The 257939-nt window shown below is 42.3% G+C and overlaps 10 protein-coding genes, 2 long non-coding RNA genes and 1 other non-coding gene across 24 annotated transcripts; 9 read left to right on the top strand and 4 right to left on the bottom strand.

Moving 5' to 3' along the window:
- The first annotated feature begins 6369 nt into the window (after positions 1-6369).
- On the top strand, positions 6370-31088 carry LOC142948327 (myosin-9-like). 3 transcript variants are annotated; one of them, XM_076090288.1, is made up of 43 exons: positions 6370-6569; positions 10068-10258; positions 10453-10593; positions 10723-10879; positions 11187-11214; positions 11724-11817; positions 12249-12269; positions 13393-13485; positions 13788-13851; positions 14229-14327; positions 14623-14766; positions 15530-15625; positions 15763-15839; positions 16058-16252; positions 16669-16842; positions 17045-17218; positions 17793-17907; positions 18352-18542; positions 18910-19031; positions 19281-19350; positions 19446-19606; positions 19728-19836; positions 20246-20377; positions 20556-20762; positions 20865-21002; positions 21137-21260; positions 21769-21940; positions 22089-22301; positions 22483-22627; positions 23136-23342; positions 23500-23604; positions 24304-24456; positions 24717-24965; positions 25310-25522; positions 25688-25900; positions 26038-26199; positions 26380-26508; positions 27194-27282; positions 27426-27549; positions 27942-28150; positions 28386-28494; positions 28659-28831; positions 30062-31088. In XM_076090288.1, the coding sequence occupies exons 2-43, from the start codon at positions 10073-10075 to the stop codon at positions 30180-30182; spliced, it is 5898 nt and encodes a 1965-aa protein (XP_075946403.1). In that variant the 5' UTR covers positions 6370-6569; positions 10068-10072; the 3' UTR covers positions 30183-31088. The 3 variants fall into 3 exon arrangements, with proteins under 3 accessions (XP_075946403.1, XP_075946404.1, XP_075946405.1); XM_076090289.1 differs by lacking the exon at positions 6370-6569 and adding an exon at positions 7550-7777; XM_076090290.1 differs by lacking the exon at positions 6370-6569 and adding an exon at positions 8616-9540.
- Positions 31089-32419: 1331 nt separating this feature from the next.
- LOC142948328 (mitochondrial glycine transporter B-like) lies at positions 32420-39659 on the top strand. 3 transcript variants are annotated; one of them, XM_076090291.1, is made up of 9 exons: positions 32420-33031; positions 33408-33498; positions 34280-34360; positions 35144-35268; positions 35787-35871; positions 35995-36174; positions 36720-36888; positions 37583-37746; positions 37875-39659. In XM_076090291.1, exons 2-9 carry the CDS (start codon positions 33484-33486, stop codon positions 37995-37997), a joined length of 942 nt encoding a protein of 313 aa, XP_075946406.1. In that variant the 5' UTR covers positions 32420-33031; positions 33408-33483; the 3' UTR covers positions 37998-39659. The 3 variants fall into 3 exon arrangements, with proteins under 3 accessions (XP_075946406.1, XP_075946407.1, XP_075946408.1); XM_076090292.1 differs by having other exon boundaries at positions 32421-33031; positions 34283-34360; XM_076090293.1 differs by lacking the exon at positions 34280-34360 and having other exon boundaries at positions 32424-33031.
- A 4513-nt stretch (positions 39660-44172) lies between these two features.
- LOC142948330 (uncharacterized) lies at positions 44173-46817 on the top strand. Its single transcript, XR_012953498.1, has 5 exons — positions 44173-44286; positions 44998-45197; positions 45567-45652; positions 46233-46325; positions 46659-46817. It is a non-coding gene; the product is annotated as an uncharacterized LOC142948330 (long non-coding RNA).
- LOC142948772 (small nucleolar RNA SNORA62/SNORA6 family) lies at positions 45825-45967 on the top strand. Its single transcript, XR_012953573.1, has one exon. It is a non-coding gene; the product is annotated as a small nucleolar RNA SNORA62/SNORA6 family (small nucleolar RNA).
- Positions 46818-47764: 947 nt separating the features above from the next.
- ift56 (intraflagellar transport 56) lies at positions 47765-57850 on the top strand. Of its 2 annotated transcripts, none has more exons than XM_076090295.1 (18): positions 47765-48048; positions 48127-48261; positions 49201-49293; positions 49486-49600; positions 50316-50365; positions 50709-50854; positions 52268-52439; positions 52911-52985; positions 53096-53198; positions 53597-53652; positions 54259-54312; positions 54411-54474; positions 54558-54646; positions 54916-54999; positions 55105-55174; positions 56013-56119; positions 57138-57271; positions 57569-57850. In XM_076090295.1, exons 1-18 carry the CDS (start codon positions 48046-48048, stop codon positions 57582-57584), a joined length of 1566 nt encoding a protein of 521 aa, XP_075946410.1. In that variant the 5' UTR covers positions 47765-48045; the 3' UTR covers positions 57585-57850. The 2 variants fall into 2 exon arrangements, with proteins under 2 accessions (XP_075946410.1, XP_075946409.1); XM_076090294.1 differs by having other exon boundaries at positions 47767-48048; positions 57528-57850.
- A 1431-nt stretch (positions 57851-59281) lies between these two features.
- Positions 59282-77321, top strand: ubn2a (ubinuclein 2a). Of its 3 annotated transcripts, none has more exons than XM_076090296.1 (17): positions 59282-59837; positions 60633-60749; positions 61708-61812; positions 62532-62642; positions 64095-64198; positions 65285-65852; positions 67128-67198; positions 67618-67747; positions 68985-69091; positions 69224-69334; positions 70038-70181; positions 71216-71266; positions 71411-71453; positions 72172-73716; positions 73812-74019; positions 75481-75549; positions 76818-77321. In XM_076090296.1, exons 1-17 carry the CDS (start codon positions 59553-59555, stop codon positions 76862-76864), a joined length of 3816 nt encoding a protein of 1271 aa, XP_075946411.1. In that variant the 5' UTR covers positions 59282-59552; the 3' UTR covers positions 76865-77321. The 3 variants fall into 3 exon arrangements, with proteins under 3 accessions (XP_075946411.1, XP_075946412.1, XP_075946413.1); XM_076090297.1 differs by having other exon boundaries at positions 64098-64198; XM_076090298.1 differs by lacking the exon at positions 75481-75549.
- A 5040-nt stretch (positions 77322-82361) lies between these two features.
- myh10 (myosin, heavy chain 10, non-muscle) lies at positions 82362-124189 on the bottom strand. Of its 3 annotated transcripts, XM_076090299.1 has the most exons (45): positions 123836-124180; positions 119546-119702; positions 112302-112329; positions 110617-110719; positions 110224-110253; positions 109994-110008; positions 109354-109371; positions 105912-106004; positions 105206-105269; positions 104913-105011; positions 104582-104725; positions 103742-103837; positions 102871-102989; positions 101875-102027; positions 101562-101735; positions 101131-101304; positions 99570-99684; positions 99240-99296; positions 96822-97015; positions 96575-96696; positions 96421-96490; positions 95922-96082; positions 95390-95498; positions 94813-94944; positions 94355-94561; positions 93933-94070; positions 93604-93727; positions 92622-92793; positions 90761-90973; positions 90237-90381; positions 89912-90118; positions 89652-89756; positions 89217-89369; positions 88884-89132; positions 88130-88342; positions 87666-87878; positions 87415-87576; positions 86877-87005; positions 86602-86690; positions 86370-86493; positions 86179-86268; positions 85778-85896; positions 85400-85508; positions 85118-85290; positions 82362-84794 (listed from the first exon to the last, which is right to left on the bottom strand). In XM_076090299.1, exons 1-45 carry the CDS (start codon positions 124178-124180, stop codon positions 84647-84649), a joined length of 6054 nt encoding a protein of 2017 aa, XP_075946414.1. In that variant the 3' UTR covers positions 82362-84646. The 3 variants fall into 3 exon arrangements, with proteins under 3 accessions (XP_075946414.1, XP_075946415.1, XP_075946416.1); XM_076090300.1 differs by lacking the exon at positions 99240-99296; XM_076090301.1 differs by lacking the exons at positions 109354-109371; positions 109994-110008 and having other exon boundaries at positions 123836-124189.
- Positions 124190-134273: 10084 nt separating this feature from the next.
- On the top strand, positions 134274-145069 carry cygb2 (cytoglobin 2). The gene is made up of 3 exons (XM_076090744.1): positions 134274-134467; positions 142217-142448; positions 144905-145069. Exons 1-3 carry the CDS (start codon positions 134274-134276, stop codon positions 145067-145069), a joined length of 591 nt encoding a protein of 196 aa, XP_075946859.1.
- Positions 145070-170909: 25840 nt separating this feature from the next.
- Positions 170910-196561, top strand: LOC142948615 (sphingosine kinase 1-like). Its single transcript, XM_076090746.1, has 5 exons — positions 170910-171336; positions 181540-181689; positions 190218-190312; positions 191117-191232; positions 195533-196561. Exons 1-5 carry the CDS (start codon positions 170910-170912, stop codon positions 196401-196403), a joined length of 1659 nt encoding a protein of 552 aa, XP_075946861.1. The 3' UTR covers positions 196404-196561.
- A 3673-nt stretch (positions 196562-200234) lies between these two features.
- On the bottom strand, positions 200235-229034 carry ube2o (ubiquitin-conjugating enzyme E2O). 2 transcript variants are annotated; one of them, XM_076090302.1, is made up of 23 exons: positions 228521-229034; positions 215058-215117; positions 214584-214694; positions 213929-214026; positions 213704-213767; positions 212703-212846; positions 212455-212564; positions 212210-212360; positions 211858-211915; positions 210851-211016; positions 210074-210229; positions 208859-209013; positions 208355-208467; positions 208039-208167; positions 207628-207717; positions 207236-207551; positions 206092-206456; positions 205796-205976; positions 205506-205642; positions 204852-205055; positions 204602-204659; positions 203369-204185; positions 200235-202996 (listed from the first exon to the last, which is right to left on the bottom strand). In XM_076090302.1, exons 1-23 carry the CDS (start codon positions 228935-228937, stop codon positions 202969-202971), a joined length of 4128 nt encoding a protein of 1375 aa, XP_075946417.1. In that variant the 5' UTR covers positions 228938-229034; the 3' UTR covers positions 200235-202968. The 2 variants fall into 2 exon arrangements, with proteins under 2 accessions (XP_075946417.1, XP_075946418.1); XM_076090303.1 differs by having other exon boundaries at positions 200235-204185.
- Positions 229035-231060: 2026 nt separating this feature from the next.
- LOC142948617 (uncharacterized) lies at positions 231061-234147 on the bottom strand. The gene is made up of 2 exons (XR_012953531.1): positions 233486-234147; positions 231061-232579 (listed from the first exon to the last, which is right to left on the bottom strand). It is a non-coding gene; the product is annotated as an uncharacterized LOC142948617 (long non-coding RNA).
- aanat1 (arylalkylamine N-acetyltransferase 1) lies at positions 231761-233829 on the top strand. Its single transcript, XM_076090747.1, has 3 exons — positions 231761-231908; positions 232382-232536; positions 233524-233829. The coding sequence occupies exons 1-3, from the start codon at positions 231761-231763 to the stop codon at positions 233827-233829; spliced, it is 609 nt and encodes a 202-aa protein (XP_075946862.1).
- Positions 234148-235387: 1240 nt separating the features above from the next.
- On the bottom strand, positions 235388-256700 carry LOC142948335 (inactive rhomboid protein 2-like). Of its 2 annotated transcripts, none has more exons than XM_076090305.1 (18): positions 256549-256700; positions 248220-248351; positions 246713-246864; positions 246356-246539; positions 245687-245908; positions 245218-245346; positions 244610-244719; positions 244077-244295; positions 243641-243752; positions 243157-243231; positions 242518-242679; positions 241915-242000; positions 241705-241768; positions 240778-240872; positions 240567-240642; positions 240385-240485; positions 239699-239852; positions 235388-236963 (listed from the first exon to the last, which is right to left on the bottom strand). In XM_076090305.1, exons 2-18 carry the CDS (start codon positions 248337-248339, stop codon positions 236532-236534), a joined length of 2493 nt encoding a protein of 830 aa, XP_075946420.1. In that variant the 5' UTR covers positions 248340-248351; positions 256549-256700; the 3' UTR covers positions 235388-236531. The 2 variants fall into 2 exon arrangements, with proteins under 2 accessions (XP_075946420.1, XP_075946419.1); XM_076090304.1 differs by lacking the exon at positions 256549-256700 and adding an exon at positions 251949-252237.
- Between the last annotated feature and the right edge of the window lie 1239 nt (positions 256701-257939).

A 257939-nucleotide genomic window follows, 5' to 3' on the forward strand; every position in this document is an offset into this window, starting at 1 on the left:
CAAACTTAGGAAAGCTCATACAACTGGTGAGTAAACTAAACTTCATGTGTTGAAACAGTGAGACTCTGAATGTGTGTCTCCTTGATACAGGCCCCTGAGCAGATGTGGCGGTGAGCCGGCACAGCTCCGTTAGCTCAGCTTCTGTTTCGGTTTTAATCTGGTCGCTGCGACCTGGAACTGACTGAGCTTCCAACAGTCGACAGGGACTTTTGTTGTTGTAAAATCTGCAGGGCTGATCGCAACAGATCTGCTCCGCCTCCCCGTTAAAACTCTTGTACATAGACCTGCATCTGGTGCTTAGCATCCATCAGCTGTACTGCACTGCCAGCGCAGTCTCCGTAGGCGTGTCTCGGCTCACTTGTGTCCGAACACAAAGCTGGTCCCAGTCTCCCGATGTCGAGGGTCTTTGTTCTTGAGCTGATGTTTTTTTTTACGAACACGCGCACACACACACTCGCTTGTGTGCATTTCCATCCAAACGCCTGATTGGGTGACGGTGCCACGCTCCACCTCTGTGAAACCTATCAGGGTGTGTGCGTGTGCGTGTGCGTGTGTGTGTGTGTGCGTGTGCGTGTGCGTGTGTGGAGAGAAACAAAACATCTGATTACTAACCTACACACGCACCAAATGTTAAAGTTCGACACAGCTCCTGCCAATAGTGGCTTTATGTGTATATTAGCTTGCCGGAGCTGTAAGAAGAAAAAAACAGCTAGCTCATAGCGTGTACCTGCGCCGTGCCTTGGCACTGAGGGGGTGCGTGTGCGTGTGTGTGTGTGTGCGTGTGTGCGTGTGCGTGTGCGTGTGTGTGTGTGTCGTAAACCCATCTGTAAGTAAACCAAATATCATCTTCACTATGCAGTCATTCAAACCATGTCAGCTTGCTTCGATGGCGGTTAAAAAAAACAAAGCCTCCTGTACATACACAGATTTACGGATAAACTGGAGTCAGCGACGGTGTGTTTTGCCCCCCCCCCATCACCGCCTTCAGCTAGTTCACAGAGAAAAGAGACAGAGCAAGAGATATGTTTTGAGTGAGCTGACAAATATTTAAGGATTGTATTGGGGTTCGGGGCGGGACGCGGGGGTTAGATTGGGGTTTGTAGTTTTGGGGAGATACAGATCAACGCTGTAAAGTATATCAATTGCATGTTATTTGTCACCGTTGTAACTGCCATTGTTTTGTTTTCTGTTTGTTGTGTTCTTCCAAGACAACGGTTGGTCGGGGCGGGGATGCACAAAACTTTATCCTTATTTATAATTTGTACACATATAGTTTGTATGTTTGTTTTGAAAATGTTGAATTATTGTGTACTTAGGAAAAGACACACTTCTTTTTTTTTTTTCTTCTTTTTTTTTAAGTTCTGTCAACTTTGATATATATATATATATTTACTATTACTTTGGACCCATCACTCATCGTGGAGGAGGAGCTGTATCAATAATAGCCGACAGTGTTTGTTAGAGAACGTCCTGTTTCCCCTCACTCATGTCCCGTGTGTCTTTCTTTCACTTAGCTGTGTGCTCGAGCGAACAGTGTGTGTGTGTGTCTGTGTGTGTGTGTGTGTGTGTGTGTGTGTGTGTGATGTTTATTCGTCTACCAAAAGTCTTTATTGATGGTGATTATTATTATTATTAGCTTTTATTTTTGTCCATTGTTTTTTATTATTATGATTACTATGATTACTGTTTCTATTGTTATTATTATTATTATTCAGGGCACAGATGACACCAAATTGAACAAAGAAATAAATGGGTGATCCCAGACAGAGCTGGACATTGTCGTCCGTCTTTCTGAGGTTGTTTTTTGTTTTACTGGCGAGGTGGAGCGATCGCTTTTGTCCCGTTACGCTGTAGAGTCTCCACCTTATTTAAAGCGCCACAAAAAGATAACCTCTGAACTGAAAGTTTAATAGTATTTTTTTATTATTGTATGTTGTTTTCCTTTGATCAGATATTATGATCAATTAATTTCTTGTTACCCCAGTTTGGGTCATAAATTGTGTGCTGTTATTTAATTTCTTTGTTCCTCATCCCTGCCCACTGCTTTTTGAGTCGTTTTTTTATTCTATTTTATGAGTATTATTTTTGTATTCTTTCTGGTTTGTCGGATGCTGTCGTAGTGAGCTGATTGGTCAAATACCAGAGTTTTTTTTGTTTTTCCTAATGCTGAAACTGTCGTGACTGATGTTGCATTAGTGATGGGTTTTATTTTGTTTATGTTTTGTTTCGTGTTGCAGATTTGGGATTGTTGTGCGGAGAGGAGAATATCGGGTGTTTTCCTTATTTCCTTTAAGTCACAGCAGTTATTTTATCAATCATAGATCTGTGACACAGAGCAAGAAAATGATTCAACGGTGTATTTTTTTCACTGATATTTATTTATTGGTCATTTGTTTGTTTTATTTGGTTTTATGTGAATTGCTTTTTTTTGTGGAGGGCAAACAGGACTCGAGGTAGAGGAGTAGCCTCTCATTGGCGTTTTACTTTGTGTACAGAAAGCTAAATATTGTATCCAGCCATCACACTAACGTACAGTCTATAAAGTAACAGATCAACAGGTTGAAATAGAAACCTACAGCACAGTAAGGTGCACTGTTTCTGGCTTTACTGTGTCTGTCCGACTTATTTTGTTTACTGTTTACCCTCTCAGAAGGCCCCAACAAACAAACTGCTCATGGTTAAATGTAGCCACGGCATGATAGTGCTTTGCTAAAACTCACAGTTAAAGCTTGTATTGTTTGAAACTTGTATGGTTTTTAATCTGAACGCCAGCTACAAAGCAGACTAGATTTGTTTGTTGTTTTAAGTTGAAGGTATTCCAGCTGATGATAACTACTATTGATAGTGGACTGATTGGCTTGTTATTAACCTGCACTCTCTGTTAGCGAGGTGGGACACGCCTGCTTTGAAACATCATTGAGGTTTGTTGCTTTTTTTTTTTTTAATGCAATCTAGATTGCATGACTCTGCTAGTTTGCAGGGTGGGGGAAGGATTGACTATAGTCTCCGTTGTTGCAGTTCAAAAGCTTCTTGTATGTACGACATCATGGATTTATCGTCTCGACAGTTGTATCAATCGACACAGCTTAACTGCCTTTTCTTTTTCTTTTGTTTCCTCTTTTTGTTTTGTGTTTTGACTGTATTTTATCCCCCCTTCCCCCACCCTCATTTCAAAAAGAATAAATGCCATTATATTGTGAATACCTCAGGATTTTTTTGGAGAAAAAAAAATAATAAAACACTTAAAAATCAAATAAATAAATAAATAAAAACTCATAAAAAGTTGATGTGTCCTGGTGTCATTTTGTCTTTCTTTTCCAGCAGGAGGGTTTCATTAAGTTTTGAAGCCGTAAACCCATGTGTATGAATATGTAGAAGAATACTGACTATATTATAGATTACATGAAGTGTTTTACAGGCTGCATAGCACTCCTCATTACAAATATACAGATATAATATTGACTATATTTAATATTCTTTCAATAGAAACAAAGTTTAATTTCCTGTTTTTGTTCCCCCACCGGTATATATGATAAACAAATATAAATATTTATTTTATATAGTTAATAAATATTACTGGCATTACTAAAACTGTGAACCTGCAGCTCATAGATGCTCCAAATGTGGGCACATGTCAGCTTGTAACGGACAGCTTTGTCCACTGCACGGTGCTCTATTCATTCAGAGAGTGAGACCGATGGCTCCAGGTCGGTGTAGCTGTCGCCAACACAGGCAGAGGAAAATAGTGAAACATCTCTCGCTGTGTTTCAAATATAATCCCTGAAGTGTTTTAGTGGGGCAGCAGGTGTGATCGATGGACTGGATGTGGACGGGTGTTGTCCCATTCCCCTAAAATAAGGTGAAGTCATTGTAGGTCAAATCTGCCTTCTACACGCCGAACACAAGCAGGCCGATGTGCTCAAACACGTCAGGATAAACTCATGCAGACCTATACTCTTGACAACAGTCCACCTCTCTTCCTGTTACGGCCTCTGCACTCTCCCCCTCAGTGAAATTTACCACAATTACCAGCATGACTTGACATGACTCGACTGGACTCTGCTGCTTCTCCTCGTTGAAAGCTTCCTCAACAGCAGATGATACATGTTTGAAATAACTTGAAGCACTTTTTTAATGGTATCCACACCGTTGACATGTGTATGATACAGAAAATATTGTCATCTTACACTGAGCTCATTATGAGGTGTGTGTGTGTGTGTGAGTGAGTCAGTTCCTTGTTCTAAAGGGAGCAGCAGGAAGCTGCTTTATATGTGAGGTGGTGTAAGAGAAGGTGGTGTAAGAGAAGACTGTGCCCTGTGGCTGCAGAAATGAACCAACAGGATGACGACCGAGTGAAAGAGTAGAGCTACGGATGGACACTTTGTTTTCACAGTGTGCACATTTAAACACCGTATTGCAGTACGTTAACTGTTTAAAGGCAGAAAGATGTGCACTGAATTTGCAGAATGGTAGCAAAACTCTTCCTCTGTGGTAACTGCTGACTGAGGTGAATTACGGTAAAAGCCAGTGAACTCCTTTTATTCAAACACAAAGGAAGAGAAGCCGGCAGCTCTGAGGAGTGTAAATGTTGAGTTGTTTTTTTTAAGTAGCTGAGTATGTAAATATGTCTGTAATATTTAATATATTTGGAAACACTTGTACTAACTGTACATACAATATAGGAGAGGTAGGAGGCTTTTGTATCTGAAGCAGGATGGAGGCTGAACAATGAACAGTTAAAGGAAACAATACTTGCATGCCAATATGCACATTGAATGCGCTATTGGTTATTAAAATCATTCATCCTCTCCATACAACATAATAAAAAGTTTCTGTGTATTTCTGTGTAATTGTATTGCCTACATAGTGTAAGCACACACCTTGCAATGCTAACAGTGTGTGTGTTTTTGTGTGTGTGTGTGTGTGTGTGTGTGTGTGTGTTTGCTCTGTCTCGTTCGTGCTGCGACACGCTGCCCTACATTTTTATCCGCTCATCTTTGATGTGTGACAGATCAGGAGGACCGGGGCTCGGGGTAATGACAGGGTTTGTGAAGAAACTTTACACCCGCACTGCAAAAAAAACAACAATAGACCACGCCCCCCTCCACCTCTGCTCTTTCTGCAGATCTTACTCTTTCTCTTTCTCCTCGCTCTGACCATATATGGTAGGAAATTAAACCAACAGCTCATTGGTGGATGGGAGGCAAAGTGCAGGTAGATATTCCCCCTGGTTTGGGGCATGTTTTGGTAAGACTATGTGCTTATTTATTTATTTTTGTGACTGAAATGATTGTAAGTTACTCTTTTAATTGTATTTTTACAGAGAGAACACAATACCAGAATTGCAAAGAAGTCGTGTGTTTCACTACTGTGAACTGCACTGTTTTTACATACTTCACTGACGTTAGACCCACTGCCTTGTCTCTAGAACCATTAAGACATAAATATGGACATACTCTTCCATGCCAGTTGGCCCTCTTTACATTTGTTTCCTCTCCGCAGCCAGTTTTGTGTTTTGTGTCATATTACCAGCAGTGCCACACCCCTGCTCCTGTTGCAGGTACAGACAGGGCTCTGCATTCCTAAACACACACACACACACACACACACACACACACACATACAATACTCTCGTACAACAGATAATCACTGACTCTCTTCCAATAAAGTAAACATATCTCAACATATAAACACTCAACCCCTTTATAGTTTACAGCGTTGTGAGTTTCTTGTTCCTATTTTTGTTGAAGGTGCAAATTTTCATTTGAATAAAGGGATGTCTAAACTTCACACTAGGTGTCCAGATATATCTGAGAGCAAAAATATTATAATGAGAAATATTTGAAAAGCTATATGCATATATATTTATTCAGAATAGTGCTGCACCTAATTACTAGTTGAATCAGTTTTTATTTGTTATTAATCAATTAGTCATTTACTAAAAAATGTCTTTTGCACGTTCCGAGAGTTGAGTCTTCAGATTGCTTGTTTGATTCAACCAAACCTCCAAAACCAAGATGTAAACAAAGAATGTCATTTTTGATTGATAAATGACTGAAATGATTAACCAATTACCAAAATTGTAGCTTCTTAAAGCATTAGTTGACCACTACATCTAACGAAGTGATGAGAATAGTTTTTCTATTCCATAAATGTATCCAAATGAATGAATCACAAATGCACAACTTGCCCCATCTCGAGCTGACGTAAAGTAGCATCTGCACCGAGAAAACAATGCATCAACTTTTTGATTCGGAGGCACTTTGTAGCGACAACTCATACCTCCAGGTTTTCATGTGGAGCTCTTGAACGCACCACAGACCGCGGGGGGCGGGGCGTTTTAATTTACCTGCAAATAAACCTGGGCGGATTAAAGGTGCAGACGGTCTATCATCGCAGAGCCACGCCTGAGCAGCTGGACCACATGAGAGCGTCGAGACGCGGCGGAAGACAGAGACCAGGCTTCTTGTTTAGTGGACAAAGTGTCTTTCAAAGGGACTTTGCTGCTGCAAACACGGACAGGAACAGACGACCGGAGCTCACGCACAGTGCCTGCCATTGAAAATCAGGTGTGTTCTCATTATTGTTAATATTACGGACAGCTGAGTGGTATTAACTGTGTATTCTTCAGCAATGGGCGTTCTTGTGTGCACTAACATTTTGAGCAGCATAAATTTAGTTTAGATAGTTTTTAGTTCAAGGGAAACGAGTAGAAATATGTTTTTTGTTTCAAATCTGCCCAGGTGTTTTCATCAGGCGACACAGAGGAGCCATTTAAACCCGAGCATGCTCAGTTATCACCTGGTTGTCTCCGAATATTGATTTATTTGTATTATGTTATGCGATGGGCTATTTAAACCTTTCTATGGTGCTTTTGCTGAGTCAAGGCTGCTGTGACATGAACCCACAGCTGACAGTCACTTCTCTTTATGATGCTCACAAGACAAACAACCACCAGTATGACCAGTAACATCAAATAGTAATGTTTTCATAAGGAATATACAAGGTACATAAATATCACTTTCCAATCCAACAGGTGGCTAAACCTGGTTTAATTGTAAAGTAAAGGTGAAATGAATGCTGTTGGGTTTATTTTACCTGTATAAACACACCTTTTTAATCTTAAATTGTAGGACTGGTAGCATGTTTAATTTAATTATTTTACCAGGAAATAATGATAATCATATGAACAGTGATGCAATCCAACTTGACAGGGAAAACCAGGATGTTTTATGAAAATTCCTGTTTTGATCTCATGTATTCTGTGTTGACTTGCATCTGTCATATTGACCTAGTTTGGGTCCTGCAGTACACTTTTGTTTGTCAGGTGAGCCCTGAGATGATCTTTCACAAAACTAACTGCACACACCCTGCTGCTGCCGCTGTGTGTCTCCGCCTCGGGATACAAAATTGACATGCAGTCACAAAAGAGGACTTGGCTTTGTGTTGATGAGGAGGAGGAGTTATGTCTGACAAGATGGCTCTAGCTAGGGGCATGTTTCTACTCATGACTTGCTGTAAAAAAACAGTTTGCAAAATGTAGTCTTCCTCTTTTGGTTCAGCCCGGAAATGAGACGGCTCTACCACAATTCCTCATTCCTCAACATTCCTTTTTTTTTTCTTCAGCGTGCACACAGAGCTTCTATCTACCAATCCACCTCAAAATCATCTCGTCGTTCACTTTGACTAATCCCTAATGTGTCAGTGCCACAACATTGTCACCCCACAGGCCTTGGTACCAGCTGCAGATGGCCTGGGCTCGTGCTCTCTCCGTTGGGTAAGTGCCACGGAAGCCCGGATAAAGTGTGGTTTGACTGGCAGCCAAGAACAGGAGAGAGCAGGAGTCTGGAGACGCTGTTGCAGACGTGCACGATAAGAACACAGGAGAGGCGGATTAAACAGGCTTACGCAGACAATTGGAGTGCTGAGGTTAACTAGGTGATTCTGTCTCCAGACGTAGTTTCGATTGTCTTTACATGAAACCCTCCCAGTCAGACAGTCAGACACTAAGATTAACTTCCTCATCCTGAGCTTTTTGGGTTGTAGTGGATACTCTGAATGACGACAATCGATACAGAAGGGTGGGCGTGAAGATTGAAGCGGTTTGTCTCGTCATATTGAACCACATAGTGTCAGACTGTGCAGAGGCAGAGTTTGTGTAACTTCCTGAGGAAGTTAGCCCATGGATAGCTTTAGCAGTGAAGCCACATGCATGTGAATGTCACAAGTCCTCTGCGTGGGTTATTTGCGTTAATGGTTTTTCAGTATTGATGGTGCATTCAGGACCCGGTATAGTTGCTGTAAATATGTGAATGCGCTTAGTTTTGTTTGAGCTCTGCTGCAGTTTTGATTTTGGTGCTGCGTGAAAGAACCAGAAATGCGACTGCGTTCCTCGTCCTCCTCCCCCACTGATGTTCAAGAGTCTGAGCACTTAATGAACTTAAGAGAGACACGAATGACACCCTGCGCACTGATCCCTTTATCCCTCGATCTATAAACTCACACGCTCAGCTGTTTCTGTCATCATCCATCCTCTACCTGCTGTACAAACATTCATATATAACATTTCTATTTGTATAAATAATATCACCTTTTGATTGAGAAGAGAAGTCTTTACTTGGTTTTAACTTGCAGTCACTTCCTTTGGGAATAGTTGTTGTGAAGGGGTCAAGGATAGAGGGTGTACAGGTTAAAAGATTTGGTCGGACCCTCTTGAAAATGAGATGATGCAAGGGGACGAGCTCATAAATACGAAATCTGTTCAACTAGTTGGTGAAGGCAGAATGGAGGTAATGGACTTTATCTTTTTGATGGTATCTTCCTTTTTTTTGTGAGTCTTATTCAGGGTGTGGTTGGTGAAGAATAACATTTCCGTCTTTGTCCAGACTTGCTCATGACATTCCTCCCTTGTCGCTCTTGACTGCAGTGCATCGCTCCGCCGACCTCCACCAGCACTTTTACATAACTCTCACTGCTAGAGGCTTTAAATGCTCAGAGCCAGCCTCGCTCTCCTGATGCCGAATATGTAATATCTGCACATTTATTACCTGTGGCTCTAGAGAGGGTTGTGGATAATGAGGAGTGGGAGAAGGAGTCGGGAATGTGTGGAATTCTGTGTTTTAATGAGCTGGTGAGGAAGGAATGTGGGTCAGACAGGTAGAAATGTGGACAGCGGGTGTCTCACTGTAGAGATCAGTAATGAGTTACTAATTGTTATGTGGACTGTGTTGAGATTCGGGTCATGAATAAACCGGCAAGGAAACTAAACAAGTTTGTTTGAACTAAACATTTGGAATGCTACAGTGACTGTTTACCATCCTCCCTACATTTGTCTGTATTCATGCACAGTTAGGGTTATAAGTCATAGGTATAGACGTTGCATTGTCTAATAATACAGTGAAATGTGAAACGACAGCTGCGGTGGTTGTAATGTGCCCAAACCTGTGCTATTCCTCTTGTTACCTTCTGACAGAGCATTTCATGGCCTTGAAGAGTTCACGTCTGCTCTCTCACACACACACACCAGTTAAAATGTGTTTGGTAAGTTATAGTGAAAGCCTGAAGTCATTCTAGTGCTAGACTCAACTCAGACGTTGAATGACACATGATGAGTGGCGGTTTTAGTCGCATGACAAGCAGCCTTTGTGGTTTAAAGACGGTGTGCTTTACTTCACTTCTTGCTTTGTACATTGTTGCGTGTGACATTGAAAAGTTCTTCTGTCTACCCGGATGTCATTTGAGGTGAGGCAAAATGTTCTCAATATTGAGTACAATACAACGTCAGCACTATAGAGAAGTTTAGATATTAGCTATTCCAATTGTATATAAAAATAGATATACATTTTTTGTTACTACGTTTTGCGGCATTTTTGTTTTTATCTGATTTCAAAAGTAGAGAAATTACAGAATATGAGTGGAGAGAGGGCGGGCCTCCTCTCCATGATGGAGTGTTTGTCTGCAACAAAATACATTTATTTTTATTTTTTTATTTTTTTTTATTCCAGCTCCCTTCCCAAGGTCAGGTGGCTTCATGTTGGTTTAAAATGTTCTCTTGCTCTGTCCTAAAGCTACCATGACGGATGCAGACAAGTTCCTGTATGGGGACCGCAGTGGGGGGAGCGCCCCTCTGGCCCAGGCCGACTGGGCCACCAAGAAGCTGGTGTGGGTCCCCTCTGAGAAGCTGGGCTTCGAGCCCGGCTCTGTCAAGGAGGAGCAGGGAGAGGAGTGCATGGTGGAGCTGACCGACTCTGGCAAGAAGGTGAAAGTGGAGAATTTCTATTTGAGACTCTAAATTTGTTTGTCTGTTTCTTTTAAGTTGTTGACGACCAGCAAAGAGCCAGCATTTTCATTTCACCATCGATGTCAAAATGTACTTTTAACAAACGTGTTTCCGCAGTCGTGGTCTGGTTTAGGTCGTCCTTCTGACAGCTGTCTTGTCTCTGAAAATCTCAGGTGAAGATAAACAAGGATGACATCCAGAAGATGAACCCACCCAAGTTCAGCAAGGCGGAGGACATGGCGGAGCTCACCTGCCTGAACGAGGCCTCGGTGCTGCACAACCTCAAGGAGAGATACTACTCTGGGCTCATCTATGTGAGTTTGGGTGGACACGCATGTTTGTATATATTCTCATGCAACGGGTCTCCTCGTAGTGGCAGATGTTTATTTAAGTGGTTGCATTCACACTCCTCTCTCACACTAACTAACTTCTGTGTTACCCAGACGTACTCTGGTCTCTTCTGTGTGGTGGTCAACCCGTACAAGTACCTGCCCATCTACTCCGAGGACATAGTGAACATGTACAAGGGCAAGAAGAGACACGAGATGCCCCCTCACATCTACGCCATCACAGACACGGCCTACAGGAGCATGATGCAGGGTAACGGAGTTTAAGAGAAAACAGTGTCAGCTACAATACAAATAAGCCCCAGGGTGCCTCTTTGACCATCGGGTGAAAACTCAGATTTTTAATTCACAATGATGTAAACAACAAAAACAAATCCTCACATTAGAGTAGCTGGATCCAGGGAATCTATTCATCAGTGTATTAATCAACCCAACATGGCTGACATGCCACAGAAACTGAAGAGTTAAACAATCGCATGTTGTATTATTACTGGGCGTCACTTCAGCTGCCTGTGTTTTGTCTGTGATGTCATGACTTTTCCTCCGTCTCTTCCTCTCAGATCGTGAGGACCAGTCCATCCTCTGCACGTAAGTCACTCTGTCCTCTTGGCATCTTCACAACAGCTTTGTTTAGAAAAGTGAACAGCTTTTTTTTTTTCCTTGATTCCTTTTTTGCACCGATTCCTACAGATGCCTGTTGGTTGTAGGATCAAGCTTGAATTTAGTTTTCCTTCAAGACCCGAACAAAACAATCTCACCTTTAGCTTAATTTAGTGACTTTTTATCACATGATTATCAGCAGATTACACTTGCCAAGTTGTCATTGAATTGTAGATGTTAAAGTTATCAGTGTTTTATGAGGACTTGCTGATTTTCTCACCCGTGTTTGGTAAAAGAAATATGTTCGAAGTTCGTTTCTGACCTTGGAAGCAGTTTTCTTGTTTTGTATTTATATCGGCTATGAGGAAAATAAATAGTTTTTATTGCAAACCATGTCTTTGTTCTTGTGTAATGCGTCTCTTTTAATGCCTGATCATAATGTTCAGTGTGCTGACTTCTCTGATGCATATTCTGTCTACATCTTTCTGTCTCTACAGTGGGGAATCGGGAGCAGGGAAAACAGAAAATACCAAGAAAGTCATTCAGTATCTCGCCCACGTTGCCTCATCTTTCAAGTCCAAGAAAGAGCAGGTCAGTAAAAACGTAACTGTTTTTCTTTTTCGTTCCCTCTTCCTGACTCTGTCCTGATGGTTCGTCTGAAGATTCAGAAGGATCTGGATGGAAACCCCCTTTATCTTTCCTCTCCTCCCTGTTCTTCCCCTGATATCCATGTGGGTCCATCTCTATGAATCAGTCTACCTGATGGCGACGACTGTGCATTCCTCTTTCAGGCCTCGACGTGCCTGCCTCACCACCTCGGAGTAAAAGTGAAACGGAATGAATGTGTCTGCTTGTACTCTTAATATGGAGGTTGTTTCACAGGTTTTCACAAGAAATGTTAGACGTATCACTACTTCGTGGTGCAGCAGGTGACACCAGGTTTCCTCTGCAGATATGTAATGCGTGTGCTGAAGTTGGTATGAAATGTGTTGAACTCTGTCCTTTTTTCACCTCTTCTCCAGGGCAATGCAGTTTTATCACATGTGAGTTAATCTCTCTGACTCCATACGCATGGTGTCTGACTCCTTATGCACTTCTCTACTAACGGGAAACGTTGTTTTGTCTGGGTTTTGGAGGAAATGCATTAAAATATTACTTGAATATAGCCCATTGCACTCTAAATAAAGAAACAAACTATTCCTTTTTAGACATGGACATTACACAAAGAACCTTTACCTATTATGTAATGTACCAGGTTTATGCAAATTGTTGTTTCCCGTCCCTAGGCAGGTACATGGGACATTTTTGCAGCTGCTTAGCATACTGCCTGGAAATGTAGGAAACAGCTAGCCCCTTAAAACCCAATTTGACATTTAACACTTTGGGTTTTGTGCCATTATTGTTGGACAGAAGCAGGCTAGCAATTCTCCCCTGGTTTCAGTCTTTATGCTAAGCTAACTAGCTGTTGGCTTTAGCTTCATATTTAGCATACGGATATGAAAGTGGTATCAATGTTATCATCATAGCTCCTCATAAGTTTGTTGTAAAATGCAAACCTAAGTTTTCCATCCACTATAAATAGTCTGGTGTGGGTTTAGAGGGTAAAGAGACATGTCTGCTCGACGTCAGCAGAGTAGTTGAGCAGTAAACTTATCTGAGGTTTGTCCCATATTCTGAAATGCACCTCGTCTGTGTGCCTCTAGTTTTAAAGCCGTATTGGCCGACAGCTTTTTTTATTCTCAATATAGTCAGTCCCGATTTCACCATTATGCAGTAGTTTGTATCTGTGAAGGTTGTTTGGGGTGATCTTGGCTAACCGGCTTGTTTGTGCCTGCATGGACAGGGATGGTTTTACAAGAGTATTTATTTTATTTTTTTTTGATTGAGTGGGCTTGCTGGTATGTGTGTTGCAATGTGCAGGATTCAGTATATGCTTGTGGGTGGTTGATTGGGCAATGATAACATCCCCTGAGGTAGTTGCTTTTAAAACGCAGCCTGAAATGTTTGTTTTTAGAAGCCATTGCAGGCTCCAAGTCAATGCGTGTGTTTTATTTATTTATTTATTTATTTATTTTTTTGTTTGTTTAAGCTGTGCTTGTCTGACTAATTTGCAGCTCATGATAAATAAGTTGTTTATAATTTCTGACACTGTGTCCTCTCCGTCAGGGGGAACTAGAGAAACAGCTGCTGCAAGCAAACCCCATCCTGGAGGCCTTCGGCAACGCAAAGACCGTCAAGAACGACAACTCTTCAAGATTTGTAAGAAAACGAATCGAAGCCCCTGAGAACTTAATTGCTTTCTGAATAACATAACGTTCATGTCAAATAAGCACCGATCCAAATAAACAGCATTAGATATTATTAAGTTTGAGTTGAACACCCCGCCCACTTCAAACCAGTGAGAAGGGCACAGACAAAATGTGCACAAATCTTTGAAACTTTGGCAGATTATTTTGTGTTCATGTAGAGAAGCTGACTGTGAAAATAGGTCCTTTTTTAAAAAATGTTTTTCGTTTTAGTACTGCATATCAAAGTTTATTTAAATTTGTTTTCTTTTGCAGGGAAAATTCATCAGGATCAACTTTGATGTCAACGGATACATTGTTGGAGCCAACATTGAAACTTGCATCCTTTTTAAAAATATGCTACTTACAGGATTAACCTGTTAGGTGCTTCCCTCAACCCATATGTGATAGAAACCAGGGGCACAGAGCCTTGACATCATTTTAGACGGATAATGTCAGTAAATTCCAGTAAGATAGACTTGTGAATCCTCTACAAGACAGGGCCACCAGGTGGGGTAAAAGTGCAGCTGCAAGAGCAACCTTAGGTCCTCTAAGTCTCAGTTTAATTGTCCTTTAGTGCATATTACCAAACAAGTTTAGAAATGAATCTCATTATTACTAAAAACATTTGGGTTGATCCAGTTTTGCTTCTATACATTTAAAGATGCTGTTGTCTTGCTGCGTTTGCATGTTTGTCCTTGACTGAAATGTTACTAGATCTGCTGGAGAAGTCTCGGGCCGTCCGACAAGCTAAAGACGAGAGGAGCTTCCACATCTTTTACTACATGCTCAGTGGAGCGGGGGACAAGCTGCGCTGTGAGACATGTTATTACAACGGGAATCTGTCCAACTGGGATACGTTTGTTGATGTTTACTGAACCTGTTCAGGAGCCGGTACATTTATTAAGCAACTTATAGAGATACATGGGAAGTAGCTGATTTAGTCGACCAATATTGAAAACTGAGCTTCTCAGTTCAGTTATTAGTGTCGTAATACAATGGGGCTGAAGTTGTATGGATTCCAGACATATAAACACTTACGGCCAGATATCTCTCAGCTTAAAATGGTCAATTGTTCATAAATGGTTCTCTCCCCTTTTTCACTGTCTAGCTGAGTTGTGTCTGGAGGATTACAGCAAGTACCGTTTCCTGTCCAATGGAAACGTGATGATACCTGGCCAGCAGGACACGGACATGTTCACTGAGACCATGGACGCCTTTCAGATCATGAGCGTCCCAGAAGAGGAAAGAATTGGTACCTAATATTTTTTTTTTTCAAACTTGTTTATAGGGCTGTGACTAAGGATTTATTTCATTATCAATCCAAGGTTCCCTGTGGAGTATTGGTGGGTGCCCGGTTTGTTTATCTCATGCACAAGGACGCATATGTGCACACGCACGCTCGCAAAGGTGACGCGATGCACATTCCCGTCAATGGTTTCATACCTTTCCACTGACCTACAGATGGCTGTAATGCTCCAGCAATGTGCCAGCAAAGACTGGGAAGAAGACTGCAAGCTAGTAAACATGGACGCAAACAATGCAGAATTTGAAATACTTATAAAAAGAAAAACCTATGCTAAGCTGATTTTATTTTTTTGAGGAAGAAAATGCATTTGACACATTTGTTGGAGCTCGAGGAAACACGCACTCTCATTTGAGAATGTGGTACCAGCAAATGTCGGCATTTTTACTCGTCAAAAAGCCGCTGGTTAATTTTCCATTGATTAATCAACTAATTGCTGCAGCTTATTTATATAAGTGGATGTTTTAAATACTAGTAAGATTGTGTTTATTTCTAACAACTTCAGTGACATTCCTGAATGCAAAACAGAATGAAAGGTTTTGCCTTATCTGTCAACTTTTAAAGTTTGTTTTAAAATATCTTAATATACAGAATGAGTTTTTGTTTTTTTGATAGGGTGAGATCATCAAACGTGTGGTACGGTGGCACATAACCTTCATCATGCGATTCTTTCCTCTGCAGCACACAATGACCTCTTCTGTCTGTCTGTCAGGTCTGCTGAAGGTGGTGTCGGCCGTGCTGCAGTTGGGGAACATGAGCTTCAAGAAGGAGCGTCACTCTGACCAGGCCTCCATGCCCGACGACACCGGTACGCTCATTTACACAGACGCACCACTATCATCATTTCCTCTGCGCATCCTGTCTGTTGCATTTTCTCAAACTTTCCCAATTCATCAAATATCCACCTTCACGTCCTCCAATGTGACCCCCATGTTTCACCCCCAGCCGCCCAGAAAGTGTGTCACCTGCTGAGCATCAATGTGACCGACTTCACACGAGCCATCCTGTCTCCCAGAATCAAGGTCTGCATGGCAATGAAAACATGATTGTGTCTTTGCTTGATGCAAATTTCCACCTTTTTTGTGGATGTAATGTCGGGACATTTTTTCTTTTGTTTGAAAATGGTGTGAATTTTTGTTTCTTCATCCAAATTAAATGAAAGATTTTGTCAATTGTCTGCTTATTTTTGTGATTATGACTTTAGTACTGCAGGATGACATTGGAGTGTTTGTTTTTGCAGGTTGGCAGGGACTATGTCCAGAAGGCACAGACCCAGGAGCAGGCTGAGTTTGCCATCGAGGCTCTGGCCAAAGCCTCTTATGAGAGGATGTTCCGCTGGCTGGTCTTGAGGATCAATAAGGCCCTGGACAAGACCAAAAGACAGGGAGCCTCCTTCATTGGCATCCTTGATATTGCTGGATTTGAGATCTTTGAGGTGAGCTGTTCAGGGCTTGACGGATTGATAGTTATGCATTGTAAGTCTAGTTCTGTGATCAGAGAGAGCACTCTGATGGGGCTCAGCCACTCTGTGTGTTTGTGTCAGCAATACAGGAGTCGGTTTAATGCTGCATGCTATAGAGTGCTGTCAAAGTTTAATTTGATTAAAAGATGTGGGTTTAATTCACAACCAGAAGTCGATACCAAATTCCTCATATAAATGAATGGGCAACAGGCAGACCTGTGGGGTTGTCCTGTGTTGGTATTTAACAGTGTCCCTGTAAGACTCGGCAGGTAACACCTTATGATGTCTGCAGCCCCGTCACTCTCCAGGCGTAGAGGGCTTCTGACGAAAGTTGCAGATTTTTAATTATCTGACGTTCGAGTAATATTTTCTCTTATTCTCTCTTGCAGTTGAACTCATTTGAGCAGATGTGTATCAACTACACCAATGAGAAGCTGCAGCAGCTCTTCAACCACACCATGTTCATCCTGGAGCAGGAGGAGTACCAGAGGGAGGGCATCGAGTGGAGCTTCATCGACTTCGGCCTCGACCTGCAGCCCTGCATCGACCTCATTGAAAAACATGTGAGAAGTCTCCCAGTTATTATTCCTCAAGACTTGTACAGATAACACGGACAGTACTTCTCTCCGCCGGAAGTAACACTTGGGATGAAGGTTACGAGCCTTTTTCTGCAGAAGTCACTGACTAAACACAAACTGAGGCATGTGATTATTTGAACTGCAGACTGACTTGACGTGCGTTTGTTTCTTCCTCCGTTTATCACAGGCCGGTCCTCCAGGCATCCTGGCTCTGCTGGATGAAGAGTGCTGGTTCCCTAAAGCCACAGACAAGAGCTTTGTGGAGAAAGTGGTTCAGGAGCAGGGGACAAACCCCAAGTTCCAGAAACCCAAGAAACTCAAGGACGACGCCGATTTCTGCATTATACACTATGCTGGAAAGGTCAATGATGATAAAGTTTATATTGTTGGGTTTGTTAAAGAGTGATGTTTTATTATTATTGGTGGACTAACATGACTAGTATTTTGATTTTTGTAGTTAGTGGAGGGAGATCATATTTTAGCTACTTTATAACCTATTGGGTTGTTGGTTCTAGAAGAAAGAACTATATTTTATTAAGTGATCATATACTTTTATTTGAACAATCTCAATCTGCAGTTGAACTAGTATTTACATCCGTCATATAAATATGTATTGGAGTAAAAAGTACATTATTTCCCTCTTAGTATAAAGTACTCAAGTAAAGTAATAGCAGCTGAAAATTGTACTTGTTCTCGTAGTTGCTTTCAACCACTAGATGGCTGCAACATATTTCTCTGGCTCAATTCTCAGTACACAAAGTAAGGCCGCTGGTGACACACCGTAGACATTTGATTTGTAAATTAAGTCAATGCCATAAAAACGTTCTGTGCTTCAGACTAAAACGGGACATCAAGCTTCAGTAACTCAAAGTAACGAGGATCTGGTAACCTCAACTTTGCCGTATTTTATTTTAAACATGTCTCCTCTGGTGCAGGTTGACTACAAAGCAGACGCGTGGCTGATGAAGAACATGGACCCTCTGAATGAGTGTGTGGCCGCTTTGTTCAACCAGTCTACGGAGAAATTTACTGCTGAGCTGTGGAAAGACAGTAAGTAACTCGATTCATCCAAAATCACGCAGTGCTTACTGCTGTGCGCTACTGTTGATGCTGAAATTATTAGAGATGCAACATTTGATGCCTGTTGAAGGTCCATGACTGGAACATCTTAGGCATTTCCAACAAACTTGGTGCATTTGTGAATTTAAATTTTTCTACACAAGTGTGCATTGGACGAGACCTAGTTTGGATCTGTCGCGTTAAAATAACCCTCAATTCATTTGTCAGTAATATATAAATACTGAGATGCACCAATAGTAGAAGTAGGTTTTCAAATATGTGTTTGTGCCTTCTGGTGTTGTCAAAATGTATTTTATTATCTACATGTGAAAGAAGTGTGACAAATATGTTTTCATTATGAGAAATGATGATTTCATTTCAGCGTCATAAAACACACTGACAACCTTGTTTTCCACCTTGTTTGTGTCCTGGCAGTGGACCGTATCGTCGGCCTGGATAAGGTGGCAGGAATGTCTGACTCAGTTCACGGAGCATCCAGAACCCGTAAGGGCATGTTCCGCACTGTGGGCCAGCTGTACAAGGAGCAGCTGAGTAACCTCATGGCCACACTCAGGAACACCAACCCGAACTTCGTCCGCTGCATCATCCCCAACCACGAGAAGAAGGTACAGAACAAGCACTCGTGGTACAAGTGAAGGAACATTCAATATAATGAACTACCAATGTGCGCTGGCATACCGGTGCCAATTCAACTGTAGCAAAGAAGAAAAGAACTAGAGATCAATGCTGGGGAAAAGTCTTCTGCTTCACTTGACATGTGGGGATCCACCAGTTCTCATTAAAGTCCTGACACATTCTGTATTGGACAAGATGGTTTTGTTGATGCAGCCCGATGTCACAGATTTGTACAACGTATATTAGTCGCTCAATTTAGATGAGAAAAAAAACTTCTAATCATAAAATATTTTTTCAGTTTGATGAAACATAATAGTCTGAAAATAGAAAGACAGTGATGCTTTGTTTCTTCTTCAGGCTGGTAAACTGGAGCCTCACCTGGTTCTGGAACAGCTGAGGTGTAATGGAGTCCTAGAGGGGATTCGCATCTGCAGACAGGGCTTCCCCAACCGTGTCGTCTTCCAGGAGTTCAGACAAAGGTGACAAACACAACCCGTACCTGACAAATGTTTACTATATATTTTACACACTCAATTAAAAACCCAGTCCTGGTCTAAACTTCATCAAGTAGGACAAACATGAAAAATGAAGACCAAAAAAGAGATGATTCACAGACGTACATCCACAACGAATGTGCCTATGACTACAAAAACAAATAGGCACATTTATTCTAAAAACAACTCCTTCAAACTACTTGAGTAATTTAATTCTGCTCGTCTGTCTCTCAGGTATGAAATCCTCACTCCAAACGCCATCCCAAAGGGCTTTATGGATGGCAAGCAAGCCTGTGTGCTCATGGTAAGAACAATAAATCAGAAAAGAAATGGCTCATTGTTCTCCATTTCAAGGTTTGGGACTCGTCACTGAGTCTCTTCATGTCTTCTTCATGTCAGATCAAAGCTCTGGAGCTGGACCCAAACCTGTTCCGCGTCGGTCAAAGTAAAGTGTTCTTCAGAGCCGGAGTTCTGGCTCACCTGGAGGAGGAGAGGGACATAAAGATCACTGATGTCATCATCAGCTTCCAGGCCTTCTGCAGAGGATATGTGGCTCGCAAGTATGAAGGATTAACACTGAACATATTTGATCAAGAAACATATTTGCATAGTTGACTGAATAAATGGAACAGAACACATTTCTAGACAAGATGGCAAATATGTTATTGTTTTTGACTTCAGAGCCTTTACCAAGAGACAGCAGCAGCTGACGGCCATGAAGGTTATCCAGAGGAACTGTGTTGCTTACCTGAAACTCAGGAACTGGCAGTGGTGGAGGCTTTTCACCAAGGTAAGAGATTAATGACGCTGCTCGTCACTGGACCGCGTCATCTATCTAAAAGAAGATTGTTAGCAGACATGTCCCAAGTCGAGTTGCAAGCCCTCATTTCCGCAACTCTGCTCCAACTTGGATCCAAATCTGAATTCTTCAGTTTTGGGTATAGATTTGTAGATTTTAGACTACATACTTTGACATAATTTGTGAGCTATTGACATCTAAATCAGGCATATATTGATGACTCACCTTTTATTGTACTGTAGTTGCACTTATAGTAACTAAGAAAATGCTATTTTAATTATTTTTACACTTTTTATAAAGATTTCCGCTCACCGTCTTCAGTTTCTCAGGAGAGTGCCATTTCATCCACCCTAAAAAACATCTCCATATGCTCTAATATTTTTTTATTTTTTTCTTCCAGGTGAAACCTCTGCTGCAAGTGACTCGGCAGGAAGAGGAGATGCTGGCCAAAGAAGAGGAACTGGACAAAGTGAGGGAGAGACAAGAGCAGGCTCAGCAGCAGCTTCAAGAATTTGAGTCTAAGCAGCAACAGGTAGGAGTCTCCATGAAGACACTGGAGGGAGCTTAAGCTATGGTCAGCCTTATTTTAAATATGTTCAAGTGGCTTAGTTAATTAGTGGATCTTCATTAAGTCACGAGTCTTCTTTATTCAGAATGATGCAGCACCGAGATGTGATTATCCAAGTCTCACTTTCACTCCCCGCTGCTAGCTGAATGCTGAGAAGTTGGCTCTTCAAGAGCAGCTCCAGGCAGAGACGGAGCTGTGTGCGGAGGCTGAGGAGATGAGATCCCGCCTGTCCACCAAGAAGCAGGAGCTGGAGGAGATCTTGCATGACCTGGAGTCTCGCCTGGAGGAGGAAGAAGAGAGGGCCACCCAGCTGCACACCGAGAGAAAAAAGATGCAGCAGAACATCACGGTCAGTTGAGTCCTGCGGGATACACAATGTGAGATGTGATGGGGGTCGGGGGGGGGACTGTGAAAATGCTTCAATATTGCAAATTGTTTTTTGTTCATCCAGGACCTGGAGCAGCAGCTGGACGAGGAGGAAGCAGCCAGACAGAAACTTCAGATGGAGAAGCTCACCACGGACGCCAAGCTGAAGAAGCTAGATGAGGATGTCATGGTGCTGGACGACCAGAACAACAAGCTCATCAAGGTCTCGTACAACATGTTAACGTAGCCCACACATTCAGCATTCACCAGACAAATGCTGCCTAAATAAACACAACCATTACACCTGGGGCAATGACTCATTTCTTTTTTCTCTTTTTTTTATTTTTATAATCTCAGGAGAAGAAACAGATGGAGGAGAGGATCTCCGAGTTCACCACCAACCTGACTGAGGAGGAAGAGAAGTCCAAGAGCCTGCAGAAACTCAAGAATAAACATGAAGCCATGATCACAGATTTGGAGGGCAAGTATCCGTTGTTTCATATAAGATTCTTAATTATTTGCGTTGATTGAAATTAATTTTTATTTCATTTGTTTAAAAAAATATCTAACATCACACACCCATTTTATGAAGCCATGGAGAGGAAAAAGCACTTCGCCCAAACAATATGAGAGATATGTGAACACAATCGAGGTCTCTTAATGTAGCCCATTGCAGAGGTTGATTTCCCAAAAAAAGCACAGAGGCAGTCTACTTCATTTACATGTCGCTACTGTATATTTTCTATTATTAAATGTATATATTTTTTCTCTCAATTGTTTGGGTGTCGTGAGAGCCTGTAATCAGATGTGTTATTATTATATTAAATTGAGAACGAAAAGTAATTTATGGACGGTTTCTTTTTCTCCTTTCACCTCCATGTCCATACTTTTTAAATCCTTTTAATGTATTTTTAAATTTTTATTTTTTTTTTTACCTTTTGCAAGTAAAAGTAAATGTCAAATTTGTGTTTCTGTCTTCTCGCACACAGATCGTCTAAGAAAAGAGGAAAAGGTGCGTCAGGAGTTGGAGAAGAACCGTCGTAAACTTGAGGGAGACTCTAGTGAGCTCAATGACCATATGGGAGACTTGCAGGCTCAGATTGATGAACTCCGAGCTCAGCTGGCTAAGAAGGAGGAGGAACTCCTCGCTGCACTGTCCAGGTTCAAGAAAAATAAATAACTTTTTTTTTTTTTTTTTTTTTTTTTTTTTTACTTAAAGCTTTAGTGCAGTGAATGTTCTTGGAAGTGAGAACTAACACACGGAGTACCTGTTTGTCAATCTCATCACTTCTCTCTATCTCACCTTCAGGATCGAGGAGGAGGCTGCAGCCAAGAACATGGCCCAGAAGAAGATCAGGGAGCTGGAGGCTCAGATCTCAGAGCTGCAGGAGGATCTGGAGCTGGAGAGGCAGGCGCGGGCCAAGGCTGAGAAACACCGCAGGGACCTGGGAGAGGAGCTGGAGGCCCTCAAGACTGAACTGGAGGACACTTTGGACTCCACCGCAGCACAGCAGGAGCTGAGGTAATGGTCAAAACTACGTAGACTTACTGCCAGAAGTGCGTTTTAAAAGTGTTCGATGGACAGATCGAAGACTCTGAGGGCAACATGAGTGCGCAAAGATTTATACATTTTATTTGTTTCGCTTCTGTTCTCTCCTCACTTCTCATTGTTTCTTATTCACGTCCTCATTCTGTCTCTGCAGGTCCAAGCGGGAGGTGGAGGTCAGCCATCTGAAGAAGAATCTGGACGAAGAGGCCAAGATCCACGAGCAGCAGATGGCTGACATGAGACAAAAACACAACCAGGCATTTGAAGAGCTCAATGAACAGCTGGAACAGGCCAAGAGGGTAATGGCAATCTTATTTATGTAGCACGTTTCATTACAGGTGAACTCAAAGTACTCTACATTTAAAGGCAGAATGTTAAAATACTGCTTAGGGATAAACCTAACATTTTAAAGACTGCAGTGAGATCAAGCAATACTAGAATCAAAGTTCTCTGCGCGTCACTGTTTATCTTAAGGCCATTGAATACTCTTAGAGCTGTTTCACTGTTATAATGTGGCTCTGAAACCAGATTGGTATGTGTCGTATATGTGTATATCTCTATCTCCAATTTTTTTATTTAACAGTATTTTGTTCAGAAAAGGAAGATTATAAATGACCACTCTGCACAGAGCTTTTAATAGTATTTTCAATGTTCTTTATAAAGCAATGAGAGACAGATTTGAACAGTTTGGTAGGGATGGAATCAGGAGAACAGGTGCAAGAATGAACTGGGTGGTCAATAGAGAAGGATGCTTAACAAACATCTGAATAACAACAATCACATGCTTCATGTGTGCTGCTCCTGCAGAACAAGGTGTCTGTGGACAAAGCCAAGCATGCTCTGGAGAGCGAGTGGAACGAGTTGCAGATCGAGATGCAGACTCTGACACAAGGCAAAGGAGACTCTGAACAACGTCGCAAGAAGGCCGAAGCCCAGGTCCAAGAACTGCAGATCAAATTCAGCGAAAGTGAACGACACAGGCAGGATGTGGCCGAGAAGATGGGCAAGATGCAGGTACAGTATTTCAAGGGCGGAGAACTGAGTGAATGGCAAGTAAAGGAAGAGTAGGTGGCGGAAAGGAGGATAGTTTGTGATGATATTTCTGTTGGTATGGGTTGAGTGGCTAATTATGTTGTGTCCATTATTAATTTTCTTTCCTTCTGGCGTCTAGTTGGAGGTAGACAATGCCAACAGCCTCCTGAGTGAAGCAGACAACAAGAACATCAAATCCAGCAAAGACCTTTCTTCTACCGAGTCTCAGCTGCAGGATACACAGGTACAAACACAAATGCATGTTTATTGTGTCAAATGCACTGTTGTCTGAAACAAGAAGTCGATTAAGCAATTGTTTTAATAAATCTTTTTCATTTTTTAAGCAAAAATTAAAATATTTTCCTGTTCAAGCTTGTCCAATGTGAGGATTTGCTGCTTTTCTCTATTTCATAACATTGTAAATACAATGTTTGGGTTTTGAACTGTTTTTATTGACCAAGCCATGATTAGAGAAAACAATCTTTTTGCAGCTCTACAGTATCTATTTGCCCCACGTGTTTTCTGTATATGGACATGCAGTATTTGCGTACAAGCAACACAGTATCTACCACACATCTTAGCAACATGTTTGCATCACCCACACATCAAACGTTTTAAGATTCAGTGTGACTCCCTCTTACCAAGGATATTTATAGCCCCAATGTCCGTAAATCTACTAAGAAATTCTAGAAAAAAGACGCTCCTTGATCTTATGTCTTCTTCACTGTTCTAGTGTAATCTAGTGATAGTTTCTGCATGTTCATGATGACTCTTCAAACAGGAACTGTCAAGAGCTAATTCAGCATGACTTTTAATAGTGCAAATTTACCATGATGTGAACAAATGCATGCAAAAAACTAGAAACAAAACTTGACTTTATTAAAGGGGTTTTTAGCATGTTTTTTTTTCTGATGTTTTGCCTTTTTTCTTCTCTTACCTCCAGGAGTTGCTCCAAGAGGAGACTCGTCAGAAGCTCGCCCTCTCCACCCGCCTGAGGCAGCTGGAGGACGAACAGAACAACCTGCGGGAGATGCTGGAGGAAGAGGAAGAGGGCAAGAAGATCGTAGAGAAACAGATCACCGCTCTGCAGACCCAGGTCGGTGCACAGTGTCACGCTTTATCTGTGCACTTAAACACATCGCACTCAACAGCAGTTTTTGAAATTGTACTGTGTTCTCAGATCTTTATCGTTCAAGAGAGTTGATTTCAGACTGGCCTCAAATCAGTGATGGAGAAGGACATCCTCCCTTCCGTAGCCTTGATTCATTCATCAGGAGTCCAGTGTCCCTAAACTCTCACATATTTTTCTTATTGTCCTTCTAATGCCCTGCCCTCTCCTTTCTTTCACGTCTTCAGCTGGCAGACTTGAAGAAGAAGCTGGAAAATGAGACCTTGTCCCTGGAGGGGGCAGAGGAGGGCCGCAAGCGATCACAGAGGGAGTTGGAAGGCGTAATGCAGCAGCTGGAGGAGAAGGCGGCAGCTTACGACAAACTGGACAAGACAAAAACCCGTTTACAGCAGGAGCTGGATGACCTCATAGTGGACCAGGACCACCTGAGGCAGATCGTCTCCAGCCTGGAGAAGAAGCAGAGGAAGTTTGACCAGGTATCATGTCAACAGTGTATTTTGTGCACAGAGCAAAAACTAGTAATAATTCAGCAACAGGCTGCATATTTTTCTTTTGACAGTTGAAAGGGTTAGGTTGAGATGTTTAAGACGACTGCATAAAACTTTGCAGACAAAAAAGCAAAACTCAAGCAACGGATATAATTATACAACCGCAATAAGTGTCATCAGATTATATAGAAAACGTGGGATCATTATTCTCAAATAGTTTTGAATGTACTGTTCACGTCACCACAAACTGTCACCTTTATTCAAGAGTGTTTAGTTAAAAAAAAAAAATGTTTTCAGTGTGCTGTAACTGCCTCTCCTGGTCTCCTCCCTAGATGCTGGCCGAAGAGAAAACAATTTCTACTCGGTATGCAGAGGAGCGCGACAAGGCCGAGGCTGAGGCCAGGGAGAAGGAAACGCGAGCACTGACACTGGCCCGCGAGTTGGAGACCATGTCGGACCTTAAAGACGAGCTGGACCGCACCAATAAGCTGCTCAAAGCTGAGATGGAAGACTTGGTCTCCTCAAAGGATGATGTTGGCAAGAGTGTAAGAGAAAAAAACACTACTTGTCAACTTTTGGTGCACGGAGAGCTGGAATTTTTTGCTAAAAATGTCAACCATCGAAATGTGTTTTTCAAAGCTGAAGAGGTCATAATCATTGGCAGCATTGACCCTCTTCACTAAACACTAACAATGCAACCTCGTCTGCAGGTTCACGAGCTGGAGAGGTCAAAGCGTGCCATGGACCAGCAGATGGAAGAGATGAGAGTTCAGCTGGAGGAGCTGGAGGACGAGCTGCAGGCCACGGAGGACGCCAAACTGCGTCTGGAGGTCAACATGCAGGCCATGAAGGCCCAGTTTGACCGAGACCTGCAGGCCAGAGACGAGCAGGGAGAGGAGAGGAGGAAACAGCTGGTTAAACAGGTACGAAACAATACTCTGACTTTTTCCCACAAAGCGTTGCACGGTTGTATTACATTTCTGCATAAGTTTGCTTGCAAGAAAATGTTATAGTTTTACTGACTAAATCGAAAATCTAAATGATTTTTCCTGTCCTTCAGGTGCGTGAGATGGAGGTGGAGCTGGAAGATGAACGCAAGCAGCGTTCTCAGGCCCTCTCATCCAAGAAGAAACTGGAGCTGGACCTGGGAGAGCTCGAGCTCCAGATCGATGCTGCCAACAAGGGCCGTGATGAGGCCCTAAAACAGCTGAAAAAACTCCAGGTGATATAGGCCTCCAATGCGCTCACACATAATCAAACGAATTGCCAAAATGAGATTGGCTTTGCTCATAACTCATAATTGAATCGCTAGTTTAACTGAGAAATTAACATAAACGGACAAAGACAAATGAAAACAAAACAAATTTGAGCCTTGGTGTCTAACCGCATATCTACTCTCTAGGTTCTAATGAAAGAGCAAATGAGAGAGCTGGAAGAGCTGCGTTTGTCCAGAGACGAAGTTGTCAACGGAGCCAAGGAGACAGAGAGGAAGCTCAAGGCCATGGAGACAGACGCCCTGCACTTCCAGGAGGTATGAAAGTAATAATGGGACACCTGGATAAACAAACATCTTTAATGTTAGCGTATGAGAACTTTGTTAGTGCACTGGCTTCAAGATTCAAGGTTGTTTTTATTGCCTCCTGAGGGGGGAACACTTTTTGGATTAAATAGAATAACAAGAAACCTGTCACAAAAGACACTTTACATTACAGTTGGACGCTTTTATCCAAAGCGACTTACAATAAGTGTATTCAAGAGAACTACTAGTCACCAGAAGTCATAAGTGCATCTCCTTTTTTTTTTTTTTTTAACATGCATCTAAGAGCATAAACCAGAGCATCAGTGCAGAAACAAACTAATACGAATACAATAAGTGCTAGGTGGAAGGCTCTGGGTAGTACTTCTTGAAGAGGTGAGTTTTCAGCCTGCGCCGAAAGTAGGGCAGCGACTCTGCTGTCCTGACGTCAGTGGGGAGTTCATTCCACCACTGTGGGGCCAGGACAGAAAAAAGCCGTGACCGGGTCGATCGGCACTTGAGTAAATAAATGTGGGCATTGGAATGCTGGCTTTATTCAGTACAGTGGAACGTGATTGTTTTAATTTGTTTTTTGCTGTCCACTGTATGGAGTCTAACTAGCTCAAATTGCTTCCAGGTAACTGTTCCAACTGTTTAGTATCAAGCTTTGAAGTATACATTTGTCTTCTGCTTCCTGCAGGAGCTGGCCACTGCCGAGAGAGTCAAGAGACAGGTTCAGAGCGAGAGAGATGAGCTCCAGGAAGAGATTAGCAGCACCAACGCCAAGAAGTATGAACCAAAACATAGTATTTCAATAAAAACACGTAAAATGCACCCAAGAATATAGATAAATGTGCATCCAAATTTCACAGCAACAAAGGAAATTTGTCTCTAATTATTTACTGTCGCTCCTCTTCCTCACTCGTTTCCAGTTTGCTGCTGGCAGATGAGAAGAGGAGGCTGGACACTCGTATCACCCAGCTGGAGGAGGAGCTGGAGGAAGAGCAGCTCAACACCGAGATGGTCAACGATCGTATGAAGAGAAGCACACTGCAGGTACGGACACGCAGCATCGCAGATGAGCTGATCATTTTGTTTGCGAGTAGGAGAAAACATTTAGTGTTCAGTGTTAAAGGAAGGAATGTCTTTACACTCGGAGGGGGGTAGAGCTTGTTGTCACAAGGTTGGCAGATCGATCTTCAATTTGCTCCTCTGGCGCTTCACAGCAGCCCACTGCTCCTAAATACCTACTTTTATTTCTAGCATCAGTAATAACACCACGCCTGAACATATACACTTTTTTTTTAATCAGGATTAAATCCTTTGCAAATGTCTGAAGTTATTGTCAGCTGGACTTGGAGAGTTGCAGCGAAGAAACAACACCGTGATTAGCGATTTTTAAAGGAATACCCAGGGTGACTGATGTCTTTGCATGTTTCTGACTTTAGACCGAGCAGCTGACCACGGAGCTGGCTGAAGAACGCAGCAGCTCCCTGCGGCTGGAGGGGGCTCGCTCCCAGCTGGATCGCCAGACTAAGGAGCTGAAACTGAAGCTGCAGGAGCTCGAGGGAGCCATCAAGTCCAAGTATAAATCCTCCATCACCTCCCTGGAGGCCAAGATCGCTATGCTGGAGGAACAGCTCGACATAGAGTCAAAGTGAGTGCCAGTGCAATGGACACTTTGAAATATCATCCCATTTTTATTTTGACTGGTTTCTCTACTGACCACAACAGTTGTCAGTTGTTTTTTTGGTGTTACAAAAAAAATACCTGGGTCCTAAAAGTTTCAGTAATTGTGTCCGTGTACTCGTGATTTAGTACAGACTGATATATAGTGAATTAATCAAAAAAGCTTTGTACTGCATCCTCACTGCTTTTCCTACTCAATTCAGGGAGCGCCAGCAGGCCTCCAGGTTGACCAGGCGCACAGAGAAGAAGCTGAAAGAGGTGTTGCTACAGGTCGATGACGAGAGGCGCAACACAGACCAATACAAAGACCAGGTAACTCATCGCTAATCTCCCTTTTTAGATTGTTGAAGGGAGGACAGAGGAGTCCTGTTGTGTAGTTTGTTCCTGACTCGAATCCTTGCTGACGTGCTTGTACTGTCTTTGGCACTTGTTCCTCTATTGGTGCTCTCCTCACTAAATTAACCCCGTCTCTGCAGGCGGAGAAGACTAACGGCCGAATGCGTCAGCTGAAGCGTCAGCTAGAGGAGGCAGAGGAGGAGGTGACACGATCCAACGCCCAACGTAGAAAGCTGCAGAGGGAGGTGGATGAGGCCGCTGAATCGGCAGACATGATGAACCGGGAAGTCAGCTCTCTGAAGAGCAAGCTCAGGTAGAGGCGCCTATAACATTTTTTTTTTTGAGAATTCTTTTTTTTTTATGTGTCAATACATTCATCATTAAAACATTCACTCATTCCATTGCCCCAGCACATGCATGCATCCTCTCAACTTGCCATTAATGTCAATATTCCATCATAAGTTCAGTTCACATAAAAAAATATATCTTTCTACAGAGATAACTCCCCCTCTATTTTTTTTGTAGATTGTTAACAAGGTTGCCCATATCCTGGAAAATGTCATGGGTTGCGCTTTAACACAGTGTATTTTTTTCTGGGGTGTAATAGTTTGCATCAGTTCATCATTGTTTTATTGAAGGTGGGTTCTTTTGATTTCCAGTTAATTAACGTACTTTTTTTTTTTTTTTTTTTTTTTTTTGCTGTGGTCATTATTTAAAGTATTAATTTCTTTCCGCTATTACACTTTTTGAGCATTGCTACATCTCCAATCATAGATATTCGGGGTCCGGTGTAATTACTTTCTGTAATGTTTCTGACATACGTTTATAAATAATTGTATTAAATTTAGTACATATAAAATAAGCTGCCCTTACAAAGTACGTACTTTCTGGCACACTAAATAGTCTGTTATGGGATTTGGAACACACAGCATGTGTGAGATCCCCATTATCTGAGCTACATTTTGGGCATTTAGGCTACAGCAGTTCAGCCCCAATGCATCTCCTGTGTGGTATAATGCATGCAATGAATTATGTTAAATTGTAACAGATTTTCCCATTCTTTCAGCATATATTCATATGTAACGTCTTTCCCCATTTATGCTTGTGCTGTGCAGAGTTATGGTTAATTTCGCTTCCCTTAGCATTTTTGAAATTTTGATATTAATTCCCTTTTGTGAGTTTGCATTCAGAATAGTTGAGACTGCAAATGTTAAATAGAAAAGCCCGCATTGCATGCTGGGGATGTGAAAAAGAGGGCAGGGAAGGTCACTCAAACGAAGCTGCATTAAGTTGCTGAAAGGTCTGTTTACAAGTCTTGGCCTGTCTACAAAACGCTGGACATTTTATGCTTGTTTTGCACACGAATATAGGTCTTTTGGGAGCTGCTTATGTGGAGAAAAAAAGTTGTATAAAGCCTTTTGTGGCTGCATAATCTTATTTTTTTTAAATATATTCATTAATACTGTACGTCTCATCTTCTCTATATCAAGTACTTGTGCAGCACCTGACTGTTTGCTCCATTATGTATTTGTTTGTTTTAAAGACGTGGGGAAGTGCCTTTCAATATGCGTCGTATCATAAATCGCACTGGCCTGGACAGCGATGAGGATGTGGACGTGAAGACTGAAACACCTGAGCCTACACCTGAGCCTGCACCTGAGTGAACGGAGGAGGCCCAAGAGGGAAATGATACAATGACCACATGCAGATACAGTTTTAAAAAAAAGCTATTAAGTAAGAGGATTTAGCCATGCATTCCCCTTGACATTCATCTTATAGCCTTATTGTTGCTTTCCATAAAATACATTTGTGGCCAAAACAATCGATTTCAACTCGGTGAATGTAAGCGGTGTTTTTCTAAAGCTTTACGGCCTATTTTTCTACTTAATGGGTATATTATCGCACTTGTAACAAGCCATTGCAAATTTTTTTTATTTTTTTTTTTTTGTGCTTGAGGTTTATGTGCAGTTGCTGTACTTTTTTTATTTTTGGGGAAAACACTGGACATTTTATGCTTGTTTTGCACACGAATATAGGTCTTTTGGGAGTTTTTGATGCTGTTTGAAACTGGTTCACATTTGCTATTGTTAGCATAAATCTGCATTTGTATTGTAGGCTTTTCCTCTCACTGTGACATAATTTCATGTTATTACCTCAACCAATTTTGCTTAACGCCAACACAGACAAAACGGACACAAGATTGGAAATTGTTCATTTCATCAGAGGTGGTGTAGTCGAAAAGCAGCAATGTTGGTAGAAATGTTGTGCCATCATCTATGATAGCTTGGTTGATGTATCATTCTTCTCTGGTTTTACACTTTATGGATTGTTGGTGGTGGGCCATCACATTGTAGCTCTCACTGTACTATGTTTGGTGCTATGCTTTGCACAGCAGAGGAGGGTTTCTATTAGCACATTATCCTCTGTTTCCATGCGTATTTTAGATAGTCTGATACCCTACCAGTGTATTATCAAACCAATTACATGTCATAGTGATGCCAATATTTTAAGGCTACTCTATATTTCAACAAATGCCTTGAATGCAATAAATTGACAAATTATCAAATGCATTTGAGTTGTCTCTTGGGTGACTTTTGTCAATTTTGAAAAGTTTTGGGTGAAAGAATAGGGCTAGTTTTTCTAGTCTGTCATAAAACAATACTTGCGTGCCAATACGCACACTGAGACCGTTAGCGTCTTGTCTAAATGGCTGTGAACAGAGCCCCTCTTGGCGAAAATTTGAATGCAAGTAATCGGGGAATAAATTCCCTCTTTGTGTTCATTTCTTCTCAAAGTAAACCTCAGTGTGAGTAGTTTTTTGAAATAAGGAACAACCTATAATGGCTTAAAACAAACAAGCTGTCCTCTACTGCAAATATTTCCAACGAAATGTATAACTTCCCTTTTTAAAATGATGCTGCTGGCATGAGGGAAAGCTGAAACTTAGTTTCAGCAAGCATGCCATCAACAATGGAGTCTTTCAACCTTATAGTGTCTGAGGTTGAACATTCAACTGCGGAGAGTCCTCTCCTGTGAGACTAAATGCAGCTCTCCAAAAACATTGATCTGTGAATGAAACCTACACCTTTTGTACACTTTAACTGATCTTAAACTAAATATCATCCCTTCTGTGCAAACTGTTTTTTTCCTTCTCCAGAAAAAACCCAAAAGTGTATATACTCGGAGCATCAGCGAGCGATATACTTTGGAATATTTTTCAGTTGTGTGGAGTGCTGAAGGAATTATGCAGGTAATGCATAACTACTTTTTGTAGTAGTATTAAGGGAGGGAATGCTGGTTAGATTGTGATAGGATTTGTCTCAGCATAGGACCTCAGAAGAGTAAATCACAGTAGTTGGATATAATCTGCCAGTTGATTTATGCTCCTATATTGATGACTCCTTTTTTGAATTAACGATGTATAACTAAAACATGGGATACTAAACCACAATACGACGGTATGCACATATGTAGGCTGTAAATCACACAAACATCCTAAAATCCCACCGAGACCTTAAGTGTTTCAGACATATATCACTCATTACATTTCTGTATTCATACATAGTTGGTTATTTTATAATGTATTTATGTAACATTGAACACATTGGGACTCAATAATAGTCTGGCACATGTTTTTTAGGGAGGTTAAATTGTTGGATTGAAATTCAAATCATTAAATTTACACTGGATTATTACATTTTGCAGACGGAATTAGACTTTTAGTAGTTTAAAAGGTCTAATTCCGTTTAGTGGTTTAAATAAATAAAGGTAAATGGTTGCAGGATAATGTACAGTACAATACATACACTGTAATTGGTTGAAAAACACATTTGATACCATCGAGTTCTTTTCATATTAGGACTGACACACAACAGCGACACTCTAAGGCCACTGTTAGAGATGCATTGTACAGTACATACCGGCTTGTTTCATTTTTAAAGAAATTCTAACAAACAGCAGAATATGAACTCTACATTTTACATATATTAGTGCCTTACAATGCCGATCTCGCACACTAACCAATTTTTCATCACTGAACAAACCAACCAATGTCCTCTGTTAACTATTGTGGCTGAACTGAGTGACCTGAGAGATGTGTGTCGGCGCTGCGCTGGAGGTGAACTTAGCTAGTCAGACGCTAACGGTCGCAGCAAGTAGCGATAACGTCAGTCTCTGTTGTATGACATTTATTACTAAGGTTCGCATTTTCTATCTTAGAAAAACAGCTTTGGGGCCACGACCTACGGCACAGCGTTAAAGCTACATAGAGCCAGACTAAAGTTAAATAACTTGGCTAACGTCACTAGGGTGAGCTAACACTGACGCTAGCTAGCTGACGAGTTTTTGCCAGAAAGTTCTGTATTCAGCCTGGTAACAGTGTTTACAGCTAGTAGACTCTTGAGCAACTTTCACAGGGAAAGTTAAATCAAAAGTTGAATTGAATACTAAACATGGCGCTCCTGAAGCTGGCAGATGTGACCATCACCTCCATCAATCCTTGACACACAGTCAGGTAAGAAGAGCTAGCATGCTAGGTTAGCAACTAGCTAGCGTTAGTAGTGTATCTGGCTGAGTGAAGCTTCGGCGATGCTTAAATAAACTGGGTGTCATAGCTGCCAGGTTTTCACGGCGTTTGCCTTTAAAGTAGCCCACTGTGTTGTAACCAGTCGCTTGTCGCTCTGTCTGACTTGGATGTGTCCGTCTAGTCAATGTTAGCCTGTCAGGAGAGGCTGTTGTCGTAACAACGTTACTGTTTCCTTAGCATACCGGCACTCTGACTGCTAATTAGCTAAACTAGCTTCCTGCTAAGGCTTCATGGAGACTTTGCAAACGACCATATTGTTTTGAAATGTGACAAGCGGCTGTCATCTTATTTCCCCCTCTTCTAGTAACGTTGGCTGAAATTCACCAGCTTCAAAAACGGCAGCACCAGGAGGGAACCTGGACTCAGCATCCAGGTCAAAGATGGAGTTAGCAGCGGTGAGTGCACATGTTTGTTCTGGTCCTCACACAGTCAGTGTTCTCAGTCTGTCAGTCAAGAGGTGAACTAACGCATATTTCATCAGCATATATTTTCCTGTACGAATAAAGCAGCTGAAATATAACCAATTGAAATGATGTGTGTGTGTGTGAGAGTGAGCGAGCATAATTCGTGATCATTAAAATATGGCTGCTGCCTATCTTGAAATATTTTCTGAAAATAGGCCTGCCACAATAACACATTTTGGTGGTCAAAATATTGTCCCAGAGATAACTGCGGTAAATACTATTGTGTTTATTTTTGTCTTTTATTTTGTTTAGGAATTTTCTTTAGTGTAGCTTGAGAATGACCGGAAAAGGCCGCTTGTCACAGACTCGGGGTGCTGCCTCTGCCACTTATATGAAAATAATACAATAGCATAATAATGCAAGAATATCCTTTTTTCTCTTTCTCTAAAATCACACACACACACACACACACACACACACACACACACACACACAGCCACTTCATGACTCATACAGTTTGACAAAGATGCAATTTAGCAGTGAGCTTCGCAGGAGGGGGGGGCAATACAGATGTGTTGGTGTGTCTCTGAAAGATAAAGATAGAACTCCATAGGAAAACTCAGGCTGGGTTAAGCGTCTGCTTTGGGGGTGGGGGTAGGAAGAGAAGCAGGAGAAAAGCTATCGTGGGTCGGCAGTGGAGCGAGTGAGAGAGAGAGAAGGAAGGTTTGTGAGAGAGATGGACGTGTATATTATAATATGCTATTTGTAATAGCAGCATCACAGAGAGAAGGAGGTGAAAGAGGGCAACATGCAGGAAAAAGAGGATTCTCAGAGCAGAGCCGCGGGCAGGAAGGTAGGAGTGTGTGTGTGTGTAATGCGTGCATTAAAGTGGCACATGTGTGTAGACGCTACATATAGTATGTGATGAATGAAAGTGTGTATAGCAGACAGCTTATGTATGGTGCAGGCATTCTATGTTGTGCCTGCTGTAGTTATTATTGTTATGGCCTTATTAGAAACATTTTCTTTTCTTCGTTTGCATATTTTTTTTAACCTTCAAATCCTTCAAAATGTTGTGTTTATCTGTCTGTCTGTCCATGTTTGTGTCTCGTGTTTGTCCATGAGGCATGTAACCACAGAGGATGTGTGTGTGTGTGGACTGTCTGCACATCTCCACTGTGTGGAACCTGGCCCCTGCTCTGTGCTACAGGCATGTTTTTGTAATGGAAATGTCATACAAGCATATTTGTATTACATTTAAAGTCCATTACATGTATATGAGATCATCTTTATTTTGGATCACATTTCTGTTGTGTCAGGATTTCGTAATGCAGATATTTGTTTGGATAATATTGTTGCATTATTGGAGAGGTGACCAATGGCGAGAAAGATATTTCACATTATGCTCTTTACACTGTGACTAATCCTTTATGTTTCTCTTTGCCTCTTCCCTCCCACTCTGTCTGTCATCCTCCAACACCACCCTCTCATTTCTCTGTCCTCCTCTCTTTGCCATCCATCTGTCCATCCTCTCTTTCTCTCCATCCTTCCATCCTGTCTCTCCCCTCTATTGCCCCTCTCACTGTCTCTCTCTCTCTCTCTCTCTCTCTCTCTCTCTCTCTGTCGTCGTCCTCAGGCTCACCCAGCTCTCAAAGCCTTTATGTGTGGCTCTGTCAGCGGCACCTGCTCTACGCTGCTCTTCCAGCCTTTGGATCTGATCAAGACACGGCTGCAGACCCTGCAGAACAATGCCAAGCCGGGGTATGTGTGTGTGTGTGTGCGTGCGTGCCCATGTAACACACAGACGCACTTCATGTGCATGAACATGCAAACCCACCTACACTACACATTCTGCTGCATGCCGTCAGACGCGTGCACTTCAGCATGCCCCTGGTGTTCTCTTTCTTTTGCTCGACCTTTTTCCACAACATGCTCTCCGGATACAAAGCGACACATACGCAGCATGGCAGGACACGCTTTGCAAGCAGTGCTCGCCTGAATCTGCTGTTTTCACCCATATAGGGCAATTAGTCACACCAAGCACTGTGTAATTATACTGTCAGGCCGCTAGATTGCAATTAGCCCCACTGGTAACAGCAACCGGAAATGTTAACGGCTAAAAGTGGATTTTTTATTTCAAACAACGTTCCACAGGTTGAGGCCTTTAGTTAATTATTGTTTAACGGTCCAAACTATTTATCTTTGTCTGTTTTTGAGTGTCCATATGTTTGTTTTTTCTTTGAATGTGTCTGTAACCATTCCTAAATTTCCTCCTGCAGTGCACCAAAGCTGGGGATGTTTAGCGTTTTAATTAACGTTATCAGAACAGAGAGTTTCCTCAGTCTGTGGAAGGGGGTTTCACCAGTGAGTAACTGACCTTACATTTTATTTTCAACACTTCTACAAGAAGTCCTGCAGTTATACGTCCCCGTTGCTTGTATTGATCAATTGTGAAACATGTTTGACACTGCTGTTTCTCTCTGGCAGTCATTTGTGCGCTGCATCCCCGGCGTGGGCATCTACTTCAGCACCTTCTACTCCCTGAAGCAGCACTACTTCCTGGAGCGGGCCCCCAACGCTGGCGAGGCTGTTCTGCTCGGAGCGGGCGCCAGAGCTGTGGCTGGTGTCTGCATGCTGCCGTTCACTGTCATCAAGACGCGCTTTGAGGTGAGCGGCAGTTTCTTTTTTTGACACCGAGAGACCTCGGAGCCCTTCTGACCTGAGATGTGCTGCATGACTCGAGGACGTTAACACTTCTCCGATCATCTGCTCACAGTCTAGTTTTAATTGATGTTTTTTAATTTGTTAACTGGGCAGTTAGGATATTTGTGTGTTGTAATAGATTCATTTAAACAAGTTACTTTCTAAATCCCTTGTATATGCATGACACACACATATTCAACAAAGAGTGATAATGTCCCTTCACGACACGTCCACCTCCACCTTATGCATTAATCAGTTCTGCTTCGTTATAGCCCTCATTAGGTGATGTGAGACTGCACAGCTGAGCACAACAAATATGGTCTCCAGTGAATGTATCTGTATCTCTGAGTAAGAGACGTATCCAATAAATGATCATTACACCTAGCATGCATACATTTACAACCACAATCTTCAACTGGTACTCCACCGCGGCCGCCTGTAACATTGTCGGCAACATTTTTTAATATATGTGTTCCGTATTCATTCTCCATGTCCGTATGTGGTTTCAGAGTGGCTGTTACAACTATGTGAGTGTGGCAGGAGCTCTGAGGAGTGTGTATGAGACGGAGGGCTTCAGGGCTCTGTTCTCAGGGCTGACTGCCACGCTGCTCCGAGACGCTCCGTTCTCCGGCATCTACGTCATGTTCTACAGCCAGGCCAAGAAGGCGCTGCCTCAAGGTGAGAGCCACACTGCGTCAGCTCATCAAGATGTGAAGCGCTGTTTTCTCGATCTAGATCTGGTGAGCAGCGGGTCGTCTTAAGTGTTGTCCTTGTTCTACAGAACATTGGTGAAGTGTATTGTGAACGGGTTAGTGCTTTGGAATATATGTCTTAAAATTATTTTTTTCATACGGCAGCAAAAGTGGGTTTTTATACACCTGTTTTTTTGCGCATTTTCAATCAATTAATAAAAAATCTTAGTGGAAACACCAGAATAAATACAAATAAATAAAAAATTACAAAATGAAAGTTGAAAAACTGCAGAAAGTCTTTGCTGAGTTAGAAAGGTTGGTGTATCGATAGAAACTAAATATAATAAATGATAAACACATGTTTTCTCAAATACATGAAATAAATATTTCCATCATGTTTTCCACACAGTCTTCCGTTGTTTGAGGTTTGACTGCCGTCATTTAATAACCGTTTAATGTCACCCAACTGGACAAACGGTGTCGCCAGCGGTTTATCTCAATGTGCCCAATTGTTCTATGTTGAAACGTGCGTTAATACGCATTTTCTTTTGTCATTTTTTCTGGCCATTCTGTCAATATTTGCGTTTTTAATTTGGATAGAAACTTGTTTTAGAACAACAACTTGTCCAGAGCTCCGCTCTTTCTTGAAACATGCTCCTCTACTTTCTCTCATCTCTCAGAGGTGACGTCGTCGCCCTATGCCCCGCTGGTGAACTTCGGCTGTGGGATGGCAGCAGGCGTCATGGCGTCGCTGGCCACACAGCCAGCAGACGTGGTGAAGACCCACATTCAAATCAGCCCGTCCCACTGGAGCACGACGGATGCTATCGGCTACATCTACAGGGTGTGTGTGCTCATTTAATCCCAGCTGTCCGTTTTCATCGCATCGCACATTGTTGTTGGCAAGAAGGGTGCAGCTTGGCGACTACATAAGTATCGTACTGATCTTTCCTGGTCTGTCCTCTCCCTCAGGAGCACGGCATGGCCGGGTTTTTTCGTGGGGCTGTCCCCAGGTCTCTGCGTCGAACCCTGATGGCGGCTATGGCTTGGACTGTCTACGAACAGCTGATGGCCCGAATGGGCCTCAAATCCTGAAGAGCATCATTGACGAGTCACAATAAAACAGGATGAAGAATGAGGGATAATGATATACATTATGTTCTCACTGAAAGCCCCACGAAGGAAGAAACGGGATCCGTGGAGCTCGTAGAGACGGTGAACCAGCACGACCAAGTTTTTGAGAATAACAACTGTGTGTGTGTGTGTGTGTGTGTGTGTGTGAGTGTGAGAGAGTGTTGTTATTTAAATGTTTGTGAAAATGTGCCTGTCTGTACGTTTGAGATTGTGATGTTGCACCTGACACACTCTTAATGTCAATCTTGGGCTGAAGTGACACTCCCCGCTGTGAAGTGAACTTATTCCTCCTCTCACTGTTTATGTTTGGACACCCTGAGGTCTGGCTGCCACTAAAAAGAAAGAAACTCTGTGACTGTGCTGTGACAAGGTATTTTAAAATGCTGTCGAGACAACTGGGACTCTCAGAAAGCTGGCTGGTGTGCTGGTACATCTGCCGAGGTAACCAAAAACCAAAGCACCACAGAGAGAAGAGCTCTGGCTTCTGCCATATTTTCTAAACTTGCATAAGATTGAGCAATGTTTCTTGAAAATCCCGATAACACCTTTTGTTGCCATACCGCTCACAACTATGCTACTTAAGTTTGTACGCCACTGTGATGCATTTTGTGGCTCAGCATAGTGAACCCAGATGTGAGTTTTAAAGAAGTAATGATAGTCCGTCACATCTGGGCTTAAGAAAAGTAGCAGACAAAAATTCAGACTTGTGATTTGTACGAGTTGTGTACTTGAAATACTTTTCTTTGGATAAAAACAGCAACATTTGCACTTTGCACTTTTCCCGACACATTAAGTTAATATTTGAATGACAGGTTGAAATTGCAAACTTGACTTCAGATTTAGTTTAGGAGTCAGTCACTTCCTGTGAGCATATTTCCAGAACATTGGGAGTGAAGCATTGCTTAATCATTGTGCTACTGTGTTTATAAGAGTTATTCAGAATCCTTACCGGTGCTGGAGAGGTGTGATAGATAGATAGATAGATAGATAGATAGATACTTTATTAATCCCGCAAGGGGAAGTTTGTTCGCTACAGCATTATGATACAGCGGATGCAGGTGTGGGCGTTGTCCGGCGTCTTCTTGGCTTTGTAAATATTGGACTAGATACAGAATTATTGGTTGAAACAAACGAAGGCCCAATTTTTATGTTCATTGTACAGTCTCCCTTCGCTATAAATATTTATTATTGTTGATGTAAAAAAGAGGTGATATATTGAAAATGATTATTATATTTCCATAGTGTTTATGGAAATAATGCCAAATGGAAGATCTCGTTAGTGGAGATTGAAAGACTTCATTGTCTGAACAAAATGGATCATTACACACTCGCATTTGAAGATTTTTGGAAGTCTCGATAAGATGACAGAAAGGTCACTAAGATAATTTGAATGACGAGTAGGTTTCAGTGTTAGCTGTGTAACTACATGTGCCGTAATTTACACATGGAAGTTTTGCCTCTTTGATTTATCTTCATCATAACACCACCCCTGTAGTCTTCGTTGATCCTCTGTTGTGACTGTTTTGTTATTGTAGATATTTGGTCTATGCATGTGTTTGCTCAGACAGACGTCGTGCCTGGCTGGTTTTTAATGTCAATAAACTTTCCTCTTTTTAAAAAATATTTTTGAATGTTTTTATTGTGTTTTTTCCGTTCCAGATAGCAACTGTTACATCAACCATACCGACCACCTTTTAATAGACATTTTCACAACTATTTAACATTTCACAAACTATTTAACATTTCACGAAATATTTAAATGTTGTTAAAAAAAGCTTGTCATTGACAGGTTTGTGGCTCTTAACAAACCTGTGCTATTTAGTTTCTAAATTGACTTGAAAGACAGAAGCAACATAACTTAGCTAAAATCAAACACTAACTTGTCCTTGTCATAATAGTACAAATGGCAATAATAGTAGGACATATTTGTACAAAGCAGAATTTTAAAGACATTTTAAAGTATATCGTAAAAAGTTGTAAATCACATGTTACCTCCAGTGAGACGTTTAAAACTTGTGTAACATGAATGACATTTAATAGCAGATGAAGTTGAGTTCGTCCTGGCAGTCCCAGTTCTCCCACAGCCCCGCTTTGGTTAAAGCTCCACAGCGGTTCCGTATTGGACACTGGTGGTCCTGAACCCCTCCCTTGGGCCAGGCCTCATACTCCAGAGGGTCACCGTTCACCCACAGCCAGCGGTCCGCCAGGTAACGCAGGCCGATCCACACCCGCTCAGTGATGCCCTTGGGCTTGATCTCCCTCAGGGCCAGAAGCTGCTCGGCCTCAGAGGCCAGACTTGTGAGTGCAGTGTGTTCCTCTCTGCAGTACGACATCGCCTGCTCCCAGGTCTTCTCATACTCCACCACAATCAGGTTGAAGCAGAAAAAGGGCAGTTCATGAACATGATTGATGTTGTGCCATCCAATCCAATTACACCCTTGCCAACAAACAGAAGCAACCCATTGATCCCAAAGGTTGTCTGGTTCGCCCTGAGCCCACGGGACGATTGATGCGTCTCCTCCTCCTGACCACTTCCACTGTGTTTCACTTCTGTAGAGACCGATCCAGAACCTCTCGCTAATTTTCCCGATTGCTGCATTTTTCAGTCCCTCTTCAACCCACGGTGTAGTGATGGGGGACAGATCCATGTAATTATCTCTGCAGTACTGTTGAGCATCCTTCCATGTGTGCTTATGTTGCACATATTTATGCTTCCCATACTGCGCAGACACACTCGCAATAAAGAGCATTTTCAAAACCACGATCTCCATGGTGGTGAAGTTTTCAGGTAATAGAGATGAGTGCGAAGCCTGTGTTTAAGGTTTCTGTTGCCTCTCCATATAAGTCGATAAATGTCCCCGCCTGTGACTAAACGTCATTGTTTGCATACGTAAATTATACAAAATTCAATCTTGATATCCGGGATGTTCTGGTAGCAGACCATGTGTTTTAACACCCCTCTCTCCCCATGTTTCCTGTCCGTCTCGACTGAATGAAATACCCCAGAAAAAGGGTTTACAATGTGACACGATTGCCCAGTTTGATATGCACGGAAAATGCAGTTTTCTTTCTGAAGAGGGCCACTCCACAGGATAATCGGCAGAGGCCGTGCAATGGCATTATTTAGCCATGCTTGACTGTCTGAAGTAAAATAAACCAGGACACTGATTTGCAATTGAGCAACTGAAGTCAGTGAAGCCTCCTCACATTTCCCTGTAGAGTTTTGCTTAGGAAATTTATTTCCATTTGACCTTGAGAGACAAGTGGTGGAATCAAGTCCTGTTTGAAGTCACGATGTCCTGCCTGCCATTTGACTTTAATAATAACCCAACTGGACAAACAGCGTCACCAGCTGTTTATCTCAATGTGCCCAATTGTTCGTGGATAGAAAGCGTGTTAACACACTTTTTCTGGACATTCTGTAAATATGTATTATATTTCTCTCATCTCTCAGAGGTGACGTAGTCACCCTATGCCCCGCTGGTGAACTTCAGCTGTGGGATGGTGGCAGGCGTCATGGCGTCGCTGGCCACAGCCAGCAGACGTGGTGAAGTTTGTGATGTTACACGTGACCTGACACACTGTTGTCAATCTTGGGTTGAAGTGACACTCCCCGCTGTGAAGTGAACTTATTCCTCCTCTCACTGTTTATGTTTGGACACCCTGAGGTCTGGCTGCCACTAGAAAGAAAGAGGCTCTGTGACTGTGCTGTGACAAGGTATTTTAAAATGCTGTCGAGACAACTGGGACTCTCAGAAAGCTGGCTGGTGTGCTGGTACATCTGCCGAGGTAACCAAAAACCAAAGCACCGCAGAGAGAAGAGCTCTGGCTTCTGCCATATTTTCTAAAGTTGCATAAGATTGAGCAATGTTTCTTACTTGCCAATTAACAAGCAGACTTGGATATTTAATTTGACTCATTACATTACATTACAGTCATTTAGCAGATGCTTTTATCCAAAGCGACTTACAATAAGTGTATTCAACATCGGTTTTCGAGAGAACAACTAGTCACCAGAAGTCAGTAAATGCTAAGTAAGTAAATACTAAGACTCAGACAATCACACGCGCTCACACAGCTGCATTATGGGAAGAAAATCACGATAACACCTTTTGTTGCCATACTGCTCACAAGCAGGACACTGATTTGCAATTGAACAACTGAAGTCAGTGAAGCCTCCTCACATTTCCCTGTTGAGTTTTGCTTTGGAAATTTATTTCCATTTGACCTTGAGAGACAAGTGGTGGAATCAAGTCCTGTTTGAAGTCACGATGTCCTGCCTGCCATTTGACTTTAAACAACATAGCATGGCATCGTCATCTGTGACCCATCAGATTCTGTGATGTAAGGATCAATTTTAGATAAAAAAGCCTGATGGGTTGAAATAACGTTGACAGATGAGCTGTAAGGACCTTGGGCCTGATGGAAGAGGAAAAGTCAAATCAACAACGTCATTGGTTTCATCCTCTGGGGACCACGATTGTCACAATAGGCAAGCCATTCAAAAGTTGTTGCGATGTTTCAGTGGTGGACTGAGCAACTTTACCATCCCTAGAGCATGGTTAAAAACTGAGTCAAAGGTCTGATGCACTAAACTGTGGTCCACAGATGAAAGATAAATATATATATTATATGTATATAAATATACATATAATGATATGTTTTATAGTTTCCAAAATCTTCAGAACAAGAGTGACAGCTGCGGAGCTTCACGTCCTGTCCCCTGATGAACCCTGAGTCACTTCAGGAGATCCGAGTGTTTCTGCCGATTGGCAGAACATGGAACCTGATGTCATGTTATTGGCAATGATTGACATAAGGCGGTATATTTTCCTATAAAACCAGTGTCTATGTGTCAATTTGTGTAAACACAAGTTATAACACACCTGGTAACCATAATTTTGTTGTAGATTATTTAACTGAAAAGAAAATCTAACGTAATTGTCATAAACTAAAATAGCTTAGCAAAAACAACAAAAAAATCTACAAATACTTTAAAAGTAGAACGTCATAATTTGTATGCAATGTAGAAATTGACAAAAAAAAATTGAAATTTGATTGGACAGACAGGTGTAATCTTTCCACATTCTTCCCTGCAAAATTCAGTGATAACACATTTTCATTTCCAAAAATTTGAACCTGTGGCCATATTAACGCCCATTTCAGGAAACCCTGCATACTTATGTCTGAGTATCATTTATTATAGCCCCTTTTGGTAACCTTGCACTGGTTACCAATTCCCTTTAGAATCCATTTTAAAATTGTACTCATTACTTACAAGGCTTTGCATGGCCAGGCGCCAGAATACATCAGTGCACTTTTAACTCATATTGTCCAAAAAGGCCTCTCAGATTCGCTGGGTTAAGTCTGCTAGGTGTTCCAGAGTTCAGGTTAAGGTCTGCTGATCGAGTGTTTGCTGTACTGGCACCTCATTTCTGGAACAATCTTCCAGTTAGTATCCGGTATGCTGAAAATGTTTTCGCTTTTAAATCCTGTCTTAAGACACTTTTTTACCGACTTGCCTTTTCGCCTGACAATTGATTTTATTTATTTATTTATTCATTTATTTTTAATAAGTGTCAATTAGAACCATTATTAGAATAGCATGTTGAACGTGGAAGTTAATCATTGAAGATATATATGTATGATTATTTAATCTTGGAGATCTCCAAAACAACTGTGCAAACATGTCTGCCAAAGAAGATCTTGAGATACAATTGAAAGCTCTCGGAAAGGCTAGTTAGTTGACTTTGCAGCAAGATTTTTGTTCCTCAAATTAGTGTTACGGTTGTGTCAAAATGTAGGTATGATCTTATCAAGAGGATGATAAGACCTTTTAATGACACTTTTAGTCTATTCACTTTGAATTCGTGTGCTTTTATTTTGACAGAGAAAATTTCACCAGCCTTTTGGGCGTATTAGTAGCTATACTGTCTATTACAACATTATATATATATGTATGTATGTCTAATCGTTCATATATTGTTATATTGTGCTTTCTCTGAGAGACCTCTGGTCACTACAGGGCATAGATGTATTATAAGAACAGTCTTTTTTTTTCTTCAGACGCTCAGGCTTTCTGATGGTCGACTCTACTGGTACCTGGCAGGCATTACTGAGGGCATGAATTAACAAGCGCTCATGCGGAAGTAGATCTCACTATAAATACGACGGCACTTCCGTTCTCCGTCCCTTTGGACTGCGACATCGTGATCTCCATACGTTGATCTCCATACAGCGTGTTCACGTGGTGAGAAATACATCGGTTACTGCACCGTTTCTTTATTACATTCACTTACACTTACATGTTAGTAAAGCCGTCACTATGCTGCAGCTACGATGTAACGTTCACGGACACAATATGAACAATATGAAGTTGCTGTAGTCCAACTTCGGTCATGCTCCTTGCTACTGTGCCTGTACACGGACACAGTGATTAACATAGGGCTATGCACCGTACTGAAATTAAAGAATTAAAACATGTATTTTCGTAAATCTCTTTCGTTTGGCATTTGTTTAAATAAAAAAATGGTCGTAAGTTGTTCTTGGTAAATACCTATATTTACGTTTTTAAATAATGGCTCTTAATATTCCATTAAAAATAAGTGACATAAATAAAATCTTAGCTTTCTGTGTCTCCATATAGAATACATGTTAACCTATTGGAAGATTTGCACAACAAATATATCTCGAATATCTCGGTCTTTTTTTAAGCCTTGTATTTTTAAAGGTTTGAGAGGAGACCCTGTTCACTATTCTGTGCTGCCATTTCTGCCACGTGTCTATTATAATAAGAGTGACTGACATTTATTTATTCAACCAAAGGCCCTGGAGCGTCTGCTCTATAGTTCACCATTGATCACATTAGGATCTTGCCATCAAGAATGTTTGTACTCTTGTAGTCTTTTTGTTGCAAAGTGTAATGTGTTTTTTATTTATTTTTTGTCTTCTCCTCTTCCAGCTCTCCCACTAAACTCAGTGGACACGATGTCTGGTTGTGCTGCAGCTGGAGGATGTGCTGAGGGTCCTTGCAGCTGGGACCCACCAGCAAGGACCCAACCTGGACTTCAAGATGTGTCCACTAGAGGAAGAATGACATGACTCTTTTCTTCACTAATTCCTGCAGACATGGAAAGCAAAATCCAAAAGTCAGTTTGTGTTGTAAGTACAGTTTTTAGAATGCATACTCTTGTGGATTTGGGGGAAGTTTGAATGCATCGGTCTTTCTGACTGTCCAGACTAAAATCTATTTGTTGGCAGTAATAAGTTGTTATACTAAAAGAAAACTGTTTACAACCTTGCAATTTAATCTGACCGCTCACTGTTAAAAGTTAAACTTGGTGTTAAACAGATTTTTTTTTTTTTTCATTCTTTTAATTGTCTTATGTCCTGCTGCACTTGGACACTGTTCAATGTATCAGAAAAGGTTTGACTTTGGGACAGTCAAATCACAGGACCTTGGTCGAACTGGATTTATGCAGACGTTTGTGTGGCAAGTAATTTACCTTCCTCGTGTCGTTCCCTCTCCAGGTTTGTACAATAACGTGACGAAGACCTGGTGACAGGCAGGGCCATTGTTGCCGGTGAGAATCCCGGGATCTCCTCCAGGAATACAGGTCTGTTTATGGAAAAAGCTACGTTAAATTGTATATTTTTAAAGTAGTTATACATGAAATATCTCATCAGTTTGGTCTTGAAGAGATGTTCTGTTAAAGCAAGACCATGTCACTTTAAAATAAGAAAAGAGATAACACATTATTTATCTTTTAACTTAATTGCACTAAACATGCAGCACACCATTAAAGCCTGGCACTGATCTTGTCTGTGTTTAGGTGTCGGAAGTGTGCCAGAGTGATATGGCCGGGTTTTCGCTAACACCATTAGGACTGCTGTCCCATGACTGGAGTTTGATAGTGACCTGAGCCACATTTTAACATTAAATACTGAAGTGCTTTATTTCCCTCTCATAGGAGACTAACTGGGTACTTGTCGCAGGCCCAGCTGCACTAAATGTTGTAACCTTTGCAATACGTTGCCTTGTTTCTTCAAAGCAAATGGCAGCATGTTTTCTGTTGGGTCTGGTTCAGCTCCTGTTTGCTTTTTTACTGTCCCATGACTCCTTATTTGACATTGTGATGGAAAGTAAAAATGTTTTGTGGAAGAAGAAAAATAAAACACCAACTTGTCTGTGACTAGGGTCACCACTCTGTGGAGGATGAGGGGCGCCATCTCCAGGTAGCTCCCCCGAGAAATCATGCCGGATCTCTACTTCTACGGAAACCAGAGGAGGTGAGCGGTGCAAAACTACATGGCAATGCAGATGTTTGACACTCCCATTAAAGGCTGCTGTATAGTTTTTGATCGAGGAGTGAGGTTTATAGACCAATAAAGCTATTTTGTCGGGCAGAGAATCAAACCCAATTGTCAAAATAGTTCCTGCCTTAGAATGAGAATGAAGAGTTGTTGGTAGCTTAAAAGGCTTTCAAGTTGTAAGAACCTACAATCTTGTATACTAAATTATATCTGCTTGACTTTTGGAAGCTGTCAGAGGATAAACGTAAACATTTAAACAGAAAGCATATTAATGAAATGTTTCTCACGGTTTCCCTTTGTTCTCTACAGTGTACTGGAGTCCAGAATGCTCCTGAAGGCTGGTCTGCAGCTCCCACTGCTCAGACCTCAGACTGTGAGGGTGCTATTGCTCCGACTGGTCCTATCAAAACACTAGAGGAATGCACTATGAGCTGAGAAATCAATAAAGTTGGCTGGTTATTCATAAAACTGTCTCGTTTCATTCGTCTGCATAAAGTATGCACATATGCATCATGTGAAATGTTTATTTAATGTTTATATTTATAGGTATACGTGCATAGCAATACTACAGCTTTAATGGTGTGCTACATCTGTCCTCATCACTGGAAAACAAATGCAATACAAGCTGCAAACTGATGCTGTACAAATATAATAACACGACTTCATGAAAAGGACATGATTTGTCAAAACTACACCAGAATGTATAATTTAAAATCATCTGACGCATGATCTATGTTGAGTAAGTATTGCAATTGCTGCAAGTGTTGTGCAGATTGAGATTCATCCTTGTCTTGAGCAGCTAATTAGGAGTGTGAACTTTTTGTTGAGTCATGTGAGGTAAACGGTAATTAACAACACATTATTTGAGTCTATTACAGCTAATCAACAGTATATGAATTACCAGTATCTCCGTGCGTACTTCAGACTATGTACCTCTAAACCTCGTCAATCCTTGGTTTAGAAGGCTAGTGCCTTATCCATTAGGCCACTGGGGCAGCTGTGACCACCAATACGCATCCGTTTTATTGGTGTACTTTATGGCTGTGCCATGCAAGAAAACATACATTTGCATATACAGTATATTGCCGCATCCATTTCTCTCCGTTCCGTTGCTAAGCAACAAAGAGCAAACCACTGAATCAAGTTGAACACAGGAGTTGAGCTGTTTCCTGTTGAGTCCCAATGTCTGACTTCACAATAAAAGTCATTCGAGAGATTTATTCTAAAATGGCTGCAGTGTCTGATATTTTCCTTCAAATGCCATCTCCAACCCGGGGTTGTGCCCGCTCAGAGGTTTTCAGAGGAGGACCATGATATGGTCTTCAACCTGATTAGGTGTTAAACTTTCTCACTACGTTGTCGGGTCTTTTGCTTGCGCCTTTAATTTGAAAATATAAGAGCGGAAGAATAAGATCACCCATAATTCTCCTGGAGATAGTGGGAAAAAAAGGTGCTTAACTGTTATTGTATCACTGCCGTGTTAGCGGCAAGATACTTTTGTTTACGTTAGTTGTAATGTAATATGACGTTAAGGTTGGATAGCTAGAAGCCTAACGTAGGTGACGTTAGCAAGCGTAACGGCTAACATTAACAAGTTGTGTTTCCGTTGGTAGGAGCACCCGACGTCACCTAGGTTAGTGATAAACAAGTCCTAGCTACAGTTGAGTAGCTACGTCTTCAAGAGAGACTTGTCGACATGGTGAGTTCATGTTTCTATATATTTCTGAACCAACCTAAACTTCTGAGACAACTTGAGAAATTCAAACTTTTTGTGCAGATCCTCTCTCGCGTGAAGCCAGCCGTTGGGGGAGAGACACTGGTGAGCAGTGAGAAAAAGAAGAAAAACAAGACTCCGCCGTTGGAGGAATACCTGCAACAGAGAGACTACCTGGGGGCGTTTACACTGTTAGAGGTAGTTCCACATCGGTTAATAACACAATCATTGGATGCAAAGGCTCTTGAGTGAATTGTGGGCTGACATGCACTCATAGATCACAAGTAGCTGAATCAGTATCAGCTGTGTGTGGGCTTTACTGCAGCTGACCAACACATGAACAATTGGTAGAGTTGGAAAAATACTCATCCAAAAAAAGGGCGAATAAAATGTCACATGATTATTATTGTTACAAGTAATTGATCATACAGGGGTGGGAATTCAACAGAACTGCACTAGGTTCAATACCAATGTAGTAAATGTTAAATAACCTTTAACCAGTCTATCATCACTTTTTCGTGTCACTTTAAAGTCGAGGTGGTAGGGATAAGGTAAAGGCAGGTAACCTCAAAGGATGCATGGTGTAGCAGGGGAGGTCAGACTCGTCACATTACACAATGGAGAGTTAAACTAGATTATTCAAATGATTAAAACTTTATTTTGTGCATGTGTTATTGAAAGCATGTGCACATATTCAGTACTTAATAAAGGAGACCAAATGAATGCACTTAGGCTGAGTTAACAGGCTGTATCATTCTTTTTGGCGACTAATACAACCTCCACCTGTGGGTCCCTACCTTGCTTTTTTTTGTAAATGACGTGCTTAGACCATCACTTTTCAAAATTAAGGAATGAAGCTGCAATTTCCCATCATAAAAAATATAAAAATGTGATGATTCAGTTAAGAGATTCTGTGAGATGGAACTACTGGCTTAACTTGCCCCTTTAGCTGAATAAATAATTGCTGCTCTTTCATAAAGGGGTTAACAATTTTCAACTGCACTGCCTCCTGCAGATTATCTGTGTCATGCCCTGGAATTGAAGTTTCATAAATAGAGTCACTCCCACATCTATGCTTCAGACAGCACTGTACTACTGAGTGCTGCTGCTGCTGATTTGTTGCTGTGTCATCTCCAGTTTCAGAGAAGTATTGGCGAGAAAGAGGAGCATGCGGACCTCTGGATCGGCTACTGCGCCTTTCACTTGGGTGATTACAAGAGAGCTATGGAGGTATTTGATTTTGTTTATGTGTGTGCCTGAATGAGTGCGGGTAGTTTGGCACACTGAATTATGCATGAGGTACCCCACATGCAGTAGTTAAATAACTAATTATTGTGAATGCTTGTTGGACAAATGCATAAGAAGACTGTTTTCTATAGAGTTTGATCACACGTGTAATATTTCATTATCATGTTGTGACAGGAGTACAAGTCTCTGACCATGAAGCCTGAATGCCCTGCTGAGGTGTGGGTGTTTCTGGCCTGTGCACTGTTTTTCCTGGGGCTCTATCAAGAGGCCGAGGAGGCTGCATCTAAGGGTGAACTGTTATGTGAAGTCCTCCTTTGCACTGTATTCTAACCACTGCATTCAACCCTCTTGCTCACCGGTACACCGTGGCATTGTTAAGCATTTAATTGTCTCGAGCTCATCAACTTATTATCAAAATGTGAACAACATATCAACAAGTCATATCCACTATGTCAACCAACCTGTTGACAAAAGATATGGTGAAGCATATTTTTGCTATTGAATTGGACCATATTGGTGGAAAGATGCTGTGGGTTCTAAATATCTATAGTTGTTGGTTCGTTCATTCATGTGATTTCAGTGAAGTATCAGTTTGGCATATTGTGTCATTTTGGATTTGTTTTCTGTAGCTCACCAAAACATAATACAATGGCACCAATTATGAAAAGTCCATTTTTTTGCAAAGTGGTGTCCACATACTTTTAGCCATATAGTGTGTGTTTGGACAACCTTCAATTGAAACAGTAATTGTGCACCGGGTTTTATTCAAGAAGTCTAATAATTACTTGCAGTCTTTTATCGTAAACATTTTTTGCAGCTTGAGGAACACAAAGAAGTAGATTTAGCAGATTTTGCTAACTGGGGTAGTTGGTACACTTTTAGTTCACATGAATTCACTCCTCAGTTATTTTTCTACAGTTATGGTTATGATGTCAATGAATTGTGCCTCTTATTTTCGTGTGGTTTGCTGTCTAACTACATTTGATGTCTCTTGCTCTCTGTAGCGCCAATGTCCCCCCTCCAAAACCGACTACTCTTCCACTTGGCTCATAAGGTTGGAAAACTACCATATTATTTGACTATGTTTTTAATTTTCCTCTCTGCCGTCACTTTATCACTAATCAATCAATGCTGAGTGACCCTGGACTGTAAATACAGGTTTATGTCGAAGATATGAGAGAAACATACACGTCTGTATTCATGTCATCGAATAAGGACTGTCACAATATCAGACTTTCAATACTGATCTTACAGTTAATTTCATCTTGTGAGGAAAACGTTGTGGCCCATCCAGTGTTTGTGTCATAGATTTTCTGTACATTCACCTCAACACAGGCCCGATAAAATCATTTGATGTGTTCGTTTATTGTCTGTTTCCTCCGCATATTGTGTCTTAGTTCAACGATGAGAAGCGGCTGATGGGTTTCCACCAGAACCTGGAGGATGTGACGGAGGACCAGCTGAGCCTGGCATCCATCCACTACATGCGCTCCCACTACCAGGAGGCCATCGACATCTATAAACGTCTTCTACTGCAGAACAGGTGTGTGCTCTCCCCCTGCCGTTTACTCTCAGGAATTAGTTTCACAGTCCTGCTGCACTTGGGTGCATGTGCCATCCCAGCGCCACCTTGACAGGTGCGAGTTGTTCATTTGAGCATCACGCCTTGTGGAACCATAGAGATAATTCAAGTGTCAGTACAGCTGGCCTGAAGAGCTAGCTTCCTCTTACACTGTCTCTGAAGTAGCGCGGGTGAGAAAATGAAAGACTGTGCCACTTCTCAGGGATCTATTCATGGCATCTGTAGGCCAAGGTGCATCTGTTGGAATGCAAATGAGCCTTACTGCTACTACTTCAGAAAAATGCTAACAGAAAAATGCAAAAATATCAAAATAGCGCCATGCAAAAAATGTGCTGTCATTTGCATTGTGCAATCCATTCCTTTTCAAAACCTGTTTGCCGTTCAGGTTTTCCCTTGTTTGTGTCCATTTTTTTCCCGTGACAACTTCTTCTCTCTGTCTTTTTTGACATAAGAAATTTCAATAAAAATGTATTCTGAAATGATGTTGATTTATACAAATATTTGTTATAATCTACAATAATAAGATCTGTCGTTTGCTGAAGTGCTATGTTGAGTATGAAAGAAAACCGGTATATTGCTACAGATTCCACAGACTGTACCACAGGTAGGTTTTAAGTGAACTCTGGCCCTCTTTGGCCCACATGGGAAATCAGGTACACACTCTTAAATGAAGACAATTATTATAAATTATGGATCACTGCTCGAGATACAAACACCAGCGCAGAGGAGGAGCACTTGCTGAGAGCAGTCCGGACTGTACTGCAGACTCCCATTAGATACAAACCTCATACTGAGTCCATGCCGTCAAATGTCTGTCATGATTTGGAATGAAATCTTTATTTTCTTATCTGATTCAAGTAATAGTTCAATTAAATCGACATTCTGTTACAGCCCGGCTCAAAGGCTGCAACATAAATGGGAGAGCAGACTGGTGTAAAGTATTAAATAAGCACATTTATTTAAAGGATAACATAAACTAAACAAACATGGAGGGTCAGTAATCAGTGATGTCAGCATGTGTGAAAATATCTGAAGCAAACAAAACTGAACAGAAGCCATGTCAGCCAAGGAAGAGAGCATCCATGTTTAGGTGTTGAGCTTTTATGTCTGGAACAACGCCAGGCTCAGGTGTGGCTCATCAGCTGATGATCAACATCCTGTAAACGGGACACAGACCCCCGAGAGGAAAGGAGGGGTTGTCACAATACAGACTAGAATGTCAAGCAACATGAGATAATAGTGAGGGATTAACTTCATGACATGGGTAACAATTGCTAAACACTATATTGTTACTGTAAAGAAATCTGAAATATTTTGTGTCCAACTACAAGTCTGAAAGCCAGTTTCACACCCACGTTGCATCTTGTCTTTCAGAGATTTCCTCGCTCTGAAGGTTTACGTGGCTCTGTGTTACTACAAGCTGGACTACTATGATGTGTCCCAGGAGGTGTTGGCTGTGTACCTGCAGAGCATGCCGGACTCCACTATCGCCCTCAACCTGAAGGCCTGCAACCACTTCAGACTCTACAACGGCAAGGCAGCTGAGGTACTCGGGGTGTAATTGCCGCATATCTTGGCTGATATTTTTGTTGGTCTTCATATGATGTGTTTACACATTTTCACACACACATCTTTAAGTTTTGTGTGAGCGAGGTCTGTCGCTATCCGTGTAAGAATAGATCGCCCAAAAAAGCGAATTTCTTTCCAAAAAAATAAAATAAACATTTATCTCACTGCATTTTTATTTTAAAACCTCTAAACATGTTTGTGGTTTTATCACCGTGCATATGTTAAAAATCCAACAAATAATACAAAGGCAAATATTTAAAATTTAAGCGACTGCACTGTACTGTAACTTTTAGACGGAACTAATTCAAGATATTTTAAGTATTTGTGCATTTTTTTTCACATTTAATTTATTTGTGAACCATGCATGCGTCATCATTGTTGCATCAGTGACTGCTTGTCCTTGTCATTTCTTTGTCATTGACTTATGTGTGCTCTCGCTCCCTCTTAGGCTGAGTTAAAGAACCTAATCGACATCTCTTCCTGCTCCTTTGAGTTCGCTAAGGAGCTTATCCGACACAACCTGGTAAGCTCTTCACCAGCTCCAACTGTGAGCGTGTAGGCGGTGTGTGTGCGTACACTAGGGACCGACATGCTACTGTTCCACACGCTGAATCTCTCCCGCGTGTACTGCAGGTGGTGTTTCGTGGTGGGGAGGGAGCGTTGCAGGTGCTGCCTCCTCTGATCGATGTGATCCCTGAGGCCAGACTCAACCTGGTCATCTACTATCTCAGACAAGGTGTTTAGCCATGGCATTGCAGTTTTCTGGAACAAGCTAAACAAGGACAATACTTCTACTGAAATGTATCAAATGTCCTACATTAGAATGGTGAACAACCGAAGATACAATATCTTTCACCTATACTGATCAAGGATAAGTTATGATTACACAAGAGCACTAATCACACTACTCTCTAATCAGTTTTAAGTGATCTAAAGATAATACAATGGTATCACCCTCTTTTATGTAATGCTTTGCTTTATTTAATATTATATAGTGTTAATTATAGTGTCATGCGGCATGTTAAGTAAATGCATCATCCCTCTGTGATGCTGCTGTTAATCAAATGTATACTTGTTTTAAGTGTGAAACCTACCCTCGCTCATTGATTCCCATGCTCCATTGTATTCTTCCAGATGATGTCCAGGAAGCGTACAACCTCATTCAAGATTTGGTGCCCTCAACCCCTCAGGTGATGATTCAAAGGGACGTTGGGTTGTTAATGTGGTGTTACACTTCTTTTTTCCAAGCACAATGTAACTATTTGGTCTCAATAAGAGACTCCAGATCTGCTCAATTTCACTCTTAACATGAAGAATACAACAGTAGCTTCATTTAGCCTCAACCACAGCTAATACTGAGTGTTTTGCTTTCAAGGGTTTTTATAAGTTACACTGAAAACCAGAATCAAGCCAGATTAGATGAAGCTAATAAATAACTTAATGAAAACATTAAATATATATTTATATTTCCCGAGGAGCCTTTTTCTTTTATGTGACCGATGTTTTATCTTCAATGTCGCCTGGATCTGAAAGCCTGTGAAACTGATGGATTGTATTGCATCTCTTTTATGTTTTTTTTTTACTTGTTGAGGGGGATTTTGATGGGATCTGAAGCGGCAATGAAAAAATAGATCAAAGGATTGATAAACTCCTTGTTTAATAACTTATATATTATCCACAAGTGAATTATCGCTTTTAAAGTGTCAAATCGGTGTTGCCTTTCTACCTTTTTACATTCTTTAAATTCTTTAAAGACATCATACAAAGATATTTTACTTGATCATTTATTTTCTCAGGAGTATATTTTGAAAGGAGTGGTAAATGCATCGCTGGGACAAGAAATTGGATCAGTGAGTATTTCTGTGAAATAAATAGTAACACGCACACAAACAAATTCTAAGAGTTACTCCGAGAGATAAACGTTTGTTGTTGTGCTTTTCTCTTTCAGAGGGATTACCTGAAAACTGCTCAGCAGTTCTTTCAGTCGGTTGGCGGCTCGGCCAGCGAATGTGGTACATTGGATAGAAATTTGATCAATATGAGCTTTTAAAGCAACACTGTGAGGATGTGTGTGTAACAGATTTCTCACTTTCAGACACTATTCCTGGCAGACAATGCATGGCCTCCTGCTTCTTCCTCTTGAGAAAGTTTGAAGATGTTCTCATATATCTAAACTCAGTCAAGGTTAGTGTTGCTCAGTACAAGGCACACATTAAATGATGTATTCCAGTGAAGAATCGCACAGAGATTACTTCACAGTGGTATCAGTATGTAAGTAGGAGAGTTTAAAAACACTCCCACACACTGGGTGACAAGTGTCACTTCAGATGACAAGTGGTTCTTTACAGATGCAGCACATTTGTGTGTGTGTGTGCGCTTTTGTATCAACGTTTTGTTGGACATGTCAACACTTCACCTTTTTCTGTCGGCATTATTGTGCTTTTTATTTGCAGGGTTACTTCTATAGTGATGACACGTTTAACTTCAACTATGCTCAAGCTAAAGCAGCCCTTGGCAACTACGAGGAAGCAAAAGAGGTACTTTGCTTCGTCACACATCTACACAACTGCTATCTACAGACTTTGATCAATTCTGATGAGTTGCTGACTATTGTTTTGGACTCATTTTAATATTTCTTTCAGGTTTTTCTGCTGATTCAGAATGAAAAGATCAAGAATGACTATGTTTACCTCAGCTGGCTGGCACGGTGCTGTATGTATAGTAGTCGTACTGTTGATAGTATATTTCATGACAAAAATCTTTCTGCAAGGCAAATTCATTCCTGTAGCACAATTCATACACATGTCTGTCAACTTAACATACATTTAAAATTGAAAAGGAATTGTAAACAAACCTTAAAAGAATGAAATATCTGAGAAATCAGAGCACAGGTCCAGTTTTTCAACTCTGAACAGTTCTCAGGCTAAGCTTTGGTTCAGAAGGATTCATAGGTTATTTATTAATTGTGGGTTGATAATGCAACAGGCCGCCAGCGTGAGAATACTGGGTCACAATGCCAGACTGCTGGTGAGGTGTTTGTTCAGCGAGAAGGCTGGGAGTAGACATTTTGTATACTTTATGACAAGTCATAACTGGAGCAATATCATCCGGTCCCCAAGTGTTCGCCGATAGGCTTGCTGCATTTAGCGCCAGCTGCACATAAGCAAGAGGCTTTTTGTAGGTAGACTTGAACCAAGTTACAGTCACAGTCTACACCCGATGACATGAAGGCATGAAGACTGCTCTCACAGATCTGAAGTTGGAGAAAGCAAGACTGAGGAAGCCTGTGTAGTTGTTCACTGAGGCTGAGTCAAACATCACTGCCAGATTTCTAGCCGTAGGTTTTTAAAGAACGTAGGTTCACTCTTGCACCTCAGCAGCTCAAAGAAAAAGATATCTCCATTTAAAGATATTTCTCCCCTTCTTGGCTTAATCCACATCAATAACACCTGCCCACAGGCGTTTCACATTTTACAAATCTGGATCTATAAAAGTTACTGACGCTGCCTGCGACTGATGGATGATTGAACACTTATCTTGTTCTTGTCAGACATAATGACCCAGAGAGGTCGGCTTGCCTGGGAGCTTTATCTGAAGATGGGCACTTCCTCCGATTCCTTCAGTCTGCTGCAGCTCATTGCCAACGACTGCTACAAGGTGACTCCATCCTCCGTTATCTGCCTCTTGGGGTGACCACTTAAAAATGTATTTATAAATTAATTGTAAATTAATGAATTATTGGTGGAACAATTAGTCAATTTATGCTCCCAATTTTGATAGTCAATTGTATCTTTCATATTTCATTGTCATATTTCGAGCTGGAACACTCTTCAGTTCCAGCTCCAGTTTTTTTTATTATAATGTATTGAATATCTTTCAGCTTTGGACTCTTGGTCAGACAAAAGAAGTCATTTGAAAAACATTAGGTTCTGGGAAATTGTGATTGACTTTTTTCTTATTTGAACAGATTAATAAATATTTTTAGTTCTTTAGTTGCAGCCCTAGTATGAATGTTTAGTTGCCGTCTTCCTTTGAATTTAAGTATAGTGCTGCAACGAATGATTGTCTCTATTATTGGTTAATTTGCTGATTATTTCCATCACAATTCCCCAGAGCCCAAGGTGTTGTTTTGTCCTACCAACCGTCTGAAACCAAAGGGTATTCACTTCCTAGTGATATTAAATTGAGAAAAGCATAATATTCTAATTTTTAAGGAGCTGGCAGCATAATTATTTTGCTTGAGAAGAAGTGACTCAAAACAATCGATACGTTTACAAAATAGTTGCCGGTTAGTTTTCTGTCAATCGACTAATAGTTTTAGAACTCGTATATGTAAATTGTAAATGTAATCTTGATCTCCAAATGTCACCTTAAATGGAGGTAAATTAGTTTTCTACCTGCCTGTTTTTTCGCTCTGCTCTATTGACTTTCATCGGCACATTTTAGCTTAGCTGTCCTTATGTTATTAGAGGTGTCGTCCACCAAAATGTCCTCAGTTTTCCCACCATATTTTTGAAATGCAACCAAAAGCATAAGCAGGCGTCACAAACATGTTTTGTCCTGGATGAACTTCATCTGATGCTAAATGTTATTCTGGTAAATAGGTACAACCTGTGCCTGGAAAAGTCATTTGTTTTTGCATACTAGTGCTGATGACCACAGCTTGTTGTTTCAGATGGGTCAGTTCTACTATGCAGCTAAAGCGTTCGATGCGCTGGAGAAACTGGACCCAGGATCCAACTACTGGGAGGGCAAGAGAGGGGCTTGTGTCGGCATCTTCCAGCTCGTACTGGCAAACAAGGAGTCTTGGTATGTTTGTCTCTTTTTCTTCTGCAATAATTTTATTATTACATATTTAACCTTTTTTTCTAGTTGTTTTTGTTGTTGTTGCAAAACATTGTGTGAAAGAGATCTCTGTCATTAAAGTGAATAACATCTGGACTGACATATTAAACATTTGTGGTCTGTTTGAGTGGATGGGTGTGATGTCTAAGTAACAGAAGTATGAGAGATGGCGCATTCTTGATCGGATCTCGTTTCCTCACATTTAATGTTTGTGTTCTAGGGAGACACTTAAAGAGGTGTTGTCTCTGCTACGAAATTCAGGAATCCCCCACGTTGAATACATCATCCGAGTTCTGAAGAAGTGGGCGAAGGACCACAAAGTTATCCTCTCATGAAAGCTTTGGGTACTGAACTCCAGCTCACTACATCAAGAGTAGCTACATTATGCAGACGTCAGCAGTCATAGTGCATTTGGTTATTTCACTTGAATAAATCTATGCCCCATGAAAAACTATTATCTCTGCCACTCTGTTGTGAAAATATGTACGTTTTGAATTGCAATTCTTTATATATTTGTATTAAAATGTGACTGTCGTAAATGGGTTTTGCGGTTTTGTCAGTGATTGATTTGTATGAAATCAGAAACAAGATATGAGCAAATACTGCAGAGAAAAGGGAAAAAAAAGAAACGAGCGCATGACAAAAATGAATTATTAGGATTATCAAGAGCTAAAGAAAGATTTTGATGTTGAATAAACTAACACAAGTATTCTTTGATAAGTAAGTCTGGCAAAAAACATTTTGATGTATTTCCTTTGTGACATGTATTTGGCAATGGCATCAAAGTTCCAGTTTTCTTTAACATAAATTGGTGCATGAAATGTACCTTTTGCTGTTGGTATAACAATAAAAGCAGCTGAGGCAGAGAAGTCCTAAATTGTAGTCTGCAGTTTAAATTAAGATTCAAAAACACTGGATCCTACAGTTCCCATCATGCAACTCAAAAGCATATTTCAACTAACCGTACCTTTTTGTTTTAATGCCCTTTCCTTTCAAATAATTTTACACCAAAATAGTTCTCAAGGCCAACCCGAGCCTAATGACACATCAGGGTTATTTTCCTCCAGAGCCACAGAAGACATTTTGTTCACATTACGGTGGTTTAATTTGTAAATGCATCTTTTTCTCTCTGTTTAAGAGAGAGCATCTGTGTGGTCAATTGTTTGTATGTATATATATATGTGTATAGGTATATATACACACATAACACTAGTGTGGACGCAAATTGTTTCACACTAAGGGGAGCTGTACTCCTCATGATTAAACTGATCATCATGCATACAATCTGTGAAGTGATCTTTCAATTGCAAATTTTGCAATTCAACAGGACTGGCTAAATTGCACAGGGGGCGGTATGTGGGGGGTTAATAGGGGCCCAAAACTAAATCTGGCCCTGAGGCTTTCTAACAGGTTAATCCAGACGTGGTTTCTACCAAAGACGTACAAAAAATACAAGCATCAATGTCAGATTTCAATGGTTTCACTGTTTATTGTAATAAAAAGGGCAGGTCCCTTACTGAATATCAACAGGTGGTGAGTAGTGCCTCCTCTTAAATCAGCTGTGTTGTGCGGGTTAACTGAGACAGCCAACCACCTGGCTTGCTTTCTTCCGTTCAGGATTTGATGTTTGAGTGTGTGCTGGTGCCATTGTAGAAAAATGCACAATTCAGCATTTCCCTGAATAGACAGAAAGAAAAGCTTCCACTGAAAGCCGTCGATTGTTAAATTGAGATCAGTTAATCGATATTTGAATACACGCAGCATGTGGTGTGCATTTCCCACAGCCTGTCCTTCTCCCAGACACTTTATAAAGGTCATAATAGTACTAACAGTGTTGTTATTATCGCCAGTTGTGACAGAGGCGGGCTTAGGATCGGGGCACGCGGTGATTGGACGTGACGCGATGCTTCCGTTCTGTGCGTACGCGCAGGCGCAGCGACCCCTCTCTTCTGATATTTTATTTACTCCCAAAACCCAAGATGGCTCCTGTGAATGTCTCGTCCCCATAGCAAATTGAGGATGCAAGTAGCTGCCGTAAAAACAACTTTTCCCCGACCGTCTCAGCCCCTGGAGTTCATTTCGTATGGTGCGGAGGAGGCCCACACACCCGTGTAGGCACTGAGCAGCCGTCGGAGCTTCGCGAAACCTTCTTCAATCCCCCAATTTGGAGTAGTTTCGCGAAGTAGCTCTTCTCCTCGCTGCCGCTGTCTGTCCGGAGCAAGGTTCAGGCAGGCAGCTCATCCAAATGGCCGAACCGAGAAAAGTGCAATTTGTCACCCTCTCGGCCTTCGCAGCTGGAGCCGCCGCGGAGTCTAGGAAACGCCGGCTGGAGGATGAGGCCGACTTCAACTTCGGTGGAGCCGGGGAGGTCGAGGCAGCAACCGGGGCAGGGGGTGCTGCCAGCGACGGCGACAGGGAGAAGGCTGGAGCCGAGAAGAGGGCGACGGTGCGTCTCAACCTGACCCTACCGGAGCCCGACGACCGCTCCTCCGCCGAGTTTAATTACGGTGAACTCATCCAAAACCTCCAGGTAAGGTCTCCCAGTTTGACTAACACCACCAGGCCGGCTGACACAGCAGCTGGAGTTTATTCTATTTGCTTTGGCAAGTGTTTGTGTAGACTTGTCATTGCTAAGTGAGAGGGGGAAGTGCACCGTGTCCTTCCGTGGACTGGCGTGGTTGAAACTGACCATTAGTACGACTCAACACAAAAGACAGCAGCAGTCTTTTTGACCACGCAGCCAGCCGGTCCACTCTGTGTGCTATCCAACTTCTGCTGCGCTCTTGTCAGATTCTAGCTTCTTGTCGAGGGACCTCCTCTCTCTTTTGAACATGTAGAGATAGTGCTCATCTCGTGCTGCTACCTGTGTCCTGTTCACTCAGACTTGCCCAGCAACAGCCCCATACACACAGCCATTACAGCACTTGGAAGTGCCACATGCAGCTTGGCCCTCTGGCTGCGGGTGATAGATAGATGATAGAGCATTGCTGATGGAAGTACCAGGATGTAGCATGGGAGCAAGGCAAATGTCAGAGCTGAGAGATCAGAGAGAAGCTCGCCTCATTTTGACAATGATAATCCAGTTTATCATATTATCCTTTACATGAGTGGCAAAACCACAGTATAATTAAAGCACCATGTTTGGCATATTGTGTTTTTTCCTTATTTATTTTAAGTTTGATGCTAATGGTTTTGCCAATTCGACTTTTCTTTTCCTTGAGGTTTAGTTATAGTTGAGTACTTACTGTGAGAGGCACTTGAACCATAGCTCTGATATGTAATTATTCCTGTTCATAATATTTAATGTAAATCATTTTTGTTCCAGGTAAAGAATAATCCTCCAAGTCTGACTTCAGCTCACAATCCCAACGACCTCTTCAACGACGACGAGAGAGAGCGGCTCCAGGTCGAGGCCCTGGCAAAAAAGTTTGACAATAAATATGTGAGTTATTATATTCTATTTCTATTCTGAGGTGTTTCGAATTTGATCACGTTAGAATTATACCCTGACTGATGTTGGGATTTTTGAGGCAGATTCCAATATTCATATTTGAGAGTTCTGATAATCGTGTTATCTGTTGATGAACACAAAACATACACAGATATGAGCTGGACATTTTACACTTGAATAATCAACTTGCCAGTTCTCTCTGGGGGACAATCCATGTGATGGCAACACTGTTTCTGAATGACCTCGTATATATATCTTTGGTATTTCTGTACTGCGACTTCTTGTTACTCATGGACCCACACAATCATCAATACCACGATATACAATAAGATAGTATTGGCTGCAATATAGGTTTAAATTACTGTTTGTTTCTAGATTTAGTTACTTCTTATAGTCAAGTAAATTTCATTTATATAGCAAAATCTCAGCAAATATTGATATCTGAGAATTTAAATATCCAATAACAATGCAATGTCTGATACTATTATTATTTTTTTTCTATATTAATGGCAACCATAAACATTTTTGATAGAAATCCCTGTTTTGTGTTTGTTTTTAAAGAATTCGTACCCAGATACGTAATTATTGGAACATTTTACAGTCGAAAAATGAAACTAGTCAGTGCTCTGTGGTGGACATATTATGAAATTTAAAATAAAACATTTATGGAAGAGCTCAAACGTATGTTTGGCATTTCTGTTGATACTTTTCGGCTAATAAGCACGTATCTATCAGAAGCCTATATGGGCATGATGGATTCATCAGTCGGGCTTTAGTTCTCCAATGTGTCTGAGGACCAAATACCCAGAAAAACACAAAGCAAGGACGTTTTGTAAATCCTCACTCTGAAAAGGGGCTATTTTAAGATTTAGATTACAATAAATGTGAGGGAATTTTTCATGGGAATCAAAATCTAAACTTAATATTATATAATATTTTTAAATTTCAGGGTAACACAGAGGAGAAGAAGAAGAAGAAGGACAGAATGCAAGATTTGATTGATATAGGCTTTGGCTACGACGACACAGACCCCTTTATCGACAACACCGAAGCTGTGAGTGCCCCTCACTTTATTAATAATGAGGTGATTATTCACCTATGGTTTAGTTTCTTTTGAGGATGTCACTTTTAATTAGTCAGATATCTCCCTTCAGTCTTAATAATAACGTTGCACAGTGTTCTCTTTTCTCCCGTATTATCTGCTGATTAATTCGCCGTCCTCGTCACATTCCCGAACTGCTGATCTCGTTTCTTGTTGTGTTGAGGTAGACATTGTTCCTCGGCTGTTAAATATTTATTTCCTGGCATGATGTTTCAGTGGCTCTTCTAAACATAGACCCTTGTCCCTTCTTACAACCAACCTGAGCCTGTGGTCTAAAATCATCCTCATGACTCATAAATACGTATGTGCTGCTCGTGTCCACACAGGGATACGTCATTGGTTTTCTTTGACGGTGTTTGTTGCTCCGTATTCAGAGGATATCACTCTGACTGTAATAGCTATAATCATGCTCTTTTTATGGAATATCCGCTATTATATGCTATTTGTTTTTGATAGCCGTCTCTTCTGCAGCGCCTGTTTGACCCTTTTTTTCTTCTCCTTTTTGTTTTGATATGCTCAGTGATGGAAAAGTGTTTCATCTGTGGCCTGGAGCACCCGCTTATTTTTTTTTAAATGATGAAGAAACATTATCACAGGATCCGCTTTTGTTGTGTAAGAGGATTTACTGCGATGTTTTACTACAAACTGTCTTCTATTGTTATTTTTCTCAGTATGATGAGCTGGTTCCTGCCTCTTTGACCACAAAGCTGGGGGGATTTTACATCAACACCGGCACGCTGCAGTTCAGAGCGGCCTCCGACTCGGAGCCAGAGGAGGACCAGGTGAGACTACTTTAACACGTTCAGGACGGAACATAAGCAATCTGTTATTCGAGGGTTTTCAAAATCCCTTTCAGGCCGGGAAAATGTTTATTTTGTTGGATTTAATTTATTTGACTTTGTGAGAAAGAGTTATATGAGAGAGAGTATAAAATTACACATAAGATGAGGAGGAGGACATAAAGTCCAAAACTCATTTCCATTATGGTTTATGGTCTATTATGTAAACTAGCAATATTCTACGCATATCAATTACTCGCCCAGTGTCTCCTTGAATTCTTGACGAAAAAGTTTTTCTCGCATGAATCCAAAATTAATGAAGAATCAAAAAAACGTAGAAAAGTCTTGATGAAATAAAGTAAATGGGGGCTGCTTTTAACAACACTACATCATAACATCTGTTTACAAACTCTCACACAACTCGGGCAGTGTAATTCAAGTCTCAGGCTAAGTACTTCCCAAACATGCAGCTTGGCTAAAAGCTTCCTATTTAATACACTGAGACAGTTAATGTAGAATTGTTTTAAGTAGTTAAGATTTGTGTGGGAAGTAGTGAGCGTACGAATGGGTAAGTGAGACTTGGATTATTCTGCACATGTGTGACAGTTTGTGAGCAGATGTTTTGACATAGTTTTGCTGTTGTCAAACGCGACTTCAATTCATCGAGATGGTTCAAAGTTTTCTTTAAGAAGGTGACACGGGATGAGTAATTGATGTAGACGTGATCATTTTATGGGGGAAGTATTCCTTTGACACCAGCATTGTCATTGTGAGCATGGTAGCATGCTAGCATTAGCATTTAGTTCAGAACATTGCCGTTACCCAAGTACAGCCTCACAGAGCTGCTAGCTGCGCTGTAGACTTTAGGGATTGTTTTTAATGCACTACCTCCCAAAAACAAAACAAAAAGTTCAGTGAGGCAAAACAACACGTTGGACCCTGAGGACAAATGGCGATCTTGGAAATTGTAATGCATTTTAGAAGTTATCAATTACATGGTTTTATTTGGCTTTAAGAAGTCTGAGCTTTAATACCAAAGCATGCTTTATTCCGGATTAAATAAATCAGGGTTTCCTAGAGAAGAGGTGTGTGGCATCTATTCATTTTGATGAACAATATTGCAAAAACGTACTTCCCGTTGTTATTGAAACATATGACACGGCAGGATTTGAACGGGCACGTCAGTGTCCTCCCAACAGGACCTTGGTTTTCATTGGGTTTAGTGAAACGTGTTTTAGATGTTATCCGTCACCACGTCAAGGAAAATCTCTGAAGGACATACTGGTGCACGCTCACTCTTTCACTCTCTCACACACACCTACACACACACCTACACACACCTACACACACAGAGAGAGCACAGTGTGCATTCCTCAGACAGAATTGATTAATTTCCACTGTGCACTGTCGTCTTCTGCTTCTTTGCGTTAAGGAGTGTGTGTGCTTTCGTTTCAGAAGCCGAATGACAACGAGGAGCAGGTGATTAAGAAGAGGAAAAAGAAGGAAGTGAATAATCTGGAAGAGCAGAACCCGAAGAAGAACAGAGTACCTAAACAAGGGTGAGAATCATGACAATGCAATATTACCGTCTGTCTTTACACTTGTAGTCGTCTTGTGTCAGTTGATGAATTTGACTTATTCATGGAAGGGATTTTTAGGTCTATGTTTATTAAAATGGCTCATGAGAAGGTGAGCAAGCTGCATTGTGTCTCGTCACTTTCCTTATAACCCTTTTAGGAAAAGCTACCACCTAATCGAATGAGTCATAACCATTAAGCCAAGCTATTTTAAAAGTAAATGTCACATAGACGCTGTTATTTAAATGGTAAATGTTCCTCTCCTGTGCTTGAGAAGTTGACATTTGGACACCCGTAGATTTGTGGGCCACTGTGAATATGTGATGATGCATTTGTCCACTCTTTACTGCGCTAATAATCCACCTCCCGGTGTGACATTATGCTCCTGTGCTTTTGTGCGGATCCTCTCATACATCTATCATGACACAGCGATGCTGACTGTGACTTGCTCTCAGTTGCGGTGACGAGCCAGAAAACACTCCATGATCCACGCTCAGATAGGCCAAATACTGCAACATGCCACCACGCTGACAGTAACCTCCAAAAATAGTAGCAGCTATTTCTATTGTGGCATTATGAAACAGATGATGTTACATATGTGTGTGTGTGTGGGCGTGTGTTAGATCTTTCATAGCAGCCTGCCGGTTAGCCCGCAGAACACACAGTTCCTCTTCCCATATTTAAATATATTATGATACATTTTTAGAGTATCCCTCAGTACTCCAGGAACTGGGACACTGTGGCATGTAAACACACATTTTTTTTATCATTCTCTGTTTGTACAGAACATAGTGACTGAAATGTTGACGAATCAATACACAACTGCACACAGATTATCAGTAAACGGAATACTGATTGAATTATGTAAACAGGCAGATTGAATCACGGGTTTCGTCAAATGTCATATCCTGAATGCAATCAAAACCTGGATACGCATGTGCATGAAAGTGTACTCGGTGTCAACGTGAAACAAAATCCAGATGCAGTTTGAGGACCTGTATCGCCATTCATGTAAAACAGGTATTAAGCATTTTGCTAACAAGGCACTGCAATGCTTTCCTCCAACAGAGTGACAGCCCTAACCCTCCACCGGCCGGAGAAGAAGAAGAGGAAGAAGCTGATGAAGGACTCGCTGTACCTGGCAGCCATGCTCCGCCGCTTCACCCGGGAGAAGGAGGAGATGAGGAAAAGAAACACGAGCGTGGCTCACCCCGGTTTGGCAGGAGTTGTGGCTAACAAGCTACAGTCCACCAACTCAACGAACCACCTGTTGGCCTCTAACTCCACCCATCCGCAGGCCACCACAGCCAGCAGCGACTTGTCACTGGCTGACCTCACCTCAGACCCCACTGTGATGTCACTGCTAGGCTCGGCCAATGAGAAGGAGCTGCAGGATCTCCTAGGCGACCTGGACTTCAGCATGTTGGACACTGACCAGCAGCACGCCATGGTGGCGGCCAGGGAGAATGGCATTCTGGGAGTCGGTGTTCCGGGCTCTAAAGGAGCAGCAGCAGCAGCAGCAGGAGGAAGTGGCCAAGGGCGAGGCCTGGGGTCTTCCAGCGGACTGTTTTCTCCGCCTCTGCTGCCTGAGGGACTGCCGGCTCCGCTTATTAAACGCATCGAGGACCTGCGGGCGGTGAGTCAACTGTAGCCCGTCTGTGGGCGGCTGAAACGCAAATGCTCAGGAAGTGGCACAACACGTTTGTTTAGTCCAACGAGAATAGGCTCTTCTAAAGCCTTGGAGAAACACGGCTCCAAGCTGAACCCTAAAGGTTTTTCGTTGTACTGAAACAGCAGGGTTAGCATCACTGCCTCTGAAAAAAGTTCTTATTTTCTTGTTGCTTTTATATCTTGCAGCCACAGAGTCCATTTGTAGCTGAGAATTGTTTTTCTAGATGTTGAAAACAAATGCAAAGACGGGCAGAGCGAGGCAGGTGAAAAGGATGATTCAAGTGAACTATGCAGAGGTGAAGAAGAGAAGAGTGAGGAGGAGGGAGGCTGAGAAATAAATAAAGCCATTGATTTTTTTTTTTGGTTGCTTCCAAAGATAACAGAGATATGGGGAAAGCTTGGGAGATTCAAACTTAGCAAGCAGCATTTCTTTTAATTCATCAAAGTAAGAGTCCCTTGAGTCACTTGAGTGACTCATTTGGTCCAAACCAAGCAAACAACTGTTCATTGTGGCCTTTAACTTCTTGTCTGTTTTGCATTCAGATTGACTTTTTACAAACAAACCAAGAGCTGTAAGTTATTCAGAGCAACGGGACAGTTTTGGTGACTGCTGTGCTACATTATCAGCTCTGTGTGTGGGTGAAACAGGCAGCAGATCATGCAGTACTTTTTGTGCGTTTTTCTTCATTGTTCTTAGCTGGGCTGGGATCACACAAGTTTGCAACGAAATAGCTGATTATGAGCATTGTTTGTCGAGACTGCAACTGACTTTCAAGGTAGAAAGTCACGGAAAAGAGGTTGTACCTGACTGTCAGAGGAGGAGGTTGCTGTGTGGAGCAGGACTAAAGCACAACACATGCTGTTGTCATTAGTTCACACTTTGTGATTGATCAGGGAGAGTTTGGGCACTCACTTGCTGATGGTGTTACCACTCTGCTCACTACATGGCGTTGTTAAATCGCCGACACAGACCAGGAGGTCCTTGACGGTTCCTGCGATCAACAGGTGGATTCAACAGCAGTCCTTTTTAACTCATGCTAGAATTGCCGCCTAGTGATTTGATCGTTTGAGTTTGTTTGGAAGCTTTCACACCAGCCAAAGTGAAGAGCCCAACAAGCCAAACCTATTGGGTGTTTCTGTCAGTACAAAGTCCCCGGAAGGCACAGCATCACAGACGCATGTATATGTATCTGTACTGTATGGAACAGTGGAAATGCTGACTCCACTTTTTCTCCCACAGGCCTCGCGGCAGTTTGATCAAGAGGGCAGGAAGAAATTTTTCACCTTGGACATGAATAACATTCTCCTGGAGTGAGTAGGACAGCTTTTAAATCACCGTCGGCCCAATCCCAGCACACCCGTCCTCCTCTTCAGTGTTTCTCTCTCATTTTCTGCAGATTTCCCTCACCGCCTCTCCTGCTGTCTCTAAGTGTTTTGTTTTCTCTCCGTCTCTCATTGTCTGTGTTAATGACATGCTTCTCATTTCCGTTCCACTCTCTTGTTTTTTCAACTTGATGTTCACCCTCCCCTCATTCTGCACAACTACGCTTTATTCTTCCCCAATCTTCAATCTCCCATCTCTCTTTTATTCTGTCACTCTGTATCCCATCATGTTTTTTTTTTTTGTTTTTTTTTTTTCTTTTCAACCTCCACCATCATAACTGTCCATTTCCTTGATTTTTATGACCTCACAGTTGTGGCTTTTTCTCCCTCCTCTTTTTCCTCCTCAGCATCGAGTTGCAGGTCCAGGAGCAGCCTCCTGATGTGCGCTTAGGCATCTACTCGCACATGGAGGCATTTGTGCCGTGCAATAAAGAAGCCCTCCTCAAACGCCTGAAGAAGCTCAGTCTCAACATCCAGGTAAGTGAGGCTCAGCTCTGGAGGAAGCCGGTGCCGGTTCTAGACTGCTGTGAATGGTGGGACAGTACGAGATGTTGGTTGGTCACCAATGACTAGTTTTAATATGAGTGTTCTTTTGGACTGTAAGTAGGCTGTGACGCATGAAAAGTGACAGCAACTGTTGAGGATGAGAGAGAAGTTAAGATCTTGCATACTTTCACATATTTACACACCTGGCCAATCGCTGCGTGAAGTGGGTGTGCAGTTGGATTGTTGTCGTTTTCAGAAAGTTACAAAAAAAAAATGCTGGACACTACTTCAACTTTAGTGCACCACAACTTTAAAAATGTTTGCAGCAACTTCTACCAATAACAAAGCAGAGTCGCCCTGTTAAACGTTCAGACTATAATCTTGTAAATGATACATGGCTGAACTCTGTTGAACACATAAATGTGCGCTGCTATCATTTTTGAAAGTTTAAGTATTAATATAATCCATATTCAGAAACAACGAAGTGTCTCTCACAATCTTTGAAATTTGAAGTTCTGTTGGTAGTTGTTCTACTCCTCTAACTGCTACTTTGTTTTTATTTGTAGTGCTTCATACCAGTGATGTATTATGCTCCCTTGTGGCACACACACACATGCTTGTCTTTGACCACACAATTATTTGGGGAGTTTTCACAACAAACAAACTAAATATTCTGAGTGTTTCCTACAAACCATCTGTTTTCTGAGTTTCAGCGATATTTCTGTGCATTTTAGCTGCTTCGTTGGAGCTCCTGTTGTTTAAAACGGACCCTCCAGTTTCTCCACATTATTTGTGCCTTTTCATGTAGCTTTTAATCCTCCGACATCTTCTCTGCTTCAGTTGTTAACGTGCAGGGATCTCAGTGTAGGCTGACGAGTGCAATGATGACTGCCACTGAAAACTGACTTTTAAATGTCTTTTGTCATGGACCATTAAAGTAGCAGTGTTTACTAAATACATCGACTTACTCCCCCACCCTCTCCCTCTTTGACTCTTTCTGTTGATGCCCCTTCTTCCTCTTTTTCTTTCTTCCTTCCTTTCTTCTTCTCCTTTTACCTTTCTGTCTTTTTCTTCCCTCCCACTGTTGCCCTGCTCCCATCTTATCCCATTCTCCTCACTCTGACTTCAATTTTCTCCCTCCAACGTTTTGGTTTTCCCCACCTTTCTTTCTTTCTTGTCCTCCCGCTGTCTTTAATACAACCACCCCTTCTCTCTCTCTCTCTCTCAGGATGATCGTCTGCGGACGCCGCTGTTGAAGCTGAAGCTGGCAGTGTGTAGTGTGATGCCAGAGCAAATAGCCAGATATAACATGGACTGCATGGCCAGGGTTGCAAAGTAAGCAAATCTTGCCATAAACCTATGAGAATGTAGAAATCATTGAGGTTATACAATAAAGTTTATTCAAACTGTTTGTGAATGTATGCTTGTACGTTTACATGTTACTGACTGTATGTGTGTTTCCTGCAGGCTGCAGTCAGAAGAGGGCGATAAGAATGGCTCAGAGGAGGAAGATGAGGAAAAGCCTGGGAAAAGGGTGATGGGCCCACGGAAGAAGTTTGCCTGGGATGACAAGCTCAGGTAATGATCCGGGACTGTCCTGCTGGAATAGCTGGCTGGATGGTGTGCTCTGTTATGCTACAGGTTTGTGTCCTCGCTGCTCTGTCCCTTCTTGTCTTCATCTTTACTGTTGTTCTCCCTTGTCGGTGTCTAATCTACTCAACAGATCTGACACAGGTTTTAAAGATTGTTCAATTTGGCTGGGATAGAGAAAAATAAGGCATTTGGGTTTTGAAAATGAATGAGGGGGAAAAAACGGCACCTGAGTTGAGATTATTCCAAAACCAAACAAGAAATAATATCCAAATCGATGCAACAGAAGCAGAGATGTCGTGTTATTTTGACGCTGCAGTGACATCACCTTTTTCACATATGCAGAAGAATTCTCCCAAGACGTGCAAACCGACTTTGATGTGTACGAAGTTCCCCTTTAAAGTTTCTTAGGAAAGCTCTGCATTTTATTCCTGCATGAATGTGGAAACCCTGAGTACGACTGTCCTGATGTAATTACAGAACCCTTGAGACTGACTCTCTGCTCAGCAGCGTTTCAATCATCATTCATTTTCGTAACAACCTCGGCTTTTCCAGAAATGTTTTTTTGATTACCTCTGACTCCCTGAAGAATAACGGCCTCCTTTGTCATTATGTGCTAAACACCTGCAGCCTAATTTAGATTTTAATAGTGAAGGATTTCCTTTTGAATTGAACATTTGTGTTTGTGCAGGAACCTGCTGTGCAGCTTGGTGCGAGTGAAGCTGAGCTGCTACGAGATGGAGAACCAGTGCTCTCTGTCTGTGGAGGACTACCTCAAGGCCTTCTTAGAGAATGAGGTCAAACCACTATGGCCCAAGGGCTGGATGCAGGCCAGGTCTGTGTGTGTGTGTGTGTGTGTGTTGTGCTCAAATAGCCATTATACATAACAGCTGGTGAACAAATTCCTTCATGGCGATAAGGCAATTACTGAAAATTCTCCCGGGTGAGAACAGGGGAGTTGACTGTAAAACTAGAATTTAGTTATGTTACGTATTTCTTTTCAGAGAAGTTTGTTTCGATGGGAAATGTGCATACATTCACCAGACTACAGTTTGTTGTAAATAGCAGCTCATTTTCTTTTTTTGCCGGACTGTGTTCATTTCATTATTTGTAACGACGACGCTCATTAATCAACATTTCTGTCAATGTGCCAATGTTAGCCAGCTTGCTAACCTTCAACTGTAAGGTATTCTAAAACCAATGAAGTGACGGTGTGAGAGATACAGGCACACGGCATTAAGACACCAAAACAACAGCAACAAAATCAGCATACACAAGACAAATCTGGCAAAACATTGATGCGACAGTACAGTGATCATAGTTCAGTACATGCAGCCATGCAAACCAGAACTGAATGAGTAATACTGTTGTTTAAAACATGTTGCACACATTAGCCATGCAGAGAAATGAGAATAAAGTAAAATGTTAACAAACTAATAGTATTGTTTGATAAGTGTGCGATATTATCATTTTGCCAACCTTTAGGCTATTTCTATTAACACGTAAGCCAAGTCAGTGTCAAAGCCATATTTGCTTGACCATAATTGTTAAACAAATATTACTTTAACAATATTTAAAACAGTTCCAACTTGAATTTCCATACCATATTTTTTGTGTGGCTCAGCTACAGTACTATCACTGCAGACGTTTGTGTTGCTCGTACACAGACGAAGCACAGGTGTCCCATGTTTTTCCCTACTTGACACATTAGTTGTAATTGAAACATCATTTCCTCTACATCCCTGACAGTGATGTTCTTTTAACTCTGGTAACTATTTTGTGCGTATAGATTTACTTGAGAAAACTAGCCTGGCATTGATCCAACCTCTCTCGGCCTCTGGCAATGAACGCTGTGTTTTCTCTGTTTAGGATTCTGCTCAAGGAGAGTCTTGCCGTTCACAGTCACCTCACTGGAAACCTGTAAGTATTTACTTACATATTTATCTCACATGTGTCCTCAAGAACACCACTACTTCAGTCTAGCAGTCAAACAGGGTTTTCTTAGAGACTGGGCTTGTATGTAAATAGAAAAGTCTAAATATTTGCCTGCATTTTGTTATTCAGAGTCAAGAGGAGAATGGTGCCTGGGCCCAAGGCCAAAGCCAAGGTGAGTGACTGCTCAGATCATTTACTGTATAATATCAAAAAAATATTAAACTGAATTTTTAGTAAAAAAAAAAATTTTAAACTCACAATGATAATTTAATCTGAATTTTCCAAACAGCATTTAATCATGAAGCAGCAACATGATACTGTACTCGGTGCCTCATAATGTGTCTTGGCTGCTCGTATCATGTTGGCTCAGTTCTGAATACAGAATCGCTCTTCAGTATTCATTTCATTTTATATGTTTTTTTTTTAATTCTCTGTAACTATTGTGTAAAAGCTGGTTTCAAACAATAGCCGGGGGCTTAGCCAACATTAACAAATAAAGGCCAGCTCAAAAATACAAAACGGCTCGCATGCTAAATTTAGTAATACGCGCATTTCCACAGCACAGAGTCCTGTTCTACTCACCACTCTGCAACTTTCACTTGTTTAAGGGAAATAATGTTTCATAGCTCGAAGTAGTTTCTTCTTTTCTATTCTCCTGATGCTCCAATGTTAAGATACCGTCAACAGAACTCAACACTTCCTGAAGCTTTTGCACATTAAAGCACTACGGTCCTGTTGATTGATTTATTTGCTGCTCCGCTCCGATGTCGCCATTTTGACTCTTTTATAATGTGTTTTGAGTTTCCATTAACTGGAAAACAGGGAAATAAAGGCCTGGCTCTTTCTGCCTCTGAGGTACTGACACTGATCACATGTCTTCTGGTCTTTAGGAGGGTCTCTGGATCCACAAACCACCTCTCATGATGACCTCCATCCCGTCTCTGCCCACCTCCGTATCCGCTCTGACCTCCACCCGCCAGCCCCCCTTCTCTTCCTCGCCCCCGGAGCCCATCTGTCTGTCAGACTCACTGGATGAGGATCTGAGCGCTCCCTCTCTGGACTCCATCTCCCACGCACTGGCCCTCCTCAGCAATGCATCTAAGGGCCTGGGCTTCTCAGACAGTCCCTTGTCGCCCCCGCCCCTGCAAATGCCCACCACCTCTCCTCCCCCCGTCACCCCTCATTACCCCTCAGCCTCTCAGCTCTCTGCCTCCATTTCATCCACAACGCAGCAGCATTCCTTCTCTAAGGTGGAGGCCGCCCCACTGGCGTCTGCTGGGAACTTGCCAACAACAACAACGCTACTAACCTCCTCTTCTACCTCCTCTTCCACGTCTCCCGCTGTTTCCTCCTTGGCTCGTGTGCAGGCAGCAGGCCTGTCGCTGGCCTCCAGGACTGCAGTTGGTCCTTACGGCCTGATTAAAGGATCTGGTACCATGGGCCAAACCCAGACTCAGAGACTAGTTACCATGGCATCATCCAATCACAGGCCAAGCTTGGTGATGAGCATGAGTGGCAAGATGCATCCACACCCGTCCCCATTGCCCCCGAAGCAGCGACCTCCTCCCACCGCTTCCCCACTGCTGCCCCCCCATCAGAAGGGCTTTGTTAGCCCGGCAGGGATGCTGGTAGCTATGGGAGCCCCTCATGGACTGGCCAAGAGCAGTGCCAAAACCAGCAGCATCAGCAGCAACGGCAGCGTGAGCAGCAGCAGCATCATCATCACGCCTTCTTCCTCCCCCTCCTCACTGTCCCGCTCTAACTCTAGCACCCACCCTGGCCTGCAGTCCTTCTGCCCTCCCTCCCCGGTGGCCTCCTCGCCGTCCCCAACCTCCCACACCTCACACTCCTCTCAAGGTAAATCCCACACACATCATCATCATCATCATCTCCACCAGGCCAACTTCATCACACCCATGCAGGCCACCCTCACCAAGTCCTCCCACAGCAGCAACTCCTCCCCCATCATCAAGCTCACCCCTCGGCCTCCTGCCCCCACCCCACCTCCCTCCTCGTCGCCCTCCCCGGCATCTTCGCCCTCACACCCGCTCTCCCATCAAATGATCCCCAGCCAACAGCAACAACACCAGTACTCTCCCAAAACGCCCAAAACTTTTCGCCCCCCCTTCAGTGTATCGGGCGGCGGGCAGGTGAAGCAGACGCAGGGCAACTTCAGTTTCGCTGGAGGCCAGAAAGCTCAGTCCACGACGAGCAACAGTAGCATCAACAACAACTCCATCAACAACAAGGGAGTTATATCAAGTGTGTGCAGTCGCCCAGACAAAACTCCCCTGTCTTCTGCACCTTCAGTCTCGGCCAATCACGGGCAGAGGCAGAGGGTGGTGGGTGGGGCGAACCAAAGCTCAAAGCCAGGAAACGGTTGGGCTGCTTCAGGAACTTTGGCCACGTCCTCCACAACGTCACACCTCTCGCAGGTTCTTTCATATTTAGCTTTACTCTAATTTGGACACTGGAGTTACATTTCTGAATAAATGGAAGAACAATCTTTGTTTGCTTCTCGTTTCTGTAGGTATCAACAGCCGGCACTTCCCTCCTGGGCAGCGCCTCCGGTCTGCCCCTGGGCTTTGGGATGTTGGGAGGCCTGGTGCCGGTCTCGCTGCCCTTCCAGTTCCCCCCGTTGATCAATTTCAACCCTTCTGGAGCCCCAGGGATTGCTGGCATGGGCTCAGCCCCCAGCTCCAACTCAGGATACACCCTAGCACAGAGCGACCTAATGGGTGAGTGGACACCCAACTTGTGAGCACGTGATTTGTTGCTTAAAAAAAAGGGAACAACATTTGTGATTTCAACCCAAAGACAAAATGATTCAGGCGTACTGACCCCTTGTTTGGCCCTTTCAAAAAGACACAGTTAGTGGCTTCTCGGTTTTATTATTTTTAAAGGATAATGTGGGTGATACACTATAGGTTTTTCTGTCAACAAATTCTATAAAAAGACCAAAACTATCAGTGAATCAGACGGTCTCTCAGTACTTCTTCTGAAAAGGTGAAGATCTTTAATAAACAGGTAATGAATAGTTTATTTTTTTTATGTCTTACATAATGTCCTGTAACAGCTGCGCACTGTAGTTTTTAGCTAACTTTATTCAAACCGGAGTAAACATTTGTTGGGTACTACTTTCGGTCACGGTGGACAAGCGAGTATTTCGAGCAGCAGGACGGTGTGTGTGGGATCAACTCAACATAAACTACAGTGCCTGTGTCCATCTTAATGAAGGAACAGATCACGCATTGATGTACTTTTAATAGTTTTGGACAACACTGCAGCTCTATGGCACAGCGAATTAAGCTATAACAGACAAACAATACTTGTTGGATCAATTCATTGTTGGTCTGGTATTTTCACAATATAGAATATCACCAGTAATAAAGTATCTTTTAAAGTACGTAATTAAAGTAGTTTTTATACTGTATTTTGTACTGTTTTGTAAGAATAATTTACTTGCAGCAGGGATTTATACAGATGAAAATACACTTGTTCAGCTAGGACTGATAGTTAATTTAAGACAACTGTAGCCTGCTAATTTAGTCAGCTGTAGCTTATTTAATAAAAATAAACGCATAACAACAAGCAATTAATCATAGTATCTTTTTATTATTTTTTATAGAGAAATACGTTGTACAAACTTACTTTGATACTATGTAGACGACCATTACAGGGCTGGAGTTTAAAATAGAAATTTAAATCACAACTGCAACATTTGTCAGAAAAATTGAAATTTCCTCAAATTGTTCTGCTGTCTGTGAAGCAGATGTGAGAGAGACAGACAGAATATATATGTGTATAACTAAAGCAGGATAGATTAGATGGAATTAACTGAGAAATGGGAACAATTTACTTATTCATAGTGTTTAAATTTAAATTCCAGCCTTGTGTATGTTAATGTGCGCTCTGACTGAAGTACACCAGCAGCACCTCCACTGTGCCTGCTGTGCTCCTCATCTCTCGCTGTGACCCTCTCGCCACGATCTCCATTTTGTTTTATGAACCACTGTCTCCCTCCTTTGTTCTCCACATCCTTTGTGTCCGTCTCTGTCATCTCAACCTTTTGTACCTCGCCGCCACCTGACTTTGATCCTCTCCTCTCTTTTGTTGCTGGACTCCCATTTAACACCCCCCCCCCCCCCCCTCCTTTGCATCATCTTCCCCTCTCTCATCTTCCCTCCATCTCTCCTCAGATCTGTATAAGAGTCTCCAGTCAGGGTCGCAGGCTGCCCTACCTCCTCACTTGCAGCTTGCTTTCTCAGGTAATCTGCATTCCTCCTCCTCCTCGTCCATCCGTCTGCGCCAAATCGACCTGTCGTCCTCTGCTCGGCTGCTGTGTTGTTTGCTTTGTAACTTTCTGCTTGCTTCAGTATTCAGTATTTGGTGTTTAGCATGCGTCTTGTTAGCGCTGTAGACGCATGTTGTAAAGCCTCTGAAGTTAGTCACAGATTAATTGTTGTTTCAGTAGATCGCAGAATACACGGTGAAGATTCAGGTTTTTCTTCTGTGATGTACAGCAGTCTGAAACTACCTGCATGAAATATTTAAAAAAAAGGTAGCTTCATCTGCGGCTGAACTCAACTGTAACTATAGCTGTAAACGGCTATACCAAACCCTCAGCTGGATTATTCATGGGTTCAGATCAAAGAACATCTGGAGACCCAAACTCAAAGCACAGCTCCTCCTGTTGCACCAGCTCACCCTGTGATGAACCTCAAACTGCAATATTAAGTTAAATTTAACCTCTGAGATTAAAATGGGCCTCTCGAACAATTGAATTCTGCCCGTCGGTAACAAACCTAAATATTTTCATGTTTGGTTTCTAAATGTTGTTTAAGAATCGTCTTGTGGGGTTTAGTGCCCTCTAGGTCAAACGATTCATCGAGTAAATGATCAGTGTATATGTTATAATAGTAGCAAAATAATGACAAATGATGATTAAAGTATAGTCGTGACAATAACCAAGATTAAAAAAACTTAAATCACTGAAATGCAGCTTTACAGTAAATAAACCTTCAATTTACAGTAAAACCTCGAGCAAAAGTCAGGTGTTCAAACTAGTCTGCAAATGTGAGGAGCTGGATGTGGTTTATAATAATATTAATAATCTCTATTTATACAACAGTTTTCAAAACAAAGCTTTACACGGTTCGACCAGGATTAAACTGAAATGAGGCAAATGACTGCTGCATTCAAACACTCACCGCAGTTTCAAATGCAGCAAAGGGCCGGCTCTTAAAAAATATATTAATAATAAAAGATTCAAGCAATAATAATAAAATGGATAAGACATGTTGAAATAAGTGTGCCTACATTATATAAAAGCTTTGTTTTTCAAAGTTGAGTTTTGAGAAGTGATTTAAAAGATGTCACTGATGTGGGGTCCTACTCATCGGTGTACGCTGGATGGATTGAATGTTGCATAATGAAGGACATCTTTATTCACAGAGTAAAGTTGGAGGTTCAGTGAACGTGTTTTACTGTCATCCAGATACCGACATAATTAAACATCTCCATCCTCTCCACTCAGATGCGAACCAAAGCCAGGCTGGAGACATGAAGAGGAAATCCCACTGACCAATAACAGCGCAGGAGGCCGACACCCAGCGGGGTGACATCACAGCCTCTTGGACACCTCCACCAATAGGAATCTTCACTTTGATTGACTGACACAGTTGACGTGGTATGAGGGGGCGGGGCTCCACCGCCTCTTTTCCAAAATGGACCTAAAGGAGAATCTGTTCGTCCTCGCTACAAGTGGTGACGATGAATTCATTTAACTGTATTTTCTACTGAACCGGGTATGAGAACAAGACGGAGTGAATGACGAGAACACTTTTATTTTTGTTTCAGCTTATTTTTTTGTCAACATGTTTACATATGACCGACCTTGATCACTGTGGAATGAGTGTGAGCGAGGTGGTGATACAGATTAGAGTAGTGTGCTACGTGATATAAGTTGTATTTAAGCTTATGTGGAATAACAGGACTCGTGTTCTTGCAGTACAAAAAGAAAAAAAAAAAGATTTTTTTATTTACTTGTCTTTTTGTCTCAGATGTGGGACTCGTCGTGTCCGTAGACATTTTATTGTGGTCACCTCTGCTCCCACAAATGACTGTTATTAAGTAGTAGCTTAAATTAATATTGATAAATTATTTGTAATTTACACAGGGACAAAAACATGTTATGGTGTGTGTGAGAGAGAGAGAGAGAGAGAGAGAGAGAGAGAGAGAGAGAGAGAGAGAGCGAGCGGTGAAGTTGATTTGAATGCGTGTATGTACATAAAGAAACACAATATACTGTTAATCTCTTTCCAGATTATTCTGTACGGATGGGTAAAGATGTGTACCCCCTTTTCACAACAATGAGCGAGTGTAAGTTTGATGCCCCTCTCTTGCTCGGTGTGCTTTTGGTGCTGTTTAATCACACTGGACCTTTTCTGGAAAAAAGACTTGAACTGAAGAAGTTTTGGGCTCCTCTTGTGAAGAGAGGAGCCGCCTGTGAGAGAGGGGAGAAACGTCAAGATTGTAGCCTACTTGAATTGTTTTAGGGTTTTTTGTTTTTTTTAGTTAAGATTTTTTTATTTACTTTCTCTGCTTATTAACTCGATCCAACTTAATATAACACAACGCCTTAGTTTGTATTGAAAACGTATGAAAAAGATCTATGCAGGACTGTAAAACGCTCAATGCAAAAGTGCGAGTCGTCGCTTGGCTTTCAACCTCTCCTCAACCTGTCGGTGCGTCTCTGGAGTTGTAGATGTCACTCGAGACTTCTGTTCTTGGGTGTGTTCAGACAGAATGCGAAGCAAATTTTTAGAGGCGGTTTGCACACAAAGTCAACGGAAAGAAGCGATTTAGGTGCAAAATGTTTCAACTTGAGTGGAAAAAGTTGCACTTGTTCAGCTTTCACGTCCTATTGTTGAAACTGTCATTACGAGCAGCGATAGACGGATACTTTATTAATCCCACAAGTGGGAATAACGGATTTCTGATACGGACAATATCTCCCTCTTGGTGAATAAATTACAAAACACAAACGTCAACAAACTCGCTGCAAACTCGCATTAGCTTGTGTCAAAATAAAATCCAATATGAACACTAAAACCCTAAATTGATTCAGCTAATTGTAAAGGAGCTATACACTGTTTATATCTAGAGTCACGTGATGATGAACTGCTACAAATGCATAACGCAACAAAATAAGCTAATCTGTCCTGTTTATCTGCTACAGGGTTAGCAGTGGGGCTAACCAGTTTGGGATGATGTGTAAACACTCCCAACCCGGAGTAACGGGTCTTTTTTTCCTCCCCTTTGTGCTGACCCGTACCTGGGGCTTAGTGAAACTACTTTATAAACGTAAATAGGAGTTTCTGGTGAGTTCAGAGGTCGAGCAGATACAGTCACACTCCAACAGAAACAGTTGGCGTCAACAAATTGACACGAGGCTGAACATTGACTTTGCTGTCTGTCTGAACACACCTGTAGAGAAACCTTCCCTCTGCTGAATACCTCCGTTAACAAAACCGTTCTTCCTGAGTCTCTCGGCCTCGCCCGACTAGTTCCTCCTCCATGTGCGTCTGGCTGACCAGCTGCACCGAGAATGGCGCCAAAGATTGTTCTGTAGCTCACTTTAGATGGGGCGTTGCTGGTCACTGTGTGTGTGTGTGTTCGAGTGATTATTCTTACATTTCCCACGCAAAATGTAAACCCATGAGTGTCGACGTGTGGTCCTTCAGGATGTCATTGTGAAGTCATGTGACTGGAGCAGTGGGTGACATCTTATAAATTGTGCTTTCTTTGGGGGTCGGGGAGGATAAAAATGACATTTCGTGGTTAACTGGTTACTTAATTTGGTCTTTTGTAGATTATTTTTGTGTGTCAATTATGAAATTAAACAAAACAGGTTGTTTTCATGACGACTCTTTAAGACTTTTTTTTTAATGGTTTCTTTCTACATCTGTAAGTGCTGAATCTGAGGATGTATTTTAAATTAACGAGCACTGAACGTTGGCGTTATGGAGCAACATGTTGATTCTTCATTAACACCAATGAGCTCATAGCCTGGCCCCTCCTCGTGGTTAATCATGCCTCTCATTGGTTGGCTTGACTGGAAGGGGAGGGGTCATCAGGGGAATTGAAAACACCTGTGGATCAGAGGATGTGAGAGAGAACTTTGACGTTTTGGTTTCTGAACAAACGGGTTGTTAAACTCAACCTTCAACACTGAAATGAAGATCCAGTTTCCTTCCTCGACCTGCGGTGGTGGAAACGGCACACAGCAGAGCAGCAGCAGGCTCATCAGGTATCGTTGCCAACCAGGTAAGGCCACTGTCTAAAGAGTTCACTTGTCATAAGAGCGACACGTTTCTTAAAACGGCTGGTCAGTGTAGTTTTTAGTCTGCAGCAAAAGGGGCATTTGTTGGGGACTGTTTTCAGATGAATGAGCTCGGTGCTCCTTGAGCATTTATAGCAGCAGGATGGTGGAAGTGAGATTCACTGAACATGGACTACAGTCTTCTTGTTTATTGTAATGAAGGAATGTACCACCCAGTGTAGTATAGTATGCCATACACGTCAGTATAGTAGTATGACCCAAAAATGAACAGTATGCCAAATAAAGTAACTATAGTATGTCATAAAACATATCGAGTCATAGAATATTATGTTGGGGAAAAAAGTATTCCATTAAGTCATAAAAAATAGTCCTAGTATAGTGCGTCATAAAAGGGAAGAACGTCTCATCCCGTCTACTTGACATTCGGTAGCTGTAGTTCTGGGGATCCCTGCATTTGGTGCAATTTGGACCCTTGGCACCATTAATATCACTAAACTTTGAATATTCAAGCACACAGCGCTCTGACATCAGTGCTTTGCAGTGCATGCTTGACTGCACTTCATTTATGCTGCTGGATCCTAGATATAGCTTGCTAACCTACATGAATGATGGATAACTTTTCAAATTAACCTTTGTACACTTCGCTGGAGCCAACAAACACCAGCGGACAGCCTGCAGGATCAGTACACAGAACACCATGCATCTTTTTGACTGCGGTCATGTGGTCCGTCATCCGCTGAACCTCGGTCACGTCAGCCGGCACTTGAAATGTAATGCTCGTCTATTCGAGGTGCTACGGTACGGGTGCTTGGATAGCCCAAAAAGCCCGGAAATAGACCTATATTTCATCAATAATTTGTCCAATTTGATATAACAAGTCAAAAACGTCATTTTGTACATTAAGTGAAATATAACAATAATAAAATCTGAAATTACACTGCTGTATAATCTTTAATTGAAAAAGGGTTCGAAAATGATATTACCTAATAATAATCTTTGATCTCTAAAAAAAACATTTCCTTCATTGGTTAGCTAAAATTTACGTTGGAGTTATGTTCATGATGACCCCATGTATCTCCATGTCAAATATAATGTAATATTACTGTACAGTTTTTGAGAAAATTCGATGTAAAGTCAGCTCAAATGACATTTTGATATTCATCATTTCCCCATATTTGACATTTTCTAAAAATTAATCCTTAAGAGGTTATGTCAATATTTCACTTGATTGTTAATGACAACCCTGACTATGTACATGAATACTGTCTTAAAATATTACTGTAAAGTTTTTGAGAAAAGTAAAGGCAAAGTCAACTCAAATGACATTTTGATGTTCATCATTTCCCCATATTTGACATTTTATAAAAATGAATCCTGCAGTGTAATTTCAGATTTTTTTGTTGTTGGATTTCATATAATGTACAAAATTACGTTTTTTTTTAACAAATTGGGCAAATTATTGATGAAATATAGGTCTATTTCCGGGCTTTTGGGGCTATCCAAGCACCCGTACCGTAGCACCAAGAATAGGCGCGCATTACATTTCAAACGCCGGCTGATGTGACCAACGTTCTGTGGATGACGGACCACTTGACCGCAGTATCTTTTTGCCATACTAACTTTTAACTTTACCACCGGCAAAATACCTCATTAAATCCATGCTTTACTTTGAGTGCAGTGGTTTTGTCAAAGCAAGAAAACAAATATGCCTATTTGAAAATGAATGCCTCTAATTGTTTTTCACTGATGTTGCAGCCGATACTACTTATTAAGCAACGTGGGTGTGTTTTTCCACTTGAGGAAATTTCCCCGCTGTGAGACTTGCCAACTAATAACACGTTATCGTCAGCAACATTATTACAGCATGCCATTAAAGGTCCTAAATAATCATAGTATATTATGTCAAAAAAGAATAGGAAAAAGTCATAGTATATGTTTTAAGCCATATTGTCGTGTGTTAAAGTCACAGTACAGTGTACTGTGACTTTGTCGAATAAAAACTTTAGTATGTTAAAAAAAGTACAAAAAATGCATAGTGAAGTCTGTCCCATTATAACGTGTCAAAAGTTCTAAAATGTCAGTTTAATGTCGTAAAAAGTCATAATATAGCATGTCGAAATTTCTTCAACGTCATATTATAGTATGTCAAAAAAAAGTTGTAGTATATGTAAAGTGCCTAAAAAAAACTTATAGTATGTTGAAAGATGTCAGTGTTGTATGACAAAAAAGTAATACAAAGTTTATGGATTAATATGTTGAAAAATGTCCTAAAAATTCATAGTAAAGTATGTTGACTTTATTTGTATCCATAATAAAAGTTAGAGGGAAATATCAGATCATGAAAAGACAACTATTCTAATAAATGAAGAAAGTTGTTTATGGTCCTTTTGTTGTTCAGACCTACAATTAACAGATTTTCAGGTTATTCGAGAACCTAGTATTTCAAAAAAAAAGTAGTCTTTAAAAAGTAGTGATGTATGTAAAAAAAAAAAAGGTCATCGTAGTATAGTATGTTGATGTACTTTAAGTCACAGTAAAAGGTCATAGTATGTTGAAAAAAGTTGTTACACAATAACTACGACAGCTTGATATCTGATGGAGAGCAGCGCGTAAAGAACTAGACGAAGACATTAAAACACTGGAGAGTGAAACAAGTCTGAATAAAATGAGAAAGACCAGACTCCAGTACTCCGGTCCTGTTCCAGCCCCGAAAACAGACCAGAACAGCGCCACAGCTACAGTGAAAATGCTTTATTTTCCTTACAAAAACAAACAAAACCAAAAAACATAATGTCTAGAAATACAGGAATACAAGAAATAATATGATGGGAGTATTTGCAGTTGAATGCCTGGTTGTCAACAGCCAGCTGTGTAATTATAATAAAATAAAAATTGAGTTAACTACTTGTGGATATTAAAGCTCTCAACCAAATGGAATCCTGTGCCGACCAAAGTTTCCCAAAATAGATTGAGTACTAAGCCTTGGTTACACGGGAGATCTTAGTACAGAGCCGCAGAGGGCTCCACTTCTCGTGTTAACGATACTGTAATACTGACTTTGACACAAACACTCAAGCTAGGACGTTATTATGAACATGGAGTTACACGGCCGATATGATATGCAGCACAGAACAAAACACAAGAGTTGAGAAAGTGAATCTCTCTGCTTGGTGTACCGGTTTCATCTTTTTTTTCTTTTTCACATCGGTAGTTAAATCATTGCCCGCTCATGTCCTTATTTAGTGTCTAAAGCACATTTAAAGAAACATACTGTTAACAGTTAGGAGAAGGGCAAAGAAGTCCGCTGTAGACGACCACCCTAATCTGCAGGTCAATGATACAGGGAAAGACTAAATAACGGTTGATGGATGGATTATGAGCTCCCTGGCATGTAGTGGTTCAACTGTTGAGGTGGCTGCTGTAGTTCAAGCAGAGCTTTACGTCACTTCACAAAAAACATTAAAAGGAACCTGGGCTAAAATGCAAAGGTATACTAAGTGCTTAATCAGGTCTGAAGAGTCGGGCTTCAAATCCCAAAACGGCACTAGTTTGTTCACCATCATGTTAACGTTTCTATCCAAGTAGCCAGAAATGAAGAAGTTTCCATGCCTGTTTCAGTTTCATGAAATGCTTGTTTTAAGAAAATGTAAAACAAGGGAATGTGAACAAATCAAAAATAAATCACAATATATATTTTCTCGTATGTGACCTAACATTAGGAAATACTGTTGTAACTTGGGAAACGGGTTAGAAACCAGATGTCATGGAATTGTAGCTGTTGTATTTCTGAGCCCTTTGGCTAAAAATCTTGTTTTATTGTGAAACAAACTGAATATTTTTTTTTAATCCAAATGCTCAGGAGGATTTGGATAATGCCTTCAGAACAGCAGTAGGAGTTGTTAAATGACTTGTTTCCAAAGTTTGGCAGGTAGTCATATTTTTTTTCTTTAGCTCTGTGTTTTAAATGTAGTGATAAAACAAACATTGCAGAAACACCGAAATGTAGCAATAAGACTCCTCTGTTCAATCTGTCAAACTCGTAACCATTTGTGCCAGTTCAGCGCTTCCAGTAAGAGCCTTTTCTCCCTGTTGGTTTCCAGTTTAAGATTCAAACGTCTTCCTGTGCATCATTCGCAGCTCAGGCCGACCCACAGTAGAGGAGAAATGGTCAACGATACACCCGTTAACCTCGTGAGCTGAGATTTCTAGTTAAAACCCAGCGAGACGAAGCAACACAGAAAATAAAAATACCCTTTTTTTTTTTTTCACAGTAATACACTTCAAATCCAGAGTCCATGTTCTTCAATTGCATGTCCCGAGATGTTCGTCATTCCTGTGTAGAAGCAAACAGTCCGGACATCGGAGGGAGACTTATGCAACACAAGCAGCTGGCGTGGCGGTCCGAAGGCCACAGTGACCTTTTGTTTTGGAAGGAGGGAGTGTGTCGGGTACGAGATGGCTTTTACACAACTAGTGAGCAGAACACTAATAAACAACACCAATGTGTAATACCTTGTAGTGCTGCAATTCCAGTATGGGGTGCGTTCACATACGTTACATACTTGATGTGTGTGTGTACACTTAACAGCCTCCACCTACAGTTTCATATGTATAAAAAGCACTTTGCACCTATGTATACTTTCTCAATAAGCTGAGCAGATAAGTTGACGCCTGATGGGAGGGAGAGTATTACCTCATGATGCTGAGATGATGCTTGGCCGAGAGACGAGCCCGGGTAGCAGCGTGCCGGATGAGGACAGAGTAAGGCAGAATTGTCCGTTTGCCCCTGTGACTCTCCAGGGCTGGAGGCTTGACTTCAGGGGAGGGCGATGGATTTTTCCCTGCAGTGTTAACTGATACAAAAAGGGCTGCCAGGCACACTCCGCCCAGCGTTAGCAAAAACATCGCTCCAATCGTCTGTCCAGTCAGCGGTTTGAAATGAATGGAGACGCCAAGGACAAGTGGGTGAGGTGGGTGGTGAGGAGGGAGGGAGAAGACGAGGAAGGAAAGGGACGCAGTGTTTACTCGGCGTTGGCGGTTTGCGTCTCGTTGAAGTCGCCAGCACGGCTGTCGGCATCATCGTCCGACATGTCGACGGAGGCACCGTCCAGATTGAGGTTGCGGCGCCCCGAACGGCCGGAGGAGAAGCTGCTGACCGGGCCGCCACGCCTGCTCAAAACAAAACAACATGAACCTCTGCTGCTTTAAGGAGCGGCTCAAATAAATGTACATGTAAAATAAACCCTGCTAATACACACGCAAGCTGAAGACAAACGTTTAAATTATACAAATAAGTATATCAGAATTGTATTACTAGATACTGTGGCAGTAAAATAGCTTGACACCTTAAAGCAGATACACACTACTTTATGATTAAGAGATTACATATTCACAGTTTTTTATTGTTGTGCTTGCTTCAGTTTATTTGTCTTGATGTGTTTTTGTGGAAGTCCACGGGGCACATAAGGACGTCTCTAAGGTCCTCCTCGTACCTGAGGCGGTTCTTGAGGGAGTTGACCTCTCGGGTGAGACCCTCGCTGGCCTCGGTGGCGTCGTCCAGTTCCCTCTGCAGCTTCCTGCGGGTAGCGTTGGCCCTGGTGGCCTCCTCCTCCGCCTCCTCCAGCTGACGCTTCAGCTGCTTCATGCGGGAGTTGGCTTTCTCCATCTGACGGGAGGACGGACACACGGGGAAACAGGCAGCGACAGTGAGAGGTCGTGGGTGGTTGGCTGGAGAACCATCCTGAGTAGAAGTGAATCTTTCCATGAGTCAATACCTGCTCCTTGTACTGGTCAGCGTGACGACGCTCATCCTCCACCTGCATCATCACCTCCTTCAGCTTCTTCTCCGTGCGACGGACGATCTTGTTGGCTGCTGCTCTCTCCCTGCAAAAAGAAACATGTAAGACAAGAGCTCATTATCGTCTGCTTTCACTGTTTAGTCCAACTTTATTTAACTCTTACCATCTACCACCATTACTGTCTCTAAAATCAATGTCATGATGATTTAGTTGTTAAAATGTCTGATGATGAACCTTTACGTGTATCCAAATAGCTGACCAGAAAATCACTCCAATGGTGGTTCATCAGTCTTCAAATGAATTCTAAATGTCCTCGGTCTCATCTTGTGAAAACGGGTGAGTTTGGTCACTTACTTTGCTTCCTGCTCCAGCTGCTCCTCCAGCTGCAGGATCTTGGCCTCCAGGGCAGTGATGGACGCCTTAAACTTTGACTTGACGGTCCCCTCCAGCTCTGCTAGCTTGGATTTCAAGTCCTGCGTTTTGTAACATGTAACTGTTAGGATCCTGAGCATTAAATGTGACGAGATACAAACATACTTACTAACCGAAAAGCAGTTTCCTCCCCCGCACTATTGTGAGGGGGAGAAAAAGATTCTGGATTCAATCACTTTTCTCATAGCTGAGGTGTTTATAATGGCTCACATTCAACATGTATACAAAGACATCAGGTAACCAGCTTCTTCTGCTGTTGTTTTATCCAACCTCATAAGCGCATACATCCTATATGCCAATAATGTATTTAAACTAGTCAAGACCTTGTTCTGCCGCTCCATCTGTTGCCGAGCGTTCTCACTCTTCTGTGCAGTGCTGCGTTCTCCGGCCAACTCGGTGTTCAGGTTGTCGACCTGAGGAAGAGATGTGTAACATTGATAGAAGCAATCCACCATTTTGGAACCAAGTTCATGGCGAAGCGTACAACCCTTCTCTCTAAGTGCAGTCTGTTTACCTGGATGTTGGTCTTTCTGAAACGGTCGTTGAGCAGCTCCATGTTCCCCTGCTCCTCCTCAAGCTCCTCCTCCAGCTGGGCGATACGAGCTTCCAGCCTTCTCTTCTCGTCCAGCAGCGACGACCTGACGCACACACACATTATTATTCAGGGTGATTGCAGGAATCCTGAAGGTAAATTTAATACCTTTTTAAGACACTTAAAATATCAGTATGAACAAGGCGACACAGACTTTCCAGAAGCGCTGTTGGCGATCTCATCAGCCAGCTCATCCCTCTCCTGCTCAGCATGTCGACGGGCCCTCTCGGACGCTGCGTGGTCCTAAACCACACAGAACACACACGAGGATCTTGTATAAGCTGCTCTCCCATTGTTGTCCATCAAATACAGAAATTAAGGCTGACTGAACAAGTCTGACAAAAAGTTGATATTCATTCTTTCTCTAAGTCATGAATGAAATGCATATTAACAGTTCATATCAGACAATAAGATAATCTGGAATTTGACCTCCTGTAGCTGTAGGATTTCAGCTTCGAGGCCCTTGAGTTTCTTCTCGTTCTCCTTGGACTGGGTGAAGATCTCATCCCTGGAGGCTCTGGCCTCCTCCAGCTCCCTCTGATAGTCCTTCATCTGAGCCTACAGACCAGAGACAAGGTGGACCAGAAAAATAACAGGAAGGTATTTCATTGAGCTCATTCATTTGCCCGCTAATCAACACGGACAGCGGTAGCAGCTGACACACAGATAATGGACAACATTAAGTTACCGTAAAACCCTGAACACTAGAAATGGGTACCGAAACACGGCATTATCGCCAAATAGAAGTAATTCAAAAAATAATAATCCATCAGTAGTAACTTTGTTTTGTGCTGCATCTTCAATATTTTGTTAACAGTACTGAGGGTCAGAGTGTCTCATCCAAAACTGATACCCTCCTCTGTCCATTCATAAACAAACAGAGATCTGCACTGTGTTGTAAACCCTTAAAAAATCAGTTTCAAAGGCTTCTAGGCTATGCACTGAACAGGTGTGTGTGCGTGCGTACCTGTAGCTTTTTCAGTTGTTTAACAGCCTCGTCTCTGCCTTTGTGAGCGGCTTCAATCTGTCCTTCCAGCTCGTTCAGGTCCATCTCCAGCTTCTTCTTGGAGGCAACAGCCAGAGTTCTCTGCTTCTTCTCGTCCTCCAGCTCTGCCTCCATCTCACGCACCTGGAAGAGTAAACAACACGGCATATCAAGAAATGCATAAGGAATATGGAGCCAATTCATGCTGGTCATCATCTGTGGGCCCTGTGTACCTGTTTGACAAGCGACCTCTTCTTCTCCTCTCCCTGCTCGTCTCTGGCCTGCAGGTCTCGGTCAAACTGGGCCTTCATGGCCTGCATGTTGACCTCCAGACGCAGTTTGGCGTCCTCCGTGGCCTGCAGCTCGTCTTCCAGCTCCTCCAGCTGAGTTCTCATCTCCTCCACCTGTTGCTCCAGAGTTCGCTTGGACTTTTCCAGTTCATGGACCTGTACGCATCATCGGGACACACAAATATGTCAGCGAAACGGGCTGGACTCAGAAAACCCTGTGTGGATTTCTAAAATGAAAAATATTTATTTGAGATTTCAGTGATTTCTAGAACTAACATTAAAACTGTCCTGGCTGATCAGACTGTACTTTGAGACTAAAAAAGGAATATTTAATCATCGGAGAAGTGAGCCGTAAGTGGAAGCTACAACTCGTCTTTCTGCTGTAAATGAAGTCAAAGGTCACTCACATTCTTCCCCACGTCATCCTTGGAGCTCATCAAGTCCTCCATTTCAGCACGGAGCTGCTTGTTGAACCTCTCCAGTTCCTCTTTGGCCTCCAAGGCCTCCTCCAGAGCTCTGGCCATAGACAGAGCCTTGGTATCCTTCTCTCTGGCCTCAGCCTCCGCACGGTCTCGCTCCTCAGCGTAACGAGCGGAGATGGTCTTCTCTTCAGCAAGCAGCTAGTGTGGACAAAGAAACAACCGCCTTCAATACATGCATGCATCTGACCTCGATCCACCATTTCTAGGGGTGCTAATTTAGAATTATTTTCTGACTGATAGCCTCGTTAACTGATCATTAAACAACAAGGTTAGTTCCTTGCTGTGGTCGAATTGCCTAACAAGATTAAATCCATCATTTAAAAGGCAACAGAGTCCCTAGTACACCTGTCAGGGAGAATTTGCAGCCACTATGTTGGGTGCATTGATGTGGACACATTCAGACACTTTCTCGGCTCCCCTGCATCAGTTTAGCTGCGAGGTTGTCAGATGCGTGTCTGCCTCTGTCTGGGTTTCCGACATCTCTGTTCTGTCGGTTGCCGAGTATCACGCGTCCTGCAGCCCACCGTGTGTGTGTGACGGTGAGTATAAAGTTAGACGTAACAGTATCACTGTTATACTTTTTAACTGACGGCATGAATCTGTCAAAAATAATTGTCAGTTAACGGTTAATTATTAACATCCTGAATCATTTCTGAAAGACTTTGGCGGTCCAGCATACCTGATCGAACTTCTTTTGTTTTTTCTCAAGGCTTGAGACGATCTGTCTCTGGTGGTCCAAGTCCACCATCAGGTCGTCCAGCTCCTGCTGCAGTCGGTTCTTGGTCTTCTCCATCTTGTCCATGGCCATGGTCTTCTCCTCCAGATGCTGGCTGGTCAGCTCCACGTCCTTCTGGAGCTTTCTCTTCACCTCCTCCAGGCCCTCCATCGACCCCACGTCCTCCTCTAGCTTCTTCTTCGTCTCAAACAGCTACAGGAAGGCCATTTGTTTTATTCAGATAAAGATAATACAACACAGATGTGGATGTGTACCAATATCTACGTATGACTGTACCTGGGAGTGCAACATCTGCAGCTGTTTCTCCAGGTTGCGTCGTGCCTCCTCGTCCTCCTCTTGCTGCTCCAGCAAGGTGTTCTTTTCCACCTCCAGCTGGCGGATCTGACCGCTCATGTTCAGCTTCTGACGAGTCTCCTCCTGCCGCACCTCCTACACACCAGAGATGAGCCAGACAAAAGAAAAGCAGGGAGACAAATCTGTTGTTATCATTATTAGTACTGAGGTGTGATAACGGAATAAGAACGGATTTGGACTGTGTCGATTCGTTTTGTGTGTTCACATTATTCTAACGGCCTCCTTGAAACAACCCAACCGTCCTGGTGTTTTCACTTTTAATCATGGAGAGAAATACTTGACACCTTTGTAACTTTTACAGTCATTCTAGATCAAGTTTCCTGCAGCTTTAAACTTGGCTGATGCCGTCTTTCGTACCTCTGAGTCTTGCAGTTTGCTGTTCAGTTTGTCGGCTTCCTTGGCCAGTTTGACGCCCTTCTTCTCTGCCTCCTCCAGCAAAGTGTATGCACTGTCCAGCTCCGTCTAGAAGAAGATGAATGGGGTTATGAGGAAAGCATATTAAACAAAACCAAAGTGCGTCATTGATAATCCTTTGAATTATTTGTTGGGTTTTAGAGCAATCTGGAGCTATATCCCAATCATTTCATAGCTAAATGTTATACTGTGGAGGTATTTACCTGGAGTTTGTGTGAGCGTTCGGCCAGCTCTCCCTTGGCCTTCTCTACCTCGGTGGCCCTGGACATAAACTCCTGCAGCTGGGTCTCCAGTTTCTTCTTCTTGTGTTCGGACTCCGTCTTTGCCTGTTGCAGACTCTTCACATCACAGGCCAGCTCTTTGTTGTCACTCTCCAGACACTGCTTGTTCTTCTCCAGGTTGGCCTTGAACTGTGCAGAGCAAAACAAATGTGTTAATGTTTTGACATTAACAATTTGATGACATTTTCTGCCTACATAGGCTGATGTGTACAAGCCCTGCGAGGGTAACAAGGTACGACCCCCTCACCCGCTTGGCCTGCTCCAGCTGTTCAGACACTTCCTCCAGCGCTGTGGCGTGCCTCTGTCTCACTTCCTGGATCTGAGCCTCGTGGTTTTTGGTCTCCTCATCTATGGCCTTTTTCAGCTCTGCCACCTCTTGCTCTCGCTTGGACCTGGAGTTCGGACACATGTTAGAGGACACCTTCTAAGATGCAATTAAAAAAAAACACCTTAACTTGCAGGGTTAGGGCTATTGTTGTCTGTAGCATAGTAGTGACAAATATCGAACACTAAGCAGTTTAGAGAATGTGTAAGTGAATAATATATTCACAAATAACAGTTGTGCTTTTGTCAAACCCTGTAGTTTAACACCAGTATATAAACCATCAGAAACATGAGAGTACTCCCCAGATTTAGCATTCATCAGCTTTCGAATAGCTCCCTATTGGAGCAACAACAACGCTTTCACATATGGAGTCGCACTCCCTAACATCTGTAAACTCGTCAGAGTTCCCCTTTGTAATCATTGATAAACCAACGTTAAATACGTACCGGAGTTCCTGCTGGGCAGCGGTGGTATCCAGCGTGTCTTCCAGCTCCGTCTTCAGGGCCTCAAGCTCCTCACTCAGGTCCCTCTTAAGTTTTTCAGCTTTACTTCGACACATCTTCTCTGCCTCCAGGTCCTCCTGAAGCTCAGCAAGGTGGGCCTGCAGCTCCCGAACCTGCTTCAAGGCGTTGTTCTTCTGGACTGTCTCCTCATCACTCCTGGTTGGAGACACATAACACATGTCGGTTCTTCAGAGTAGACCCTTATCACACAACTTAGTGTATTTGTTTTACTTGAAATGATGCCACCAGTGCACACAGGGTGGCAGTGTGGTGATCCGTAACATTCATCAGCTACAAAGAAACCCACTGATTAGTCACACTGAATGCAATAATGATTCAGTTTTATAATTAATACAATGCCACAGTGTTGATTAAAGGCACTAATGACTCCAACCTAAAAGTAATTCCCCATTTAAAAAAAAAAAATACAATTGTTCTCAAAATAGCTGCTCAATTCAAAACGGAGCACATCAAGTTTAATGAAAGCTTAATTATCTGGAGCTGTGACTAAACGGATGATTTCTGCATGTGAAATTATTCAGACAGACATTAACCAACGACCTACTGAGAACATTAAGATAATCTGTGCTGACCTCCACAGCTGTTCACCTCATCTGCATGCAGTCTTGTGACGGTTAATGGGAAAACGATTTAACATGACACCAAACGTGTTGCTCCGAATATTTTTCCCACTACGTATGAATGGAAAATCAGGATCGACGGAGGAATAAAGCTATAGCTGCAGACGCTTTTTGCAATCAGTAAATCTGACGGTGAAAAACAAACAAACAGGTTTGTTAATTGTTTGTCCTCCATTGTAAAATGAGAGCTGGATTTTAACCCGGCTCTCTTCATGTGGAAAACTACGGCAAAGCCCAGGACAGAGATCATCAATCAACATCAATTTGACTGTAATCAGACACGGCTGCCTCCAAGATGAAAGGTCTCAGCCAGTGTTGTTGGAGGCAAACACTGCAGCTGGGAGCTGCAGAGGAGAGTAGAGGAGGACTGGGATGAGTGGAAGATAGAGACAAAGTGTGTGCGTGTGCTGAAACGCCAACTGCAGCAGCTGAAAAGGACGAGAGCTGCTTTAAGTCAGAGTTGACTCGGTGTTTGTTGGAGTGTGCTAGCGACTATTTTAGGGTCTTCTTATTGACTTCGAGTGCAGTTGTCATGGAAATACTGTGCTAGTGAGAGAATGTTGGTGAAGTAAAATCAGCATTACCACTAACAGTGAGATTTTTCCAAACCTTTAGGTTTGTAGTGATGCGAGTTCAGAGGAGTCTGCCCAGTAGTGGATGTAATAACACACTTCAGTGTATTTGATCCGTCTGATTTCATACAAAACTATCTGTGTGCTGAGGACATGTCTGTGTCATTGTGAAGAGCCAAACAGCGCTCTATCAGCTATCTTTGGACTTCCGTCAATGAACAATGAATTAAAGGGAATAGTAGCATTTGCTTCAGTACTGGCAAGATGAATAATTTATAGTAGTAGAGTATTAAACTGGAAGGCACTAGCCCCCTCTGATGAATCTGTTTTTTGGCTTAGAGTTAAGTTTTTGATGAGATATGATCCAATACTTTCCTTTCTTCCATTATTCTGAATTATCTATCTTTTATATCTTCTTTTTTCAATATTTGTACCATTATGTTTCAAAATCATTATGATTGTATCTTGTCAACAGTCATCCGAAAGGAGCATGTCTGGATTTAGTTTATCAGTGTTATATATATTTTGCAAAAGGCCTCTGATGCAGTCAGTTTTGACACTTTGATAGATTGTTTTATGTCTATCACTGACCTGGCCAGAGCAGCCTGCAGCTCCTCCTCCTTCTTGCTCAGTTGGACCTTCAGCTCCTCTATCTGGGCCTGAAGCTCAACAATCTGGTCCTGTAGGTCAGTGGTCTCAGCATCCAGTTTGCGTTTGGCCTTCTCCAGCTCTTGACGTGTTTTCTCTTCCTTCTTTAAACGCTCTGAAGGGAGGCATAATCACATGTCTCATAAAGAAAACGCGATATCAAACATAGCGAATGATTATTAAAAAAAAGAAAGAAAACTTTTGCTTTCAAATGATCTCAAAAGATAAATAGGGAAAGTCACAGAGGGGTCACACGAGGTACAAAGAGGTCACAAAAAGTGACAAACAACAAACACCTAATTGCTAACAGCCTGACACAAATACCGGTAATCAGATTAGCTGCTTTGCCTAAATGCACGGGTGTTTTTTCAAACATTCCTACATACCTCGGTTCTTTATCGACCCGGCACTTAAGTAACGCAGATTAAGAGCCTGATCAGACAGCGCGCATTCAGCAGGTGGATAATGCAAGGCAAAACCCTTGAACTGTATGCTACCTAATAGCTAATCGTACATTTTAAATGAATGAAAACAATTTCCCCGAAATCTCAAGTCCCACACTAATTGGCCTCCTGCTGCTACGGTTGGTAAAGTTATATAGCTGCGGGTAAAAGTCACCAGAATGAGAAACATTGCTAGTTGGATGCTTTTTCACTGGCGTTCAGGGCGCACCTGCAAAAACATGAGGCGCATATAGCGGAGGAAATAAAAGGTGCTCAGCAACGCAAAAGCAGCGCGTTTAACATTCATGAAATGTTTACATTCATCAATGTTTAAAAAAAAAAAATGTATTCATAATGTTATGTTTCATGTTACGTACAGGCTACTGTAACTTAAATAGTCCTTAAACTGATGGCCATTCACCTATTTGTGTGTTGAACGTTCTGTTCTTCGACTCAAAATGGCGGCAGTAACAGTAGCTTACCCTCCAGGTCAACCATCACCATCTCCTGCTTGTTCTTAACCTTGCCGAGGTTTTTTGCTTTGTCCTCCTCCTCCGTCAGTTGAGAGGTCATCTCGCCGATCCTGTCCTCCAGCAGCTTTTTCTCCTGTTGTGTAACATCAAAGCGTTGGTTAGACTGGAAGCACAACTATTAACTGGAGGTGAAACAGTCAAAATACAATCACATTTGTACTTCTCTCTCAGATCCATCCCATCATATGCCTCATCAATCACATACTGTTATTCATTTTTGACCTTTACTGCTTTCTGGTTTTGGTTTGACCCATCATTTGCAGATTGAATCCTCTCACCTTGATGAACTTGGAGTTGTGGTCCTCCAGCAGGAGAATGTCCTCCTCCATTTTCTTGATCTTCGCCTCGGCTGTCACTTTGTCCAGCTGCAGCTTCTGTCTTGCAGCTTCCTCCTCATCAAGCTGCTCCTCCAGGTCCTACGAAGAGGAAAACACACACAGATAAAGATCCATAACCGATCCAATGCCATGAGGTTGAAGTCTGAACACTGAAGTTTATAAACTCTTTAAAAAGTATTTCTCTACAAACTAATCGGATTCATCAGTGTGGTTTGATCACATTTGTTAGACAAAGCTGTCGACTCCAACCCTCTTCAACTTCTATATAAATAACAGAAAGGCCTTTTGTCAACTGAGGACATATCAAAACAAAAGGAAAGAAGTTTGTGTCTGTAGAAGTTTAAAAAGATGAAGATATAAACCTGAATGTGTGACTGCATCTTCTTCTTCTCATTCTGCAGGCTCTGGTTCCTCTCCTCCTCCTCCTCCACCCTGGACTCCAGGTCATGAAGAATCTCCTCCAGCTCTTGCTTTCTAGAAAGCAGACGGACTCTCATCTCTTCGGCCTCGGCAAAGAGCTCCGTCTCTGCATGGAGTTGCTCTGCTAGAATATTCTTCTCCTCTACGAGCTGGAGAGAGGGAACAACAGTTTGGAAGAACAATTCCCAACCTTCTTAGCTGCAATACTGATTTCTTCTATTGTAATAAATTTGATAGAACACAGTAAATAGTAACTTCCTTACAAACAATTTGGGAACAGAAGTAATAGCATGTAACATGATAAAATTAGCACCATTTATAAATAACGAAGCTTCTCTGAATTTATACCTGCTTATGCACGTTGAAATTATGTATTTTCCATAACAGAGGGCACGTCTACCTGTTGGTGTTTCCTCTCCATCTCCACAAGCTCATTCTCCACCTTGAGCTGTCTCTCCTTCACCTTTACCAGCTCCTCATCTTTGGCTTGCAGCTCCTCCTCCTGCCTGGTGACCTGCAGCAGAGGCTTCACCTGAGAGAGAGAGAGAGACAGAGAGACAGACAGAGACAGAGACAGAGAGAGAGAATTAAAATCAATCTCTACATGGTTTTTGCAGTGTTCCCCAAATTAACTGCAACACATGGACTGCATTTAAATACCTTTTTACTGACAATAAGGCCTATAATTGCTTATCAAGTACATGAGTTTATTGACAGCGATATCACATTTTTCCCAGCAGTATATAACAAAAATTCCTAGTAATATAATTAATCAATTAACTTGACTTGGACACAGATAAAGCAATTAAAAGATTATTAATTAAACTTATTTTTGCACAAATTGACGATCATGATCAGATGAACTGACTCGCTACAATATCTACCGTTAGAAGTAGTGTACAGTGGTAGTAGTAGTGTAGCAGTGTATGATCTGCTCATATCACATATGAACTACTTTAGCCTTCACGAGTTCTCACCTTGGTGAAAAGCCTCCACCACTGCCAGTGTCGCAGCTTCAAATAAGCAGCACAGTTCCTCTGGAGGACCTTCAGGGCGCTCAGCTGCTGCTGCTTCTTAGCAAAGGCCCTAAGGGGAGAAATGGAGCAAAAACAGGCGACATATCAATGTCTGGGTATAGCAGTGTTTTTAAAGACCAACGTTGGGCTTCGTTCAGTGTACAGATGAGCTGTAAATGCACCAAACTCACTGTCATTTTCCCATCGTGCTGCTTTATCCTTCGGTATAAATGCTAATCACGACAGGAGGTTGGTTACTCTTGTCTTTGTTCTTGATGGAAACTACTGGGAGGAGCATACATTTCTGACTTGACATGACAGATGCATATACACTTGACAAAGTGTATCTGGATATTGATGCTTTGTGTCTCCGACCACCTGTGGGAGTTTGAGCAATTGCATCACCATCCCTATATGCATCTTGGGTATCCAAATGCAGATGCATGTTCATAGCTAAGGAATTGGAATAAAAACCATGAGATCTGACACTCACTTGCGTGCCAAGTATCCACGGCAAACGGACTGGAAGTAGATGATGATGTCGGTGATCTTCAGATCGCGCTCCTCCTCCAGGTGAGCCAGAACACCAGTTCTGAAGAAGATCTTACTCTGACCGATACGGAACAGGTTGGGGTCCAGCTCCAGGGCTCGGATCTACAAAAGGCACATGAAGACTTTTTAAGAATTGACCTCTGTCGACAGGGTTACATTTTCTAAACAAATTCAAGAAATGTTCCTGGAAAGTATTTGTGTTAAGAGTTTTTCCACCACAGAAACTTTTCTTCAGATGCGGAGGAAATGCAGAAGGGACTTTTAGTTAGATGACTTTAGTTCCTGAGGTTAGTTCCTCTTGTTCCATTATTTCTGGAACTTTTTGGTCAAAAAGGGTAAATAGTCAGTTCCTAAGGCTCAGCAGAATATATAGTATGTTATTTTTTTCCAGGGTAGGAGCTTTAAACCTGAAATAGATCAAGAGAAAAGAAAGGCACTACCATTCTCTCACAGGCTTGTTTTCCATCCATGAATCCCTTGGGGATAGCGTTAGGTGTCAGGATCTCATATCTGTAAACAAAAGAGAACATTAATATCAACATTTCTTCTGTGTTAAATGAAATTAAAGAGTTCAAAAAGCTGGTCGTTTGTCACCTTTGTCTGAACTCCTGGAAGACTATACGGTTGGGGAAGCCCTGTCTGCAGATGCGAATCCCCTCTAGGACTCCATTACACCTCAGCTGGTCCAGAACCAGGTGAGGCTCCAGTTTACCAGCCTGAAGGAACAAATACACCATTAACACCAGACACACGACAATACTCTAGTATAAAGAAACAAGTCCCTCACTTTCCAAAGCTTGACACGCAGCTTCTAACAAATAAATTTAGATTCTTTATTTACTCTTTTTTCGTGGTTGGGGATGATGCAGCGAACAAAGTTGGGGTTGGTGTTCCTCAGTGTGGCCATGAGCTTGCTGAGTGACTCCTTGTAGAGCTGTCCCACCGTACGAAACATGCCCTTTTTTGTTTTATAGGTGGCGCCAAAGGCCGTCTCGTTCATCCCTGCCACCTGGTCCAGGCCCACGATACGGTCGACTGGTGGGGAGATGAGGAGAACTGGTTAGAGTGAGAAGACTTCATGGGGAGCAGAGGAAAAGAAAAACAAACAGCAGCAGTGACATAATGTAGCTACATGAAGTGCAGATGGATGAAAAAGACACACGACAGTCAAACAACGGCAATCTATAAAGAAGCATTCAAAGTCTAGAACTACCGCTAGCTTCTGCATGGACATGGAGAGCAAGGCCTATCGACTCCTAACGCTCTAAACAGGAATCCACATGTGCCGTTACCTTAGAGAGAAGCACCGTTTTTTAGGATTTACTCATAAAGCATGAACAAAGTTTAATAGCAAGAATTGAAAATGCTCCTCTCTGGTCTTGATGGATGAGAGACTATGCTTGATGGCAGCTACATGAAAGCTTTTCAACATTTTACTGCTTATGATGCATCAACATATTGCTAGTAAAATCATTGATTCTCAACATGCTAACATTTAAGGGGCTGCAAACACTGGATGCAAATATTATAACTGTTCTGTAACTATAACTGTTCGTAACCTTTATCACCCCATCAATTTTACCCATAAAAACCAGGCGACTAGTGGGGGTTCAACAGTTGTATGATAGCTAAAGCTGAAACAATTATTTGATTAATCAAAACATTGATCAACTGATCGAAAAAAAAATACAGTTTAATCAACATTAAAAATAATTGTTAGTTGCCGGCCAAATCAAATCTTCTGTGTTTCTGCAGGGTGCTTTGTCAAGTGTGAGAAAATTACTCAAGTGTCATTATTTGCATCATTTCAGTTTGGGCTTGGAGAAGACAAAAAAAATGACACTGCAATGCAAACTGGGGACGTCACGTTTGAGAGACCTGTGGATGTACCAACATCACTGGAAATGTAGGATCCGGCCTCGTTTAGGAGCTTGACCTAAACTAGAAACTAAAGTCAGGATATCTCGGCCTCTGATGCATTTTGACCATTCTTTTTTAGATCGAGCAAGTCCTCCAACTTTTTGAAAGTGCAATACTAAAATGCTAGAGTACACCTTTATTATTTGATATTATTGTTAAAAAAAAAATCTCTGAAAAGACCAAAATTGGTCCATTCGTCCATTTCTAAATACGTTTTTGACTTCCCTGCCAGGCTGCGGCTCTCAGCACCAAATCCATTTGTTCTTACTGAAGATAAAAATCAGCTGGGAAATGTAGTCTTTAGCTGTTTTTATTTTTACATTACATTACTATTTTAGATTCTGACTTGGTGCTATAGTGTGCATTTAGAGCAGCAGGACAGTGTATATGGGATGAAACATAAATTATAAAGAACATGTCAGTCAGTGCAACAGTGTGTTTCTTTAATGTGTTTTTAATAGTTTTTTAGATAATAATTAGAAATAAGATAAATTAGGCTTTGGATACACCTACAATTATTGTTGAATTCATTGCTGGTTTTGGTCTTTTCACGCCAATTCAAATTCTACAGTAAATCTTTCTGTGATTTGATAGTGTCAGTGGACTTATTGTTTAACATTATGTCACATATTAATATCCAACCGACTAGATTTAATTTAAAAAACCTTTAACGGTATTGGATGAGTCACAGCCTGCTGTCTGGACCCTCTACACTGACGTGTGAGATCAGAACCAAAACAAACACCAACATCTGCTTTCTATACCCCGCTACTGCGGTCCTATCGCGGAAGCAGGAAGGCGGGAAATGAATGTCATTACATTTTCTTCAGTCAAGCTACAAATCCTAATTTTGCTTGTGGATGAATCACATCACAGAGGAGCTATCAAAGACTGCAAACAGCTGCGCTAGATATAATCACTTGCTTCAGGGCTATTGACCATGCAAAGATCACAAGACCCATGTCAGCCTACTACAATGCTGACACAAATTAAAGCACACTAGTTGGACTAAAGGGAGCAGTTAACTATATTCTACATATTTAGGAATTAGGCACTACTGCTATTGGCTGAGACAAAGGGAGCCATGCAGCCTGGAAGCAAATGGGAGCCATTGTAGCTATGACAGACACAGCACCGGCTGAAGCATGAAACATAGCACAGCCAGATCTGGGCAAAAATATACCAGTAGCTACACTTTCAAGACATCAACCAGCTCGGGAAGCGCTTATATTTAGCCGACCAAGCGCCTTGAGCAGCTCGGTTTCACAATCCAAAGCTGTTAATTTTCAGCTATTATTATTTTGGCCCAGGTCTGCTACAGCACGACCCAGTCATTCACCTGCCGGGTCATCCAGACTAGTGTCATAGAATGAAGCCCTTTGAATGGTCTGAATCTCTACAACACAGAAAGAGACAGGGAGGGAGGGGAGGGAGGGGGAGGGGGGGGTGTTCAATTAATTCTTAGAGATCATAAACGTATCGGCCTGGGTCAACAAGGCAGAGAGCTGTTGTTAGTAGGCTCGAGTGAGAGACATATTGACGTGCTTGTTAACGGAATAAGCAAACTGGTACATACATAATGAATCTTAAAGGATGAGTAACCAACATTGATTCCTTCTAGTCTTTAGGACCATTTCAAATGTTTAGAGATAAGATGGTGGCAGCTTACCGTCTTTCCAAAGTTCAGCTATAAACTTGTCGGTCGACTGATGCAGAAGAGTGGCCACATTGTCATTCAGAGGGTCCATGTTCTTCATTAGCCACTCATCGGCTTTATAGTCCACCTGTAACAATCAAGTGGTGCAACATCAATTACACAACTATCGTCTGAACGCAACAGATTACAAATCTAAACAAACCGAGAACAATATACAGTTGTTGTTGTTTTACATTAACAATATATATATATATATATATATATTTGCTTTTTTTTTTTTAATTATCAGGAGAATGTAAAGCATGTCAATTAATATTTCTGTACTCAGTTATCAGCAAATGACTTATATGTGTAGCACAAAAATGTGTAGCATACAGTATGTCATATATTGGCCAATAGGGGTGTCTAGATATACCAGCATAAGATAAATATATATATATATATATATACATATATGTATATATATATATAATCAATCTGTGACAGATTTTGGTAAAATTGAATTAATTATTAATTTACATGAGAGTGGTGTGAATCAGGATATCTTAATATGTGATTTTTGTCTCAATATGTTCATGAAGAGATAAATAAAGACGGTAGTTTCAAGGATTTAGTTGAGGTGAAGAACTCTAAATTATTCAGAAAACATTAGCTGAGCAGGGATTTATTTTTATTGGCGTATATGGCGGCTAATGGCTACAATAGTCACAGAGAGCACTGAGAACTTTATTTTGGTCACACATTCTTAAAAAAATGTATAAAAGGGATTTAAAGTTTATATTGTGTATTTTTGTAAAAGAAAAGAAGAGAATATTGGCCGATATAGAGAGATTATATTTTCTGAAACTCTTGGATATCATTCTTAAAAGTCCAGAACTGGCAGGGGTCTAACTAGAGGTCTGTGGGGAGCCCTAATTTAAGATTATTTATCGCGTATTGCATCGTGGATGCTAACAAAATGTAATCAATAATAGTTGCATCAATATGTATTTGTACATCTGACACATCATGGTGACCCAATTCAAATCCTGACACACCATACCGTACAGGCCACGCTTAACTGCAGTGATTCAGACTGCATATGTGAGGCGATATTATTCTGTGCAAACCCACGTTGACAACATTTACAACATTTGGCTTTTCTCCACAGCAAACGTTCTTAGAGTGGAAATCTCTGGGTTTTTGGTCCACATAATGAAAAGCAGATGTGCAACTCAGCAGGTCTCCCTGCAAGACTGAGTTCTGTTGAATTAACACCACTCACAACGTCCAAATCCACTCCAATACAATGCTATATAAATCAAACCAGGACACAGTATTTCCCTGAAATCCCACCACAGGAGACCCGTAACGTCATTGTTTTATCTGAATGCTGGCCAGCAGCACATTCTCACTTGCTGTTTAACTTTTGCAGGAAGAAGATCAGGGAGGAAAAGAGATGTATTGGGGAAATAAGAATGTAGACTTAGAGCCTGACTTATGCTCTGAAAAATAACGCCATGAAATTTAAAAGCTTTAACCGAGACGGAAACATGCTCAGTGTGACTCATAAAAAGATAAAAAACGAGCGTACTTTGCCAGCGTAGTGGATAATGCAGAAGTCGGCCTTGTCTTTGAGCTGGCGGGGCTTCTGGAACTTGCTGTGTGTGCCCTGCTCCTGGATCAGCTTGTCTACAAAGGTCTTGTCTGTGGCCTTGGGGAACCAGCACTCTTCATCCAGCAGAGCCAACACTCCGGGAGGGTTTGCCTGAATATCAACACAGGATGGAACAAAAGGCTTCAGAGACAGTGAACTGTAACTACACAAGCACGGCAACAACTTTCAAGTATTTGTTTGTGTTCAGTTGACAGGAGCGTTGTGGTCCATATCTTAAACCCCTAAGGCACCAAAATACCCCAACTACCCTTTTTAATTTAGGTAGAGCGTAGCTCAATCATTCAAGAATAAGTGGAAAATAAGAGTTTCATTCATCTCATGGATACAAGCTAATCGTTCACACTGACCGGCCTCTCAATGAGGTCGATGCAGGGCTGCAGGTCGAGGCCGAAGTCGATGAAGCTCCACTCGATGCCCTCCCTCTGGTACTCCTCCTGCTCCAGGATGAACATGGTGTGGTTGAAGAGCTGCTGCAGCTTCTCATTGGTGTAGTTGATACACATCTGCTCAAATGAGTTCAACTGTCGTAGGGGAGGAGTAAAAGGAAGAACAATATTTTCATTGGAAATGAGTTTAGATGACAAAAACATTTCCTCTAGCCACAACTGGACAAACTGCCTTCTTTAAAGATGAAGAAATTTAAAAGATTTGAATCCAAACCTGGAAGATCTCAAAACCTGCGATGTCCAGGATGCCAATGAAGGAGGCACCCTGTCGTTTGGTTCTGTCCAGAGCTTTGTTAATGCGATGGACCAGCCAGCGGAACAGACGCTCGTATGTCGCTTTAGCCAAGGCCTCGACCGCAAAGTCAGCCTGGAGGGAGAGAGAAAAAAAGAGCGGAAAATAATGGTGAGACAATATAGGGAGACACAGTATATCAGTGTAATGCAGACATGCTTCCAGATCCTCAATGAACAAATGGACTCAAACATCGTGGCAACATTTTATACAGTTAATGTTCCACATGCTTTCTGAGTCAGACTTTTAAAACTATTAAATCTAAAGCTGCGTCTATCGAGCTGTTGTCATAATGATCAGAAGTCTGCAAGAGAACTGCACTTTAAATGAATGATTCATAAACAAGAGACGTACTTTGGAGTGGTTTCACAGAAGGTAAAACTAACCGTACCATGTGCCTAGTTCTATGAAACGAGGAAAGATCTCAGTGTCTGACAGCAATTCTTCACATTGGCCATCAGTTCTTAAATCAGTTGTAATTTTGGAGTATGTATTTACGGTTTGCTCTTAATACAACGAGAGCAAACCGTTGTCTGACGCAGATTGTGATACCAGTTTAAAAAAAAAGAAAAGAATTTGTGATTGGTGAATGAATGTTTCTTACCAAAATGCAGCTTGGGACTCTCCTCGTGCTTTGCAGTATACAGGCTAGCACCATTTTCTAAATTTCTTAATTAAGTACCGATGATTTAAATGAGAGAATTAATGCTCATCAAAGCCGAAAATTAAACAGACTTTTACTGCTACTACCGGAAACCTGGATGTCAGAAATAAAACTCTTCCAACTACGCAACTGAAATGATCTAGCGCTAAAATAAACCTACTGCAGTTGCATTGCTTTACGATAGATCATCATCAGTGGAAGTGAGGATACTAGCTTGAAACCTAAGAGGATATACACGGTGTTAGATAACTGACCTGCTCTTTAGTCTGCGCTTTCTGGACGTAGTCTCTTCCCACTTTGATCCTCGGGGACAGGATGGCTCTGGTAAACTCCATAACATTCATACCCAGCAGATGACACAGCTTCTGAGCGGCTGGGAAACGAGATGGAAAAAGCACATAATAGGGGAAAAAAGTTTATTTAAATGAGAATTAAAGAGAGGCCACAGCATGCATGTTCCCAGCATTATTTTGACACTTGGATCCTAATCATAACAATCAATATTAAATATATACTAAACTTTTACTGATTAATGTTAAGATTTATTAGAAGTCTTTCAAAGAGGTTTTCTTATGAAGTGTAACGAGGAAATTGTCATATTTTACATGGCTGGAGCTTGTGGAAAAGTAGAAAAAAGCATGACCCGTTCTAGATCAGCCAAGTCTCACTATCACAAAAAAACATCTGCTTCAGTCCTGGATTGTGCTCGTCGCATTTGTGAATATCTGGCCGAGCTGCCTCACTGGCTTTAGGCTCGTTCTCTCTCCCCGTCTCCCTCATTTAAGTGCCAAATATGCAGTGCCACATGTGGAGGAACTGGATGACCGTGCCCCATTTCCTTCAGGAGTAAATCCTCATATAATGTGGCTTAATGGCAGGTTGACAAGTCTTGGGGAGAGAGAGAACATCAATCACCAGTCCCTCTGTTCTGTGGATGAGGACGCAGTGTGAGGGAGGCAGGAAAAGAGGAGGAGAGGAGTTGAAGTATATATGGGAAGAGGAAAAGGAGGAGAATGACGTCTTGACCTGTGAGCTCCAAGCTACGAGGTTATGAAGCAGATGTAAAAGGATTGCTTGCAGCATATGCGTGTGTGTGTGTGTGTCTGTGTTCGGGTGTGTACCTACCAGTATTATCAGGCATAGAGGCTTGGTCAGAGTTCCTCTCTTTCTTAAAGTTAATGTTACCAAATTGAAGCACTGAGGACACCACCTTCAACATGGCTACAGAGGTAATGAGACAAAAACAATATAAATATTTTAAGACATCACTTAATTAAACTTAATCTCACTGGACATTATCAATTAAAACAAGAAACATTTAATCCATATAAAAAACACATTTTCCAAGTTCTAATTCTAATTATTATTATATATATTATTAGCAAAAATCACTTGAATATCTTTACATCAACATCCCTCTCTTTTATCTTCCTGTAAAATAATACTCAAGACTCATCGTGCACTCATGAATTCATTAATTTGATAAATCCATTTTGATTTGGGACTACCAGCGCTAACCTCACACATCATATAAAACCATCCTTGACTATTGTACTCTAGTTTGTAGCAGAGCAACATCATAGGAGGAGGCATGTGTTCAGATATATTGGCAAAAAACTTTGTTTACCTTTCCAAAGTGGATGGTTGGCTTGTATTTAATCTTCTGTGTGTGGAGGCCAACAGTCCTCTACAGCTCCATAGGTTGTGTTTTCTTAAGTCATGCCTAATTTTGATCAAATCCTTAATAAAATGACACTGCCCATGTATTCTGTTCTCTCTGAGATACTTCACGTTACAAAAGCTTAAGTTGCTCTAAAATGCTGTCGTTTCACTGTGACTTCAATTTCTAAAACCATAAAATCAGAGGGACCTTATTAAGTAACCTTCTTCTAAAGTAATCTAACACTGACCAAGTGGAAGCAACCTCCTAGAGAAATTGTTGTGTTTATGTTGCGGTAAACATACCCAGAATCTCCTCATGGCCGAAGCTCATGATGTGCATGGCCTCCATGGTCTCCTGGAAGTTGTCTTTGTCCTGCTGACCCGGGATTGGGATGTTACCGTTCGACAGGAAACGGTAGTGGTCGAATCCTTCCAGAAGCAGGTCGGCTGAGGAGAGAAATGTGGTTTTGTTGGAAATTGTTGGCATGAATATGAATTTTATAAATTATACTGCTGCTGTCAAACATAAATTATCTTTTAAATAGTTAACCTGCCAAAATCAGCATGGTCTATAGTAATGACAGAGAAAGAGAATAAGAGGTATCTTGAGAGTATAAAAGCTCAGTTTACTTACATTTGAGGTGCTCTCCCGCTCCAGCCAGCAGCTGGTAGAATATGTGGAAGGTGCGCTCATCTTTGGCTTGACGAATCGCTCTGGATTTCTCCAGTAAGTCTGACGCATGACGGTCAAAGAAACAATCCTTTTGGTGGGTTCAGTTTAATGTAGAATCAAAACCTAAAATGTCAGTTAGTGTATACGTGAGACTCTTCCTTCACCTCTTGTACAGGTCAAATTGGTTACCTACAGTGACCCGATAACATTCAGAGTCTTAGTCAGTTCTAGTCAATCGTTTCTAAACAGGATACAGGTTTCAATGTTGGCTCCAACAATGTATCCGGTGACATCAAAGTTGATCCGGATGAATTTTCCCTGCGAGATGAACAGAAGATAAATGCTCAGGAAGACAAGATATACAGAAATCAATCGGCAACATTATGACTCTGTTGTATCACGAACTGAGGCCTCATGGTGAGGAGCTGATACGTTTGAGATAAACATTAACACCGATACATATCATCTACAGAATAAATTACATTAAATACATCATATTTTATACAGTACAAACATGGGTTTGGATACAGGGCCTGAGGCACACTGATCAAGTGAAAACTGCAACTTTTACCATCTAAGCTGGCCAGCGTTAATGCAAAAGAGGTTTTAGGGTCTTTTTATGAGGCAACACAGTTGGTAAATAAATAATAATGCCCCTTAATTTGACAGATACTACAGTAATGCTTAAGAAAGATATTTTATGTTACTATTAAGAGGTCTGCTGAGTGGAGTTGCCTCCAGTCTGAAACGACCGAGCACATTAAAGGTATTATTAATGACTAGCAGGCGCCTGTATCCGGCTACATGACCTGTGCTATTGCTTACAGGAAAATTAGGATAATCTAATTACCTTAAATCAGTTTTACCTCTGCTTATTGTCACAAAGGCTAGAGTAGACGTTGTGAGATGCACATTCAAAATGCTGCTCTTCTACATGAATATCATTTATTCTGTACTTACAAAACGTGACGAGTTGTCATTTTTCACTGTCTTAGCATTCCCGAAAGATTCAAGGATGGGGTTGGCTTGTAAAAGTTGACGTTCCAATTCACCCTGAGAAAGAGAGGCACGTTACAGCAGGCCTTTGTCCCCATGATGATCCCAACCAAGAACAACTATGAACTGTGAATCACTGAAAACTGAAAAGCAAACGAACATAAACATGCAGACAAAGACAGCGGAAACCGGAAGACTTGTTATACAGACAGACCTCACATACCCAGTGTAGGTTTTGTAAGGTGATGGACAAGTTTAAGGTACAGTGGTTCTTTTTTAAATTCTTTATCTGGAGTTGTTCTGCGGGTGTTCACGTGAGCTATTATTTGGAGGCAAATTGTTTTACTGGGTGTTTAAAATGTATCCAATCCCAAGCTGAATTTTAAGACTCTGAGGGAGCCGTGCGGCGCATCACAAAGAGCTTTTTACTATCAAACAAATCTTCATCCAAAGCAAGACCAGGCCGAGGGGATGTCATCACGCCATTTGAAAACCAGATTAAAAAAGGTAACGTCTCTATGTGATGGAAATATTTTGTCTGTTTTATCACATTGCAAATTAACTATCTTTTGGTTTAGGATAAAACTAGCAATTAAAGACTTGTCTTTGGACATTTTAAAGGCTGAACAATTAATCTGATCATATTTAAGATGCTGAAACCATTTATTCCTGGCAGTGGACTTGAGGCTTTACAGTATTTTCTCAAGCACATAAAATATAATCCTGTAAACATGGAGTTTTAGGGAGAATATGGGTTTTTGTTGCAGGAACGCCAACCCGTCCTATCATGGCAGAACGAATGTGTCCACAAACACACTACTAAAATACTTTGGCTTTTTTCCCCCCATCAGACACTTTAAGAGGCTGAATAAATAAACAAGCAACTCATCCGTATGTTTGGACAGGTGGTAAACTGTGTTTCCATCTCAGCCACATTGTGGGCTTCGTCATGAACAGAGAATCCAAGATTGCTGAGAGAACAAAAATGTCTTCAGCAATGTTACTTCTCATGTGGCTGAGTGGAACATTTTCCCATTACGTCAAAAATAGCTGCACACACCGAAGGTTTGAAGAGGCCATTTTCCACTAAAGGGAACTCTGTGGGATGAGGAATCAGCATTGCACTCAGGATGTGAGACATGTAATGTGATCTTTGGCCGCAGAGCATGATGGGCTGCTTTTAATTGAGTTTTTTTAGAAGCTGGAATGAAGCAGGATGAAGTGGATAAACCTGGTCCTTTTCCAGCTATCAGAGCCCAGAGGGCAGAGGATTCAAACCAAAAAGCCTTTGTTTCTGTATAAACGCAGGCCTGTGGTGCAACTTGGTAGCTGAAATTGTTCATTGGCAGCCTCTACCCATCTGTGTGGTCTGCTCTTTGTCTTTATGTGCATACAGCAGATTAAAAACACCAGTGGGGGTCCAATTTAGCAGCATTAGAAGTTGACCCACATTCCTGTTTGCAAAGTGGGCATGTCAGGCATCTGACAGCCAACATTGCTTTACTTGAGCTGGCCAATTTTGTGTAGCTGTGATCAAATTTAAGCAACCTCAGATGGCTCAAAACTACTGAGAGACCCAATATCACTCACTACAAATCACCAGTTACTTTCAAGCTAAAAGTAAATAAAGAGCTAAAGTCCTTTTTCTGCCTTTATAGAAAACATGTACAGCTGTGTCATAGCTATGAGTGTCTCTCTCATCAAAGTGCAGGCTGTTTGGCCGGCCATGCAGCAGCACTTTAGGGCAGATTGAGTGGAGTCAAAGAGGATCAGTCAAAACTGTTCCACTAAATCTCATGAGGCAGAGGCCAGTTGTGGCTGTGTGGTCATTGCTCCACATGTGCTCCGGAGGTCACAAGGCCGGACAAATATTATAAGTCGCTATTTTCACCAGCGCAAAAAAGGAGAGCAGTCACGTATCAAGTCTCTAAATCTGGGCAGGAACAAGCCGACTAGTTTATAAAATGATTAGAGTTTAGAGCAAAGATTGATTTCTATGAAAGTCGGTGTCCTCACACTGTCAGCAATGTAAATGTTAAATGTCTGAAAGAAGCAGATCCTATTAATTCAGTGAGGATAGGAAGTACACGTCATGCAATGCGAAAATTAAAGCAGAATGGGAGTTACAAATGTAACTATGGAATCTGGATGACCACCAGACGAAGGTGCTTTCGCACTGGATAGCTCCATCTCACTTATGCGCAGGTCGAGTCCTTACACCAACAAAGTTACCTGTGACCATGCAATGATGTAGGCCCCAGTGTAAAACCCGAACATCATCGCAACAACATCCCTCTCGACAGAGGAGACTGTGCTAGCCAGACATGGTGGTGTGCCAGTGTCACCAATGACATCAACCTTCCAAGCTCCATAGACATGAAATCAAAAGCCTGAAGGGGTGCATCACTAAGAATCTGAGCAGAGGAGTCCAAACCAGATATTCCTGCAGGCTCCGAGAGAGACCCAGGATAAGGTGAGAAAGGGAACGGATATGTCAGGTGTGTACTGCCACAGCTACCTGCCTCCTGCATGGCAGCCAACTTTCTGCAAGTTCTGGAGTTCTTCAATATAGGGCTTAGAAGGAGGGACTGAGAAGGCGGAGGGCTGTGGCATCTGCATGGAAAGAAAACACCTGCAGGAGCTGCTGCAACAGGAGCTTCGTCCAGCCCCAGGCATGTTAAAGCCATCCCAAATGCTGGCTTCATTGAGAAACGGACAGATTGTGATCCATGTAATGGCCCACCATTAGACCCCTGAGAAAAAGCATCAGAGGCCCAGGAGTGTCTCTGTCCCCGTCTTGCCCCTTATCTGTGAACGAACTGCAAGAGGCTGCAGTTGATAGTACGTCATCCTCTTGACAAGGAGAGTGCCTAGTGTTAGAGTCACCACCAGGAGCTGGCACCCTGTTATCGTGCTGGAGATTGAGCAGGAGCTCCTTAGTCTGGGCAAACTCCGATGAAAGACGTTGTAGCGCGCCTCAAACACTCTAAACAAAAGCTATCTTACAGTAGCAGTTTTGCACTACAGCACTGCCTGATTACCTTTAACAACTGTGACTTAGTTACCCCAGTACCCTACTACCTAATGATGAATTAGCAGAGAGCTAACAACACAGCAGGAGCCAAAAACACCCGTTTTAAGTTAGCCATGGACCAGACGAGCCGAGCGTGATGATGTTAGGGTTTTAAACTGGGGCATGCAGCCGCATGGTCACGGGGGGCTTTGTTGGTATAACGACTTGACGTGTGTATGTGAAAGATGGAGATATCCAGTGCAAAAGCAGCGCCGTCTGGCGATCAGGAAGAATGAAATAGAACCACAGGGTAAAGAAGAGGTGGCAACAGGGTGGGTAGAGCACCCCTGTTATTTTTGAGGTGAAATAGGTGAGAAACTACATACTACTCACATAAAACAGGGGTCCACTCTGTAGGAACGGGGAGATTCAATTGTTATTATGGAAAATAATAAATTGCATTTATGTCATGATTACAAATGAACCTGTAGTCAAAGCTGAACATTGTTAATGATACCTTCTAGGTACAGCTCACAGTGGTCTATAGCTGGAATTAGCCACGGGAGTTATTACAACACCTCAGTGGTCTGTAAACCTGGCCCTCAAGACCCAGATTACTGCCAGTGTTCTAGGTTAACAGGTAGTTACTGTTTGTAATGTGGATCTCACGTATGATGTAATTCACAGGTGGCTACAAGAACTATCTGCAGGGATCTAGGTCCTGGTGACCAGGACTGATCTTAACTTAAGACACAGATACAATTCATGGCTAACTAAAATACAAGTTAAAATTAGCATTCTATGTATTTTTTCAGCATCAGAATTTGCTAAATTTCATACAGCACGAGATGTTAGCCAAGGCTCAACATATGGCTATCACAACAAATACAAACAACATGCATTTGACTATGTTTCACCGAGTGTGAACGACAATAATGGCAAGCAACTGTACAGAGTGGGTCAAACTAAGTCATTCACATAGAACACAATAAAGGAAGTCTGAATAATCATGCAAGTATTAAAATGTACTTACAACTGCATTTTGCGCCTGACGGAGAGAGAAAAACATTAAAGCTAAATATGCTGTTTTCGGGCATTTTAACTAAATACAGCACACCAAGTGTCAACTGTCACTTCTTATTCACACCATTTGATGAACCCTTAGGAGGCTCATGTCAAACAGATATTCTAAGATCAGGTGTGTTTGAGAAGACAATGTGTGTGTAGCATGCACATGGTGTATAAGAAAGTATAAAAACTTGCCTGTTGTTTCACTGGTTTGGGTGATTCTGGCTGTTTGTTACAGATAAACAAATGCAATTGTTAGATTGTGTCCACACAGTGCACAAAGCCATGTTGCCTACTACAGGTATTGGTATCTATTCTTTCACCACAACAATCCCACCCTGGCCAAACTGCTCATTAGTTACTTCTAAAGATCGTTATTACAACCACAGTGTCATAGGTCAATATAATAACCCGGTCTTGGGGTTGCAGGGCAATACAAAGATATGATAGGGCAAAGCGGTGGGATTTTGCATACAAATCTAACATTTACGTCAATACTCGAACAGATTTGAATGGACTCGTTAGGTTCATGGCTTCGAGCAGGCTTTGGCAAACTAAATTAGAGAGATGAGAAAGGAGAAAACTCACAGGAATGTTGTGGTCTTTTTTTCCTTTGTGGGAGGAGGCAACATGCGCCAGGTACTGGATGACCTTTTTTGTGTTTTCCGTCTTGCCAGCTCCAGACTCACCTCTGCGGAACAAAAGAAGACAAACACAAAAATCCTCAGAATAACTTCTGTGAAACAATTAACTGTTTACAATGGACCCATCTAAAGACTGGATCAATAAAGCTAAAATGCCATGTCCTCCTTTAGCTTTACAGACAAGCACTACCCTCTTTTCCACGACAAAGAAATGCACAAATGTAATCTTTAAACTGAAACTAAATTCTGGTGCGTATCTGATCATGCGCGTCTTTCTCTGCAATAGTTTTTCCAGTATGTCAGTCAAGTTCATGCCTTGTGGTTGCTGGCGTGTGGATGTGCAGCAACTCTGTCAGACAGAGACCACGGCATGAAAAGAAAACACAGGGAAGAAATCTCCAAGCCATGCAGAAAGTGTGGGGGAGCAGTTTGGATCCAGAGCATACTTGAGGTTTTACACTAAGTGCAAATTTGCATACACCAAGTATGCGCAAAACATTGTTTTTCTTTCAGATAGAGTGAGCGTGATGTGGCTGAGAGTAAAGACGAGCGGTGTGTAACCGTCTGTCTTGTTGGCTACTGTGAAAAGAGGATAGTCAGGGAAGGATTATGTCAATGTCTCTGACTGATTCCTCACCTCCCCTATTTCAGAAGACATGCCAGGTAATCAATCAGGCAGTGCTGCTGACTGGATCATTATCTTAGCGTTTCACGCTATTTGCAATCAGTTTGTGTTTTTCAGTTCCATGTCCTTAACTATCTCTATAATCTATATTTTAATGTCTGTAAGCGTGTGAAAGCATGAATATATCCGTCTTTTGTTTAACACAGCAACACATTACAATAGAATAACAATGTAATAAATGCTAACAAGTGAGCCTAATACTATATTTCCTATAAGTAACCGCCCTACAATATGTTTTCGGCTTTCTTTGTGGTAGTGCTGTATCACAGTGAAGTATTCTGACCCCTGTGTGTACATAGAAGGGATATGCAACTTTAACGCCTCACTATTCACCCTGCAGAGTGAAAGGGCCTTGCATGGCTTGTGTCTTGATATCCCCTCTGGAATTTCCTTTGGGGACATTCCTGTCATCTGTAGACACTTGTCACTGAAAAGACGCCAGGGGACTGTGTAGCAGACATGTCCGGCATTTCTCAGATCCACATTTCACACGTATCTCTCAAGTAGTGACAGTCTGGTCAGTGTCCCTGAGATACATGATTTAAAAGGACTGTTAAGGCCCCGGAGCAGCTGGTTCACTGGCGCTGCTCCTGAACTTGTTTAATTACCAGTGAACACATTATTGTCACTTTCATTTAATTCAGACAAAAGAAATGCTGAAGGGAAATATACTGCACCATGTAATGTTATTTCCAAGGATATAAAGGAGACATGCATGAGAGTAATGAATCAACCGTGAACCGTATGCTATGAATTTGGGACAGAGGGCTCAGTTCATCTCAGCAATATAAGACACGGAGGCATCCTGGTACAGGCCCTGGATACCTAAAATTGCTTGATTAACAATAAGTTATATGTCTGAATGCACAACAGTTTCAATAAAGCACAAGAAATGTTAACATAAAATAGAATTCATGCAGTGGTGGACTGAGCCTGTAACTCACGTGCAAAGAATGGATTGGTCCTCTCGATCTGTGGGAGACAAGAAGAGGGGGAAAGGGAGAGGAGGAGAAAGTCAAACCTAAGCAGTCTTTTGATATCCACTGTGTATTCTCAAAGTTTGATTGACAACCTCATCACCAAAACAACATGTCAAAAGTAAAGTCTTATCAGCAGATTGTGGATTTGAAGTCAAGCTTGGTGTGTAAGCGCATGTGAGCTTACCAACGACCAGTAAATGTCAGTTTTTTATTTTTTATTATCAGAATAATAAAATTACTTTTGTCGGGCCGTATTTTTCAGTAGGCTCAGGCTTCACAGCATTAAACCACAGGTATTTCCTGCATGCAACGTCAGAAATGCAGAGAAGTGGCACTGTGAAGTCAAGTCGCTGCACGGGAGAGATAAGGCAACTGTAATGTCAGCTCTATGTTGGTAAAGAGACTGCTGTCTATTGCATGACTTTCTAACTGAACTCTAACTTAGTTTGGATTTTCTCTACTGACATTTCTTGTCACTTACACGTCGACATTTACACGGCTACAAGCATATCTGCAAAAAACTAATATCTGGATCGACTCTTCATCCGGCCCCATTATACACAATAGTGCCCATTTACAATCTACACAGATAAGAAGATTCATATGTCCCTAAATGTCCCCAGCGGACCATCCGGGAGAGAAAGTCTCCTTTGAATGTGTTTCACGGCTAAACTATTCACCACATTTGAAAGTGGTTAAAGACGCCTGCTTTTTACTTTTGTTACGTGTTCGGGTCGGGATGTACGAAATGTAGACTTTTATAATGCAAAGGTCAGCTGATTTATTAAATATAATGTGAGACAAAGACTGATCCAACAATTTTTTTTTTTCACATTATGTCAATGTGTGCAGTGCTGAGGGCAATTTGCACTGTGGTCATGTGGCAATAACACATAACATGCAATGCATCTTCTTAACCTCCGGGGTATTCCTGTTTGGAGTGTCTTGTGAGCTTGAAGTGAGGCAAATCAGAGTCATCTAGAGGCCCGGGATATAATGGTGACAATGTCATGAGAAAAAACGACTTCCCGCCTGTGCCCCCCCCCCCCCCCCCCCCACAGGGACAGGGCCCCTCTTAAAGTCACATAGCTGGTTGAGCAGCAAGAACTCCAAAGATTAGATAAAAGTCATCAGACTCTCTTCACTCTATTTACCTAATGTTGCACTGTTCACGCAGAGCTAAAACGACGGCCCCGACACTGCAACTGTGTAAGATTCATTCAGTAAGAACTACTGTATGTCATGAGTAAGTTATTAGATATTAAGATAATCCATTCATCTTTGCACTTGAACATTGTATATGGACTGCCTACTATGTCACATTGTGTTTAAATATTTGAATGAAAATGTTTTTTTGTTTTTGTTTTGAGGTGTCAGCTTCTTGATTAAATGCTGTCGTGTCGCCACAACATGAAATCAAATAGTATGGATTTATTGTAGGTACGTTATACTTGCAGTTTGGCTCCGTTTGAAGAGCAAAAAAGCAGTTAATCCCAATGGGCTCAAAACAGACAGTTTAAGATTAACTGGGCATCCATCTCATTTCATTCTAGGAAAGACAGTTTCCTGTATTTGATGAGTAAGCGCCTGCTCATCAAGAGGCCTGATCTCTTAGCCCATTAACACGCTAACTGTATTGCAAAGTCAACACGTCTGTTAGTTGAAAGAGTTGCCGGTGATTGGCAAGCTGCTGCATTAGTAGATCGACTTGGTGAGCCATCAATAACTCAGGGAAATACGCATCCTTTCTGAACTTAAGTGTAAGCCTGTGCAAGTTTGCCCTGAGTAAATGGTTGCAAGGCAACAAGAGCTTGCATATGAATTTATTTTGAATATGAAGTGTTACAGCAGGTGGAAATTGCAACACAGTGATAAAACATAATTTCTCTGTTCCTGGATCAGTGGATGCAACCCACTCTATGTCGCAATGATGGGCCATTAAAACCTGCTTAAGTGATCTATTAGAGCAGCATACAAATAAGATGAATGGCAAAAAGATGATAGTTCCCTGAAACACTGCTAGTGTGGATGGGTTCCCATGCCTTTACAGCAACCTGCTGACAGGAGATACATGATTTTGAGGTGGATGGACATTCTGATCATTTAACAACGAGGAGCATCAGAGCACACTTGGTCCAGTCCTGTGATTGTGTGACCTAATTGTGTTCAGCGTGCCTCTAAAAAACTGCAAATTAACACAATCCGAGAAAGAAAACTCACATTCATCCCTGAACTGCTCGCCACTCATATTGACACTGAAGGCTATGACATGTGAAGAGGGGTCACAAGTAAACATTGCCTCGTTTCAATGGGCTCACAAGCCAAAAAGGTTTAGGAACCACTGCTCTAAGACATGCTGTGAATACGTCAACTCGTTTTGTGCATGTTGAGTCCCAGGCTGGACCGTTCTGCCAGAGGTGAAGGTTTCCTGGACTGAAGTGCTGACTGTGCTCCTTTGGGGGTAAAATGATGGAAAGTTATCTGACTGAGGACACAGCTGAATGGCTCACCAGGGACAACGTGGATTTCCTGGCTTTGACCGGGAACTTCCTGTAGCTAAGCACTGTAACAAGGGGAATTGGCCTCACACACATGCATGCAAGTACACACACACACATGCAAGTACACACACACATGCATGCAAGTACACGCACGCTAAAGCTACCCCGACATTTCAGGATCTCTCAAGCTGCGACGTCGACTGCTACTTTGTGCACGACAGCACACATGCAAACACAATCCATCATTAGCCACCACCTCTTTTTCCTCTTTCTCTTTACATTCACATCCCTATCTGAATCGGACACAACACAACACCGCGCAGAGCCCTAGTGTCTCCTTTATCAGGCTGGCTGCAGACACCAGTGGAAAGATGTGATCCAGTCACTGTGAGACCTCTCATTTCCATTCACCAATCTGCCAGCACTGCTGCACCCTAACCACCTCTCCAGACTGTCAAGCGCTGATTGGCAGAGGATTGTGGGTCTGTGCAGATGAGAACTACCCAAACAGGGGCTGTTATTTCCGTAACATTACTAAATGGTCATGAGGACTGTGTTCTGGGTTTCGCATGATTGGTAATGATCTTGCCAGCTCCACATGACTCCATTATCTTGGCTAGTCAGTTTAGATTCCCACAGGATATCGAACATTTTTAGTTAAATTGAAAGCTGAGAAGTTTGAATATCATTTTAAGTACTGAATCCAGACCTTTTTCAGGGCAACACAGAAAGAAAAAATTAGGGAAATCAATTAGGGAAGCACCAACCCAACTTGTTCAGTCAGATACCGATACCTGGGATTGGGATCATTCTGTTATGTGTAAAGCAACATCAGGCTTAACTTAAACATTGCTTTCTTAAGATATAAATGTACTTAGTTATTGTTTTATAAAATAATGGTACCCAATACCAGATCGCCCTATTGTCACGATACCTGATCAAGCTATTTGAGTCAGTATTGGGCCGATATCTAATAGCAGTATCTGAAATTGATATTTCTTGCGGCCTTGACATAAACACAGCAGCTCTGCATGTGGTGTTTCTCCCAGCAAGGGGAGGAGGGAGGAGGGTGAGCTGATCTCAGCTCACGACAGTGAGCTCATTGTGAGGCTGCGGCACGCTGGGCCTGAGCCAGAGTCTGCCACTGACGGCTAATGCCTGTATCTGAAGTGCAAACACTCACCTCAGGAACCAGTCGTGCACTCTGATCTAGCGGTGACTTAAGTGTCACAGTGGGACAGAAACCTCCAAAAAATACAGAGATGTAAACAGTGGAACATCTTTCAAACAAATACTATAACTACTGCCATGATTTTTCAATAGACTATATTTTGGAACGATAATCTAAAAATGAACGCAATCCTGCAGAACTAGTCATGAATCCAGCAACGATTCACTGCTGTTTAATTAAGGCTGTGATGACCAATATCATTGAAAAGAAACCTGCGTAACGACTATGCATGGTCTACCACATATATTTGATTTTCCAACTAAAATAAAGTAGTGGGTTAAGTATCCCATGTGGCATTTATGGGATTATGGGGGTTGGCATGAAACCTAACTATAACAATAACAGAAATCTTAAGCATTGCTGATTGTTGAAGAATTATGGGTGTCTGTAGATTCCTGGCACAGAAAAGCTATCTCATAACACAGAGGGGGCTTGTGATTGGTTATTATACTTATGACAGGGCGCTAAAGAGGCTTTTACAGACGGGTAATAGAAGGCTATGCTCATGAACCAATGCTCGTCTCTCCTCTTACTGCACCGTCCGAATATAAGGAAACCATAAACTACTTTTTCAAAGGGATTGGACACATCCCTCGACACAGAGGTATCTGTCAATATGGTTTTAAAAGTCAAAAGCAGTCAATCGGTTTAAACCATCTATTTTAGGGCTATAATGGCAAAGGCCTCTGGTGTGGGCAGAACTGGGGCTGATGCTTCAGCTAAGCATTTACAGATGGAAATAAATGGAATGGAGATCCAAAGTATTTAATTTTCCTATCTGCGAAGGAAAGTCTGAAAATAAATCTGTTAGGGAGATTAACTTTGTTTGAGAGGCACTGACAACAGGATTTAATCCCGCAAGGGGAAATTTGTTCGCTACAGCAGCATTATGATACAGTTTAGTTTAATTTAGTGGCTTCGGTTACAATTTCTTAATGAATCACTGTACTGAGAAGATGTACTCATATTCAGAGTTCCTCTCTGGTAGTTTTTAGTCACCTGCCCTATTAGATTTCATTTTAAGGGGATACAGTTTTTTTTCAGCATTAGTTAAAAGAATAGCAGTTATAGCTCCAGTTGTGCTAGTACTATTTCTAATACAACTGGAGTGCTCCTTCAGTTACTGACTGAGCGGTTTCACTGTCCACTACCACATCTGTTACAGTTGTTTTTATTGGGGGGGAAACGAAGAACTGAAAACTTCCTGGAACATGCTTTGCATTCTTCAAACAATTCCCTTAATCTTTTATCAATATCAGTAATGCTGCCGACATGAGAAGGGCTTTGTTCATTGTTGATAAAATGGACCTCTATGAGAGAGAAAAACTCAACAAGCTACAATGGATCTAGGTGGACTTAACACCCTGATTAGACACCAGGGAGTGGCTCTAGAAGGGGGGGGTCTTACACCATGTCAACAGAAACAAAGACTCCCTTTTTCAAAACCACACCTTTGGGACACTTTTCATTGCTGTTGATGCATGTCCACTTGGAAACCGTCGCAGCTGCTGACATGACTGGACCTTCAACACGTTTTCATTCAAGCAAGCATTTCCTTACAACAAATGTGATAAAATTAGCTTCTTGTATGTCAGTGAGTTCACCTCGGCAATTATGTAAAGTATCTGGACTGCTAATCAAGGACAGATGTGCAGTAAGTTCTAGAAGTTTGCTTGCACACCCTGTCTTTGTTCGGTAACACCTCATTTAACCTCCCATCTGAGTAGTGACTGGCTTCACAGCAATGCTGAGGTAATTAACAGACCCCTGTGAGGTTTAGACACCCTTCAGCCTTAAATATGATTTGCCAATCTGTTCGGATGCAAAGGTCGTAAATCAGAGGCAACAAACTATTTGTCTCAAGTGTTCTTTGTTGTTCAGATGGCAGCTCACACTGCAAAGTCTAAACATGGTGTGTGAAAGGTCTGATATTAAACACCCAAATGTAAGATAACAGGGACAGGGTGTTGGGCAATATGGTGACATATAATGCGGGACTTACATTTTATTTGAGTTTATCAAAATTGTTGACTGTTTTGCGACGATTCTTTCAGCATTATACTGGGCCATGTTATGGAAATATTGGATATCTGTATGATTTTTGTAGCATCTTGATTTGTCAGGTATTTCGTTTGCTGAATGAGCCAAAAACAGACATTCCTGTCTTTGAGTTTTATCTAGAAATTGTTGATTGATTTTCCAGAAAATGTACTACACCACAGTGTATGTCATTGCAACAATATAGAATTACATACCCTGAAAGTTTCATCCATATCTAAGAAATGTGATGATATCTGCCTCCGTGTCTGGTTTTTCCACTTGGAGTAAAACAAACACCAGTGCTAGTCTATGCAGCTGGATATTGTTATACCCACCGGGTTGCTGAAATGCTCAGGGCCACAGCTGAACAGCAGCTGGCCTCCACTAATCTCCAACCTACAAACCTCATTTTGAATTAACACTGTTAACTCTGACCACGGCTGAAAATGGGTTGGAGTTAGCGGTGCATTCAAAATGACCAATCAGGCTTGTGTACTCCGAGACATACAGTGAATACACGCAGCCTTTGAAAAGCTCGAGGTCGTTGCTTCAAGGAAAGGGAAAACGCTTAAATATGTTCAACGCATTACTAATAGACGGGTCTCCCAGCCCTGCCCCACTGCGTTTGTGTCCAACCATGTAGAAACGTGCGGAGAATAGAGGGTGTGAAGAAAGGAGGAGGAGGTGACAACAAGAAACTAGCTGGACTCAATGACGAGCTGGCAGAGTTCAACAACAGCTACATCGGGGCTACTGCTGAAACTACGTTCCTGTGCTTGTACATCATCAGCTGCGAAGAGATAATATCGTTCAATCAACATTACAACAACCTGAGAAAGAAACCTTCGAAAGAACAACTACAAGAAAAAAGGAAAAATGTCTTATTAACTCAGTATGACAGTAGTTTTTGGTTAAGGGGGGGGGGCCTATCATCAAGCTACTTGTTGACACTACCGAAACTTCCTTCTGTGTACCAACACGGGGAAAGCAAGGCCGAAAAGGACTGACGGAACTGTCCAGTCTGTCACCACCCCCACTGGTCGGCCTTCGCAATCACACAAAGGACCTATTGTTGAGCACAATGGGGTCACCCTCTCTGTTCTCGCTGGTCTGATCCCAGTCAGTCACTGCTCAGAGAGCCTGGAAGCTCGCCAACTACCAGGCAAGGGTCTTTGAAGACATCATTCTGAAAGGGGACTGCCTTCACTTACAAGATTGTACGTTCCTAAAATAAAAATGGAATAAACGCGACAACTGGGGCAGACTGGATGCCACCGGTGACAGCAGTGTCATGCACTGGGAAAGATTGTATTGATTAATAGAGACGGATGCTTGAAGAAAATTACTGTATGAAGGCCTGCATTGAATTAAAAATATTTTTTTCGTGCATGTGAGGTGGACTGTGGTAGATGAGAGGCGGTGACACTCAGACTTACCTTGCAGCATGCACCTGTACGCAGACTCTGAGATGGCGTAGATGTGAGGGGGCATTTCGTGCCTCTTCTTGCCCCTGTACATCTCAATGATGTTCTCCGAGTAGATGGGCAGGTTTTTGTAGGGATTTATGACCACACAGAAGAGACCGGAGTATGTCTAGAAAGAGAGAAGAAAACGGGGTTGACCGTTAATTCATCACACAGCAGCCTTTACATCACCATTATGTCAAGACAAAATCAATTTCTTCGTATTTTTATATCAAAATGGAAAATTCTTTGTAGCCTGCTGCGTTGTGTGAACACTTGTTAGCGCTCCGATCAAATACGCGGGATGAGATTTAACTGTACAAGGTTAAACTATTCCGTTTCATGGGGGAATACTCACAGCACAGAAGCTAAAGACGCTCTACGGGCCCATTATAAAAAAATCTGTTATGTTGTGCAGACTATGAATTCACAGATGATGCCGGGAAACTGTGCACATCTGCAGCTTGCTGGCACACTGCCACACTGTCCCACAGTATTTAAAATCCTTGCTCCACTCGCTGATCCTCCTCATATGTGGAACAATTCTGCAGGGGGGCCCCAGGCCTGCTAACCCAGTTGTTGAACTGGAACAATAGTGGCATGACCAAAGTATGCTTTGTGAGCAGAGAGCATTTTGTGTGTGTGTGTGTGTGTGTGTGTGTGTGTGTGTGTGTGTGTGTGTGTGCGCGTGTGTGTGTGTAACTGAGTGAGACAAACGCATCACAACTGTCACATGGCTGGAGGTTCACACCACACATTCACAACACATATATGTAATCTGATGCTGCGTTGCGATGTTTAACTGCTGGGCAATAATTCCACATAGTCACTTAATATCTGCATCGCTTAACATGACAGAAGTAGAATTAGTTATAGTGAGTTGTATTATAAACGAAAAAATATTCTGGTCAAACAAAATCATTTTGATTGCTGTATTATACTGTATACAGCTGGATATCAACATAATGATTATGATGATACTAGCCGCACTATGCGGCTATTAGATATAGCCGCACACCCAGCTAGTACAGAAATGGAGTCCAGAGTTACTAAAATTGAAACCCTCAAAGATATGCACACATACGAGTAACAGCCAGGCCTCTCTGGAGTTGGTCATGTGGTGCTGTAGCCCACGTGTGTGTGTGTGTGTGTGTGTGTGTGTGTGTGTGTGTGTGTGTGTGTGTGTATGTGTGGGGGTGGGGGGGGGGGGGGGGGGTAATGTCACCAGATGGCCATCAAAATCCCCCTTCCCACCTCTTCCATGTGCACAGATGCTTTAGACACAGTTCTGTGCAGCAACCTGGCCACACTGAGATGTGTCACCCCGGAATCATCATCATCAGCAGCAGCAGCAGCAGCGCTGTTCTACTTCACTGGTTACAGAGGCCAACACTCACACCTCGCTAACTGGAATTGCCTGTAAAAACAAACTTGGTGCAGCACAGGATGTACTACGGGGCCCTCGCCACAATAACCCCTTCCCAAGCCCCCCTACGGTGGGCACAGCGCCAGGCAGACAGATCAGTGCTCCCGACCCAGCATGGGCCACAGGCAGCGGGGTGAGGGATGACTCAGCTGGCTGTGCTTGACGGTGGACCCCAGGGGGTATTCGAGGGATTAGTGTGGCTCTGAGGGCAACGGGTTGGACACCTACACAACCGGGCATAACAAGACACCAGCCAGACAACGTGTTGTGGTTTCATTCCTTTTTACTGCTCACTGGAACGTTACTACTACAATGAACAATATGTGATGATAGCTGGGCTACATATGACTCTTTGTGCAGAGTATTTTGAGCTGATAAATGAGCCCGAGCTGGTCAACACAGCCTAGAGCGCACAACTCAGAGAAGCTGTTTGTGAACGGAGGGGAACTCTCACACAGTTGAAATGGATCCAAGCCCTCCGGAAATGTCCAAATAAATGTCTGTGAACCGAACAGTGCTTAGCAACAGGGCCTCAGCCTCTCTCGATGGGAAAAGGGGTCTCTGCAATTACAAGAATCAGTGCCATTGTGACACAACTGGGCTTTACCATCAAGTCATTGTCTTTGCAGACTTCCCCGGGAAATTAAGAAATGGATTTGCCTCACACAACACATTTTAATTATTTCCAGTAATGCCCAGACAGACGGTGAAGATTCTTATAGCTCTGTATTTGCTCTAAATCTTTAGGTGCGCTTAATGTCACTCAACAGCACTTGATTAAAATGACGAACCTGTCATCACTGTATGCTTACAAGAGGGAACAAACCTAAATTCAAACAGCTTTCACAGCTGAGAGGAGTCATTCTACCCGGCAAAGGGCAACAAGGAAGATGACAGCCTAAGACTTTAAATGCTGAATGCAAATAATCTATGAGAAATGAGTAGGAGACATCTTGTGTTGCCTCCATCAAGCAGCATAACTCTACTATTGTGTAACGTGATGTCATTGCACGAGTTATTGAGTTGGCGTTTTACAAAAGTCTCCACCTCTGCACATGATAAAGAGAAAACCCAGCCAACTGGTAAATGAGTCACAATCAGGGAAAGGGTTGGATGAAATGGAGATGTAAGAGACCCATGCTCCAGTGAGAGGCAGGCTTATTGAACGGAGAGACAGCCTGCAGATAAAGGCACACAACAATCAACATTTAGCTCTCAGCCTGGAGCTGCCAGCTTCAGCAAAGCCGGGCACGACGAGGTATGTCCATCAACGTTTTCAATGAGTGAAACAGGTTTTGAGTTTTTGAAGATGAACATTGTACATGAAGTCCGTCTTTAATTCTTTTCTCTTTTACCTTGTAATTTCAAAAAGCTGAAAAAAAAAAAAAAAACATGGATTGGCTGTTAATTAAGTATCAGTGTTCTGGAAGAAAAATTTGGTTATTTGAGCAGACAGCTGTTGCTTATCTGTGAACACAAAGAACTCTGTTAAGGCGGGTTGGTCACAGTGTGACACAGCACAGGCCTCCCTGAGCTAAGAGATGGGGCTGGGGTCACCTTCTTCTCCCTTAAAAGTGCTCTGAAAATACAAAGATGTTATACAGATTTTTTATTTATTGTATAAATAACAACCTGATGACTACACTGCTGCAGCTTGTGTAAGAAGAAGGGAGAATTTTGTTCCAGCACATCTGGAACCAATAATTAACATTTGTCAACACATACAAAGAGATTAAGTATGATTTATGTTACTAACTATCCTTAGAAAATGATTGTTTAGTCGTGGTACAGGTAAGTTCATCATTGTTCTAATATGGCGGCACACAACTTCTGCTGTCAGAAGATACAAACGGACCAAGCAGCCTCTTGGCAAGGAGCCATCAGTAGACAGGGAGCACATCGCAGAGCTCACAGTACTACAGCTGGCCTGGTCACAACATCTACCGCTCCACTACATTCATTATAAAGTGGTAAAATGGTAGATTTAGGCCTCGCTACAACACAGCAGAATACCAGAAACAAATATCTAAAACATCAAAGGAGAGTATCACATCTTGTTTGTAATTCTGTCATAGTTGAGGGTACCATTCTCATTATCACAATTGTGCATTGTGAAGCTCTTTACATACATATTAAATAACTAATCATTGCTCACATGTCATGTCATGCCAGCTGTAGTAGACTGAGTAGATCTTGATGTAACTCATCTCGGACTAAAATGAATAGTCAATCATAAAATCTGCAAGAATGTTGATAAGAAATTAAGCCAAAATGCCACATTCACTGTTTCCAGCTTGTTATATGAATATTTGCTGGTTCAGCGGCTGTTTAAAACCGCCTAGACAATCATTAATAACCATTTAGTGATATTAGTGACAGGGGGTGCCTGTGAATAGCCCAAAGGATATTAAAAGGAAGTATTCACCCCCAGCCTGTCTTTGTGACCGGGCCTCTGAGTGTGAACCTCTCAGCGCCCGCCTCCTCCCCGGGTCTCAGGTGGCCCACAAGCTCCGTGTCTGGGCTATTCCAGGAATGCATGGCACTAAGTGGGCCATAATCACAGGGGAAATCGGCAGCTTATGTCGGACATGATGGCTTGGTCATTGAAGGAAATGTGTTTCTTGGCCTCTTGAATTCAGAGACTCAAGTATAAAATGCTATGGCTAAGATATGCAGATAGGTGGTTGGTATTTGTAGAGAGGCTAATAGACAGTTGGATGGAACTGTTTACTGATCAAGAATCTTTTTTTCAGACCCTGATTTAGTTTCTTCGATGTGGAAGAAGTTGATTACGAGTTGTTACAGGTAGTTGTTATGAGTGAATGACAAATACTCACATAGATGAGGCCGGAGTAGTAGCGGTCTTTGAGGTTGTGAAGCACGGAGGCTTCGTTCAGGCAGGTGAGTTCGGCCATGTCCTCTACTTTGCTGAACTTTGGCGGGTTCATCTTCTGGATGTCATCCTTGTTGACCACCGCCTTCTTCCCGTTCTCTGCCAGCTCCACCACCACCTCATCTCCGCGCTCCTCGCGAACGCTGGCAGCCTCGAAGCCATTGCGTTCTGATGGGATCCATACTAGCCTCTTGGCCGTCCAGTCGGCCTGCGCCGCCGGGTTGTAGACCACGGCGCGGTCCACAAAGAGGTACCGCTCCGGGTCCTCCTGCCCGCTCCGCTGGGACATTTCTGCTGGAACCAGAAGCAGAACACACTACGCCACCTGTAGGGAGGAAAGAAAGTATAATGTTTGTCTGAACAACAGAAATATGCTACATTTAAAATCCATGCAGCCTTCTGTCATGCTGTTCACCTATATGTTGTACAGATGAGACCACCACTGTACTATGTACGCCTGACGTGCGCTAGAGGTGCACAGCTACTGGAGTATAAATCAGGCACGACACCTCCTGTTGATGACGGCGTTAATAGTGATTTTATCAGTGAACTATTTGTGACAGCTCAGAGCGTGCACACAGCAAGCTCCTGGTTACAAAAACTCGGAGGTGCGCGACCAAGCGCCGCAACCCCTTTCGGAGTCTTCGTGCTCAAAACGCAAGCCTTGATGATGTCATTTTCTGACGTGCACGCCTTCCTCTAAATTCACTATGATAAGCATAAACCTCGCTTTACAGTGTAAAGCGAGGTTCACAAGAGGTGACCGTGCCAGGTCAGAGCTGCAACTAAAAAAACATTTGATCATCTTCACTGATTAAATAAATCCATGATTTAAATTACAAAAAGTAAATTTGTTTGCTTGTAAGAGAAGATGATTGAATAGAATGTTGAAATATTAATCAGACAATTTTTAGATATTTATTTTGGGTAAATGAATTGTTACATCAATAACTAATTTAAAAAATGTCTTCAAATAAAGTAGCAAATGAATCAACTAATCCAAAAAATAATCATCAGATTAATCTAAAAAAAAACAAAAAAGATAAATGATGAAATCCACTGTATTTATTAGAAACAGCCTAATGTTCACTGCTGTTTGTCATTGGGGTTTTTAAATTACATATTTAGTTCACATAATTTGACAGTTGTGTCCAAACAGAGAGCGAGTACGACGAAAACACACACACACACACACACACACACACACACACACACACACACACACACACACACACACACACACCTAGAGAGATTAAATCTATACAAAACAGCAGAGGAGCAGAATTGCTTGTTGTCCAGAGAAATGTGCTTCTGGTGTCAACAGCCAGGCTTCTGCTCAACAATTGACATAATGCGGTGCTTCCGCGTCCAATGTGATCCCGCCATAAATTTAGCGTAAGTGCAAGTTCATAGCCTGCTATGCTGTAATCATGCATTTCTCTGTGTATAATGATGCAGCAGTGGTGGCACCATGACTAACATCTTGTCCATATCGGGTAAGACATCTGAATGTTGAAGCTGATGGTGAAGTGCTTTAAGGATGATGCAGCTTCTCTAATAGCTGCAGGCTCCAAGAAAACTCGGGTTTTTATCTTAAATTACAAGAATATTTCAGACAACAAGAAGTTAGCCTCCCAATAGCTAATGCCATTTGTTTGCCAGGTTTAATAAGTATATTTCAGGACATGTCCGATCATTGTCATGCGTCACAGCTCATCCCAGTCACCCACGGTGGTTGCTGCTCGCCTCATAACTCAGCAGGGACTTGTGATGGCTCACCTTGTTTTAAAGTACGACTAGTAGACAAATGTGGGTCATCTGAAAAGATTAGATCCCCGCTGAGTTCCTGTGTGCAGGTAAAGTAAGTGTATGTATTGTGTGAAGAAAAAGCAAATACACCAAAACTAGTGTCTCAATCAGCATTTACAGCAGAGCCTACTGAACCACCATCTCTTATGAAGCATGAGCATGAGAGGGAGCACCTGTTCTGAGACTGTTTTCAGAAAGCCAAGGTGTGTTTTGCTTTCCAAATGAGAGAAATGTAAACCACTTGTTGGGCCCACACAGACTTGTGTGCTCAAGCCTTTACGCCTCCATCCCTGTGCACAACCAACCCACATGTACAGTAACATCACCATCTAAGGGTGAAACGGACTCTGTTGTGCAATAAAAACAGGGCATACATGTGAGTGGTCTATGTATATTCAAGGTTTTCTGACATTTCCCAGGGCAAAGAACTAATCGAGAAAACAGATTAATAGTTTAAAATGTTTGAACATATTGTCTTGGGTTTAAGGGGACAGTGAGGGGATTATATTTGTTACAACTTTCTGACAAAGACCACAGGAGTAATCAATAAAATACTCAGAAAATGAATCTGTAATGAAAACAATTTGTTATAGTCCTACATATAGTAGAAAAAGACTGGAGAGTGGTTTTATGCTTACTACATCATCCAATAGAATATACAATTACACCATCAATAATAAAAGCATTATACCTCCATAAACTGAGCAGGAAACAAAAGACAGAGGAGAGTAACTAAGTAAAACCAGGCACTTGATGCCCCCAACAGCTGATACACTGACAAGTGTGAATGTGGGCCATGACTGGAAGCACCACTCCAGCTTGCTCCTTATTAATCTGAGACATCAGCTGATGAATGCTCGGAGACATTTAACCAACAATCACGTCCCCATGCTTAAATCAGGCGCTGATTAGACACGAATCTGGGTCAGGTCAAGGGACGGAGGATCAGTGCGGCTGCTGGCGGCCGTGTCACAAAAAAACAACTGCTTTCATCCCTCATTCAGCTCTAACGTTACACCGCAGAGATATGGAGAGCGCACCACACCCTCGGTGGGATATTGCAGCAGAGGAGGGTCGGCAATTTGCAATTAGCTGTGAGCACACAGCTCGTTAGGGGGCTGACATGCAGCGGGCTGGGCCAGACCTGCTGCATCGGCTAGGTTTAGCGTGCTAACGTTAGCTCAAAGTTGGCGTGCTGTGCCTCGTATCCCACCCGCTCGACATGATGCCTGCAAGGAATAGACAGCTCCGGTTGACCAGCAAACACCACCCGGAGGTCTACACTGGTGCTGTAATGTCTGTGCGCGAATAGAAGGTGAACAAAATAATCCCAGACGCTCTCGTGTCTATGCGAATCAAGAGTTTAAGGGATGATCCCATCATGGGTGTGGGTGTCTCAGAGACGTGTGTCTGGGTGGGGATAAAGCGAGCGGACAATGACCACACCGATCCACGGGAGCTCGTGAAGAGCACGCTTCTAGAAACGGATACCTGCATCACAAATGTTCATTTAAGACTTTACCAGACTGATGCAAAAAAATATGTGCACGTTGGCTCTGCGGCGCCGGCTAACATTAGCACAACCGTTGGTCCTCCATCATTGAAAAGTCACGGCACAATAATCTGCTAGCTAATGTTAAGTGTTGTTAGCCACATGGATCCTCACTACAACACACGGCCCTGGCCTCTTCTTCTGCTGAAGTTACCACACACCTGAGATGAAGGAACCCTGTCCAGGTGCAGTATCCAGTAGATGGATGTATTCGTCCTCCAATGCGTGCTAAAATAGACCTTTCGTCCGCTCTCGCATCAGTGGTACTCCCCCACCATCCAGCACCCTCTCAACCGAACTCTCGCCGGCCGGGCGGGGAGGTTGCGCTGCACCGCCGCACTCTTTTTTGGGACACGCCCACAAATACATCTGGAACGTGATTGGCTCTCGGAGTCTGATGCCTAACCACGATTGGTCCAAAATTAATTTCCATCCCAAAACTTTGATAGTTGACAACTGCCGCCCAAGATATCAACACCTGCAGGCTGGTGGATGCTGCTGCGGCTCTACATGGTTGTACGTCACTGCTATTACGGTCAACTTTTGAACAGAGCTAAAATGTTTGTATTTGTCAAATTCACACAGACACTTGATGAAATAAATAAAATGAATCCTAGAATGATTGACAATACACATCATATCTTATTGTTGTAGGGTCCTTTTCCGTTTCTGTTCCCTCCACTACTCTGATTAAAAAAAAAAAAAAACTATTTAAACAAATGACAATACAATCAATAAGAATATGAGATCATTACAGCACACCACGAGATCGTCAGATACAGGAGGATACAGCTGAAATCAATGAAGAGAAGAATGCAATGTATGGAAAGGTAAACCACAATAACCACACAAGGTATTTTACAAAAGTTTTATTACAAAAAAAAGAAATGTTGAAGACAGAACTTAAAAGAAATGGAAAGAGTGATCCAAGGTCTGGAGGCTTGGACTGCAAAAGCTCAGTCAGCCTTTGTCACCAGCCGGGAATCTAGCATATACTGTATATCTGCAAACACAGTGAAGTTAATTATATCTTTCCAGTTTGGTTTGCTTTGCTTCTCAGACTGGCATCACATTTGTAGTGTGTCTCAATAGTGCCCTCTGTTGTATAAAGACAGACATGACTAATGCTGACCTGCCTTCATGTAAAATAGATTGATAATGAAGAGCTACAAAATAACACTAGTCTGTAGTCTGTAGATGTCTGAATAAGCTCAACTAAACATGAGTGTTACTGAGAGGAATACATGTTTCTCTGACACTAAAATTCAAATCATTTCCAGAAAACCTAAATGTGAAATTATATTACTGACTCTGCTTTCCATAAAATCTAATTCAATCAACGTTTATTGCATTCTCTACTATATATTTGTGCATATTAAACTTGAGTTACTGGACTTGCATTCAGCTGGACTACATCTGCTTTATTACTGCACATCAGCCTGAACAAGTCGTTCTGTCTCAGATCAGCCTTCCAGCAATGGTGCAGAGATACAACGCTCTGAAACTGGGACACCGCAACAGAATGCAGCCATCATTGATGTTATTAATCACACTTGTGTTTTCTCTACTCAACAGGTAAAAAAGATCTGCTAATTTGTAGAAAGTTGGTCTCTTACTCAAAGCACAGTTTATTTTCCCCGTGTAATGGATTTCTCCTTGTAGTTGTGGAATGCCTAAAATAATCAGTGCTTGATTTAACAACAAATTGTAAAGTTTCAATTGAAATTTTAGATTGACAAATAATAAATAAATAAATGAAAATTATATTGAATGCAATTGTAGCGCCACAATAAACAATTGAATGTGACCACACTTTTTCAGGTGATATGACAAAAGACTAATGTGGTTCTTCTTTCAAAATTGCACTCACTCTATCTGGCCACAAGATGGAGCCAGAGGCCAGAAGTGAAGTAGTTGTCACGGTAAGGACCCTCCAACAGGATTGCTGTAGATTACAAAATGTATATACAATTTTTGGACACTATGACTTGATAAAATCCCCCAAAGTGTATATATAATTTTGGGATGTTGATAAAATGTCCCGCAGGAGTTTGGTGTTGGACATGATTTAAGTCAAAGTCTTTCCAGGATTGTTATTTTTAAGGCATTGTACTTTAGCCCCAGATAAACGTCCTCAAGTGAAATCACTTAAAATCAGTTAAATTGTGCGGCTCCCTGTGGATCTGAACTTCCTTAACTAGCCTATAATTATTTCTTTTAGAATACATATTCAATAGATAAAAATGTAAATGTTATTTTGAAATTCCTTCCTTTTTGAAAGTGGTCTGTGCATTAAAATAAATCAAAGATTACATTATTACAAAGAGACAACTTGCACAGCTTAGTATGAGCCTCCAACCATTTCTTTTAAAGCAGCCATTATTTCACCTTAAATTTACTGAAATTATTTATCAACACAAGACTGCCGGATGTTATTTGAGGTGCAGCAGACGGCAGAGGGCAGCAGCAGTAAAGGTAAAGCTTTGCAGACCTCCAGCTTGACAGAGTTCCAGGGGAGGTAACAGGACAGCTGTCTTTGCCATTTGTTAATCACATATTCGCACATGCATGTACTGTATGACAGAAACGCTGTATGTAAAACAGTAAAACTATAATTCATTCAGTTTTTAAATTCACGAGAGTCAAACAGATTTTTGTCAGAGGCACCTGATTTCTGTACATTTTTCCTCACGAACTCTTCCTCCATGTTCACTTACAGTATCACAAAATAGTAGACTGAGTACATTTCTTTCCTAATTCGATGTCAAATACTGAGCACTGCCATAGCTTGAAAGACAGATGCGAGATGTCTGAGTAAGTTATTTCGTCTTGTCTTGACGAGTGACAGAGTGACACCCTTTGGTGTGGTGCATTTTGCAAAAATGCTGTGACAGCTCCATCTCTCAATTGTTGGCTTCTCCTGTCGCCTTTGTGTCATAATAGACCTGTCATCAGCATCGTCCTCCACCATCCTTCTGCTTTTGTCTGGACAGCAGTTTATCAAACATCTCCATCTTTTTTTTTTTTGCAAGCACAGATAAGGAATGTCAAATGTGGCGTTTTCAATACCAAAGCCAAATGCCAGATTGGATAGAGATGAATGTTTGACCTCCTTGGGCACAGTTTTACTGCAGGAGATTGATGCGCCGTCTTTGAGCTTGCTCACTGCAAAAATCTCCATCTTAATAAGTCATTTTGTCTATCATCAAGCTCTAAAAATTCATATTTTCTTCAGCGAGGTGAAACAATTTCACCCATTTCCAAAACAAATCAGTGCTCTTGGTTTTAGCATAACCTTTTCCCTTCTTCTCCTGGTAAGTTTTCATTCTCAAAGAAAGGAAATTTCTATCGGGAAAAGATGAAATAGTCTGAACCCATTTTCAGATGTTTTAATTCCTTTTAGGACTCAATAGACTCTAGCAGAGTCATTGAAGACACTGAGGTCATGTCCACAGTTCTTTCCAAGGAGTCTGGGCATTTTAGCTTCCGATGCAGTTTTACATAACACAACACATGTTTTTTTATGGGTTGATTTCAGTGTTTCTCAAACAGTTAATTAAATAAACAAAGTATGAAAAAGCAGCACAATGTTAAGATTTAGAGACTTGCCTTTAGAGGTCACAGATGGTGTTTGGGGGATTTATTGGACTCCTGACCTCAGTATTTCTAAAATACTGGGTACAGCCTCGGTTTCAAAATTACAGTTTGAGAATAAGATCCTTTAAAGACACAATTTGGTTCTAAATAAAGCATTAAATGATTACAAAACAATGAAATATTTTGATTATGCATTGGCAGTTATGACCTTGTGATCCTTTTCCGGTTGTCCTCAGCTTCCTCTTCATCTGGTAAACTGTCTGCTACAAAGTCCAGAGAGTTTGTGTGGAAGCGGAATCTTCTCACACACATCTCTTTATTTCTGAGCGTGTGCCCTCTGGCTATTGCAGCTGCACCTCTTCAGCACAAGTAGCTATAATTTCCTTTTTGCCCCCCAATTTAAAATGTGCTTTTTTTGGCATGGCGTGTGAATAGATTTATGCTGCCAAGGCGTTTGAGGGGAAAATAGTGGATTGAGAAAAAGAAAGCGAGGAAAATTGCAATATGAAGAAGTTATATTAGAAAAGAATGATTCATTAAAAGTCTTTCAAAAAAGATTATGTATCTCAGGTATTCCTAAGATGTCCCTCCAGTTTTAAATATTGTACGTGTCATTAAAGACAGTTTATTGTATGTCCACAGGTTATTTTTGTATCCGTCTGTACTGCCTTTTGGCAGCAGGTAATGATCTGAGCTGCTCATCTTGCAGTGTTTTTGTTTTAGCTCATTATGTGGCAGGGTCATAAAGCCTGAAATAGTCTATTTTATTAATTAATTTAACCTTTTTGTATAGAGGGTAGGTTGGCTGAGCTTTAATGCGCTTTTACGTCAACAAAGCTGCTTCCAGTATAATATAACCAAAACAAAACAGACAGAGTTGATAAGTGAAACAGAAAACTGAAGAGAAACAAGGAGCAGGCTCAGTGAAAACGATCACAGGCAGGTAGAGAGCACTCGCTCTCTACCTTAAAGTTACAGAGGTATGTGTGGACTGATTTTTATTTCATTCCATGAGACATGCTGCCTGAGCAGCAAAGGCAGGCAGTCTGGTCTCCAGTTCTGATTCAGGGCTCCTGAAGCATTAAACCAGTCACTGGAGTGTGTGAAATATGGAGCGCCAGAGCATGATGGCAATTTTCCAAACCACCAGAACCAGTGGTTATTACATCTCTCAGACGGGGGGCGACCAACTTTATCATATCAATGCAGCTGTGAGCGTTATTATCACCAGTAATGAACCTGAAGGCAGAAATCCAGGAACCTCAGAGGGGAGGCAGCAGCATGTCGATATTTGAAATAATCCAGAACTGAGAGGAAAACTGGTGCAAAAATCTTATTTTTACAGGTCAGATGGAAGCTGCTTCTGTTCCTGTTCAATAGGCCAAGCATCACGGTTACAGTCACGGTTTACCAACAAGGTTTTCTACATGATATTTAAATTCAAATTTCTTATCAAGCCAGATGCCAAGATATAAAGGTTCTGTGACTCTTTTGAGCATACAGACAAATGCATATTTTTATTATCTATTTCTCTGGATTTAGAGAATGTCATCGATTTTATTGCATTTTCTCATACGGAACTAATTCAAGGTTAATAATGGCATCTTGCTGTGCATTAAACCAGCATTAATTGATTTTTGGCCACTTTGAGGTGGCAGAACACATACACCATTGACATCACCTAATAAAGCTAAGGGGCTGTAATCAATATTTCCATAACAATGGATCAAATTACAATGTGTGATTTAAAAGGGGGGTCGCTTGTGATGACAAACCAACAGAGAAAAGTCCCCTGACTCTGCAGTTCCCCTCACCTTTACAGAGCATTATAGCATTTTTCAGCACCAAATGGCAGACAGACATAGTTGCCAACCTCTGCAGGGGGTTCAGATTAAAGTATGTCTTGAATGCTTCTTGGATGCATTTACACTTTGTCTTTTTTTGAGATCGGATAGCTATCCAAGTGTACGGGTATGGACATATCGGGTATGGACATTTAATCCATTATCAATACTAATACTACTACTATTACTAATAATAATAATAATCATAATAATAATGATTAGAGTAGCTTTAGAGGAGTCGTACTTTATGAGTGACTAATTGGACAGAATAAGCATTAATCGGATGATTCACTATATCTAAAAAAATGTTGTTTGAACTTCTATTTGAATGACTAAAGGAAAATCTTCAGCACCATGGACAGTGCCAACGATATTTTTATTGTTACCGTGGTATGGTTTGTAACAGGCATGGAGCTTCAAATGTACACCAGAAATGATCCTGCAATGAGTTTGCATTCATAAAACATAAAAAAAGTTTGTAATTGTTAGTACTGCTTCGTGCTTCGTGCTTCGTGCTTCGTGCGTGGCTTACTGCGGCCAGTCTAGTGGTCGGTTGTTGTAATGATGCTGACCGACAATGCCTTAAAGCCACTATGCTGCAGTGCTACATACTATTTCCACACAAGATTGAACTACATAAAATGTACAGAACATCAGTCAGTTGTTTATAATAAATATTATTATGCACAACTTGTTGCGTGCATGCAGATAACCGGGGCAGACCAAGCGTCTGACCAGTAACACAACAAACAGTATCATCTGCAAAAAGACGAATTTTACATCAGATTTTATAAATATATTTTGGACATATGGAGAGGGAATGTATCTCAATCATCTATTGTGATGTTGCTAATTGTCTAAAACATACAGTGAAATAGACATAAATTATTATTCACTGGATGTGCAAAGAGACAATGTGTGTGTTGGAGTGGTGTTGACAGAGCTCTCTCTCTCTCTCTGTCTGTCTCCCTCTTTATCTCTAGGTTTCTCCACCCCTCTCTCTCCCCCTCTCTCTCCCTCTCTCTCTCTGTTTTCCTCCCCACCCCTCTGTCATTCCATCAGGTCCTCACAACACACACACCACAGCCTCCGAACGCCTCATCTCCTCCACCAGAGCCAGAGAATCAGAGAGAGGGAGAGTAGTGACGGGAGAACAGCAGCAGCATCACTGACAAGCATCTCCCTCACTGGGGAAGAGGGGGAGAAAGAGAGAGAGGTGGGGAGAGGAGAAGTTGAAAGAGTGAGGAGAAACAAAGAGAGAGGGAGAGAGAGAGAGCAAACCAGTGAGGGAAATAAGTTTTCAATTGGAGGGAGGACAAGCGAGGGAGAGTTTGGAGGGTGGCAGTGGGGGGATTCGGAGCTTCATCTTCCCTTTTATTTGTTCGGCTGTGAGCACTGCCTCTTCTCCTTCTCCCCCTCCTCCTCTTCTTATTCCGCCTCTCCGCTCCTCTTCTCATCCCAAATCTCCTCTCCCAGCTCCCGCCGTGGGGTCTCAGCTCTCCATCTCCCTCCCCCCCTCCCTTGCTCCCTACCTCCCCCGGGCGCTGCTGGGAGCCTCCGGGCTGCTGCGCCGCAGGAGGATGTCTCGCAGGGAGTCACCGCCGCCGCCCTCGCCACCTCCGCAGCTGCTGGGGGTGCGGAGTGGAGAGGTGGAGCGCGACGATCGTCCGGAGCGTGCCGAGCCGCTGTCCGACGCCGAAAGGGAGATCATCCAGGACACGTGGGGGCACGTCTACAAGAACTGCGAGGACGTGGGGGTGTCTGTGCTCATAAGGTGAGTTTTCGTCAAGAAACAAAAGCTAATAATTGTATTGTCACTGTGAAAGACATTTATCACAGTGTGTGTGCGTGTGTAAACTTTCGAGCAGTGCATACATTCTTTACAGTTTAAGATGCTTAAGTGTAAGGCTGTGTGTGTTTTTCTATCTGTTGCTCTCTTTGGATGTGGATGTTTAATTCTCACAGTGGATCCTTAAAGCTTCTATACATTCTCTGTGATTAATTCGCCATATAGTGCATCCTTAGTGGCCGGAAAGTAAAGTAATGGGATCTCTCTCCTAATTTGTCTTTTGTTGTTTGCATTCCTTTATTCTCTGTTTGCATTTGCATCAAACACATAATGACAGTGAGAACAAAGTCACAAAAAATGATCCTGGAAAGTATTTATAAAAACTGAGAAACATTTCAGGACCTTTCTTTTGCTTGCCTTTTTTAATCTGCTGTAACATTAAAGGCTCACTTGATTCGTTATGATAACAGCTTGACATCTCTGCTGATGTAAATGACAATTAACCTTGTAGTGTTTAAGGTCATTCTCAACAACCTCCCTTTATGTTTTTACTGGATAGTATTCGAGGAATACAGAGATCACAAATGTGGTGAAAAGACAGGCACATCTGTAAAGTGCATGAAGAGTATGTATAACAGTAGTAATAGGAACTGGGGGAAAAATCTCCAGACTAAAAAAGGAAATTGAATAGAATCTACAAATTCTCGGCCAACATCAACATTTATACATTTTTACGACCTTATGAATAAATGTAAACCAAAGGGGAGGCATTTAATCATATGACATAAAAATGTGTAAAGGGAATCTGCTGAAATCTGGCATAGGTTAAAGCAAAAGTTAAAGGGTTGTGTGGGTTGTCAAGACTATAAGATCACAGAGTATACCTTCATACACGGGTCTATTTTCTGCAAATCCCCTCTAAGCCCCTGTTGAACGGTGCTAGGCTGTGTGGCGTTTTTACCGTAGTGGCCACAGTCAGAACTGCAGGTCATGTGACTTTTCCCATACACAGTCAATACAAAACGCATACAATTTTTATACAGTTTGGAATTATATTATTTTTGTGTCATTCCAGCAGGAAGCCAGCTGGCTCGGGCCAAAGTAGGACTCTAATGCGCATACTCTGTTCGCCCAAAAACCTGGCTGCCTGACGAAACCTGAAAAACATTTTTTAGCGTATGAGTAGCTTTCATTGGCATGAATGAGGTGCCATCTTGGAAAATGGTATCCATCCATGATCCTTACAAGACATGCATTATGCTTAAGCATCGTCCTTACTTACTATCATGGCCATCATGAAGTTCCTCTCAGATTTTTGCCCCCACATTTACCACACCAAACTCTGATCTAATCTCAACCATCTGTAACCTTAACATAATCATTTTCAACTTTACACAGACTTCATCTCAAGGATGATACTTGTCCCAGTTGTTGTTCCTGAGTTTTGGCTGCAAAATAATCTGATACATATTACATTTATACGAAATTCGAATTTACGCCATGTGTCGAGGCAGATTTTTATTAATGACAGGAAACATATATATGGTAATTAAGCATACAGAGGCCCGCACACACACACACACACAACACAAAAAGAAAGAGCGACAATAATTCATGTGTCAGCATGAATGGACAGTAAGTACTGTATGTATGAGATGCTAAATTTGTGCCTCGTTCATTTACATTTATGTCAAATTCATGTATAGAAGACGGTTTATGCCTCATAGACTTTCATCTTTGGAGGTACTGTAAGCACCTTGTTATTGTATGACTCACATGGCTCTTGCTCAACCATCACTACTGTCTTCTTAAGTTGTCAAAACTTATTCATAAAAATAAAATCAAACATTTTTCTCCAAGAGCCTAATCTTCAACAGGCAGTAATTCTCTGCAAAGCTTCACTGCAAAGCGTTGCAGACCAACAGGATGCAACACGGCTTGACTGAGTTTTTCCTGCTTCTTTTCCTGTTTTTTAAACTTATATATATATCAAAGCAAACGGACTGGATTCGTTTGAATGTCCCCAGCTAAACTGTCTCAGTGTTACACTAAGAAAACCCTTCAGGGCTTGTTAAAATGGACAGTGAGTCGTAGCCAAGGAGACTGATGTGAGCGAGACAAACTGATTTTCGGTTGGGGGTGACGAGAATCCTTGAGGGACAGTTGAAGAGGCATGGAGCATCTTTAGTATAAATAAATATATATATATAGGTATGTGTGTGTGTGTGTGTGAGAGGGGGGGTGCGCTCTTATCTGTGGATGAAAGCAACAAGCTTTGGCACTTATATGTCTCCCTCCATGCCACACTATCTTATCTGCCTTCTCTTCTGTCACTGTTTTATCTTTCCTTTCCTTTTTTGACATATTTTCCTCCCTTGATAAAAAGATGACATTTAGTCAAAGCTCAGCTGGTTGTGATAACCATCAAAAATCAATTATGACAAACCTGCCAAGCAGATTATATATCCAGGAGCTTCTTTAGCTGACTCTGGTGAATATACATATTGACAACTTAGAGCTTCTCGTAGCCAAGGAGCAACAGATGTGTTAAAAGGGTGCAAACCAGACAGTGACAGAATACGCACACCTAGAGTACAACTAATGACTATTTCCTTTATGGATTTAATCATGCTTAGCACCATTCACTAATACCAGGAACAGTTAACAGCTTCGTCAGCTCCATTTTCAAGCATTTTGTCAGTTACCTAGCATAACCTGAGGCTGACACTCGGTCACAGTATTGCACGGTTGAGATCATATTGTTGAGATCAGTGCACAACGTGTGATCTCGGATTAGCATTTTCATGTCAATCCATGTGCCTGGATGCATGGAGAGAATAGACAGTGACAATAGCCTCCGTTGATCTCACCAATACGTACAAATGCAATTGCATCGGGAGTGAGAGCACCCCAGGCGTCTGCAGAACAGTGCATATGGCAGCTTTGTGAGGAAAATCAAACCCTGCTTACTTTGACTCAAATGGAGCCGTTATAGGGACAGTGCTGATGGAAGGATTCACGCACATTTTCACCAAGCAGAAGAGAATTAGGTGGCACGATGAAACAGAATTCTGAGACAAATCGTACTTAATGAATTTGAGGTATTTCATGCTGTGTGGACACACAAAAAGAATTGCTTTACTGTAAGGGCTTAGTGGTATCTGTTAATCTGTCAGTGATACACTTACAGGGCTTTGACACATGCGGCATGCAAGGCTATACTGCTCTGGTTTTCAGCCCGGTTTATAGGCCAGGAGTTCAACCAAATTGAACTTGTACCTCAAATGGGCTGAAATTGTGAAGGTGCAAATTCTATAAAAGTATTCTATAATGAAAGTATTCCAAATTTGCATTATGAGGCCTATCAACGTTGAGATTCTCTCGTTGTTGAATCAGAAATGGAGAAAAGAATATAGTAGCCTTCTGTGGCTATACCCAGAGCTCTACGGTAGTACCTTATACTTGTACAGAGACCGGACAAAACGAAATGTATGTGTAGAAACCATAGACTGTCTATGGTATAAACAATAACATCGCTGCTGTATTTACGGCTAAATGACGTTATTTTGAGTGTTCATGGAGCAGTTACAAAGTTAGCAAAGCCTAGCACTGGTTGATCAGAACCCCATTCAGAAAACAAGCATTTCAAAAGTTTGTTTGCTTATCGTCTTGCGGACGGACCTAACAAAGCATGAATTCAGACATTTGACTAATTATTGGACAAATTTAAATTGTGACCTTGTGGCGCTAGAAACACAGTCATCAAAGGTCATCCTCTGGGGACCATAAATATCTGAACCAAATTTGATTGCAATAACACCCAGTAGTCAAGATATGTCAATCAAAACCAAAACATATCTACCTACTGATGGCGCAGGACGTAAAGTCAGGCGATCACCGAAGTCGTAATGACTTATTGTCTGGGGAACAAGAATGTCTGTACAAAATGTTGTAGCAATCTATCCAATAGTTGTTGAGACATTTGAGTTAACACTGTAGGTGTACTAAAATCAGGACTATATCGTTTTCTTTATTTGTCAATAATTAAGCCGGCAGTATGGAGTCACAGAGTTTGCCTTGTGAAAAAGCCGTCCTTGAAGATCCGGCAATGGGGCTCAAGGTTGTTCCAGTCCAATCAAAGAGTGATTAACAAGCCTCATTAATGGTGCTGCTTTGGATTTGATGACTTCATTTAAATGCAGAGACAGGTGCAAGAATGTGTTCAGAGCTCTGCAAAGTACTGAACACCAGCACTCTTCTCCCACAGGGACAAAATGTTTCTCACCATGCCTCTAGAGACATGCAGTGTTACAGTTCTGAACCATAATAAGGATCAGGTAGTCACTCTGGTCCCCATATCTCCATTAAGAAAATACACCGCACACCCCTCATCCTGTCATTGCAGGATGTTTGGCCCATTGGTTCTCAGCATGTGATGAGTGCTTTCACATCAAAACTATTACTGCATCAAACAGCTATATCTATATGCGGACATTTTACCATACAGCGTATTAATACTGTTTACTCACAATAGTAAGGAAGGCATAGGTGATTAGCATTGTCAATAAAGTTCGAAAATGAAATGAGAACTTGCAGCGGCTCCATATGAATCAAGCCTGCCAAGGCTGAATTTTGGTTTTGGATATTATGCAAGTGTTAATATATAATGAGATGGCCTCATATGATGGTATGCTGAGGGTTAGGCAACAAAACCACTTAAAGGAAAGATTGTAGTTACAGTTAATTCAAACTAAAGTCCCTCTTGTACTGGATTTTTTTTAGGCCATTACTAGTGTTGATATTTGGAAGTTTATAAAAAAGGTAATTAAATACTGATAGGGTTTCCTTAGATATATTCATTTTTTAAATTCTTCAACAGGATACATGATTGGAACATTATACAGTATAAAAATCAACTTGTCAGTGCTCTCTGGTGGACAACTATGTAATAATGACAGTATGACACTTTCAAAATGAACTCCAACCTAGTTTAACGTTTCTCCACTGCAACTTCTTGTCACTATCAGGCTGACATATAGACAGATACAGATTTATCTGCAATAAGCTGATATCCGCCAAGCAGATTTTTTATTTTTTATCAGGCTAAATTCAAAGTTGGATGTTTAGGTCTCTGGTCTCCTGCATGAAAGTCTGATGTTCTACACACCCATCCATGAATCCATCACTCCAACCTCCGCACCATCACTTTCCACCTCACTACATAAAGAGTCCACTGCTTACTGTGTTGGATGTAAACCATCACGTACACGATTGTCCAGGAACCAAACCACAAACGAGTCAGTGTGATCCTTAAAATTGGCTTCTTTTAAGTGAACGTACTTCCTATAATCTTGGTAAACCATTAAAATCTTCAATTCTGTTGGTTATGGGATTCACTAGGATGATCGGGACATTTGGATCAAAAAAAGCTTTCCTGTGCCTGTTGAATATTATTATTTTAATGTACTGTAAAAACATACCTTGGCTACAGGGGATTAAACATTTATCATTCTAACACAAGAAGGCACAAAAAAAGAACTTGTTTCTTCTTCAAAGAAAACATCAGAGCAGCACTCTGTTTTCCTAAAGTGCCGCAGTTAACTTTGTCTGAGCAGAACAAGAGCTACTAGACAGTCTGTATTATTCCCGTCACCGAGGAAAAGAGTGTGTACGTATCGTGACAGCTGGAGGAGCCAAGCTAGGAGGGATACAGGCAAGCCGAGCCTTTGTAGGTCTAGCATGACATAGGATCTGGGGGATGTGGATGTACTGTAGTGTAGCGCGGCTGCCGAGGGCCAAAATCCAACTGGGAAGTAACTGTACTAGCAATTCTAGTCAGCTGGAGCACTGACAAGATTTAAAGTGGGTCAAAGCAGAAGTGTGTGTGTGTGTGTGTTCACATGTCAATCCATCTGTTTTTCAGTTAGTGTTTGTCTGTATGTCTGTGAATGTGTAAAGCTCTCTATTAGAAATTATACTCTGTATGGTTGTCAGTGAACATTTCTCACATATGCCTTTAGCTAAGCTCGAGGAAACTTTCGTATTGCTTTGGCATACCTCCCGTCTTACTGAGCTGCTGTGAGCTCACAGTCTCTCTGTGATGAAAACTGTCAAGCCGCTGAATCAAAACAAATCCTCCTAACAAGAATCCCACAAGACAATTTACATTTTCTTTGTTTATCTCTTACATCTACCAGGGTGGTTTAAGAATGGAATTTACTCCATCCGGACCTAAAATAACTCTTGTTGTATACACTGGGCAGACCTCAAAAAACAATCCAGACACATCAGAGATAAGTGTAATTTTCTCCCACATCACAATTCTTTCAAGCATTTTGAAAAGCTCTGAGGTGAAGCTTGGTAAGGATCCGTTAAGTCATCTGTTAAACAACCGCTCCCAGGTTTGTGAAAGGGTGTCAGGACTTGATGGACGACGTTGCATAGCATAGCAGCAAAAGCTGAACATAGTTCAACTTGTTTAAAGAAACCCTGCATTGTTTTGCTGCAGCCTGTCCCCCCCCCCTCCTGCACAAGTAGACTATCTCCATTAAAATTTAAGCTTTTTCCACATAGGGCTAAACGTCTGATCATGGATCTAGTCATGCTAATATTCGATGGAATGCAGAAGAAACGATGGCAAACATACTGTTAACAACAAAGAAGAAACTGAACCATCATGTCATTTAACCCCTTTCAAACACACACCTTGTTATGTAGATAGGTTGGAAATTTCCCATGTCGGTCGCATGTCTGAAATAAGCACTTGATTCACTTTTACTAAAGTCAGGACGGCATACTCACTAGGTTGGATCTTGTTTCATGTTCATGTTTCACTGATTAAAGCTGGATTTGATCACTGGCATAAACACTGGCATAAACAGCAGCAGACAAAATGAAACACCACTCTTGAGCACACCTGCAACCAATTACACTCAATCTTCAATAACAGGGCCACATTTGAGCACCTGATCCATAAAGGATTCTGCCAGGCACTTTCTGTCACAGCGATGAGGTGGATTACACACTTTACAGACATGAAAAAGAGTGTGTGTGTGCGTGTATGTTTGTGTGTGTTTGTAAATCACACTAAACAAAAAACTACTAACTGATGAAGGAATCACAATAAATTGATTGGAATGTATGGTATCTGTGCATTAAAAGGCCCCGGGGATATCGTTTGCAGACTGACTGAGAGTCATGTTTTGAAATTGGAGAGAGAGTGACTTTCCAGCCTCGGGACATTTGCTTCATGGGTAAATTCTTATTTTTCAAGCATGAGTCCCCACATGCTTTGGTCAAATGTTGTGATGCATGCATGGTTCTCATTATCATAGACTTCCCCTGGCTTTATTATGGGCTTCTGATGGGATTTGTCCCAGTTAAGCTGAATAGATGTCATAGCTTTATTGCCAATTCAGAATGAATAGTAACAACAATTTTAAGCAATTTTCTTGTTCGTGTAATGTGCTTGTGGTCTTGATGCTTCACTCTCTCTCCAATCGGTATTCAGGGTTGTATATTGTGTCGATCTAGTTAGATTGGAAAGTTCTTTCAAAAATACGATACAAAAACAGAAGATTATACACAGCAGGAGCCTTTTTCTCTCTGCTCATTTCTAATTTCTCCTCTCATTTTCCCCAGCCTTTCTTCACTGCAAACCAGCAAAGAAAAAAGCAATTTTCCTTCTTTGTTTCTTTTTGTCTAAATTGATATAAAATGTCTTTGCCTCCTTAGGTTCTTTATCAACTTTCCATCGGCCAAACAGTACTTCATCCAATTCGAGGACATGGAGGATCCAGAGGAGATGGAGCGAAGCAGCCAACTTCGGCACCATGCCTGCAGGGTGATGAACGCTATCAATACTGTGGTGGAGAACCTCCATGACCCAGAGAAGGTGTCGTCAGTGTTGGCTCTGGTGGGAAAGGCCCATGCCATCAAACACAAGGTGGAACCCATGTACTTCAAGGTGACTTCAAGGAATAATTCACTGTCTGATACTATTAGACCGTTGTACATTAATAATCTGTGATGTTCAGGAGTTATCTTACGATGAAGTGTACAACTTGACCTCTTTAGTGTCAGACTACCACATTCTGCTTTACTTCGATCGAGGATTTTCTATATTTCCAAGAATCGCCTTCGACAATTCCGCAAGGTACATTGCAACAGGGGTATTGTTTCTCTGCTAGGAGAACTTGCTTTATAGTTTGGGCCACTTGATTGGCGATGCAACAAAATAAATGTCCTGAAAGATAATTGTCTGGTTAATAGTGGCAACAGTAGAAGTGTTTTCTTGCTTCAGCAGCCCCTGGAATTATCAAAGCAACCCATTAGCACCCTATAGAAATGTTCTCATTACCATTGTAGTACCACAGGGTATTCTCCCGCCTATTTAAATAGACTACGGCCAAAAAAAATCATGTTACTGTTTTGGTCCGTTGCTCTGTTTTTTTATTTCCCGTTTGCAACTGTGTGCAAAAATACATCAAATTGTTAGGAAGCTGTCTTTTGTTTTTGTTTTTTTGTTTTATACCGAGTTAAGAGATGAATTACTCAGACATGACAGAAAGAGTGCATACTGAAGTTAATAGGGACGACAACACCCCCAGCTTCCTCAGGTTTTCTTGATCACAGATGTTCACAGAAGAAATGATTCAGTTATTAATCTCATCCCCATTAATTTACAGTAATACTAGAGTGAAAAGCAGTGTTTGGCTGCCTTTTCTGGTTGTGGGTGTTAGGTCTGTTGCACCTTATCAATGATACTGGGTGTGGTCAGAAGTGTGCTCTGTTACAGCTGTAACACAAATGTTAGAGGCGATCATGTATTTGATGTTATGCTAATTCTTAGAAGAACTACAAAGAACAATGTAGCAGCCTGTAGTGATATAGAGAGGTATACAAACAGTAGGAAAGCAGTTCACAATTTCTCAACTATAACTGACTGTTCACCTGAGGCTATGTCAACAAAGCAAGGAGAAGTTCTGGTAACAACGCACACACAGGAAGAGTGACTTCATTCTCTGCTCAGGTACACATTACTCCACTATATCTTTATATAGAAAATAGTTGTTTGCTGCGATATTAATGCTCTGAATATCAAAGTTAACTAATGTAAAAGTTATTTTATCACAAGGGTTAACAGTGCTGATTACCCGTGAAGGCAGGAGAAGTAAGAAATAGAATAAGTGTCATCAAAAATGTTTAAAATCCAGTGTTTAATTTAAACCATATTCCCTCTTTGTCTTATTCAAGAGGGGAAGCATATGCTTCCTCCCTTCCAGTCTTTTGAATGCCGACTGCAGTTGGTTCATCAATGCAGCTGTGAAGAGGACACATTACCGCCATTTAAGCATCCCTCCACCGGCTTCCGATTGCCTTTGGAATGTGTTTTAAGATGTAATTGATCACTTTATGAATAAATCATTGAATGTAATTGTCCCTCTGTGTATTCCCTGTCCTGTTAACCTCATATGTACACGGGTGAACCACTTAGGTCTTGTGGCGATCATGCTGGTGGTGAACTTGTTGTGTGAAACAACACATCACAAATGATCAAGAATATTTTATTCTGATGAATTAATCATTTTAAGTGGTTTATAACACAATATGCCAATTTTTTTTGCTTATTGAAGCTTCTCAAATGTTTGAACTTTTTATATTTTGTATCATTTTGAAATTGAATATCTTCTGGATTTTAGAGACAGAACAATTAATCAAAAAATATCAACTGGTAAATAAATAATGGAAATAATGAATGTGGCTGCATCGTTAATCATCATATGACGAGCATAAATACTGCATTAGCTTCTCAACAAAACAAATCTCAGTGCAAAGTCCTACTTAAAGGCACCGTCGTTCCGCAGCTTTCAACCACATCCCATGGCCTTCCTTCCTGCATGTCGTTGCTCAGTTGCCATGAAGATGGTTTAGTTTAGTCTCATCTCTCTAACAGGTGGTTGTATAGGGGGACATTAAGACACCACCCCAAACTGCTATTTATTCTTTTTCAGTTAGTAACAGTTTAATTGCCACAAAGTGAGAATAGAGAGGGGTTCTACGTGTCCCCATTTCTGCCCCACTACTGCTCATCTACTACATTTAAATCCAAATTTCCCTCTTTATTCTTGCTTTTCTTTCCTACATTTTCACACCCCACCTGTGTTGTACTTTCTCTCTACTTTGTCATGTTCTTTCCCTTTGTATTCCCCGTCCACCCACAGCTCTCATGCTTTCCTGTTATCATTTTCAATTCTCGCCTCGCCCACTTTTCTGTGAGAGCGAATTGGATTCGTTATTTCCGCCGCTCCGCTCTCACTTTACATTACTCTCTCTTCCTTCCACCTGCCATTATCTTGATAGATCTCTTTCTCTTTTACCCCCATGTTAATCAAGATTATTTCTCACCCTCTTTCCTCCCAGATTCTGAGTGGTGTGATTCTGGAGGTGTTGGCTGAAGATTTCCCAGAGTTCTTCCCGACAGAGGTGCAGATGGTGTGGACCAAACTGATGGGGGCGGTGTACTGGCATGTGACAGGGGCCTACACAGACGTGGGCTGGCTCCAGGTCTCCAGCTCAGCGGTGTGAAGAGTTTGGAAGAAGAGGGGGTAAAGGAGTTTCAATTGAAAGCAGTTCTGTGAGGATGGTTTCACAAACATGGATGAGATTAACGTGGTAATCCGTGCTACTCTGTACTTAATTTTGGTGACATTTTGGGTGCTACGCCTTCATTGCTGTGGTGTTTCTACATCACACTTCCCTGAGATCACTTGGACGCCAAACAATGTAGCCAGACGACATTTTACTTTTCTTCTATTGAAGTTTTAGCCAGTGTAAGTGGTACTTTGGTCTGTGTTATTAGCCATGGAGGCTATCACTGCTAATGCTAACTATCCGGTTCTTCTTCATTTCAAAACAAACGACTGTTGCAGCCAAAATACAACACACATCATTAATTGACCCTTCACTAAGCCCGGTCCATTTACTTACCATTGCTAGGCCTGTCTGACTTTCCAAAATTAGTCCCATATACAGTTTACAAACGTAATGGTGTCAAATTCACCACTCACAATTCTTGGGTCAATTTTGAAACAATGGCTCCTTGATTTCAGACAGAGGTAGGCTTCCCATTTCCAGCTCAACGCCTGTAATAACAACTGTTTTTATCAACTGTTGCTAGCTTGCTAATTAATGTTAGCTAAGTAATTTATGATAATGCTATTTTCAACCAACTCATTGGTCAACCAGGCTACATAACAGCTACATCATATCATGCTAAAAGGCTAAAGCAAAACATCACATCCTCACCATGAAACATGTACAACACATGGAAACAACGGAGGAGCATTGTTATTGTGGCATAGCTATATACAGTAGTTCTATCATTATGGTACAATATGATCATTAAAAAAATGTGAAGAAAAATACTGTATTATAGTACAGTTTTCCAAGGGAAATGAAAAAGCGCTGAGGTAGGTTATATGTAATAAGCTAGTTAGCCAGACATGCTAGCATTTTCAGTTTAACACTCTATTAAATCTACTGCACTCTTTAAACTTTTGGTGTTGTGTTTTTGTTTGAAAAAAAGAAACATCACCCTCCAAACTCGTGAATACCATCCTGTACATTGCTCTCGCTACAGACCGCTTCAGCATGTGGAGAAATACAAAGCTTGACAGGTCTGCTGTGTGTCGTTACAGACTGGCTACCGTCACGCTGAGCTAACGCTGTTCAGGGTTGGGTTTTAGTGAACGCCCGGGGATGGCAGACAGATTATTACTTTAGAGTTACTCTCTGTGGAAACCTGCGGCATCTTCAGGCAAAGCCACACATATGAATACACCTCATGATATTTTGAGAAAGGGATTCAGAAGTGTTTTAGACAAGAAGTGATTTTCAGGCTCTGAGATGGGGGCCGTTAGCTGTTGGATCCCCAGCTATGGGACCATGGAGCTGCTGACTGTTAATAGATTCTCTTTGTGTCCTACTACATTATATCCTCATGTTTAAGGGACCTGTGCCCCTTTCTCTCTCTATTGATGCATTGCGTGCTCTTAATGTCTTGTTTAACTTTACCGAGCTGTTGTTTCTATAAGTGTACAGTGGGCAAGTGTGCATACTCTTCTGCCTTCGTTTACAACTCATTGACACGTCGGTCCGCTGACGTGTGATAGAGGGCTGTTTCTTTTCTCTGCTGAAAGTCTCGGACTAGCAACGACGCTTTAAGTTTCTTCTTGCCTATCACTTTCATGAAGCAAACATTGGGAATGTGCGATGGAAAAAATATCAGGTGGACACAATCAGCAACCGCACATGCACACACTCACACACACAGACATGCTGTAAGACCTCCCCTGTGCTAATATTTACAGGACTGTCGGTTGGTTTACCTCTTCTAAACCCCATCAGAGAGACGCGAGGCATTAAAGGCTCCATTAAGGGCTTTAGAAAGTCACTCTGGAGGTCTACGGAAAACAGGTCAGCTTAAGAAGTGCAACCAGTCCGTTTCCTTAGATCTCTCACCCGTCTAACACAAGAAATTACATCCAAATACATAAAATGCATTGCGCAAATTGTACTGCCTTTCCTCTAACATGGACAGGATGCTTTCTTCATATTTGACAAGGGGAATGTTGGACACATTCTCACATGCAGACATCATATTCAGTTTTCCGCCCCCCCCCCCCCCCCTCAAACCTGCTGCATACTGTCAAACTAACTATCTTTACCTTACATAACATCATCCTCTTGTCACCGGCGCCTCAGTAATCATGCACTCCTGCTGGCTGTCCCCGTCCGCGAGTCTCTCTCTGGTCAATTTCCAAACATACACGGTAAATCTGTTTAGGATGGATGTTTGATCCAATCTTCAGTTTACATCTGCTCCAGTGACGTCCTGTATCTCCCATCTGACCCCCCTTGGCATCGGCATCTGGCATTAATGAGGAAGTAATGAGTCTCCTCTCCTCCTCATTTGGTCATTCATCTACTGTAACTTCCCATTGCCTCCGTTAGAGTCGCGTCACTGAGACCAAAAAACAATTATGACTGGACAGATGGTCTTAAACTCAACACTCCACCACGCCATTCACAATAATTCTTTCTAAAAATGTTTTTCGTTTACTTCAAACATTGACATAATGTTTTAAGTGACTTTTGAGGAAGTGACTTGTAAGTGACTTCCTCCTTAATTACACATTATGTCTTGCCTTAGACCAGTGGTTTCCAAACTTTTCCTATCATGCTTTCATTCTGGAAGGTGGACAAATTCATGAACAATCAAGAACTGCATGTTTCTGATTAGTCTCTGTCATGCAAATGAAAAAAAGCAAGCTAAACCCAAACTGCCACACAAAAACACATTGCTCTTGACAGTGAACTCAAGTGCACGAAATACTTCATATTTTGGATTGGGTTGGACTCAAAAGTTCGTTCCCATTGATTGTCATAGTTTAATCCACATTTGTGTCTGGAAAGCAAAGTATCTTGTTGTCTTGATATTAGAGTTCGATAAGGATATAATTAAGCTGCTATAAAAAAAATCCTGAGCTAACAAGATAATTTAACATGTGATCATTACAGGGTTAAAACCATAATTGCAACTACAGCTTGGCTTCAGTATCTGTAAAAACTGTCAGTTTACATTCAAAATAAGTTTAAGCTCGAAGAGTTTATTTTCAAGTTCAACTGGAGAGTCGTAAGCTAATACATAGATAGCTTACTGTGACTCCTGTGTGTGACTCACAGGAGTCAAACAAACCTCTAAGTAAGCTATTTCCACTTTGACTCAAATAGCTCAGGAGGCAGTAAAGCTGTTGTCAGACATAAATGATCCGTATCAAAATACACACCAGTCCTATTCTTTGCCTTTCTTCTGACGTCAGCGTCCCTCTGAGGTCAGACCTCAAGCAGCCCGAGGGTTCACGAGTATTTCTGTTCCCCCGACATGTTTATTACACACTGTGTGGTGTGAAACACACACGATGGAGATGTGCTGTTGCTCTTGCTAAGCTGCAGGTTTCGTGTCCCTCTTCGTCCTTATGCAGCACACCATGAGCACACACACACACACACACACACACACACACACACACACACAAATAATTATGTGCAGACACATCCCAATAACGGTCACTCGCTTTCTTTATCACTTTTCACACACACTCCCACACACACACACACACACGGTCTTGCATTTAATGGGTGAGTTCGGCATGTCCTCGCATGCCAAGTGTACTACAGACGCACCTAATCCAATATATATTTTCAATCATTTTTTAATTACGAAAATTAGACAAACTTGGCTCATTAAAGAATTTCACGCTCATTCTCAAATAAGGGCATCACAGCATATATGTGGAACTATGTGGTTTTCGTTGTGCAATGTTTCTGTCTATCAGTTGAAAAGTTAGGACTTTATATTTTTCTAAATATGTATCTATGCGAAGGATTCTATGTATTTGAATACTCTATATGAATATGTCATTGTGTACTGCGTTGTTGGTGGGAGCGAGTGCAGTGGCTTTGTAGTGTTTTGAGCATGTTTGCACAGCCTACCACAGACTTGTACCTCCGCAGACCTGGTGAAAATGAATCATGACCGTCAATAAAACATACTTGTAAATTTGTCTCTGACTGAGTTTTTCTTTTTAAAGAGAACACATTAGATCTGATACATAGATAGATGAACCAGATGAAGATTCTTGTGATGAATGTTTTCACTCTGCATACAACCAATAAGTGACCAAAGAACCTTGTGTCAACGTTCGGGCTAAAATTAATCAGAAATATCGCTGGTGAAATGATGAGCACACATGACAAAGTCTGTTCAGAGGCAATTGGCTGCTAGATCCATGCTCACCATGAAATGTTACATCTAGGTTACATCACCTGCAAAAAATATGTTTGCATTATCACTCACATTTATATCGAGTGTGACCTGCAGCGATGGCAAGAGTATAGGATTAAAGTCAGCTCCTCAATCACTAACAGAGACCAGGCTAAAAGAAGTTACACTTAAAATGTGTTACACCATTTTATCTGATGTTACTGCAGGTATTGTGCATATTTTTCAAACAATGGATTAAACCATTTTTGGACATATTTGTGAAAACAGCGTCAAAGCTTTAGGCCTCTGGGGACTACGATTGTGTTCATGGTCAAGACAAACAGCAGTCTCCAATTTAAAAGTCTAATGTTTTGTTGATTGATTATGTTTTTTGTTTTTTTGTGGGAGGTCAGTCTCAGTTTAATGTACAATATTAAGTGTAAAACTGAAGAAAATAATAAGCTAAAATAGAATTACACGGAAGAAGAACAAATTACAGTGCAGTGCGAGATATAAATAAAAAGCCACAAAGAATTAATAGAAGACATCGGCAAACAGAAAAGTAAGGGGAACTTTGAATTACGGCCTGCAACCCAGAGTAATTCTTCCCAATTTACAATACAATTTTTTTTAAACAGTACAGAACATACTGATACGACGTGCAGGTGCAACAGAAGAATATGTGAAGTTAGGAAATAAGAGGGTAATAACCTGGGAACAACATGATAATAATGTACACTGTCTGCATTTCTAACGAGTGCCTTTTAACTAACCTTAGTTGCTGCAAAAGATGATACCTTAAATTGGGAACATTTTTATGCAGTATGTTGTGGCCCGTAATCTAAAGCTAAATTTATAAGAACTGAGAGTGTTGCAGATATGTGGCGCTCAGAAAATGAATGCTGCTTCTCCTTTAGAGGTCTGGATGGTACATAACGTGGCAGCATATCAAAGATGTCTTTTGGCCCTAAACCATTCAGTGCTTTATAAACCAGTTGTATTTTAAAAGCAGTTCTTTGACACACTTGATGCCGGTGCAAAAATCCAAGAACTGGTGTGACGTGCTCCACTTTGCTGTGTTAGTGAGGACTCTGGCAGCAGAAACTAAGGAGAATGGATCATTTTTCTATGTATCCTTCTATTAATCTTTGTGGAAATGATTTTGCTCTTTGAGGACGAATCAGCATGTTTTTGTCTTTGCAGGCTATTCCTGGTTTTTAAATTTATTTTCTTTTTAAATCTCCTCAGCCAAAAGGTGAACTTGACCCAGATATACCAACGCAGCTCATATCTCCTGCCGGCAGGTAGTCGGTCGCAGATACTCTGCTTGGCAGTCCCACTGTTTCAGGAACAAGAGATAATTAAATGGAATGAGATGTAAATGTTCCTAATCAATGATTAATGTTTTCCCGTTCGCTGCTTGGCGCTCCAGGCGAGACTCTATCTATGGCTCCAGCGGGAGGTTCATGCAGGGAGGAAGATAGTCATGTTTCCAATCCATACAGTAATTTATTCAAAGAGTACATCTTATCATCAAAGACAACTCGGTTATATCTGCTTTCTGAATGCTGGGAAGTTTTTGAATACTTTTGCTTTCATAAAAGGAATTCATACACACTGTATTTCTGAGTAATTGTATTTTCAATATTTTTCACACTGGGTTACTGGTTGGGTTAAAAATGTAGCGCTGAAAGGATTAAATATAATATTCAGGATATAACATTTATTGTCTTGATGCCTGGCTCGACTAATAGGAATAATGCAACTAAACGCCATACGAGTCTTAAAATAGTCGTTCTACGATAACTGTACAGCGTGGTCCACAGGACACTGACTCCTCAACGTGGCGACACATTTTCCCAGAACGCTGGCACCATGGGCTCATCAACCCACCTGGACAAAGTCTACTTTGCTCTTAGAGGACACAAAGAGGCTAATAATCGGTTAACTTTGAGGAGCACGACAGCATTGCTTTCACTTTACCTGTTACTGTTTGGTTCAGTCTCACCAATCTCTTTGTCTCCAGTCTCAGCAGGACGCTGTTCCCTGTTGCATTGCATTGGCCGAAACACAACTTCAAATGAATGCTGATGTTGCTCTGAATCTGCTGGATGTGTAAATAGGCATCTGCTCGCTAGCATAGCATGTATTAACAGTATGAGATGAATGTTCGGTTTGTAGATTCTTCCACTGTCCCGCAAGTGTTCGCAAAAACATGCAGCTTTTAAGAAGCTTAAAGGAGGTGAAACTACATGTTGCATGCTTATAATATGTCTTAAATCTCAGTGTCGTTTCTTTTAAATGCATACTGCGTGTCAACAAAAGAAATTGCATGGCAGCAAAGGCTGGTTTGGTTCAGGCCGTGTACACCAGTGTTCACCTATACAGGTGTGTAACTGTCCTCTCAGGAGGCTGTGGGTGTCTAAACATTTTGATTCCCCATAAGGTCCCATTAGTAAGAGTACTTTAATCATCTGTACGGGTATACAGGGCAAATCATATAAACTCCTGGTACTCTGTATTTAGGCACAGGGCGGCTTTGAGCTGAACACCAGCATCAGCGTGCTAACATGCTAATGTAAAGCAAGTATTATGCTAACCATTTTCACCATCTTTGTTTAGCATGTTAGCATGCTAACATTTGCTAGTTAGCACTAAACACAAAGCACTGCTGAGGCTGATGGGAATGTCATTCGTTTTGCAGGTTTTGAGTAAAGTATTGGACAAAATGAAAACTCAGAGGATCACCAAAGATGTTAGAGCTGATCGTGGGAGGAACATGAATGCCCACATTTCACTTGAACCCATCCAGTAGATGTCGAGATACTTCTGCAGGATAGAACTATACAGACTCGAATAGAAGATCACTTCTCGCATACATCGTCCATATATTGAACTATTTGAACACAATTACTGAAATTTAGGGGCCCAGGAGGTAACTGTTCAAAATGTTTGTAAATTTGCACCAATAAATCCCTTAATTCTATCAGTCAAACAAGGCCAGAGCACGGCTAAGCCGGCCAGCACGCGCAGTTCAACACAAATAACAGCTGTGTGACACTTAATCCCCCTCATTTTTAGGCATTGGTGAGTCCGTGCAGCTTTCCATCAACACAAAGCTGGAGAGGGAGCCTGAAGTATTTTCCAATTAGGCGGCGAGAGCTCGTCTCAAAGCTGCAGATGAGATGCACAGCCACATCACTGCAACTTGACATTCCTGACAGCCACTTGTGTGAACTTCCATCTGTCGGCCGTCCATGCACCAGAGGTTTTCGTGACAGAGCGGTGACAGCAGAGTCACCGATGCCGTTGCTGTGAATTTCATCGCTGGCTTGGGAAAATCCACGTCCTGCTGTCTGCAAGAACCATAACTCCAGGCTAATGAGACAGAGAATGGGGAGGTTTAGGATTTAATTTGTGTGTGTGTTCGTGTGTTTGTGGAGCCACCCTCATTATGTTGCCAGGTTGTTGTTGTTCCCCTTACCACTGGTCATCATTCACAAGTATATGAGTGGGATACAGATTTTAATGCAGCTAAAAATGCTGCAGCAGCTCATCTTCAATCATTCACAGATTTACAACATGAGGTTACTTTGTCAGAGAGCACGCTGTATGAACAGCACATGAATTCATCTTCCCCTGAGGATGAATCTTAAGATTGGCGAGCCACTGACTTTTTCTCTAGTGCGAACAGTAGGTCAAAGTTTTCCCTTATCCAGTGAAATATTTCAACAACTACATGACTGATTGGCACACAATTACTACAGACATTCATGGTCCCCAGACAATGAATCCTTAGACCGTAACTTAATCTAGTGAATAGTCCTGTGGCGCCACCAGGAGCTTAACTTGTGGTTTAGAGTGAAATGTCTTAACAACTGTTGGATTGATTGCCACACCATTTAGCATACACATTCAAGCCCCCCTCTGGTTTAACTTAGGTGAACTGTAGACTCATCTAGCGCCACCATCAAGTAAAAGCCTCTGGCATGGCTGTAGAGTTGTTTACCAATTTTCCAATAAAATCAGAGCATCATACTTAGACTTGGATGTGGACATGAACGCCTTTTACAGTCATACAGTCATGGTAATTATGATAACTACAATATGAACATGAACGAGAGGCACATCAAACATATAATACTAGGTGTATGATTAGGGGGACGAGGGGCAGGTGATGATCAGGTGACTGCTGACCAGTCAGGGAACAACAAGGTCTGTCATGACAGGAAATGTTACAACAGGAAAATATTGTAAATGGCAGAAAAAGATGCCGAAGAAAACTAGGGTGGCTCTGTCAAAAAAAAAAAAAAAACCTGACGGCAGGTGACTTTCATTGGAGATTAAGCAGTAAATATGCACATACATCACAACACAGTTTAGGTGTGTGGCAATGCTGTGTCTCAATAATGCGCCATGTCATCTTTTCTAATCTGGGATTGACTAATCCCTCTCTGTTCCTCCTCCTCTGTGGTGAGTGGATTCACTATGGATGGTTCATGTTGACCCTGCTGTCTTTTTGGCTGCAGGGCGGTGGTCTCCGGGGACCATGTGCACCACCATCATGTTTCTCTCCACTCTGGCTCTAGTACTGCGCCGGCATTTCGTCAGCCGAGACAAGAGGACGTGAGTTGTTGTTGCTTTTGTAAACCTTTATCTAAGCAGGGCAGGGTGTTACTACTCATTCATGTCCCTGCCATAATATAAATTAATTTAGTTTTATAGTTTAAAGGTAAAACTTTATAACAGAGCTGTAGACTGGAGACTTGACTCAGACTACTTCAAAGTATTTTTTGTTGAACTGAATGTAAAATATGCCTCTACATAATTATGATTACACTAAATGAATGATTGTTATTGAAGTTGTAAGTCTTATACTAGCAGGGCTATTGCCGTTTAAATTTCCCAAGCAGAACCCCAGCCACCAAACAAACTCCAAATCACAAATGATCTTACTTTGTTTATTCATTTGACTGTCCAATTATATTTTATGGTTGTTTAATCTTTCTAAATTATGTTTTCTTGCAAGGTTTGTAATTGTGGGGGTGAATTCTAAATTAGTATAATTATTTTCCTAAATACTGTCAAATTTAGTCTTAATTAGTGTCAAAAATCCGTAATATGTAAATCATGAAACGTAAAGTCTGAGCCTGTGAGTCATCTCACTAAGAAGGGTACATTCGTGTTTGAGGTATTGACACTTGTTCTTTTTAATTGCAGCACAGCCTTTGTTCTTTTATAAAAATACAAAAAAACAATTGACAATGATTTCATTCTAGTAAACCAGCCCAACAAAGTCTTATTTTGTGATTTCTTTGTGTTGTTTCTGGATCAAAAACTCCTTCATGATTACAGGAATTCTTTACAAGTAGCATCTCCGGCCTTCAACAGTAATTTCATAAGCAGTGTATAAAACCATGCACCTTCTGTTTGGTCCAGCTTTTAACACTCAGTAACTGGAGGTTCAAGTTGAAAGCTTTATGTTGAACTCTTTCATTTATCTCTGAATACAGCAACATGGCTTTGCTTTCTTCCGGTGCTCTGGTTGTGCCGAGATCTTCGCACTGTTTGAGAATAAATTGCTTTAGATGTCATCATCCTCAGGTTGTCAGATATTGATCTCTCCACACAATTATGTGTAATGAGGTGCAGCGCCTCCGTTGGAGATCCATGTCTAATGCCGGAGCATGACAAAGTAGAGAGCACTACATGAGTCATTATCCTGCAGGCTCTCGACCCCCCCGGGCAGGGTCTATCCTTCGACCTCCTTGGTGCTCATTAGGACATTCAACATCTTCGGACAAACAAAGCAATTATGTGGTGTGAGAAACTGGTGCTGATTGCAAATGCCAAGATTAATATGTTGAGAGCCGCAGTAACACTGACGAAAAAAAAGCTGATGCTGGTTTAAAATGCCCTTTATGAAGGTTGTTTTACATACATTATTTAAAACATAATAGTTTTAAAGAACATACACTTGACTCTTGGCTGTCAATCAAATGTATGACGCACAATGACATGCTGTTGTATAATAAACTGACATATGTCTTTAATATGACGTCTCAGGAGGAGTTTAGTACAAGATCGGGATACTTAATATAGCTGTGGTTGAACAAATTGTATGTGTTGGATTAAGACTTTACATTTTCTCAGGAACACAGTTTTTCTCATAAAACGCCACAGATCCAAACTGATAGTTTACTTAATTACACAGGCAGATCCGGTAATAACCATCCATTTGTTTTGACATTCAACTAAATAAACAGATGACAAATAATTATACTGTATTGAGCTGCTGAAAGGTTGAATCATAAATGCAGCATTAAGAAACTGCACCGGAAAACAAAGACGGATATTTCTTGATGAAAGGAAAAATGGAAAAGGCTTTCCAATGTTAGAGAATTGGTTATTTTTATCAGAAATATGCAGTGATGAAAGTTAAGAATTATCCCTGTTGTTATGACACTCAAGTAACAATTACATTTATAGACAAACATATTGCCGTCCAGACATACTGTATCTACATCTGGACCTATTTCTACAGTGTGTTTTGAGTTGGATGATTTACAGCTGAACAAGACTAAGGGGCGAATTCACAAAAGGATTGCGAGGCTTTAGCAGCCGCTAAACCTACGCAAATAAGACAGAAAGAAACCGTGAAATTCTTAAAGCACCCGCAAAGGGTGAAAGGCCCTCACTTCGCTGCCAAGCAAATGGGCCTTGTTGCAAAACCAAACCAATTCAAGAAGATCAGTGCTGTGAACTATAAGCTTCTTCAGAGAGTTGGCGGTAACAGAAGCGCGTTAATAAGGGTTGACTGTAAATTGATGCAATGACAGTTGTGTCGTGAAAAATAAATGAATAAAGCCTCAGCATCACCAACGATATACCTCTTTACCAATTTTTAAAGTTAGGCTGTGTTGTCACTGCCAAGATGGCGGCGGCCGGAGCCACTCCCTTTGAGCTTCACAACACCTCTCCTGAAACCTATGGGTGACGTCACAGACACTACGAGCGCATTTACGCTTTGCAACATGGGATAATTGCAATAACACGCAAAAAAGGGCAAATTGTACACACCTGCCAAAACTTCATGGGCACGTTTATGGTGTAATATCATTCCCGCAAAATCATTTTTGAATCGGACCTCGACACGGGAAAGATAGTGGTTGCAAATGATGCGCAATTCAATCATCGGTGCATCTCTAAAAGTTATATTTGCTCCCATTTTTCTTTTGTGCTGATCAGATCCGTGACTCAAAACCGTGATTGCATCCGAACAGTGAGTTTCATGATCCGTTGCACCCCTAGTGGTTGCTCAGGGAGTAGATAAAAACAATTAAATTATGAAAACACATCATCGGGGAATCCAATTTGTTCCGTGAGCGCTCACTGAGTCATTGTGCCAGCTAGCTGCACCGCTTTACACACTGCAGGAATAACATGAAAGTGCAGAATAAAGCACTTCAAAACAGGAACATTTTCACTCTGCATTGCTATTCAAGTCATTAAAAGGCTTTGTTGAAGGGATGCTAAAATAAATATCAGACTCACACACCCACAACACACACTGACCAACACTTCTCTGTTTGCCTGAGACAGTGTGAGGCGTAACCCCACTCTCTCCATTTGGCAGCAGATTGCTTTCCCTGACTTAAAAAGGTAACCGCCATCCCCTCACTCGTCAGCTTCACAAGTGTTTCCCATCATTCTCTGCTTCATCCAAGCCAATTATAATCTTAGTCCACGGATAACACACAGTTCTGACCACTCTGACCTCCTCCGTCTCCTCCTCCTCTCAGCCATCCCAAAGACTCGGGGGAGAATGAGGCACCAAGTGTGCAGAGCAGCAAAGACTGAGAGTGACGCTCCGTGTGTTACCAGGCATCCACCTCAGGTAAACAATGATTACTATACTGTTGTCTTGTGTCACCAATCCCTTCCCCAAGGTCAGGGGATTTTATCAGAGCCTTTGTGAGCTGGACCAACAGCTTAATCACTACTCTGAATTACATGTAGTCAACGCCTTCACATTTAGACTTTCCCTGTTTTCAAAGAAGGCGAGGTGATTCACAAATCTTCTTGGGGGCAGTTTGTATAAGACTCTAAATATGTCAAGCTGTTGATGAAGCTAATTACAGCAGTCGTCTCACAGTGACAGAAAATTAGACAGTAGGCCTATTGTCGTTCTTATTTCACCTAAATTTCAGTCTGGGCGACAATAAAATAATAAGTCTATCCAGTTGACAGTAATATTATCCAATAGGTGGATAAAATGTATTTACACTGACTTACCAGTTCATTAAGTTTAGTTTTGTAGAATCTACTGCAATTGCGTTTCTATTTACTTCATAAAAGGAAATGGACAGCATTGTTAAGTGTTTCTGTTATTTTGTCCACCCACAAGCGAAGTGTCTCTGTCATGTCAACATCTGAAATATTTGGTAAAATAGCAGTATGCACACTGATAACAGCGTAACATCTATCTCATGTAACACTGAAACTACATTCAGTCTAAAACATGAATGTGTTTTGTCTCTCCACAGATATTCAGCCTCCAGATCAAACTCAATAGGTACATGTTCATTATTCTGACTGCCACATATAACCAAACCTGTGCCCTGCACACTGATATCCTCTATTGTATTCAACACAATGCCAGCTGGAACATTTACCAGAAACACTGCAGTGAAAGGTAATCCAGCATTTAAAGATGTGTTTTATCAGCTTTTATTGGCCTGATAATGGGACTGTAGTCTGACCTCTACATCTACACTCATACTCTAAACCTTACGAGCAGCATAGATCCCGCTGCACACCGTTACCACCTGCTCTGTGTTGAAGAGTATCAGATTTTAGGCTCATGTTACTTTGTAGGAAACTGTGTTGGACCCTCGAGGGGGGGCGGACGTGGTCGGTGCAGTGACACACTGTGTGGAGGGGACATCATGGCTGGGAGAGGAGACGGCCGGGCAACGGACGCACGTTTGCCAGAGCACTGGAGGGACGTGCGAGACTGGAGCATAGAGAAGAGACAAAACCACAGAGTAAGAACGTCTCTAACGTCTGAACCGCTTCTGCGCCCGCTCTCTCCGTCTGAACTTGTTGTGGTCTTGTTTTCTAGCAACGGCCTTTCTTACAGCTCTTGCTCATTTAACTGAGCTCAGAGCCGCCTGTTGTCTCCCGGTGCAGTCAATACTAACTCATTCAGACAGTCTATTATGTTTTCCTTTGTCCGATGCCTCTGGGTGGTGTCCAGCAGATCAATCAATGTCAGTGCTCCTTTACTTATCTCTAAACTGTGCTGCATCTCTTGTGTAATCGCTCAATTACTGTATGCGTTTGTATTTTGTTTTACAAAAAAAAAACATCAATAAGGTTTTACCAGCAAGTAATGCACGGAGCTTGTTAGTGTTATACATTTGCTTATATATTGTATGGCCTTCTATGTAGTGTGTGGGACATCATATGATGACACATTTTGTCACGGGGTGTGGTGGAGGACTCAAATGCAGACATGACCAGATGCAGAGTGAGCAGGTGAGAGTGATTGAGCTGATGAGGTGGGTGTGACTAACAGGTGCACTGAATGAGCTGATTGAGTGAGAGATAGAGTGACAGGATAGAATTAGCAGAGCTGTGACACATTAAAAGACTTTGACACCAGTGGTTTTCCCTGTAGGCCAGGTGATCTGCATCTCCTTCATGCTTTTTGATAGAGTTAAGTTTAGAAGTGAAACTGACATAAAAATCTGTACTAATTACTGTATTAATTAGCTTCTTAATGAAGTCATTATCAAACACCATCAAACCATGCTGTGCTCCCAGTAAATACAACACAAAGAAGGACAAACCTGCCTGTCGGCACAAACTGCTCTCCAGCCGTGTGTGAATTTTTCATTAATCTGGAAAGTAAATATCCAAAATAAACTAAATAACTATGCACCTGAGAGCCTGACAGACAGCCGTCATGTCATTCACTAGAGGATGTGGCTATGACGTTATTGCCATCACTAACTTTGTTTTTGTTTGCCGCCTTCCAAAAAAAGGTTGCAGGTCAGCACCTCATTGACGGATGGTTCAGCACCCTGCTCTACTAATCAATTAGTTGATTTAACAGACAGTTTCTCCACCAAGAATCACACAAAAGCACCACCTTAAATCTGACCAGAGATGAGTTCAGAAATCCCTTAGAAAAAAGTTCATTCAGTATGAAAAAGGCATAAGAAACGACTGATCGACCCAATGATGGACTAACAACTAGTTCAGTGACGGTGTTTAGTGCAGGAAGTAGTATAACTTGGGATTAATTAATAATAAAATTGTTGGAAGTGCATTTTTTTTTTTTTTACATATAGGTACCATATGGACGTTCTGAAAGATAATAAATTTAGGCCTCTCTTAAAAGTTTATATTCAGCACATCTTCGTCTGAAAGGGAAAAACTTGTACAGGATCTCATCCATGAATATTGTTTAATGAGTGTAAACTGGCAGCTATTTCCCTCAATCAAATTTACAACTAGTAAATGAGGGAGTTACAATCCGTATGAAGCTTTTAAACAAAAAACACGATTTTGCAGCCTTTGGATTAGGAAACCGAGCGCCACAACACCCGATAACACAAGAGGAGGACATCTAGCAACATATTCATCCTGCATACCGATCTAACGGGAAGAAGTTCAGCTAAAAGCTCATGATTATCATTTTTACCTAAATAATTCCAACAACAAGCAACAAAAGGAGCACGTATCAAAAACACGCGGTGCATGCACGCATTAACCGAACCCGATAGATGGATTTTTATACAGAACCATCTGAGAAGTCGTCATTGGAAACTGTTTGGAAAAGGGCAGGCACTTTCCAAAAATACGTGGCAGGTGATTGGATGAACCATCTGTCAATCAAACTGCCGAAGCAAGTCGGAAGAAGAGAGAAAACGTCCTTCAGTGTCGTTCTTTTCTTTGCTTTCAATTAGGAAATACACTCAAGTTCAACATTTACACTCAGCCTTCTTCCAGCATTCAACAGCCTATCATCAGCCTTCCATGTGAAAACACACGCACACACACACACACACACACACAGACACACACACAGACACACACACACACACGCACACCTCTACTAAAACCTCTCCAACTTTGCTCTGCTTCACTTTATTAGCATCAGTCTGTGCACAGGCAATGTTCAGATATGGGATTTGGTTTGCTGGAGGATTTGGGCTGTGGCTGCATCATTCAAAAGGGATATTCTCTCTAAAACTGTACAGTTAGGTTAGAAATTAAATATTTTCCATCTTCATTCACTCTGACCCAAGCACATATAATGATGCTTACACCTCTGCAGAAATCTCACAAGTGTTACCTTTGTTATGATACCACCATTATTCAAATAGTAGTTGTAGTTGTACTCTAGGGCAGAGGTCTTCAACAGGGGGTCCGCGAAATATTTGGTTGATGAGACAATTAAAAAAAAAGCATTGTTCAGTATTGTATGAAAGATAACGGGTATCTTTATGCATGGCAGTGGCACTAATAGGCCATCACTCATTTTTCGTTTCCACATTTATGTTTAAAATGAAAACATCTATTTGAATAGCTTGTATGCATGATTATCATGCAATTGACAGACAATGTTGATATTGGTATCAGTTGACAAGGTATGTTTATAAATGGCAGTGGCACGGCCACCCTACTCACTGTACCTTGCACATGTTTAAAATAAAGACATGAATATATGAACCTGTGTATTATTTGAATAGCTTAGTATCGAATGCACAATAAAGAGGTATACGCGGTACTAGGCCCATTTAATATAAAACACAATTTTATACAATATATATTCTGTGAAATTTGAACAATAAGATTAAATAGAAATAAAAAATGTTTTTGTCTTCTAGGATGCTAAACATATTTCCCAAATAGAACTGATGTAGCTCTTTAAACATTGTTCCAGAAAATGTCGTCAAACTCTCATTGTTCCACAAAAAATCACCTTTTTCCATTGCCACACCCACTTTAAACCAGCGAGAAAAGCAAAGACAAAAACACAAATACAGAAATCTCTCATGTAAAGAAACTGAAACCGTTCTAACGTTTTCTGAAAATATTGTCTTCATGTAGGACCTTATCACTAGTGACAAGAAGCTGATTGAGAAAATATGTTTCAGAGCCTTTCATTTCATTTGAATTAAGGGTTCTTTCAAACATCTGTCCAAAAGCTAACTCTGTGTCTTTTACAGCGTTTACATTGATCAATGAGAACTGTCCTTGGAAAGTAAAACTAACCAACCTGTCTGGTAGAAGTCCAGTAAGGCTGAGCACTTCCTGTAGCTTGCTTAATATTCCATCGACTTGAATATGAAACTACTCTGTTCGCTCAGAGGTGGGTCTGCTGTGATCAAAAGGTGCAATATCCAATTCCGCTTTGCAACATCTCTCTCCTGATGATGAAATACTTCACTTGTCACTCTCTCTCTTTCTCTCGTTTCCACACAGATGTGGGTTGCAGATGTGGAAGGTGTCCTCAGATCCATGGAGAGACAGCTGGTGAGTCTTTTTTTTGAAAGAATACCACATGTAGTAGTGTGACTAGATAGATTAGTCAATTATCTACAAAGTTGTTATGATAATTCTAAATGATGATACTTGTGTTTTTGAATGTGGCCGTCTACAGCTCATTGTGAACAGTGAAGTGTCAAACTAACTTACCTGTTCCCAGAATGCTTTGCTGGAGAAATATCCTCGTCGGACAAGTGGAAACAGCCCAGAGAGTCGTCCTCCATCGTCTTTGAACCACACCAGGTCTCTCTGCAGTCGACCAGCTGATCCACAGAGGCGGTTTTAGATGTTCTTAAACTATTTGGCGGCAGAACAACTAACACACTTCAAACCATTCCTATCGATTGTTTTAAACATTTACAGTTGAGATTAGGCGCCTTCAGTGCTGTGTCTTTGTGTCCCGAGCAAGAAAATTGCAACAAACCCAGTTTTCTTCGCAAACCTGAGCACTTCAATCACTCACGCAATGATCTGTTCCCATAAGCTGTTGTATGACATTCAGGAGAGGAAAGTAATTTCACACCCGAGTGTATCTTTACTTAACTGTCCTGTAAGCGACGAAAAGTAGTTTCCAACTTGAGCTTCTCCTGGAATGACTGCTAACTTTTTGTCCTAAATACTCTGCTAATGACTAGAAATAAACGAGTGTTTTCTGTGATGCACACGTCCTGTTGTCTATATTTGAAGGGGGGGGGGATCCACACCCACGCTGTCATTAGCACAGAAACAAGCTACCAGGGTTAATCTTTTGAATCATTTGACATTTTACTCTCTGCACGTGGATTATCAAGCATGTGGAAGGATGCACAAATCATATAAAATAACTATTCAAGCCTACGTATGTACAGGATCTCAGCAATGAATGCGGGTTTTCATCTCTCTATGAGCTGGACCATTTCCTTTGCCCGTAGATGAGATCTTATTTCCCCTCTGATTACATTAATGATTGAATCCTTATTGATAATAAGGTTGTTATCCTGTTTGTTGTCCTGTGGATACCAGTGTGCATTCAATTTATGTTCCGCTGGGACCAACAGGCCACAGAGTTATTTTGAAAAGGGACCAAAACCACCACTGTGACAGGGAGTGTTACGCATCTTCTCTATTTAGAGCTTTATTATCGTACATGTCTCTGTTTGCCATTGTGACAAGTGTGTACCAAATCCCTCCAGCCGTGGTACACTATTGGGGGAACTAATGTGCCAAATATATCGCCACGAACATCGTCTCTGCCAAGCGTGCACTCTGAATCCGCCTGTGTAATCAAGACGGTATAGAACACGCATATCTGCAGATAGCGGCGGCAGCTCTCCCATATCTCGCTGTTGCCTCCTGCCCCTGATGAGCCTCTCTGACTCAAATTACAAGGTGAAAGCGGGGCTTTTGTGAGCTTGGTTAAGTAGAGCAGCTTGGGTAATGAGTGTGGTCTTCCTGCGCACTCTGGCAGACCATGGGAGTTAATCTAATGATGGGGGAGAGAGCCATGATTCCTAATGGACTCAAAAAAGAAAGAGAGAGAGACAGAGATAGAGAGACAGAGATAGAGGTAGGGACTGAGACTCTAATACAGGGCTGTCTTTCTTCCCCAATCACTGGGGCAGCTCACTTTTACTGCAGACTTAATCATATCTCCACCTGACTTTGAGATTCAATCTAAAACCCTGAGCGAGGGCCGTGAGGAATCAAAGGAGCAGAACACAACTCATTGGCTCTTGAGAAGCTGATTATAGTTGTTGTTGTTGACTGTTGGCGGTAAAAGGATGCAGGGTATTCGGACATCAAGTAAACATTGTGACCTGTTTTGAAGCTATCCGTCATGACTCACAGTAGCTTGTAGGCTTTGTGTAATGTATGTATACATGTTACTATAGAATAAAACACGGGTCACAAATAAGGTTCAACCACGGGCCAGCTTTTTCAACATTATTCATACAGTAGTCCTGCAGGCGAAATGGAAACACAGACCTAAATGTTTTCAGTATGTATTGTTTCTTTTATTCATAGGAAGAAATTTATTTATATAACTGTTTGCATTGGTTTGTATCCCCATTAGCAAGTGAACGCAGTAGCTGAAGTCAATACTGATTTGGCAAACAATGACGAATGTACATTCTGTGTTGCATTACAAGATTGGCAATTAATTGATGTAATTGACAGGAAACCTTCGCTTTTACTGGAGGAAGACAATTTGTCCAAGCAGAATAAAATAAATGATATATATTTCTTTCATCCTCTTAACAACTCTCCATCTTCTGTCGACAGAAATTCCTGCACATAAATGTGCTTCTGTGGAGACAAGAACCCCAAATAATCAGCAGCAGGTTGATACAGCGAGCAGCAGCCTCCCGCAGTGAGAGCAAAAGTCAGATAAGATGCCACTCACAGGCAATTAACACGCTGCAGCAACAATAACGCTCCTCAAAACTCTTAACCAAACCCCTCAGATGCACACAGCTGCAAACGCCTACACTCTCTCTCTCCACTGGTTTACAGGTTGTGTTTTTGTGTCAGGTGGCTTGGAGAGGTTGTGAGAACAGCAAGTTGTCCCTTGAGCTGGCATGATATGTTTGTTCCCTTCTCTCAGCATCGGGGTGCCACTCCAGGAAATGAGCAGCGACACACAGAGGAGCTTCCTCCTAATAGGTCAGGTCACGTATGAGCATCATGAGAGCTGACCCTGGGGTTGACTCTGTGATGGAGGAAATGAGACTGTGGGGAAACGCAGCGGTGAGCAGCCTGATAGAAGTCGTTGCCGCACATAACCAATGTTCATAAGGGACGAGACACAGCAGGCACACGCACTGTCAATCTCTGTTTTTCACCAGAGTATAGTAACGATACTAAATACTAGATTTATTCCTTAATCCGAAAGTGTTCATGCAGAGGTTTGACTGCTGCCTCCCAGCAGATTACGACATCAACAGCACACACGACTGTTAGTGAACGCACCCCCAGGACATGTCAGTGACGCCCACTGGCCACGATATTCAATGCTTTTCTAACACAACGCTGCATTTCAAGAGTAACATGGACTCCCTCTAATCGAGTCAGGCAAGTTGGTTCAGTTGTTTTGAAAGACTGTACATCACCCCCCCCCCCACCCACCCCCGGGTAACACAGCGTGCTCACACCATCATGCTAATCCAGCTGCCTCCCCCACCACCATGCTCCAACAAGCAGGCCACGAGAATGGAGGTGACCCAATAAACCGCATCCACATGTAATGAGGAGTGATTCCCCCGCTGCGGAGGGAGAGGCCTGGGCTTTCCCCCTGTCTGTTCTTCTTGGCATATCTTCAGTTCGGCGAGTGACTCAGCCCTTTGGATGCCCCGTGGCTGCCAGGCGGCAGCTGAGTTAAATTAAAAATGGCCTGGTGAGCTCTCCAAATCATTTACGCCATTTTTTTTTAAGCAAAAGAAGCAAACATTCCCTGGTTGTAACTCCTTGAATGTGAATAGTTGCTTGTTTTCTTGAATAAAGTTAAAGTAAATAGAATATGTTTTGTTTCTGGATTGTTGGCAAAATGAGCAATATACATATGTCAGCTTTGGCTCTGGGAAACTATAATGGGCATTTTTCACTATTCTGATATTTTCATCCTAAATTTTGCTCTTTTTTAAAATTGGTTAACAGGTGATAGGAGTCCTGACATCACTGTGAAGTTGCCAGGCAATCAGCAGAGATCTCGAGAAGTTAATGCTCATATCCCTGCGATAAAAACAACAAATTGTTTTTGTACCTCAGTTTTAATTGATACAACATGTTAAATAGCCTAAATAAAGCAGGTAGGCAGCTTTTGTTACCATTGGACAGAGTCAGCTGTCTAGCTTTCCTGTCTTTATGCTAAGCTAAGCTAATCAGCTGCTGACCCATATTTTACATTTACCATACAAACAAGTGATGTCAGTCCTCCCATCTAATTTAATCAACAAGGAAAACACTTGTTGGTAGCAGCCCAAAACATAACAAAGTACTAGTGAATGAATTATGGAAAGAGTCACAAAGGTGAAGAAAGTTCATACAGAATCCAATTTACGTTAACCCCTCAACATCCGGCTTTGTCTCCACACTTGCCGACAGTATTTCATGTATTCAGCTCGTTGCAAAACAAGTGGTAAAAACAGAAAATGACGATAGTTGACAATATAACCTTTATGCTTTGGAGAATAATGAAAAAAATAATAGAATCAGCCTGACATACTGTATCTGGTGTCTTTGCTCTCCTCTCTGGGTACAAACCAAGTTTATCCAGCTCGCCCCTGTCGCCATGTGTTTGTCAAACGAATGATGAAAATCCCATTTTCAGTTTTCACAGCAGCCAATCTGCATTGATGATGATCCGCCACACAGCATCCACGCACTTTATTCGTTTGAAATGATAAATTTCACAGTAAGTGGCTGTATATTTCCCACGGTTATTACCATCATTTTGGAGCTCCAAGTGCTTCACCGTTTGCCGGCAAGAGACAGGTTTGCATAACTCTTATATAATTATGGCAGCGCCTTGACAAAAGGGGTGGGCATCTGAAGAAACAGAGCAGAATTAAGGGGCAAGTGAAGGAGAGCCAGGCAGACAAGCGAACCCTTTCTGCAAGCCTTCAGTGCTAAGCGACCCAGACGGGGAATCTGTCATGTTGGATGCCAATGCTAACTAAATGCTGAGGTATATGACATCCGTTCCTCCCACTCAGTTATATGTCAGTGTGTGTGTGTGTGTGTGTGTGTGTGAAGGTTGTGGGCTGGTGATAGGTCAGAGGCAGGCTCAGTGTATGTTATATAAGCAATAATTAAGTTAATGTATTGACCGTATTGATATGCACTGACATCTGGTGCTGCGGGACAGATAATGGATGAGTATCGGTTATTAAGCGTGTGTTAATGGTCTCGTGTTCAGGAGATGAAACCAGATGGCGAGGAATGCCAGTTTAGGGCAATTACTGCAGAATGTGTGCAGAAAGTATGCAGCGATGACATGGTTGTTTTCATCGCGCTTTTGAGATGAAACCTCTTAAAAATATACAAGCACATGTTGGGTATTGACAGCACAGTGTCTTAAATCCCATAAAAAAAAATAAACACACCATATACAGGACGGCCCTCTCTCTCCCCCTTCAAGGCCAGGCAGCAATGGAGCTCACAGCTGGAGAACGGTGGAATTGGGAATCTACTGTCTCCATTCATGGCTCCTCTCCCGCTCCTCAGCTGTGCCATTTTCAATCAATAGCTTTTAGGAAATCAGCGTCTACGCGGCAGTTTGAAATGAAAGGCCCCTTTTGTCGCGAGGCCCATAGTGTGTCTAATGATCGCACGCTGAAGAAACACGCACGTTTTTCAGAGGCATTTTCTCCCCCGTTGCAGCAAATTACATAATATGTTCATGTTCAAAGTAAAGCCTGAATGGCTTTTTGGTGTGGGGGGGGGGGGGGTAGACTGCATTTACTGCCAAAGTAGGAATTAAGGTGATGCCTACCTAACTTCTGCTGCGAAGGGGATGAAAAGCGGTGCGTTTTAGCAGCAGTGCGGCACGAGACTTGCATGTGAATAAGATCATCTTGTACCCCCTCTGGCTCCAGGTGTTTACAAGGACCACTAATAAATCCTATCTGCATATACGCTTACCTCCTCCTCCTCCTCCTCCTCCTCCTCCTCCTCCTCCCACTACTGCTGCATCTGCTGCTTCTCCCGCTTCCTCCTCTCTGTGGGTCGGTGCCTGCAGGCAGAACAGGAACGCAAGAATGACTTTGATTTGACCAAAGAGAAGTCAGACAACTCCTTAATTATATTTTCTCAAAGCAATATACTCCTCAGACACATCACCGATGCAGTGATGAAGATGAAGTACGTTGCCAGTAATGGATTTTAAAGTGGTGCTGATGACAAAATATGAAGGTATGGCTGCAGTGCCACTCTAACAGTTCAGGAAACGGATTAAAATCCTTTACTTTGAGGAGGATTTCCATAGTAACACATAATGTAAAGTTAAGACCCAATAACGTATTCAATACAGCAAAAACATGTATTGTTCAGTAGTGGAAGGAGAAGGAGGTCCCTACAGTCAAACGGTGGCTGATTAATACCCTAAATCTTGAAAGAGCTGCAAAGGGATAGACTTTCACAGTTTAACAAGATCTGGCGGTTTCTTACGGATATCTAAAACCACAACATAAATCTTCAGTGATCACCTTTTTCTCCATGTGTACCTGCGTGTTTTTCTTGCTTTGGGTTGTGTGAGATTGTCTGTGTGGCAGCAGAGGGGCGGGGTTCACTACAGCTCGGCTTTATGTCGTGTGTACTATGTAAACAAACCATAAATGACGCTCTGACTTCATGAGGTGGTATATCCCTCTTTCAATTAAACATATTTGTTTATATCATGCTGCACTCTGTATTACATTTGCAAAGCATCCCATGTTGGGGTAACAAGTGCAGTAGCCTACTTACCACTGAAATGTGATGACGTTAAAGAATGATGTCTCACAAAATAGAGGTAATAAAGTAAAGAGCCCTAAAACATACGTTAGATGAATTGTGTTTCCACTTTCCACTTCTACAAATACCATGAACTATATTTTCATTAGTACAGTGTAGCTCAGTCTGCAGTTTAGTTTTTACTGTATTGAGATTGGCTTTCAAAACCAGATGCATTGTGGGATGGTGACTATCAGCTGTTAATCCAACACCGCCATCTGTGGTTTGCCCAAAGTAACTGCTGCATTATGGAGCTGAGATGAAAGTGTGACTCTTCACTTGAAGCCGACTACATTCAAACTTATATATTTTCTGGTGGGCAGAGGCTGTGACTGATTTCACCGGCACAGTAACCGAAGACAAACTGCCTAGACATGAGCCTAATAACCTGGAGTAATTTATAATACATTATGATGCATTATAACAGTGATTATAACTATAATTATACAGTACTATATGCAGATTATACGTATGTTTATCATGAATAATAGATACATAGAAAGTATTACAAGCTAAACTTAACTGAAATCATTTTTAACCATAATTAAATACATGAATCTCTGTAAATTATCATTTGACAAATTAATTAATGCCATTTTCTCTATTAGCAGTCATCCTTATCTGGAAGTGCGTGAACAGACTTTCACTGATGTGTTTAAGGCCACCAAGACAATCAAATGCTCATTTTAATTATTGTTTCTTTGGGGGGTTCTTTTGCTCATCAAAACTTCCGTTTGGTTCCAGTTATCACTAATTAAAGTGCATTTGTATGCATGTGGGAAACCTAATTAAATACAGAGTGCTACGCTCTCTGTTTCTAATCATCTGAAGACATTTGCTGCTGCGTTTTTTTGATAACATTTTTGCTTTAATGTTTAACAATCATGCAAGACTAAATCCATTATCGAAAGACAGAGAAATTACTTTTTAATTTCTGTAATAAATTTTTTTCTTCAATTTTACTGTACCGATTTAATATGTTAACTTTCAAACAAAAAAATATTTTTAGAAATGGTGACTCAAAGTGTATTTTGAGGGGATATTGAAATGTGTGTGCAGTATGTAACATACAGAAAATGATGTGGTTTTGGCTCCATGTAAATCTGTATTTACATTTTACAGCATCAGAATACAGCATGCTCATAATACCTTGTTTGTCTTGATTAAATCAGATGAATGTATAAGTGTTCAAAAAAATAATAAAGATTGTAATATTAACAGTCATAGCAATAATTATGTACAATTGTCTACAATTATCTTATATATTTTACACTTAGCACTGATTTTTTACATGTTTACTAACATTGATAATAACATGCAGCAAACTATCTTGTCAAGAAAGAATGTATTTGAGTGAGGATACACAATAACACAACAGTTGATGTATGGATAACTACTTTTGTATTATAGAACTATACTACAAAGTTAAACTTTTATCAACAGGCCTTTTTCACAGAAGACACTTTGACATGTCATAGTAGGAATAGCACAAGTATAAATAATAAAAGGAAAGAAAGCTGAATTATATTTGCTTCATCATTCCGGGTACATGCTGGCTCACTGTCATACTGCCATGACTTATTGGGACTAGTGAATAGAGCAGAGGCATGTTAGTGTCATCAGTAAGACCACTGCAACCACACACACTTGTCAGTATTAAGTTTGTAACCGGGTATTTCCATCATTGCACCACTAGGGGGCAGCAGAGCGCCTCTTTTTAGCGGCAGAACAACTGAACAGCAAAGTTTAACGTGAACTGCAGCCGGGTAGAGATGAGTCAAGTCAGCACGAGACACCCAAGACAACCGAGAGAAAACGGGCAGTTATGACCTTAAAAATAAAAGGGTGGATTTGTCCATTGATGGTTTAAAATGACTGGTTAGAAATGTACTAGTACATTAAAATCCCATTCTCTTGTAATACCAATAAGGTGTGTGGCTACAACCTACAGTATTCAGAGTCACACGAGGCTACTAATGGCTTTTCTGTCACCTTCTTAATTATAACTCACCTAATGTCCCATCATCACAGGCTGATTAGAATTATGAATGGGAACGACACACTCTCTGTGGCCCTGCTAGCTCACATACTTACATCATCAACATGCTTTGTGTAAACTTAATTTAAACTTTGTTTGGGAACATACACTACCAAATTACAATACCTGACATAGAATGTACACATCGCATAGTAAGTGGGAGGAAAGCTAAGACATAAAAAAGGAGTTGCTTTTGTATCAGGGTTGGATAATTGGATAATTTTGGTGGGCCAAAAAGTTGTCATATTTGAATATGCCGAGTGTAAAATAACTACAATCGCTCACCTTGTGTACATTTTTAATTGCAGAATAAAAGCTCTCTTTAGGTTTCTTCGAAAATAAGGCCGAGGACACGACTTCAGTGGGAACAACGTATGTGTTCTATTTTGAAATATAACCGGAAGTGGTGTGTTACAGTCCGTTTCTCTTGACACCGGTCCGAGCAGCAGGCTGTCAGTCGCAGTTTGACAGTCTCCACTTGCTCGGGTAGCTATGTGACAGAGCGGCCGCTGCTTTATCCCGGTCCGCTTAGGATGGATCAGAGGAGAGCTGAACCGGACTGCAACAACAGCATCAACCCGGTTTCGCTGTACGGGGAATTCACGCTCGCAGGTAACCGAAAAGTCCGGTGTGCCGTGAGCTTGACCGAGAGGGACCTCATCGTCCAGAGGCTCACCTCGGCACCTGTCGGGCGGAACAAGGTGATGCTCAGCCTGAAGGACTGCGTCGGTTGCCGGGCTTACCGGGAAGATGACAACGCGGACCCGGCTGCGTACTTAGCGGCGCACTTCTACCCGCTCAGACGGCGCTGGATGAGTTCCGGGGTCTCGCGGCAGAGAGCGGAGCACTGCTTTCGTTTCGCCGCGCTCCAGGACCCGCGCGCTAACCTGGAGGAGGCGGAGAAGTGGGCTCGCGCTGTCCGAGAACGCTCTGTACGGCTACAGTCACTAAGAATAGACGGTGAGTGCTCGTGAGCAACAAGAGGGAAAAGTTTACTGTGTGATGATGGTGATTAAGGCCATTTAATAGAATAGATACCTGTAGGTATCCTGCTGGTGTTTAGTCTGACTTTGCCACCAACTAAAAAAGGAATTATCCAAAATGACGAGCTATATTGTACCTAATGATTATTTTAGTTATTAATTCATCAATTATTTACAAGATAAATCGCATTTGACAAAGAAAAGCAGCACCTAAGATTGTTGGCACTTTGCTTGGAAAAACATAATGAAAGGATCAGACAATCATCCAAATCGTTGTTGATTATCTGATATATTCATTGATTAATCCTTTCAGCTCCGTTGTTTCATTAGTCACTTTAGGGAAATGACCTCCATGCCCTGAGGAGACTTCATGGTCCTCCCTAATTATTACAGCCATTGTTTTTAAAGGCAGTGTTAACTGCACTAACAACCTCTGTCTTTTATCAGTTTCCCCTTTAACTTGTTCAAACAGACACAAACTCGGGGAAATTGTCAATTACAATGTCTTTGATCATTTAGACATACATTTTAAAGGTGTGATGTTTGCTCTTATCAGTTTGCCCAACAGCTATTTAAACAGCTAATAGGATTCTTTTCTTATTTGCTGTACAAGTGGGTTCTTGTCACCTCATCATCTCTACCTGAAGGCTTTAATTCCACAGTTGGTCTGGTACACAGAGTCACATTTCAGTCACGTGATTCAAACAAAACCTTTTAATATAAAAAAACATGGCATTACTGCTGCTGAGTTTATATTATGTCATGTCCTGTATAGAACCGGTTTCTTATCTCTTATCTGTCACAGGGTATCATGACCTTAAACCTACGAGTGTGAATAAAACAATAGGACTGGTGTGGTATGGAGAGTTACATTACAGTAACCCCAGACTGCCAACGAACCATTTTAACATAAAAGACACCTGAGAAACGTGAGTGTGTAATATGCTACTGAGTTCACATGATGTCAAGAGGTATAATTACTCCGCTGGGAAACATTGTCTAATTGGAGATTTCTAAAGATAAGTTGTCTCGTTATTTGTCCTCCTCACCGAGCTGTCCCAACTGGAAGAAAAAAACATGAAATGCATTTTTTTGCCTCACCCAAACTTTTTCCTCCACACAGCCATGGTATCACTGCCACTCTGTGACCCAGATAGCGTTCCCCCAATTGCACAAATATATTTTTAACGAGACAAAATATGCTGCAGACGCCTGTCAGAAGAGGAAAGATCAGACTTTTAGCAACTGAAAGGACACCATTATTTACTTTGACACGCATTGTCTGGAGCCGAACCTGAGACGGCGACCTGACAATTGTTCTACCTTGGGACAGAGAACACAAACACAAACGGCTTCAGCGGCTTTGTAGTAATGAAATACACCTCTGCCTCCATCCAGTTTATCCAGCCTTTGAAACACCGGCTGTATCCGGAGCAATTTTTACAGACGCAATTTTATTTCATGTTCTCCAGAACTTAGTTTGTGTCTGACAACAACGATGCAAAGTGGAACATTGGAAACTAGAGCTGAAACAACTGACTGTCCACTGAGCTTAGTGAGCACATATGCAGCTCACAATGGAATTAACTGATCAAAAATCATTGTATTTTACAACAGTAACTGTAACAGTGGCTCCTTCAATGCACGCACAAGTAAACAAAAGCAGGACTGTCGCTAGAGGATCTTTAAAGACTAAACGATAGGTTTGGCAAATGTAAAATCAGCCGTATAATTCATCACAACTGCTCGTCAGAGGGTCGAGTAGCTTCGGACACTCATTCTCCCAACGTCTTAAAGTATTGTAAAATGATTGTGCTGGTTGGTTGGACAAAAACAGGCGACTTTTCACTGTTATTTGATTAACTGGCAGATTAATCAGCGATGAAAATAATCATTAACTGCAACCGAAAACTGTGAGGTACATATTTTTAGGAGGGTTGGCTGTCCAGAAGTGATTGAGTCGAACAGGACCAGATGTGCTGAGCGAGAATGTGGGCTGCATATACTGTATACAGCTACCACTGGGCATCCTGCAGAAGTGTCACATTTCTGAGCATTTTTGTGGTCAGTAGCATTCATTTCAAACCTCGTTCAGGCTGAAGGAGTCTTTGGTATCTCTGGAATGTGACGACAGGATTCCCGTCTGAAAAGCAGTCTGCAGTGAGTTACTCATTACGCCGACGGCCTTGTGAACCGCACTAAATCATGTTCAGGAGCTCTGCATCCAAACCACTGGCCTAAATGAGGTCAGCGCTGCCCGTCATGACCTTGTCATCAATATTGGCACAGATGCCGTCGGCTTGACTTCCGGCATCCTCGCATGATTGTTCAGAAAGCATCTGTTTTTCATGACTTCAGCCTGCAGACTAGTTACAGACTAGTTATTTCCTCACAGCAGGAGGAAGTGCAGAATATACTGCATGTCACGGGCTGTGCAAAGTTTAACAGAAGAAGTGAGTCGACACATCGGTCTTTGTTGGCACTTCTTCCTCCTGACTCTAAAACCTCATAAATGTCCTCCCTGCTCTGACGAACACAACTGACAGTTCAGATGCTTTGCCAAGTGTCTCCTAAATAGTATTGATCCTACGTCGTCAATAAATGGATTAAATGCAGCTGTGGACAGCATCATCATTGTAATGAGTAAGGTGACGGCAGCAGGCAGAGCGGTTACTAGTATCGAGTAAATCAATCGCTCTGGGTTGTCATCTGGCTTGAGCACTTGAGCCACTGTCCAAATTAGTGTGGGTTACCCAGAATGCATCAGGTAGTGACACAACACTGTCACCCAGCAGATACAGGCTCACCGGCACTGTGGTCCTACCGTTTCTAGATTTTAAGAAACTGTATCTGGGACAAACACGGTGACATCTTAAATGTGCAGCGCTCCTGATATTACCAGATACATTTTATTACAACGGCCATGTGTTGTGTAAATGCTGGGCCATCTAATATGTTAATAAACTCAGTAGCGGTATGATGAGCATTCACACAATTATGAATTTGAATTATTTTAATAATTATTCTATAGCTGGCTGAAAGGAATACGGATAACTCGGGAAACTTTATAAGGATCATGTGTTAATGCATAATATCTGAATGAGGCTGTTCGTTTACGTGCGAAACCATGATAATGGCAGTGATGGAAAGTCCAAAGCACCTTATTCAACCGTCTCGGGGGGGGGGGGGCTTTGCTCCTTTTAGCAGCAAAATGCAGGCCTCTCTCAGCCAGTCGATTCTATTACTAATACATTACCTCTGGCGAGACAGAGTTGAAGCTGGGACGATGGTTTGTTTGCTCTATTACGCACAATTTCATACATGCACGCAAAACAAAGAGCTTCATGCTACATTATGTAATCAGGTGATTCCTTTCGAAATGTAAAAAAGGGGGCCTGCCAAAACCTAAATGACATATTTTACGTCCCGTTCTAAATGCATGCATTGCATCCATTTTTCCTGGGCTACAAAATAATCAACCACGGTCCTTTTAAAGCAAACATACACCCTCTCTGGATGAAAACGTAGTTTTGTGTGTTTATTTTAAAACAGTCCAACAGGAGAAGGCAGTGTCGTGGTCTGAAGTCGTTTAATACATTTAATAGTTTGACATCAGATCATATTTCTGAATGCTTTTACAATAAATGAACGGTTACAGTTGGGCAGCCCGTCACTCTTCAGAAATGTCTTCCTCTTAAGCGATGTCGTGTACGACAGAAACGAACTTTAATTAACCTTACTGCAGTTAGATACTCACATTAGATGGCCTCCGCTCCATCACCGTTGTAGCTTTCCAAGGAGGGCTCCGGTCCAGTGGAGTCCCTCTCAGTAGCTTTGTTGTCCCGCACTGATAGAATAATGTAAATAACGTGATGAGGTTCTACTTGCATTATTACAAAAGTAGACCCGGCGGACCAAACATAGCTTAGGCTTGGTGAACTAATTATCTTTGGATTTTGGACTGATCGAGATGTCACCTTGGTCTCTAGGAAACTGTAATAGACACTTTTCATTGATTAATCGAGAAGACAATCAACAGATAAAGTGATTATGAAAGTAATGGTTAGCTGCAGCCCAATTATTGACAGCAAAACATCCAGAAAACATGCATGGTTACTGTATAACTTATCGTACTGCGGATGTCCTCAGCTTCTGTGACAAGTTACTGATCTTTAAGTCAGTGTGAACCACTTTAGTTGTGAAATTCTTCTACAGACATTGTGATGAAAACACTGACCCCATAAAGCCTCACACCCTAATTAATCAGTCCTGACTGGACAAGAATGATGTAACTTCCTGATTCTCTTACAACAGAAACCACACGTTTCATTGCTTCTATTGTAGTAAAGGAAATTATTTTTGATATATTTGGTTCCAATAAATACATCAGCACAGTCCCATGTGTGTGTGTGTGTGTGTGTGTAGTCAGACAGCAGTGGTAGCAGCAGTCCTCTCCCTGAGGACTCCTCCTCATTGGATATATATATGCTGCGATAGAGCTTGACGTGCTGTCGAGACCTCTGATTCAGCGCCTGCGGAGCTTTCTCCGGCTCTGGAAGCTCACAGCAGCTCGGAGTCTTTTAATAACAGTGTCCTGCCCTCTGTCTCCCTTACCACGAGCAAATCTAAATGATGGAGTATGCCCATGAAATGAGGCATAATACACTCCAGCGTGAACCCCATCAAACTTTATTCCTGTCGCTGACGCAGTATATTTACATCTCAAACTCTACCGTTGTACCACCAAGCGTAAAGGTCATTCGGTGCTCACCCAGTTTACTATTCTCAGAAACATCCTCTCGAGTCATTTCATGATACGCCGACAACAACCACTAACTGACCATTCAGCCCTACAGAGCAGCTGGTTTACCTCAGAGAAAGTCTGCCTTGGCCTGGTAAAAGAACATGTGGTTGTGGGTTTTTTTAATGGTGGGAAGTCCATTTCCTCCATACGCTGGCACACGGCACCTTTTAAGTGCATTTAGCTTTTTTTTTTTGTCTGCAGTAACGTCACGTTACGCTCTCATGTCTTGTGTTGTTATTCAAAACTGGCTAATAGTTGCAGAAAGTGAACATACAGTCGAACGTGGTGCCAACTGAGCTGACATTAATTAAGAATTCAAGCTCCAGTTAATTAAAATGAAAAGAAAACTCAAACTAAACATTACATTAGTGGGAATGTAACCAAGTGACCTTTGGGAAGTTTGTTTACATGCAGCAACCTAACCTCCTCTCCCTAATCCAACCCTGCAGCCCAACACACTCCTAATAACGAGACACGTCCTCTCTCTGCATTCCCGACCCGTCTCTCTGTTTCAAGGGATACACGGTATAAAAACCGGGTTGACGGTGCAGGATGATTTTAATTAAAACCTCAATGTCATAAACTCTCTGCCTTTCCTAATATAGAGCTACAGCAAGCTAACCGCTGCCACCGCCACCTCCTCCTCCTCCTTCCACACCCTTTGTGGTTCTGGCTCGGCAAAAATCTGCTGTGTGCAGCTTCCACTCTTTGATTTAGAGACAGAGTCCTCACCTCACTGCACCCAAATGTTACTGCAGTGAGGCCGGTCATCGGTAAACAAGGCTTCTTCACTTAAGTAGAAAGGTCCTGTTTTCAAGAGTTTTAATTTATCATTATGAGTCTTTTATACAGTGATCATTTGTGTGTAAAATCTGAATAGTAAATAGTAACTGCATCTGTTAAATATATGTATATAAGTATAATATACATGTATGCATAATCTATATGTAGTTGTAAAATGTGCAATATTGTCCTCCTAAATGAAGTGGCACAGTACCAAGTAGCATAAAATGTAAATACTCAAGGAAATGATAGTACCTCAAAATTGTACTTAAGTACAGTACTTGAGTAGATGTACACGTTATAGTTATTTACCAACACTGAGTATACAAAAAGCAGGAGTCCTCAAACTTTATAATTAAAAAGGTCCACATATGACAATACCATCAAAATGCACAGTTTTACAGCCTTAGACTTTTAATATTTTTTTGTGCTATAAAGGGTCTTTGAGTGAAGAAAAGCGCCAAAAAACACACAATCAAACACAAAACAGCACTCCTTCTGACACTGCTCGTGTCCATACACTAATAAGACAGTGGGCACATTTAATCACATCACTAAACTGGTCCGGTCCACAGTGACCTGCAGTTCAGTCAGGATCCAAACCTTTAAGCTCCAACTAAAGTATGTCACTATGGATGATATCTGAGATGACTCCGAGCAGAACTGACCCTCTAAACAGGATGAATACGTCCCAGGCATTGTGTCATTAGGTTACAGTTGGTATGTAGTTAACTGCAGAACAGATCAGATGACAATCTCATATATCTGCAAAAAGGAAGTTTTTCAGAAGCTAAAAGATGACACGGGCGCAACATAAAATCAAGTTGTGTGTTGTCAGTTGGAGTCGGCTTTATCCTTTGATTGGCGGCTAAAATGTTTTGTTTTTGTGCTCCAGATACATCAGACTACATGAGATAGAGACTGATATACATGTATATGAGAAAGCCCTCAGCTGGCCTGGGACAAGAGCTAACATTTAGTAAGATTGGCCAAATCTGTCAAATGACAGGGGGCAGGGAGGGTAGAAGTACAGTAGCAGGTCTAACACATTTTAATCCATTAATCCTTGAATGTGGAAACTGGATTCCCTCCTAATGGGTGTTTGTAAAAGGCTTAGAGCCCACATCACCACTGAGACAGAGATGCAAGAGGAGTGGGACACAAACCTGTTTACGACAAATGAAATGCACTTTTGAAGCAGAACGTGTCCCGATGTCTCCTCTGTCCCTTTAGTTCCCCAATGACACTATATCTGGACAGAGTGGGGCCGGTCCCATCTGAGTTGCAAATTTATGCCGGCTGAGTGGTGTTTTGTGGGCTCAGCTAAGTGTGATGAAAGCCAAGATTGCTCCTTTTATTCCTCGATCGCAGACGGTTAATGTTTCGTCATGCTTCCCTGCTGATGGGAAGCTGGCCTGAAGGAAGTTGAGCAAGACACCAGCGCCACTGACTGACGCATGCACGGGTCATCGCAACTAGTCAGAGTCGTCAAGCAACGACGACCATGTAAGGTCGAGGATGAATTTATTCATTCACGGCACATAACGAGGACGCAACATGCCGAGTCATGTTTGCATTTGACCCTCATTTCATGTAAAATGTCTGTGAGTCAATAAATAAAAATGCACACATTTCAATGAATATGTACATCTGCCCTGTTTTGAGGTGCGGAGGATGCACTTTGCGATCTCAAGGAAAAGTGACAGATGTTACATTTGAGTTTTCAAGTTAGACCTTTGTCTGTGCTGCATGTACAGAATGAGTTTTCAGACTAAGCTAAGAACGGCGTCTATCCACAGACTCTATATGCACCCAGATAGCTATTATAGGGAGCCGCCGGAAAAATGTGTTTTTTTTCCGGCTCCTGGGTTTTCCCCCTTTCATTTGGGCTGTCACTTCCTGTGGCGAATACCTCGGTATTGTGTCACTATTCCATTAAGATCTGGGACGGTTCCCATGCTCTTGGTCTGAATACAGCAGATGAGACGTCTGTAATCACAGATGAAGTGAATGTAGTCGAGATGCAGAGCAGATATTTGTTGCTGTAGTGTTGTCGTCTTTCATCTTTTTCGTCTCGGCTGCTGTTTGCTAAGGATGACGATTTAGTCTGGTTGCAGGAGAGTCACTTTATCACTTCATCCAGGACAGTAAATCACTTTTTCCTACAGTTGTTTTGTGGAGGTAATTGTGCCCATCAGAGCTATTTGTCATAATTTGTAGTTATCGCCACTGCCCAGAAACAGACCACAAGATTGGACTAAATGATGTGGCTTTGACCGTATACGTTTATCATCATTTGCCAGAACTACACCCATTCCTATACAAACAAACCAGACACATTATCTGCTACACAAACCACCTATCCTCAATGAAGATTAACAAACACCTCCATACAAATACACTGCAGAAAGTCCAGCATGGTGGATACATTTTGATAAATGTATTTCTGTAGTTTCGAGTGTGCCTTATTAGATGTATGTCACACTTTGTCTCCAAGCCATGACGAAGCTGCAGCTGAGCTCCTGACAGAAGAGGAAACCCAGATGAATAGAGAGATAGTGTCCTCTTGAATGTTTTGACAAGGGGAGGGGTGGCACACAGGAAGAGACGTGGGGTTAGATTTAGCCAACAAGCTCCATGTGGGTGTCGGGCCACACAGACAAGGCAAGGTCAGGGCCCTCGGTGCCAGCTGATTCATGAGGGCACTGCTGTGGCTTTCCCTCAGGAGTTCAGTCGTTATGATTTGGAGATGAAACATTCATCCTACAGAGAAAGCGACTGCGTATCAACCCGTCACAGGAAATGCAAAGTGTCTGTTTGCAGTTAAAACGCCTATGTAGCGTTTACCTCCCTACCTTTGGGACTGAGGGGAACATAAAAAGGTTACGGCGTGGTAACTTGTGAACATATTTCTGACCTGTTTCACTGTGTTCCAGTAGGATCCCTGTGAATCCACTGACAGTTGAAACCAAACCTGCCAATTAGGTTGGGAACCAGTTAGATGTGCTCATTCTTGCACTTCAGTTGTTCCCGCCCATCGTTACTCATTTATCAGCTGTCAGACTTGTTTGGAGTGTTCGCCTCCCTCCACGCTCACAACGATTAGATCTTTTTCTTCTTCTTTTTTTAAATCCAGCAGTCTGCAAAACAAACATTCCTCTGACTGTGGGGGTTTCTGCCTGTCAGCCTGCTTCACTGATGCAGTTTTGTTTTGTGGCTGAGTGTTGACAGAGCGTTCCTACAACAGAAAGGACTCTGTGTACCTACCTGTAAAGATATCCCACAGCTGCAGCGCTTCTAATGTGGCTGATGGCACCCCGTCACACTCCTCCTTTCATTTGGCTTCTCTCCCAGCTGAGGTGTTACACCAACATATTATAAGGAACACGAGAAAAGGGAGGTAGAGAAAAATAACATTTTCTTACTGGAATCCATGATTAACATGAACAGTTTTATCAACCACGCCTTCCATCATATCTATATTTCTATGTAGTTCTCCCCATCTCGTCTAAGATATAGAATAACGTTCTAATATTTTAGCAAGGCAGTCTTTTCCTTGCAGTGTTTAATTAATCCTCCACAGGCGGTGAGGAAGAAAAGGCCAAAACCAGCTTCTTCCAGTTCCTCCCTTCTTCAGCAACATGCTGCGCCGAGATGGTATTCTTAAAAAGATTTGGGATCTGTGTGTGTAAGATCAGTGTAACCCCCTTACTACTGTTGGAAGCCCAAGCTATTTTGAAAACTAATTTGCATCAAAAATACACTAAATATATACAATCACTGTTTTAATGAACGGATTGAAAGGTTGAAGTGATCACACGATCAGCTGGGAGACCAAATATCCAGAAATGTATAATTAATTTACATTATCAGATGAGGTAACACATTGTAAATGAGCAGAACACACACATAGACAGTATATGCTCTGTGATATACTGTCTATTAGTATGTGAGGGTTTATCATTACCTCCCGTCTCCTGGGTCGGTCTTGTACTGCAGCGGTGTCTTCCTTTCTGTTGAATATATTCAGCATTTCAGCTCCAACAATCATTGTGCACATTCAACCTCTCACAGAGATGAGGGTGCAATTTGTGTGCGTTCATCTCCAAACATACACAGATTGACACGTGTCCCTCCTGCTCATCTCCGCTATGTGTTCCTTTGCTGTGGCTCTCGTGTTTCTGTAATTGGGATAAGAGAATAAAAAAGAATCAGGTCGACATAGTCATGTTTTTCCTGGAGAAACTTGATTTCTTGTCCTTGTAGGATTTCTAAAAGAGCGCATGTGTGGCTTTCACAGCAGTGCAGCAAGATGAAAGGAAAAATAATCAACTGTTAGTTGTGCATCCTTGTATCTAAATATATTAATCCAAAAGTACATCTAAAACTAGGACTGGGAATAAATAAGTTTGAGATTAAGGTTTGCAAAGGGGAACAGGAGGCCGTAGTTAGAGAGTCATGAGAGTCTGTCCATTCACTGTGCTGTCAAACAAAACTAAAACCTTCCATGCTACAGTGTCACAATCCCGCCTTGATTTAGAAATACGGTTTTGTGTCGTGGAGAAGTGACCTTGTCTCCTCTGTCCTCTGCAGGGGTGTCGATGAGCGCGCTGTCTCGTCCGAGCCGGATGATGCTGCTGGTGAACCCGCAGAGCGGCAAAGGACAGGCCCTCACTCTCTACAACAACCACGTCCAACCAATGCTCAGCGACGCGGGAGTCACACACACTCTGGTCATCACCGGTGAGTACGCGTATAAAGCACGGCATGAGAATACACACATTACTGCTGATAGGTGTTATGTACATAAAAGCTGTAAGTCTGGCTGGGTGATACATCTCCAAACACTCTTACAATCATACACACAGCAACACTATCACCTCCCTCCATGTCTGTCCCAGTAACCCTCCTCTAGTTTAAATCCTCTCTGTGTTTTCATGCTGTCACCATCATTATGGCGATCAAGTGCCGCTGACCCATATGCATGCAGATCTGTTATGTAATAAATATGTGTACACACAGTGACACACACATATGGATAAAAACACACGCACAATAAACACACATTCGCACAAAATCCGCCTTTGCCGTGATTTGATAGGATCTTGATACATTCATCATCGTCCCCATAATCTACACTGGGCGGTACTTATGATACAGTGCAGTGTTCGACTCGCTCACTCATCCTGTACTGTATCTACTCTCAGCCTGATCGTTTCACTTATTCACTGGAGTCTTCCCTCCTCTTTTATTTTGAGTTTCACCCTCTGTCTGGGTTTGTTCATAAATCAGTGCAATGTCAGATAAATAAAAAAAGTCTTTCATCACAGCGTGGGGTGCACAGATAGAGAAAAGAGGGCAGACCGACGGAGACGCATGAGAAACCATCTTACTGGTACTGTGCCGTGGAAAACACACAAAGAAAATGAGCTTTTTGTGATTTCTGAGATGTACTTTTTGACAAGTTAATCCCAGAGAATACATAATAGATGTAATCCCCAAAACTACATCTACATGAAAAAGCATGGCTACTGAAAGGGACATTTGGATACCACAGTGATAGAAAATCTCTTTGACAGATAGACTTCTGAAAGAAAACGTTGACTCTAATCGCTCCGAAATGGCCCTGAATGATGCCTCAGCAGAAGAGTATTAACATTTTAGGTTTTTCTACATGCAGTCTAGTAATTCCTCAACAATTCTAATGGGTTGTTAATGTAGACTACAATATGACATCCTCTACGAGTGTGTGGTCTAACACCGTCCTCTGTTGTTGAGACGTTTGGATGGGGTTTGTCAGGTCACACCTGTCCGTCCGTTTGATAAAGCCGATAAACCCTCAAATTTCCTTACTTCAGCAGAAATATATATTTTGAGTTCACACCTCATCAGTCAGTGACAACTGAGCGAGAGAAGCGACACATTTCATCGCAAATCTTTAGGAAAGTTTTTATCACTTTCTTGTTAAGTGGATATATGTTGTAACTACTTTATATGGTAAATGTTTCATTAATAACCTATAATATGCAGGAGTTTTCTAAAAAACAAAGTGTTCAAATAATCCCGCTCAGTCTTCACTTATGACCCAGACGAAGTGTGTGGCGGTGTCGGTATCTACAGAGACTCTGCCCGTTGCTTGCATTTCCTCTTTTATTTTCTTATTTTGCTGTATTCGGGACGTTTCTAGGCATCGGCTAGGAGCCTTTGGGCCTCATGTGGGGGTGTAGCCCCCAGCCAACAGCATGCACAACAGTGTGCAGCCCCGTCAGGTTGTCAAATACCCCCCCCCCCCGAGCCCCACTTCGGCGTCTGATGCCGAGGCACAAGTCCCCATTTAGCTCTGTTAGATACAAGGCGGCCGTATTTGACGGATGACAACGTTTTGTTACATTGCAGTGTTTTCCTCTGCTCCTCTCTCTCTCTCTCTCTCTCTCTCTCTCTCCTCTGCTCTGTGCAGAGTCTGAGTGGCTGTGTGTTTGTTTACCTTGGCTCACGCACGGATCAGAGTCGACATGAATCCTGCCCTACGGCTGCATTCATTCAAAATCATGAGGCACCTTCCCACAATGAGCAAACAGAAATAGATTGCCTTTAATGGGCCAGACGACTCCGGTGTTCAGATTGAATGATATCTTCACATCTGCATGTGATCACACACGGCTTTTCACCAGGTGCTTCTTCATCCGTCTCAAGCTAAAGCATCGCTATACATCAGATAAGGGACAGTTTTACCATCACTCTCTGATTCCATTTACAAATGTAACAGTCTTGGCAGTGACGAAACCGCCTAACTCTAAAAATGGGAAAAGAGGTGGATTGTGGGTGGAGCTGAGGCGGGCCGGGTGAAGCAGCAGAGTCGACAAATGGCTGCTGTCAACCTGTGACGGCACCCACCTGTCTACTCAAAGTGCCCACACCCTTAATTAGGCCTAATGGGGATATTACTGTTTTTTGTACCAGACTGTAAACGTGTTCGTTTCGGCTGTAAAGTCTGTCATTTGAACACGAGGGGTCTACGAGGATTGACTGGCTTTTGGAGGAACTGCAGTTTTTGGCAGCTGCGCGTTTGCTTCATTTCTCAGCACCGGAGGTTGCCGATTCCAGCCGACATGCAAAGTTTCCTCATGCAGATTTACATAAAACAAGCCCGTTTCAAGACAATGTAGTGGCCTCTATCAGCACCATCTGTCAATCAAGCAGGATTAGAACTGATTCCTTGCTAAGCCCCCATTAGTTACTCTTGCTAAGTCTATTAAATGTGCCGCTCTACCATAAACACTGCACAGATGCAGTTTACATTTACAACAGGGGCACCGCTACCACTAGAAATCTGAGTCTTTTATTTAAAACAGAAATCAAAGGCAGGCTTCTCATTTCTGGCTATAATTAAAACTGTCGGCAGGATTTGGTGTTATAGTACAGCATGAAAATATAGCTTAGCGCCTCTACAATCTATACTAACTAACTTAAGACTGGAATGATGTTCCTTTACACAAGTAGAAGTATCAACACCATACTTTATGGCCCCTCAGTGTTACTGTATATTATTGGATTGATATTACTGATCCATTAACATGCAAGCAGCATTTGGATGTTCTTGCAGGTTAAGGTAATCAATCAATCGATAAGAAATGCATCATATGTAGTAAATTGATCCAATGTTTGAAATCTTAATATACAAAGTAACTGTTGCTTTGAAACCAAAAAAAGTAAAAAGTACAATATTACCCTCTGAAATACAGTTGAGTAGAAGTATAAAGTATGCAATGGCTAACGCTACATTCCCACTGTCCTCACATGTCTTTGGATAGTGGGCCTATCTTTCAGACTAGGACCTCATGTAAAATCATTTGCTCAGCTATTATTTGACAATCGTTGTTTTGGGGAAGCTTATAGTGATTAACTGGAACAAACCTAATTTGACCAATGAAAAACACGTGTTTTATGATAATAATAGCACTCGCTTAATTAACAGCATGTCTATCTGATCTTGTGTATCATTGCCTGCGGCTGGAAGTCTCTTGTATGTCAATGCTAACAAAAGCAGACAGACTCATTATGGGATCCTTGGCTGTGTAGCAGCTGTGGGCACTGCCAGGGATGGAGGACAGTTGAAGGATGACTGCACTGCTGAGAGAGAGAGAGAGAGAGAGAGAGAGAGAGAGAGAGAGAGAGAGAGAGAGAGAGAGAGAAAGAGAGTTACAGTGAGCCTCTGTGTCTGTGAGGTTGTAAAGACGGCAAACTGATTTCTCTCAGGCGGTCTCCCTCGCTGCTCGGGCATCCTGAGATATCTGTCACACAGTGTTAATTAAACGACAGCAACATGCTCGTCTTCCTCTCGTGCTCGGACTCATCTGCTCAATACGAATTACAAATATTTAGCGAAGGAGACAGATATCTCCTCGAACAAGCTCTCTGTGCTGCTCCTTTTGTTCTATCTTTATTTATCTTATTTATGTTCTTAAAGAACGTCATGGCTCATTTAACAAGGTGTACTGTGGTGGAGCTCATTTTGGCCCAATATGAGGATGTGAAAACAAGTATTGTATGAACAAGGAGGACAGAGATCTTGGAAAAAGATCCTACAAAATAAGGAAATATGTTTGCATCATAGGAACGCAACGAAATAGAGAAGCAAAATATTTCCCTTTCCCTTTCTGTGACGTTTTGACTTTTCTGTGAAAGTTTTGTTTTGTTACTTCATCCGACTGGAAACAGGCAGAAGAGATGGATCTAAATAGTCTGAACGGGTCTGGCCCATGTTTTGACTAATGTACCGTATCTATCTATTCTCATGTGTAACTTTAGTAAATCCCTTGTGGATTTTTTAGAGCCATCAGTATACTGTAGACAAGTCTCTCCACCATGACTCTGTGACTCAAAAGCGATCATTTCCAGGATTATCCTCGTTTAATGTGGTTGTTACCACTTCATATAATTGCTGCTTGGTGTAAATACACTTTCTAAAGTTGAACTATATCTTGATTGTCGCTCAATTTAGGTACTTTTTTTGTTCCCCCACTGGCAGACCGCAAAGGATTTTTCCACATTTAAACTCTTGTTAGCTGATCGTGGTTCAGGCGTGGCTGAGGAAGTGTCTTTCAGCGCCTGTAGCCTTCGGTACAACCCGTTCAAGTCCCTTTGGATCTGTGATGAGGTGTGTTTCTATTACTGTCTGTCCCGCTTCACACTGGGCGAAAACATACAACCTTGTTTTGGGACAGTGGGGTGAAAGCAGACCTCCTGTGGTGGTGGTTTGTGGATGCATGCGTTTTATAAGATTTAAGAAAGAGCTGTTTCAGTAAACTTAATATGTTTTTGAGAGTTGGGGGAATGAAACTGTGGCAGTAAAAGACACATGTGGCATGCTGTTTACCAGGAATTATGACAAACATGGCATATACAGCCAGTCTAAGTCTATTTAATGGCTTCTGATGTTCACCTGCATGATGTACATTCTCAGATATTTCAGCTGCAGGACTCGACTGCAGGTAGCGATGGTGTCACGCTGGCAACAAGGTCTTGTCAGGGAAAATTGGGGCCAAACAGAGAAAATTTCACCCAAAAAAAGTCATTGAAAATGTCAGAGTAAAAATTAGCAGCTGAGGCGCTCCCTGGTGTGTCTGTGTGTGTGTGTGTGTGTGCTGTGCATGTACAAATGTGTGCGCTTCTCTGTGTTGCTACTCCCTCAGGCATCTCCTGGCAGCCGACCGACCTGTCGTGGCGTTTACACTGATTCGTGCTGAAACAACACCCACGTTGAAAAGGCGATGGTTTTTTAACTGTCACCACCCGCTGTCACTTAGTGCTGCAGTTATTAGACTGTGCTGTTTGAAGGGAGCCGCAGTTAGGATGTGTGTGACAGCAGGGAGGACATCAATCTGGACCTGCAGATGTTTAGTGGGAAGTTTAGCATGAGGACAGAACTTCCTGTTACCCATATCAAATAAATGATAATGTTGCTCCATATCTGCTCGATGTGTAAATAAGTAGTTGTTTGCTAAAGGGGGGTGGGGTTAGACAGTTGTGGATTGTATTCATTTAATCAAACATTACAGCTGTGGTCGTTGCAGACACACCTGGCGGAGATCGTCACTCTCCTGAGTGCACCTTTCTAGTTGGTCACTGTAACGGCTCCATGCTGGTCATGGAGGGATGACTTTGTAGTTTGACTCCAGAGTAAGAGAGGAGGGCTGCAGCTAACAATGTGATTTCAGGAGTCATTGCTTGCTCTATGAATGACTCAGCATTTTGAAAAAAAACATAAATCATGAATCCATTAAACTGTTGCAATAACTTATCAAATCAGCCGTCACTTAATGTTCTTTTGATCAACTAATCCATTTTTTTTCTTTAGTTTTAGAATGTTCAACACAAGATGCCAACTTGAACATTATCAATATAGTAACCTCCTCATGTGAGAACTTTGTGTAAAATCAGAAAATGTCTCAGTGTTGGTCAGAGAGGACGCTCCCCAGTGGTTGATCTTTTTAATCCTCCAAGTATACGGGCAAGTATGTGAACCAAGCTGCTTGCAAATGCTCAGATATTTCTACACGCTGGAAAGAAGTACCATAATCCCAACAATGAAGTGCAGTTTTCCTTGTCCCCACAGGAGCTTCCTCATCTTTGTATCCTTCTAAAACGTGCCTCACTGTGCCTGTCCAGGCTGTGACCAGAGGCCAGCGGAGATCTGCATGACTGTAATCAGTTAAGTCACAATCCACTGCGACTAACTAACTAGAGAAAACTCTAGTGCACTCCTCTCCTCTTCTTACCTCTGCAACATAACCATAAAAAACCATCGCACGCACTGCGTGACTTATCTGCGTCCCCGATGTGTGTTTTCTCCTCACTGCGTCGTTTTGCCATTATCAATCTGTCTGATGAGGGGAGCTGCATACTAAAGCGGCTCTCAGCTCTCCTCCCACCTCACTGCAGAGTCACTTTGGGCCCTTTTACAGCCTCTGCATGGATAAGGAAATGTGATGTGACTGGACTGATAAGGATGAATTGATTCCTTTATTCTGCAGAGTTTAGGAGAAGGGAAGAAGAGAGGTCGAGAAATCAGATCTCTCTCCAGAGGACTCTCTCTGTGTGTGTGTGTGTGTGTGTGGGGGGGGGGGGGGGATAAGTTACACAATGGCAGCATTAAAGGGAAGAACAAGGAACACGGAAGAGACACAAAAGAGGACAACTTATTTTCAGGTCCCTGGAAAGTCTGGATGATTTTTGGGCCTTTTAATAATGTAGAACCTTTCAAAAGTAATTTCTATAAATAGAAAGTAGTAAAATATCATGATATAATTGACTGCTTGACATTTATTTTTCTAGACCTGTTGTGGTTTTTTTTCCCTCCAGGATACAGTCCAGTGTTTCTCCATGTCGATTATTGTAGCTGCCTCAACCACTATGGCTAACACCACACTGTGTATTGATTTGTAACTTACTGTAGCTAATAGCTTCCTTAGGGCTGCTGTGTCTTTCTGTCTAGGTTTGCATTATTAACTGTTGCTATAGCTGCGATGATAAGGAGCACTGCTGTCTTCCTGCTTTGGGATAGTCCGGCTGTCCATCAGGAACCTGCTAGTCTAAAAGTGTTTGTTGCTCAACCTTTAACAAATTCCACGTCCGAAAAACTGATGTTCTAGCTCAGTCATAGATCCTGATTCCAGCACCGGGCTACCATTGGACGAAAATAAAAGTCATACATACTGCATGAAAAACAACTCTGCCGGCTGTTACAGCAAAGAGCAAGAGGACCTTTTACTGAGTTGTCTCTGCTGAGATAAGCCACTTTTTATTAGGGGACTGGTAATATTTTCCACTTGCAACAGCTTTACAGACAATAATCCATTCCTTTATGGTCCTTTCTCTCATTCTCATAGAGGCTGTGGTGACAGCTCTGTCGATATAATCTTTAAAGAAACTCTAAATTTTTTTACGACAACAAAAAAAGCACCCAGATGTGCACGTCAAGTATGCTGCGTCTGCATATGATAAAGAATAATATCAATATTCCATCATAGATAAGAATGAAGGCTGTTTTTAAAAGTGAAAATGAAGAAGCGTGATGTGAAAGAGTTGAGAGTCGGAGGGAAAAAGCTTCCAGTGTTGCTGAGCCTCAGCAGGCGGAGGAGACGAGAGGGTTGTGACTGAAGTCGTGACAGTCCGCTGCGCTTCACCGACGTTGTTCACACCTCACAGCCCTCCGTCTGCCCTTTCACCTACGGACGGAGGACAGGGAGACAGAGACGGACAGATGCGTCCCTCCACGCACATGAAGACAGACGGCGATATTTAAATACCAGATTCGACTGAACCTCACATGCAGTTAAAAAGGCTTATCAGTTGCTCTGTAGCCTTTAGAAACGCCAGCTTAGCAGAAGTCAGATCGTTATCAAACTAAAATCGCACCACCTCCACAGATCAGTCAATAGATAGAAAAACAAACAGACATCATTTAGAAGGTGTGTCTGACTTTGGTGACACGTTATTTTACGGGTTATTTCCTCATAATTTCTGAGGAAGGTTCCTGTGTTTAACGGGTAAATACTGCTTCATCGTTCCTACATTATTGGATTCTTTATTCCCGTACTAGATCTGTTGGGTTGCATGCTCCCCTGCAGACAGTTTGTTTTGCGTGTTCAGCTGGCCTGCTTTCCACTGAGTGGAAGGCTCTCTATACAAGCAATTAGTTGGGATTAATTAATTGAAAGTGAACTAATTAAAGACTGTCTCTATAATTAGTGCCAAACCACATTTCTTTCCAGGGAACTTCTAGGAAATTACAGAGCTGTAAAGTGAAGCATTGTTGTAGTGACTCCCAGATAATATACAATGTTGAGGAAATGATCTGCACTTTTAATAACCTTCTATGTTTAATAGGTCTGGTTTTATAGTCCCTGTGCACACTGATTACGTCCCCTTTAAGAGGACGCTGTGTCACCAAAGCCCCGCTTCATCAGATCATTGAGCCCCAGGCTAATTTGACAGAGTGCTCCTGGGTAATTTAGTTGTTCCGATCTAATTGGCAGCGTGGTAGGCGCTTCATTTAAGACCATATATCAGCTTTCACTCCCACGGTGACACTTGATTTGACAATTGGGACGAGGACTCGAGATCCTAATCTTTCATCTAATTCTTGCCTTATTCATTCCTTGAAGCTGACAGGGCAAAGTTCTCTTTTACTTTCTTATATAGAAAAGACAGGCCTGTATGAAAACACACTTTATATTAATGTGTGTGTGTGTGTGTGTTGATGTTTGCAGAGCGGCAGAACCACGCCCGAGAGCTGGTGAAGGAGGCCGACCTGTCACAGTGGGACGCTTTAGTCATCATGTCTGGAGATGGACTTCTGTTTGAGGTAAAGAGACACACGCGCACACTATATTCATATGCTCACACACTGTGGGGCTCATAGCCAACACTTCTGTCATCATTATGAACCTCCTGCTGTGTATCAAGATGATAACGATCAATTATAAAATGCATCAGAGACAAATAGAATGTTCCACGTGCTTCCACTCTAGTTTTCAATTGAAATCAAATAATGTTTTAAGGTCATTTTACTTTCAAGAAAAATCTCTTGATTCAACAGAATTATTATTATTTTTTAACCAAGTTGCTTTACACTGTACAACTGAATGAAACTCCTTGAAATACGTTCAGTTTTTACATGAAATAAATATATATGAATAAAGAAATATACATTCAATTATTATTATTAAATTACTTAAAACCTGGAGACTGAACCCAAAGTCTGTTGGTTCGGACATAACGATCACTTTGGGGATTTTGAAATTGTAACGGGAACTTTTCCCAATTTTATGACATTTTATTGACCGAACTGGGCTGGATGTCATTTGTATTTTTGAATATTAATTCAACAGTAGCTCTATACTTAAGCACTTTTATACCTGAGTTTCTAAACTGAATCTTCTACTGCTTCTTTTGAAAAAAGGGTTTTGTATAAAAACTCTTTTTCAAAGGTTAAACACAAGCAGCGGTTCACGAACTTTGCATAAATAAATAGTTTTAAATATGTAAGGAAACATGTAAGTCATATAAGCATTGAGGTTTGATGCACAGCCATTTGTGCTAGAAAACACTGACTACTCAGCATCCATTTCTTTCTGTCCGCCTGATCGAAGTCTTCTGCGTTTGTCAGGTGATAAACGGTCTGCTGGAGAGACCAGACTGGGAGGAGGCCGTCCGGACCCCGCTGGGTATCCTACCTGGTGGATCAGGCAACGCATTGGCTGCATCCGTGCATCACTACTCTGGGTGAGCCACATGAAGAACCCTGAACAAAACCACCAATGTACTGTGGAAATACTTTGCCGTGCAGTGGTTATGATATTGTCTCTCTCATGGACACACACACACACACACACACCACAAAGGATTTACTGTAGTAGAGCGTCAACGATTAATTGAAGTCCATCAACAGAATGTTAATCGGTATTTTGATAATTTAATAATTGTTCAAGTAATTTTTCAAGCATTTGCTGCTTCCAGCTTCCTAAATTGTAGGATCATTTTTGTCATACGTGATAGTAAATTTGAATATTTTAGACTGTTGTTTGAGTAAACAAGACTTTTGACATTATATAAACTAAATGATTAATCAGTTAAACAACTAAATAAATGGCAGATTAATCAACAAAGAAAATAATGAGAAGTTGCAGCTCTTAAAATAAAAAGTGTAAAATAAAAGTGTTTCAAAAGTGGAAATCGCCATATTTCCATGACTAACCCACAACTTAACGCTCCACAGAAACCAGTCTAACCAGTGAGGTGGCATATTTGGGCCCCATCATAGCGGGTGCAGTGCTGTGTGTCATTTGCATGCGTAAGCGTAGAATAACAGGTATTTGTGTTGTCGTGTGAAACGCTCCAGACACAGTTACTACTGTGTGAAGATGTAACGATGAAAACAATGAGCTGTGGCTGTTGTTATCCTTTTGTTTAACTGAGCTGTAGGGGCCAGCCTTCTGGGGGCTTTTTCAGTCTAAAAATGCACTCATCTCATCTATCAATTATTAATGATTTGCTAATTTGAGTGATTGTTTGGAGTTCATTCAGCCAGAACAAAGAACAGAAAGGAGAAGTTGAAGGACAGAAAGGAGGAGGAGGAATGAACCAAGGAACAAGAACGGCAACAGATCAGCTTCAGAGGTGGAGAAACTTTGCCTTGTCTGGAATCACTCGTTCACTATGACTCAGTATTAGTAGTAGTTCTTCACTCTGCAGTGAGCGAAGATGATGCATCACACATTTGTATGAAATTGCGTCAGCTCTTGCGTCTGCAGGCTCTGGGCTGAATGCTAACGTCAGCATTGCAACATACAGTAGTTTATTGTGTTAGCATGCTAACATTCGCTAACTAGTACTAAACACAAAGTAGCTACGGCTGCGGAAATGTTAGTTTTGTAGGTCGTAAGTCAAAGTACTGGACAAATTGAAGAGTTGACTTGATGACTGCGCCGTAAGGAAATGTCAGGGGTCGCCAAAGTCATGAGGAGTCAGCAATTTTGTCCCTGAAATATTTCCAAAATGGTCCAGACTGAAACAGAGAGACAGACGGACCACTCATAGAGACATGGAGACAAAACAACTAAACACAAAAAAGAGAGCGTAAGAGTTTTAAGAGGCAAAACCTTTATTTCTGCTGTGACATCCCTGATAGCGCCACAGTTTATATATTATATTACTTTATTGTTCGGTTGTCTGTGTTTCAAACACTCCGCCCTTTCTACTCTGAAGTCACGTGGGCGAATTTAAAAACCTCACGAAATGCTTTGAGGCACTTCTTTTTTAAGCTGCTCCTACTGTTAGTAGGTCACATTGGGCTTTATCTTGCCCTTTTACTATTTTATTTATTTTCTAATCTGTCATTTTGTATCTCCGTGTATTTGATTGATTTTGTTTTTTTGGCTGGGTAGCAACCTTTATGTCCTTTGTGCTGCAGTGGGAATCTCAGTGGGATTTCTGACTAAATTATGGATACATTTAAAATTAAAGTCACTATAAAATGTAATTAAACGAAACACCGTACGCTGATGCTTCTGTCTTCATCAAAGAGCCACATTCATTCATCACTTCTACGGCATCTGCCAATCAGCTTCTCGTCACACAATGGTCTTGCAGCCAGAGCGGCAGCGACAATGAGAGGAAGGGACCAGACTCTGTATTGTTTGCTCTCCTCTCACACGTCCAGAAAGTCTCTCTCTGTCTCTCTCTGCCTGCAGCAGGCCGTCCTGCAGTGGCCGGAGTGTGTTTGGTATTATTCCCGGCTGAATGTAGGGTTCACTGAGGCTACGCCAATCAAATGAGTGACAGCTAGAACGTATTTGGTATTATGCAATGCTGCGAACAGGTTCGCTGAGTGAGGGTTTAATGTGTACACGAACATAATGAGCACGAGGCAGAACATCATCTGACTGCTGACAGTTGTGAGTGAGAGTCTCCCTCCTCTGGTGGCTCACAGATACTGCATAGACAGCTTGAGATTTAAGGGTAGGGTTTTGGTACCTTAACATTGTACCTACGTACAATACTTGGGTAAATGTACGTTGTTACTTTCCAGCGCTGGTTCCCTGGTGCAGCAGAATCTTGTTATTTCTTGACCTTTCTACCAATGATTTCAATGATTAAACAGAAACAGAGCTGTAGGAAATGTAGATGAGACTGTTTGAATAGTCGGACTGGTGAATAAATTCAGGATGATGAATATGGAGATATCTGCAGGGCCACTGCCAGTTAACTCCACTGAGACATCCAGTCATCACTCTAATTGGCTGTGGGTGGTAACAGCAGGCATATCTCTGTGTGTGTGTGTGTGTGTGTGTGTGTGTGTGTGTGTGTGTGTGTGTGTGTGTGTGTGTGTGTGTGTGTGTGTGTGTGTGTGTGTGTGTGTGTGTTAGGGCTGTTATCATGACCTTCCACCTCTGTCTCGGTTCTTCCAGATGGGGTTGTCTTTGTTGTCTGACTGGCCTGTCAAGTCTGAAGGCCCATAAGCTGATTCTGTCCCACCTCCAACATTTGTCGCTGAGCCTACTGGTTTACTGAACCTCCCCCCCTGTATCCCCCTACTCCCCTCACCCCACTCCCGTCACAGCTCCATGGGCCTCCTCCCTCCTCATCTACCCTCTCTGTTTTTTATGATCACACAATAAGGTCAGTTACCTCACTATTGTATAACACTCTCCTCGTACAGCTCACTCCCCAAGACACGCACGAGCCTCGACCCACTTCCTAACCCAGAAATATTAAGCGCACCTTCCTGCTCTTATTTTTGGTGTCTGCCTCTTATTTTTGAAGCTAGATTCTTAATTGTGGCTCCTTCTCGAGAACTGCTAGAGGGCTGAAATGATTCGTCGATCCATTGTTTGAGGAATTCTCTTTTTTATATCATTGTGAAATCAATTATTTATGGGCTGTTGATTGGACAAAATAGGTTATTTAGACACATGACCTTTGGCTAGAGGAAGTTATGATGATCATTTATCACTATTTTCTGACATCTTCATTAACTGAAATATCAATCGATAATGAAAATGATCACCAGTTGAAGCCGTTGACTGGTGTCCCTTTTGGGTCTGGTGCATCTCTGCGCAGTAAAGGGGAACGCACCGCTTTACACCGTCTTATTAGATCTGCTTCTGCCTTAAAGACAAGTTCAAGTCTGGAAGCTGTAAACACAACCTGTCACACAGTCAGGTGCATTGGGTCGGGAGATGTTGACTAAAAGTGAAGGTAGTTCTGTGGTGGCTGTTGTTTTCTTCTAGAAATCAAGCCTCACTTCACTTTGTGAGCTGCAGCAGCATTCTGCAGAGTCTGGTTCTCTTTATGTATGAACAGCGGGGACGTGCAGCAGTCGTGTGCTTGTAAACATTGTCTTACCAGAAACACATGCAAGGGAACAAATTATATATTATTGCATTGTAGTTCTGGTCCGTTTCCTGTTCACTCTAACCTTTTTACAAACAAACCAGGAGGAGTAAACAAGTGGAGACACGATATTTGTACGTGATCATAGAATGAATTAACAAGTCTGACCACAATGTTCAGTGACAGCTTTTATTTTACTAGCTGCTGTTTGGTTGCCACGTGCTTTCTAACTTTTTCATCTTAAAGGACATCACCCACAAAATGACGGTTTGTATATCAATTAACGTCACTCACTGCTTAATTACCTTGAATTCTTACCTCCACGGTGACAGGATAATCCGAAAACGGACTAACTCCTTGATGAATTCAATCAAACGGAGGTCAGGTTTAACAAAAGCACAACTATGTTAAAAATCTGCATACAAACTCACACACAACGCGTGCAGTATAATGCAATTCGGAGTTCCTCAGTACTTCCCAAACAATACATTGAAATACATTATCTCACTAACAAGACAGACCAGGCCAAAACAATTGCTTTTTTTGATTAAACATGTTTTAATGACTGACATGATGTAATTCATATGAGCACAGCTTCTTAACTCTGTAGTTCAGGTATCAGGAGAAGGCTGATGTTCTCCAGGATGTCCAGCTCAGACTAACTCTCATCTCTCCTCCCTGGTTCCTCCAGAGCCTCGCTGGTGTCCACTGAGGAGCTCCTGGTCAGCTGCGGTTTCCTGCTCTGTCAAGGGCTCGTGGCCCACATGGACCTGATCTCCATCCATCTCTCCTCCGGCCCTCGTCTCTTCTCCTTCCTGTCGCTGGCCTGGGGCTTCGTGGCCGACGTGGACATCGAGAGCGAGAAGTACCGTCACGCCGGAGCCGCCCGGTTCACCGTTGGCACGCTGGTGAGGCTGGCTTCTCTCCGCGTCTACAAGGGCAAGCTGGCCTACCTGCCCGCCACCGAGGACGACCACAGCGAGGACGAGGGTTCAGGAAATAACACGACGCTGCGTTGTAACAGTCAGGCTTCCTCCTTAGCTCCGTCCAGAGACTCTCCCTGCCAGAACACCTTCCACAACTCCTGCCACTCCAACAACTCCCACAAGGTGAGGAGGACGGAGAGCACGCCTCGTCGGAGCGCCTCCAAAGCCCCCGGCGGCCCTCCTGACACCCTGCTGCCGCCTCTGGACCACCCGTTGCCCAGCGACTGGGTGGTGGTGCAGGAGGAAGACTTTGTCCTCATGCTGGCCATGTACCAGTCACACCTGGCGGAGGACCTGCTGGCAGCACCAGACGCCACCTCGGACGACGGCGTCATCCACATGTTCTACGTCAGAGCGGGGATATCGCGCGCCGCCCTGCTGAAGCTGTTCCTGGCTATGGAGAAGGGGGAACATCTGGCTACTAACTGTCAACATCTGGGGCACGCTAAGGTGCGGGCGCTCAGGCTGGTGCCACATTCACCCAAAGGGACAATCACAGTAGATGGAGAAGTGGTGGAGTACGGGCCGGTGCAAGCAGAGGTACACAGAGGCCTGGCGAGGTTAATCACTGGATGAGCAAACATCACCACCAGCTGGCATCGCTGCTGTGAGAGGCACAATAAACACAGTTGAGCTTTTACAATCACAAATAGCCGGCTACAGGAGCAAAGCAATGAATGTAAGACTCATTCACTGTTATCCGTAACGTTAGAGGATTTCCTCTCTGTGCTGAAGCTGACGTACCAACATGAATCATGGCAGGCTGGGTTATGTATGCCTTCATGGCTCCTCTGCAGTACTTTGGAGACTGTGTGTGTGTGTGTGTGTGTGTGTGTGTGTGTGTGTGTGTGTGTGCGCGCGCGTGCCTTGAATAATGACTCATTTCTCTTCTTCTAGTCTCAGAACATGTGCGAGTTTATCATTTGCATCTTTTTTTCAACAATTTTGAGAAATTGCTTTTTATTTTACGAGGTTTTGAAACATCTGGGGTTTTGTTTGTTGTGCTCAAAGTCATCAGAAGTTTATATCGGGACTATTTCTTCAATACAAAGAAGTTCCTGTGAATGGTTTTCACAGTGAGGTCTGAGGATTACCCGAAGTAACCAGGACATGTTGTCAGGAAAGAGATGACATTAAAGCTCAAATAAAACCCAAACTATCTGCATGACTAGATCCCACTAGAGCTCAAAGACAACATACTGGGGTTTCTTTACTTTACTTCCTGGACCGAGCTGAACATCACGGGCCGATGATAACAGGGTAGAAGTGTTCAGTGTCTCCTGCAGCGCTCTGGTTCTGGACGGGTGATTGATGCGTTTTTAGTGCCTCAGTTCTCTCCAAGACGGCATCCTCCATCCTGACACACCACTCCTCTTCTTCCTCCTCTGCTCTCATCCATTCATCTGCTGCTTTAAGCACTGCAGTCCCAGGCTCCAGTGTCACTGGCCCCAGCTGCGCTTCAGACACACACAGAGTCCCTATGGGAGATTTACTAATCATTATCACCTAGGTGTCCTTACCATTGAGCTTTAGGGAAATGATGACAGAGGCTTCAGGCCTACACGAGGAGTAAAGTCAGATTTTTAAATGTGTTTTTCATTGTGATCCAAATCTCTTCAGAGGTACCGTTCAATCATTTTACAAAGAAATCCGCTTTTCTTTGTCTGAGTGGAAGTGAAATGGACTCTTGAGCTGGTTGAAACAGCACATTGGTGAGCGTAGGGAAAAGGGAGGGGGGGGGGGGGGGGGAGAGAGAGGAGGAGAGGGGGGGGGATATCGACTTGTAAATGCTGCATGAGGCAGGCGACGTTGTGTTCCGGACAGGGCGTCCTTATTCCTCCTGCTCACCGCAAGAAATCATTTGGGAGCATTAGCCAACTGTCCTGACGCCGAGAGAAAGAGAGGACGTGTTTCAGTTAATTTCACCCCGAGGCAGAAACACAAACACACAAACACACACACACACACACACACACGGTGATGGTAAAAAGGTGGTGTCAACATAATCAAACCGTTTTACCGACTCGTCATGTTTGTTGTTTTTATCAGCTACGTCTGACACTGTGAAGACTTGACTTGCGAAGGACCAAAATGAATTCACTCTAGAGACATATTCTTCTACACATGTTTTTGCACAATGTACATTTGTTGCCAACGCTGTTTTGAAGCGTTGGTGAGACGTCGAGGTTAATTTTCTGTCCTTTAGGTGTTTTTAAATTCTGTTTACTGATGAAGGACTTTGGAACAGGAACCCATCTGACGAGCTTTAAACTCTCACAGTGGAACCGGTACTTGAAGACGCGCAATTGTTTTAGGGGACAGATGTGGTCGGTAGCACTACAACCTGAGGTCTGGTTATTGACTGTTAAAAGTGGACGTACTGTAGGCTACATCGCACACCGTGTTTCACAACCTGTTTGGCTTCTGACCTCTGAAAATGAAGCCAGTATGTCGACCTGACAGATGTTTGCCTGCTGAGACCGTTTCATTTTAAACAAAACATTTGTACAGATGTAACAGATGTAAAATCATCCAGAAATGAGAAACACAAACTGAAAAAAGTTTAAATGATATATATCCCTTTTTGTTCTTTTGTTCAGATCTAATATATGAATATCTGTAATATTTTTATACCACACAGTGCTACTGATCCAGACCCTTTTACACATTTTATTTTCTATGCAAAGTCGGGTTTCTCTGAGTGGCGCAGCGGCCCTTTTAACTGTCTCACGTGCCTTGGTTGTGCTGCCTCCTGGTGGTTTGAACACGGTGGTGCATTCACTGATGTTTTCTCATCACCATTTAAATGAACTGATATGTTTGGAGGAAGGGACACATTGGACATCTGTCCATGTGTCAGTACAATAAGTGTAATTGATGCACAGTGCTGTTCTGACTTCAGAAACTGTTAATGCTGTTGCCATGGTGCCGCCTCTTCATCAATTACCACCGGGGAGATCTTGAAATCTTCAGCTTTTCAACAACGAGAGGAAAACTGGAGAGGCAGCCTTCATTCTGCCTGAATCCAAGTGTGATTTTAAATCTAAATGTGCTGAAGCGTCAGACGATGAAGGACCTGATGTTTATTCTGTCAGAGAGAAAGTGACTTTGTGTGACTGTCGATTTGTCGTTTACATCTTCACCTGCTGCTTCTCAACCGTCGTTTTGTGTGTTTAAATGTTTATGGTGAAGGGAAATTTGTCATTTAAATTTATTTCTGGCACATTAAATGATTGATTATTCACAGAGAGATCTATTTTTCCATTAGACAAATGTCCGTAAAGTTTTCTATAATCGAATCAAACATTCTGCTGGGGTGTTTTTGATTGGGGAAAAATAAAAATAAATGAGAAACAAGCCGTCTGAGATTTGGTTTGTGAAACACTGGCTGCATCTGATTTTTGGACACTAATGTGAAGTATTTATTTGCAGACGGCAGAACAGTTGGCTTCATGCTTATGATCAATTTGGTCTAGAAGTCACAATTAAACTCACTAAACTTGACACGGATATAACCATCCTCACTTTAAAATAGGATTCAACTAAGGTGCAGACAGGTAGTCGATTGCTAAACGTAAGCCAGGTGCAGGATGACAGATTAGACAATGGACTGAAAAAGGCACCAATAACAGGTAATACATCTTTCCTTTCAATGAATGTATATTCTGTACCAGAAGAGTCATGCATGCAATTACCTTACTGCATAAACTCATTAGAAAAGAAAGAAATCAAGCATAATCCTGTACGGATCATGGGAGCATTTTGCACGTTACTCAGGTTTCGTCGTTGGTTCAAAACCACTTTTAAACTTCAGTGTTTGTGTTTTCCAAAGCTGCCTGCCACAACACATTATATATATTTAAAACGGTATGATTTACATATGTATGGATTTCTATTGGACTCAGTTTTTAAAACAAAATGACAGAACAATGAATTATTTATTCTGTATTTTTATCATTGCCAACAAAGACCTAAATCAACAATGTGTTAGTTTGTCCCTTCATACTTTCTGACTTCCCTACTGTGAGTGTGACACTAATTGGTTCCTAATGAAGACAATAGATCTGAGACAAAGAGGTCAAGAACATCCAGAGCTTCATTGAGGCTCAGTAGCTTCCTAAAACAGCTGTGCACCCACTGTTGTTTTGGGCAAACGTTACTCAAACAGGAGGAACTAGTGCATTTGTTGGGGACTATTTTCAGGTGTGGATTAATACACATTCCTAATGAGTATGTGTACCAGCAGGACAAAACATGGTAGCGACTCAAAATAAAGAGTGTGGTTGCACAATAACTACTTATCAGGATCAAGTCATTGTTGGTTTTCATGCGATTTGTTAAAGTTAAGAAAAGGCTCATCTGCGGTCGCTACATAGGGGATCCAAATAAATATAAGCCACAATGTGGTACTGCTTGCAAAGTTTAATACATCACTATACAGTTGTCTTAATGCAACAAAAGTAAACCAATAAAAAAAATGAAACCATAAGTACAATACTCAGCATTTTGTACACATATGCCCCTCGTCACAAGTCAGGGTTTGTGTTAAATATATACTGTATGTATTTATACATTTCAATATAGTCATGACGTCTGTACAGAAGGAATCAAGCTACAAATCATAACTTTTATTAGTTTTTTCTTCTTTTTTTTTTTTTTAAGTATATCAATAACAGGCCACTGTGGAAATGTAGACATCGTACAGTCAAGTCTTGTGTGTAGCCCAGTCAAAAGGCTTAAAGCAACATGTTACATGCTTTGGCTGTAAAACAAACGTCTCGCAGTAATAATAGGAACAAGGGTTTCAATTTGAATAATATACACATACAGAGAGAATTGTACATCATGTGCTTGATATCCTGCTTCGAGATCTACCGAGATAGCTTCACATATTCCGTTTCTGCGGCCGACGACAAATGGGTGAACAGTAACGTCACAACTATGTAACCGAGGCCTTAAGTCTTTGCGTCTTCAGACCATTAAGGACACAAAGCGCCAAGAATTGTGAAGATACATTTTTACAAACAGCAGCGAGAGTCGCAGGCGGGGAGGAAGACAGAGCGAAAACAAAATACCCTCATTCCTGACTTCTTATTTCGTCAAGTCTCTTTAAAACACAGCAACTCTTGGCTCATGCTTTGGATCCTCTCCCATCACTCGTGGTTTCACAACGACACAATGTGCTCACTCAATCAGAAACACTCTTCAGCATCAAGGTTCTTTGTTCAAGTAAAATACCAGACAGCCAGCGCTCTCTTGTTGAATTCACAGGTTATAGCAAGCACAAGGGGGTTTGTCTGACCTGTATTGTAATCATAAGAATAACAACATCATGAGAATCGTAATATCTTGAAAGAATAAAAAGAGCATTGTGTTAAAGGCGGGATGCAGTTATTTGAAAAGATGTAAACAAAGACTGCTCTGAGTTCCCAAGGAAGCACGATTGGACCCAAAAAGGTGAGTTTCACTTTCTTCCACTTAATTGCGGCGCAATCTGTGACAACGCAAGAGTTTCATGGGAACTCGGTGAGTGAAACCTTGATTTCTTTCATCCAGGTTGAATAAAGGAAAGCAGATCGCAGACGAGCTGTATCGGTTTAGGTTTTGTCTGCGTGCTGTAATGCGTGTGATTTTCTCTCGGCGGTGGGGTCGGCACTCGCCTTCGTGAGATTCGACGCTCAAGTCAGCGGGGAAAAACGGAATAACAGAAAATAATAATTAAGCAAAAAATATAATTAGAACGTCAACAAACCTTCAGTATCACACTAACAGCAGCTTGTGTTCTAATGTTATCAAACTCTGCACGTGCAATTTGGAGAGGAAACTAAATCTGAATACAGCGTTTGCTGCAGTGTGAAAGAGATCTGCACTATTGAGGAGGAAAACACAGGATCGGGTTTTTAGTGGTCGTCAGTGTGTGTCGAGGCCTGTGTAGTTCAATGTCTAAAGCACGACACGAGCAGCTCTGAACACAACGATCTGAGATTATTAAGAACAATTCAAGTAAGGCAACATGTTGACACGAGATGACGGAATGGATGCTGTATGTGTTTTGTTTGTTTTTTCTTCTTCTATTTATCCTATAAATTGTGTCGTTCGCATGTGATGTGGGTTCATCTCCGGCACAAAAAAAGTGGAGCATTGTGGGTAAAGCTTTGCTCTGAAACCTACACTTCAGCCTCTGTGAGTAAAACAAGCTAAAATGCATTTTCATTTCCATTTTGTTGATATAACAACTTTGCTAAATACTACAGAAAGTGAGGCAGCTGTGTTAAGCTTTGACTAGAGCGCGCGTGCCTAGACATGGAGCGTAGCGCCACCTAACCGCCGTCCTGTGCCTGGCTGGCTTCTCTACACACCAAACCGCTACAGCAGTCCGACCTCCGGAGGAGATTCCCATGAAAACTCTTTCACTCGGTGTTGGCTGCGTGTTTCAGTGAGAGTGATTGGCGAAGGAAAATACTAGCAAGTACAGTATAATGGAGGAAGTGGTGAAGCTGTTGTGTTTGGCAGTTTTACTGACATTCAGTACGTTCTACTTGAATATTGTGTGTGTGGTGTGTGTGTTTGACAGAGAACATTTTGGCAGAAAGCGTACAACCAGCGGTTTCCATTTTAAAAGAATCCTCCTGGTCGGTGTGTTTATACGCCGTCTCCTCTCCCAGACCAGATTGTCCATTCGTTTGTTGTAGTGCAGGATGGTACAGCGATAGTATATCAGTAGTGCTACAGGTAGCCGCAGCTGGGAGAGCTGGGCTTTCTGGGTTTTTCAGCCATCTTTGACCTCGTCCGAAATGCAGCTACGATCACGAGTCTGCTTTACATTTCTCAGGCTGATCGAGTCGGCAGAGTGGTTCATCCAGGAAATCCTCACCAGTATGGTGGGTGCTGCTGGAGGCTGGGTGGATGAGGAGGGTGGATGAGGGCTCATGGCACTGATTTTTCATCTCATTCAGTCCTCTTTTTCCATCCACACCACCTCCACAAAGTCCTGCTGAGGCCAAGAGAGAGAGAGAGAGTTCGTGACGGCCTCCAGTAAAAATGTCCGGGTGTTTACCTGCTGCCATGAACAGATGAGGGTTCCTGTGTGACCGCGTAGCTCCAGTGGGTTGAGTGCATGTGAGGTCCACCCCCCCACACTTTATCCATCACACTCATCTGCTGAGACACTGAAGGAGAACAGAGACATTATCAAGTTGCATTCAAACCCTGAAGCTGCTCACTCTCCTGATCGAAGGTGCTGTTCTTCTGGTCGTGGTTTGATCCAGAGGGATTATGAGGAGGGGGAGGGGGGGGGCAGAACGATGTGGAGTTTGGGGAAGCAGGAGCAGTACAGACTTAGAAATGGAGGACAAAAATGTGGGCAGTGCTGGGGGCACAGTGCAGCTCTGGATAGGGGTGCAGAAGACTCCAGTCCCCCCAGACTCCAACTAATGAATCCTCCTCTACAGCTTGAGACGGATGAAAAGGTAGAAGAGGAGGAGCAAAAGAGCAGGATACAGTGCAGAGGTGTGTTGGGGGAACGACGAGGAGGCACTTACTTGTCCTCCGTGTGCTCAGGGATGGCAGCGGCGGCCAGCGCAGCTCGGTACTGCAGCAGCACACCTCGAACACTCTTCACAAACCCCTTGGAGAGCGGGAAGAGTGGAAAGCCGATGTCCGGGTAGCCGCTGCCCTCTGGGAGGAAACTGCGGTAGCTCTTTCTCCGTTTCTTTGGTCGCACCACCGGCTGGCTTCCCGCGGGGCCCACCCCTCCTCCGCTAACCACGACCGAACCCGATTCTGATGCCCCGCTGCGCACTACAGAGCCAGCGGCGCCCCCTCTGTTTTCGCCACCCAGAGAGGCGCTCCCCTGGATGATGTCGCAGTCCGAAATCTGGCTCAGCTCCTGCTGAGAGGCCGCTGTCATGGAGGGACTCAGCCCTGAATCCTCCAGCACCTCCTCCATAATACTGCTTACACCTGCACCCGTGACCCCCTCCTCCCTAGGCTTACAGGGGGTGCTGTGAGCCGGCACCACGGGCCACCACTCGTCCAGAAGCGCCACGGATGAGGGTCGGTCCCTCGAGTGTTGAGCCCTGGAGGATGCGTGCGCTGCCTGGCCCCTCTCGGCGCCGTCGTTCAGCTCAAGCCACGCGTCCAGACGGTGGACGAGCCGCCAGCCGTTGGAAACAAAGTGCTCCTGGATCTCCTGCTTGAAGACCTCCACGGGGTTCCGGAGGAGCAGCGTCATGGACTGGACCATCTTGATCAGGGCCATCTCGTTATAGCAGCGGCTGTTCTCGTACCCTTCCTGCAGGCCGCGGTCACTGTCGAAGCCAGCCTCGTTATAGTAAGGCTCATTGACGAGGATAAGGCCTGCGGAAAGATACACGTGTGTGTTTGTGCAGAAAATGCCAGTTTAAGTTTTTTTTAAAAAGATGGACAAATGGAAGCAGCAGTGGTTATATTATTTGTTCGTGTGGTGGTGGACATTTTAACCAAAATCTGGCGAGGACTTGACAAACGCGCACTGAAGACACGTTTTACATGCGTCAGCTCTGAGCCAGCCAGATTTGGTTCAACACTAGAAGTGAATCATGTAGACTTAGTTTGTCTGGCCAGACTGCACATAAGTCTTATGGAAGTGGTGCGATGTGTGTGTGTGAGGCAGATACAGTTCGTTAGTGTGAGACGCTGCATTCTGAGCGCTTCTGAGCAAATGAACACATGAATAAAACATTTCTTGTGCTGCAGAGAAGAGAAGAGGGATGGAAGTGTGTGTGTGTACTAACCTTGTATGGAGATGAGGACTTGCAGAAGGCTGGACTTGCTGGTCCATCTCTCAGTGCCCTGTGGATGACATCACCACAAAAAAGCATGACAGTTTAATGATAGATTCATACCTGATTTCAAATGTTATTTTAGCCTATAAAATATTCCAAAGAGTCTTCAAATGTCTTGTTTTGTCTCACCAACAGTCTGAAGCCTATTCTGTTATCCAGCTATACCTGTGCATAGATTAACCTACAAAACGGCACTCACCTTGCCGATCCAGGTGCCCAGCAGGCTGACGCAGACCTTGCCGTTGTCGTAGAGGTTGGGATTGAGGCGGCCGCTGCACTGCGACAGGTAGCGAAACAGAGGCGGCACAGACGGGTAGATGTTGGGCAGCTGGATGTCAAACAGGAAGAGACCGTCCTCGTAGGGCGTACGAGTCGGGCCTTTGATCAGAGATGAGAACAGGTCCTGTGCCGAAGAAAGTAAAGAGCTTTAAGACGCGCTTTAAGACGCGTTTTATGACTCATGCAGTCAGTGGGATCCACACCGTTTGACCACTGAGGTTACGGTCGGTGAATATGATCAGATAAGAGAGCACGTCACAGCTCAAATGAAATAATGAGATGAGAGATGGCAGTTATTCATTTGTCTTTGAAATCATTTTCTCACTAGCTCAAAATCTTGATGCTTGTTTGAGACAATAATATAGAATATAAAATATAATATGTACTGTGACCAGACAAATGGCATTGCGTGCCATAGAGCGAGCTGATGGCTAGAACCTACCTTTGAGAACTTATCTTCCAAAATGAATCGGGGCATGATATATTTCAGGATGGTGATAATAGTGCTGCTTTTTTAACCATAAATAAAACAGATATATATTTTTAACCGCGTCATTAACGACAGGAAACCTACCATGCGATCTTCAAATGTTTTGACCATGATGCCGTCCGGCAGTGACGTTGCAAGTAGAACCATTTCTTTCCTCACTGTGCTGAAGAACTTCTTTGCCTCCGCCGGCTGGAAGTCCAGTATATAAAATGAGTGCGTGTCTAAAAAGAAATAGAGAGAGGACAGCCAGATGGGGATTATATAGCAATACGGAAAGGAACAGAAATGAACAAATACAACTTAGCTTGTGTGAGCAGGGGAGTCAGCAAGCTAAAGGATGCGCGTCTGTGATTACAGAATGCAACATTTCTCACCTGGAGCCCACTCCAGCACAGAGAACACCTCTCCCTTGGCACTGGTGAAGGTGACACCGGGCTTGCCACCACTCTGTTGGCACAGAACTGGTGTGTCGCTGAGAAACTCACTGGGCAACTCTTGTCCACCAACCGGTGTCTGTGGCTCCTGCTGGGGCTTTTCCTCTCCAGCTCTCTCTGCCTGAACAGTAACAGCCCATCAAGTAAGATACTTGTTTACCGCTCATTTATGTGCACCGCCCTTCTGTGTAAAATCCCATCAACTCGGCCTCGTTGTGGATTCATTCAACACCTACCTCTGTCCCTGCTCCTCCACTCCCCTCTGCCTCCACCACAGCCTCCATCTTCTCCTCCTCCACGATGGCCACGTTGTCCAGCGTCTTCCTCAGGTTCTCCTGCAGCTTCTTGATGTCGTCCAGGAAGCGCTTCTCCTTCGTCGGTTTCTCCGGGGCCGCGGGCGTCACCGAACTCGCCACGTTTGTTGCGGAGGCGGGTTCGACGGAGGTCGGGGAGGTTGGTAAACCGCCGGTCCAGAGCTGCTCCACAGTCATGTTCTTCAGGCTCTCCAGGATCTTCAGGGCCTCTTTCAACTCCCTGAAGCCCCGAGAGGGACCATCTTTACTGGGCTTCTCCGCTCCATTGACTGCTCCTGGAGTGTTTCCTGAGCAGGCAGAATTTATAAGCGGATAACTAATTAAAGTATAATTAAAGACAAACTGGACACGTGAGAAGAAAAGCATCAAGGGATGTTTGAATCCACATTCTGTTTAAGTAATCAAAGACATCATTTTAGCCCCATTTTCAACTGCAGGAACTTTTTCAAGAACTCGTTTCGACCCGAGTCATTTCTGGTCATGTTAGTCCCAGGGCTGCTTTTCAAGAAAGTTAAAGGTTCCTTCAGCCCACAGTAGTCTGCGTGTCCATAACGGTCTAAAGCAGTTCAGCGTACCGGTCCGTTTCATCTAAAAACATGATTTGGGGGGGGGGGGGGGGGGGGGGGGAGAACACCTTGGTTTTGTCTCATTTCAACATTTACTGCTGCATAGTATTTACTGATGAATGATGGATGTAATTAATGAAATGCAGACGAGGAAAATGAAACTAAAATCACTTGTCCCCACAGTAAAGCATCTGTTGAGTGTTTGATGTTATTTATTTGTGCTTTAGAACGTAACCGCCGTGAAACAATCAGAAAATAGCTCTTTTCTCTCATTCACAGCACCGCTCTCTTCTCCCTCTCTTCTACCACTCGCCCTCTCAATCTCTCTCTATTTTTCATTTTTTTGACATTATCTTTATCAAACAAAGAGACATGGTTTGGTTCCTAGTACCGGGTGAAGTTCCTGCAGACAAAAAGGGGCTTTAAGTTATTTTAGTCCTGTAGAGGAGAGTTAACACTATTCCCTTGAAACGAACAATGTTATAATAAAAGTTCCCCACCTCCTCCAGAAGCAGGACTAGCAGCAGCCAAAGAGGCTTCTCCCTCCTCTCCGGGGGCTCCTTTAGTGGGGCTGGTGACCCCAGCTTTGCTGCGCTCTTGAGGGGGGGTGATAAACGGCGTGGAGCCCGTGGGGGTGGAGGTCAGCGTCGCCGTCTCTGTGACATCTGCATTGTTGACGTCCTCGGCGGGGAAGCCGTTGTCCGTCTCCCAGCTGTCGCTCTCGTCCTCCCACTCCTCGGTGGACAGGACGCTGCTCGTCTCCTCCACAGAGTCGTAGTCGGTCTCCTCGATCTCAGACTCCACGTTGTAGAGGTGCTGCGTGTGTGAATATTAAGAGACCGTCAGCGTTTCCCTCCTAATGTTGTGAACGTCAATCAGGAAACACATTTACCTGTGGCAAGACGAGGGTCATGGAGTTATCCGCCCACACCACCTCCACTTTGCTGCTCACGTCCACCCTGGACACCTGGCCGACCGACGTCTGAGGGAAGGTGGATGTAGAGATACAACCATCATCAACACAATAGGAAAACAAGACGAGAGGGGTCCAAGGGGATAATGTGTGTTATACAGGTTGTATCATAATTAGAACTGACTGAGACAGACCCTACAGACAGCAGTGTTTATTATTTATTAGCTAAAACTAATGCAGTCTGATACAGTTCCCTTCAGGAATGTTCAGTTTGTGTTCAAACTGCCGTGTTAGGGTTCTGAAGTGAGAGGTGTTTCTATTATTTTGCCCACCTCATCCATGTCAATGAGGGTCGAGTAAATACAGTGCGATGTATACGAGTGTTCTCACCTCATTTTCGCAGTCGTTACTTTCGTTCTCCGAGTTCCATATTCTGATGACGATGTCGGTGGTGCGGAAGTGGAAGTCTGGGTGATCTGCGATGTCGTACACGCTGACATCCTCCTCCATACCGAAAACCTGGAATAAAGCAACAAAATAAATTCTGCTATAAAGCTGAAGACTCATGTACAGCGGTTGGTATCAAAATATGAGACCATCTGCTAACAGTGTATGAAGTCTCCTCCCTCTATTATACTACCAATCTATTTTCTCTCACACACACACTTTAAAACAAAAACACTGCCGTCTTGTTTTCCTGACTGACCTCCACGTCGTCGCTGGTGGAGTTGAGTTTGATCCACTTGACGACACAAGTTCTGCCCTTGTGGTCTCCAGACTGGATCACGCCGTACACCGCCGGGTCCTGGAGGTCTTGGGCTGAGAGAGAGCACACAAGCAACACGCGTACACAGTTTAGAGAGCAAAACAAAGAACACAAAACTCGTTAAACCTACAACAGCAATGATTTATAACAAAAAAGAGGAAATTAAATGGAAACTTTAGTTTGCTGGCACATTAGAGTCTTGAACGTACGTCCCTGGTTTTTCAGTCTATTTTCAGAGACACAAACTTGGCATAGTTTCAGAAAATGACCTAGATACTGTAGGTACTAGGTGGCCGACTGGCCTATATAAAAACAAATCTCATTGCAGTCCACAAGGACACAAATCTGACAGTCTTCACTGGTCGGAAGAAGCGAAACGGCATAAAATAAAAAAACGTCAAAATTCGTCGTGAAAACATTTCTAATCAAACTAATTCTCCTCACGTCGTTTGTCCACCACGAAGTCCCCGGGACAAAACTCATGGCTGTCGAGGTGCTGGATGGGGATGAGGTCGTTTGATCGGATCCCCGTCTCCACCCGCCCGTCCTTCCACATCACGTCAGCTGTGGTCTTTGTCGACACAACTTCCACTGCGACCCTGTACAATAACACAAAAGGTAAACGTTAACGCATTTGAAAACTCTACCTTTACTTCTATCATATGGAGGACTGTTTCTTCCTTCCTACAGAGACCAGTAATACATTCTGTTGATTAGTTATATAATATCGTCTCATATTGATCGCAGGGCCCCACAGACTTTGTAGTGTCTGCAAATATCACATCGTTGTCTAAGGAATCATTATGATGCTGTGATGAAACTTGGGATTTACCTCCTTCTTCCTATCCTCTTATCTACAGTAGCATCTACTACATTCATCTCCCCTCTCATTATTTATTTTCTCAGTTCTACCCCTCACCCAGCTCTTTGAACAGAGGAGCACCATTGATGAGTAAAAACGTAACGCAAACACCTTATAATTGAATACCAAACAGGGAAAGAGCAGACCACCCGCAGTGTTGTGGTTTGTTGGCTGAAGTAGAACAAGCAAGAGAGAGGTTTTTGTTTTTTTTAAACGGAGGATGAGTGCGACAGCGTGCGGTTACGGAAATGACACCATCGGTTGTCGGCACTGAAAGACTTTCTGTGCGAGGCTGCTGTGGAGCTCCAGTGTCACTGTCAGACAGAGCGAGACACGAGCCCTTTGACAAACAAGAGGGGTTGGAGGGGCACACAAACACTCCGTTGTCAGCTTCACAGGGTAAGCAGCGGTTTATTAGTCGATAACAGATGATGTCACTGGTCTGGTTTTCACACCAAAGACCCGATACAGTTGCGAGACGGAGAACTAAATGTTCAGTATAATGGATTTGTCAAATGTCAAAACACTTCAGTTGTTTTTGAGACTTAAAAAAAAAAAAAAAATAAATAAAAAAAAGTGCATCAATCACTGGTCACTTTTGAGAAAGTGGTCTGATGAGTCACTGAATCGACAGAGACGTTGACTAGTAGGACAGATGTACTGGCAGTAACAAATAAAGAGGGTATGAATGGATGAAAACGAGAAAGAAGGAATGAATGATACAAAGAAAAGTAAAAAGCAGTGCAACCACAGCGGAGGAAGGGATGCTGGAGTGTTGCTCACTGCCGTTAACCCACCGGTCTCCAGGCTTGAACTCGCGGGAAAACTTGGTCCTCTTCTTCTTGTGCTTCCTCTTCAGGTTACGGATGGAAAGCGGGATGCTCTTCTTGCGGTTGGTTCCCAGGCCGCCGCTCTGAGAGGAGGCTGTGGAGCTGGCCGACGACGTCAGAGAGCTGCAGCCAGGATAACGGTCACAGGTCAACGCCTCTTTTAGTCACACAAAGTGTACACACGGACAGAATAGCTTTCCTCTTATTGATTGGTCAGTAAAACTGAGTAACTGTTAATTACATTTACAGCACAGAAAAAAAGAACTGGGCTTAACGTGGGACTATCTGAAGTTCATGCAGACATCTTTTAGCAGTCTAAATAAAGACATACAGGAAGAACGTAAGCCTCACACTTTGTTAAGGACCATGTTTGAGAGACGATTATCATCAGCTCGGTGGTCATTTTTCAGGTTCAACAAGCTCGATTGTAACTTTTAGAAAAAGCTGTGAGGAAGCCTCTCAGATGAACTGACAAAACGTCTTTCCATCACTTGTATTTGAGGAAACTTCAGTATATTGTTTTTCAGTAATTATCTCTGCCAGGAAAATTATGCAATCGATCGTGTGGGTGTGTGTATCTGTGAGAGAGAGAGAGTGTGAGCACCTGTGTGTCAGTTCACGGCAACAATGAAAAATAAAGTGTTTTTTTAACAATAAAGCACGTAGACATTTTCTAAAATAAACCCAAAATACAAGTATCGATGAGCATAATATGTCGGTGCGAATGCGTAAATGGTGACAGACCTGGTATCGTCAGTGTCTTCTGCAGCCTCGTCGTCAGCGTCCTGCTCCCCGTGTTCGGCCGAGGGGTCGTTGCTGTACGGGCAGACCGCAGGGTTCTGGATGGGCACGACAGGGCCGTTGTTGTTGTTGGGCTGAGACGAGTCTGTCTGCTCTGATCTGTGCTCCCCTGGTGAGAGATTAAAGTACACATTAGGATTTCAATTTAAGGGGAATTTAAAAACGGGAGATGAAATGGTATATACCTAAAAACACAAAATAAATCAGAAGCGAAACCCCATTGGATTTCTTAATCAGTCCCTGTGGCAAATCAATGAAAACAATAAGCTCACAGCTTTTATTTTGCTATAGCTTTACAAAGAGAGAGACATGGTCCTCCTCTGTTTTCCTGCTGCACCTCAGCACAATTTCCACTTAGTCTGTTGCCTCCGTGCCCCATTTGTGGAAAGGACTGCTTGATGTCTCACAGGAACTTTAAATCATTCCGACTCTGCTTTGCCTGGAGACACTTAGTTCTCTGCTACTTTAGGGAGGATGTACGTAAAAAATAATGCACACCTTTCTGACAATGATTAAGCGCTACGAGTGTGTGCGAGAGAGAAAGTATATTCACCACGCTTATCGTTTCACATTTAACGTTCGTATAAAACCCCAATTCATCTGCTCTCACCTTCTGTCTTACTGCTAATAGTAAATGCTCTGACTGACTGCATACTGACCATGTTTTTGACTAATGATTAAGGGTGATGGACCAGAGAGTTTTACACGATTAAATCATCTTAAACTACCAAACAACTGCTGCCTTTTTAAGGCAGATCAGTCAAAAGTTAAGTGGTGGTCAAAAATCTTACAATAAATATCTTCCCAGCCTACATATCAGAGTCTTGCTGAGTTCATAATAGAGGCATCACTGACGACATTAGAGAGCAGAAGTGTGTGTGTGTGTGTGTGTGTGCGCGCTCTATGTGCCTCTGGATACTGTGTTTTCTCTGCAGAGTGTTGTTTGGCACCTTGTGCGTCGGCGTTCTCCGTCTTCTTCCCCAAATCCTTCTTGAACATTCTTTTCAACTGCATAAGACACACAAAAACAAACCATGTGAGAGTTTGAAGATGATCAAAAAAAAATGCCTTGCAGTACTGACAGTCTCTGTAATACCGAGGGGGATCCAACTTTCTTAAAATACACCTGGCACCGTGATCCTCCTAAAACAGGCGATTTAAGTGTTAACAAGCTCCGGGGGGGCAAACGGCTGTATCAACCTACATTTTTTTTTTTTTTTTTACAGCAGGTAACAAGTTCTTCAGCACAATTAAATCTATACTCTGACATGTAGGAATAAAAAAAATGCATTTCATCCGCACCTTTCTGACCACAGGGTCTTCAGGCAGGACGGGGGCACCCTCGGGCCCGTCACAGGTGATGCGGGTGGCATCCCCCTTGGCAGGGAAAACATAAAGTGCCCTCTCTCCCAGCTGCCTCTGGGTGTGGTCGTAGTATCCTAGACGCTTCACCCTAAACCCAACCAGCGCAGCAACAAGATACAGTTTCAGTTTTGTATCCGTTCAGAAATCTGAGTGAGGACGTGTCGATGAATATTCAGACTGACCAGCAGAGATTTTCCTGTGTGATGGTGGAGGGAGGTGGATACACGCTGTCTAAACCTTTGGGACAGTAGCTCTTCGTGATCCATGTCACCTTCAGTTCGACCACTTTCACCTGAGGAGAGCGTGACGACACCATGAAGACAATTTAAGATACACAATTACATGGAAAACCAAATCTATTCAAGCATACGACACAAATACAGTTGGCCATAAAAGGGGAGAAAAAGGAGGATGGTCATCATCGTCTCACCTCCTCTACCACCACCCTGAACTTGCACTTCCTGCTGAGCACAGGTTTGACCCCCGACAGCCACTGTACGTTAGAGAAGACTTTGGCCGGACCAATCAGGACCTGACCTGGGTAGAAACCGTACGCCTCGTCGAAGAACAGGCCCTGAAGAACAAACACAGTAACAAGGATGCAACATCACCTAAAACTGAGAACATGACCGACACAAGGATGCATTATAATATATTAACAAATTCACATTAAAGTTAATTACATTAAGTATGCAGTATACATTTGTATTCAAAGCTACTAGATGGAGCTTTCATTTTGTGTTGATGATGGCGGTCCCTGAGAACAAAAGTGGTAATGTTAAGCATTTAGAAATAGCAGATCTTCTAGCTGATCGTCTGGTCTACTCAGGTAGGTCACAGAGACATTGGTATTACATCGATATGGTTTCATAACCAGTTAAAAGTCGTCACTATTTACTATGAACCAGCTTCTTGTGACCCCCGACTCGTGCCCGATTCATACTTCTGCGGCTATGTGCCTACGTGTTCTGTTCAGGCACCTCTCAGACGCGCCAGGCGTCAATAGTTCTGCCACTGATTGCGTGCAGCATGTTGTTTCTTTTTGACTTGGACTTGCGGTTTGGCAGGTGGTCTCTGATTTATTTGATCGCTGTGATTCAATAGTTCCGCTTGAGTTTTGACCCAACACAATTCCATGTCTGGAAAAGTTTGACAATGACGAGGAGCTGCTGTGCCTGGAAAAGTTTTTGTTGTCTTAACGGATGCGAGGTCGTTGAAATCCCGAGCTCCCAGCGCTGATGTCTATCAAACTTCTGTGGCGCCCGCGGTGCGTTTACTTTTTTTCCAGGAGGTGCGCGACACGCGTCTCTGCAGCTCTCTGAGCTCCGCAAACAATCTCTGCGGTTCTGCACAAGCTTTTCCGCAGAAGTATAAATTAAGCGAAGCAGCTGTTCTGCTCAGGGTGGCAGATAAGAGCTTGTGGCTACATACCGAATCGCTGACATGTGGACAGACGTCGTAAAGCTTGGCACCGTCCTCCACACTCATGGAGCACCTGGAGGGAGGCAGAGAGAGAGAGAGAGAGACGACCGGTTGACGCTCACTGGATTTGGCACTGACGAATGTGTGCCAGCGTGTAGCCGACAGACTCCAACATGGTCACAGTACACGCTGTTTAATCTCTCTCTCTCACACACACATACACACACAGTCTACCTGGCACCGTTGGAGAGCTTGAGGATGATGTGATTAGTCAGGTCGTACACTTTCCCCAGCCAGAATTCGTAGGCGATGTAGTCCCCGTACATAAAAGACTAGAGAGAACACAATAAAAAAAACTCTTATCAAAGTATTACCTGTGTCACAATAATTATGATTACGAGGGTGCACTGTAATTACCTGCAGAATAGTGTCATTTTCTACGTTACTCTGACAGACCAAAAGATTCACAGTCACACTTTCATCATCTTATCTCTGACTTTAAAGACACTACAGACACATTTTAAATCACATATGATAATATGCATTATTGCTAAATGTGTGTAAGCCTAACATCTGAGAAATACATTTGATAATGCTTCATTTCTGGGTCTGTCATTTCCTAATCATTTCCTAAAAATGTCTTGGAAAGAACTAATTAGGTATTAAGCAATGATAATTGCTTCATTTCAGTACAGAGACCGTCATCTGGCATAATGTTACTGTTACTGAACTAAAAGGTAAAAATGTTGACAGCTTGTGGAAGCAGATTTTTTTGTTCCTTTGACTCATCATCACCCGTCTGTACACAGGTGAGCAAATATCCCTTTTCATGTACGAGTAGAGATATAATTAGTTCTAAATGACTTTAACCGTCAGGGAAATGTCTTACCCAGATGTGCTGCAGGTCTTTGCTGTTAACTGGATACAGAACACAGTTCGTTCCCACTAGTTTCACTGCACACTCGATGTCAATGTTGGTCACAATACCACACTGGTTGTCCTGTAATACAACAAATACAAGTTGTTGTTTTTTTAACAACTTTCCCCCACAAGCGCCACTGGATCGATGCTCTGTGAACAAGACAACACTGTATTTCAACCAAAAAGGAAAAAGTGGTTTATTCAGATTGGGAGTTGTTGCGCTGCTTTAACAGAGAACGCCTCCTCTTGGCGTTTCGTAAGCGTCGACCTGCTATGATATTCCAGTTCGTGTCTGATGCAGCAAATGGAACAGAGCGGTGAACAGTGACATGACTAACAAAGACAGAGACGTGGCTGAAAGAAAGCTAGAAAGAAGACAGAATGATGGAGGTGAAGTGAAAAGGAGCTATAGACAAAAATAAATAAATAAATCTCCACTTACATTAGAGTAATTACTCCGCACAATGTCTCGAATGACGATGGATCGATCTTCAAGTTTCAGCTGGAAGAGAAAGACAAACTGGTTTAGAAAATGGTGGCCAACACAGCAGAAAGTGGATCATCATCGTCTCATGATAACTCTTCACATCAGTGACCCTGTGACGAACCCTGGAGAAGAACTTTGAAATGAACCCACTACATATGAATCACATTCACAGGAGGACCACACTGATGCGGCTTGTCACAGCCATGAGGGCTGCAACATGCAGTCAGCAGAGCTGTATCGGCCCCCCGCCCCCCCAGAGACCAGGTCTAATTATTGTGCCATCCAGACAGAGAGCCGCTCGAGAGTTCCACTGAGCCGGCTGGCATGAGCCTCTGGTGTGAGAACACGTACCGTCACCATCAATTACTAATCCTAACATTGAACTAAAAATAGGGCTTGTAAAACGACGTGGTTTTACAACTACTGAACCAACAGCTTGATGGACAGATGGTGGCAGCACAGCGTTGATCAAGAACTACAAGCCCCGGAGAGACACGGGTTTAGAAAACAGGAGCCGCCGGGACAAACTTGGCACAAGCTCAGCTCCCAGAGTCACAGTGGGAAACCTTGTTCCTGTGAGATACATTTCGCTGTGTCACACCATTGCCTGTTAACGGGCATTCAGACCGGAAATAGCCCCGAATTAAAATGGTGTTGGTGGGGCGTTGTCGCCTCAGGCCCCAGTGAGATGATTAGATATGATCCAGGAAGGCCAGTTTGAGTAATAGATCCATGAGAGAAGTGAATGAGGGTCTGTGTTTTCCACACAGCGATGTTGTCCGTCTCAACACAGCATTAAGCACATCTTCAGTCAAAATTAACTGGGTACGTCTGAATCAAATTACCCGAGGTCCATTATTAACCAGCTTTTTCCGGTACTTTCACGTTCTTCTCAGAGGATGGAGTTTGATCACACTAAAAGCCCTGAAAACACATTTTCTCGATTAGCTTCATCCTACAATCAATGGGGTCCGACATGAACGCACTCATTTCTGCCGAAGTTAAAAGGTTTTGGTTATTTCACATGAGGGGTTTTGTTTTGTTTGGGCTCTCCTCACTTGGAGATCAGTGATGTCACGTTTCTACCAAAGAATGAGGATTTAGCAACATTTGAATGAAAACGTGATGAAAGTTGTGGGTCGTTTGCGAATGTTGCCCGCTGTCAATCAACTCTGATCAAACCTTATCACAACCACACAGTCCAGTCAACACACAACCCTGAACTTCAATATTGAGTTTTGCACATTTAATAATGAGTGTCTCATATTTTAGAGAAACACAGGTTTTTTTAGGGGATTCAGGTGATGTGATGACAACTGAACCATCTACTATAAAAATATTTTTGCTCAGATCTATAGAAGGCCTAACTGAATGCGACTGGAGCACCGTTACCATCCTAAACCATGAATCAGCACAGCGATTCTCCTCATCTCTGCCTTCATCTGCACTACATCTACTTGAAATTAAGACAGAGAGTGGGGCAGAATTTCACACCACCGCGTTGCTCGCCTCACAACCAGTCAGGCACAAAATGGAGCCAGGGGGTCCAAGCCTTTCTAACGCCATTAGACAAAATGTTGTGGGGCGTAAATATGATTTCATTAACTGCTGGATTTATCCTTTCAAAAAACAGCTCAAAGTTTTATGAAGCACTCAGCACAACAACACAGACAATCAGCCAACGTTTGCACCACTATGATCCATTTACTATTCAGGGCAAGTAGCTGCTGCTCTCTATTCCTCACAGCGTCTCTGCAGCTCCTCAGCCTTCATTATCTACACTGTGGACTCACAAGGGTGGTAGAAAATAACAAAAACTAGATGAAAAATTGTGTGCGAGTGTTTTTTATTTTTACTGAAGGGAAATTAAAAAGTAGTGACGGTTACTTTTGGAGCCTCACATTTGGCATTGTGGTTGTCTCCATCTTGCTCTTTTGCAACCAGATGCGACGTCTGAGATGAGGGTGGAGCTAAGCCACAGACACCCAGACCGGACACCGCGGTAATAACCTGTCAATCACAAGGTAGCCCCGCCCTAAAGCATACTCTACTTTATATTCTATTTGACTCTAAATGGATCATCATTTACTAAATGAACATCATGCTGTATTGAAAAACACTTGACACTAAAGATGGAGACCATAAACTCATGTTTACTGAGGTAGTAAATCAAGTGAGAAGTAGAGTCATCTTCATAAAGACTTGTATTTAACAACCAGAGGAGTCGCTCCCTGATGGCCATTAGAAATGCAGATTTAAGGAACTTCCTCATTGGCTTCACTCTTCAGACCCAGAGATTGCCAGCTGGAAATTACACAAGTTACCATTTTGTAAACCGGGTAACTTTCAAACCACAACTGCACGGACAAAAACACCACCACCTGCAGAAACTGAAACTTCTACTGAAACCGTTTAACAGAAAGTTGCCATTGTCAAACTGACAAAATGCCAAATCAGCCAATTCCAATGTGTGTATGTTACATAATGTGATCTGAATGACGCCACCACAGCTCTGTGTGGCAGAAAGTAAAGAATTACAAAAACTAATTTTGCTTACGAAAAGGGCTCGTCTTGTAGTCTACAAGCTCCAGCACAAGCTGCTCTGCTGGGAGTCAGTACACAGCGAAGTGGCAGCAAACCGCCAGCCAGAGCCTCGGAGTTTGGGCAGAGACAGATGGAAGTACAGGAGGAGAAAGCAATTAGGAGTAAAGAGAGCAAAGAAATGAAAAACAACGGAGGACTGCTGCATGTTAATGACTGGAGGGAGACTTGTTATCTTTGTTTTCACACTGCAGTTTGGTTCATTTGGTCCGGACCAAGGGGGGGGGGGAATGATATATTGTGGAGTTCTGGTCCGTTTCCTGTTCACACCGACATTTTAAAATCGAACCAAGAGGACTAAACGTGAAGTTATACGGACTGAAAGGTAACCTGTTGGTCATCCTGCATCATTAGAACCAACGTGAGGAGTTCCAGTGACTGAAGTTCATGCAGCACTTTAATGCTTCTGATTTATGTTCTTTGATTAATAACGGATTATAAGCATTATAGTATTAGTAGTACTAGACTGTAAGTTGACCGTATGTTATGAATAACTTATAATAGCTTTTGACCTTTTAAATCAAGGAAAATACCTGCGTCGACATGCATATGTTTTGATTCACATGAATAGGTCATATACATGTCATTTCACCTTCCACTATTTTGTTATCAAATATCAACCAAAATATCCGATCCATCTTTTGATTTCAACCTGGGTCTTATTCTCATAATTGTGGTTCTGACTATGGGTTATGCGCTTTTTGCACTCGCACACCTCCATTGTAGAAATTCAGGAAACACGTTGTCTATATATTAGGGCGCAAACCTCATAACGCTTCTTAAATCAACTTATATTTAGTACAACCAAAAGTAAACAGAGAGGGGTCTCATCGATTAGCTAATGTAGCCAACGGCATAGAGGTTTACTTCCAAGGCAACAGAGATGACGAGTGCAAAGTTAGCATGACCCACAGACAGATGGGCCACAATTTACCCAATTAAAATAAGATATAAAAGTGTGTGTGTGGAGGGGGGATACGCTCGATGGGTCGCAATGTTCCCTTGTAATCTATTAAACAGCAGCCTGTCTGCTCCTCATGTCTCTGCCACACACACACACACACACACACACACACACACACACACACACACACACACACAGAAAGAAGCTCAAGTACTAAACACATTTCTTTGAGACAGACACACATACACAGCTCTTCATTAATATGCTCTCAGTGCAACATGCTGCAGTGCGCTACTGTAGTAACTGATTTCCTCCCCAGTTCAAAAACACTGTTTAAAATCGATACCATTTAGCCCACCGTAAGAGAGAGCAGAGACGGCAACACAGCCCCGTAGGTCACACTGCCCCGCACCCAATTATGACCAGTATGTGAATTTACTGGTCAACCAAATGTTATGAAGCAGCTGGTCGGCAATGGCATAACCCTCTTAATGAGTGTAACGTTGATTTCAAATTGAAAGATGGACACCTCTCTTCCTAATATCTGCTACAGAGCAGCATGTCCCTGCAGTGGGAGTGTTTTTCTCCAGGAAGAGACTAAAGAGGGGAGGGAGGATAAGGATATCTCACCGTTTCATGACGGAGAAGAAAATAAATATTTCTCACTTTCTATCACAGGCCAATATCTTATAATTTATCAGTGTATCATTTGTTTACTATTCACTGAAGTTAGGATAGTGTTAAGATAGGGGTAAATAAAGTCAAATAATATGGCAGCCAAAAAGTCAGGAGTAGAAATCATTGCTTTCCCGTCGAGTCAGTGTTACAGCAAGTTTGAATGAGTTTAGAAACAACTCAGGCTTTGCCTGACAGTTAGCCGGCCTAACACACTAGACCAACTGAAATAAGCTTGGCTTATATGTTAAACTTACTTTACAGAACGGGTCTCAGGATACTCCTTATACCCTTTAACTCAATGACAAATGCATTACAAAAAGTCAGTTCAGGGGAAAAGTAAACATTTGTGCAGGTTGTGCCACAATTGTGTTTACATGTGTTGTCACTGTTAATTGTTTACGTGCAAGTCTCACAATTGGAGAGCAATCTTTCCTTTTCAATCTTTAAGATGTTTTCAATCTTTGCAAATGAAGCAGACGTCTGTCGTCTGCATGGGAGGGAGGCGACGCAAGTCACAACACGTGAAGCTACGCCACACCTTGAAAGTTGTTTCTTTGGCACACGCATGCATAGACTGTATAACCACACTAGGGATTCATGCATTTCTTTAACGACATGTTTGGTTTCAGATACAGGCATAATTAATAGTGCATAAAGCACTAAGTATAAAACCCTTTCCCTTCTCATCTCTCATGCCTACCGAGTCACAGATATTCACCGCATTAAAGCAAACACGTACTGCAGACAACTAGGCAGCCAGGTTACAACAAACCAGCTGACTGTTGCTATGGCTCGTGCAGTGATGATGAGAAGTGAGGCGGGAAAGGTGGCGGTGGACCCAGAGTCAGACACGCTCATTTGCACGAATGGATGAATGTGCGAGTGTCTATTTGTTTATGGCTCTGAATAGAAGACAACCTTGGCTGCCTCTCCATCCAGATGGATGGAGGTAGAAGGGAACGGATTGATTACGGGGATCGATGGAGGACAGTATTTGCTTTGACTTCCCGGCCTAATTAACACAAGTCATTATTCAGGTGCCGTACGAGGAAGAGGAAGAGAAGGAGACACTGCAGAGGACTGCAGCTCGGGGCCACGCCTTATCTCCACTTTGACAGACTGTTTACTACGCCAGGCTCTCTCGTCTTTCAGCTTAATCTCCATAGTAGCAGCAGGTGCACATACTGTATTTCTCTCCACAAACACATCTGCCTGTACTATATTATTCTGTTAAATATTGATCCATGAAAATGAAAGGTGCAGTCATCATCACACAGCGCTACATCCTCCACCTCAGCCTTCAGCCTCAGGACGATCATTGGTTCTGTTACATCGTTAGAGCTTTGAGGAGTTTAATGTAACTCACCGTTCTCCAGGAGGAGGCGAACACACTCTATGGAGCCACATCCTTTATTCTGTTGAGCCTTGTGTGTCCCCCCAATAGCTATCTGCAATTATTTTTTAACATCGTTTAAAGACTATAAAACTATGTTATTTTACAGTACGATGTGTTCAACAGTACCATCTTTAAAAAAAGGCCCACAGCTGATAAAACCAACCTCAGCGTTGTCTTGAAAAGTCAATCACCCACCCTTCTCTTTGCCCTCATGTGAACACCGTTAGCGCTGTCCGCACTACTGCTGTAGTTAGCACCGTTAGCAGCGAGTCGCCAGCTCAGTCGTCGCCATGTTGAGAGCCGTCGAGAGGCAATCGAAATGCTCCCAATCTCGCATAACGTCAACGCGGACGAAAGAAATTGCCACTTCATTACTCATTCACAAACCTCTCAGAGCCCCAAACCCCCTGCTGTCCCACTGGTCAGGAGAACTGCTTCGTCACAACTTCCTCATTGGCTAACATGAATCCACACTTCATCAAAATAAAGCATGAGGTTGTCACTCTCGACAGTGACAAGGACAGAGATCCTTATGGCTATCGTCTATGAGGATAAATGAGAAATATAAGCCTTGCAACATTTCTGTTTAAAGTTTAAATATATAGGCTTAAATGGGATGAGGCAAAAAACAAAAACTTGCAACCTTGGTTGAGACGGCAATAAACAACTGAATCATCGATCAATCCTCACGCCCTGATACTTTCTCCTCGCTGCTGTCTGACTATTGATTCAGACACACAGGAAGGGTGCACAGCTCTATTAGAAAGAGAGCAGATACAGGGCCTTTTACCCACACAGACCACAAGGGAATGACAAGCGGACTAATAGCGCACAGTATCTATTATAGAGCAATCTTCTTACGCTGTAGTTTCACCGATGAAGTGAAAAAGGACCAAAACAAAAAGAGAAATAGAAAGGGGCGGAGGCACTAAGGGAAGAAGGACACAGAACTGTACATTAGAAGGAGGGAAATGAGCGTCAGAGAGGCAGAGAATGTAAGATGGAGACAGAGTGGGAGATGAAGGATGGGAATACTCGAGAGTCAATCACGGAGATGAGGAAACAGATGGAAAGAGTCGGATGGGGAAGGTGGCTAAGGGGAGGAGGGTGCAAGGAGTGGTGGGCCGGGTGCGTCGGGGAGAAAAGGAAGATGAGCAGTGAACGAGGCAGCAGAGGAGGCAGCAGCCAGCCCAACAAGTGGGGGATCGAGATGGATCCCAGGAGAGAGACAGAAAGAGTGAGGGAACAAGAAAAGAGAGAGACAGAAATAGACAAGAGCACAGCAAACACAGCAGTGAGTAGAGAGACCGTCTCCCCACCGGGCAGGGCCAATACTGCAGAGGGAGAAAGGGAGGATGAGAAGACGAGGGAGGAAGAGAGAGAAATAAGAGATGGTAAGAGGGCTGGATGCGGATAGGCAAGCCACTTCAGAGTCTGTGTGTGTGTGTGTGGTCTATGCAGAGAAAGAGAGGATCAAATGAGATCCATTATCTCAGGGCAGGAGCTGGACGACCAGCACATTACGTCAACATTCTCCAACACTGGTCTGCTGGGACGCTGAGGGAGGTGAGCGCAGGGGGGAGGAGGAGGTGAACAGGATGGATTAGGAGGGGAGGAAAGAGTGGGGGAGGGGAGAAAAGGGAAAGCAGGGTAAGAAAGAAGGGGAGGAGATGATGATGCTCGAAAAGAGGAACCTAAAAGGGTGGGGACTCTGGACGGTCATGTTGTGTCCGTGTCGTACCAGATTTCCTGTAAACACAAGCTGCTGACATCATCCCCCCAAGTGGTAACTAGAAGTGGTGCCACTGGGAAATTATTTCGCAGGCTTGGATTTGTCCGACATGATGCCGCAGATGTGTATCAATCAACACAGGCAGCCAGCATGGCATGAAGTCCACCGTCAACGGGCCCAAACACAACCAGGGACCAGTGATGGGGAGTACACATTAAGAGATCAAATAAACACATGATGAAACTTAAACTAGACCTGGGTGTAACAATGTATGTCAATGTATTTTTTTTGCCACTAATAGGAGTTTCTGGAAAAAGTCCTGTTATACAGCGATTCATTTTAGCCATGAAAACACTCACTGACCATCCCTGTGCTTGAAGGCTTCCATCAGATATGATGGAACATTAGCAATGCAGCACCAGTGCTGAGGAAGCATACAGGACCTCAGTGTCTGATGACACAACCTGGTTGTGTGTTTGTTTGTTCCTGCTTGGCACCTGCTCAAAACCATAACTATGGCTCTGCCCTCCGTAGCGCTGTTGGGTGGGCCCTGGCAGCAGCATCGTGTCCCAGATCACACCAACGTCTGCCAGCCTATACCTCGAGCACCTGCAGACGGCTCCAGAGCAAACAGCGCTGACGGATGCACACGGACAACCGCACCCTCGTCTGAGGGCGGTCACGTGGCAAACTCGGAGCAGAATGCACAGTTTTAAATGTCTAGGGGTGACTTGTTTTCCGCTTTCAGCCCCTCGGTCAGCTTCAAGAGTCCCACAGCCCCACTGCCACGAGCATTTTAGAAATCATTTCTGATCAAACGGCATGAACAGTGTGGAAGCTCGACACGAGCATACAAAAGATCAACACGGTTATATCGAACTGAATAAATGGCTAAAATGCTAAGTTAGTTATCGTGCTTAAACTAAACAAATAGAAATAGCTAATGTGATCACTCCAGTCTGCTCAGTAGAGAACTGCTGTAGCTACTGCACACTGCTGAGGGCCATTTCAAACCACACACCGACTACGTTTGCTCATTTATAAGCTACATATAGTGGCAATAGCTAAGTGGAGATGAAGAGCTACAGGATACAGGCTAATTATACACATTTCTGTTGTAATTAAAGGCCATTGTTTAGTCATGGGAATATTGTTATTATTTCTTATGGTGCTTTTAGGCAACTCCATGCCTCCAAGAGTTCATACTTGGAGATGCCTGGATAGGAATGAAAACAGTGTCTGCAATCATGAGCAGAGGATGGATGGGAGCTGAAGGAAATCTGTGTGGTCAAGTGAGAGCAGTCAGCTCTTTTTAGGACAGCGATGTATCCATTCTGTGGGTCAGCGGGGGTGCGACCAGACCTTTGTAGTTGGATGGATGAGGGCAGGGGTCAGGGCCAGCTCGAGGTTACTCAACAATGCATACAACCCCTCTGCTACTACAGCTGTCAAGAAACCAGCCACAGACATTTAATGTCTTCTCGTTCTTCGGCTGTGTGCACACACACACACACACACACACACACACACACACACACACACACACACACACACACACACACACACACACACACACACACACACACACACACACACACACACACACACACACACACACACACACACACACACACACACACACACACACACACACACACACCCCTTGATGACTGACTGACTCTGGTTGCAGTTACAATCCGACTAGCCGAGCAGGCCGTGTTGCTAAAACAAAATCACAGACAATAAAAGGTGAAGATAAAAGCAACAGCAACCCCAGGAGTCTCCTTGTTCACTTCATAAAGCATTAGACTCAATAGGTTTTATGATGTCATATTTTATACCCTCCTTCAAATGTAAAAGAAATCATGCAACCAAATAAAATCAACTGTCCATGACTTCCTGTGTCATGTTTAACTGAACGACTACAAAACTGAATTTCCTCAAATGAGACGGTAGGGTTATGGACCCGCAGGCACCCAAGTGGAATTTATTAAAACACAAATCACAGCAATCTGATGGCGACGGCGTCCAGGAAAGTGCAGCTTTGGGACTACAGTGCTGCCAACTTGAGGGTATTGCAACAGGTTGAAATTGTTTTGCAGCTCTGCCTCAGACAGCGCGCCAGAGGAGACAGCAGAAGGTGGGACCTAACCCTCTAACACCCTGCACTTTACCATCAACAGCCATCTGGTACCTGTAACGGTCTGTCCCTTTACATCCATTCCAGTCAAGATTTTTTACTAAATTTCACTTTCAACTTATGGTTTTGATCATAAGGTGATGTTTTTCACCCGCTTCCTCACTTTTTTCGCTCCATTCACCTCGTCTCTCTCTGCAGTCAGCAGTCAATCATACCTGATGTGTCCTCCCCATCATCTGACCTCACCAGCCTCCTCCTCGCGCACCTCCTGCTCCACCCCCACAGTCACAAAAAGGCTGCCGCTTCCGGGGAGGAGCTTGCGGTCAGCCAGGGTGTCGCAGCTGACCTCGACCCCGACACCCACCTTCTCGGAGCTTTAATTAATAGGTCTATTTGGGGCTTTGCCGCGTCACCGTACCGTGCATGCCAGGAGTTACCTTGCAATACTTTTTTTGGGGGGGGTCTCAGAATAGCACGGATGAGTGTTTCAGTTAGCAAATGATTGATGGATTCAGGGACACGCGCTGCACTGCCGTTTCCTCCGACAGGTACCTGCTGCTGCAGTGCACTTCTGTCCTTGGATGGATGTTTCAAGGTAGCGCTGCAGTAACGGGGCTGTGTGCGTCTGGTGACGCAGACTAGTGGGGACGAGCAAAAGAGTGTAAAGAAAACTGTTTCTTCTTCATAACGCATTAGGGTTAGAATTTGTTTTTAAAACATTATACTCCGGGTAAAATTAACAACAAAACGACCCCCTTAGAAAACAAAACCCCCTCACTGAAAATGATCTATTGAGATCTTGTGTGCCTTTGCAGCAGGAGGTTAAGGCGACTCGCCGGCAAAACACTTGAGCATATAATCAGACAATAACACAACATACTGCGAGTGCACCACACTGGAAAAACAAGAAAGAGAAGAGAATCCCTCTGCATGCTCGTTGAGGCTCTCTATGCCAGCACTTTGAAGCCTTTCAGGCAGTGAAAATAAGTCAGCCGTGCTCCTGACTGACAACACCTGAGGCGTCCCCGTTGATTCCTGCGCTGAGATACAGATCTAAGCCCCAGCACTTCCTCTGGAGATAGTTATTAAGATTTCATAGGGTGCAAAAAAACAACAACCACGACGTGTTAAGAGTGAAGTAGTGAGCTGCAGACATGTTCCCATTTCAAAGGCTGCTGGTGGAACTCCAGCCTAACGCGCTTTAGAGGCTGCTGATACGAGCCGGTCCCCAGGAAGTGACCATGAGATGGCAGCCGCTACAGATTAAATCTAAAAAACTTTATTTGATCTAAAAGTAGTTCAGGAGTTACTGCAAACAGTCAATTCCCCGACTGTACAGTACAGTCCAATGGTGTGTGCCCGTGTGGGGGTGCTGTGGTTGTTATTTACCTGAGGGAGAGTCATGGAGCTCACCCTACGCACAACGCTTCTGCCTTAAACTACAATACGTTTTACACGTTCGTTGGAGTGAGCGAAACAGATAAAATCCAAAAAAGTAAATCTCAATTTATAATATGCTATATTTATTGTGATGGATTAATATTCTAGACAAACTGTATTTTGATGCTTTGGCAACATTGTTCCTGAAACCTTCACGTCAACAAAGCCTCTTTGAATGCTACATTTTCTGGAAAAATCTATCGCGAAACCAACATGAGCGTCTTTGCTCAGAACAGTGTCGTGTCTTGCATGTGACAGCTCTGTTGAAGTGATGAGGAAGGATGCTCCGTGGACACTGTTCTTGCTGGTATAATAAAGTTTATTACAAACAAGCAACACATGCCATTACGGACGTCTAGATCGTCCGGAGGTCTCAAGTCGAATCCGAAAGTCCCTCCTTCTAGGGCTCTCGCTTCATCTTTATATAGGGTACATGTCATGCAACATCTGGGCGGAACATAAGAGAATGTATGGGCCTCCTCATTCTACACATCCACCCTTCTGCCCCTGGTCTCCTGCACATCTGGTTTTCATCTAAGACAAATACACTTGGGGTCTTCGCTGTACTGTGTAAGGCCTGAAAATATACCACAGCAGGGTTTTTCAAAATGGCCTCCATCGTTCTAAAGAAAGCTTTCAAAAACACAACAGCGAGCTACGTTAAAAAGAGGTTAAAAATGCACGACGTGAACGATTATTCTCCGAGTTTGTCGAAGCGTCATTTCATTTCATTTTCAAAGAAACTAAGAAAGGATTGGAGTATCATTTGCACCGAATTGCTGCTGCTTTGCTCTTAACTATCCAAATCCTAGTTTTTCTGTTAAAATTCTGCTTCTATGGACCTCAGGACAAGAGCGCCAGATTTTATTGAGATAACCTCACGAGAAAAACAACAAGCCGACGTAAAACGTAAACAAGAATACAACAGAGAGATCCATACGTGTGCACATTAGCACACACTCGCAATGACACAGCATTGACGGTCTAGGAGTTGTGTGAACATCGGTGTCATTGTTTAACTGAGCCTTTGTTGTGACAGAGGTTGAATGACGACCAGAACTTTACTCATTTAGCACAAAAGACAAAGCGAGGCAACAGTGGGCCCTAAAATGGGTTTCTTCTGGTCTCGTCCCGTGTCTCTAAAACAAGCTCGTGTGAGCTTGTTTTTTTTCCAGATCAAACCCTGTGACCCTTTTTCCACAACGCCCAGGAGAAATGTAGAGAAAGTACTGGAGGATATAGATGACGGCAGATTTCTCCACTTCTTTACCAGTTACTGTATTCATTATTTGGTTGAAGAATGGAAAAAGAAAGGAGGTATAACACGCGGTGTGGTGCTAAATGAACCGTCCATGGACAACAGATGTATCGTTTGTTTAATAAATTTAAAGTTGCTGAGAATGCACGCGGCAAACCGTGCTCCATCTGAAGACTGATCCAAGAGGCCGGTTAACCAAGTATCTCCGTAATAGAGTAAAACCCTGAATGGGTCTTTTGACATCATGTCTATAGTTCAGATTTAAGATGCCACTGTCACCTGCAATTTGTCAAGAAAACATGGCAAAACAAATTCACTGGTTCCAGCTCCTTAAATGGGAATATTTCCTGGTTTTGAAAGTCTGCTATTGAAGTAAAATGAATGCATTTGGACTGTGGATTGTTGGTTGGCAGATTAATTCATATAATAATGAGTTGCAGCCCTAGAAAACATAAGAGAACACAAGACACTAAAGTGGCACAGGGCGAAGAAATGATATGGATTAGGTCAGCAACGAATTATGGAAATATCATCTTCAAATGTTTTGTTGTGTCTGACCAACAGCCACATATTCTAACATATTCAAGTTGCCAATTTTATTTTAATTTTTTGGCTGATTTGAGAAATCAATTATTTTACAAACTAACCGTTTCAGCTCAAGTGTGGTAAGAAGACTGATTTCACCTGTGAAACTGTGGGCGCTAGTGTTGAAACTGACATGAAACCACAAGTTCACTCTGAATCCCACGAGAGCTTTTCTCCTCAGTAGTGTCACTGAGGGAGCTCATTATGTACATTTTTTTTTGAAAGGGCTGTTGTCACAGTTTGACAATGCTTGGTCTCTGGCCAAGTCACACCCTGGTGAGGAACTACATGGAGCCTTGGATGAGATAATCAATGGGTGCGAGGTTCCTCGCGGGGTCCTGCACCTGCTAAAAACCTGGAGTTACATTTGATTTATTAGCGGCTGGACGCAGTTAGGTGGACCAACCCTTTAGCCGCAAACACCAGCTGAGTGGCATGAGGCTATCAGCTAAACTGCTAGCTAGCGTGTGTGCGTGAATGCTAGCCGGCTAGCGAGCTAGGCTGTGCGTTTTAGGCAGATGGATTAAGTGAAGCTTCTCCCGGACAGGCTAGCAAGTCGACTCGTGTCTTCCAAAAAACACAACAGGCAGTTTGAAGCAGTGCAGCCCTCGTGTCAGGTTAAGGGGAGAGCCGAGTCTTTAAAAGGTAAACAGTGAACAGCTAGCTAGTAACGTTATGTGGTACCTTTGTCTCCTTGATGTCCTGCTTTCCTCCTTCAGGGTACCACTGGACGCGGACAAATCCCCTACAGAGAGGCTGACTCGGGATGTCCACAGCGCTCTCAGTGTCCGAACCACACGGGACTCGTCCTCCTCGTCCATCTCCACCTCCTCCTCCACTCCCTCCGTCATCGTCGAGGTCCGAGTCTGAGATAAACTCCTCCTCGCCGTGGATCCTCCGTACGAGGCCAAACCGGACTGAGCCGCGATACCGCCCGGAGACCAGGTCGTGGGAGAAGAGCAGCCGCTGGGAGCCGTCCGCTGTGGGAGACAGAGCCATGGATGGAGGCTCGGAGCCCGGGCTGGCTGGGGGAGACAGGCCCGGGGTCGCTTCTGCTGCGTCCGTTGTGGCCACAGCATCCGATGCTACGGGCTCCGCCATCGCTGCTGTTGTCAGGGAGTGATGCTAGAGCGCGAGGATGACGGTGGAATGAAAAAAATGTAACCTGGAAGCAGCGAGGTGCACGTGTTTACGTCGTTACGGAGAGCTGCGTAACTAGCGCAGTGTGTGCACGTCATCACGCAGTACCCCCTCTCACCACTGAGCGGCAGTGTGAGCCTCAATCTGTGATGCATTACGTTCTGGACGATGGAAAAAGTAACGTTTTCCCAGAATATAGATGGCTTTTTTTCGTTGTTTTGTTTTTACTTTAAAAACTAACCACAAACAAAGAATATACGTACATGAATGTATTGTAAAGAGTTGTTAGGTGAGTCCCTTGAACAATTATAAATGTTTTGAAACGTATTGTTTATTTAATATGCTTCTAATATTGGTACAAAAATATTTTTATTTGTTTTATTGTTATATTTTTTGTACATTGAATATATATTATCTGTTTTATATTTCTTATCACTCATATACTGTTTATTTGAATTGTGTTTATTTGCCCAGTAATGTTTGTTGATACTGTGAAATAAAGGGAAGAAAACAACAATTGAACAGCTTTGTGTAACAAATACCACACATATTACGGTAATCAGCGTTGCATATGTGTCTGACCAAAATACCAAAAAAGCAACAAAGAAATGATTCATTTAAATAATTTTTTTAGAGTTTTTAAAGTGTTTTGTTTGTAATATGTATAATAAGCATATCATTTAGTTATCGCTACTGAGAATTTAACAAACAAAAAACATGACGTAGGTAGGTTTGCAGTTTTCAAGGTGTATATATCAAATTGCATTTACTACACACACGAAAATAAAGTTGTGAACACCAGCTGAATATTTATTATCAGAATCATTAACTGTATTTTAACTGCTACTGTGTAAAGGGAATACTGCTGTTAAAAAGCACCTTTTTTTTTAAAGTGTTTGCAAACCAAATGTTATTGCACTTTTGTTCATATAGCAGTACTTTTAAAATAAAAGTGCGCAATACACTACTTTTGAATTCATTATTGAACTTTGCGCATAACAATGCGATTAATCGTAGAAAAATCATGGGATTAATCGCGATTAAAAATTGTAATCGTTGCCCCCAGCACCATCAAAACAATGAGATATTGGGAGTCCTGATAAAACCTTGATCCCAACAATATTTGAAACATATCTTAAAATATAAAAGAGTGTGCCTGGAAAAGCTTCCCACACATAAAACTCTGTGTTTATCTGGAGATGGAGATTACTTTCAGCCTTGTGACCCTCACAGGGAGTCCACCATGCTCTTGGTGTCCGTTAATTAAACCTCTCCTAAACACCATTTCTGTCACGATCAAGCTTTGCCTTGTGTGTTCTGTGTCTTTGTGTAACTTCACCCTCCTCACTCATACCTGTCAGTCACTCCCTCAGCATCAACCTAACTCCATTCACCTGCCCCTGATCACTAATCACACTCACCTCATCAGCTCATTACTCTCACCTGCTCACTCTGCCTCCTTCACTATTTAAACCCCTGCCTCACACACACCCACTGCCAGATCATTGTTTTGTGTTCATACCTTCCCACCCGTTTTTGCTCATCCTGTTGCCGGTTTCCCAGTCTGCCTGCCCTGCCTCGTCCTGCCGGATTTCCCCCCTTGTCTCTTGTCTCGTCCTTGGATTACCTGTTTTGTTCGTGAGTTATTAAAAACCCTTTTTTCACTACTCTGACTTTTCTGCGCTTGAGTCCTCATCATGCCCCGTGACAATTTCACAGTAAAGCACTGAGCTTTGATGCTGCTGCTGCTGTAGCCTTTGTGAATACAAAACGTGCGGTTTCACCTTGTGGGTAAGTCGCATGACGTTAGTTAGGTTGGGTATGGATCGTAACTGCTTGTTGAAATTCTCGACACACGCAGCTTATTTTAACACTGAGGAGGTGACAAACAAACTATACGGCCTGTAATCCTCTTAAAGATTCTGGAACATAAAGCGTGAGCTCGACTTAAAGGGACAATGGAAAGTCTCCCTCAGAGAAGTCACATGAAGAGTGGTAAATCGAGTCCTTAAATGGCCCAGCCCATTAACAGGGAGCACTCAATCCTCTCGGTGTGACAACAATAAATGACCCCAACGTATAAAATAAGATAATCCTTTATTAGTCCCGCAGTGGGGAAATGTACAGGATCACAGCAGCGAAGTGGGCACACAAGATGCATGGTAAAAAAAAGAAACAAAAGCAGCAAGTATTATAAATAAGTAATAAACAGTAAAGAATATCAACTAGTAAAATGTACAAAAATCCACAATAACTAAATATAAATAAAATAATATATAGGCTACAGTTTAATAGTGAACCAATCAGAATAGCTCGTACCTTTCTAAATCTGTCCGTACGACTGTCTCCCACACTATAACACAGGTGTGTGACTGTTACACCTGATGTTACAGTAGCTCGGTAGCATGTTGGTGTGAGACCTCATGATCGGTAAAATCCAAATCTTTAGCCGGTCTGTTGGTGGCATGACTAGGATAATTCTCAACACACCAATACAACCTTCTGACCCCGACTGAATATGTTTATTGTTCAATTTACTCACGGGGACATGCTCATTCAGCTTGCTTCAGGATTATAAACCAAGCGCACATGCACACCGAGGGTATAAATACTGCAGGCGCGCCGCTCTCTGCTCAGTCTTCGCGCGCAGTTCTGTTACGCACGGATCAGGCTTTTTTTAGACTAGTTCTACTCGCGTTAAAGGAGAGAACAGCGCGGAAGAAAGACAGTCGCCTTTGCTGTACTTTCAAATATTTTAGGGGAGGAAAAACCAAACATAAGAGCATGTCAGTGGTGAACGCAGTGTCTTTCATGGGGCCGCTCCATATGCGCTCTCCGGTGCCGCGGGGCCGCCGACACACGCTGCCGGCCAGCGAGTTCCGCTCCCTCAGCCCGGAGGATGCCATCAGCGTGTTCGAGATTGAGAGAGAAGGTAAGCAGAGTGTTAATGCTTCACTGAATTAGGCCTACAGCACTTATTATAGCTGTCTTAGTCACTTCAGGACAGCACATTTACGCACACGTTTTTCCCCTTCATTTTAAAGGAAAACAGGAACAATATGCAGCCTCGGTTCACGTTCTCACTCGCATACAAACTTCCACTCATTAATAATCACTCTATGGGAAGAATAACCTCCGTTAATAACTCATATCACATTTACAGAAGGTACTACATATATCTTTTCAATGACCGTATTTTACATTTAATGTGCGCCCACTACAAAAGGTAGTTACTATGGGGATTTAACTCTTTCCAGGTGATAAGAGTTGAGCTGTCTTTAACTTGTATAACATCCCTGGCTGTGAGTATCTCCTCATCACATTCCCATAATAGTCAGAACGGTTGGGAACTTTATGTCCACTTCCCCTGCATCCAGGTGTCTAATTTCCTCCTCCTCCTCACAGCCTTCATCTCAGTGTCCGGTGAGTGTCCTCTCCACCTGGACGAGGTGCGTCACTTCCTCACCTTGTGCCCTGAGCTGTCTCTTGGCTGGTTCGAGGAGGGACGTCTGGTGGCTTTCGTCATCGGCTCACTGTGGGACCAGGAGAGGCTTACCACGGTAAGACAGAGCGGAGGACACCTGGACACTGATTTACCTCAGGCTGACCGGCAAGGAAAATGCAAAACCAGGTTCAAGTCAGATTAACAGAAGAGAAAAGAAAGATTTAAAGGCATATGTATAGTATGATGTCTTTGGGAAATTCAGTGGGTGGATCAACAGATCCACCTAAATGTTGAAATATTCACAGGTGTGGGAGTTGAACAAGCTTCAGCATTATTATGGCCTCTAACTCATACCACCTGAAGCGCGATGAAGGACCCTCAAGAAAATGTTACGCATTTCATAATTCTACTAATCTGAAAATGGTTGACAGATTCAAAAGTTACATTTCTCACATGCTCGTTCAATATGCATTGAAATGCAGGGTGTCTGTATCTGCAAAAAAGAATAATCCAAAAATGTTCAAAAGCATGAATTAGAAATAGAAAAAAATGTATACACAACATCATAAACACATGTAATTAAGCATTAAATGTGTTGTGGACTTTTTTAGTATACATACAAATCTTAATGGAGAGCAAATGTGCAGGGCAATGCAAATTATTCTCAGAGGACAATCAGAGCTCTGAAGACAATGAAAACAATGATATAGAGGTCAGAGGTCACACTGTGTCAAACTAAAATTCAAGTCTTTTAATGTTAAGACCAGGTTTTTGACGCATCCTTGAAGCTCTAAAGATCTGTGTGTCAACTTTATTTGCCTTAATTTCCCAAATGTGATTCTGCTGTCCAGCACCAACACTTGACTTCTCACAGGAAGCGATGAATCAGAGCTTAAAGTGAGAACGCTAGTGTCGGCAGCTTTTATCAATAGTGTCAGTTACATAATCAGCTGAGGTGATATACCATCTGACCCCCAAACAGCAGAGAGACAGCTGGACTCAACATGGACTTTTTAAATTTGCCATCCGAAGCCCAGCAGAATTCTCAACAGAGCGGCATTTACCTGTTCTCACACCTCTCCCCTCCCTCTCCGTTTCCCAGGATGCCCTCACTCTCCATAAGCCTAACGGGACCACCGTCCACATCCACGTCCTGGCTGTCCACCGGACCTTCCGCCAGCAGGGCAAAGGCTCCATCCTGATGTGGCGCTACCTGCAGTACCTCCGCTGTCTGCCCTACGTCCGCCGCGCCGTGCTCATGTGCGAAGACTTCCTGGTTCCCTTCTACCGGAAGACGGGTTTCAAGGTGAAGGGCCGCAGCGAGATCACAGTGGGGCCCCTCGCCTTCATCGAGATGCGATACCCAGTCAGGGGCCACGCCTTCATGCGTCGGAACAGCGGTTGTTGAGGACAGGAGGACTATCTCCCTGGCTTTCTAGCGGCATTGGGACCAATGCCCTCTTGGAAACAGAATTTGGGGTTCGTCTGAGCAGCTTGGTGGTACGCCGGCGACCAGAGCAGTGTTCGTTGAGCGTCACTGTGGGTGAGACCTGCTCATCAGGCAGCGAGGCGAGCTGAGACAGTCTGCGGACGGCCGAGAACAAAGAGCCGCCATCCAGCTGTCAGCAACAGCTGTTCGGAAAAGTGGTCAGAAACTACAAATATATTGATCTGTAGTTTAAAAACAAATCATTAGAGCAAAGTACTGAAAGAATGTAAGCACTTATTTAAAATGTACTTTTGTATGAAACTCATTGATTTTGAAAAACTGATTATCGTATTCAATAGGACGCAGCTGCCTTGTTTCTCTTTCTCATATTTGTTATTTAACCAATCTAACACTGTCTGGCTCTCTATGAAGCCAATTTCTTAGTCAAAAAAAAATCAGTGTTACAGTATTACTGTTTATGTTACCCTTTGTGTCACTATGATGACGGTACGACTATAAAGTAATATGCCAAAGTAAACCGCTAACCTTCAAGGACTGTGGAATAAGAATACAAAGTGAGGGGAATCAGCGATCAAACATCACAACATAAGTTAATGTGTTCACTTGAACGTGCTTTTCTGTTTCATATTAAGATTTGATTGGACCTGTCCGTCTCAATCAGTTGTATATTTACCGATTTATATTTAGTATGTTTCCTAAATATATATGTGCTTCAAAAAGTCTCCTTGATAGTCTCCTCTTGCCTAGAAAATCACCACCTCTGCCTCCCAAAGTCTTGAATCAAGATAAATATCTTGGGTTTTTTCCACATTTGTTCTTCAAATAATAATTTTCCAGCATGTCTGCTTTGAGTTCTTTCATGTATTTTAACAGTTCCTTCACGGGGTCCAAACAGTGGCTGTTCTGGAGCTTTCGATCACCTCGCATGATTTTGAATAGTTGTTACAGGAATTTGTGCTAATTGTTAAATGTACTTTAGATTCATGAGAATATAATATGCAGTTATTCTCACTTTAATGTAAAGCTCTGTGGTGTGGCACCAGAAATACAGAAAATGTAGAGAAATTGATGTCGGATACAAATCCTCTCCAACACATCAGCTCATTACTAGAGTGGCATTCATGTTGACATGACTGTTAACACAAGTGCATTTTCATATAAAATTTAAGCAAAACAGACCAGTGCCTTGACATTGTTTTGAAACGTTCCCTTTTTATTCCAATAAATAGAAAACAGTGAAATTATTTGGTCCCGATGCAAACACAGCAGTGAAACTGCAGCACATACAGTCCTGACTGAAGACGCGGGTCGTTGCAGGTCAGAAGGCACAGTTAAGAGGTTTCCTAAAAAGAGCTCGCACGTTTTACACAGTGTATAAGAACAAACTAGATCCGAGACAAAAGACGGGAGCCCGAGGGAGAACTGTCATGGACCGCAATCAGCTGCTAATGTCAGGACAGTGCATACGTCGGGGATTTACTTGCATTGTTTTTGTCAAGGACAGCATCAATAAGTGTGAATAGTAAACACAAAGTCTTTTTTACGGTATATTTCACAAACACATTAAGGCGCCGGCGGAACGTAAATTACATCTTGTGATTCTATGACCGTTTGCTTTCACAGAGTCAAAAAAAAATACGGTGCAAAACATACTAGGATCTAACAAAAACACCTGTTAAGATTATCACTCCTGGAATAAATATTATTTTCACAATTGTTTTCAGAGTAAATCTACGACTTTGTGTTTGCAGCAGTGACGTACAGAAAACGTGAAGGATTGGGAAGAACATGCATATATCAGCAGCAGGTGTAGCTGCTTTGTAATGTGTTCATCAGCGTGCTGAGAGTTGATGACGGGCTGTATGCAGAAGTTAAAAGAGGCATCTTTGTAAAATGGCATAATCTGTTTAAGGCAACGAGTGGTTTTAGATAGAGATCTCACCTTAGTTGACCACTGCCATTTCACTTGAAATATTTCAGGTGCACAGGTAATACTCAAACATTTCACTGCTCCAAACAATATTGACACGCTTCGGCATTCACGAAACAGAGAGAAGCAGCAGGACTGAACGGCAGCGTTTGTAGTGTTTAACCCAGTGTTACCGACAACATGAATTAGTGGCAGGAGGCATCCGATGTATCTCAGTTCACTGGGCCACAAGATACCCGATGACCCACCACAGCGTCAGTCCTCCTTTTCATCTCAGCTGTTTGTCGTCCACAGGGTTAAAGGGAAACACAACTGGAGGCCCGAGGGGATTTATTTGGCTTCTTTAGATTCAGGGGACTTTGAGCTGAAGGGACCAGCCAGTCTCTCGCTCTGTGGACCATTTTCTTTAGGTCCACCCAGCTCTCTGCAGTTTTGGCATCCTGAGTATCGTTTCCTGTCCTCCGATCACTAGCCCATTAGCAAATGAACATGCTAGGTAGCTCCAGACTTGACTGAGGATTAAAAAGTAGGAGTAGTTTTAGGGAGGTGAAGGCTGAGGAGACGAGACGGATTCAGTTCCATTCACATGGACTTTGATCAGTTCCTATAGCAAATATAAAAAAAAAACATTCTTAAATGGCCACCGAGTTGACCTGGAAACAGCTGACCTGGTCAATGGCTAGAAGATAGCGGATCAGTAGCACAAGTCACGTCATCAGTAGCCTCGAGATCAGTGCACCACATCGTTAATGTCATGGTCTATGTCGTACTGTTCGCAGAACTTGTTTGTGAAGGGCAGGCAGGTGAGATGCTCCAGCCAGTGCCAGTTAATCGGGTAAATGTAAAACCAAACGATGAGCGAGGAGACCAGCCCGATGTAGGCCAACATTGAGACAGCGATGAGGATGCGTTTCCGGTACTTGTCAAAGGTCCCGAATGTGACGTAGGGCAGGAAGGCGAAGGAGAGCAGCAAGCCGCTGAGGAAACCGAAGATGTGGGCGATGTTGTCGATCCACGGCAGGAGGCCGCACAGGAAGAGGAAGAGGACGATGCTCAACAGCTTGAGGAAGGCTTTCCATGGCTTCTCCAGAATCTGCCAGCCTTGAAACAGCTCGACAAACAGGCAAGCGAGGAGTCCAAACTGAGACCCTGCTGGACCCACCTGTAGGGAGAGAACAAGGGGAGAAGACAAGTTAAACACTGTAATGGGAAATATGCTTCTAGAATCATATTAAGTTTTAAAGATGTAAGTCAGACATATGACAATGACATAACAGTTTTTTGCATGCCTTGTGTGCTTTGCAAGTTTCACCTGAGGACCAAAGGTGAATATTCTAGCATGAACGAGATAAAAGAATAGATCCCTCTGTTTGGATTGATCAAATCAGCAAGGCACTCAAAGTCTTGTTTGCTTTTGCTTACAAGACAGCTAAAAGGCTGATAATCCTGATTTCATGTTTGAATGTCCTCCAGCATCATCAGACCTTTGAGCGGATCAAAACAATATGTGTCTTGGTGTCGTGTCAGCACCCGTGTCTAAATACCCGTTTTCCATTGGATGATTTACCTAGGTGAAGGTTTTTTTTTTTTTCAAGGATATAAGGACGTGATTTCTGTGACTTAACTGACAGCCTCCCTACTGCACACTGAGATACGTGTCAGTGGAGACGCTCTCCTATTTGCAAATATTAAAAGACGAACAACGTTGATTCTCTCGAGACTGTTCATTGACAAAGATTGGAAAACTCTAACTCTTCTCCCGATTGATCATTGAAATTTTCCATAACAACACTGTCCCACAATCCAGTTAAAACCAAACAAAAGGTTTAGTCCCGACAAAAACATGCAAGAGCTCTTCTATATTCCTACTCCCATAGAACCCCCCCCCCCCCCCCACACGCACACACAACGTATCCTAAAGACTAACATGTAGGACTGAGCACTGGACACACGCATCATCTCTGATGTGTACCGGAGATAAAATGCTTACATCCTGCTTACTAGTGACACGGGGCTTTTCAACAGACCTTGACGTTAGTTGACAGCGTTCAGATTTGATTCCATAACAGCAATCTGTCTTCTCACCAGTGAGAACCCACTCCAGTCATTTGGTAGATAACACCGCGTTATGCAAGTGGGTCATATAGATCGGAGTTAAAATGTACAACAGATCATTAAATACTAATTTCCCCGACAGCAGAAGACGATGGAACTTTCATGTCTGCTTATGTTGTTTGCACACTGCTGTGTAACAACCAATCCAATTAAAGACATAAAAAACACTCCTAGTCTTTCATAGGTGAAAGCTGCAATCCATAACTTTCCATATAAAGACGATGAAGCGCCTAAAACAGCATGCAGTAAAGTTATCTGGTAAGTTGAATAGATGCAAAACATGAATCTGTAGCAGAGCATTCTGTGTTACTTGGATCACTGTTTAGTAATAGCAAGCCAAGAAAACTGATGTTGTCTTTTGATCATCTCTCTGCAGAGTTTTAGGAGTAGCAGTGAACGGTCATTATTCCAGTCACAGCTGCCACAGGGTCCCCTTAAATCAACAGTTACAGGATAATCCACTTAAACCGCCTCCTTAAGCGCCTTGACCTTCCTTTGTTGTGCTTTGCGTGTGCTTCCTCTGGTTATTATTATGATGGTGGGATTTTTGGCTCTCACGTCAAAGTACGTCATACCTCACCTCATGTCGCGTCACGCAAATATCAGGGGAGAGCAATTAGTGTCGGCTCATGAAGACGATAACAGATTTCTGGATGACATCGAGGCAGGAAGCTTTTGTGTTCATAAAAAGGTGCAGAATCAAGTCCAGTCTTTGCTAAAAAAATATTTGTTTAAAAGGAAAGAAATGTGATCCCATTCACTAAGTACTGCAGCACCCACACAATGGCATTCGACTAATCTCTTAAAGAGACACACCGACGAGAACAGTGCCAGTAAAATGTAGGTAATCCACACTGTGTTCTTTTCACACGGATCAACAATTTGTTTTTGAAGAGATTTTGCAACTTCTATAAGAGTAGAGCTACTCCAAAAAAATGACAGAGGCATTGTTTAAAAAAAATCAGATGCTTATTTTTCTCCCTGTGTGTGGCATAAAAAAATCACCTAGTTAGTTGCAGTTGACATCTCTCTCTCTCTCTCTCTCTCCATTTGTCAGTCAACCATTGTTTGTACAGTGACGTCTTTTTTCTTGAATTCTCTCTTGATGATTCTACAGGTGGCAGTCTTTGTCTTTTTTAAAGTTCTTCTATTTATTCAATATAAGCTGCAACCAATGGAAGCAAAACCAATGTCTTCCTAAAAGGTCGAGGAATGCAGACATTAATTAAACTTCAAGGCTATGGTCTGTATTTGTAAATGTCAGCACAGGTTTTTCTTTAGATGCTCCACATATTCCTGAAACATTTGTTTCCTTTTTTTGAGGGATGATTAGAGCCTAAATCCAACAACAGCACTTGGTTGGATGACACTGCTCTCTTCATAGGAAAGACTCAGCCGCAGTAAAGCAGTCTCATAAAGTGTTATGAGACTTACACTAAGCTCAGTTTCTCCAGGTACTTGCACAGTTAACACCATGAGGTGATTCCTGTACAACAGTCTTTGGGTTTTGGGTCTTTAATTCATTCAGGGAATGTTAATATAATTATATCTCACATCTGTCTCACACCAAAGACATTGACCATCTCAGAGAACGATATGACATGTGTGTATTCGACTGTGTGAACACGCGAGTGTGTCTGCGCATGTAAGAGCTTACGTACTAGAAATAAATCAGCTTCCCTTGGGAAAACTATTGGCAGAAAAAAGAAGTCCCACCGAGTCTACTGTACACGTGTGCACTTTATGTGCATTCTATGTTTTTGCATACTGTGAAGAACTCACCTCAGCTCTGTAGGGCAGGAACAGGGCAGAGGCGATGTTTCCAGTGATGCCACTGAGGATATAGATGATGGAGATGCGGACCCAACCAGCCAGCTTCTCCAGGTCTCTCAGTATGGTCATCTGGAACACCACCGACACCAGGCAGTGCAACAACCTACACACACACACCAGTCAGAGAATGATGCATATGTGCGGTCTGCTCGTATTTCCACCAGTGCATTGCATCATATATGCATTTTTACACACACTGCAAACATCTGCACGTTTTCCATTAAGCCTCATTGTTTGTCTGAAAAAGCAGACCCAAGGGATTTCCCCTTGTGCCGAGTATTAGCACTAAGTATCAGAATACATGTGCATGAGCAGCTCACAAGCACTGGGGCCTCATTTAGAAATATTTCATTATGATTTAATCCCGAAGGATGCTGACAATGAAACCCCGCTTAGTTATCATTCATAGCAAACGACGGAAACTGCTGATTGACTCGGCGTAATAGGCTTAACACTAGGAAGTGTTACTTTTGCACTGGCTACATCTGTACTTGAATAGCTGACTCAGCTGAAACCCAGAAAACAAGTTTAAAAAAACAGAAATAAGAAGATGAAGACCCCCATCTAATTATATTTAATTATGTTTACTTGAAGAGAAAGTAAATCTTTGTGTAAGGAGGTTTGTGATTGCGTACCCAGCATGGAGGAAGAGAGACAGCCAGAGACGGTAGAACTGATCCGGAACATCAGGGTTGAGGAACGGCAACAAGCCGCACACATCATCCAGACAGTGGATCTGTGCAAGAGCGGTGCATGGTTTCAGAAATGTACGAACACACTGACACACGCAACACATGTACACACACACACACAATACCTGTGAGCAGAGTGTGGCCTCCTCGTGGAAGTAACCATGCATGAAAGAGCAATACTCTCTGGTCGTGATCTCACATCTACAGGAGGGACAAGCAAAACCCAATTCAAATCTTGTCCAGATGACCTGGCAATGTAGCCGATTAAGAAATGGAAGCGTAGATCAAGTTGATATCTGCATGCCTTGAAGTCAGTACACAGCACACATGTCTCACCTGCCCTTAGTTCCTATGCAGCACGGCCGTCCCTTGATGTTACAGTCCATGTGTCTGTAGCCTGTGTGGTTCGACTTCTTGGGAAAGGTACACACCTGGAGAAGGACAAGCAATGAGCCGTTACACAGACCTGCCGGACAATAATCGTTGCCTTTATTTTCTTTCCCGTTGTAGATCTTGGACAGAGAGAGTAGCATAGAGAAAAATACTTTGTTTAAAGTTACTACGAGGAACTTTCATGTTGTTATGATTTTGGCACCCCCTGTGGACAAAAGCGGTAGTGTTTCTGTGAGCCTGTGTAAAGATCTGCAGGTGCTAGCAGCGTCTGACAGTCTGCCCCGCCAAGATCTGGTTCTGGTTCTCCCGTGCCTCCCTTCCCTCCAGCGGGGCCAGCAGTACAGCCTGGGCCTCCAGCAGCATGATGTCGCTGTTGGCTGCCAGGAGCTCCAGGTCCTGCAGCCGCAGACAGTCCCTGCTGCCCCGCTGCATCTTCCCTCCGTCCACTGGCACGCGCAGTGGAACTTTCTACAGAAGATGATCCTCCCGACATCAGACGAAGCCATTCACACCACTCACGTTCACCAAAAAGTCCTTCAGCTCAGGCTGTCGCCTTTTACCTGCAGTCGGAAGTTCCGGCAGTGGGGCGGAGAGCTCCGCACAGGTCAGCAGCTGCCATGCACGGAGCTCTCCGCTTCCCACCTGGAGTTGCCGACTCAACCGATGTCTCTTGGATATGATAGTACAGTAAATAGGCAGAAAAGGCCAATCTTCTCCCTGTTGGTGTTGTGTACTTATGTAGGACATACAGAGACATCAGTATTATATTGAGACTGTTTCATAACCAGTGAAAAGTTCCTCGTAGTAACATTTAATAAAGAACACTAGTGTAGAAAATGCATTTCCAAATTAGAAGCAGTGTCCCCTTACCGGCCACTGGGTGATGTCATCCGGCCATATATGAGGCTCTGCAGAGGCGGGCTCTTCACACACTCTGGTCACAACATGCAACACACGAGGACCAACGAAGTTTTGAAATGATGAGCAAATGTGGGCACATAATTCACTTACAAAATCGAAAGTGACAACTTGCTAGATATTTCTTGGCGATCTACACAATGATCACATGCACAGTCTCACCTGGGATCCTGGTGGCAGACAGAACCAGAGGACCGGTTGACGTCCACGGGCTTATTCTTCCATTTAATAAAGGTTGCCAGCGTCTCCTGCATTCACAGTTATTTTTGCATTAAATTTTAGTATTTAATTCATAGAATAACAAGGGAATATAATAATAAACAAATTAGTAACCAGTGTGCATCTTTAACACTCACAACAAGTATAGAAATATCAGTCAACAGTTTCAATCTTAAAAATGTTAATCTACCCAACAAGATATCTTTGCATTTGTTACATTTAAATCTTGTTGCACTTACTTTTCCTTGACAAATGTCATTGTAATGGCAAGAACCGTGCGTAAGTACGCGTGACAACTGTGATTATACGTTTACAGATCATAATCTCACGTGCAAGTGTGTGTGTAGGAATGTGTGTTGTTTATAGTTTGTGGCTTTAGGTGTGTGTAACTTAAGCAGCTTGAATCGCCTAATGAAGTTTTCAATTGCAATTTCTGGTGCATATTCATTGAAGTGTCTTTGCTTGACTTCTCTCTCAAACTGAAGCAAGGTTTCTTAAAATGACAAGCTAATAAACTAAGTGACGGTGCAGGATAAAACCGCTTACGGAGCAGTCGAAGCTGAGGGTCTGCACGCATCCGGAGTTGTCATTCTGAACGCAGCAGCCGGACTCTCTCTCCAGGTCTTTGGCCCTCCGGATCAGACCGACTATCTGTGTGTCCTTACGGATGCACGGCGAGAACTTGGCCCCCAGGTGGATCAGGTCGTCCTGAAAAGTGGAGGAAAATGAATCGTAAAGATACACAAACCTGGCAACCCACACATAGTGAAGTGATCTAGAGAGAAGAAAAACTCAAAATCTATCACTCATATGCGTTATTTGTGGATGTAGATTACGGTTCTCTGACTTTGAACAAGTTGTTTGATATATGTGTGTTCAAAATACTGACTGTCAAGTGTGAATCTGACATTTTTGTGGAAGTTACTTGCTATAGAGAGTCAGTGAGGCTAGAGCTTGATGAGAGCAACAGTATGTGACAGGAAATGCAGTAAGTGATAAAGTCACAAACTAATGAGGGTGTAACCCTGCTGCAACAGGCGAGGCCAAAGGTGTCTGGTGTCACGCAAAGAGACGCCAGGGAACAGTTCACAGAAGTCTTATAAACCAAGACAAACATCTATTGTGAGTGTCCATCTAGGTTGATAGTGAAAAACATACAGTAGTGTAACACGGCTAGTGACTCACAGAGCTAGGACCAACCCAGAAGTTCTCCTGTTGGATATGCTTGACACTCTCATAAATACCTTTGTTCTTCAGCACCTACAGAGGGCGACAGAGGGACACAGTTTTCAAATGATCTGCTAAGTGTATAATATGCAAGTACCACAACATTTAAAGTCATGTTCATTTATGATTTCTGAGAATGGCATAATTAAAAAAATGTTTTTTTTTTTAAATGTTTTGTCTCTTAAATGCATATTTTTGTTGATGAATTCTGTTTGCTTGAATAAATAAATGTTGCTTTCAATTTCTCCTGCTTCAGGCCATGTTATTGATTGAGCAGATTATATAAGTGCATCCAGATAGCATAGATTCCTACACAAAAAACAAAAACCTGACACTTGGGCACTACAGATAGCAGGATGTTTATGTCCTCTTGGTGGTAAAATGCAACCAATCATGTAAAAAAAAAAATCAAATTCAGTCAGTACGTTTTGAGCTTACTCACCAGTTCAGACGTAGAATGTTGTGCAAACCCCACAGGGGCAAAACCGTATGTGCAACAGGCCAGCAAAGTGATTACTATATGGACAAACGTGATCCAGTAGGCAAAGTAGGGCCTAAAATACACAGCAGAGAACCACTGTAAATCAGGTGAAAATCATGACTAGCCAACACGTACGGTCAGTCGTGGTGTCAAACGTCACAATACAGGAGAGGACAAAATATCTTAATTCAAATCTCCTTAAAACTCCTCTTACTACTTTTATATCAGTCAAATCTCTCAAGAGGTTTAATGTCACTTTTTACTGTTAAAACCGACCCAAACATCCCACTGGTTAATTTTCTCTTGCTATCTGAGGTCTACAAGTCAGTTGTTCAATATAAGTTTGTGAAGAATACACTAATATGTCCGTACACGGAAGCATCTACTCATTCCTGACCTGTGGCTGTGGAAGTCGTCCAGCTGCTTCTGGACGTTGCTGCTGAGGCTGCGTCTGTAGTGCCGGTTCAGCCACTTCCCCACAACGCCCATGCCGTACTGACGCTTGCGTTTGTCAAATGCAAAGTGCTTAACTTGGGAGGCAATGCGACCACCCCGACGAGGATAGCTCTTTTCAGCTCCTGCTGTTGGTGTCCTGGGCGTTCGAGATATGTCCTTACTGTGATTGGGGGGGAAAAAAAGCATTAAAAAGAATAGAAAAAGGGTGAGAGAGTGGGCGAGGCAAGAGTGGTGGAGGAAGCGGAAAGGTGGAGTTAAGACAGACAAAGAAGAAGAACAACAAAGGTGTACAAATTAGACGGTTGCATGGAAATGCGATGAATAAATAAAAGAAAATGAAGAGATCCTATTTAATGATGGAATGTGTGTAGAAAAATAAGGATTATTGAATATTCTTGCTCTCTGGACTATATGAGCGTCAGTTTGGTGACTTTCTAAAGTGATTTCAATGTTTTTGGTTGTGTCTTTACTCACAGGCTTGCGAACTTCTGGTCATGCTGATCGCTGGGAGCGAAAGCTGCAGACATGGGAGGCGATTCAAATACGTCATCAGCCATAGAGTACAACTCATCATGGGCATCAACCTACGCAGGAGAGGTAATGGAGGTCACAGAGGAGGAAGAGGAAATACGGTAATTATTAACGGCCGGGCCTCATATGTGTTTAGACAATAGGATCCTGTTGCTGTTGCAGCAGACATCAAGGTGGGTCTAAATACAAGACAGCTGAGATAATATATGATCGATGTATATATATACACCAAACATCAAACCATATTGAATAAGTTTGACATATAGATGGTCATAGAATGCTTGACAAATACAGTACATACTTATGAGATATGGCGGTATAAAGGATGAGAAAGCGGAAGGAAAGGATGATGTAGGGAAGATAGTGGTTGCTGAAGAAAAGAGCCTGATGAGAGACTAGCAGTGAAAGTGGAAGTGTGACTGCTGACGTACGCAGGGAGGGAAAGGAAGTAAGATGTAGAAATGAAAATAAATAAAAGCCAAAGAAAGTTGCAGCAAAGAGTTGACATTGCTGCCAAGGCACTGACGGGAGGATAGAGAGTGACAGCTGACCTTGCTGAAGAAGAGTGACTTGGATGTGTCTGCGGAGTCCACGGTGTCCTCGTCCATCCAGCTGGGCCTGATAAAGCTCCTCTTGTGGAAACTGCGACCCGTCTGGGACCCCGCCAAGCCGCTACGACCCTGAACAACAAAAGTAGAGCGTGATACGTTATTTCACACATTCATGTTTCTAAGATCAGTTCTGCTCTACTTAGAAATACGATAACAATTATTAAAACATTGAAGGGGAACTTGTGGCTACAGAATAAGTAAAACAACTGTCCCCTCCCTTTCTAGAATACATCCTCACACACACACACACACACACACACACACACACACACACACACACACACACACACACACACACACACACACACACACACACACACACACACACACACACACACACACACACACACACACACACACACACACACACACACACACACACACACACACTTTCTGGTACCAGACCCACCCTCAGCAGGTTGGATGCAGCTCGGATACTCATGCGGGCGACAGACTCCCTCTTGCGCTTGGGGAAGCGGCTGAACCCGGAGCGCTGGCTGGTGAAGGAGCTGAGTGAGGTGACACCCGGGGTGAAGGGCCCCCCCTCAGTGGTGTGTGGCGTCCTGGGGGAGCGACTGTCCATATCATCTGGGCAACGGAAGGCTCTCCCCCGTGCCAGGGGATCCACAATCTACCAAAAACAGAGAGTAGTTTCTGACATAAACATTAAAATAAACTTGGCAAAAAACCTGCTAGACGTCTGCGTTTGACACAGACTGAAGGGAGTGATATCAGTCATCTGGAGCACAGATGGTCCACGTCTGTCACCGCGCAGCACTCTTTATTAAAGCCAGACACATTTTTCTCTCTCTCCTCACAATCCCCTTCTCTCACCATCTCCTGTCCTCACAGACTCTTACTGTCGTCATACAGGTGCGACAATTATTACTACTATAAGTTATTACTCGTTTGCTTGTTGTGAAATTGAGCGGAGAGTGGAAAAGACATCCTGACTCAGAGCCCGCTGTGTCTCATGCTGTTTCTTTTCAGAACAAAACCTTTATCAGGATGTGAATTACCGGCAGGACTAGAGTGTGAAGGCACACAGGGATCATATGTCTCTGTGTCGGTAGAATACCTTGGGCATCTTGTGTGCTGCTGGTGAGTCCAAGCCCTGGTCGATGCTGGTGGCTATCTCAGGCTCTCTATACTGGGCCTTCAGCTTGCCGTAGCGCTGGCTGCAGTGGCGCAGGCTCTTCTTGTGCCATACCTGCTGCTTGGTCTCACAGTCCTCCCCCACCCCGAACCACTGTGCTGTATTCCTACAGGTAGAGAAAGAAGAGGGTGGCCTCAGTATCACAGAGTACTTAATAATTGTAATTATTAGTAATTAGTAATTGAAAAGCATCTGTTCCTGGTTCACTCAACCACGGGACTTTTAGGATATGTTGCCGATGAATGCTGACAAAATAATTGTCTGCTGTCTTCATCTTGCCTGCGGATGCTTTGCGAGAGCGACGCTTGTCTTCCGAACTTTGCCCTCCGGTCTCTGAATGAGAAGCCTCCATCTCCTGCTCCACCGATGCTCTCGGACACAGAACTGGTTGCTTGACCGCTAGTGCTTTTCTTCAGGGACGGCCGTAGTGGCTGACCAGAGGAAATGAGAAACGCTGTTACAGTACAGTAGTACAGTCATTGTTGTTACGGTATGACACATAAATAGTGCCTACATACAGTGGAAAATGGAGATATTAATTAGTGTCACAATTACAATTGTAGGCATATCCCAATAACCTACATAATGCAGCAGCAGCATGGATAATCAATTAAGTCCACAGTGCTTTACTGGCCAATTAGCAGAATAAAACACAATTAATTATTGCAAGACTGCAGGGAGCACCTTAGATGAAATTATTTTTAAATCATAAGTTTGTTAAGAAAGTAATTCGATGTTTATTGTAATGACTGCAATAATCAGGGTCAGTGGCAAGACTAAATCCCGGTAATGACATATTTGGATTAAGTGCACATTTAATGTGGACACGGTCAATATTTTGTATAGTGTTCTTCACTCATGTTGGGTGCAGTGAGAGTCCATTATCCTAACCTGCAGTGACTCTGCAGCTGCTGAGGCTAATGGTGTTGTCATCCTGAGAGTTAATGGGGCTCGAGGCAAGCTGTAAGGGGGGGCCGTATGTTGGGATAGAGGCTCAGCTTGTTGAGCCTCTATCAGAGAAAAGCTACGGTTGCACATAGAATTTATACGATTCTTCGGACACTTTATGCAGGATTTGTGCATCTAAATCTCTCTATAGGCTGGGCAGAAAAGAGCTTGGATTAACATTAGATATTAACATCAGTTAATCATAAGTAAATGGTAAGCTGACTTTAACATTACACATAGAACAAGGTTTTAGGTCTTTAGGTTTTACAGATAATACAAATCTAAATGGAACGGGTAATGACCTCTGGACTCAAATGTACAAGTACTTGTTTCAGTTGTAACTACAGTACATGAAGTTGCAAAGCATTTCCAAATTTAGTATTACCGTACTCAAATGTGTCTTGGAAATATCCACATTTAGAGCGTGTGGCCTCTTTCTGCTTCTTCTTTTCTCTCTTGTAGAAGCAAAGCTGTAGTAAATGGCCGCCTTCACACTTTATTTGCACGTTTATTACACACTTTGGGAACAGTTTAACTGTAGCATGCTCAATTAAACCCTAACTGCGTACTACTTTGTGCCGATGCAATGCCATCGTTTGTGTTCCAGGCATGGGGTCCACTGGGGGAAAATGTATGGCCCTGTGCCCAAAGACCACAAGACAGCTGCCTCTCCGGTCCTCTGAATTTGAACAGAGGGAGAGCACGCTACCCTCATTACATTTGTTTGATCCCTTTGAACTTTTAAAAATAAAGTACTGCCTCAAGTCTTTTTTGTCCTTTCCATGTATATACAAGGTTGGAGTCAAATAAAGGGCAGTGACACACCGGGTCAGCCTACCTGTTTGGCAAAGTCGTGGGACGTCATCTCCTCAGGTGGAGGGATGGCTATTACGAGGCTGGGCGGCTTCTTGCTCTTCAGGCGGCTATCTGATTGGCCTCCGTTTAGATCTGATGCCATCCTGTCAGAGTGCTGGAGATGAGAAAATCATAATGAATATAATTGAAACACTATATATATATATATATATATATATATATATATATATATATATATATATATATATATATATATATATATATATATATATATATATATATATATATATATATATATATATATATATATATATATATATATATATATATATATATATATATATATATATAAATAAGCAATAAGACAATTGCACGACAAAATACAGCATATCCATACATAACCTTTTGGAAGATGAGACAAAAGCTGTGACTATAATCTAAAACAAAAAGGAATTTATTACAGTTTATTCAATCAGTCTATTTAGCTGCAGCTGGCTCTCCTCCAGTTCAATCTGCTCTAAATAAAATCATTGGCAACTTCCCTTGCTTGTTGATTACCTTCATAGGCAATTACTTAAGTGATGCTTCAAAAGCTCTGCATTCACTTCCAGCAAATGAGAAACGATGTAACGTCATGGACAGCGACCGTGTCTTGCTACACAGCGCTTAGGTTAAATGATTTGAGTAAATATAAAGGAAGAGGCGGGAGGGAAGGAAGGACCGTGTGTGTTTCACTGCGAATATGAGCTCTGAAATTAAATAAACAAAGCAAGGTACACAAATATACAGTAAACAATATGACATTTCTGTCATTGCCAACAATCTTCTGGGAAGAAAATGTGTCAGGTAACAACAGCGCAAACATGGTTAAAGATTCAGTTTAATTCATTTGAATGTGTTCTTTTACATTAAATTAATTATATTTCATTTGAAAGTGTCATGTAATGATTAATTTGCCTGTGAAAATATTGAGGACACTAACCGAGGGACCTGGAGTGGGCGATATAGATATGTGCATGATTCTTATATTGTTATTGTGCAAAATATAATAATATAAAAAGGAGTCCTGCTCATTAATTTGCCCTCAGACAGCTTCCTCAGCATAAGCCACACAGCACAATCTCTCCACTGACTGATCATTTCATGATCATGTAGTGTCACACAGTACTGTTGAGCCCAACAAGAGAAAAAATAAACTCAATTTCAAATGTCAAATGAATTCAAGGGAACTGATTGGCCAACTGAAAAAATCGGAAATCGATTCTGCAGCACCTAACGTACGTACTTGGACCACTAATGAAAGAGCAACTGATACACTAGCTGTTAGGCTGTTGGGAGCTACACCCAATGACATCACATGACAGAGATCAATAGTGCTCTCAAATCATCATGCATCCTCCAGGTGGTTGGTAATCCTATATCCCGCCTTCAAAATCCTGTTTATTGACTGCATATAATAATGGCGATCTAGTCGTTGAAGCTTCTTCTACTTGCATACTCATAAGTTGCTCTGAACGAGATCAGTTAATGTCTGACATCTCATAACACAAATCAAGATCCCTGTCTTACAGTCAGTGTTTACAAACAAAACATATTTACTAAAGTACATCACATGTGTGCAAATGCTGCACATGTCAACTACACGAATAACACATGCATCACACCTGCAGACTTGTGAGTTGAGTTGATGTAATGAGATTCATAACCAGTCTCTCTGTCTGATCAGGGACTAAATATGAATGTTAAACTTACTTATCTCCGTCTTCCGGGCTTTACCAATCGCAGTCAACAGCCAGCCAGTCTATTCCTGGCGCTCCGAATGTCTCGTAGCATTACACTGAATATTTCCAGAAAAAGCAAAGGCTTTGCGGACATCAACCTAGAACAACACAAGCCTCGGCCAACACATCCATTATGTCATTACGGCCCTGAAAGCCTTGAAGCTGTCCTGGAGTCGTGGTTTATAAAATCAATGCGAGGCCCTTGGTGTCTGCGGCAGGAATGGCAGCAGCCGGGAAATCTGACACCAGCTCAGCCAATAGCCTAGTTTCCACTACAGAGCCGAGACACAGTTAGACAGGGCTTTACATATTGTTCATGTCACTTACTTTGCCCCGACCCCCCCCCCCCAAAAAACTGTGTTTTCTATAATGTCTTTATTGTAAAAGGGGTGTATATATTTCAATTGTTCAATTATGTAAGATAAATATTTCAGGCTTGGAAAGAAAGCCCGATTCAGTCCTCCTGAGGCTGCAGACAATCTAGCCTGTGGTTTGGTAGAGTAGTGGGTACAGGGCTGGAACCCACCCACTTAGATAATGAAATAGCTAGGAATTAGGCTAATGGACAGAGTGCTCAAGTATCGGGGAGACTGCTGCTGACCATAGGCTATAAATGTAGACAGGCAATGGACAACAACTTGTATCTCCAGAGGAAAGATAACAGAGAAACATACAGGATATGAGGCACTAACAGGGGACAGGGAAGATTATCATGATACGTAAAACAGATGTAAATGTATTGATACGTAGCCATTTTGAAGGTATACATTTTGAAATAAATGAGGTTTTTTTTCCCTTAGAAAATACCAATAACAAGAGACATGATATGGAGCATGGGTCTGAAACTACTAGTTATTTTGACATTTAACATTTAGCAAGTAGCAACTAATTGTGGGATCTGGAGCACAGTTTTTCATCAAGTTTAAAGACTGCATCCCGTCTTATCTGCAAGGAGAAAGCTGCCGTTCTGCAGGAAGACAATCTCAAGCGGCATTGCTCTCCTGAACACACTATGACCTATGTACGAGGGAGGAGAGAGGGAACGATGAGTTGCTCAGCCGGCTGCTTTTCAAATGCTAAAATTAATTGTTGAAAAAAACAAAAAACAATGGAGTTTGTTGTTCTCAGAGTGTTCAAGCGGTCCCCCGAGGACAGAACATTTCAACACTCAGGAAATTGAGTTCGAGACTGCAGAGAGATAGAGCATGGAGATGAATTCAATAAACAGCGTGATTGTCCATCACGGATCTACTGTTATATGGCACCACTCTAGGTAAGATCATTCTACTGAAGGCTAGTTCTTGTTATGCTACTTTTATATTCAGATTTGCTCTGTGAACACGGCAGTGTTGACAAATGAGACAGAAATGAATAAAAAGGCTCCACAACACAGGCAGAAAACCGACTCATAAAGCAGCAAACCTGTTCTAACACATTCTTGATACCACCAGCAGGAAAATATGTTAGGAATGAGTTCAGTTATTTGGACTGAATCCACCACCATCATTTCCACCAGCTGTGTCCGGTAGAACATCAGCAGGCAGCAGCACCATAAAGGCACTCTCTCTCTCTCTCGTGTACTTCTACACCACATCTAGCTCGTGTGATGACACACAGTATGCCATGCTCCTCTTGTCTTTCTATAACCATGGATGACAAGAAATGAAAGATCAACGTCAAAGTCAAGTTTAAGCTTGCCGAGAAGAAGACGAGGAAAAGTTACAATAAAGCATATAAAACGTGGAAGAAACTAGGAGAACCGTAGAAAAACAATTCAATGAGAGATCCTTGATCCTCAGATACGTCTTAGATTCCCAAGAGAGAGGAAGAGGTATGACAATGACGACATCATCCATTGCTAATGTGATCACATGACATGGAAAGCACCATTTCCAAGTTGTCTGTGCGTCGGAACAATTCACCGGTTCATCGGTGCATGACGTGACCATTATTACTCAGCGGGACTGTACCGTCGGTGTGTGTTCCTTTGAGAGTGTGTCGCCATGGTTCAGTCCCTTCCCCCTGAGCATGTACGAGTGTTTCTTTGTTTGTGAGTATTCCCGTTTGACTGATGCTCAAGGCAGCGTTATCCCCCGTGAACCTGGACTCGGGCCTGGACTCATCGTCTCGGAGCGGTGCAGCTCTGGATTTTCACTTCACAGGTTGCAAAATGCAGTCCGGACAAATGTTCACCCGTCTTATAAACCGCACGCAGGGGCGTAGGGAAGATATCGTGTTACATTTTTCTGCCACGCTCACTCCACACAGCAGCTGACCGACTTCACTTGGGCCAAACACACTTACGATAACTTATGATAAGTCTAGGCAGCCCTTGACAAGGGTACAAGGGGGCTTTTCCAGGCGTGGCTTCTTAAGCTTAATAACATGAGCTTAAATGCGGTTGTATTGTTTTACAATTAATAAAGTTATGATCGTGTAGAAACATGTGCCGACTGTCAAAACACCATGATTAGATATTTTTTACCTATTATTATCATGGAAGGTTAAGTTACAGCCTCATAGTTTCTGTTTATCATATAAAAACATGATCAACCATGCCTACTTTCAAAGCAACCGAACTCTTTCACTCGCTGCATATTTTTGGCATTCTTCTGATATCGGAGCCAAGGGAATTGTTGAGAAACTACACTCTGTACCTCCGCAGCAATACAAAGCTTGTTGATGCTGCTCACTGTGTGGGGAAGAGAGAAAGTGTTGTGTGTGCCAAGCTCAGCTTTTTTTTGTTTTCTTCTTCTATTTTTCCATTTTAAGCAATTACATGACTCGCCAGACCAACTTGGAGTAGTCCAGAAAGCTTAAAATCTACTTCATGGGTGAAAGTCACGTTAACACTTGCAGAACGATCTTTCATCGTCCAAGCAATAATAACTTTGAGTCAGGCAGAGTGATCGTTTTACATGTCACGTCACCCTTTTCTGACACTGGTGTTAATGTGTGATAACGGAGAGCTGGGCTCCAGACAACATTGCACAACGACATCCTTCCTTTTTGTCAGACAGCTGAGGCTTTGCTTCTTCCCACATTCTCAAACTGCAGTAATCGTGGACATTTACCGCACAAATATGAGGAACTGACCTTTATAAAACTGCCTGATCACTTATTCTTATTAACACCCCGTTTCCACTGAAGTTCCCGAGACGGATATCTACTAAAGACGCGTGTGGAACAGTTTGTTCATAGTGTTTATTCCATATTCCACCTTAGACTTTGAACTGCATGAAGTCCTGTACAGCTTTTTAAATGCTTTGAGTGCTGTTGAGGTTTACCAATAAATGCCTCTCAAAACACCAAAAGAGCACATTTCAATATCCACAAATCCATTAAAGATAACGTCACACACGCAATGACTCAGAGGCTCACAGAACAAGTGCGATTCAAATCATGAAGCATCAGTGCAACGAGGAGTTCATTATTTGATTGTGATTATTTAATGATTAAGACTGAGGACAGCATCGAGTACGAGTGATGGTGTTCAGACAATGTTCACACCCTCCCACAGATGTCTGACACAGTCAGTAAGTGTGTGGACAATTGTGTCACGGGCTGACTTGTGTGTGGGACTTCACCACACTAACAGTGTCAGGTCAACCAATCTTCTCTAGATCTTCACTTCGGTCAACAGAGGATGAATTATAATATATTGTTGATTCACTGAGCCATATCCAGCCGCCATCACCAGTCCAACATTGTCAGGTCTTCATTAAACGGAGTGGTTGGAAGCTGTACATGGAAAACCAGAAAGGACTGAGTGTGAAAGAGCCTCACGTCGTATACATGGGCCGGTGGTCAGCTGGCAGAAAGCCTTGAAAACGGAGAGGAGTGCTCTGCTTTAACGAGACCTTTTTGAGACAATCAAAACCTTTGATGGCGGGCAGCGATGAAATGACATCCTCCTGATTTAACTAGATACATACGACACGCTTGGTTTGGTGTGCCTGCCCTGCTGCTATGTGTGTGAGGTTCTCATCATGACTGAGCAAACAGTAACCAGTTGAATGCTACTCAAGGCGTAGGAAGAGTGTGTGTGCGCGTTGCAGTGGCGTCTGTGTGTTTGTGTGCTGCCAAATCACAGCAACAATCCAAAACTGCCCCCTCATTCTTCACTTCCAACCATCTTATGATGATGCCTTTGTAAACAAAACCTTGGTTCTTTACGTATCCCATTATACCCGTCTTTGGCTGACAATAACAACACTTTGGTGCCTCACACAAATCAATAGTTCCATTTCAACGCTATTTTAAAAGTTCACTATCGAGGCGTTCAGTTTGAAAAGAGCCTCGGCTTCAGCCTAACCGTTCCAGAGACGGTTTAAAAGATTGCACCATTTTTCCAAGAGTCTGCTTGCCCAAACTTGCACACTGTGCAGTGCCTCCACCTTGTTCCCGGTCTAAGAGTCCTCCTCACAACCCTCAAGGTGTAACCCAAATAACTAGACTAGTGTTCAAACAGCGAGTGTACACATAAAACAAGGTATTGCTACCCTGTCGTGTTTTTCATGGCCGCAACGAGTGCGTGCACACTTGTGTATGCTGCAATGTGTCACCCAAAACAGCGGACTTGTATGAGGGGGGTTTGTCAACTGGCCCAGCCTGGCTGTTAAAACTGAGAAGGACAAAGTAGTGTACTCTCACTCGCTGTCACAAATGAGCTGCGGTGCCAGAAAGAATGGGAGTAAAGACACTTGAAGTCTGCTCGTGGATCTCACAAGAAACGTGGAGGAAAATGAGCAGTGTCTGTGCAAATGGTCGACATCTCTCTGCACCACTGAGAGCTTGATAGCAACGCCAGATAATCCAAATAATCCTTTTAAAGGTTATGAGTCTTAGGGTTTCAAAGCATTTCCGGAGTGTCCCCGTATTTTGAGATAATGTGTCAGGTTGGCATGGGAGTGCAGGAAAAAAATTCTCACAGCCTATCCAGCTCAACAGTCCTGTTGTTTCAGTGGGTTGTTATTATAAAAAGATAAGATCAAGGAATGAAAGCCCCCAGAGGGAAGTGATGGCGGGATTTGATTGTGGCGCTGTGACAGACTGGAAGAACCTGACAGTTGTTTCCAAACTTCAAATTATTACAGCAGGGACATAAGACATTCTTCATGAACAACATTACTGTTAGTTTAAAAAACGGACTGTGGTGCAGTGTTGTCCTGTTTCCTTGTTGTGTAAACTGTTTTTAGTCACACTAGGTCACAGTTTTCCCTGACATGGACCGTTAACCCAGACAGTGACAGGTGTGCATGTGGTGCGACCGCCGTGCCAGTTCAAACCATGCAGATGCAGCTGTTGCTTAGGTGCTTACAGAATACAACCCTGCCTTCTATGCTCGGAAGATGTACTTCCACTTTTTCTGCACTGCCTTCACAGCTGCAGAACGTTAGTATGATGCGCTAATGAGACAGATGTAAAAATAAAATATGACACTGAAATGGATCAAGGTAACATGCTGTGCCACTTCTGCGAGGGCCTATAAAGTACTGCATGATTTAATAACCACGTGTTCATAAAGCTACTATCTACACATCAGTGGTGGTTGGAAACGGAAGGACACAAAATTGCAGTTTACAAAAAAGAAACAGTGCATTGGCACCTGGACTTATGTGCACTGCTGTTTGTAACCAACTACAATCCATCACATGCAACACATCCGCAATAACATGTAGCAACAAGAGAGGAAAACTTACAAACACAAACCGAGTAACACTGACCAACATTTTACACTCAGTTTACACTGTTGATTAACTGACTAATTTAAATCCCATGAATCTAATGAGATTGCTGAATCAGACCAAACATCTGATGAGGGTTTTGCTCAACAGAGCTTTCTGAGATCTGCTGAGAGACCAAACCTGGTCCAGAAGTATGTGACTCTACTCTGTGCAGAGAGACAACAGTCCTCCAGACATCTTGTATCTGCACTAAGTTTTGAGCAGCAATTTAATGACTGACTCATATAGTCTCCACTGTGTAAATCAAAAAAAAAAAAAAACGTTTTTAAGATTAGTTAACCTACACCAGAGTTTAACTTCTATCTATTTAACTAGGTAACCTGGGTAACCTGTACCACCTCTGTTACCCCCCCCACTATATTTCAGGTGAAAGTGACAGTTTGAGTTCATTCCTCGTTAAATCACCGCGTGAACACTCCCTCCTGCATTCTTTGGAAAACAAATGGGAGGGGTGTAACAACAAATGGGTTTGTCGGCACATGGTGACTATAATTAACTTCACATGGATAACAGGGGGAAATGTGAGATGATTTTTGGTATTTGGTACATATTTATCCCGGCGGGCAGAGCAACAAAGGGCTGGTCGAGGCATGATTTGAGCGGCTAGTAGATGTCACCAACTGTGTGTTTGTTCCTCCAAACAAAGCTCTGGTTCACACCTAATACTGAAACTTCCTTTATCCGAGTACTTATGAGAGTTCATTTTGAGATATTTCACATGTTTTCCTTTTAAAAACACGACAGTGGCCGTTTACTCAAACACTTTAACTGCTTTAACCCTCCAAAAACAAACGTCAAGTCCAAAGAGTTTCATTGTACTCACCTCCAAGAAGAAAAAAGTGTGTCGTTATTCATTAGCGGAGGGTATATGTCCAAAGTACAACGCTACTGTAGGTTACTGTCCACCAGCGTGTCACCACTTCCCTCTTTCTCTCTCCCAACATCCTGGACTGCAGCTCCACGGAGGAGCAGGGGGCGGAGCTACGACGTACCGTATCCACAGAGAAGACTCCTACACATAGGATAATACCCGGCATGCTGCACGGTTCTGTTCCCTTTGATACAATGGCGGTTTACGTCTCTAAATGTTCACAGCTAATGGCCAGTCCAATTGGTTTTATTACTGTGCAACGTCAAAGTATTTCTCTAGAAAGAAATGTCCGTCGTTGGAGGACAGGGTTACTCAGTAGTCTGTCTCACAATGCAGGGAAGCTAAGAAAGACCATAATAATTGAAAAAGTTATAAGCAAATGAGGAGACCTACCATGTTGTGAAATCTAACCACCACATAATGTTAAAGTTACAATAAAATAAATATGATTCTGTCCAATTCAATTTGAGCAACTTTTTCTGACTTTTTTTGACTTGAATTCTTAGGGGTGAAAAATAATTTGATCAGAGTATTGTTTATTTTTTAAAATATATTTAACATTTGAATTTTCGATATGTATTCGTGAATAAACAAACACACACACACACGCACGCACACGCACGCACGCACACACACACACACACACACACACACACACACACACACACACAGTGAAAGCCTCTGGCAGGGAGTGGAAGGGCTCTTCAATGAACACACAACTAATACACAAACAAATCCTTTAGATATTGTCGGTTTTAAACATTAAGCATTACTAGAATTAAAACTTTTAAAAGTGTCCTTTTAAAGGGGAAATACATTTTTATCTGGTTTTATTTACATAATTTTGGCCATCAGTTGTAACAGTTATGAGAACATATTAGGCAGGCTCTTCACTGCTGAGATCCAGGGATGCTGCTTCATCCCAATGACGTCCAACCAGGCAAAGACACATTGTAAAATGTAAGTAAATCTTATTATAACTGACAGGTGTGATGGAAAAACTAAATTTCCTTAAAAATTCAATAAATATAATCCACAAAAAACAGTTTTTTTGACTATTTACCACATATTTACCAACGCTATGATATTTGTAGCTGTTGGTAGTTCAATATATTAACAAAATGTTCAAAATGTAGCATTAGATGTGTGCCATATTAGCAGACGGCACACAAATCAAACTTAAAATATTGGCGGCAATTTCTGTGGATAATATATTTGAGGATCGGATGATGTTTTCACGACAGCAGATGTTCTCTTTGAATGGAGCAAGCAACAGTCCCTGAATTACGAAGATAGCGAATTATATTACTGCAAGAAAGTGGTACATTATGGGTGGTATGTAG

Source organism: Anarhichas minor, unplaced genomic scaffold, assembly GCF_050575085.1.
Source record: "Anarhichas minor isolate MPS153535 unplaced genomic scaffold, ASM5057508v1 ptg000012l, whole genome shotgun sequence".
NCBI classification, from domain to species: Eukaryota; Metazoa; Chordata; class Actinopteri; order Perciformes; family Anarhichadidae; genus Anarhichas; species Anarhichas minor.

Coding starts and splice junctions, on each gene's coding strand:
- ift56 (XM_076090294.1), top strand. Junction 54,647..54,915: donor TATATCTAAACTCAGTCAAG/GTTAGTGTTGCT, acceptor TTTTATTTGCAG/GGTTACTTCTATAGTGATGA. Junction 57,272..57,527: donor CTGGCAAACAAGGAGTCTTG/GTATGTTTGTCT, acceptor TTTGTGTTCTAG/GGAGACACTTAAAGAGGTGT.
- LOC142948335 (XM_076090304.1), bottom strand. CDS start 252,008: ATGCTCAGGGGGAAGGGACTGAACCATGGCGACACACTCTCAAAGGAA. Junction 246,540..246,712: donor CTCTCGCAAAGCATCCGCAG/GCAAGATGAAGA, acceptor CTCTACCTGTAG/GAATACAGCACAGTGGTTCG. Junction 236,964..239,698: donor TCCTGCCCTACAGAGCTGAG/GTGAGTTCTTCA, acceptor CTCTCCCTACAG/GTGGGTCCAGCAGGGTCTCA.
- LOC142948328 (XM_076090291.1), top strand. Junction 34,361..35,143: donor GCAGAGCCGCGGGCAGGAAG/GTAGGAGTGTGT, acceptor CGTCGTCCTCAG/GCTCACCCAGCTCTCAAAGC. Junction 37,747..37,874: donor CTATCGGCTACATCTACAGG/GTGTGTGTGCTC, acceptor CCTCTCCCTCAG/GAGCACGGCATGGCCGGGTT.
- ubn2a (XM_076090296.1), top strand. CDS start 59,553: ATGGCCGAACCGAGAAAAGTGCAATTTGTCACCCTCTCGGCCTTCGCA. Junction 59,838..60,632: donor AACTCATCCAAAACCTCCAG/GTAAGGTCTCCC, acceptor TTTTTGTTCCAG/GTAAAGAATAATCCTCCAAG. Junction 74,020..75,480: donor AGCACAGAGCGACCTAATGG/GTGAGTGGACAC, acceptor ATCTCTCCTCAG/ATCTGTATAAGAGTCTCCAG.
- aanat1 (XM_076090747.1), top strand. CDS start 231,761: ATGTCAGTGGTGAACGCAGTGTCTTTCATGGGGCCGCTCCATATGCGC. Junction 231,909..232,381: donor GTTCGAGATTGAGAGAGAAG/GTAAGCAGAGTG, acceptor TCCTCCTCACAG/CCTTCATCTCAGTGTCCGGT. Junction 232,537..233,523: donor ACCAGGAGAGGCTTACCACG/GTAAGACAGAGC, acceptor TCCGTTTCCCAG/GATGCCCTCACTCTCCATAA.
- myh10 (XM_076090299.1), bottom strand. CDS start 124,180: ATGTCCCAGCGGAGCGGGCAGGAGGACCCGGAGCGGTACCTCTTTGTG. Junction 112,330..119,545: donor GTACAGGTGCATGCTGCAAG/GTAAGTCTGAGT, acceptor TGTCTCCCACAG/ATCGAGAGGACCAATCCATT. Junction 86,691..86,876: donor AAATCCTACAGCTACAGGAG/GTCAAATTCCAG, acceptor TGTGTGGTTTAG/GACCACGCAGCGTCCGAGAG.
- LOC142948327 (XM_076090288.1), top strand. CDS start 10,073: ATGACGGATGCAGACAAGTTCCTGTATGGGGACCGCAGTGGGGGGAGC. Junction 12,270..13,392: donor GCAATGCAGTTTTATCACAT/GTGAGTTAATCT, acceptor CCTCTCCGTCAG/GGGGAACTAGAGAAACAGCT. Junction 21,003..21,136: donor AGAACAACAAGCTCATCAAG/GTCTCGTACAAC, acceptor TTATAATCTCAG/GAGAAGAAACAGATGGAGGA.
- cygb2 (XM_076090744.1), top strand. CDS start 134,274: ATGTCTCGCAGGGAGTCACCGCCGCCGCCCTCGCCACCTCCGCAGCTG. Junction 134,468..142,216: donor GGGGTGTCTGTGCTCATAAG/GTGAGTTTTCGT, acceptor TTGCCTCCTTAG/GTTCTTTATCAACTTTCCAT. Junction 142,449..144,904: donor TGGAACCCATGTACTTCAAG/GTGACTTCAAGG, acceptor CTTTCCTCCCAG/ATTCTGAGTGGTGTGATTCT.
- LOC142948615 (XM_076090746.1), top strand. CDS start 170,910: ATGGATCAGAGGAGAGCTGAACCGGACTGCAACAACAGCATCAACCCG. Junction 171,337..181,539: donor ACAGTCACTAAGAATAGACG/GTGAGTGCTCGT, acceptor TGTCCTCTGCAG/GGGTGTCGATGAGCGCGCTG. Junction 181,690..190,217: donor ACACACTCTGGTCATCACCG/GTGAGTACGCGT, acceptor TGATGTTTGCAG/AGCGGCAGAACCACGCCCGA.
- ube2o (XM_076090302.1), bottom strand. CDS start 228,937: ATGGCGGAGCCCGTAGCATCGGATGCTGTGGCCACAACGGACGCAGCA. Junction 215,118..228,520: donor AGGACATCAAGGAGACAAAG/GTACCACATAAC, acceptor TTTCTCTTCCAG/CTGAAACTTGAAGATCGATC. Junction 206,457..207,235: donor TAGTCCTGCTTCTGGAGGAG/GTGGGGAACTTT, acceptor CTGCCTGCTCAG/GAAACACTCCAGGAGCAGTC.